Source organism: Desmodus rotundus, chromosome X (genome assembly GCF_022682495.2).
Source record: "Desmodus rotundus isolate HL8 chromosome X, HLdesRot8A.1, whole genome shotgun sequence".
In the NCBI taxonomy this organism is placed as follows: Eukaryota; Metazoa; Chordata; class Mammalia; order Chiroptera; family Phyllostomidae; genus Desmodus; species Desmodus rotundus.
In genome coordinates this window covers 10,103,959-10,339,087 of record NC_071400.1, presented here as the reverse complement: position 1 = coordinate 10,339,087, position 235,129 = coordinate 10,103,959, and the positions used below count along the sequence as shown (strand labels likewise).

Genomic DNA, 235,129 nt, shown 5'->3' with positions numbered 1-235,129 from the left:
ATACCTAGGTAGAAGATTCAGTCGCCAGTCAGGGCACGTATGGGAGGCAACCAATCGATGTTTCTCACATTCTCTCTGTCTCCGTCTCTGTCTCTCTCTGCCCCTCCCCACCCTCACCCCCTTCCGCTCTCTCTAAAAAATCAATAAATATATCCTCAGGCAAGGATTTTTTAAAATTTTTAGTGACCACTAAGTTCGTTATGCTAACTCAGGAGAAACACTTAGGTAGTTAGAATAAAAGATAACATCAGACTACACACTGTAGGAGAAATAAACAAGCAAATAATGATCCCTCAGAGGAGGAGGATCATTATCCAGAGGTTTTTTTTACTATATAAAATATCCAGTTTATAACAACAAAAGAACACGAGACATGCAAAGAAACAGGAAAGTGACACCCATACACAGGAAAAATAAAAGCAGGCAATAAACACTGCCTTAGAAGGGGCCCAGGTGCTGGATATAGCAAAGATTTAGCAATAAAGAAATAGAAATTATTGTTTTAAAGAACCAAATGGAAATTCTGGAGTTGAGAATTACAATAACTGAAGTGAGAAATTTACTAAGGAGCTTAATACTATATTTGAGCAAACTAACGATCAGTGAACTTGAAGGTAGATCAATAGAAATTAGGCAATCTGGACAACACAGAGAAAAAAATGGCAAAAAAATAACCTCAGAGATATGTGGGACATCATTAAATATCCCAGCATATGCAAAACGAGAGCATCAGAAGAAAAGGAGCAGGAAAAAGGTATTCCAACATGGATGGAAATGTTTAATTTGATGAAAAACATTAATCTACACATCAAAAAATGCTCAGCAAACACTAAGTAAGATTAACAAAGAGATCACATCCAGACACATGACTCAAAAGTTGAAAGCTAAGATGAGAAAATCATAAAAGCAATAAGAAAAATTGCTCAAGATAGACAGGGGAACTCTAATATGATTAACAGCAAAAGTTGCATCAGGAACAGTGAAAGAGATGACTTATTCAAGTTACTGAAATGAAAAAAATCTATCAACTAGGAATAATATATCCAAAACTATCATTCAAAAGCGAAGGTGAAATAAAAGTGGTACCAGATAAAAAGAAAATCCATTACTAGTAGACCTGTATTATAAGAAGATTTAATACCTATCCTGAAACTCTTCCAAAATTTTAAAAAATATATTTATTTTTAGAGACAGAGGGGAAGGGAGGAAGAAAGAGAAGGAGAGAAACATCAATGTGTGGTTGCTTCTTGCATGCCCCCTTCTGGGGACCTGGCCTGCAACTCAAGCAGGTGCTCTGGCTGGGAATTGAACTGGTGACCCTTTGGTTCACAGGCCAGTGCTCAGTCCACTGAGCCACACCAGCCAGGGGCTTACTTGTTTCTTGATTTCATCCACTCTACTGTCAATTCCCTGTAAATTGTTCTTTATTTCAATTAGTGTATCCTTCATTTCTGACTGGATTTTTTTTTTTATGCTGTTGAGGTACTCACAAAGTTCCTTGAGCATCCTTATAACCATTATTTTGAGCTCTGCATCTGATAGATCGCTTTTCTCCATTGTGTTTAGTTTTTTTTTTTTCCTGAAGTTTTGTTATGTTCTTTGTCTTCTCACTTTGGCAGCCTCCCTGTGCTTGTTTCTATGCATTAGGTAGAACTACTATGTCTCCCAGGCTTGATAGAGTGACTTCATATAGTAGGTGTCCTGAAGGCTCCAGTGGCACAGCCTCCCCTATTGACCAAGCTGGACACTCGAGGTGCACCCACTGTGTGTGGCCTGTGTACACCCTCCTTTTGTAGTTGAGCCTTAATTGCTGTTGGCACATCCGAGATCAGCCACTGCCTGTGTTCTGTCTGGGGTCACACAGCATTAGCTACAAAGTGATTTACAGATGGCTGCTACTTGTGCAGGCTTGGTGGTGCCTAGGAGAGGTCAAGCTGTGAATCAAGGCTGGCTGCTGCTACTGCTGGACCTGGGGCAACTTAGCAAAAGGTACAGGGCTTGCTGAAGCCAGATGCTGCTTGTTTGAGAGAATTTAGGAAAATCTGAAGGATGGGTTAAGAAAGTCATTCATATGGAAAAGCCACTGGAAGCAGCTTGGGTGGGCCTGAAAGTTGGGTGGGCAGGGCCTTAGGGAATCACCAACATGGGGCAAATTATGTGAGCCAGGTGGATGGACTCTCATAATGTGGTGCCTGTCTGCTGGCTCTGTAAGGGGAGGGCTCAGAAAAGGAACAGTGTCCTCTGCCAGCACTTCTGTCTGGGAGAAAGCTGCCCCCAGCTCTCACCCTGATGCCAAACAATCCACTTCTTCCCCATATGTGTCTGGTGCCTTTCAATCTGCTTCCCTGGTGCTGGAGCTCAGAGGGAGTGAGTCCAAGTAAGTCTGTGTGTGGGCTCTTTAAGAGGAACTGCCTAGGACTCTAGCAGTTTATCTTTCACAGCCTCAATCTCCACTGGTTTTTACAGCCAGAAGTTATGGGGACTTATCTTCCTGGCACTGGAACCCTGGGCTGGGGGGCCTGGTGTGGGGCTGCAACCCCTCAATTTTGATATATCTCTCCCAATTTTATCTGCCACACGTGGGTGTGGGACTAGCCCATTCTGCATCTCTGCCCACAGTTTTGATGGGGTTTCTTCTTTAATTCTGTAATTGTAGGACTTCCATTCAGCTCAATTTCTGATGGGTCTGAATGATGATTGTTTTATAGTTTAGTTGTAATTTTGATGTGGTTGTGTGGAGGTGAACTATGTTTACCTATACCGCCATCTTGCTGTGCAATTTTTAGTCCAGTCATCTATAGATAGGCATTTTGTTGCTTCCATATCTTGGCGATTGTAAATAATGCTGAAATGAACTTAGGGGTGCGTATGTCTTTTTGAATTAGCGTTTTTCATTTCTTTTGCTAAATCCCCAGAAGTGGAATTGCTGGATCATAAAGTAGTCCCATTTCTAATTTTTTGAAGAACCTCCATAGTATTTTCCACAGTGGCTGCACCAATTTGCAATCTCATCAACAATGCATGAGGGTTCCTTTCTCAACACATCCTCACCAACCCTTGTTGTTTGTTGATTTATTGTTCATAGCCATTCTGACAGGCGTGAGGTGATATCTCAGTGTGGTTTAAATTTTCACTTCTCTGATGATTAGTGATGTTGGCCATCTTTTTACATGGCTATTGGCCATCTGTATGTCCTCTTCGCATAAAAGTCTATTTGAGTCCTCTGTTATAATTGGATTGTTTGTGTTTTCAGTGTTGAGTTGTATCAGTTGCTTTTAAATTTTGGATAATAACCTTTTTTAGGTGTATCATTGACAGATATCTCCCAATTGGTAAGTTGTATTTTTGGGTTTTTTTTTTAATGGTTTCCATTGCTGTACAATAAATTTTTTGTTTGATGTCATTTCATTTGTTCATTTTTTGTTTTGTTTCCCCTCACCGAGGTGATATATCAGAAAAAAATTTGCAAAGAGAAATGTCAGAGATGTTATTGTCCATATTTTCTTCTAGGAGTTTTACGGGTTTGTGTCTTACATTTAGGTCTTTAATCCACTTTGAGTTTATTCTCGTTTACGGTATAAGAAGGTGGTCCAGACCTGGCTGGGTGGCTCCATTGCTTGGAGCATTGTCCTGTACACCAAAAGGTTGTGGGTTTGATCTCCAGTCAGGGCACATACAGGAGGCAACTGATCAGTGTTTCTCTCCCATGTTGATGTTTCTCTCTCTCACACATTTAAAAAAAATTCTATTTGCATGAAATATCTTTTTCATCCCTTTACTTTCAGTTTGTTTCTTTTTATCTGAAGTAGGTCTCTTGTAGGCAGCTTATGTATAGGTCTTGTTTTTTTAACCATTCAGCTGCACCAGGTCTTTTGCCTGGATCACGTACTCCATTTTCATCTACAGCACTATGAGGCAAGCTGTGGCCGGCTACCACCTGTGCCAGGTTTGTCACTCCTTAGTTGGAGATGTGTTACAATCTAAGCCTGGCCACCACTTATGTCAGCTTTGGGGCCACCTGATGGGAATATTAATGGAAATTGAGACTGGTCACTGTTTGTGCTGGGCTTGGGGCCATTCGGAGGGACCTTTAATGTACACTGAGGTTGGTAGCTATTTATGGGGGGTTGTGTACCTTGGAGAGAGTCTTTATACTGAACCAAGTATGGCCTCTACTTGTATGAAATTTACAGACCTTTGAGAATACCTGCCGTGTAAGCCTACGGTAGCCATTACTCATGTGGGGTTTGCACTCCTTTTGAGTGAATCTGCAGCATGAACCTAGGCAGGCTGCTTGTGTGGAGGAGCCACTAAGAGTCAAGGGTGGGTCACTGAAAGACTCTCGGGATGGGCATGTGCATTGGGTGGGACGGGGCATCAGGAAATCACTACTGCAAGACAAGCTATGTTAAGCCAGGTTAATGGAGAGTTCAGATTTGGTGCCTGCCTGCGCCTGGCTGGCTGGGTTTAAGGACCTCAATAAAGACACAATGACACCTACCAGGACTTCTGTCCCCACAGAGAGTGGCCCCAACCCCTTTCTCTCTAACCCTTGCACTGAAGATAGTAAATTTAGTTCCTCACCATATGCCTGTGGCACTTCTTGAGCTGCTGCCTCTGTGCTAGAACTTAGAGTGTTAGTGTGTGAGAAAATGAGTTCATGTGCTGGCCCTTTAAGTGCAGCATGTCATTGCCCTGGCTGGTGTGGCTAGTTGGTTGGGTGTCATCCCACAAAGCAAAAGGTTGCCGGTTCAATTACCAGTCAGGGCACATGCCTGGGTTGCAGGTTTGGTCCCACTCGGGGTATTTATGAGAAACAACCAATTGATGTTCCCCTCCCTTTCTTTCTCCCTCCCTTCCCCTCTCAATAAATAAATAAATAAAATCTTTTTTGAAAAAAGTAGAATGTCTTGGTCTCCTGCAGCCCTTTGTCTTTCTTGGACACAATTCCCACTGGTTTTCACACTTAGATGTCAGGAGGACTCTTCCTTCTGGCCCTGGTGCCTTGGGATGAGGAGCCTGCTAAGGGGCTGGGACCCCTCACTCCTCATGGGTTCGTCCACAACTGAGATATTCCTCCCAATTCTTAAATCACCACACTGTGGGTTTGGGACCTGCCTGATCTGCATCTCTACTCCACCTATCAGTCCTAATGTGGCTTATTGTATATATCCTTAGTTACACAAATTTTGTTCAGCTAATTTTTCAAAAAGATTAATTTATTTATTTATAGACAGAAGGGAAGGGAGGGAGAAAGAGAGGGAGAGAAACATCAATGTGTGGTCGCCTCTTGCATAGTCCCCACCAGGGAGCTGACCTGCAACCCAAGCATGTGCCCTGACTGGGAATCGAATCAGCAACCCTTCGCAGGCCGGCACTGAATCCACTGAGCCACACCAGCCAGCGCTTGTTCAGCTCATCTTCATGTAGTTCTCAGCAATCGTTGTTCTATAATTTATTTGTAAATTTGTTGTGATCGTAGGAGGAGGCGAACTCAGAGTTTAACTACTTCACTATCTTGAGTGGAAGTCCCTGGTTTTCTTTCTGTTACTGATTTTTAGTGTTATTGTATTGTACTTAGAGAACATCATTGGATGATTTGTCTTTTAAAATGTATTCAGACTTGTTTTGTAAATGTTGTTTCTCTGGGATTATTTCCATGCGCACTTGAGAAGCATGAGTGTTCTGCTGTTGTTGTGTGGAGGGTTCTGTATGTGTCTGTTTCTGTCGGGTCTAGTTGGTTTATAGTGTCACTCTGGTCCTCTACTTATTATCTCATGTCTAGCTGTTCTATCCATTGTTGAAAGTGGAGTACTGAAGTCTTCAAACACTATCATAGAAATTTCTATTTTTCTCTTCAGTTTCATCAATTTTTGCTTCATATATTTGAGGTCTCTGTTGTCAGACATGTGTATGTTTATAATTTTTGTACCTTCTTGATGGATTAATTTTTTCATCAACATATAATATCCTTTGTCTCTTGTAACCATTTTTCACTTAAAGTCTATTTTATCTGACATAAGTATTGCCACCCCCGATCTCTTTTGGTTACTATTTGCATAACATATCTTTTCCATTTTTTCACTCTATTTGTGTCCTTGGATCTTAAGTGAGTTTCTTATAGGCAGCATATAGTTGGCTCATATTACTTCATTCATTCTGCCAGTGTCTACCTTTTAACTGCAACATTTAATTTATTTGCATTTAAAGTAGTTACTGATAAGAAAGGAATTATTTCCCATTTTACTGTTTGTTTTGTGTATCCTACAGCTTTTTTATTCTTCAATTTCAACATTACTGACTATTTTATGTTGAATTGATTTTTTGTACTGTAATATTTTGATAACCTTCTCTTTTCCTATTCTGTATTTATAGTTATTTTCTTAATGTTTACCCACAAAACTACAATCAATATCTTAAGTAACAGCAATCTAGGTTGAATTAATACCAACTTTGCTTCAGTCCCATACAAAACTCTTCTCCTAAACGGCTTCTTCCCTCATCATTTATGTTTTTATTGTCACAAATTACATTTCCATACATTGTGTGTGCCTATTAACATAGATTTATTACTATTACTATTTATTACTTTTTCTTTCAATCATATAGGAAAAATTTCCAGCTTTAACTGAAGTATAGTGCCTCTCCTACACACAGATCTTGGGTAATGTGTCTGTATTCTAATGAGCACCTTGCAAACTCAAGGAACTCTTAAGCATCCCAGTGTCCTTTCTTAGAATAAAGTCGTCAGATCTAAGTTCTTAGCATATTTCATACTGATGAACAGATGTTTAGACTTTCTGAAAGTGCCACATTTATGTTCCTGACCTTTTTCATGTTGAGTGCATGTAGAAAATTCTAATGTTGGCATGGCTTCCTGAGATTTGTGATCAAATCAGCTCACAGCTTGAGTCTCACGCTCAGGGGCTCATATCACCCCAGGCTCTGACTCATTTTCCCAAAGTCTGAAAGAATAAATATCTGGTCTTACTTATTGCCAGTGCTTGGCACATCAGTTGAGAAGTTATGCTATACAGTAACATTGATACCTGTCACACGGAGATGTGGAAGGTTGAGTAAACAAAGTGTCTGGGAAGTTGGATTAACCAGTTACCTAGGGCTGAAACACCAGCATGTAAGTAGGCAGAATAACACCTGGAATATCACTTAAGAGACTTGTAAGAAAGTGAACTAGTATGGAATTAGAAACAAGTTCTTTAGAAGATTGTGATTTTTGTGTGTATGTCTTGTACTTTTAATTTTCCTTGTGTTCTTCCTTAATATTTTTTAAGTCTTTAAAATTTGTCAGCCTTCTTACAGCTGTGCCGAGAGAAGTCAAGAAATGAAGAAATATTTCACACTTGTCCCAGAGAGTTAATGAGAAAATAGTGTTCCTCTGGAGACCAGGCAAGAAGGTTTGAACTGGAAGAGAGGTTTCAGGAGAGTTTTTTTGACCTAGGCCACTTCAGAGAGGTTGCAACTTAGTTAAAATTTAACACTCTTGGTGTGACTGGCTATAAAAAATTAGCACAAAGAGCTTCTTTCTACTGTGATGTTTCTACCTAGAGTACTTGATTTTTTTCTTTCTGTGTGGGCAACAGAAGGCCTCAGAACAAAGAGGCCTTCAAGAATGTGCCTGCTGAAACAGTGACTTAAGTCACTGTGCTTGCTCTTATACCAAGTGGCGTCTCTTTTTTCTTTCTTTTTAATTTATTTTTCTTTTTAAAAAATAATGTGTATTTTCTCATATTTGTTTTGTTCCTTTTATTTCATCTTACTTGATACAGAAAAAGTGTTTGACAAGATCTAATACTCTTTCGTGATAAAAGCACTCAATACACTTGGAATAGGAGGGAACTTTCTCAATATGATTTTAAAAGCCCTCTCTATCACAAACACACAGCTAATATACTCAATGGTCAAAAGCCTGAAAGCTTTCTACCTAAGATCAAGAAGAAGACAAGGATGCCCACTCTTACCATGTCTATTCAACATTGTAATGGAAGTTTTAGTGAGAGCGATTAGACTGGAAAAAGAAATAAAAAGCTTCCAAATTGGAAAGGAGGAAGTGAACTATTCTTATTTCTAAATGACATATTCTTATATCTCAGGAATCCTCAAAATCCACAAAAAAACTATTAGATCTAATAAACAAACTCAGCAAAACTATAGGATACAAAATCAATGCACAAAAATCCCTAGTATTTTTATATACAGCAGCAATGAGAAATCCAAAAATGAAGTTAGGAAAATAATTCCATTTTATTTTATCTTTATCTTTGTTAAATGTATTGGTGTAAAATTGGTTAATAACATTATATCAATAACAGATATACAACTTTATAATAGGACATCTGTATACTTTATTGTGTACTTACCACCCAAACACTCGTCTACTTCCATCACCATGTATTTGACTCCCTTTACCTTCTTTAGCCTCTGCATCCTCTCCCCACCCGCCTTCCCCTTTGGAAAACACCATTCTGCTGTCTATGAGTTTGTTTTTTGTTTTCTTTGTATGTTTGTTTTGTTTGCTCACTAGTTGCTTTTTGTTTCATGTCCCACGTATGAGTGAAATCATACTGCAGCCACTGGGTAAAACTGTATGGAGCTTCCTCAAAATGTTAAGAATAGAACTGCCATATGACCCAGCAATCCGTCTTCTGGGTATCCACCCAAAATATTTGAAAACACTTGTTTTTAAAGACTAATGTACCCCTATGTTCATTGCAGCATTATTCACAGTGGCCAAAACATGGAAACAAGCCAAGTGTCATTTAAAAGATGACTGGATAAAGAAGTTGTGATACATGTATATAATGGAATACTAGTCAGCCATAATAAGAAAAGATGAAATACTGCCATTTATGACAACATGGATGGATCTTGAAAGTATATCATGCTAAGTGAAATAAGTCAGATGGAAAACAATTCCATTTATAATAGCATCAAAAATAATAAAATTACTTACAGTTAATTTAACAGAAATAAGTATAGAATTTATATTCTGAAAACTATAAAACATTGTTATAAGAAATTAAAGAACACCTAAATAAATGAAAAGACTTCCCATGAGGCAGTTGAGGCTAGGTGGTCCCTGGATTACAGAAGGAGAGAGAAGTAAAGTTGGCAAAGAGAATAACTGGACAGGGATTAGAATATTATAACATAATTATGTCCAAACGTTGCCAGGAGATGTGCTCACAAGCACAGTTCTCATAGTTGAAGCTTATCTTCCACCATTTTCTTCTTCTTTGTGGCTCTTAGCTGCAGGCCTCTGATACTTCTGAGCTGCTGCAGCCACTGCCAAAGATGGTGCTACCACCAGGACATGAAATTAAGGACCTTATTTTCTACATCTTCTTTGAGCCAGGATATGCCTCTGTTTACAGGCTACCTTTAACAAGAAAGCTCCTGAATCAAGGATGCCTCATGTTGCTTATATCTGCTCTATTTTTTGGCAAAAGAGCTATCACTGTTTTTCCTCCTGTCACACTCTTTTCAAAACTCAGGCTTGGGTGTCCTGAGATTTGGGCCAAAGCACAAGCTAAATGGTATACGATGCAACCAGTGCTCTACTCAGTTTTACCTTTCTCCTGCTGTTGATCTAACCCTGTGGACCTCCATTATTTTTATCCTTGGGCTGAATTGCTTCCTAGAAGACATCTCAATCCCTCATCTAAATAGATCCCTAAAGAGACTACTTCATCAGTTCTCTAGACATGGCTCAGCCTATGCTAAACAGTATGTGCTGAAGGTGAGACTCCTTGCCCCATCCCATAACTGATACAATTTTCATTCTATCATTAATACCTTATTTACTAAATATCTGTTATGTGCCAGGTCCAATTATAGACACTGAGGAATTAGAGATGAACACAATGCAATCCCTGCTTTCATAGGGCTTGTCTTGAGGCAAAGAGACAACAAATAAGATGTTATATATTTGTTATTTAATTCAATTTGGCTCTATAAGAAAAATATAAAGTGCTGTGAGATGTGATAGGAAGGTCAAACCAATGCTGAGGCAGAGGGAAAGCTTTCTTGAGGAAGCTGCATTCTAGAGGCTATGGAGGAGTTAAGCAGGTGAAGGGGGATGAGGCAGAGAGATGAGCTTTTCAGCAGAGGGAGCCTGAGAAGAAAATTCATCATTCATTTCTTTATTCATATATTTAATGAACATTTACTAGACACCTACCATGTACCAGGCATTGTCCCAGGTACTGACGATACCATAGTGAAAAAAAACCCCAAACAAAATTCTCGTTCTCATGTTGCATATATTCTAATGGGAAAGGGGCCAAAAACAAACATAAATATGTAAAATAATTGGTATGTTAGATGGTAAGTGCTATGGAAATCAAAAAGCAGCAAAGCATGATAAGAAGTGCTGATGATAGATACTGGGAACGGTGGAGTGGAGTGCAGTTTATAAAGATTTAAGGTAGAGAGGCTCCTAATACTTTTCAGAAGTTGAAAGTAGATAAGTTTGGGTATGGGAACAAGAGTGGATGCTTGTACTGCTGACTACTGGTACTATCTTCTATTTATATAGCACTTTGTTTTAATGTATATCATTTCACACACTACCCAGTCTTGCCCAGTCCTTGCCAACACAGTGTATTTGACTCTCTTCACCAAAACCTTCTGATTCCACTTGTGAGGACAGTTTCCATGGGAATACGCCTTCAACTTTATAGTGGAAGTCAATAGAGAATTAGGATTCTTTTTACAGAAATGTGTTTTTAGCCAACATTGCTGGGTTGAAAATGTGTTTGTGGAAATTATTTTAGAGCTTTAAATTCTAGCAGATTAGGCCAGACAAAGGGGAAAGCATGTTGGCAGGATGACCAAATGTGCAAAGGAAGAGAATTCTGATTTCCCGGGAAGGCAATGCTCAATGAATTCTGCAAAGCAGGGAAGTGGTGGATCTGGCTTTCATAGGAGGTGACGTGTAGCTGAATGTTCAGAAGTCACCTTCTCTAACAAGTAGACAAGTCAAAGTCCATCAGCATGTTCATAGAGAATGAGTCTAAACCGCATTTCCAGAATAAGTTCCTTACACACCTGACACATTGTATGGCATTCGAAGAAAAGTACTGAGAAATAGCATAGGTATTGATGTTTAAAGTGAAGAAAGGAGGGAGGCATGGTAGATACTAAGTAAATAGATTTCAGTATAGGCTCTGTTGCTTACTACCTATATAAGTAAGCCTCACTTACCTGAAAAATGAGAGTGAGGATACATCTTTCAGGGGACGTTGTGAGAAATAATTGAGATGATGAATGTGGAGATCATTTTAGGATAAGAATAGCTAATTTTATTGAGATTTTAGTGTTTACCAGAAACAGTTTTAAGCATTTGACATAAGTTAAGTCATTTAATCCCCACAACAACCCTAGGAAATCGGCACTATTATTATTGCTCTTACTTCACAGATGGGGGAAGTGGGGCTCAGAAATATTAGGTAATTTACTCAAGGTTACACAGTAAACCAGGATTAAAACTCCAGAGGACAAACTCCTAACTCTCATACACACTGCTTAGGTAGCGATTCAAAGGGTTACATAGTTAACTTTCAGAGGAAGAATATGAAATCTAGCTAGTAAACAGAAACAGGATTCAAACCTTGGTCAGTCTCCAAAGTCTGTGCTTTTTTCACTATGCAGCCTCCTGTCAGCACATAATAATGGTAGCTAGCATTTGCTGACTGCCTATTTACCAAATACTTTACATACAGTACCGCTAATGTTCATAAGGTAGATAACCTTACAAGGTAAGATATTATCCTCATCTAGCAGATAAGGAAAATGAACCTCAGAGAGCTGTTTCTTGCCCAGCCACACAGCTCAGGGTTTGAATCCACATCTGCCTCACACCGGAGCCTATGTCAACTCTACCTGCCTCACACCGGAGCCTATGTCAACTGTACCCTGCTATCATTCTTGCAAAGTGTAAAGAGCACAGGTGTTCGCATTTAGAGTCAGAGTGTGTGACAAGAAGCATTAGCTGTATGCTTCTGGGAACTCAATTGATATTATTTTACATGGTGCCAATTAGCTAATTCCTACACAATTCATCATCTGATTTAAGGTGGCACATCTGCTTATTTCCAGCATCCCCTCCCTTCTAGCTCTTTTCGTGCCTCCCATCTCTCTCTCCTTGTCTCCTTTCTATTTCCTTTCCTATTCTCCTTTTTTTTCTCTTTCTGTTTCCTCCTCCAATCTCCTCTTCATCACTAGGACCATCTGAATTCAGGCAGAGAGAGATATGAGGGCGTCTTCTGTGAGATGGGTTATATTCAGGGTCACACCAACCTTGGAACTGAACCTCTTTTAGAGGAAGTGGTAGAGTCTAGGTGACCTCATATTGAATGAGGAGCCTGGCAAATGGCCCAGCCTTATCAAGTTTTTAATAAACATGTTGATGGAGCCAGGCTCAGGAGAGAACCAACTGTTCTCTGGAGGCATTCATTAGGAGCACTCATCTGCAGGGCCATGGCTGGTGCAAAATTATGCATGAAATCCTCAGCTCATTGAGTTATTTAGACATTTTATTTTTCAAATATAAGTGCCTAGCATTGTCTGAATAATGGAGAGACAAAGAGAAGGAAGCAAGTTCCCTGCCCTTAAAGATATAGGAATTCTCAGTTCTGCGTGGGGGCAGACACATACCCAAATACTTACAATACATAGAGATAACTGCTGTAATAGGGCTTTAAGCTATACTAGGTGCCATAAGAGCCCACTGGAAACAGCCACTCATTCTTTTGGGGAGGGTAGGAAGAGTCAGGGAGAGATTCAGTAAGGAGATGACACTGAAGCTAGGCCTTGACAGGTGAACATCAGATAACCAAAGAAGGAGAAGATATATCAGGCAGAACAAAGAACTTAAAGACATAGAAGCATGAAAGAAAATGCAGCTTCTGGGAATACCAAATTGTTCAGTGCTTCTGTTAAAGATTCAACTCCATCACTTACTGACTAAGCAACTGGGCCAAGTCACTTTCCCCTCTTGGCTTGCTTCCTCCTCTGTTAAATGGTAAATATAATAATAATGATCACTTTATACACACTTTGAATCTTACTAAGATTATTTGAAAAGCAAACAAAAATGATTACCATGAAATTCTGGCATCATGTGGATGTGTGAATTTAGTCATTCTTTTCAACCTTCAAAGGCTCTGTAATAGTAGATGTGAAATAACTTTATAAATTATTAAGCACCAGACACATGTTTGTTGGTAATACTGCAAATCTCAGCACCGCAGGAAAGCTTAAGAGTTTAGTTTTCAGTCACAGTGCTCATTCACCTGACTCCAATCCCTCCCCAACTAAGTCTGGTGCTGGGATTCCTCACTCCATCCCCTCACCACATCTTTTAATTAGTTTATGTTGGCCGGGAGATGTGAGTAAGACTATGTCCGTGTACCGAACCCCCATCCTATTCTTACCTTCTCTTTTTGTCTCCAGACATCAAAAGGGGATATATATATTCTTCAACTCTCCCCTTCATACTCCACTCTCCCCTATTTCATTCCAGGAGTTTCAGTCAGTCTTTAACTCTCCTGCTTTATTCAAACATCTTTTTTAAAAAATCCTCACTCGAGGATACATTTTTAAATTTTAGACAGAGAGAAATGGAGATTAGGGGGAGAAACATCGAAGTGAGACAGAAATATCGATTGATTGCTTCCCATATGTGCTGCTTCCCCTGACCGGGGATGGAATCCACAACCCAAGTATGTGCCTTAACTGGGAATTGAACCGGTAACCTTTTGATGCACAGGACAACACTCCAGCCAACTAAGCCACCCAGCCAGGGCTATTCAAGCAACTTAATTCCAGGATCTGGCATGCTGTATTGTCAATTCCTAAATCGTATTCACAATGTCTCTCACAGTTGTGGGATAGTGTGCATCTAGGGGACATCATGCAAAATAGACCTCCTAGTGGTTTGCCTTAACCTCCCAGGGCTGAAATACAGAATAAAGAGTTGGATCGTTCTTGTGTTTAAAGGGTTTTTATTATTTAGGATTTGATAAGCAAGCATGTTTTCTCTATTCATGAAATGGGCAGGGTATATGTGCCCTGAGTAATTAATATTGTATCACAGGAAGCCCGAGGAGAATGGGTGTTTTTGGCAAAAGAAATATAGCAGGTTTTCCTGGCTGAGTACATAGTTCTAAGTTCTATTAAAGCAATTATCTCTCCAACTTATCCTTGGCAGTAGTCCCTCAGCCACAGCTACATGCAGATGATTATATATGGCCTCATAAATGTCATATGTGTGTGAGTCTTTCCTTTCTGGAGAGACTCTAAGCTCATAAAGGGCAATACCTATATCTTCTGGATTTATGTATCTTAATTCTATGCCTAACCTAGTGTTTGACACATAGGAGCTCACGTATTTGAATGAATGAATGAGAGCTACCTGAGTAAATCACAGATATGTTAAGGGAGACAAGATAGCTTGACTTGGGAATTCTTGACACTCTTGCTGTTTGGACTATAACACTATAGGGAGTTACAATTGCCTCCTGGTGACAGGGTAGCCAATACTGTCTTAGATGCAGATACTTATTATAACTCTGGTGGTTATGTATTACATTGCTGCCCCCAACATACCTTCCACAGCTGCTTCCCTCTAACTCGTAAGTGGAAGGTAAATCAACCATTTAAATTTTTCAACAGTAATTAATGGAACACCTATTATATGTCAAGCAGTGGGATAAGAAATGAAGTATACAGAGATGAATAAGAGAGTCACTAGCCTTGAAGAGTTTGACTTTGGGTCAGAGAAATAGACTTACATTCACACACCTATAATATAGAAGCAAGAGTGTGTTGCGTGAGGTCAAAAGAAGGGGATATTAATTTGGTATGGAGGATGTAGTGGGTTGATTGGTAACTCCCCAAAATATATGTCCGATTCCCAACCCCCGATAACTGTGAATGTAAATTTCTGTAGGGAAAGGGTGTTTGCAGATGTAATAAAGTGATGGATCTTGAGATGAAACCATACTGAATTAACCGGATAGGACCTACATCCAATGGCAAGTGTCTATATAATAATATTAGCAATACAGAGAAGAAGGAAGTTCATGTGAAGATTGCAGCAGAGATTGTAGTTATGTCAATACAAGCCAAGGAACACCAGGATCCACCAAAAGTTGTAAGAGGCAAGAAAGGGATCTTTCCCTATAGCTTTTAGAGAGAGCATGGCCTTGCCAACACCTTAATTTCACATTTCTGGCCTCTGTTATTTTGAGCCACCAACTTTGTGGTAATTTGTTGCAGCAGCCATAGAAAAATCATACAGGGGAATTAAAGAAACACTTTTAAAAGGATATGGCACTTCAACTAGAACTTAGGAGTAGAGAGTACTTTCATTCGAGGCCAAGGGAACAGCATGAGCAAAGATATGGAGATATAAAATGGAGACTGTCTGTGTGATTGGAGTACCAGCTATGCAGAGCTGGAAAGATATTGGGACTGTTTTATAATCATTAGCTTAGGCATGTTGACATTTTGTTTCTCAGACTTTTGGGAGCCATTGAAGATATGAAGGCTTAAAGTAACAAGAGAGAATATCCTGTTATTTAACAAAGCTGAGGACACTCATTGACTGCTCTGAACAAATAGTCACATTGGATGTGTGTTGACTCCACATTTCCTAGATGCCAACTGGATTGGTTTACATGTAACCAAAGAGGATGCTCAGGGAGCATTTATGTTACATACATGGGAATATCCCTTTTCTGGCCTGGTTCTTGACTTGCTCTTTTGAAACACATCATCCGTTCTGGGCCAGATCTACTTAGGACACATTTTGTGGCATCATTCCCAATGCAATGTCTTTGGGGATTTGGCATGATTGTGTACGTGCATGGACCTGGAGAGGCTACTTCAGGGAAGGTCAGGCCTCTAACCCAGCCAGTGGTTCAGTTTTCTTCCTAAAGTAATTTTTTCTCACTCCTCTTTTACTTATATTATTTGTCCTATGGTCTGAACCAGTCATTATTTTTCACATGATACTATCACTGTCACCATTGTCACCACCATTATCAACATCAGCATCAGGAGCATCAGTATTAACAGCAAAAGGAGGATATCATAGGAACTGCCAGTGTAGGTAGAAGGAAAGTCATGACTTCTTCCTCAATGACTTAAGAAAGCCTTCCTGCAGAAAGGGAGACTTCAGGAACTTCTGAAATACGTGTACAAACAGACACATTTATTATAGTTCTCTATGTGTCATGTCTTTTGCCAGGTGTTTTCATATATCTTAATTCACAAATTTCTCAAAAGTTCTCTGTGAGGTAGAGGTTATAGTTATCCCCTTTCAGCAGACTGTAGCTTTGAGAAGACTCAGTAAACTTCCCAGGACTATGAAGGCGCAGAACCCAAGGTAATTTGATTCCAAGCCCAGTGCTTTTATACTTTAACACAGCTCACCCTGCTTTCCGCTACCTGGGTTGGTGGGGGTGGAAGAATAAAGTACACTCTGAGGTATTGCATTTTATATTTTTAAAAGTTCTTTAAGATCCTTTCCTTAAAGGAGAAGAGATAACCATGTCTAAGAAGTTCTCAACCAGATATTTCTAGGGCTAGTTGAGCTCAGTCTGGCTGGGGTCTCTTCACTCTGGGACTACTGTTCAAACTAGGAAACTACCTTGCAATTTCCAACAACGTAGTTTGGGAGTACTAATACCTCTCACGCTGAATAAGCCTATATGTCTGCGCCTGAGAGGGAGCTCAGACTGTGCAGAGCACTCTGGTGGTGCTCAACTCAGGGAAGCCCAAAACTTACATCACATTCTAGACATTAGGCACAGAGCTGCAGTGCCACCCAGGTACACAGTTGCAAGATGGAGAGCTGCATTACACTATGGGATCTGGTTCAAGATAACTGCTGATCTCTGTCCATGGTCCTGTCCTGAGTATGGACACACTTCTTCACCACCCGCACTCACACTCCTACTTTGCTCATGCCCTCCTCAGTGTGCCAGGCCACAAATATTTGACCTGTAGCTTTATCTGGGTCTTGTCCAATGGCCTTTGACAACTGAAGATGGAAATGGTTTTCTCGAGACCTCAGTTCCTTAACTTTGAGTCACTCAGCCTGTCCTAGCATATTTCAAAGACTCACTCTGAGAGAGAAAATGCTCAGTGGCAGAAGTCCTTGCCTAAGCTGGCTGTGAACACAACAGCCTAAGCACCTGAGCATGCTAGGCAAATAGGGGCAGGACATCCCAAACACTGTTGATTGAAACCAGCACTTTGATTATCTGGCCTCAATTTTTAGACCAAGTTGTTACAACTCAAATCTACCTCCATAGGATAATAAGCTCAACCAACAGGTTTTGTTTGTTTATTTGTTTTAAGGCTTCAAGAAAGCAGGCTTCAAGAAGGAGAATGTCTGCAGCGGGACATTGGTTTTTAATAGATTGTCATGAACAAATGACATGATGTATGTGAAAATCCATCATAAATGTTCATCATTGCTATGATCTGAACCCTAGAGTTTAGTGCTTCATCAAGCTACCTAAATAGTATGTGGCCATGACCTCTATTTTCCATGCTCAGAAAGACTGAGAATTTAAGGCTAAAGTAGCATAGAGTTCCAAAGCTTCTGCAGTCTGTCCCCATTCAACCCATCTAAATTTGGCTTACTTTCTCGAGTGAGCCCTGGCTCCAGCCACTCTAGATATGTCACTGACTCCAAGATATATTGCTCACATCTCTCCTTGGCACTTCCTCAGCCCATGCTCTTCCCCCATGCTCAATATGCTCTTCTCTTCACTGCTTTGCACAACCTTACTTCTTCACAGGGCCACCACATGTGCTGCATGCCCAAGGACCCCCAAACTCCTTTTGATTCCTGTCCAAATAGCACCCAATTTATTTTCACCTCTCATGCAGTCCTCATTCTGCACAGCCTGAGAGTATTGATTTCCTGTGTTTATATCCCTAGGCTGATAGACTATAAGCTCTTTTGAGGTAAAGACTGTACCTTTAATTGTCCATGTTTTCTCCTCCTCAGACCCAACACAGGATCCCAAGCAAACACTAACTGAATAACTCATAGAATGAAGACCCCTTTGCCCCTCCTAGGGCTGCTTAAAGGGGAAAAAAATGAAACATCTGTCTACTGTCAGGACAGAGAGAGATCTATAGTTTTCTAATGCTGTTTAGGACAAAGGAGGGAAGTATTGAGGGAGCTTGTCAGTTCCATTATATTTAATGGGATCCCTCGGTGTGCTGGGTGCTGCCCTTTCAACAACAACAGAAACAGCCAATGCTGGTTTTAATTTACTGACCTGAGTTCTTTTGGGCCGTCCTTTGGAATTCAGCAAGCAAAGGTGCCATAAATTCCCAGCCATAGGCCATTATTATGATTGTTTTATAGTTTCTGAGCACAATAGTGGTACATTATGTAAAAAATAATGTAATAGTTTCCTACCTTGTATATGCATAGGATACTGTGATAATGTTATTCTGTAACTCACCTTATTTTATCCCTCTGGGCTAAGGTAGAACATAAATTTGAGCTGAAAAACATCCTGTGTCTGTCCTCAGCATGATGGAAGGAAACTTTCTGAGTCCAGCTGCAGGACAGCAATACCTCTTATGTCCCCCAAATTCCAGGCACTACAGCTCCCTTCACTGGGTACAGGCCATTGTGGGACTGTTTGAGACTATAGCAGGCTGAAAATCACAACACCCTTGGATTTGGGTGGCATCTGAAAGGCTAAGAATCACTCAGGATTGTAACATGGAAGTGATGGGGGAGTTAAATGTTTTTCCCTAAAGAGAAACTCCAGTAAACTCTCTTTTAATGTTTGTCATCAAGTTCTATTAGGCAGTGAATAAAGAGATTATGTTCTCCATTTTCCCACAGGGAAAAACAAAGAATCAGAGACGTTCGGCGATTTTCTGAACATCACACAGTTTGTCAGTGGTAAAATTAAGGTCAAGACCCAAGATTCTGGTTCTAGTCTTCTACTCCTTCATTATTCCGCTTTGCCCCAATGGACATGCTCTAACTGACTGTTAAATAGTAGGTGCCGTTCCCAAATGGCACCTTATTGCATTGAAGTTTCACAGTAATTCTCTCCTTTACATATACTTTACTGGGAAAATGGGTATGTAAGAGAGCCCTCGTTACTTTTAAGTCAATAAAACCCCAGGGAAAGGGGTGATGTGACCTAAGACAGCTGCCTTGACCTAAGTTCCCCCCTAGACAAAGCAAAGAATGTAGTGAAAATCTGATCAATGCCTTTATATTGAGTTCCTCTGCTGTGCTAGGCACTATGGTCACACATGGGCACCAAAGTTCCAAGTACCTGCTCTCAAGTGAAATCAGTATTTTGAAGAGATACCTAACTCCCATGTTCATTGCAACATTATTCACGAGAGCCAAGATAATGAAACAACCTAAGTATCTGTTGATAGATGAATAAAGAAAATATCACACACACACACACACACACACACACACACACCACTGGAATGTTATTCAGCCTGAGCAGAAAATCTTGACATTTGTGACAACGTGGATGACCCTAGAGGACATTATGGTAAGTGAAATAAGCTAGACAGAGAAAGATGAATACTGTATGACCTCACTTTCATGTGGAATCTAAAAAAGTTGAACCATAAAAACAGACAACAGAATGGAAGTTGCTAGGGGCTGGAGGTAGGGGAAATTGGGAGCTGTTGGTCAAAAGGCATAAAGTTGCAGTTATGCAAGGTGAGTATGTTCTGGAGATCTAATGTACATCATGGTAACTAAATTAATAATACTGTATTTTACACTTGAAATTTGCTAAGAAAGTTGATCTTCAGAGTTTTCACCACACCAAAATAAATTGTAATTATGCGAGCAATGGATATGTTAATTACCTTGATTGTGGTAATCATTTCAAGATGTACATGTATATCAAAACATCACATTGTGCACATTAAATATACACATTTTTTATTTGTAAATTTTAAAAAATACCTGTTTTCCTCTCTGTAAGTACAGAGTCTAGAAAGGAAAGAAGACACATAATCAGACAATGTCAGTATCTTATGCTTAGTATAGTAATTAACGTAAGCACAGGTGCTATGAGGGCACAGAGGAGGACACCCACGCTAGCCCACAGGTCTCAGGAGTTTTCTTGGAGTAACTACAGATAACAGCAGTGCCTGGCCTGTTGAAGTCACTCAATAAAGGTTAGGTATCATTATTATGGCAATAAGCATTATCCGTGCCCTCAAGGACCTCACACTTCAATAAGGGAGAAAGTACAAATACATAACTATAATAATATCTAATTCATGCTAAATGGTGTGTTGGAGAAGACAGAAATTGATAATAGCTCACTTTTAATGAATGCTGCCTATGTACCAAGCACTGTTCTAACATTACACATACACATACACACACATATGTATATATATTCTTCATTTAGTTCCCACAACAACCTTATGTTTTATTACATTTCCCCCAATTATAGGTGAGGACGTTGAGGTACAGAGAAGTAAAGTAACTTGCTTAAGGCCAAGTTAGTTACAACTAATAAATGGTGTTAGGGAGTCATATATGAGAAAAAGAAAAAAAAGCCATTCCTGACATCTGGAAGCTGGCTTGGCACTCACAAGGTAGGCCATGTTGTTTTCCTATTGGACATAAAAAAATCTCAGAAAATACTGACATCAGACAAGGTTACTCTCATAACATGATAAAGTGAGAGAAAACAATGCCACTTCATAACCTAGTCTAAGCATAGACAAAAACAAGGTTACTGTGCCACCCACAAAAGCTTTATGCCCACTTCCGTCTGCTCCCTATAAATAAGATTTATCAACATGCCCAATTATAGAATTGTCCTTGTTTTGTGACAGCACTCTACAGAATGAATCCCAGCTTTCTTAGACTCTCCCCCAAATCACCCGACTGAAGTCAAAATCCCCTAAGTTTTTTTAAAAGATTTTACTTATTTATTTTTAGACACAGGGGAAGGGACAGAGAAAGAGAGGGAGAGAAGCATCAATGTGTTGTTGCCTCTCACGTGCCCACTGCTGGGGACGTGGCCCACAACCCAGGTATGTGCCCTGACTGGGAATTGAACTGGGGACCCTTTGGTTCACAGGCCAGCACTGAATCCATTGAGCCACACCAGTCAGGGAATTCTTCCTACCACCCTTTTACTAAGACACCCCACGGTTTCCTGTTGTATTACTCTGCTAAGGCTAACATAAAAAAATACCACTGACTGATTGCTTTCAACAATATAGATTCATTTTCTCACAGTTCTGGAGGCTAGAAGTCAAAGATCAAGTTGCCGGCACATTTGGTTTCTCCTGAGAATTTTCTCCTTAGCTTGCAGATGGCTGCCTTCTCAGTGTCCATGTGCCTCTGGTGTTTCTTTATGTGTCCAAATGTCCTCTTATAAGGACATGGTCAGATTGAATTTGGACACACCCCAACCACCTCATTTCAACTTAATCATCTCTTTAAAGGCTCTATCTCCAAATATCGTCACATTCTGAGGTATTGGCGGTAAGGCTTCTACATATAAATTTGTCAGGGGACACAGTTCAGCCCATTACATCTATGGTGTACATTCTCTGTAACATAACAAGTAATAAACTCAACTTGTTCAACTACTGGTGTGTTCCTGGTAGTCTTTGGGTGGAGCGCAGTGATGCAAAATGTAACCGGTAACTAACAAGCCATTAACTTTAAAAGGGAAGAATAGCATACCTGGTTCATACAGGTGAAAACAATGTGCTTTCCAACAATGGGAAAAGTGGCCACTGAGATCCAGCCAGTAGATGGGCGGCATTTCAATGTTTAACTTTTTTGTTTTTGAGGACTCAGGCCAAATATTATTTTTCTTCGTATTTACTTCAGTACCCAAGAGATACAAATGTATTTGCACAGTGCCTGACAGATGCAAGACAAAGAAGCTATTGTTTCTAGTGTCAAGATATGTACATCTAATTTCTTTGTAGCTCAATTTTCTCACCTGTAAAATGGGAGTAACAACATTGTGTTTATTTTGAGGATTAAGTAATTCATGTAAATTGCTTAGCACAATGTCTGGCACATAGTAAGGTCTTATTAACTGTCAATGATTTAAGGATGAATTTTATTTATGGATGAGTTTCATAGATCGACAGTGAGGGGGGGCCGGAGGACAAGAGCGTTTCAGCAGGAAACGACGGAACGACGGAAGCCAAGGCACATAGATGAAGAATTAATTGTAAAAAGGCCCCCTGTGTCCAGACACATTATGGCTCAGTGATGAAAGACCCATGGAGAGTGCCTCAAACTTGATTATACACCCCAGACCTTGTTGGCAAGGGGATATCTAGAACACTTGTCTGTTCTACTTTGCCAGGGAAAATAAAATAGCCCCATCCCCTACCAACCTGTGCTATTTCTGGGAAGGGGTTTTGTGACAGGCCATAGAGCCTCTGTTGATGGTGAAAAGTTGCACACATCAGGTCTCAAAGCACAAGCGTTGGCAGTAAAATGGGCCTGCAGCTGTGGCAGTAGAGAAACCTGACTGAAGAAACTGCGCTTTGCCTATGGCTCGCCGGAGCAAGTGCACACCAAGTGCTTAGTTTGACTCCTCTTTGTCCCGCACCAACCTTTCCATCTCTCCCCTGGCTCCTAGTGGTGGTGATTCAGGGACCCAGGCCCCAACCTTACACCCAGGGCTCCAGGAGTTCCAAATGGTCCCTTCTAAGTTAATCTCGACCCTCTTGCTGTTTCCTGTTGAGTTCCCAGGAATTCTGAAGGGGCATGAGCACCTAAGGGGTTTCTCGATGACAGCAGTTGAGCAGACCCGATTTCCTTCCTGGCACATTTCACGTTCCCCTTTTCTCTCCTTCTTTATTGCAAAAAACACCTCTGTCCAATTCTTTGGGAAATGGCCCTTCATTCAATGCTTCCAACACGACCCACCCTTCTGGAGGCCTAGGCTCTGAAGTTAAGGGTAGGCAGAGGTTGAATGATTAGATGTTTGGTGAAAGAAGCCATTGAGATGCTCTTTCCCAAACTTCAGAGCGCCCCTCTCTGTACACATAACCACCCTAAGAGACGTGGGAGAGTGCTGTCCGCCTGCTTGTCTGCCGGGGAAAGAACGCTTCACTGGCGCGGTGGACAGGGCTAGCTGCAAGAATGAGTGGGGGGTGGGGTAGGGGTGGGAAAGGGGGTGCGCGCCCTTTATGACAGGTGGCTGCGCAGTGCGCGCTCCCGGGAGTCTGAGGGGAGGGAGGGACAGACGGACAGAGTGGGAGGGGGGACATAGGGAAGAGGCCTTAGAAAGGGTAGAGAAAACGGGAGGGAAAGGGAGGGCAGTGGCGAGGAAGGGAGGTAAAGGGGGAACGCGTCCAGCAAGAACAGCCAGATTGGAGGAAACAATGGCAGGGGCAATAGCGATGGTGGCAGCCGAGGCAGTTCCACTCTGGGCACCTTTCTGAATGGGCAGTGGCAGCTCTGGGAGAAGAGGAGCCCAGGCAGCGCCCGCGGAGGCTGTGAGAAAAGCGGCGGAAGGAGGAGGAGGGGGAGGAGGAGGAAGAAGAGGAGGAGGAGGAAGAGGAGGAGGAGAAAGAGAAGGAGGAGGGGGACGAGGCAGAGGGAGAACCCGGGAAGGAAAACCAGTAGCAGCAGCCGCAGCAGCAGCAGCAGCCGTCGCCGCCACCACAGCAGTAGCAGTAGCGACAGTAGCAGCATTTAGCGGTAGCTTTAACGGGGTAGTGACAGTGGCAGCTTCCCTCCTTCTCTCTCCCTCCCGCCGAAAGCCACAGTACCGCACTGAGCGGGCTCCAGCGCCTTGCGCGCAGCCGTCTCTCGAGGTAGCCACGGCCCGAGCTAGAGCTGGTGCGGGCCAAGCGCAGACCCCGGGCGCAGCCGGCAGCCACTGAGGCACTGAGCTCCAGGGTCAAAGCCCAACAGCTCTGACAGCATCGAGCAAGGCGGCGGCGGCGCCGGAGGGAGAGAGGCGCGTCCACCTGGCGGGCCTGGCGCATGGAGCTCAGGCAGAGGTGGCGGCAGCGGCAGCAGTAGCAGCGGCGGCAGCTAGAGCAACGGCGGTGGTGGCGGGAGCCCAGCTTTAACTGTGGCCGCGCTCACTCCAGCGCCCGCCGCCTGAGCCCGCCCGCGACGTGCACCCAGGAGTCGGCCTGCGAGGTGAGTACGGGCGCTGCCACGCAGCCCCCCCGGCCTCCTCGCCGGCTCCCCAGCTGACTCCGGGTGGCGGCGGCAGGGGGTGGGAAGGATCCGGGGAAGCCGAGACAGAAGAGGAGGAAGGGCAGACGGAAGGGAGGGCGTCCGTGTGAGAATGGCGAGAGCGTGTGTGTCTGTGTACTAGGTAGCAAGGCCGCGGGGGCGCGCGGTCCCGACTCGCCCTGACAGGCACTGCAATCTAGGAAAGGCCTCTCTCCCCGCTGGCGCCGGGGGGAGGGGAAGCAGGCGGCTGGAGCTTCCGCGCTCACACGCGCAGGGCCGGGCAGCGGGCACCAGCCAAGTGTTGCCTCCTTTCAGGCTGCTGCCCGGGAGACCCTGGCCAGGGAGTGGGCATGAACGCCGAACGCTTCGGCGTGAGCGGGAAAACCCACGCGGCAGCAGGATCCGGGGCCCGGGCCAAAGCGCCCAAGGTGCGAAGCGCTGCGGCCCGCACCTCTTGAGCCTCCCGCGCGCGCGGCGCTGCCCTGCGGACCCCAGAGCGCCTCTGAGCACGCGCCACCCGACTGGGGCTGCGGGCGGGTCTCGACGGGGGGCTCTATGGAGCCTCACTCCGCGTGTCAGCGTTGCGGGAATTGCCCCGAGGCCCCTTCCGTCTCAGGATGGCAGTCGAATTGCCGCGCTCCTGCGTGGCTTCTGGAGCTTCGCTCTGCCAAGCCCCGCCACACACATCCGCTGGAGGCTGGCACACCCGGTGGGGCGGAGAGGCCGTGAGCCGGCGCGGGGAGCGGGACCCGGCTCTGGGAAAGTGTGGAAAACGCGCCGCTGAGTTGGCGCCGTTCTGCTGAGGAATCCAGTGGTTTCAGCATGACTGCTTCTGTCGGTCGCATTCGTGAGAGACTGAATCCCCGGCGCAAGGTTTTCTGTCTTCTTCGAAGTTAAAAAAAAAATGGCATCCCCATTTTGACACCAGCACACTTGAATTTTGTCGAGTTTCTGGTTGCAGTTTGGAATGAGTGGGTTTCATATTTTGCTTCCACGTTTTGGCTCCCAGCATATTGTTGAATTCTGTGCAGTATACTTAGCTATGTGGCCTTTTCCTAACATTCCATTTTCTAGATTGTTATCTGAAAAGACAGGATTTGTGTGTACGGCTGCCTAGGGTGTTTTAAAAAGCATCTAAAGCACTTTAACCCAGCATTTGAATATCTCTTCGGTTGTTTTTGGTGAAGCAGACTGTGCTGATAGTCCTGTAATATTTTTCTTGGTGAGAAAGGTGCTCCAATGGTTTTCCCTGAACTGTAGACATCATTTGAGTTTTCAGGGATAAATCTCCCTTACATCTTTTATACATACGGCAACATATGACCAAACGTTTTATTTACAGCAATGACGCTGTCATGGCTGAGGAGAATTTACACTTACTTAAAAATATTTTTAGAAAGGAACAAAAAAGCCCTAAGTAACTGTCATTTTACATATTAACTGGGAACCCTGCTAATCAAATAAAACTGGCTGAGTGTCTGAAACTCTATCCCAGTGAAGTATGTGGCTGTGAATATAATTAACCATCTGTCTAGTGAACAATTTAAATTTGGGCTGGTACATTTTTATTACAGGGTCTAATTTCTGGAAGACTTGAACATTTTACCCAGCAGTAACAACAAAAACATATTTGCTTACTAGGTCAAAGATTTATTTGTGTGGTAGTGGGATTTCCTTTCTCTCCCCTCACCTCATCTTTCCTAGTGCCCGCACTCCTTGACCTAGGAGGTCAAAATGAGCCTCTTGCTTTTGCAAATAGCATATTTATAATACTGGAATTCGAAGCAGCCAGGGAAGCTAGTGATTAGACATTTTTGTTACTTGGAAGTACTTTCCAATATTTTACCTCTCACAGAACCTGTATGGATTGTATTTGAGTTGAAAAAATATAATTTTATGGACATGTGTGCAAATGGAGTAGGGTTACACAACAAATTTAAACTTGAAATTTAACTCCATTTCCTTTTTCTTATTCTAATTATCCATTTAGCTCTCCCCATCTATCCCTAGCTGTCCTTTCACACCCCTCCACACAAAATCATATCCTATTATTATTATAACCAATTTTTTAGGTTAACAGTATTCACATTTGTGATTTTAACAGTATGTTGAGAAACTGCTTTTCCTTTGTAAAGCTAAAGCGTAAAATACCATAACATCAAGGGATATTGTCCATATTAAAATTTTTCCCTCTCATGTGATTTTAACCAAAAATTTATTACTAGAAAAAAAAGAATAGATTTTGGGTGCGGATTAAATGGCACTGGAAAGATTACATTTCAGAGACTCTACTAAATAATTGTTGCTATAATATAACATAATACAACATAACATAACATAACTAAAATTAACCATGGATTGTGCAGTATTTTCCTTTAAATGACTAATACTTTAAAACAAATATTTGGCTAAACAACAGCTCTGATAAATGGGTACAATTATTGTGAGAACCTGGTAAAATTTGATGTGTCAAGTTCGTTAAATAAATCAACCTGTTCAGTGAATAAATCTTCAATGCATCAACGCTTTTTAAAACACAGACACACACACAAGCAAATATATAACACCCTGGTGTCAAAGTCAAACAAGTGCAGAACACTGCTATTTTCTCTCTATTTTACCCAGTCCTCTCTCTTTCTTTTTTTACAATCTTCTAGTTACCTGTAAACTCCCCAGAGCAGAGAGAACTAAAGATGTGGTTGCCTATGTTTAGGAGGTGGGAGAAGAGAGATGAGAAAAATGTTAAGTGCTGGATTTTAAACATTCGAAGATATGCTCATGGATTTCTGACAATCACTGTGGAGGTCCTCATCTCATGGAAGTATTTGCTTTGAAGATGGACTAGCGTTACCAAAGAAGCATTAATTGCAGTTGCTCTGTTCCTAAGCCCGGTTCTAGTGAATACTTTTTTTCTCTCCAAATCCCTTAGTAAGGGGGATAAAAGGAGATTCTAATTGGCCTTTTACCCTGTTACATTATCTTTACATGTATTTATCTGCTGGCACGTACACAGTTTAAGTGTTCTTCACTGAAGCAAGCAAAGAAAAAAAAAGAAGTAAAGGACCAAAGTAGATGATAGGGAAGAGAAATGATACACCAAGGAGCAGCTCGTTTTGTTTCATTGCTTTAACTGCTTTTGGTTTGATGGGGAAAGTAGGTTTGGACATTTTAATTTTTTCTTTATTTTTCCCCTTTTATCTCCTCCAAAAAAAATTTTTTTTCCCACCAGCTCCCTAATTGGCAGTTTCTCCACCAGAAGGCACCTTTTCAAAACTAGGGTCACAGAGTTAGGCGCAAAGGACTTGTTGGGTTGTCCATGCCACTTCTCCAGGGCTCCTTAGAAACAAGACAAATGGCACTGGACAAGACTGCACCCAAGGGGCTACCTTTAATTTAAGAATTTTCTCTCATGCAGAAAATTCTGTTTTAGGCAGAGGTGAACGTATCTCTCTTCTGAAACAACACTGGCTTTGTGCAATATTAAGCACATCACAACCTTGCACAAATCTTGTCTGGGGTCAGTCAGTGCAGGGTAGGGGACAGATGCCTTTTAGTGGTGGTAGGGCCTTTTCTGGACCAGCTACAGGTAAGGGGTGAGGGCTCTCTAATCTCTCTTCCCTTGAGTCCCTCATTGACCACAGTGGTTTGCAGGCCTCTGCTTGGGACTGTGCTCTTTTTGATCTTTTTTTCCTGTGGATAAGCACAGTGACCTGATGTCTTTCTCTGCCTTGTTCTCTGGTGGGAAAAAGGACTGAGGTCTTCAGGACCAGCTACTAAGCACGTAATTTTTTATTTTTCTAAAAGGCACTTTAATAGATCATCTTACACTTCCCAGTAAGATGATTTTGATATAAACAATTATCTACTAGTTTTCTCAAACACCTCCAAACCCCATTTAAAAAGTTACACCTCTCCCCCTCAGTAGCCCTTCAGTATTACAAAACTAACTTAACCAAGACGGTGCTTCTAATATTTAACTTGAGGGAGGTTAGAGGTTAGTGACCAAAACTACACCGTGGGCCTGACAGTTGAGTAGTAGCCCTCCATCCAGAACACGCATTGATTTTCATTTTATTTGTGGGAAGTAAAAGCATTTTCTCTATGGATAACAATAAATAGTGTGGCCATATGTTGTGGCTTATACCTGTTGTCCCAGGATATTTATTTTACCCTTAAAAGTGTACCAGTTTGGGTCCAGGCTGGGTAGCTCAGTTGGTTAGAGCATTGTCCCAGTATCGCAAGGTTGCAGTTGGACCTCCAGTCAGGGCTCATACAAGAATCCACAAATGAATGCGTAAGCAAGTGGAGCAACAAATCGCCATTTCTCTCTCTTTCTCTCTCTCTGTCTACCCCCTCTTTCTCTCCCTCTAAAAATCAATTAAAAAAAACTTGGTGAGGGAGGGATAATGAACTATCAAGGTTTCTAGTCCCTTAACTGGCTCAGCCTATCCTTTTCCTAGCTAAGAAATTTTTCTGGAGGATAAGAACCCCCAAAATGACTCAGGCTTTGGGTTTGACAGAATTGGACACCCCTCCAAAATGCATGTGTGTGCATGGGTGCACAAACTCACAAACACATAGAGGAAGAGGTACTATCTGCATGCTGGAGAGTGGCTGCTCTTACTTACATGAAAGACTGGTGATAGATAATATGCCTAAAGCATATCAGGAGGTACTTAGGTTTAGAAAGATCATCCTCACGATGGTAGTTGTAAACAATAGGGTGGTACCAATGGGAATGCGAATTCCTTTTAGGATATGTTTTAAGAAGTGCGCAGGTGCCCTGGCTGGTGTGGCCCAATGGATTGAGCACTGGCCTGTGACCCAAAAGGTTGCTGGTTCGATTCCCAGTCAGGGCACATTCCTGAGTTGTGGTCCAGGTCCCCAGTAGGGAGTGTGTGAGAGGCAACTGATTGCACATTGATGTTTCTCTCCCTCTCATTCTCCCTCCCTTGCCATCTCTCTAAAAATAAATAATTAAATAAGTAAAGTGCACAGCTAACTCTCTGTCCAGAAAAATTTGCATGTGTTCTTGACAAATATATATATACATATATATATTTATATTTCCACTTGCCTTTTCTGTAATGAACAAGGTAATCTTTTAAACTGTCTTCCAGTCCTAAGTACCCATGATTGGCTTTCATTGTTCTAGGGCAGGGGTCAAAAGAAACTATGGTCCATAGGCCAAATGTGCCTGCTATGGTAAAAGGAATCGTGTGGACAAGAAAAAATGTTGAGTCCATATGGAGTTGCTTTGAAAATGTTTTCAAGCTTCCCCTTTGTAATTGAGCTTTACTTAGGCCAGTGTTAAGATGAGTCCACATTTTGTGAGGACATACGTATCAGCTGATATCTAGGGTTTGAGAGATTGTCCAGAACCTGGCAGAGTGGCAGGGGTTGGCCCAAAGAGTGAACTCTATGTGTGAATTTGTTTGTTTGAGTCCAAATGTCAATAGTGATCTTTTCTTTTCTGTGTAACTGAAATTTTGTGGTGCTACTAAATTTTTTCTGTCTTCCTCTCCAATATTTGCCATGTTATTCCAGGCATTCATGATTTATTAACCCAGAGACCAGTTTTTGCCACTTGCTTGAACAGAGACCTCCTGTCTCTTTAGTTATTGAATAACTGCAACACATTCTGAAAGTGTGCATTACTGAGTAGGAAAATAGATAAAGTGAGCCATCACCATGTAGTGTAGTGGTCCCTAACATTTTTTAGGGGGGCATAAACTTTTGTGAAAATCCAATGAATGGCAAGGATACTCTCTTCAGAAAAGCGCACATTTATATATACGACACTTGCATACATTTTCAGGAAATTCAACCATGCACTGTGAGTTAAAAACTCGTGCAGTAGCCTTTGCCTCGTTGTTACAAGAATTACTATTGCGTGGCTGTCATGGTCATAGTATCCTGAAATGGAAGCCACGAAAATGACTCTCTCAGAAAAATCCTGTTATTAGTATACTTATGGGCTACAGCTCTCAGCTACTGTTGTGAGCATTTTTTTTGATTGGCCTTCACAAGCATTTTTTATTATGAAAAAGAGTCACTTAGCACTCACTTTGATATTGCTATTCTCACCAAGAAAAAGTCAAGGCTAGTTTCCCCAAATCCTTGACTTGTCAACTTTCAGATGCTTACAAAGGTCTGTTTAGCTCTCGTCCTGTACAAGTTCATTATTAATGTATAAAATAGATCCCATAAAAGCTCACTTGTGCTCACCCACCCCCATCTCTTCCTCTCTTTCATCCATTTCCCTATCTCTGTGTATTTCTCTTAGTCAATGACCTTGACAAAAATTGGGAGTTCTTGCCAGCACTGATTGTTAGGTATGGTGATGGAGTCATGTAGGGAGGTGGTGTCCAGATATCTTCATGAGGACCCTTGGGACTCATGGGCCTTTTGGAGTATCAGCCATCATGGAAATCTAGCATCATATATTAAAGGCAAATTTCCTTAAGCTCTGAAACACGAACATATACCATATCTATGCTTTGCAGTTGTGGAGGTAGAAATAGGTGATGTTCTTATCCATAAATAAATGTTTATTGCCTGTCTCTTTGTTTCTTGTCTTAGCAGTTTGGAGTATGGCACAGTATGAAGTCTAATAGAATCCTGACTCTGGAAGGGTCTATTAATGATTCTAATTCAATTCAGTAAACATTTATTGAGCATCTATTATGTGCTAAGCACTGGGATACTGGGGACAGAGAAAAGAATAAAACATATTCTCCTCTCTCATATGAAATTACCTTTGTTCCTGGCTGGGCCTTTTTACCTTCTGTACTAATTTAGCCCACCATTTTTCTAATTCAATGCATGTTCTATTATTTCTATATTCTCCTTCTCAGAAACTAAGTATAGATGCCTTGTTTTCCTAACACAGCAGGAAATTCCTTGGCAAACAGGTATTTCTAGCTATGTTGAGACATTTCCAGCCTCCATGGCACAAACGTTTCTATTCTTATTTCTGCATTGGCTTAGCAGGTCCCGCTTAATAAAGAGTGATATATTTCTTTTTCGGCAATTTTGAGGCAAGATCTCTATCACTGGCAATGTGGAATTGCGAATAGGATTAGCCATGCTGTATTGACCATTGACTTAAGATTATAGTACAGAGTTATTGACTTCTGACGAATGAATTGAATATACTCGGCAAAAAGCCAGTTGTCCATCTTTGAGTAGGTTAGTTTTTAACCCCTGGTTGGTGTTTATATTAATTTTCTATCACTGATGTAAGAAATTATTAAAAGCTTAGTGGTTTAAAACAACATAAGTTTATTATCCTACAGTTCTAGAGGTTAGGAATCTGAAACAGGTCTCACTGCATTAAAGTCAAGGTGTGAGCAGGGCTGAATTCCTTTGTGGAAGCTTTAGGAGAGACTACATTTCCTCGCCTTTTCCAGCATCTAGAGTCTGCCTACATTTTTTGGCTCATGGCTTCCTTTCATCCTCAAAGTCAGCGGTGGTGGATTGATTCTTTATATTGCATCACTTCAATCTTGCTTGCATTGTCACAACTACTTTTCTTCCATTCATGCTTCTGCTATCTTCTTTCACTTTTAAAAACCCCTGTGATGACATTGCATCTACCTAGATCAATAATACAGGATAATCTCCCCATCTCAAGGTTAGTTGATTTGCAAACTTAATTCCATCTGTAATCTTAGTTCCCTGTGGGCCATAAAACCTAACATATTCACAAGTTCTAGGAGGAGGTCCTGGACTACTTTGTAGGGTCATTACTCTGCCTGCCTCAGTGACTTGATCTTGTTTTACTGTCGATACTATTACAGATGCCCCCCATTTCTCCCCATGTTTGAACAGTGACTTGATTTTTTAAAGTTTGAAATCATTATAGATTGATAGGAAGTTGAAAAGACTGAGAGGTTCTATGTACCCTTCACCCAGTTCCCCAAATGGCTACATCTTATATAACTATAGCATAAGATGAAAACCATGAATTTGACATTGGAACAATGGGTGTGATTAGTTCTGTGCCATTTTATTACATGAGTAGATTTATGTAACTACTACCACAAAGATAAAGTACTATTTCATCAGCACAACCACATCTCTTGTTCCAGCCCTTTATTGTCCTTATAGTCACACTTATCCCCCTCACCCTCACAATCTCTAACCTCTGGCCAGCACTAATCTATTTTCTAAATGTATAAAGTTTTGTCATTTCAAAAATGATATATAAATGGAGTCATAGAGTATGTGACCTTTTAGGGTTGAATTTGTTTTCACTCAGCACAAGGCCCTTGAGATCCATCCAAGTTCTGTGTATACACAATACATTCTTTTTTACTGTTGAACAGTATTTCATGGTGTGAATCTATCACACTTTGTTTAACCATTTACCTGTTGACATTTTGGTGGTTGCCAGTTTTTGGCTATTATGAATAAAATCATACAGATTAGTGTACAAGTTTTAATATGAACATAGTTTTCATTTCCCTGCAGAAAATGTCCAGGAACATGATTGCTGGGTCACGTATGAAGTGTATGTTTAGTTCTTTAAAATTGTTTTCCAGAGTGCCTGTACATAACTTATCACAGTCTACTAATCTTAACATTTTACCTATCTGAATAATCCTTGCTGCTTTTAACCCTATTTATCCTTCCTCATTCATAACATCATTGTCCTAAATATTTCCTCTACATAGTATATTTAGAGCTACATCAGACAATGTTACAATTTTTGCTTCAACTGTCAAATGTAATTGTGAAAACTCAACAGGAGCAAAAAAAATCAATGGTGTTTAGTCTTACTTTTACTCTTTCTGTTCTTCTTCCTGATGTTCCAAAATTCCTTCATGCAAGGTCTGTCCGGAAAAAGTCCAGCCACTGTTAATATAACGAGAATGGTTTGTGCAACATTGATGTAACCTGGCAGCCAAGGAGAGTGGACTGGAATGCACATGTGTGAACAATGACAACTTCACTGTACTAGTCAGTGGGGGTGGTAGATGCCACTGAGTGAACATGTGTACTGTGTGGCCATCACATTCAAAATGACTGAGGGAGTAAAGCAATGAATCTGCATCAAATTTTGTGTTAAGCTTGAACATTCCTCCACGGAAACTATCTGGATGACTCAGAAGGCTGCTGCTATGAGCAACTGGTGATTGGCAGCTTCATCACAACACACCCGCTCATGCAACACAATACAGAGATTTTGGGGAAACATCAAATCACCCAGGTGACCCAGCCTCCCTGTAGTCCAGATTTGGCATCCTGTGACTTCTGGCTTTTCCTAAAACTAAAATCACCTTTGAAAGGGGAGAAATTTCAAACTGTCAATGAGATTCAGGAAAATATGATGAGGCAGCTGATGGTGATTGGGAGAACTGTGTGAGGTCCCAAGGTGCCTACTTTGAAGGGGACTGAGGCATCATTGTTCTATGTACAATGTCTCTTGTATCTTCTTCAATAAATGTCTCTATTTTTTATAGTGCATAGCTGGATGCTTTCTGGACAGACTGTATATACAAGGTCCAGCTGAAGTAACAACTGCATGAGTGTGGTTGGTAAGGTAATGATATGGGTGTAATAATTTATAGTTTTAATTTGAGCATTTCACCTAAAATGTCATATGGTGTGCTTGAGTGTGATACCATTTGTTACATAGTTACATTCTTATGATTTTGTAATAAAATATTTTGTAATAAAAAAGGGATGTAATTTGTGCTTATATATTATATATTATATATATATATATATATATAGAGAGAGAGAGAGAGAGAGTGCTTCCTTCAGTCATTCTTTTAATGCAGGATTGTTAGCAACAAATTCCCTTAGTTTTCCTTTATCTGAGTATTTCTTGATTTCCTCTTCATTCCTGAAGGATATTTTCAATGGATATAGGATTCTGAGTTGACAGTTCTTTTTTTTCAGCACCTGAAAAAGGTATTATTTTCTTCTGACCTCCATGGGCTCTGATGAGAAATCTACTGTCATTCGAATTGTATTTTTCCCCCTTGTAGGTAATGCATCATTTTTTTTCTCATTGTTTTTAAGATCTTTCTTTTTAACATCTTTAGTTTTCAGAAGTTTGGCTATGATTTACCTTTGCATGGATTTCTTTGGGTTCATTCAGTTTGGAATAGTCTCAGCTTCTTAAATCTGCAGGTTTATGTATTTTACCAATTTTGGGGAGATTTCAGCCATTATTTCCTTGAATATGTTTTCTATAAAGCCTTCTTTATGCTATTGTGTCAGGCCTCCTCTGATGACAGGAAAGTTAGGTATTTTTTTTATAGTCCCACAGGTCCCTGAGGCCATTCATTTTTTCACTTTATTTTCTCTGTTGTTTTGATTGGATAATTTTTATTCTTCCATTTTCAATTTTCTTGATTCTTTCCTCAATCCTCTCCATTCTGCTGTAGAGCCCCTCTGCTGATTTATTTTATGTTTTAAAAGATGGTGCTTTATTACTTTATCAGCATGCTTGGCACATCCACTTAGATGTCATCTCAAAGTCAACATGTCCCAGACCCAACACACCATCTCTGGCCCCACCTCTGTACTCTGTGACATGAGCAGCAGCCCACCTTATCCCACAGTTGTCCCATCTCCTGTTAGCTTCACCTTGCCCATGTCCTGTATTCCCACCTTCATCCCTGCCCTACACCAAGCTCCTGCCCTCTCTCACCTGGACCACTGCACTGCCCTCCTCACCAGCTTGCTGTGGACATGTTGATTTTCTTTTAATTTCAGTTATTTTATTTTTCATTTCTAAAATTTCCACTTGGTTCTTCCATGTATCTTCTATTTTTTTCCTGAGACTTTCTATTTCTTATTTGTTTCAAGAGAGTTTGTAATTGCTTGTTGAAGTATTTTTATCATGGCTGCTTTAAAATCTTTGTCAGATAATTCTAACATCTCTGTCATCTTGGCATTGTCATCTATCGATTGCCTTTTTTCATTCAGCTGGAGTTCCTTCTCATTCTTGGTATGATGGGTGATTTTTTTGACAGAAACCTGGATATTTTTGTAGTGTGTTATGGGACTCTGGGTGTTATTTAAACCTTCTGTTTTAGCCAGCTTTCTCTGATCCTGCTCCAGCAGGGGAAGGCAGTGTGCTTGCCTTGTTACTTTCAGGTGGATGTAGAAGTCCAGGTTCCCTATTCAGCCTCTGTTGACACTTGGAGGGTAGGGCTTCTCATTACTGCTGGGTGAGGGGTTGGAATTCAGTCACATTTCAGTGTTTGGTAACCATCTTTGGTTAGTGGCTGCCATATTGTACAACATATATCCAGAACTTTTTATCAGTATTCTGGGAAGGCTAGGGGTTCAGAAGGGAGTGTGATCCTATAAGCATTGAAATTAGATACTGTGTCTCAGGTAGAATAAGACAAGGGCCTACTTATTGAATTTGAGGTCTATGGCTGGGGTTTAGTTCCAAAACCTGAGGCACTATGAGTACTCCAGAGATTTGAGCACAGGGAAGTCAGCTGGACAGTATGGAACCAGTAGAGTTGGTAGAAACTATAGATACCATACTATTAACTAAGTTTTTCTTCTGAACCCTTGTAACAGAGATGGAGTGACATGCGGCAGATTCTTGTACCACTCCGTTTTGTTAAAGTGAAAGCTTCCTATATTGGGGAGAAGGTAGTTGGTTTATTCATAGCAACAAACTCCATCTCTGTGACCAAAGTAATTATTGATTGAGAAAATATTAGCAAAAAAGATTAGGTTATGAAAGGGATGTTCATTCAGTTTATAGAATCTAGGGTTTATTTGGCATCTTGGTGGCCCCAATGCTTTGATCCTCGGCCAGGTGGAGGGCATTTTGGAAAGAGCTCTGTCTTTCACAGAGCTCCATGTCAACTTGTTGGCATTATTGTTCGAGGCCCAGAGAATCAGTAAACCCTATTATGCGCCTTCTTTGTGCACTGGCATAACTGTTGCCTTCTCACTCTCTCCTTGCTTAGACTCATAGGGCTATCCTCAATGTAAATACACTGTTCTTGATTTCCCTTATAGGTTCTCTGTATTTGTGTATACATCTCTGTGTGCTTGTTTTTGTGGGCTGCCTATGTACTATACTGCTTGGCAAGGGAAGAAATGTACCCTTGCTTGTTGAATGTGTTGTATGTGTGGTGTATAAGTCACATTGTTGTTTTCCATAGAAAATCCTGTATTTGCAAAGCTGTAGCCATGACATATTAAGATGTTTCATAAATGACATAGTCATATTCATTTGGCTAAGTAGGTGAAAGGAAGGGGAATGGTGCCAGTGCTATAGTGAGTTTTCAGATATATGAGGTTTGAGTTAAAACTAGACAAAAACACATACTCATCTGAGGAAGAAGCAGTTTGGAAGTTAGGGTGTAAAGAGAGAGATAAGCATGCTTTATAACTCAAAGCCAAGGTGTTGGGTGTTAAATCCTAGACCATGACTCACTTAGATCCTTCCATATGTGTATTTGTGGGGAAGAGGTGAGTGTGCCTGGTTTGTTACTCAGAAATACAGAAATAATGTAGTGGGAGCAAGCAACATCCCAGTTTGTCATTTTGTTTCTCAAGAAGGCTCCAAATACATCACTTAATTTTGAAAACAGTGGTCACCAGTTAAGCAGAGGAGCCAAAGAATCAAGAAACTACTATGCAGATCTGGGTAGACAAGCTGGAATCAGCCTTCCTTGCCATTGAACTCACCCTTTCCTATAAGCCACTGGTGTTTTTCAACTAATTTCAATAATGCTTTGGTAGCTACATATACACATATTTGGCACCTGAATAAATGGAAAGACCCATTTGCTTATTACCTAGATAAAGACCTATTTGTTTATTGTTTATGGTGGTGATGTCATGGTATTGCTGACCCCAGTGATTCATGAATCAAGGCCAAATCACTTCTAGCCAAACACTGAAAGATGCTGAAAATCAGGTAGGTGAACTAATCTCTCCTTTTTGATTTTCACCTCCACCATTCTACCCTCAGGTATCTTCTAGCACTAAATACTATCCGTTAATGGAGGCCTAAAGTGGATGTAGCTAATGCTAGGAATGGGGTTCATTTATTTTCTGAAAATTTAATTTATTACAATGAAAAATCCACAGGCCTTCTTCAGATAGCCAGGCTACATACTAGAGAAATTTAAATGAAAATTTAAATGAAAAGCCATTTTGGCATAATATGCACTGAAAAAAAGTGTGATCCTAGGTATGCTCTTTATTTTGCCCTCTGTCCTCTCCGACTGCCTCATCCTTTCTCTGATCTGTATGACTCTGACTCCATCTCCCAATAACCCTGTAGGAGGCCTTTTACAATTAACTTCTTGCTGCTCTATGTCATCTACTTATGGCACTGAAATGCTGGGTGTCACGTGGTATAAGGTAGCATTGGCCACCATGGGCTCAGAGGAAAATACTGGGGGACTACGTATTTCCAGACCCTTAGGTAGAAGGTCTGCTCAAGCAGCTGGGACACCAACCATGAGGTGGGAGAGGCTGCAGTGGGTGATAGGATAGAGAGCTGCTGTCTGCGCTTGTTGCTGAGATGGTCAGCTGTGGGAGACAGTTGTGTGTTCAGTGATCCTAAGGAAATGTAAACCTAGACTGCCGTGTCTTTATTCAGGAGACAGAGTTATGTGAAGGGGCCATGGGTGTTAAGGCTGCCAATAACACCTTATAATTATACTTGTATAGCCCCTCTCTTCTAAATGAGTCAGAAGGCTCCTATTTTTATTTCATATGACCTCATAGACAACCTTATGGACTTAGGAAAGGTAAACATTCAAGATCATGTAGTACATGTTGCTTTCATTTCTCGAGTCTCAGAATTTTCAAACTGTAAAATGACGGCTTGATATAAAACTTACCTTTAAGGTCTTTTCCCACAGTAACAGTTTCCACAGTGGAATCGTTTTTCACATGGAGGATTTGAGTCTCAGCTACTTTAAAGCAAGTTGCCCAAAGCCACACTGTAAGTCAGGGGAGTGATAATTACAGGTCAAACTCTGATCCTTTTCCTTAGATTGTCCTATCAGTGCTCTATTTGAACAGTGAGGTGTAAGGGGGACTGTTGCTTCTGAATGCATGAAGCCCATATTTATCTATTTTGTTTAACACTCTCACTTGACTGACCATCTTCCCAACTTATCCTCCTCACTTATCAGCAGGGTCCTCAACCTTTCCCTGATGTCACCCAGGATCCGTATCTTGTTTGACTACAGCAGTCTTCCTGGCATATTATGTGTCTGGATACAAGGTCACTGCTACTCTTAGACAAAATCTGGAGTCAGTGCTTCAGTTACATCAGCCAAGAGAGGCTTTGGCTCTGGGTGTGGTCAAGAGTCAGGGCGGGAAGAGCCATTCAGAAATATATTGTGAGGTACCCACAAAAAGCAAGGAGGTCTGGGGGGGAAGTGCTAACAAAAAGGGGCCATGGGGATAATCAAGAGACAATGAATTGATAAAAGCAGATGGATTCAATTGTCAATCACTATGCAGCAAAGAGCCAAGATTACTGAGATTTTTTTTTTTTTTGGAGCTGTGGAATAAAACATTTATGACTGTGACAGGAATTTAGTTTGGGGGAAGGCAGGGGGAGAAAAAGGAAAAGCTTTATCTTCAACAGGTTTAGCTTTTGTAGTAAGACATTTAGTTTAAGAAATGTTGTAAGTTGTGTACTGCGAGGGAATAAATTCAGAGAACCATATTCCCCATATGATTCCTGGAAAACCAGTGGGAATTTGACTCAAGAAGGAATGGCAGAAGGTGGTTTGTGATGTTATAACAGCCACCTTGGAAACCGAGATGGAAATTTGTCCATGAAAGGCTAAGCAGTACGAGGAGACTCACTGGAAGTTTCTGTCTAGAGAAATCAATGAAACAGAGTGGGGTTTTAAATTCATATGGTGGGGGATGGAACACTCAGGAACCTTCATCTTTTAATGGGTCCATTTGTTAAATGTTTGGTTTATCCTTCAGAACAAGAATTTATTTGTTACTTTTGGGCAAGAAGTCCCTGAGGTTCCCAGGGCCTCTCTCTATTTTATCCCAGTGACTGTCTCTTTTCTTTGTCCTGTTACTTTTTTCTCTTTTTCCTTAACTTAGTTTTGAGATTAAATCCACTTATCATTTATCAAATAATCCATGGACATTTCACAGTTTTTAAAAATACAGAAAAGAAATAATCAATATTTTGTTTTTAAAAATGATATATGTTCCTTTATTTTGAGTAATTAGAAAAATGCTGAAAGGCACTGAGAATCAATAATATAACAAATATACCTGGATCTCTACTCAGAATTGATAAAGAACATTTTTTAATGGTAAGAACACTTAACATATCTACTTAACAAATTTTTAAGTGTATTGTTAAGTGTAGGCACTATGTTCTAGAGCGGATCTCTAGAACTTATCCATGTTGCATAACAGCTATTACCATTTTCAATATAAAGTTTGCTTTAGATTTTTTCCCAGTGGGAAAAATAAAACATTACAGACAAGTTAATTTATGTCCCCTATTTTCAACCCCATTCCTCTCCATCCATTCCCAGAGGCAAAGATGAATTTGGTATGTATTCTTTTATTGCACTTGTATACTTTCACATGTGTGTGTGTGTATATATTTCTATGTTTTTGCTAATTTACATAAGTAATATCCTAATGCATATGTCATTCTGCAAGTAGTTTTTTTCTTTCGTTCAACATCTTGTTTGGGGATGTATTCTATTTTCCTCTTTGCATTTCCTTTTTTTCATTCTCACTGTGCCCTAAAGCCGGTAACATGCACATTAACTTTTCATGATATTTTTATGGTAAAATAATATATAACCATGTTACAGGTAAATTGAAAACCCAACCAGTCAGTAGATCTTAGGACTGGAGAGCTCAAAATCGTACTGTAGACTTCAATTTGCAAAGACTCTAGGGCCTAGAGTCTAGGTAGCTCAGTCAAGCCAGTGATTTTGCCATAAAACATTGAATAATACCTTCCAGTCAGTCTTCTACATTTTATGAAAGAGTAACAGAGGCTCAAGGACTGCCCATTTTAATATTTTAATCTTTTTGTTGTCTTATTTTTTAATTTTTATTTTTATTGTTGATCAAGTACAGTTGTCTCCATTTTCCCACCACCACTTTCCTCTGCCCTACCCACTCCCACCTCCCACCCTCAATATTTCCTCCCTTTGGCTTTGCCCATGGGTCCTTTTTTCTAATCATTTTCCTGTATATATTTTTTGTTTCTGTGGTTATACCTTATCTTGCTTTTCTTCACTTAACATTATAATGTCATAATGCAGTTTTCGGAGGGCAAATGTGTACATTGAAATCTTCCCAGTGAATAATTTTTAAGGCACAATTTTGCTATTTAGCCATGTCAACTAATGGTTGTTAGTTCCAATTCAATGCCAACAGGAATCACCAATTTGGGGTGCAGTGAAGAAGGAAATTTATTCAGTGCAAACGGCTCAATTGTGATACAGCACGGCTGTGAGAACAGCATGGCTGTGTAACAGCTCCAATAGTGTTACAGCTCAATTATGAAGCAGCATGACTGTTAAATAGCATGGCTATAAGGAGGCTCTGGGGCGAGGTGGCCTTGGGGCAAAGCCTCTCTCTGGCTAGACAGCTCTGCTCTGCTCTGCCTGCTCTGCTCCACTATGCACCAGTCTGCCCCATTCTGTCATGTGCCAGTTTGCTCCGCTCTGCTCTGGCAAGATACCTTTGATGTTTCAGTTCCAGCTAGGGAAACCACAGTCTTCAGCCTTCAGTGGAAAGGGAAAGAAGCTGCCTATAGAGACAGAAGTCCCTGCCCATGGTTCCTGATTGGTCCATCCTTATGCAAATGAGGACTCCAAATCTTCACAGTTTGATTGGTCCAAAAGGCATTGCCTTGATTGGTCAGAATGGAGCTGCTTTGATTGGTTAGTGAAGATGCTGATGGAGATACAGATGCACAGCTCCAATTGGACAAGGAAAGCTTCAGCCCTATTGGTTGAAATACAATTCCAGGAACTTGTTTATAAGGGCTGGCTCAGATTGCAGGAACACACTTCAGTGTACAGGCAGGTAGTTCAGTGTGGGGTGGGGCAGGGGGGTTATGCAGCCTTCTCCCTGAAGTGCAGTGTGCATGACAGTCCCCTGTTTAGAAATACTACTAGGCTGTACTTTTAAATTTGAGCCCAGTTGGACACCAGGAGCCCTTCTTAGTAGGTATCTTATTTCTCAGAGTCCACATTTCACCCTTTCAATAAGAAACTATCAACAGACAGCATTAATGATGGGTCAGGTCAGTTTGTCCCATGTTGGTGCCAGAGTGGTTTGGCTACCTGCTATGGTTCCATCTAGTTCCTTGGTGGTACTCCTGTGTCAACTACTTTGTGGCAATAAAATCATTTGCTTACAAGAGTTCTTTCGCACTTGCCAACCTAAAAATTTCAGTGTGTTATGAAAGCAGCCAAAACAAATTGGGAAAGGTCAAAGAACAACAAAGGCACTTAGTTTATAAGAGAAATCAGGTTTAATTGACAAAAGTATTTGGCATTACTGTAAAGGTTCCAGCCATCATGAATTATAAACTTGGAGAGATATGGAAGTTTGATGGATCATTTCTATTCTTCCTGTAACCATTACTTGAGTTTTTAAAGGTTTTATAGAACATCAATGGTTTGACAATTAAACATATTGAACAAATTATGATAATGATAAGCAAAACAAGTTGCAACCCAAACCTTAAAATAGTTCTGAGTCCAATTGGGCCAACTGAAAATATCAGAAAATTTAGATCCTAACCAGCCATTGACAGTAGAAGCAAAACTGAAATGTCCTTTAAGGGATTTGGCAAGACTGAGGAGCTTGGTTGTTTCTAATTCTACTTGAAAGAAGTATTTTCCAGGTACAGCAGGTGGAATTGGCTATGGTACAAACTCCTCCTTGGCCTGTGAGCATGTAATCAAGGGTGAGTCCGTTGTTGAGAACTATGCGTGCTAAAGAATCTGAAGATGTTTTCTGAGCCCAAATTGCTCAGGTGGTTGAGTGAACGATTCAATTGATGGTTCTAGTTAGGTTTTGCATTATTAAGTCTAATTAAGCAGTACCAAAGCCATCTCATGAAAATACAATTCTGAGAAAGTGATTATCTTCATCTCCTGAAAATCTGCTGGCAAGTGCCATTCCATGGAGAGGCCATACTAGTTATCTTCATAAACAGAGGGATCCTCATCAGGGTAGTAATCTACTATTGATAAAGCCCTCTTTTTCTTCTGATGAGAACTTGGAGAGGTGGCTGTTATCATTTACAGGATAGTAAAAGAGGATGTCAAGTGGCCCAAAAGGCATTGCTCAGTCAGCCTCCAACTATCTAGATGATTAAATACCCAAGGCTTATTTTTGTATGCACAGACAAAATATAACCTGTGAGGACACAAAGGATGCCTACAAGAGTTTGTTCATTTCTGGATCCATTAACAGGAAGGAAGACAAGAACATTTTCCAACCAGGGATCAGTTTGGTTTGAACAACCCTGTAGAAGTTCTTTCCAGTATATTTGACATCATTGGATGAACATTTGGATTCATGAAAGTGTGGACTATTTCTACTCACAAACACCTTACAAAGGGTAGTTCCACAACAGTCAGAGTTGAAATAGGTCACAGGTGGCAAACAAACACAAGGCCCGCAGGCCGAATCTGGCCTTCCATCTTGTTTCATCCAGTGGCAGCACCGACCTCTCACTTCACTGTTAAGGAGTAGTTACATTTATATAGTCCTAAAATTACATTCAGCCCTTTGAAGGCAACCGTGAGGCTGATGTGGCCCCCGGTGAAAATGAGTTTGACACCCTTGAAATAGGTACAACTAAATTTAAGGCATTTGATATGTAGGAAATAGAACATTATGCTAAGTGAAATAAGCCAGTGAGAGAAAGAAAAATACCATATGATCTCACTCATATGTGGAATTTAATGAGCAAACTGAACTAACAAGGAAAATGGGGACAGACTCATAGTTGGAGAGCAGATGACAGCTAGTGGGGGGAAGGTTAGTAGGTGGAGGGATTCAGGAAAAAGGACTCATGGACATGGACAACAGTGTGGTGATTGCTGGCGGGGTGAAGGGTATAAGGGGACTAACTGGTAATGGGAAAATACAATAAAGATTAAATTTTAAAAAAGAAAAAACATATAGGCAGTGATGTGATAAGGGTTAGCTAGTGACTAATTCAACTATGGGAGATGGTGGGGTCCCTCCTGGGAAGGATGTAGCTGATGCATAATGTGAGTTTAGGTAGGTACAGGTGAAAGGCAGAACTTCCTTTTGTGATTTAACTAAGTAAATTTCAGAAGGGGGAGCTCTGGTGAATCAATGGAATAGTGAGGGCCAGTTGAGAAATTGCTCACAGAAATAACTATGGGCTCATCAGTTTTACCAGAGGTATAGGCAGGCATTTGATGGCAATCTAGCATTCAGATAGGTTCTAGGAGGAGGCTAAGATTTGAAATCATTGTACCACAATACTTTTCTGCCAAGGTTTCCCATTTAAAATGGTTGAAACAACCAAATTAGAAAATACTGTATAGTTGAGTATTAAATTATATGGTATAACTAGAACATACAACCTAAAACATAGGTGAGGTGACCAGCTTGTCATAAAGAATTAACCTCATTAATAAAGCTAGGAAAATGACAACTATGAAATAAACATAAGGATTATATATATAGCAGGAGTTGACTTCACTGGCCCAATTTTGGGTCCTGGGAAAAGCTATCTGCTTTCAGTGCCACCTGCTTTTTGTCTGAGTGATTGTTCTGGATAACTGTAATTTGAGGCATCCTATAGGCTGGGGTGTTCAATCAGGTGAATGAAGTGCAAGTGTGGGAGCCTTCTTAAGTAAAAAACATATATTCCTTTTAACTTTTCAACTCAGGGATTAGTTAACAATACCAAGCATGGTCCCATTCAGTGAGGCTGAAGGGAGTCCTTGTGGAGATGTCTTTTTTCATGGACTATATATCCAGGTTGTAGGCTGTGACGTTCGGTGTCTTCATCTCCCAGGAGTGAACTGTGAAAAAATTGCTCTATGAGCTTCCATTAATTTCAAGAGCCTTTGTAAGTTATTTACAATAAGTTAGAAGGTTTTTTTATGAGGTAGGTCCACACGTTCTCTGATCTAGCCTCATAGGTCTCCCAGTAATGATTTTTAAAAGGGGACAATTGATGTTTACCAAAGGGAATAGATCTTGAGCTAAGCAATAGCAAGAGAAGGGCTTCAGGCCAAAGCATATTAAAAGATTAAACAAGTTTTACCAAATGAATTTTAACTATTTTTTCAGTTCTATAAAGCCAGAGGACTGGATGGTAAGTGCAATGAAAATGCTGCAATATCAGTTAAATTTTCCATACCTAGTGTAGAATTTGTTTAGTAAAATGGGTTTCCCATTCTCTGTGGAGCTCTGTGAGGATTATCCAAGCAGAAAAAATTACTTTCTAGAAGTATTATAGTAACTGCTATGGCTGTAGCCCTTTGATGTGGGAATGTTTGTACCCAATGAGAATACATATAAATCATCATTAATACATTTTTATTTTGGGAGAGGTAATTAGATTGAAATCCACATCCCAAAGACCAAATATTCCAGTTCGTTTCATTTTCCCCTTTTGTAAACTGAGATTTTCTTATTATTCTAGTTATCCATTTAATTGCCCACTTAAAAACTTTGCAGGCAATTATAAAAAGTCAAATGGTTACAAGCACAATTTATCTCTTTAAATGTAAGAGTAAACAATAGAATACTACGCAGCAGAAAGAAATAAGGAGTTCCTACCCTTTGGGACAGCATGGATGGAACTAGATAACATTATGCTAAGTGAAATAAACCAGGTGGTGAAATAAAAATACTGTATGATCTCACTTATAAGTGGAACCTAATCGACAAAACAAACAAGCAAGCAAAATATAACCAGAGACATTGAAATAAAGAGCAAACTGACAGAAACCAGAGGGGAGGGGAAGGGGGTAACGGTAGGGGGGAGGAAGAAGGGGAAGGGTTGTCAAGGAACAAGTATAAAAGACCCATGGACAAAGCCGAAGGTTTGTAGGATTGAGAGTGAGAGGCAGGGATGGGTGGGGTGGGGGAGGGTAGTGGGGGGAACAGTGGAGACAACTGTGCTTGAACAACAATAAAAAATAAAAGAAAAAAATAAATGTAAGAGTATACCAATAGTTTAGGGAAACATTTGTTCCTTTAACAGAGAAAGAAACTAAATTCCAATTCTATATCAGTGTACTTTTGAAATTAACTTAAATAAATCTGTTTCAATCTAAGTTTGACCATATATAACATTTCTTTTTTCAATATTCTTCCTCCATAAACCTCTGCAACTTCTAGAAAACTCCTGCAATTTTCATAAACCTTTCAGCTATTGTCCTATATTTTTATCTTTCTTATTCTAGGACAATCACTTTACTTTAGGACAAAATTATTTTCATGCCTTAATAAAAATGTATTTTGATTCCTCATACCTTCTTTTACCCCATAAACATCTTATTCTTTTTATGCAGTCATTTTCAATCACATCGTAATCAGGCTTTGTCACAAGTGTCTGGATCTTTTGTTTTTTAATTTTTATTTATTTTGTAATTGTTGTTCAAGTACAGGTGTCTCCATCCCACCCCCCCACCATTCCATCCCCCATCCCAGCCATCCCCACCTCCCATCCTCGATCCTATCCTCCTTTGGCTTTGTTCATGTATCCTTCATACATGTTCCTTGATGGCCCTTTCCTCTTTTACCCCTTTTATCCCCTCCCACCTACCCCCTCTGGTTTCTGTCAGTTTGCTCTTTATTTCAATGTCTCTGGTTATATTTTGCTTGCTTCTTTGTTTTGCTGATTAGGTTCCACTTATAAGTGAGATCATACGGTATTTGTCTTTCACCACCTGGCTGATTTCACTTAGCATAATGCTCTCCACATCCATCCATGTTATCACAAAGGGTAGGAGCTCCTTCTTTCTTTCTGTTGCATAGTATTCCGTTGTGTAAATGTACCATAGTTTTTTGATCCACTCGTTTACTGATGGGCACTTAGGTTGCTTCCAGCACTTGGCTATTGTAAATTGTGCTGCTATGAACATTGGGATGTATAGGTCATTTTGGATTGGTGTTCCAGGAATCTTAGGGTATAATCCCAGCAGTGGAATTGCTGGGTCAAAAGGCAGTTCCATTTTCAGTTTTCTGAGGACATTCCATACTGTTTTCCACAGTGGCTGCACCTGTCTGCATTCCTATCAACAGTGTCCTAGGGTTCCCTTTTCTCCACAACCTCACCAGCACTTTTTGTTCGTTGATTTGTTTATGATGGCCATTCTGACAGGCATGAAGTGGTATCTCATTGTGGTTTTAATTTGCATCTCTCTGATGGCTAGTAATGCTGAGCATCTTTTCATATGTCTCTGGGCCCTCTGTATGTCCTGGTTAGAGAAGTGTCTGTTCAGGTCCTTTGCCCATTTTTTAATTGGATTGTTTGTCTTCCTGCAGTGGAGTCCTGTGAGTTCTTTATATATTTTGGAGGTCAAACCCTTGTCCAAGGTATCAGTGGCAAATATATTTTCCCATACGGTTGGTTTCCTATTCATTTTGCTAATGTTTTCTTTAGCCGTGCAGAAACTTTTTATTTTGACAAAGTCCCGTTTGTTTATTCTTTCCTTTATGTCCCTTGCTCTAGGGGACATATTGGAGAAAATATTGCTGTGTGAATATCTGAGATTTTCCTGCCTATGTTCTCCCCTAGGACTTTTATGGTGTCATGACTTATATTTGAGTCTTTTATCCATCTTGAGTTTATTTTTGTATATGGTGTAAGTTAGTGGTTGAGTTTCATTTTTTAGCATATAGCTGTCTAGATCTACCAACAACACTTATTGAAGAGGCTATTTTTAATCTACTTTATGCTTCTGCCCCTTTGTTGAATATTAATTGACAGTAGGGACATGGGTTTATTTCTGGGCTCTCTATTCTGTTCCATTGATGTATGTGCCTGTTCTTATGCCAATACCAGACTGTTTTAATTACAGTGGACTTATAATATAGTTGATGTCAGGTATTATGATCTCTCCTTCTTTGTTTTTTTTTCAAAATTTCTGTGGCTATTCAGGGTCATTTATGGTTCCATATAAATTTTTGAGACGTTTGTTCTATATCCATGAGATATGTCATTGGTATTTTAATAGGAATTGCATTTAATCTGTAAATTGCTTTGGGTATACGGAGATTTTGCTGATGTTAATTCTTCCAGTCTGTGAACATGTTATATGAGTCCAATTATTTGTGTCTTTCTTAATTTCTTTCTCCCGTGTTGTGTAGTTTTCTGCATACAGGTCTTTTACCCCCTTGGTTAGGTTTATTCCTAGGTACTGTATTTTTGTTTTTGTTATAGCAAATGGGATTTATTCCTGATTTCTGTTTTTGGTATTTCATTATTGGTATAGAAAAATGCCTTTAATTTCTGAATATTAACTTTGTATCCTGCTCTTTTGCCAAATGCACTGATGAGGTCAAGTAGTTTTTTGGTGGAGTCTATAGGATTTTCTATGAACACTATCATGTCATCTTGCAAACAATGACAGTTTTGCTTCCTCCTTTCCAATTTGGATGCCTTTCATTTCTTTTTCTTGTCTGATTCCTATGGCTAAGACTTCCAATACTATGTTGGATAGAAGTGGTGAAAGTGGACATCCTTGTCTTGTTCCTGATCTTAGTGGGAAAGCTTTTAGTTTTTGCCCATTGAGTATGATGTTGGCTGAAGGTTTTGTTGTATATGGCCTTTATTATGTTGAGGAATGCTCCCTCTACTCCCACTTTGCTGAGTGTTTTTATCATAAATGGGTGCTATACCTTATCAAATGCTCTTTCCACATCTATTGATATGATCATGTGATTTTTGTCTTTCTTTTTATGTGATATATTATATTTATTGATTTGTGAATATTGTACCATCCTTGCAGCCTGGGATGAATCCCACTTGATTATGGTGTATGATCTTTTTAATGTATTACTGGGTGGATGCTGTTTGCCAATATTTTGTTGAGGATTTTAGCGTTGATGTTCATCAGTGATATTGGCCTGTAGTTTTCTTTCTTTGTTGTGCCTTTATCTGGTTTTGGGATTAGGATGATGCTGGCTTCATAAAAAGAGTTTGGGAGTCTTCCCTCTTCTTGGATTTTTTGGAACAGTCTGTGAAGGATAGGGGTTAGCTCTTCCTTAAATATTTTGTAAAATTCTCTTGTGAAACCGTCTGGTCCAAGGCTTTTGTGTGCCGGGAGTTTTTTGATTATTGCTTTGATTTCACCAGCTGTTATCAGTCTGTTCAGGCTTTCTGCTTCTTCTTCATTCAGTTTTGGAAGATTATATTTTTCTAGAAATTTGTCCATTTCACCCAGGTTTTCAAATTTCCTGGCATATAGTTGTTCATAGTAATTTCTTACAATCCTTTGTATTTCTGTGGTATCAGTTGTAATCTCTCCTCTTTCATTTCTGATTGTGTTTATTTGGATTCTCTCTCTTTTTTTCTTGTTGAGTCTGCTTAATGGCTTGTCAATTTTATTTATCTTTTCAAAGAACCAGCTCCAGGATTTATTGATCCTTAGATGGTTGTTTTAGTCTCTATGTCGTTTAATTCTGCTCTGATCTTGGTTATTTCCTTCCTTCTACTGGCTCTGGGCTTTGTTTGTTGTTGTCCCTCCAGTTCTTGTAAATGTAAGTTTAGGTTGTGTATTTTAAATGTTTCTATCTTTTTTAGATAGGCCTGTATTGCTGTGAACTTCCCTCTCAGGACTGCCTTTGCTGTGTCCCATAAGCTTTGGACTGCTGTGAGTTCACTTTTATTTGTTTCCAGAAACTTTTTTATTTCTCCCTTGATCTCATTCTTAACCCATTCATTGTTTAATAGCATGATATTCAATCTCCAAGAATTTGAGTGTTTCTGAGTTTTTTTCCTTGAGGTTGGTTTTGAGTTTCAGGCCCCTGTGGACCAAGAAAGTTCTTGATATGATTTCAATTTTCTTGAATTTTTTGAGGCTTGTTTTGTGTCCTATTATGTGTTCTGTCTTTGAAAATGTTCCATGAGCATTTGAAAAGAATGTGTATTTTGCTTCTTTGGGATGATAGGTTGTATATATATCGGTTAAGTCCATTTGATCTAGGTCATTGTTCAATGCCACAATATTCTTTGTTGATATTTTGTTTCCATTTTGACAGTGGGGTGTTAAAATCCCCTAGTATAAGTGTGTTGCTGTCTATATCTTTCTTGAAGTCCTCCAAGATTTTCCTTATATATTTGGGTGCTCCTATGTTGGGTACATCTATGTTTATAATGCTTATGTCTTCTTGATGGATTCTTTCCTTGAGCATTATGAAGTGCCCTGTGTCTCTTTACATGGCCTTTGTTATGAAGTCTATTTTGTCTAATATAAGTATTGCTACCCCAGCTTTTTTTTTCCCTGTCCTTTTGCTTGGGATATTTTTTCTAACCCTTTACTTTCAGTCTATGTAGGTCTTTTGTTCTGAGGTGGGTCTCTTATAGGCAGCATATGTGTAGGTCATGTTTTCTTATGTATTCAGCTACCCTATGTCTTTTGATTTAATCCATTTACATTTAAGGTTATTATTGATAGGTACTTAGTCATTGCCATTTTACTCTCTTCATACCTGTGTTCTTCTCTCTCACACACTCTTTTTCTTCCTTTATTGAAACAGTCCCTTTAGCATATCTTGCAGTGCTAGTTTGGTGGAGGTATATTCTTTCAGCCTTCTTTTGTCTGGGAAACTCCTTATTTTACCTTCCATTGTAATTGAGAACCTTGCTAGATAGAGTAGTCTCGGTTGCAAGCCTTTGCTTTTCATTAGCTGGAATATTTCTTGCCATTCCCTTCTGGCTTGTAGTGTTTCCATTGAGAATTCAGCAGCCAGCCTTATCGGGGCTCCCTTGTATGTTACTTCCTGTTTCTCGTTTGCTGTGTTTAAGATTCTCTCTTTGGCCTTGAATTTTGCCATTTTAATTATGATGTGTCTTGGAATGAGACTCTTTGGGTTCCTCTTGACTGGGACCCTCTCATCTTCCTGGAATGTGTGACTTTTTCTCCCATCAAATTAGGGAAGTTTTCTATCATTACTTTTTCAAACAGGTTTTCTAGCCCTTGCTCCTCTTCTTTTCCTTCCGGAATCCCTATTATATGGATATTATTACGTTTTATATTGCCCTGCATTTACCTTAATGCCTCTTCATTCTTTTTGAGTCTTTTTTCCTTTTCTTGCTCTTTCTAGGAGTTTTTTTCTACCTTGTCCTTCAGCTCACTGATTTGATCCTCTGCTTCATCTAGCCTGCTTTTGATTCCTTCTACTGTGTTCTTCAGTTCAGAAATTGTATTCTTCATTTCCTTTTGGCTCTTATTGATAGTTTCTATGTCCTTTTTCATGCTGGTGTAATTCACAGTAAGTTCCTTGTAGCTTCCCCATAGTTTTTGGTAATATTTAGTGAGCTCATTGAGCTTCCTTTATAACCATTGTTTAAACTCAGTATCTGATACTTGACTTGCCTCTATTTCATTTAGCATTCTTTCTGAGGACTCCTCCTTTCCTTTTGGTTGGGGGTTGTTTCTTTGTTTTCCCATTATTTGTGAGACTCTTCTTGTTTGTTTCGGCTTCTTAAATTGATCTGTTTTGACTCCCTGAGTTTGTGGTGTGAACTTCTATGGTAGGAGAGCTGTGAGATTCAGTGGTGCAGTCTCCTTGATCTCCTGAACTTGATGCTCTTGGGATGCCCTTTATGCCATTTATGTTGGCTCTCTGGATGTAATTGGGTTTCGATTGTTGTTGAGTCGTTCTTTGGTGGGTCCTTCCCTCCAGCTGGTTGACTGAGGGTCACTCTGCCCACCATGTCTTGTATGCTGTTGTGCAGGTGCTGTCAGAACAAAACCATACAGCCCAGGAAACAAACCACACCCGCAAAAATAACCCCCACTCACAATTACACTATCAACAGCAAATGAACCAGTATTAATAAGGGTGTAAAGAGATTAAGGCTATTATAAGAAAGGAGAGAAGTAAACTATAGTATAAAATCTAGTGACTTAATATGCATAAACTTGATGGACAAGAAATGAATATTAAAAAGCTATGCAGGAAAGAAAATATCGCTGATCGTGGAGAGGACCACAGTGGATTTCGTGTTGGTAGCCACTAGTATTTACCACTGTTTTCCTTTCTGGATTTGCCTCTGGTGATGTCAGATGTTTGCCCCATCTGAACTTAGGCAGCCTGCTCTGAGACTTACAGGGATCCATGGCTGTCTCCTTCAGTTGTTTATCTAGTCACTCTGCACTCAGCAGTCAGGCTTAAGCACTGCAGAGCTGGGGAAAGTCTCTCCTGGGGGTGGGGCTATTGTTTCCCCTCAGACTGCAGCTGCTCATAGGGGAGTGGTCTGCCTGAGCAGGATGACTGCTGCGTATGAAGGATGAGTTAGCCCTGGGATCCTGGAGGCTACTCTCTCAGCTCTCTCCCCAAAGCTTCCATCCCCAGTCTCTCCTCAGGTGTCTCCAGTCCACTCTGCCCCCACCTTTGCCGGAGCCCCGGGTAAGTGGCTGTAAATGAAAATTTGTGTGTTTGCCCTTTAAACAGCTCTTTGTATCTCCAGCTGTCTGTGTCTGGCAGAGAGCGTCCCTGATGCTTTTCATTGCTGGTTATCTGTGTACATTTTGGGGTTCTAGAGCTCTAGAATGGGGATCCCAGCTTAGGGTTTAGACCCCACACTTCTCAGGGGGATCCAATCAATTGCTTAATTATCCCTCTGGCACGGCTGCCTGCAGGCATCCAGCCAGCCCTCTGGAGTCTCCACCACACTCCTTACCAGTCAGTTAGTACTGAAGATGATTCTTCTGTATGTCCGAGGTTATAAGGCTTCTCTCTTGCTATTGTTCAGTTGTTTGTTCTGGGTGATTTGTCCTCAATTTAGTTGTAATTCCAGATTGGTCCTGGGAGGAGTTTAGTGTGGCTTCCATTTACTCTTCTGCCATCTTGCCTCTTCTGTCAGAAGTGTCTAGATCTTAATCTGAGGAATCTTTTGCCCTTTTAGCCTTGTAAAATAACACAGTAATGTCTCCCAAATTATTACCCCAGTTTCCCATCTGGTCTGCTAGCTCTAAAGCTAGACAGCACTGAAAAACTGCATGTCCTTAATTAAACCAACATTCTTAGCCAGTATGTATTTACTAAGGATTAATCCTAGATCATGTGCACTTCGAAAGCAATTGCATTAGTTTCTGTTATGTCTCCAATTTGTATGAGCACTCATTTGTTTTAAGCCAATTAAATAGGACTCTTTTACAATCTAAATTTAAATTTACAAATCAATTTTTGGCAATACCATCTAGTAGTAGAAACATACTGTATTTATAATATACATACATAGACATACATAAACACACAGACAACACAATACAAAACTTTAAAGAAAATTATGGATCCAAATATGTTTTCTGGCAGATGAACTAAGTTGAGGTTTTGCTCAGATGGCCAAAGTTTTTGCATGCTGTAAGAATTCCCTTAAAGCTGTTTTTAAAATTAAAGAATACACTCTAGGAGACTTCCAGTCAAGATGGCAGCATAGGTAAACACAGCTCACCTCCTTGCACAACCACATCAAAATTACATCATCTAAAAGTATAAAACAACCATCACTCGGAACCATCCGAAATCAATTTGAAAGGAGGTCTGACAACTATGGAATTAAAGAAACCATATCCATCCAAACTGGTAGGAGGAGCGGACATGTGGAATGGGCTGGTCCCACATCCACAGGTGGGAGATAGAAATTCGGGAGAGATATCTCGGGAGTGATGAGTTCCAGCCCCACATCAGGACCCCCAGCCCAGGGTTCCAGTGCCAGGAAGATAAGTCCCCATAACTTGTAGCTGCAAAGACCAGTGGGGATTGAGCTGGTAGAAGAAAATTCTGCAGTCCCACGCAGTTCCCCTTAAAGAACCCACAAATGGACTTATTCAAATTCACCCTCTCTGAGCTCCAGCACCAGGGTAGCTGCTTGAAAGACACCAGTTGCATACGGGGAGTAACTGAAGTGTCTGGCATCAAGGCAAGTGTTGGGAGACAGCTTTAGACATAAAGAGGGACAGAAGCCATTGTCCGTTTTCTGAGCCCTTCCCCCACAGAGCCGGCAGGCAGGTGCCATATCTGAGACTCTATCGACCTGGCTAATACTGTTTGCCCTGCTCTGGTGATTCCCTGAAGCTCCACCCCACTCAACTTATGGGCCTGCCCAAACCATTAACTGTGACTTTTCCATGTGAATGGCTGGTTTTGGCTCATGCTTCTACAACTTCCTAAATCTTATCAAACAAGTATCAGCCAGCCTCAGTGAGTTCCCAGCCCCCATACCTCTTGCTAAGTGGCCCCAGACCTGGCACACACAGCAGCCAGCCTAGATTCACAGCTTGGCTTCACCTGGGAATCTCCAAGCCCAGCACATACTTGCAGCCATCTCAGATTGCTATATAGCTCAGGTTGGCCCTGGGCAAAACACAGGTGGGAGCTGACCTTGGCTTGCACCACTGAGGAAGCCCTGGGGCCTGTGCACCCAGTGGACAGCTACAAACCATGTCAGAGCACCACCACCCTGCCCCTGCACAACAGATCCTCCATGGAGGTTGGAGGTTGGTGTTCAGTGGTCACAGCTAATCCTTGCAGCTGACTAGCCTGAGTAAATCTATCCCGTTGACCTACCAATAGCAATCAAGGCTCGACTACAAGAGGAGGGTGTACTCAACCCACGCAAAGGCACACCTCGAGTGCCAAGACTGGGTGATAGGGGAGGCTGTGCCACTGGACCCCACAGGACATGTACTACATTAGGCCACACTACCAAGATAGGGAGTCATAGAAGCTCTACCTAATACATAGAAACAAACGCAGGGAAGCCACCAAAATGAGGAGAAAAAGAAACATGGCCCAAATGAAAGAATAGATCAAAACTCTAGAAAAAACTAAACAAAATATAGATAAGCAATCTGTTGGTTGCAGAGTTCAAAACCCTGGTTATAAGGATGCTCAAGGAACTTAGTGAGGACCTCAACAGCATAAAAAAGATCCAGTCAGAGATGAAGGATACACTAACTGAAATAAAGAACAATTTACTAGAAACAACAGTAGAGTGGATGAAGCTGAGAATCAAATCAACAATTTGGAATATAAGGAAGCAAAAAACAACCAACCAATCAGAACAAGAAGTACAAATAGGTAGTTACAGAATAGCCATGGGGATTTAAGTACAGTATAGGAAATGGAGTAGCCAAAGAATTTATACATGACCCATGGACATAAACAATGGTAGGGGGATTGCCTGAGGGAGTGGGGGGGGTGGAGGGGGGCAAAAGGGGAAAAGTGGGATATTAACAATATTATCAATAAAATAGAATTTAAAAATGCACTCTATTGTTTCTGAGAAGTTTACGATCCTCTCCTTTAAGGTTCCCTGTTAAGGTGGGCTTATCAACACACACACGCACATGCACACACACAAAATAGAAAGCAAGTATTCACAATAAAATTGGAAAGCTCAGAAAGTAAAGTGACTGCCCTCAAATGCCTGGGTTTTAAAAGTGGCAGATATCCTGGGGAAAAGACTGAAAAATGGCTTTGGAGGTAAGGCCTGAGTATCAGCTGGTGGCTGCTTATTTAGAGACAGAGAAGATGGGGAAAGGAAAGGAAAGGTGCAGATGGTAGGCAGGCTGGTAAGTGAGGGGTCTTCTGAGGATTTTCAGTAAACCTTGTTTTAGAGTGACAAGTACAGGTTCAGAAGAAGATCAATGATCCCCCTTCTGTTCCAGTTTCATGAGTGCTGGTTTCCTTTTTAATTTATGAAAGCATTTACCCAACTTAGAATTATTTTTTTCCTAAGGGAGACAATAGTAGCCTCTTGATTTTAATTAGAGCTCTCAAGTTACCAATTAAAAAAAAAAAGGCTTCCCATTGTTTCTGGGAGATACTGTATTTTCTTTGTTCTAATTGAGCATGTAGATGAGCTTTGGGGTTTCAAAGGAACCACATCTTGGCCAAGAAAGCTTGAGATCATGTGTGTGATTTTTGGCCAGAGGCCTGGCCAATTGGAATTTTCTGGACCATAATTTTGGTACATGTAATCGGCCAAAGTCCCAGATGGTAGCTGAGTGGCATGTGAAAATTTAGACCATAGATTACCCATTTTGCACTCCTTCTTATGGGTGGTACTCCACTCTGCCTCCCACAAGTGCCCATTACTGTTAGTATCCTTACAAATCTTATGGACAAGGCCTAGTCCCAATCTGGTGGATACTCTCCCCACTATATTAACATGATGGAGGAAAACCCTCCTTGGAAGATACCCTCCATGGTGACAAACACGTAGGCATCAAACCCAAATCATATGTAGGAGCCCTCTTGGTCCAGTCATATGAACTGAGGTCACCAGATGAGGGTTTCCTACATAAACTGAGTAAATTCTCTGAGACCTCAAAAGGAGGCACGGGAGATCTGAGATCTCAGAGGACTTACCCAAGACTTTCAGGTACCACCTGGAAGACAAGTTGAGCACAAGGGACTCATGCAGGCACAAACTGCATTGGCTTCAAGATGCATTGGTTTCAAGAGGGTGTCAGGAGATCAGGTCATTGCTTTAGAGCTGCACATTGGGCACCATGGAGTGCCAAGCAATGGTTTTTATTGCTAATTTAACACCAACAGGAATCCCCAATTTGGTGTGCAATGAAGAAGGAAACTTTATTCAGTGTAAAATAGCTCAGTTGTGATACAGCACAGCTGTGAGAACAGCCCTGCTGTGTAGCAGCTCAGTAGTGTTACAGCTCAGTTATGCAGCAGCACGGCTGTGAGGAGACCCTGGGGTGAGGTGGCCCTGGGGCAAGGCAGCCCTGGGGTGAGGCCCCTCTTCGATTAGACAGCTCTGCTCTGCTCTGTTTTGCGCTGATCTGCTCCATACTCATTGACTGAGCCATCTTCTGAGGAAATGCAATCTTCAGTCTGGTGAAAGTCCAAATCAGAAGGGAGATGACTTATATAGACAGAAGTCCCAACCCTTGGTCTTGATTGGTTTGTCCTCATGCATATAAGAACTCCAAATTCCAGGGGGGAGTGGAGAGGGGACAGTGGGGAGAGGGGATTACAGGAACTACTATAAAGGACACATGGACAAAATCAAAGGGGAGGGTGGAGGTGGGGGAGGGAGGTGTGTTTGGCTGGGGTGGGGTGGAGAGATGGTGAGAAAATGCAGACAACTGTAATTGAATAACAATAAATAAAAAAAAAAGAACTCCAAATTCTTGCAGTTCACTCCAAAAAGCACTGTCCTGATTGGTAGGAATGGAGCTGCTCTGATTGATCAGTTAAGATGCTGATGGAGATATAGCTATGCAGCACCATTTGGACAATGCAAGCTTCAGTTTTATTGGTTGAAACACAATTCCAGAAACTCCTTTATATAGGCTGACTCAGATGGCAGGAACACAGTGCAGGCAGGCAGTTCAGTGTAGTTTGTGAGAAGCCCCTGTTTAGAAACAACTGTTGGGCTCTGCTTTTCAATTTGAGCCCAGTTAGCCACCAGGTGTTCTTCTTAGTAGGTATCTTCTTTCTTGGGATCCACAGACATTAATATCACAATAGGTAGGGACTTGTGTAGAGATGGAAACAACATCATAGTGTATTCCCCAGCAAGTTTGATCAGATCTTGTTTTTCTAAAAAACAAAACATGGGTTGGCATTTCCAGGATTTTTGCTCCTAAAGTTATCACTCAAGACAGGTGAAATGTGCACTGAAATGACTTGGGGTCTGACCAAGGGATGCTATGATAGAGCCATCCAGTTCCAAGCCAAGGGTTAGGAGGCTCCCTTGAGGCCCACAGGGAGCCAATTCTGGGGCTGCCTAGCTTAGATAAGCTGACTCCGAGGAAAAGACAGTGATTGTTTTTTTTTTTTCCAGTCGGTGGGGTGGGGTGCTCAATCTTTTAAGAGCTAGAGCACAAAGAAAATGAAAGTCTTTAGAACTTCTTCAGCATTTTTTAATGAGAGATAGAGAGAAAAGTCCCACCACTTATACACACACATAACATGATTAGAATTGTTGAGTACAATTTTGGTTGAGTTAATTGTAATACATGCAAAATGGCATTCTACTATCAAGACCTTCTGGAACAGAGAGATGATAGTTTATCATTCTAAATAGTTCAGTGGATTTGAAACAACAAAGCACCAAGAGATTAAGCTACTTGCTCAAGACACACAGCAAAAAAGCACAATGCTGAGATTAAAAAATAAAAATTTTTAAAAAGCACTGTTATTCTTGGTCTTTGGTTTTGAAAAGCCAGACCTTAGCCCACTGAAGCTCACTATGCTTCTGTTTTAATCCATTTAATTTACTGCTAGCTTGCCCTTGCCTCCTTTCATTCTCTTTGCATTGGCCAAATGTCAATTTGCAGTAGTTGTTCAGAAGTGCTTGACAGTTTCAACTTTTTAGTTCTTGGCTCTATTTTTTCCCAGGGGAAAGCCAGGAGTCATGCTAACTGGTAGCTGCATCTCAGCCCCATGCTTGTTCAGGACTGGTGTGTGTGTGTGTGTGTGGCATGTGTGTGGTTGCACGTGTGTGTGCACCTGCAAATTAGTGAGGACTGCAGGATTGAGAAAGTTCAAGGTTTTAAATGAGAAAACAAATTCCTCTAAAAAGAATTGTCTCCCATGACAAAATATTTTTTAATTTAATTTTTCAATTACAGTTGACATTCAACATTATTTTGCATTATTTTCAGGTGTACAGCAGAGTGGTTATACAATTATATACTTTACAGAGTGATACCCTCGATATTGCAGGTTCACATCTGGTACCACACACAGTTATACCAATATTATTGTCCATATTTTTATGCTGTAATTTATATCCCTGTGACTATTTTGTACTACCAATTTGTAGTTCTTAATGCCTGTATGTTTTTCACCCAGTCCCCTAATCTCTCTCCACTCCAGTAAACATCAGTCTGTTCTCTGCATCTATGACTGTTTCTATTTTGTTTTTGTTTATTTTGTTCTTTCGATTCTACATATTAGTGAAAAATATGATATTTGTCTTTCTGTGTCTAACTTATTTCATTTAGAATAATATCCTCTAGGTTCATCCATGCTGTCCCACATGGTAAAATTTCATTCTTTTTTATGGCCGAGTAATATTCCATTGTATATACTTGTATGTACTACAGCGTTTTTATCCACTCATATGTATTAATGAGCACTTAGGTTGCCTCCATATAGTGGCTATTATAAATAACACTGCAATAAACATAGGGATGCATATATGTTTTTGAATTACTGTTTTGGATTTCTTCAAATAAATACCTTGAAATGGAATTGCTGGAATTAAGGCAATTCCATTTTTAATTTCTTAAGGAACCTCCATAATGTTTATTTATAGTTGCCACACCAATCTGCATTCTCACATGGGGGTTCCATTTTCTCCACATCTTGCCACATTTGTTGTTTGTTCATTTATTGATGATAGCCATTCTGACAGGTGTGAGGTAATAACTTGTGGTTTTAATTTGCGTTTCTCTGATGATTAGTGAATTTGAGCATCTTTTTATATGTCCATTGGCCATGTGTGTGTCCTTTTTGGAGAAGCATCTATTCAGGTCCTCTGCCCATTTTTTAAATGGATCGTTTGTATTTTTGATGTTGAGTTGTATGAGTTTTTTATACACTTTGATTAGTAACCCCTTTCAGATGTACCATTCTCATTTGGTAGATTGTCTTTTTGTTTTGTTGATGGTTTCCTTTGCTGTGCAAAAACTTTTTAGTTTGACTTTTAGTCCCATACTGTATTTTTTCTTTTTTTTTTCTATTTTTATTCAGTTACAATTGTCTTTTTCTTTTTCTTCAATTACAATTGTCAAGGGGGAGGGTAGAGGTGGGGAAGGGAGGTGGGACTGGCTGGGGTGGGGTGGAGGGATGGGGAGAAAATGCAGACAATTGTAACTGAATAAAAATAAATAAATAAATTTTTAAAAAGTTTATTATGTCTAAGTAATGTTATCCCAGTTTTTTTGTTGTTGTTACCATTTGAATGAAATATATTTTTCCATCCTTTACTTTTAGTCTCTGTGTGTCTTTCCATCTTAAGTGGGTCTTAATTATGTTTCTTAATTTTCCTACTTTTGCTGGTTCTCATGCTTGTTTCTGTGTATTAGGTAGATCTGCTGTGTCTCCTAGTCTTGTTATGGTGAACTTATATAATAGGTGTCCATTGTGGACCAGTGGCACAGTCTCCCTGATCACCTGATCTGGTTGGTCTAGGAGTGTTCCTTATGTGGGTTATTTGAGTCCTCCTGTTGTAGTTGAGACTTGATTGCTATTGGCACATTTTTGGGTGGGATTGTCCCTCAGGTTGGCTTGTTGTGAGGATTGGCTATGACCAAAGTGTATAAGCTGCTGTCCAGGGACTGACCTCATGAAGTACATTTTGCCCCAGTAGAGTCTGATGCCTTTGAGACCTCCCTTTGGGTGTGCTACTTATGGAACTAATTGGGTCATGCTGTGTTGTGGTCTGAAGCCAGTCACCAGGTATATTGGTTCTTTGGTCTATTGAGAGGGACTCAGGTGCAGGTCAATGTTAGATTCTGCTTGTGAGTTGCCCTGGGCTAACTTTTAGGAGCTACAAAGCAACCCAAGATTAGTAGCTGCCTATGCTGAGACTGAGTTCTTATGGGAGGGACCAACCTGCATACCAGTTTGCCTGCCACTAGTACCAGGCTGGGACAGTTCAGCAACAGGCTCAAGGAACCCTGCATCTGACTGTCACCTGCTTGCTGCCCATTAGGCTCAGCCACTGAAAGAACCTTGGATGATATGCAAACTGCATGAGATAGGTTCTCATGGAGTGTTCACCAGGTTGATACAGATTCAAGGTCAGCACTAGAGCCGGGTCTGAGACCTCTCAGCAATAGTATCAGGGTAAACTGAGGCCAGCTGCCACATGCTTGGTGCCTGTGGATCTTTGGTGTGGGGTGGGGTCTCAGAAAATCATCAGGGTGGATGCAATAGATTTCATCAGGCCAGACCAGATTAAGATTTGGCTATGTGGATAAACATCTCTGCACAGGAGCAGTGGTGCCCATTGCGTGTACAGGAAGATGGCCTTCACCCTAAAGCCACACAACTCAGCCTCTCTCTTTGTGTTTCTGTCATTCTCCGAGTCCACCCCTGATCCTTCTAGACTTTTTTTTTTTTTAAGGAAGACTGCAACACAGACTCAAGCTGGTTGCTACCAGCAGAGACTACAGTAGTGTGTGAGTTTATAGGGCCGGGCCTCAGGGAGTCATAAGGATGGAGCTAGTATATCTCCTCAGGCTAATACCATGTGTTGGAGATGATCCAACACAGGAACAGTGGCACTGTTTGGGCATGTGGGGAAATTGGCCCTTGCCCAAAGTCATACAACTCAATCTCTACTTGTGTGTCTATGGAACCTTCTGAGCTTGCCCAGAATTCCTCAAGAGTTTTTCAAGAAAGACTGCAATGCAGGCCCTGGCTGTTTGCTTCTGGAGGAACCCATAGCTGTGTGGGAGCTGGGTAGAGTGGGGTCCCTGGAAGTTATCAAGGTGAGGCTAGTGCAGGCCCCCAGGCATTCTGGGCAGTGTGGGAGAGGGTATCAACAGAGGGACATTGGAGCTATCCTTTCAGCCTCTCTTTGAAGCCACATATTGCAGTGACTCCCTGTATGATTCCTGCACTTATAAGTTACCATTCCTCCACTGGAGCTCTGAGTGGGTTCCTGTGCAAGATTTTGTGCATTGCCCCTTTAAAAGGACTTTTTGTGTTTCCAGCAGCCCTCTGTTTCACCTAGATAAACAGAATTCCTGCTGATTTTCACAGTCAGATGTTATGTGACTATCTTTCCAACACTAGTGCTCTGGGCTGGGGAGACACGGGTGTGGTTGATACCCCTCCGTCCTCAGTGAGGACCTCTGTAGCTAGATATCCCTCTAGATTTTTAACCTCCACCCAGGGGTGCAGGGCCATACCATTTCACGTCTCTGCACTCCTAGCAGTCTTGACATGGCTTCTTCTGTGTAAACTTAGTTGTAAAATATTTTATTTTTAAAGATAGTTATTTTTGCAGTTGGTTGAGGTTCAGAAACAGGCAGGATGAGGCTCAACAAACGTGTATTTCACTGGGATATAAGATGCTCTTGTTTCCAGGTCATAGAAGCCAATTTTGGAAAAAGTCCCAGCTGTGTTTACCCCAGATTCAGGTTTCATTCAAGGGAGCTTCTTTCCATACCCCTTTTCCCTCCTCCCAGCAAAAGCTGCTGAGATAAAGCTGCCTTTAACAAGAAGTAACTTTAAGCAATTAGTAGCATTTCCTTTTCAAACTGGGCAGAAAACATCTCTGTGGGAGTCTGAACCTGTCACACCTGTCAAGGGCTTTAGGAAATATGAAGTGACACTTATTGCACCTAAACTCCAGAGAACTTGCCTGTATGTCGACTGTGGGAAGCCTTGCAGATTTTTTTGCCTATGGAAGGGCCCTCACTTAATCAGGACTGAATGTTTGGGTGTTGGGAGCTTGAGAGGCCTGCAGATAGTTCACAGATGTCCTCAGACCTAAGGACTATGGCAGACCAAGAAGTCCATTATTCACCTGTGTCCAGTGTCTCAGGTAAGTGAAGGTTACAGTCCTCACTGGGAAAGACAAGAGAGGCAAATAGATGTGGGAGCTTGAAAGAGTTGCAAGGGACCTCACCTACACATCAGCTAGATCAGTGCTTTCCAATCTTTTCATACCCTCTCAACCCTTCTGTTACATTTTTTCATAAGGTCTAGTGCTTCATATGTTTTTTTTGTCCTGAAAATGCCACACTTATTAAACAATAGCTTCTCTGTGTTTATACACGAGGTCTGTCCAGAAGGTATCCAACCACGCAATATGAAAAACAGAGACATTTATTGAAGAAGATACAAGATACAAGAAACACTGTATACAGGACAATGACACCTCAGTCCGCTTCAAAGTAGGCACCTTAGGACCTCACACAGTTCTACAAGTCACCATCAGCTGCCCCATCATATTTTCCTGAATTTCATTGACAGTCTGAAATCTCTTCCCTTTACAAGGTGATTTTAGTTTTGGGAGAAGCCAGAAGTTTCAGGGTACCAAATCTGGGCTGCAAGGGGCCTGAGTCAGCTGGGTGATTTTGATGTTTCACCAAAAAACTTTGCACAAGACATGGTGCATGAGTGGACGTGTTGTTGTGATGAAGCTGCCAATCAGCAGTTGCCCATAGCTGCAGCCTTCTGAATCATCTGAATAGTTTCCACACAGGAATGTTCAAGCTTAACACAAAATTTGATGCAGATTCGTTGCTCTACTCACTTAGTCATTTTGAATGTGATGGTCACACGGTACACATGCTCACTCGATGGCGTCTACCACCCCCACTGACTAGTAAAGTCATCATTGTTCATGAATGTGCATTCCAGTCCACACTCCTTGGCTGCCAGGTTACACTGATGTTGCACAAACTGCTCTCATTATATTAGCAACAACTGGACTTTTTCTGGACAGACTTTGTACACAGGCATGTGTGCATCAGAGCTTCTGATCAGCATGGATAACAAATATTATTGTGCTTGGTTGCTGTAATTCCAAGAAAAAGCAAAGTGACTTGACATTTAGATAACTGGGGCAGCTGTATGATAAAATGCTCTGTTTTCCTTAAAGTTTTAAAATATTGTGAATGACTTGAGCATCACAATGATTAGCTCTGTGGTCTGTTAAGATGACTAGGAACCTAGGTTGGGAACCATTGATCTATTTACTACATCCCATTTTTAAGTCAGCGAGTAATGCTCTTGGCCAAATACAACATTAATCTTGGAACTGAGAGTAAACCTCACCCTATTGTGGGCCATTTTGCATCCTTTTACTTGACTTCCCCCATGACACTACTAGCCTGTAAGTTTGACTCATCCATGATCAAATATTTTAAATATAATGAAGGGGACTTTTGGTAAAACTCTGTATTAGTCAGGATTCAGAGAAACAGAGCCAATAGAAGATGATAGATGATGATGATGATGATGATGATGATGATGATGATGATAGATAGATAGACAGACAGATAGGTAGACAGATAAAGAGAGATGTAATTGGCTGAGGTGGTTATGAAGGCTGAGAAGCCCAATGAAATGTTGTCTGCAAGCTGTAAACCCAGGAAAGCTGGTGGTATAGTTCTGGTCTGAATCCAAAGGTCTGAGAACTGGGAGAGCCAATTGTGTAAGTTCTAGTTTTACAGCAGGAGAAGACCCATGAACCAGTTCTACAGTCAAACAAAGAGAGTTTAATATATGTTAAAGGCACACAGGGTGGTTTGGAACTGCCTTGATATTTGAGACAGGCCCTCAGTTTCTGAGAGAGGTATTAAAGGAGCTCTCTCATTGTGTTTATCTGAAGCTCAAAGTCATTCATAGATACAATAAACTTAAAGACTACCTATGAAGTGTAAGATGATATAGCTGGAAGGAGGGGGTGATAGCAGTCACAATGGAGTGGTAGGTAAGTAAAATAGACTGTGTTTGAGGGAGATTGTTTTATTAGGGGAGATATGTGCACAAGACTATTTCTAAGGCAATGTATAAGATAGTATATGTCTCTGAGGGTTGTAAATTGCATATGTAATACTTTGTTCAGCAGGATTCCCTGGGACTGAAAGGTGTATAGAACCAGGTAAACCAGCAACTGCACTATTTATAACTGCCTCCTAGGAGAAGACAAATGTAAGTTGTACTTCACTGGTGCTTTGTGCAGCAAATTACAACAAAATTTAGAAGCACTACCATCCTGGCTATTTGTATGTTTAACCAATAAGTCTCACGTTGATAACCAATAAGTCACAAATATTTTCTGCCTCCTAGAAATAAGTAAGAGATCATTCAAACCATTTTTATCTGATATATTAATCACATTTTCTAGATTACCTTGCCGATATAAACAATTACCTCCAAAGGCAGTCATGCCAAAATGCCCATTCTTTTAATTTTATTATTTTGAATTGTGGTAAAATACACATAACAAAATTTACCATCTTAACCACTTTTAAGTGTACAATTCTGTGGAATTAAGTAATTCACATTGTTATGTAACTATAACCAGCATCCATCATCAGAACTCTTTTCATCTTGTAAAATTGAATCTCTGTACTCGTTAAACAAATAACTCCCCATTTCTCCCTTTCCCAGCCACTGGCATACACCATTCTACTTTCTGTGTATATGAATTTGACTACTATAGGTTCCCTATGTAAGTGGGATCATATAGTATTTATTTGTCCTTTTGTAACTTAGCATAAAGTCTTCAAGATTCATCCATGCTGTAGCATGTGTCAGTATTTTCTTCCTTTATATGTATATATCACATTTTGTTTATCTGTTCATCTCTTGGTGGAGATGATTGGCTTGCTATCACCTTTTGGCTATTGTGAATACTGCTGCTTTGAACAAATGTTGCTTCAAGAATTTTCTTTCAATTCTTTTGGATATATATCCAGAAGTGGCATTATTAGATCATATGGTAATTTTATTTTTAATTTTCTGAGGAACTGCTATGCTGTTTTCTATAGTGGTTGTACCATTTTACATTACCATCAACAGTGTACAAGGGTTCCAAATTATCAACATCCTCACTGACAATTATTTTCTTTCTTTTAAAATAATAAGCATTCTTACGTTTGAGGGGTGGTGTCTCGCTATGGTTTTAAGGTGCAACTTCCTAATTGTTAATGATGCTGAGTATCTTTTCACGTGCTTATTGGCCATTTTTAATCTTCCTTTGAGAAATGAGTATTCAAGTTCTTTGCTCATTTTTAAATTGGGTTGTTGGTGGGGAAGCTGTTGCTGAGTTTTTGTTCTTTATATATTCTAGGTATTAATCCCTTTTCAGATATTTGATTTGCAAATGTTTTCTTCCATTCCATAGATTGCCTTTTCATTTTGTTGATAGCGTCTTTTGATGCAAAAAAGTTTTACATTTTAATACAGTACAGTTTTTTTTTTCTTTTGTTGCCTGTGGTTTTGGTGTCATATCCAAGAAACAATTGCCAAATCCAATGTTATGGAGCTTTCACCCTATGTGTTCTTCTAGAAGTTTTATATTGTTAGCTCTTATATTTGGGTCTTTGATCCATTTTGAGTCAAGTTTTGTGAAAGAGTTCAAATTTATTTTATTTTACTTTATTTTATTATTATTTTTAAAATCTCACTTCAAGATATATTTATTGATTTTTTAGAGAGGGGGAACAGAGGGAGGGAGGGATGGGGGCAGAGAGAGAGAGAGAGAGAGAGACATTGATGTGAGACAGAAATATGGATTGGTTGCCTTACATACACACCCTGACTGGGGACTAAACCCACAACATAGGTATGTGCCCTGACCAGGAATTGAACCCATAACCTTTTGGTGCATAAGACAACACTCTAACCAACCAAGCCACACTGACCAGGGGTCCAACTTTATTTTTTTACATGAGGATCTCCAGTTTTTCTAACACCATTTGCTGAAAATACGGTCCTTTTCCCATTGAATTGTATTGGCAGCCTTGTTGAAAATCAATTGCTCATATATGTGGGTTTATTTCTGGGCTCTATTTTCTACTACATTGATCTGTATGTCTGTCCTAATGCCATTACCACACTGTTTTGATTACTGTAATTTTGTAATAACTTTTGAAATCAAGAAGTGTGATGCTTTCAATTTTTTTCTTCTTTTCAAGATTGATTGGCCATTTGGGATTCCTTGAGATTTCACATAAGTTTCAGGATGGCTTTTTCTATTTCTGCATAAAATGAAATTGGATTCTTTTGTACAGACTACATCTATAGATTGCTTTGGGTGGCAGTGACATCTTAACAGTGTTAAGTCTTCCAATCCATGAACATGAATGCCTTTCTATTTATTGAGGTCTTCTTTAATTTCCTTCAACAATATTTTTTACTTTTCAATGTACAAGTCTTTTACTTCCTTGGTTAAGTTTATTCCTGAATATTTTATTATTTTTTGATGCTAGTATAAATGGTATAGTTTTCTTAATTTCATTTTTAGATTATTCATTGTTAGTATATAGAAACAAAACTTATTTTTGCTTATTAATTTTTATCCTGATTTTTATTAGTTCTAACAGTTTTTTTGAGGAATTTTAGGGTTTTCTATGTATAAAATCACATTGCTATAAACAGAGGTAAATTTACTTCTTTCTTTCCAATTTGGATGCTATTTATTTCTTTTCAGAAAACCTATTCTTATATTGAGCCAAAATATATTTTCTTGTAGCTTTTCCTGTTTTCTTAACAAACTTTTAAATTTAGAACAGTTTTAGATCTACATAATTATTGTGATGATAGTATAGAGAGTTCCCATATACCTCACAACAAGCTTCTCCAGTTACTAATATCTTCCAGGTCTTAGGTATGTAGGGGAAAACAGGAAAATATGGGAGCAAAAATTAGCCCATTTTTAGTACTCTCATTCCTTCATACCTAAATCTGCATCTTGAAAAACAACTCTGCAGATCCTCCTCCCTGCCCACACCCTGCTCCCATACATACAACATTCTTTTCCTCTCTCTCTTCCTCTCTCCTCAGCAAATCAGGTAGACAGACTAGTCTGACTGCCTCAAACATACTCTAATCCTAAGAAACTAAATTCTGCCTCTGACGTTCCATTTCCCCAGTGGTTTTAATATGATGTCAATTCTCCTTGCTTTAAAACATGCCCCAGGATCTTAGGGAGATGGCAAGCAAATGGGGTATTAATGCAGGATGATGTTTCTTACTTCAGGGTGTCCATGCAACATTTATTGTCATTAAAATAGTGTCATTCGAATGAGGTGGCTAATGTTGGAAAATGAATGCAAAGTTGATCATTGTTCTGTGGATCTGAGCTTTGATGAAGAAGCTGAATTAGAGGCAGTAGTTCAGCTGTGCTTATGCACTATGTCTCTGTATTACTCAGAGTGAAATCCTGGAGACTCTCAGGAGGACAAAGCCGCTAAGGTTATATCAGGGTTGTGGGGAAAAATTACCTGCCACTTCTTCTTTACCAGGCTGTGGGGAGAATGAGGAATATACTATGTGTACAGTGGCCTGCCTGCCTAGAAAAAAAAATGTGGATGTTTTATTAGTCTTGTGTATAGTCATTGGTTAATTCCCCAGCGTCCCTATAGAGTCCTGAAAGCTCTGTAACTAATTTCTGTTCCTTCCTCAGGTTTTTGTTTTTCCATGGTGCCCAGGTTAAAGATAAATTGATTTCTCTCTATCTTGAGTTTAGCTTTTGTCCCTCTGCATTGAGGCTTTGAATTCTTTGGATCTGTACAGTTATCCACTAATGGCTAGGCTTAAACATTAAACAAACTCACAGAACTAATTAGGTTTTATGGCTCGTGGCCAAGTCAAGTAGTTTTGTTTCTCAGAATTTCTGAGAGAAAAAGAAAACATTTAAGACTTGGTAAAAACTTTCCTCAAAATATGTCCTTGTACATGAAAGTATTGCTGGCCTCAGGGAGATGATTGCTCTAGCCCAGCTTGGGAATATCCAGCTTTGTGTGCTCTGTTCTTTAGGACTTCACTGTAGGTGGAGCTGTGAAAACCTGAGGGGGCCAGAAGCCATTTTGAAGAAGTAGAATACACTGAATCAAAGGTGTAAATAACACAGCTTGATTAATTCAAAACTGAAGCCCTGGCATCCCCAATCTCATGCTCCACAGCAGTGATTTCCCCTTGCCCAGAGACCTAAGTATCTATGTCCAAATCTCATATTCTTTCATGGACAGATTTAGGAATTCATACCTCAGGTTGCTTGGGTTTTTCCTTCATTGTCCCCTAATTTGAGTTAAGCTTAAAATTAGAATCATTAAATAGTAAAAGAAACACATAGCAATAACAGAACATTATGTCCTGGCCCTTAGAGATTAATTTAGTGTGTTTAGCAGCATAAAACTTCATAAAGGCTTTCACTGGCATATTACAGCATAAACAGCATCATTCAATATGTCACCACACATTGCTATTCTTTCACTTTGGCATTATTTATTGATTGTAGCAGAAGCACAATATTTGTACCTATTAAATATTTTAGTTTCCTTTATCTTTTTCTGAGTAAAAGTGAAATGGTACCATTATTGTTAAACTATTTGCAAGGCCAAAAGCCTCATGAATATTGTTTACATCCCTGGTTACAAAGGCAAGTAATGGGACAGAGCTTCTCTTCCTGCTTTGATTCCTATCAAGGGCAATGTGTGTGTGTGTGTGTGTGATACAGGAAGGGTAGTGACTGAAGCAAGATTTTTTTTTTAAGATTTGCATTTATTTTTAGAGAGAGAGGATGGGAAAGAGAAAGAGAGGGAGAGAAACATCAATGTGTGGTTGCCTCTTGCATGCCCCCTACTGGGGACCTGGCCTTCAACCCAGGCACATGCCCCAAATGGGAATCGAACCATGACCCTTTGGTTCACAGGCCCACGCTCAATCCACTGAGCCATACCAGCCACAGAATGAAGCAAGATTTTTAAGGAAGGAGGAGGCTAGAAGGAAAAACAACTTTCAATGAATTGTAACTACATAATGAAATTATTCTGAAATGTAATTACAAAAATGGCTGTGTGTTTTCTCTCACCTCCTCCTCTCTCTCTTTTCCTACTCCTACCCTCCCCAAAAGCACTGAAGTAAAATGAGACTGTCAGATTGAAGCCACACACCCACTCTAGGTCTGTTTTGAAAAAGGGATCTTTCATTCCCTTATTTCCTTTGTGGTGATGGCAGAATGGATACTGCAAGATGCAGTTATGGTGTGGACTTGCCACTGTTGGGGTTTTTTACTCTCTCTTGTGCTGCTCCCTGGTCTGGCAAGCAGGATCAAAGCTTCAAAGGCTTTCTGTGGCCACATTTCTCCCCATCTCTTTCAGTTTCACACTTGCCATTCAGTACTTAGTCACTGTCTCTCTGACAAATGGCATGAAAGAGTTGGATATTTAGTTTCCAAGTTAGGAAATGCTCCAGTGTTGCAGTGGAGGGTGCAGTCCTTGTGGCTGTAGGTTCTGTTGAGGATGTCGGGAGAAGACATAAAATGTATTTTTAACCTAGTACTCAAGAGTATGTAAACATGTACATTATTTAAGGAGTACATTTAGGGGCTCACCCATATTATTTAATACTGGTTTTTTTCTTTTTAATTTATAATTTTTCTAGGACCCTTTAGAGTGTGTGTTTCTGATTCCTTCAATTTTTTTTTTCAAGCTAGTTGTCAATTCCCAATGTAGCTTTCAGATTTTCTTGGTCACTCCTGACTTCTCTTCTAATTTGTGTTTTCTCCTCAAAATAAAACTGCATGTAATGAATAAAGGTAGATGATATTCAGTTATTTTTTTAAAGATTTTATGTATTTCTTTTTAGAGAGAGGGGAAGGGAGGGAGAAAGAAAGGGAGAGAAATATCAATGTGTGGTTGCCCCTCACACACCCCTCCACCAGGGACACGGCCCGCAACCCAGGCATGTGCCCTGACCAGGAATAAAACCAATGACCCTTTCTTTGGTTTGCAGGCCAGCATTCAATCCACGGAGCCACACCAGCCAGGGCTGATATCCAATTTTAATACTGTCCATTAAAGCTTTCTCCTACACCCAAGGATATCTTCCTTGCATGCAACATATACCTCTGCCATAGTTGGTTGAGTGAGACATGTAGATACAAGATCAAAGTCCTAGAATAGCGAATAGCATCAGGGTTATTGGACATGCAGCCATGGGGCAAGAGCTGAAACATGTAGTGTAGGGAGCTGTGGGGAGGAGGAAAAAAAAGTATATGTTTGGTGGAAGAATAGACCAATTTTGTCCAGAAGGACCTGAAGCAGGCAGGCAGAAGGAAAGCAAGCAATTTGGTTATGGCTGTTCACTGAACACCCTTTATTGCTCTTTGTTCTTTTTTTAAAATATACTTTTAGACAGAGGGAAAGGGAGAGAGAGAGGGAGAGAAACATCAGTGTGTGGTTGCCTCTTGCATGCCCCCCACTGAGGACCTGGCCTGCAACCCAGGCATGTGCCCTGACTGGGAATTGAACCAATGACCCTTTGGTTTGCAGGCCAGCACTCAATCCACTGAGCCACACCAGCCAGGGCTGCTCTTTGTTCTTACCAACTTATCCTTCAGCTGTCTATGTAATGTACACAATGCACATCTTTCAACCCATTCCTTTAATGAAATTTATCACTTTCATGGTCTTCCTTAGTTCTTTCTTTTTCATGGCTTTTGGGAGTTGAGGACTAGATGTGCTACCTCAGGAAAACTTTTATCAGTGCTCTGGGAAGATGGATTTAGCATTCTTGCTTATATTTGTATACATGCAGCCACATGCATGCTCAGCAACCACCTTACTGACTCATTTTCAGTTTTTTTCCTTCAGTTTGTTTTTAATCCTCACCTGCAGATATGTTTTCTATTGATTTTTAAAAAGAGAGGAAGAGAGAGAGGAAAGTGAGACAGAGAAAGAGAAACATTGATGTGAGAAACATCAATTGGTTGCCTCCCGAACATGCCCCAACTGGGGATCAAACCTTGGTTACATATGTGCCTTGACCGGGAACCAAACCCTCAACCTTTTGGTGTATGGGAAGATGCTCCAACCAACTGAGCCACTTGGCCAGGGCTTTTGAGTTTTTTTTATAATAGCTTTATTGATATTCATTTTTCTTTTTAATTTTAACTATAGTTTGCATTCAATATGATTTTGTATTAGTTTCAGGTGTATAGCACAGTACACTCACTCCGTCATACACTCCACAAAATGGTCCCTTCAATATTTCCAGTGCACCGTACATATTATTACAGTATTATTAACTGTATTTCCTATGCTGTGCTTGACATGCCTGTGACTATTTTGTAACTACCAATTTGTACTTGTCAATCCTTTCACCTTTTTCATCAAATCCCTCAATCTACCTCCCCTCTGGCAGCCATCAGGCTGTCCTCTGTATCTATGAGTCAATTTCTGTTTTGTTTCTTTATATTGTTCTTTTGATTGCACATATAAGTGAAATCATATGGCACCTGTCTTTCTCTGAGTTATTTCACTTAGCATAATACCCTGTAGGCCTGTCTATGCTGTTCCTAATGGTAAGATTTCATTCTTTTTTATGGTTGAGTAATATTACATTGTATATATGTGCCACAGCATTTTTATCCACTTGTCTATTGATGGACACTTGGGTTCCTTTCATATCTTGGCTATTGTAAGTAAGGCTGCAATGAACATACTGAAGATAAGCTGATCCATTTTCTTTATAGTCCATCTGATCCTGAAATCCTTTGAGTATTATATTTCTCAATCCAATATTAACAGAGAATACATTAAATAAGTAAATAAATTAATAAATATGGTTCTGAGGTCAAATATGTTTTGGAAATAATGGATTAAGCAAAATAAAACAATTTCTTTAATATCTTTCTGGAGTCTTTCTGTTTATATATTGTGACTCTATAGAAGATGCAATGTTTTCCAAACTCATTTGCTGAAAATATCTATTAATAATATTTTGAGAAATACTTGTGTTGCAAGGCATACATTTTTGAGAAATACTGTTTGAAATTTAGGGGACTGGAAACTTAACTCAATAGATTTTATAGATTTCCTTTATAATTTTGGTTCCCTTGTCAGTTTGATCTTTGCCATTTCTATGCCCCAATGAAAGAAAACCTTTTACCATCTGATGCTAGTAGTTAGCAACCATCCATCTCAGTGGTTTTTTTTTCAAAGCCTAACAAGTTGCTTTTCCATCTTGTTCTGTTCTTTTCAACCTTTCCACTTTGGTCCTGGGAATTAAAATATTCCATCCTGCCCCTCACAGCTTATTTTTTCCTCTTAGTTTTGCAGACCTGGACATAAATGTAAATAACAAGCACATTATAATTGTAGAGTGCATTATATTTTCAGGGTAATTTTACACCTATTATCTCATTTGGTCCTCTCCTCGCCTCAGTAGGTAAGCAGAGCATGGATTATTACCCCTTTTTAGCTCAAGGCCATTCATCTAACTAAAGATAAAGACAATAAGGTTTTTAGATGAATAAGTTCCACTAAAGTTAACCCACCATTATTACACCAGCCTAATTTCTTTCTTGCTATTTCTTTTATCCCCCCAAAGTGGGACACCTTGTCACATCACCAATTGAAGTGAAACAACAGAACATGCTGCCACTTCACCCAAAAGTGGTGTTTTTACTTTGCCCTTTCTTGATGGCTCAGTGGGTCATTAGCAAAAGACCCAATGAGTGCTTTTAAAAGGGGTTATTTTTGAAATTATATATATATATTATATATAATATGATATCATATAGTATATATATGATATCATATTATATATAATATATATATAAATTTGCTTGGCAAATATGAGAATTTTCTCAGAGAGCAAATGTGGAAAATTGTTTGTCAGGAAATCACACATGGAGGAGCCCCAATGGGTCACTTAATGGTTGAACATTATGTGGGAATCTATGTCAAAAAGGAAGCCAGGACAATTCTAAGTTAGGCCGTCAAGGAAAGACTCATTAGTAGGTGGCAGGGGCCCTTTCCTCTTTCTGAGAGGGACTTCTGATCATGAAATCCTAACCTCCTCCTTGACTCTGTACTAAAGGACTGACTAGTTAATCCTGCATCTATTTTTTGTAATGTGGAAATTTTCATGCTGATTGGAGTCATATTGGGGAAACTCTTTTGGTCGAAGGCAGTGATCTTCAAGAGGGGAGTGGGAAAACTTTGCCATTTGGGACATTTGAAAATATCTAGAGACACTTATGGTTACAACTGGAAGAAGAGGTTGCTACTGGCATCTAATGGGTAGAGGCCAGGGATCCTTCTAAACCTCTTACATTTTATAAGAGAGTTCCCCCTTCCACACACACATGCACACAACAAAGAATTATCTGACACACCATGTCAATGGTGCCCAGGTTGAGAAACTGATCTAAGTGAAGAGCTTGAGTCCCATTGAAGTTGTTTTGATTTGGTCTGTGCTTTTTTTTTTCTCCCCGTTCTCTCTCTCTCTGTGTCTTTCTGTCTCTCTCTGTCTCTATATGTCTCTGTCTTTCTCTCCCTGCTCTCTTTTTCTCTGTATGTGTATGTGCATATGTGTAAGTTGGGGGTTATCCATCTAAGTAAATATAGGCAAAGTTCTCAAAGCACCTCAACAGTATTGCTTTGGTTTGAAGAAATGAGTGTGAATCATGGTGAACTTGAGATTTTCACTTGGGGTCCTGGACTCTTCTGGAGTTGTAGGTGCAGTGCACATACCTGAGGACACAGAATTACCAACCAACACTCCCCTAGATGTGTCCCTTTGTCTGTCTACCTGTCTCACTTCGGATTCCAGCAATTACCAGATTTCATAAGCCTCAGTTCCTACTTGGGGAGCAGGCATTAGGGGCTGTTGTTAACTTTAGGACAAGAATCTGGCAAGAAGTGCTTAGAAGCTGTCTAAAGAGGTGTTCTTGGGGTTTGAAATGCACTGGGTTCTTTCACTTAGGATGAGCTGAGAGAAAAAGTAGGGGGTGGCAACTGTAATAGTTGTCTAGGCTGTTCTCCAACAGTTTTATGCTTAAGGAGAAATTGTGATGAACCCAGCCAGTACGGTTGTGAATATGTAGGATCCAAGAAGAGAGTAGTGTACATGGGAGGAATGGGTACAGCCATTTAGTGTGTAGAAGAGATGCCCGAGCATCTGGGTATGCACTTGTGGTTTTGAATTTGAGCTTCAATTCAAAGCCCCTTCATTCATGTGATAAATAATTTCCTATCCACTCTTAATTTCCATGGACTAATAGTAATTAACCTTTTCAACTTTAACATTGTAGATAATAAATGAAGCTCATTCTTTTAGGGTTTACTGCGGTGCTGGTGTTTGAATAGGAAAAAAGCCTGGGATAAGAATCCCTTCAGTGCATTCAGTGTAGCCCTGAAGGAATTACAGACTCTTGTAAAACCTCTATCTGTAGTGTGCAGAATGTTAAGGTTTGTAATACAGGGGTGGGATTACCAAATGTTGTAACCAAGGTCAAGTGTTGGTAAAATCCTAAAACCTTGGCCTTTTTCAATCTCCCCCTTTCCTCTTCTCTTAGGCCATCCTCATTATATCAGATGAAATTCATGGGTGGTACAATGCTGAGCTGTAAGTCCTGTTGCTGGTGGAAGAAGGAGTGTAGTCTGTGACCTTCCCTAGGAGGTTGTTTTTGATTTCTACTCCTCCTTTGCTCTCCCCTCTGAGTTTGTGTGTTGGGAGGTAAGGAGTGTTTACACACAAAGGGTGTATAAGGTGATGAGTAAAATCAGATAGTCACCTTGCATAAAAACTTTGAAATACAAACTATAGAAATGACCCCTGAAAATATAAAGGACACATGGACAAAACCAAAGAGGGGGACAGGATCAAGGGTGGGAAGTGGGGATGGCTGGGGTGGAGGGGAGTGGTGAGGGAAAATGGAGACAACTGTACTTGAACAACAATTTAAAAATGTGAAAAAAAAACAAACTTTGAACTAGATGCATTTAAGTTTCTAAAAGTCAGAAGTTGTGGTTGAACCTCCCAGCCATTAGCAAATATGATACAGTTCAATAGTCAGTACTTATGAATTTATATATACATATATAATGTTGGAGATAATTCATTGGTATGGTAATTAGACAATGCATTTGAATTTCAATATATGATCGTTTCTCCATTAATCCCAAGCATCAGGTGATTTAAAATTCTTTTCTGTTAAGTTTTAAAGTATATTATGATTTTTTGTCTGGATTGGTTCATGTTTATTTGTCTATTATTCTTTGTTTAGCTCACGCACATATAGTATACAGATTATCATGAAATTCACTTTACTTATTTTTTTTCAATTACAGTTGTCGCTATTCACCCCAGTCATCTCCCCTGCCCTACCCAGCCCCCACCTCCCACATTCAGTCCTCCCCCACCTGTTGTCTTTGTCCATGGGTCCTTTATACATGTTCCTTGACTTGACACTTCCCCTTCTTTCCTCCTTTATCCCCCTCCCACCTCCCTTCTGGTCACTGTCAGTTTGTTCTTTATTTCGATGTCTCTGGTTATATTTTGCTTGCTTGCCTGTTTGTTTTGTTGATCAGGTTCCACTTATAGGTGAGATCATATGGTATTTGTCTTTCACTGACTGGCTTATTTCTAAAGTATATTATGATTTTTTAAAACCAGTTTCACATACAGGTGTCAAGAGACTATGGGAAGTTAGCATGGGGTTAAAAACAAATATCAAATGATGCGTGAAGAGAATAACCCTGTGCAATAAATAATTCATTGTGTAGTCTACAGAGATTATGACCAGTGTTCAGCAATGGCTCAGTATCTGACCACCATTCTAAATGTCAGTACATTCTCAAATTGGAGGTACTCTTTACTGTGTATAGCTTTCCTAAAAGTTACTTCCCAGGTGTTTCACATGCTAAATACCACAGGCCTGATCTTTAAATGATAAATAATTGTTGAAATATCTTAACTTTTTTCCTTTTATTTTCTCTTTAATTTCTTCCCAGTAGCCTATTTTCTCCCATTTTATAGCATCATCTAAAAAAGTAATTACTAATTAATGTATAATAAGTATATGATCTGTCTAGGTGTAGATTTCTTTGAGTCTAACTTATTTGGAATTTGTTGAGCTTTTGGGGTATGTTGATTGGTTCTCATCAAAACTGGAAACATTTTGGCCATCATTTCTTCAAATATTTTCTGCTCCCTTTTCTCTCTTCTATCCTTATGGGGCTCCTATCATGTGTATGTTGTTGCATTTGATGGTGTTCTACAAGTCTGTAAGGCTCTATTTATTTTTCTTCGTTCTTTTCTCTTTCTTCTCTTAGACTTGTTAATTTAAATTTACCTGTCTTCAAGTTCACTAATTCTTCTGCCTGTTCAAATAAGCAGTTTTGCCCTTCTGGTGAATTTTTTTTACTTCAGTTTTATACTTTTCAACTCCAGAATTTCTATTTGGTTCATTTTTGTAATTTCTGTTTTTTAAATATTCTCTGGTGAGACATTATTCTCATACTTCCATTTAGTTCTTTAGATATGATTCCCTTTAGTTTATGAAAATATTTATAATAGCTGATTAAATAGTAAGTTCAATGTTTTGTCTGCCTCAGGGGCAGTTTGTATTGATTTTTTTTTCTTGTGTATGGGCCATACTTTCTTTGCTTTTTGCATATATGGTAATGTTTTTTGTTGAGAACTGGATATTTTATATAATACAGTGTGGCACATCTGGAAATCAGATCTGCTCCTACATCCCCAGGGTTTGTTATTGCTGCTTATTTTCTGCACTAATTCTGTAGAGCCTATATTCTTGTATATGGCCACTGAAGTCTCTGCTTGACCAGTTTAATGGACATCGAATGATCGGACAGAGATTTTCTTAAATACCTGGAACCAATAAATCTCCCATTCTGCCAATGGGCTCTGTGTGCATTATGGAGGCCTATCTTCAACCTTCAGGCAGGTAGTTGACAATTTAACCTTTGCTTTTACTTTCTAATTATGTAAAGAGACTCAGGAAGAGATGAGAGCTCAGCTCCTTCTCTGGTATTTCCTGAACATGTACATAGCCCTGGGCATGAGCATAGCCCTACATATGCATGTGTCCATAGAGATTCCCAGGAAAATGTCAGAGATTGTCAAATCCCCATAGGTATTTCCTCACTTTTTCTTTTCATGGGTGTCCAACCTGCAGCCCATGGGCCACATGTGGCCCAGGATGGCTGTGAATGTGGCCCAACACAAAATCGCAAATGTACTTAAAACCTTTTTTTTGCTCATCAGCTTTCATTAGTGTTTGTGTATTTAATGTGTGGCCCAAGACAACTCTTCTTCTTCCAGTGTGGCCCAGAGATGCCAAAAGGTTGGACACCCCTGCAAGCTTTTTGGCTATGCTATTGTTTGCCCTATCTGTTATCCATTGCCACTGATTGTTTTCAACAAGTGTCCCTGAGGAAAAGGCTGTTTGCACTGACAGCGCTCACGGTCAGATGAAATAAAGACAAGTCTGGGAGTGGTATATTATAGGAAACTACCAGGCAAGTCAAATAATGACAATTTTCTGTAAATGGGGCTTTGAAGGAGCACCAGCCCCATTCTGCACCCTTCTGTGGTTTGCACTGTGAGTGTGGGCTATTGGTTTTCAAGGCTACTTTAGAGTTGGAGAGGGAAGATGTAACTAAGAAAAAAATTAAAAACTAACAAAGCTCACTGTTCTGAGATACAACCATTTTTCTTTTTTTTTCTTTTTTTTAATATATTTATTGATTATGCTATTACAGTAGTCCCATTCCCCCCCACTCCACTCCATCCTGCCCACCCCCTCCCTCCCACATCCCCCCCCCCATAGTTCATGTCCATGGGTCATACTTATAAGTTCTTTGGCTTCTACATTTCCTACACTATTCTTACCCTCCCCCTGTCTATTTTCCACCTATCATCTATGCTACTTATTCTCTATACCTTTACCCCCCCTCTCCCCCTCCCACTCCCTTATTGACAACCCTCATGTTCTAGTTGTTTGCCTAGTTTGCTCTCATTTTTGTTTTATGTGTGGTCATTAATAACTGTGAGTTTGCTGTCATTTTTACTGTTCTTATTTTTGATCTTCTTTTTCTTAGGTAACTCCCTTTAACATTTCATATAATAAGGGTTTGGTGATGATGAGCTTCTTTAACTTGACCTTATCTGAGAAGCACTTTATCTTCCCTTCCATTCTAAATGATAGCTTTGCTGGATACAGTAATCTTGGATGTAGGTCCTTGCGTTTAATCTTGGGTAATGTAATTATGATGTGCCTTGGTGTGTTCCTCCTTGGGTCCAACTTCTTTGGGACTCTCTGAGCTTCCTGGACTTCCTGGAAGTCTATTTCCTTTGCCAGATTAGGGAAGTTCTCCTTCATTATTTGTTCAAATAAGTTTTCAATTTTTTGTTCTTCCTCTTCTCCTTCTGGCACCCCTATAATTCGGATGTTCGAACGTTTCAAGGTGTCCTGGAGGTTCCTAAGCCTCTCCTCATTTTTCCAAGTTCCTGTTTCTTCATTCTTTTCTGGTTGGATGTTTGTTTCTTCCTTCTGGTCCACACCATTGATTTGAGTCCCAGTTTCCTTCTCATCACTATTGGTTCCCTGTACATCTTCCTTTGTTTCCCTTAGCATAGGCTTCATTTTTTCATCGGGTTTTCGAATAGATTCAACCAAGTCTGTGAGCATATTGATAACCAGTGCTTTGAACTGTGCATCTGATAGGTTGGCTATCTCTTCGTCGCTTAGTTGTATTTTTTCTGGAGCTTTGAAGTGTTCTGTCATTTGGGCCATTTTTTTTTTTTGTCTTGGCGCGTCTGTTACTTAAAGGGGCGGAGCCTTAGGTGTTCCCTGGGGTGGGGTAACGCTGGTCGCTGCGCTGTGACGCTGTACGTGGGGGAGGGGCCGAGTGGGAGCAATGGCGCCCTCCTCACTCTCCTCCGGATTTCAATCTTTCACTCTGATACCCACAATCAAACTGGGCCCCTCTGGTGCTGGTTCCCGAGTGGGTGGGCCTGTGCACACTCTAGGCCCCTGTGGGTCTCTCCAACAACCTCTCCTGTGAGGCTGGGAGTCTCTCCTGCTGCTGCCCCAACCCCCAGGGGCGCTTTCACTCAGAGGTTTGAGGCTTTATTTCCCCGCGCTGGAGCCCTGGGTTGGGAGGTCTGCTTCGCTCCCCGCCGTTCGTCCAGTTTATCTGTGGGCGAATGTGGTGCCCACAGATAGAGGGTGCTACCCGCTGGGTTTATGTTCTCCGCCACTCTGAGTCCGGCCCTCTCGGTTTATCTGTGCAAATGTGGGGCCGCAGGGTCTGCTAGTGCTTGGACTGCCTGCGCCATTTGTCCCACACTCCGCCAGTCTCAGTCCTGCCACAGCCACGCGAGTCCTCTCCACCCCGGTGCCCGTCTCCGCCCCTCCTACCAGTCTGGGTGAATGTCCATTTTCTATTTCCTTGGTGTCGGTGCCCCCCGCTGTTCGATTCTCTGTCAGTTCTGGTTGTGCCAGGAGGCGCAGTGTGTCTACCTACGCCGCCATCTTGGTTCTCTCTCACAACCATTTTTCTTGAACAAATGCTTCCTGGATTGTTGTAAGCCTTTGGATAATGTCCAGAGTTCTAAAAAAATTAATTCTGACAATGTTTGCCATTAGTCTTATCGTTTGGATAAAGAAGAGGATTTTCTAAGGTCCTTATTCCACCCTTCATTGACATAACGGCTCCCCCCAATATATACTAACATTTATGGCCTAAAGCCAATGACTGCCTTGGGTCTGGAGGCTCTCATTATCTACTTTCCCATATAACATAGCCTGCCTGTGCCTGCGAAAATTATTGTAACCAGTAGAAATATCGTTAAAATTGCTCCATTTTTACTTATTTTTTGACACAAGTACCAAATTTATTTCTGGTATTTATTTCATCACATTTACTGTGATTTTAAAAAAATACAGAAAAGTACATGCCATCACTTTGAAAGTGTTCTGATTTCCATGTGGGCATTCTTTTTTTCCTCACCACTGTTTTTATAAATTGTTGACATTATTACATATGTCCCACTCCACCTAACCCCTCCCCCCACTACCTTCACCACATTGTTGTCTGTGTCCATGGGCTATGCACATAGGCTCTTTGGCTAATCCCTTCAGGTCCCCCCCACCCCCTCCCCTCTCTGAGACTTGTTAGTCTGTTCCATATATCCATGCCTCTGGTTTTATTTTGTCAGTTTATTTTGTTCATTAGATTCCACATAGAAGTGAGATCATATAATTGTCTTTCTCTGACTGACTTATTTCACTTTAAATTAAATTTTAATTGATTTAAAACAAATTTCCTATCAGAATTATGTAACTTGAACTTACTGTTTCTCAACACTGTATCCATTGCTCTTTAGAACTCTAAGGGGTTAGGTGTTTCAATTTGAAACCTATTTTTATAATACTTCCAAATGGTTAAATGTCAGGTATCCTGCTTTTGGATGAATTGTTCTTCATTGATCCTTTTCTTGCCTTCTTTTCCCCTCTTTCATCCACCACCATGCTGTTTCATCCACCTGTGGCCTACACATTTTCCATCTCTGCTTATTGAAATCTTTACTATTCTTATTCTAGTTAACCAAATTATAGAGAAGACAGAGACCTCATTTTGTTCATTTTGAAACCTTATGTAGTACTAAGCAATAATGTCTTGATACATTAGGTGCTAAATATTGAATGCTTGAATACTGAATAACCAAATCATATTAAAAACTAGAATAATACTTCCATGAAGCTTTCCTTAGTAGTGCAAATGATGTCATTCTTTTTTTAAAGATTTTATTTATTTATAGAAAAAGGGGAAGGGAGGGAGAAAGGGAGAAAGAGAGGGAGAGAAACATCAATGTGTGGTTGCCTGTCATGTGCCCCCAACTGGGGACCTGGCCCACAACCCAGGCGTGTACCCTGACTGGGAATCGAACCAGTGACCCTTTGATTTGCAGGCTGGCACTCAATCCACTGAGCCACACCAGCCAGGGCTGATGTCATTTTTGTTTGTCTAAACTTCTATTGTCCCTTTACCTCTCAGGGTATTGTTTCACAAGCTGTTTTGAACCCTATTTAGTTATAAAAGTATTTATGTATGTATACACACACACACACAGTCTTTTTAAAAGAGTTTTTCTGATGCCCTAAATCCCTAATTGTTCAAAGTTCTTATGGATTGAATCTTTATTAAAATTATAAAACTTTTATAGCAAATATATATCAATGAAATGAATAGGGTTTTTTTCAATTATTTTATGTATCTATGGATTAATATCAATTATTTCCAGAGTATAATATATTTAGCACCAGTTTTATTTATGTTCTTTGTATTTTCAAGATATGTGATTATATACTTACATAAATGGATGGGAATGGAAGTTTTGTATATCAATGTTACCCAGTTCTTTGAACTTCTCTCAAGTTATTTGCTACAAGTTACCACGATCTATTATCAAAAACTATTTTAATTATTTATAAACTGAACATCATTCTTTAATTTTTTCAAAGTAAAGAATCAGATTCTATCTATCTTGCAAAACTATATGTTACCCAGTTAATAAAATAATTGACTTCCTCAAACACCTACACCAGTATTTGGAATTCTTCTTTTATTTAGTGCCTGGGAGATTTTTTTTTAATTTAAATTTTTTATTGTTATTCAATTACACTTGTGTGCCTTTTCTCCCCATCCCTCCACCCCACCCCAGCCAAACCCCCCTCCCTCCCCCACCTCCATTTTTTTGTTGACCATTTAGTTGACTAAAGCACCATTTAATGTGTGAGATAAATATATATTCTCAACAAGTGTCTTATACATAGTAGGTACCCAAAATTTAATTTTATATTATTATTATTACTATTGTTAATTCACTTATAACCTTGAGTGAAAAATATCCTTGCCAACAGTCATTTGTAATTGAGATGGAGAGACACAGTATATGGGCTGTAATTATAAAATAATAAATATTTGCTTTTAAAAACCAACAATTACTTTTTGAGCTATCTTCATACTGTTTTCCATGGTGGCTGCACCACTCTGCATTCCCACCAACAATGCAAAAGGGTTCCACTTTCTCCACATCCTCGCCAGCACTTGTTGTTTGTTGATTTATTAATGATAACCATTCTGACAGGTGTGAGATGATGACATCTCATCGTGGTTTTAATTTGCATCTCTTTGATGATTAGTGACATTGAGCATTTTTTCATATGTCTAATGGCCATCTGTATGTCCTCTTTGGAGAAGTGTATATTCAGGTCCTTTGCCCATTATTTAATTGGGATGTTTGGGGCTTTTTGGTGTTTAGTTTTATAAGTATTTTATAAACTCTGGATATTAAGCTCTTATCAGATGTATCGGTGAATATGTTCTCCCATTATGTGAGTTGTCTTTTTATTTTGTTGATGATTTCCTTTGCTGTGCAAAACTTTTTAGTTTAATATAGTCCCATTTGTTAATTTTTTCTTTTGTTTCCCTTGCCTGAGGAGGTATATCTGATAAAATATTGCTATGAGCTATGTCCAAGATTTTGCTTTCTATATTTTCTTCTATGATTTGTATGGTTTTGAGTCTAACATTTAAGTCTTCAATCCATTTTGAATTTCTTTTTGTGTGTGGTATAACAAGGTGGCCTATTTTCATTTTTTCTGTACATATACGTCCAATTTTCCCAAGACCATTTAAAGAATAAACTATCTTTAGCCCATTGTATGTGCTTGCTTCCTCTGTTAAATGTTAACTGACTATAGAGGTGTGGGTTTATTTCTGGGCTCTGTATTTTGTTCCATTGGTCTATGTGTCTGTTTTTATGCCAGTGCCATGCTGTTTTGATTACTATGGCCTTACAATATAGTTTGTTATTAGGTAGTGTGATTCCTCTAACTTTGTTCTTCTTTCTCAGGATCGCTGTTGCTAGATGGGGCCTTTTGTGGTTTCATATAAATTTTATTTGTTCTACTTCTGTGAAATATGTCATTGAAGTCTTGAAAGAAATTGCATTCAATCTATAGATTGCTTTGGGTAGAATAGACATTTTATTGATGTTAATTCTTCCTATCCATGAACATGGTATGTGCTTCCACTTATTTATATCTTCTTCAATTTCTTTCTTCAGTGCCTTATAATTTTCTGAGAACAGGTCTTTTAACCTCTTTTCTTAGATTTATTCCTCAGAATTTTATTCTTTTTGAAGCAATTGTGATTGGGATTGCTTTCTTAATTTCCCTTTCTGTTAGTTCATTATTGGCATATAAAAATGCAACTGATTTCTGAATATTGATTTTGTATCCTGTTACTTTACTGAATTCATTTATTCTAGTAGTTTCTTGGTGGAATCTTTGGGGTTCTGTAATTATACTATCTTGTCATCTGCAAATAAAAATGGATCTGCCTTTTGACCCAGCGATCTCATTTCTGGGAATATATCTTAAGGGACCCAAAACACTAATTCAAAAGAACATAAGCACCCCTATGTTCATTGCAGCATTATTTACAATCAGCAAGATATGGAAGCAGCCCAAGTGTCCATCCATAGATGAGTGGATAAAATAACTATGGGACATCTACACAATGGAATACTACTCGGCCATAAAAAGAAGTAAGTTTTACCCTTTGTGACAATATGGATGGACCTGGAGAACATTTTGCTAAGTGATATAAGCCAGTTAGAGAAAGACAAATACCATATGATTTCACTCATACGTGGAATCTAATGAACAAACTGAACTAACCAGCAAAATAGAGACAGACTCATAGATAGAGAACAGGATAACAGCTAAGGTTGGGGGGAATAGTAGAGGGTGGAAGGACTGAGCAAAAAGGAAAAAGAACTCATGGACATATATAACGGTGTGGTGATTGTGGGGGGTAGGGGAACCTAAGGGAACTAAATGGTAATAGAAAAAATACAATAAAAATAAAAACCAGCAGTAACATATGCAAAGGCATATTGCCCCCTTCCAAACTGCTCACTTTAGGGAACATTTTATTCTTATGAAACTGATGTTGGTTAAGAGTGTTTTTGGAAGTCTTCCCTTGAGATTGTCTCCAGAGCCTACAGCATGTTACTTATACTTTGCAATGACAGGTCTTTATCCTCTGAGGGTAGAGCACCTTTATCATTTGTAATAAAGTTCCAGTTTTTAGGGTGATCTCTCTGAAATATGAGAATTCCAAGGTCTGTCTGGAAAAAGTCCAGCTATTGTTAATATAATGAGAATGGTTTGTGCGACATTGATGTAATCTCGCAGCCAAGGAGAGTGGACTGGAACGCGCATGTGTGAACAATGACGAGTTCACTGTACTAGTCAGTGAGGGCAGTAGGTGCCATTGAGTGAGCACGTGTACTGTGTGGCTGTCACATTCAAAATGACTGAGTGAGTAAAGCAACAAATCTGAATCAAATTTTGAGTTAAGCATGAACATTCTTCTGTGGAAACTATTCAGATGATTCAGAAGGCCATAGCTATGGGAAACTGGTGAGTGGCAGCTTCATCACAACAACATACCCGGTCATGTATCCTATCTCATGCAGAGTTTTTTTGCAAAACATCAAATCACCCAGGTGACTCAGTCCCCTATAGCCCATATTTGGTGCTCTGAGACCTCTGGCTTTTCCCAAAACTAAGATCACCTTTGAAAGGGAAGAGATTTCAGACCATTGATGAGATTCAGGAAAATACGATGGGCAGCTGATGGCGATTGGGAGAACTGTGTGAGGTCCCAAGGTGCCCACTTTGAAGGGGACTGAGGCGTCATTGTCCTATGTACAACGTTTCTTGTATCTTCTTCAATAAATGTCTCTATTTTTCGTATTACATGGCTGGATGTCTTCTGGACAGACCTCATATGTATGCATGTACTTGGATTAGTTTCTAAAGATGAATTCATTTCATCATGGGCACACCCTACAAAACATCAGCACTGAAATGGGACATTTTGAATTGTCTTGTTCCATCCCACTCAATGGATGCTTACCTCCAACAGTTCAGATTAAAAGAGCTGATTACTTTGTAAAGCACACTATTTCATTGTTACTCAGTTATATCATAAGAAATCATTCTACAGTTAAATGGGACCAGATGTGGGCAAGGACCCAGTTAAGTACATGGAACATAGTAAGTACATGATAAACTTTATAAGTTGCTTGTGTAACCCTAAAATGTACTTCTTTCAAACTCTACCTTTGGGAACAACCAAGGTTAATTATTATTTCTCCTTCTATATGACAAATCCTCAATTATTTAAAATATATATTTATATAATGTTCCCCTGAAATTTCTCTCCTCCAGGCTAGGACCCTCAGGTCCTTCTCCTACCTTCACAATGTCAGAATTTTTAAACAGGATACATTCAAAACAGTTAAGTAATAATACTAGGTAGCATATAAAAAGGAGAGATGAGTAGTACAGAGAGCTAATAAAACAGTGCATAAGTGTGATATCCATAGGACAGAATGGTCTTGAGAAGATATTGTGCTGAAGATGTAACTTACACTGGGCCTTAAAATTCCATTAGGATTTGAGTGGACTGAAAACAGAATGTAGTATATCTCTTAAGTCCAGCACAGTGATAGATATGCTTATTATTTATTCTATCTGCCTGGAGAAAGGGGTTTGGTGTATAGATGTTTATTTCTGTTTTGAATTTGTATTTTTTTAAGGCAATTGTGACTCACTCTCAGGAGGAAAGACTCAGTTTTTGTCAGTAGTCAAATACATTTTCAATTCAATCATTGAATTACATCACACATGAGATTGTACAATGTTGTAAGAGTATGTATACTACAAACGGTAGAGATTGATTCACTTGTTACTTGGCTGGCCATATAGACCCATTTACTTAGCATCTTCACTTTCCCTTCCTATCTTGCTCACTGTGTTCTTCATTCCCCACCCCCCAATATATCTTCAGCTCTTGATCTATATCTGTTTTATACCAATATGCTTCAATCTCCAGTGAGATGGAGGGCTGCTGGAAACAGACACATCCTCTTAAAGGGCCCATCCACAGACTTACATGTTTATGCACCATAACCCTAACCTCCAGTGAAGGGACAGCAGCTCAAAAAGTGCCAAAGACACACAGAGAGAAAACGAGATGTGTGCCTTCAGTGTGAGGGCAGGAAGGGCAGCTGCCATTGTTTGTGTGTTGAGCCCTCCCCCCATACAGCCTGAAGCACAGGTGGGCATCAAATTTGAATCTGTATTAACCAGGTGAACACTACTTTTCCCACCCTGGTAACTCCCTGGGACTCTGCCTCACCCAAGTCCTACACCACCCACGCCTCTTCAGCAGTTGTTTTTCACTGTCATCTGGCTGTGGCTCACACTGAAGACTCCTAAAAACTCTCAAAGCTCTTCAGGCCCAGGGAAGGTGGTGGCTAACCTGAGTGTGCCCTATGTTGAGCATCCCCAAGCCCTGACAATGTTGTCAGACAACTTGGTTCACAGCATGGCCTCTCCCATGGGCCTCCAGTCCCAGCACAGGCAGCTACCAACTGTGGATCACTTTGTAGCTTTCAACAGGTAGCCTCAGGCCATGAAAAGGCAGTGGCTGGCTTCAGTTTGCAATGGCAACCCTCCCAAGAAACCCCATAATCAACACACAGTGGCCAGCATCAGGCCAAAATAGAGCGCCACCTGATTAGATCCACAAACAGCACACCTAAATGGTGATATCCACAGGCACCAGAGTCCTGCTGGGCTGAATACTCCATTCAGGGAGTATGCAAGAGGCAACCAATCAATGTTCCTTTCTCACATTGATGTTTCTCTCCCTCTTTATCTCCCTCACTTACCCTCTCTCTAAAAATAAATAAATAAAATCATTTTAAAAAGAAAATATTATTTGTGATATTATGGGGGAACCAAGAAGATATCATGCTAAGAGAAATAATTCAGACAGAGGAAGAAAAATACAATGTGATTTCACTTACTTGTGGATTCTAAAAACCAAAATAAATGAGCAAACAAAACAAAAACAGCCTCATAGGTACAGAAAATAAACTGATGGTTGTCAGATGGGAGGTGGGTTGGGGGACTGGGTTAAAAAGGTGAAAGGATAAAGAAGTACAAATTGGTAGTTACAAAATAGTCATAGGGATCTAAAAGACAGCATAGGAAATATAGTTGGTAATATTGTAATAACTATGTATGGTGCCAGGTGGGAACTAGACGTATCAGGGACATAACTTCGTAAGTTATATAAATGTCTAATCACTGTGCTGTACACCTGAAACTAATACATTGAATGTCAACTATAATTGAAAAATTACCCCCCAAAAGACAAAAATACTCAAAATGTAGAGAAGCAGAAAGGACAAATCTAAATTTGGCTGTATTTCAGAATAAAAAAAGTGAAGTCTGTCACATACACAGGAAAAGGGAAACGTGAATATGATGAAACCAATGGCAGAACAAGAATAAGAAAAGGGCTTGGCAATATAAATTTCTTTTTTTTTTAATTATTTTATTGTTGTTGAATTACAGTTGTCTGCATTTTCTCCCCACCTCTCTACCCTACCACAGCCAAACCCACCTCCCTCCCCTACTTCCACCTCCCCCTAGGTTTTGTCCATGTGTCCCTTATAGTAGTTCCTGAAAACCCTTCTTCCTACCAACCCTTCCCCCCTCCCCTCTGGCTATTGTTAGATTGTATTTAACTTCAATGTCTCTGGTTATATTTTGTTTGCTTTTTTTCTTCTGTTGATTATGTTGCAGTTAAAGGTGAGATCATATGGTATTTGTCCCTCACCGCCTGGCATATTTCACTCAGCATAATGCTCTCCGGTCCCATCCATGCTGTCGCAAAGGGTATAAGCTTCTTCTTTCTCTCTGCTGCATAGTATTCCATTGTGTAAATGTACCATAGTTTTTGGATCCACTCATTTGCTGATGGGCACTTAGGTTGCTTCTAGTACTTGGCTATTGTATATTGTGCTGCTATGAACATTGGGGTGCATAGGTTCTTTTGGATTGGAGTTTCAGGGTTCTTAGGGTATAATCCCAGCAGCGGAATTGCTGGGTCAAAAGGCAGTCCCATTTTTAGTTTTCTGAGGAAATTCCATACTGTTTTCCACAGTGGCCGCACTAGTCTGCATTCCCACCAACAATGTACTAGGGTTCCCTTTTCTCTGCATCCTCTCCAACATTTATTTGTTGATTTGTTTATGTTGGCCACTCTGACTGGTGTGAGAATGTACCTCATTGTGGTTTTAATTTACATCTCTCTGATGGCTAGTGATGCTGAGCATCTTTTCATATGTCTCTGGGCCCTCTGTATATCTTCCTTGGAGAAGTGTCTGTTCAAGTCCTTTGCCCTTTTTTTAATTGGGTTTTTTTGTCTTCCTGGAGTAGGGTCATGTGAGTTCTTTATATATTTGGGAGACCAGGCCCTTGTCTGAGGTATAAATTTCGATCAGTCTCCATTAATCAAGACTTCTGGATAGTTCTGTTTGACTTGGTTTTGTTTGATGTCTATGGTGGGTGAAATAAAAATCTTCATGGTTTAAATATTTTTAAAAACAGAGAGTAGAAGAATTATTTATATCATAAGTTTGAATTGAGCAGGTTACTAGAATTTTACCACAAAACTATACGGGGGTATTAAAATTATAGTTTTATGTTCATAGATATTTGCAGGTTTTCATTAGATTTTTGCCATTCTCTATTCTCTTTATTCCATAATGATTATGTGAGGATGCTACTAAATGACTTATGAGAAACCTTGTTTCTTTGTACCGGTATGGTAGAATACAGTTTGATGTGGAGAACTCTTTACTTTCTGCATGACTGAGAGCTTAAGGCAGAGCCTTAAAACCTCAAAAGTTTAAAGATAAGTAAAGACCCTGGAGCACAGCAAAAGCTGTGTACACTGTCTGGAACTTTCAAAGGGTACCCATGTATCATTGCTGTGTGTTCTTAATAGCATTTGTAAAAGGAAAAGGCCATTGGCAAACTGGCTGATGGGGTTTACCAGTTTAGATATAGAGGAATCTCCACTGGGAGTATAATGAAATGTTAATCAAATGATATTATTGCATGTTTTCAAAACTGGCTTTTATAAAACAACTTTAGCCATGGCTGGTGTAGCTCAGTGACTTGAGCGTGGGCTACGAACCAAAGGGTCACCACTTCAATTCCCAGTCAGGGCACGTGCCTGGGTTGCAGGCTGAAGCCCCATGAGAGGCAACCACACATTGATGTTTCTTTCCCTCTCTTTCTCCCTCCCTTCCCCTCTCTCTAAAAAATAAATAAAATCTTTAAAAAACTTTAATATAAAATTATGCCACTTTAATTCTATTGTTTTAAACTAATTTTTATTTAACTTAGTATCTATTACCATACAAATTTTTCTTTTAAAAACTCAAATTAGAATGTTTTTTAATAAAAATTTAGAGGTTCTATAATTTTTTGCTTACCCTGTGTTTAATCTGGTTATGGTTATCACCTAGATTGTAAGGACCAGGTTTATCCATATACAGGGTTTTGCACATTGTGCATACACATGCTCCTCTATCAAAAAAATTAGGACTTTCTGGTTTCATTTTTTATTCTTTTAAGCTGTCAGAGGGGAAGAGGGTTGGGGGGATGAGGTTATGGATCAAGCAAAAGAAAAAAAAAAAACTCTCCCTGAGCAGATGGCTTGACTGGTTGGAGTGTCGTCTGGTACGCCAAAGGGCTGTGGGTTTGATCTCCGGTCAGGGCACATGCCTAGATTGCAGGTTTGATTCCAGGTTGGGGTACGTATGGGAGGCAACCAATTGATGTGTCTCTCTCACATCGATGTTTCTCTCTCTCTTTCTTCCTTTTTCTCTGGAATTGGAATTGGTGAACGTGTCCTTGGGTGAGGAGAGAGAGACAGAGAGAGAGGAAGGAAGGAAGGAAGGACGGAAGGAAGGAAGGAAGGAAGGAAAACTCAAAGACACAGAAACACTATAGTGATTACCAGAGGGAAAAAGGAATGGGGGGGAGGTAGAAGAGGGCAAAGGGGGGATAAATGGTGATGGAAGGAGACTGGACTTGGGGTGGTGAATACACAAGACAATATACAGATGTTGTATTATAGAATTGTACACCTGAATCCTATATAATTTTATTAACTGATGTCACCCCGATAAATACAATAATTTTGTTAAAAAATAAAATTTATCTTTACTCAGATTCCAGTTTATTCTGGCCTGAAACTAGTTTTTCCTTCACATCCAAGGCTTGTAAGTCCATGGTATTTTCTATTTGAGACATGTTTTGATTACTTCTTTCATCTACTGTGGTTACCATGCTTTTCTTCTTTGGGGGGGGGACACTTCTTTTGTTTTTAGCATATTTTATTGAGTATGCTATTACAGTTCTCTCAAGTTTCCTCCCTTTGCCCCCTCCACTCAGTACCTTCCATTCCCTCTGACAATCCCTGCCCCCTTAGTTCATGTCCATGGGTGATGCCTATAAGTTCTTTGGCTTCTTCATTTCCTATACCATTCTTAACCTCCCCTTGTCTGTTTTGTACCTACCAATTTGTACTTCTTAATCCCTGCACCTTTCCCCCCACGCTCCCTCTTCCCCCTCCCAACTGATAACCCTCCAAATGATCTCCATATCTATGATTCTGTTCCTGTTCTGTTTGTTTGCTTAGTTTGTTATTTAGATTAAATTATTAACAGTTGTGAATGTATTGCCATTTTAATGTTCACTGTTTTGATCTTCCTTTTTGTATGCAATTCCCTTTAGCGTTTCATGTAATAATGGCTTGGTGATGATGAACTCCTTCAGTTTTACCTTGTCTGGGGAGCACTTTATCTGCCCTTCCATTCCAAATGGTGGTTTTGCTAGATAGAGTAATTTAGGTTGTAGGTCCTTGCTTTTCATCACTTGGAATACTTCTTCCCTGTCCCTTTGTGCCTATAAGGTTTCTTTTGAGAAATCAACCACCAGGCTTATAGTAACTCCTTTGTAGGTTACTCTCTGCTTTTCTCTTGCTGTTTTCTCTCTTTATCTTTAACCTTTGGCATTTTAATTATAATGTGTCTTGGTGTGGTCCTGCTTGGGTCCATCTTGTTTATGCTTCCTGGACTTGTATGTTTATTTCCTTTGCCAAATCACGGATGTTTGCTTTCATTATTTTTTTCAAATAAATTTTTAATTTCTTGCTCTTCCTCTTCTCCTTCTGGCACCCCTATGATTCAGATGTTGGTATACTTAAAGATGTCCCAGAGGCTTCTTAACCTACCCTCATTTTTTTAAATTCTTTTTCTTTTTAGTGTTCTGATTGAATGCTTTTTTCTTTCTTATGTTTCAAATCACTGATTTGGTCCTCACTTTCATCCCCTCCACTGTTGGTTCCCTGTAGATTTTTCATTATTTCACTTCATGTAAACTTCATTTCTACCTGAGTCTTCTTTATGCTATTGAAGTACCCAATGAGTTCCTGGAGGATCTTGATAACCAGTGTTTTGAACTCTGCATCTGATAGATTGGCTATCTCTTGTTTAGTTCTTTTTCTGTACTTTTGTTCTGTTCTTTCATTTGGGCCATATTTCTTTGTCTCCTCAAGTTGGCAGCCTTCCTGTGTTTGTTTCTGTATATTAGGTAGAGCTGCTTTGACTCCCTGTTTTAGTAGTGTGGCCTATTGTAGAAAAGCACACCTGTAAGTTGTATGGAGCAGAGCCTCAGGTAATTGTCAGTGTGGGCAATCCTTGTCACCACTCTCTGGCTCTCTGTGGGGGAGGGCTCAGAGAAGGGACAATGCCACTGCCTGGCCTCTGGAGTTTTGTCCAAGAGGAAGCTGTCCTCTGGCACTCAGTCTGTTGCCAGTCACTTCAATTTCTCTCCATATGACACTGGTGCCCTTCCAGCTGTTGCCCTGGTGCTGAATTCCAGAGGGGGAGGGTCTACCTGAGCCCTAAGTTCATTGTGAGCTCTTTAAGAGGATTCTTTAGAAAATTCTGCAGTTTCTTCTGCCACTCCAACTGCCACTGGGTTTTTTAAAATATATTTTATTGATTATGCTATTACAGTTGTCCCATTTCCCCCCCTTCACTCCGCTCTGCCCTGCACACCCCCTACCACCCACATTCCTCCCCTATAGTTTATGTCCATGGGTCATACATATAAGTTCTTTGGCTTCTACATTTCCTACACTATTCTTACCCTCCCCCTGTCTATTTTCTACCTACCATTTATGCTATTTATTCTCTGTACCTTTCCCCCTCTCTCCCCGTCCCACTCCCCTGTTGATAACCCTCCATGTGATCTCCATTTCTGTGAATCTGTTCCTGTTCTAGTTGTTTGCTTAGTTTGCTTTTGTTTTTGTTTTAGGTGTGGTTATTAATATCTGTGAGTTTGCTGTCATTTTACTGTTCATATTTTTTTATCTTCTTTTTCTTAGATAAATCCCTTTAACATTTCATATAATAAAGGCTTGGTGATGATGAACTCCTTTAACTTGGCCTTATCTGAGAAGCACTTTATCTGCCCTTCCATTCTAAATGATAGCTTTGCTGGATAGAGCAATCTTGGATGTAGGTCCTTGTCTTTCATGACTTGGAATACTTCTTTCCAGCCCCTTCTTGCCTGTAAGGTCTCTTTGGAGAATTCAGCTGACAGTCTTATGGGAACTCCTCTGTAGGTAACTGTGTCCTTTTCTCTTGCTGCTTGTAAGATTCTCTGCTTATCTTTAATCTTGGGTAATGTAATTATGATGTGCCTTGGTGTGTTGCTCCTTGGCTCCAGCTTCTTTGGGACTCTCTGAGCTTCCTGGACTTCTTGGAAGTCTATTTCCTTTGCCAGACTGGGGAAGTTCTCCTTCATTATTTCTTCAAATAAGTTTTCAATTTTTTGCTCTTCCTCTTCTCCTTCTGGTACCCGTATAATTCGGATGTTGGAATGTTTCAAGATGTCCTGGAGGTTGCTAAGCCTCTCCTCATTTTTTTGAATTCTTGTTTCTTCATTCTTTTCTGGTTGGATGTTTCTTTCTTCCTTCTGGTCCACACTGTTGATCTGAGTTCCAGTTTCCTTACCATCACTATTGGTTCCCTGCACATTTTCCTTTATTTCACTTAGCATAGCCCTCGTTTTTTCATCTAGTTTGCGACCAAATTCAACCAATTCTGTGAGCATCCTGATTACCAGTGTTTTGAACTGTGCATCTGATAGGTTGGGTATCTCTTCGTCGCTTAGTTGTATTTTTTCTGGAGCTTTGATCTGTTCTTTCATTTGGGCCTTTATTTTTTTTTGTCTTGGCACACCTGTTAGGTAAAAGGGAAGGGCCTTAGGTATTCCCCAGGGCAGGGTAACCCTTGTAGCTGCCTTGTGATGCTGTATGTGGTGGAGGGGCCCAAGAGGGAGCAATGGCGCTTGCTCCACTCTACCAGTTTTCAGTCAGCCACCGCCCCCCCCCCCTGCTACCCACAATCAAATTGGGCTCTTCTGGTGCGGATTCCCAGGTGGGTGGGTTTGTGTACAGTCTAGAACTCTGTGGGTCTCTCCAACAAACTCTCCTGTGAGTCTGGGAGTTTCTCCCGCTGCCACCTCAACCCCCACAGGTGTTTTTGATCAGTGGTTTGAGGCTTTATTTCCCCACACTGGAAACTCTGGGTCATGTGGTCTGTCGCTGAGTCCACCAGCTGCTGCCTTGCTGGCCAGCTGCAGCCTTGCCTGTCCCTCTCCACAATCGGCCACTTTGCTGTGTCCTCCAGCCACCACATTGCCGCAAATCCTCTCTGCCAGGCTGCCCATCTCTGCCCTTCCTACCAGTCTGGGTGAATGTGTCTTCTTTATCTCCTTGGTTGTCAGACTTCCATACAGTTCAATTTTCTGTCAGTTCTGGTTGTTTATTGTTTCTAAATTGTTGTCCTTGTTTTGGTTGTGCGAGGAGGCACAGTGTGTCTACCTATGCCTCCATCTTGGCCAGAAGTCCTGCCACTGGTTTTTACAGCCAGAATTTATGGGGACTTCTCTTCCTGGTGCTAGAAGCCTGGGCTATGTGGTCTAATCTGGGGTATGGAATCCTTTGCTCCCAAAGTATTCCTCCCAATTTTTATACACCACACATGGATATAGGGCTGCCCATTCCTCATCTCTGCACCTCTCCATGCCACTCTGTGTCTTTGCACCTGTCCACACCTCTCCATGTCTCTGTGCCTCTCTGCACATCTCTACCCATTCTACCCATCTGGATGAATGTGGCTTCTTTAAATCCTTGGTTGTTTGACTTCCTTACAGCTCAATTTTCTGACAATTCTGGATGATATTTGTTCTGTAGTCTAGTTGTAATTTTTGCCATAGTCATGCGAGGAGGCAAAGTGTGTTTACCTACACCTCCATCTTGACCTGACCGTGCTCTTCGTTTTCACCAGTTATTTAGAAAACACACACTCACATATAAATACATATACATATTTATGGTCTGATAACTATGTGTTATGACATTTAAATAAAAAATCACTATGGCTTTCTCATGAGCTCACAGTTTATCTTCTTTTCAGTGTCTCATTTATTCATTCCTCTTATAAGAACCTGAGCAAATAGTTACATGTAATCATTGTCCCTCTGAATGAGTACTCTCTAACAGTGTGACCTTTTCCAGCCTTGCATTGCTACTCATTTTGCTTTCTTCACATTGGTCTGTTCAGCCCTTCTGTGGTGTTTCCATTTCTGCCTTTATAGATGAGAACATACCTTTAAAAAAATGTAGAAATGGTAGGAAGTAAGAGAGGCTGGTCAAGACAATGGAGAAATTCTTCTGTCCATTCCTTTTCTATTTGATTGGCTGAACTATAGTATGTGACAAAAGCAGGAAACAGAAAAATTATAACTATGCACTGTAGTCTGTTCCTGTTAGGAGGTAATCATTATGTGCCAAAATGAGAATCTGGTCAGTGTAAGGAACATTAAAAAAGATAGTTCTTGTGTTTGCTGTTATATAGGACTATTGGAATGTGTAGAAGTTTGAGGGAAAATTAATTCTGTCATGTCTAGAACTATCATGTGTTGCCTTTCCCAGATGTCTGTGCAAGGTGGATTCTCAGTATGTGCAAGTGTTGTAAATCATGAGCTGTTTTAGTTTTGATACACAGGAGAAAATATAGCCCCTAATGAGGATTGTCAACTCCTGGCTCCACAGTAAAATAAGGAAAAAGGTTAGGTGGAGGAAGACTGAAAGACTGTTATAAAGATGATATTTTCTGTTCCTTTTAAAGGTTAGCATGAGACAAACCTCAAAGTAATACTGCTTTTTATAGAGTGGTTTGTTGCTCTAAGTGACTTTAGCTTAATTTATTGTTTTACAGTTGCATGGTAGTCAAGAAGACCACTAGATCAGAAGCAATCATAACACATTCCATTTGTGAGTAGAACATAGTACTATTATTTAAAGTCTGTTTTTAATATTTTATTGTTTGTGCTATTAAAGTTAGCTATTTTTAAAGAAGAAAACTGCTACCAGGAATCAAGAGACTGACCTGAAATTACGCAAGTTGGTAGCATTTATTTTATGACAATATTAATCTAGATTGACACTTCATTTCCTATTCTCAAAGGTGTACAGTAAATTGGTTGGTCTTGTAGTCAATCATATTGTAAGCAGCATGACTATTTTAACTTCAACTGGATGCCTGTAGCACATAAGCAGAATGGGAATCTTTGAAATAATGCAGTACTTGTAATTTTGTATCGTGCATATTCCTACAACTACTATGTCATCTATTCCAACATAGTACTTCAAATACAGTCCATTGCAGTTTAATCCCTCTTTTTTCTCTATCCTCATTGGAGATTATTAGCTAGTCACACTCTTCCCCGTCCTCCTTTTGTCTCACCCAAAACAAGTCTAAAACCTTTCCTGTTAAAAAGTTATTCTTCTTTCTGCAAACCAACCCACCTTCTTCTCTACTCCACAACCTTATTTACATGCTGAAAGGTCCAAGTAACTTACAACCTGTCTCCAACCCATTTTTATCATTGTTTTTGTGGTTTTCTTTCTCTATTCTTAACTCCTCAGCACGTAGTTTTGGACATGCTGTTTTCTCCACTGCATAATTAAGAAACTATATGCTCCAATTATATGGAATATCACTTTTTCTTAACCTGCCTCCTGTGTCATCTACCCATGAAGGCAACAAGACAAAATATTTTGGAAATAGCTTTCTTTTCTGTGGGAATGAAGTGGGAGGGAGAGGGATTTGTTCTGACTTATTTCTGGCTTGTATCCAGAGATTTATTAGAGCTGCCTTGAATCAGCTCTCGATAACCCATAGTGCACATTGCTTCCCAATTCTAAGCTTATATTCAGTGATGAGTTCATGTTCAGTGACTGGTAGCTTGAAATTAGCCATGGTGGTAATATTTGCCTCATGGAAATCAGCAAAGTCAATAAATCAAGCTTCCTCATCCCTCAAACTGGTTGTTAAACATTTACCACCATATGACCACCTGCTTTAAAATCATTCTTGATCACAAAGTTTATCTAAGTACACATCTGCTTCTAGTATTTTGTAAACATGATCAAGAAGTAGTTACTCAAAGCCATATGTCTATATCTATATATCTTTCTATTTGAAGATTTAAGACTGAGATGTAAAACTAGGCTTAAGAAATCAAGCAAGAATTATAATGTAAGTGGACAGGATCACCTAAAACTCTGACACTATATCTTTAAAACTCTATTAGTAGTTTCAGTGGGCCCAAGGTAGCTGCTGTTACATTGAGCAGGTAGCTGTTAGATACTGAGTATCAGTTAGATGTTTATAAGTGCCCTTTTTAAGGTAAATGAGCCATGTAAGATGCTACATATTGGGACACAAAGGGCAAAGCAGGAGAAATGAACTCAATTCTATTTTGAAAGCATTTCTCTTCATACTGAAGATTATGTATGACAGGCAGCGTGACTAGAACACTTTCTCATTCTGTTTGTATTCTTATATCTCTGACACTCCTATAAACAGCTCATCTGCAAATGATTTCAGGTTGCTACAATATTCTCCATAACAAATCACTTATAATGAACTTCATGTATGCATTAGAAGTAACGTTAGGTTCAGAAGAATATTGAACAGTGACTGTGTTGGTTGTTTGGGCTCCTGGGATGCCGCTTGGTGAGATTTCTCATTTATCTTTGTGGTAAACCCTCAGCACAATTGCCTAGTAGCTACAATGCTTGTGGACCCAGTATGCTGTTATTCACCACTTCTGGCAGTGCAGCAAAGTTTTTCCAGGTAATAGAGGGGAGCCCAGTGATGCTTTAGCCCACATCATAGTAAGATACTGTTATCTTATTTCCTTTCACAATCTAGCAACCAAGTGGGGCTAATTCACATGTTGATTGGGCCAGACCACAATGGCCAGGATCCTGAGACAATTCAGATTCACACAATGGTTTGGGGAAGTAAATACAAAGACCACCAGTTAAGGAGAGAGTTAGATAGATAAAGGTGACAATCTGTAACAAGATTAACAAGAACTAAGATGGCAGCAGAGTAGGTGGGAGCTACATGCACCTCCTCTCAGGACCAACTTGGAATTATAAAACATGGAACAATCAACCTGAATAACCAACCAAAGACTAGCTGAACAGATCCTGTAACCAAGGATTTACAGAAAAGCCACATCAAGACTGGTAGGAAGAGGGGAAATGTGAAAGGGGTGGCCCTGCTCCCATCCATGGGCAGCAGCTGAGATCTTGGAGGGATATCTCAGCTACAAAGTTTCCCCCTGAGAAGCATGGGGTGTCAACCTCACACTGGGCTCCCCAGCCCAGAGCACCAGAGCCTAGAAGAGGCACCCACATAACATCTGGTTGTGAAAAGCAGAAGGGATTCTGTCTGCAAGAGAGAGACAGGAGTCTGCTAGAGACACAGGCATGCTCTTAAAGGGACGAGGTACAAAAATCTCATTCACAGCCACTCAACCAGGGCTACACTGGAGGAAAGGCAGAGTGGAATAAAGTCATGTGAGGAGAGACTGGAGTTTGTGGCTCTGGGGATAGAGCTGAAGGGACAGCCAAAGGAACCCTGCACTGAATCCCTCTATCACACTGCAAATGCCATGTTTCCTGGGTGGAGCACTCCCCTCCTAACTGCTATAGCCTGGGATGTCTGGGCAGACTCAGGAGGTGTCAGTGACTGAGTTGTCTGGCTTTGGGAAGGGGCTATTCCCTCTACTTTCCCAGGAACCTGACTGGGACCTTCCCCTCACCGAAGATCAACTAGGACCCACCTTCCTGACTCCTGGTAGCTTTGCCCTGCCAAGGTCTAGGCAGAATATAGGACAGACTGAGTTGTGTAGCTCTGGGATGGAGGCCACTACCCCCAACTTCACCTAAGCCTGGGTAGCACCACCCCCTTACAGGAGATCCAGTAGCCACATGACTCCCAGCAGCCCTGCCCTACAGAAACTGGGCTTCTGGAAGAATCTGGGACAGACTGAGTGGTGTGGCTCAAGAATGAGGCCATTTTTTCCTATCACGCCCAACTGGTGCACAGTCCTCCCTTCACATGGCCAAAATTTAGACTGTTTAGCCTGATCAACTCTCCTGTTCTCATCCTGATGACTCCCTGAGACCTTGCCCTACCACAAAGGTGGCAGCTTAACTTGGTATACCCTGGGATATTTGATGAATGTCTTCAGGACATCATTGGCACAGAGTTTGAACCCGTATCAATTTAGTGAACACCATTTGCCCCTGCCTGGTGACTCACTGAGAACATACCTCATGCAACTTGGGTACCACCAGAGGCGCTTGTAATGACTGAGTCTCACAGGCAGCTGACAGTAAGAGGGAGACCAAGGTAGATTTTGGGATGCCTTGGGCATTTTGCTGACCTTCCCCTGGATTCAGTACTGGTGGAAGAAACCTTGGTAAACAGTTTGGTCCTTTCCATGCACACTCAGACCCAGCAGAGGCAGCTACAAACTGCAGATTGCTTTGCACCTAGAAACAGGTTGCCCAGGGCCAGTCATAGGCAGCATCTGACATTGGTCTACACCAGAATATCGCCCAAGAGGCCTCAGAACCAAAACACCCAGTGGCCAGCTTTAGACAACATCAGAGCAGGATCCAATTAGCTTCACAAGTGGTATATCCAAAAGGATATCTCAGCAGGTACCAGACCCTGTTGAAGTGAATTCCACTTTGTGTGGTCAACACCCACACAGCAGCTTATCATACACTGTGGTCAAGGAGATCCTCATAGTCAGCCTGTCTGAGAGTCAAATCCACCCATGAATGGGAAAATAACAATCAAGACTTAATTAAAGTGTCTGTTCAGGTCCTTTGCCATGCAATACTACGCAGCAGAAGGAACTCCTAACCTTCATGAAAGCATGGATGGAACTGGAGAGCATTATGCAAAATGAAATAAGCCAGGAAGTAAAAGACATACCATAAGATCTCACCTGTAAGTGGAACCTAATCAACAAAACAAACAAATGAGCAAAATAGAACCAGAGACTTGGAAATAAAAAACAAACTGACAGTAACCAGAGAGGAGGGGGATAATGAGGGAAATAAGGGGAAGGGGGAAGCAAAGGAACACAAATAGAGGACTCATGGGCATGGACAATGGAGGGGATTGACTGTGGGCATGGGGGAGGATAGGGTAGGAGAGGGTAGTGGGGGAAAAGGCGGGACAACTGTAACTGAACAACAATAAAAAATTTTAATACATTTAATTAAAGCAAAGAGGTCTCACATAACCCACACAAGGGACAACCCTGGAACACTCAACTCAGGTGATCAGGGAGACTGTGCCACTGGATCTCACAAAACACCTACTATATAAGGCCACCATACCAAGACAGGGAGATGTAGCAGAGCTACCTAATACACAGTAACAAAAACAGAAAAGCAGCCAAAATTGGGAGCCAAAGAAACATGTCCCAAGTGAAAAAACAGGAGAAATCTCCAGACCAAAAATCTAAATGAAATAGAGGTAAGCAATTTGCCAGATATAGAGTTCAAAAAATGGTTATAAGGATGCTCAAGGAAATTAGTGAACTATGATAGCATGAAAAGGACACAGAAACCATAAAAAAGAACCAGTGAGAAATGAAGAATGCAATATCTGAAATAAAGAATACACTAGAAGGAATAAACAGTAGGTTGGGTGAAGCAGAGGATCATATCAGCAATTTGGAAACCAAAGTAGCAGAAAACACCCAATCACAGCTTCAAAGAGAAAAAAAAATTAAAAAATGAGGACAATTTAAGGGACTTTTGGGACAACATGACATGTAGCAACATCCACATCATTAAAGTACCAGAACGAGAAGAGAGAGCAAGATACCAAGAACCTACTTGAAGAAATAATGACTGAAAACTTCCCTAACCTGGTGAAGGAAAAATACACACAAGTCCAGGAAGTAGAGTCTCAAGATAAATCCAAGGAGGTCAAAACCAAGACACATTATAAATGACAAAGGTTAAAGACAAAGAGAGGATCTTATGGTTGAGTAGTATTCCACTGTGTAAATCTCTCATAGTTTTTTTATCCACTCATCTATTAATATACACTTGGGGCACTTCTATATTTTGGCAATTACAAAAAAGAAGAAAAATTTTCCCTCTGCAATGGTATGAATGGGCCTGGAGAACATTATGCTAAGTGAAATAAGCCAGTCAGAGAAAGACAAATGCCATATGATTTCACTCATATATGGAATCTAATGAACAAACTGAACTAATGAGAAAAACAGAGACAGGGTCATAGATGGAGAGCACATGATAGCTAGTCGCTGAGGAGGTTAGGTCATGGAGGGATGGAGCAAAAAGGAAAAAGGGCTCATGGACATGGACAACAGTTTGGTGATTGCTAGGAGCAGGGGGATAAAAGGGGACTAAATGGTAACTGAAAATGTACAATAATGATTAAATGAAAAAAAAGAGAGGAACTTTTAAAACTTGTTAAAGTATATTTTATTGATTATGCTATTACAGTTGTACCATTTTTTCCTCCCTTTTATCTCCCTCTGCCCTGCATCCTCCTCCCTCCAGCATTCCCCTCCATTAGTTCATGTCAATGGGTTTTACGTATAAGTTCTTTGGCTTCTCCATTTCCTATACTAATCTGAATCACCCCTTGTCTATTTTGTGCCTACCAATTATGCTTCTTATTCCCTGTACCTTTTCCCCTATTCTCCGCCCTCCCCCTCCCTGCTGATAACTCTCCATGTGATCTCTATTTCTGTGATTCTGTTCCTGTTCTAGTTGTTTGCTTAGTTTTTTTTTTTTTTTAGGTTCAGTTGTTGATAATTGTGAGTTTGTTGTCATTTTACTGTTCATAGTTTTGATCATCTTCATTTTCTTAGATAAGTCCCTTTAATATTTCAGATAATAAGGGCTTGGTGATGATGAAACTCCTTAAACTTGACCTCCCCTGAGAAGCACTTTATCTGCCCTTCCATTCTAAATGATAGCTTTGCTGGATAGAGTCATCTTGGATGTAGGTCTTTGCCTTTCATGACTTTGAATACTTCTTTCCAGACCCTTCTTGCCTGCAAGGTTGCCTTTGAGAAATCAGCTGATAGTCTTCTGGGAACTCCTTTGTAAGTAACTGTCTCCTTTTCTCTTGCTGCTTTTAAGATTCTCTCCTTATCTTTAATCTTGGGAATTTAATTATGATTTGCCTTGGTGTGTGCTCCCTTGGGTCCAACTTCTTTGAGACTCTCTGGGCTTCCTGGACTTCCTGGAAGACTATTTCCTTTGCCAGATTGGGGAACTTCTCCTTGATTATTTGTTCAAATAAGTTTTCAATTTTTTGCTCTTCCTCTTCTACTATCAGCATCCCTATAATTCAGATGTTGGAACATTTAAAGTTGTCCCAGAGGTTCCTAAGCCTCTCCTCATTTTTTTGAATTCTTGTTTCTTCATTCTGTTCCGTTTGAATGTTCATTTCTGCCTCCTGCTCCAAATTGTTAATTTGAATCCTGATTTTCTTTCCTTCCTTGTTGGTTCCCTGTATATGTTTATTTCACTTTTCATAGCCTTCACTTCTTCCTCTATTTTGTAACCATACTCAACCATTTTTATGAGCATCCTGATTACCAGTGTTTCAAACTCTGCATCCAATAGGTTGGCTATCTCTTCATCAGTTAGTTCTATTTTTGGAGCTTTGATCTGTTCTTTCATTTGAGCCACATTTCTTTGTCTCAGCACACCTATTATATAGTAAGGGGCAGAGCCTTAGGTATTTGCCAGGGTAGGGCAACCCACATCACTGTGTTGTGGTGCTGTATGTTGGGGAGTTTTTGGTTTTTTAAATTGTTGTCCTTTTGGTTGTGAGAGCAGGCAAAGTGTATTTACCTATGCCTCCATCCTGGCTGGAAGTCTGGCTGAGTAATATTGTTTTCTATGGATATATCACATTGTTTATCCATCTAAGTTGAGGGACATTTTGAATTAACACATTTTGGCTACTGTGAGTAATGCTGCTATGAATATTCATGTACAAGTTTTTCTGTGGTTATATGTTTTCAAATGAGAGGAAATGTTGGGTCACAAGGTAAGTAATTTTTAAAGAAACTGCCAATCTGTTTTCCAGAGCAGCTGCACAATTTTACATTCCCCCCAGGCGTGTAGGAGGGTTTCGATTTCTTCACATCCTTGCCAACGTTGTTATTATCTGACTTTATGATAATAGCCATCCTAAGTAGGTATGAAGTGATATTTCATTATGAAGTTTATTTACATTTCCCTGATGACGAATAATGTTGAGCATTTTTTCATGTACTTATTGGCCATTTGTATATCTTCTTTACAGAAATATCTATTTAAACCCTTTGCTCATTTTCAAACTGTGTCATTGGAGTTTTATTGCTTTATATTTAGGTATTATTTATATTTAGGTACCTACTATATTATTATAGTAGGTATTCTTTATATTTTCTGGATACATACCCCTTATCAGATATGTGATTGCAAGTATTTTTCTACATCCTATGTGTTGTTTCTCCATTTTTTTGATGGTGTCCCTTGCAGCACAAAAAATTTTGTTATTATATTTTAATATATATTTTATTATCTTTAGAAAGACAGGAAGGAAGGAACAAAGAGAGGGAGGGAAACATTGATGTGTGAGAAACATTGATCGGTTTCCTGTTGCACACCCCTAACTGCACAATAGGGGTGTGTAACAGCAATTTGCACAATACCAATTTCTCTCATTACTAGTGATACTCATTTTGATAAGTTTTTCTAAACTGGGTTTTTTGAAATTTTATCTGAGGTGAGCAATATTTCCAGATCAGAGCAGTAGAGATATAACTGTATAAATAAGGTTTACACACTATTTCTTTGATCTTTGGGATACCAAAAATATCAGACTTTTAAAAGTGGCTTTTCAAGTCACTGATTACAGCTATTTTCTCATAATGGATTGTCTTAGAAGAATCATGATGATCATACCAACTCTTTGGGGTAGTGGGTATATCATTGGGCAGTATAGTATAAAGAATGACAGCTCAGGAATCTGGTTGCCTCAGTTAATTTTAGCTCTGCAATTTGTAATTGTGTGATGATCATGGGTAAATTACTTACCTCACTAAGAATTGATTTTCTGACTTGTGAGAGGGGCTAATTATAGTGTGTACCTCATACAGATTTTGTGAGGAATAAATGAAATGATGTTCATTTGGCTTGTAATAAAAAATCAAAGTTTAGCTGTTGATAATATGGAGGTAAATTTATGGTATCTGGCCCACATGCCAATAAAACTAAGCCCATTTTATCTTGAAAAAAAAATTAATAGATTGCTGAACCCTTCCCTGTCCTGAGTCTTTCAGTTTGCTTCTCTCCAAGGTTTTCATTTATATTTTGATAGTAAGTATGTATTTCTTTTATAAGGTACCTTTAGGAAGAAGCATCTAGAGTTTAAAGGTGTTCACATATTTTGAGGAATTCTACAAGAAGATACATAATCAGGCTTACAATCAGTTTTCAATTGCTATACATTTTATTAACATGGTAGGTTTTTAAAAATTCCTTTGTTGTTGCCTCCCACTATTGTCCTTTTAAAACCTCCAAGAAGGAGGAAGAGAGGCATAAGGAATTGGGAAAAATGAAATCAGTCAAACTTACTACTATGGTAATAGGAGGAAAGAAAAAAGATTAAAAATTACTTAGTTAAATGAGATTTTGATGTACTTTTCATCATTAATTTTTTCTCTATCTACTAGCATTTTAGAATATTGAGAGCTAGTTGTATATAGGAGTATATGGAAAACTAGCTAGTATTAAAGAAATATGCCATGACAGAGACAAAGTACTTTTTCCCCTTTCAGGAATCACTGAGCCAAAATTCGGAGACCAAATAAAAGTAAAAAAAAAAAAAAGCAATATATTTTAGTGATAGTTTTTTTTCTGGATTTATTGAGATATTGTTGACATATAGCATTGTATAAATTTAGTTGTACAACTTGACTTAATACACATACATACTGCAAAATGATTGCCGCAATAAGGTTAAATGAACATATCCATCACCTCACATAGTTAACATTTCTTTTTTTAAAAGATTTTATTTATTTATTTTTTGAGAGAGAGGAATGGAGGGAAACAGAGAGCGAAAGAAACACCAGTTGGTTGCCCCTCGCGCGCCCCCTGTAGGGGACCTGGCCCGCAACCCAGGCATGTGCCCTGACGGGGAATCGAAGTAGCGACCCCTCGGTTCACAGGCCAGCACTCAATCCACTGAGCCACACTATTCAGGGCAACATTTCCTTTTGTGATGAAAACATTTAAAATCTCTCTTACCATCTTTCAAGTATATAATACAGTATCGTTAACTATAATCATCATATTGTACTTTAGATACCCAGAACTTATTCATCTTATTACACTAAGTTTGTATCTTTGACCAACATCTTTCCATTTTCCCCATCTCCCCAGCCCATGGTAACCACCATGCTAATTGGTTTCTATGAGTTGGGCTTTTATAGATTCCACATATAAGTGCCTCATAAAACCTACACATAGACAAACACACTGATTTTAAGAATTGAAAACAGGAATCAAGGTAAATATCAAATAATTTAAATGTTCTTTTACATCATTATTACTAAAAGGATAGAAAAGAAGAAAGGAGAAGAAGAGATTATTAATGTTGGGGAAAATTGGGGAGGTACAGGAAGAGAAGACAGAAAGGGGTCCTTATTTAAAGAAAGAAACAGCCCTGGCTGGTGTGGCTCAGTGGATTGAGCACCAGCCTGTGGACTGACAGGTCACTGGTTGGATTCCCAGTCAGGGCATGTGCCTGGGTTGTGGGCCAGGTCCCCAGTAGGGGCACGTGAGAGGTAACCACACATTGATGTTTCTCTCCCTCTCTCTTCCTCCCTTCCCTTCTCTCTAAAAATAAATAAATAAAATCATTTAAAAATAAAGAAATAAACAGTTGTTTTCTACTAAAGCATGGAAATGGAAGGTTAATATATCTATTATGTAAGATTACCTAGGGTTAAAGATATTAGAGCTATTTTTTTTGCATTTCTCTTTATCTTTTTGATAGTTTTTAAAAATTTATTGTTGTTCAATTACAGTTGTCTGCATTTTCTCCCCACTCCTCCCCCCACCCTATCTAGAGCTATTATTATTAGGGAAGTGGAGTTATAGAAGAGATTAAGGAAGTGGAGTTGTTTACCCTAAAAAGAGAAGACTGGGAAAGAGGTGGCATGATTTCTGTAGTTATATCTCTTCAAACATAAACGTAAAATGAATTAGACTTCTATTATATGGCAAAAGCTATGGGAAAAGAAAGTTTGCCTTAACATAAGTGAGCATGGAATGGGATGGCTACTTTCAGGATGTAGTGAGTGTACTCTTCACTGGAGTTACTTCAGCATCATGGAGCTTTAGTTTAGCTGACTTTTAAGGTCATCCTGTGGTATGTAACTATTAAAGGAATCTGGAATATATTTTTTCACTATTAATAAAAGATAGTGTGGAAAGCTTTTGTTGCCATGCCTTAATCTTCTGGAAGATGGACCATGATATTGTATGAACTGTGTGATAACTAGTGTAGTGTGAGTCTTCTTCAATAGGAACTGATAGTTTAAGACTTAGGCCACAAGCACTGATGCTACATTAATCTTCCATTCCCATGAGTCCATTCATAGTGGTTGAAGACCAAGAATAAAAATAGCAAATTCATGTACTAAATTTCTGTTTAACTTTCTATTCCCAACATTATTTTTTTCACTGATGGCTTTTCCCCAGATTAGAAGTTTAAATAAAATATCTCTGAATCTTTCAAGCTTTTTTTATTTCACACCAGTGAATGAAATAATTTCATATTCTAATGGTATAAATGAAAACAGAATGGGATGAATAAGAATCAGTAACATAAATGGAGAGGTCAGATTTCACATTGGACTTTAAAGTTTATTAAAACGCATTGTGTAAGAAATCTATATAAAATATGTGTTCGTTTGTTAATGCTCACAAATTTCATGACCCTATTATTTATGTTGTTGGAAGAGTTTAATAAGTCACAGCAGATGCTATACTATCTCAGACCCATTTTCTTGCCAAGTCTCTACTGCTAGAGAAAAGGAATTACTTGTGATATGGAGATTTTTTTTGTCACCCCTTCATCTAAAAGTAAGAAATTTCAGAGTTAAGGATAGCTCATTCAGCAATCTATGTTTACTGATGAGGTTTTAAAGAAAGTCTTCAAAGTGAAGGGGGATGCATTTAAGCAGGAGGATTATTAAGAAATCATTGAAATGTTAATCTAGCTTTTAAACATTCTTTTATTTCTAAGTGTAAAGAGGGTGCTTGCTTATTTGTGATTTATTTATTCTAAATAAGAAAAATCATTAGGGAATTAAAAAGCAAATGGTTGAATATATTAGTTACAAAAGCCAATATTTTAGTTTCCTTTCATATTAACTGGACTTGAATTTCTTTTAAAAATTAGAAAGAAAAGAAAGAAAAAACTTAGATTCATAAGATTGAAAGCTATGTTTATTTAATTTAACACATAGATAATTTTGTTCTAAATAAAAGTAGCATGCATGTTCATTGCTTTTGGTGAGAAACAATAATATGAAAAAGCAACCTGCAAAATGAGAGAAAATATGTGCAAATTATATATTTGATAAGGTGTTAATATCCAAAATATATAAGGAACTGACACAACTTGGTAGCTAAAAAAAAATCCAATTCAAAAATGGATGGAGGAACTGAGAAGACATTTTTCCAAAGAATATGTACAAATGGCCAATTGGTACATGAAAAGGTGTTCAACATTACTAATCAGGGATATGCAAATCAAAACCACAGTGACATATCACTTCACACCTGTTAGAATGGCAATCAACAAAAACTTGTTTGTGACTGGAGAGGAGTTCTGGCCAAGATGGAGGCATATGTAGAAACCCTTCACTTCCTCACACAACCAAAAGGAGGATAACAACCAATCTAAAATCAATAAACAACCCAAAACACCAGAAAATCAAACTGCATGGAACTCCAACAACCAAGGAATTAAAGAAAAAATCAACCAGAACAACCAACCAGACTGTTACGGGGGCAGACCATGAGGCCAACTCAGAAAAACCAGGGAGAGGTGGCTGAGGGGCAGGGATGGCTGTCGAGCTCCGTGGGCTGCATGGAAGGGACTGACTTAAGGGGAAAACTGAGACTCAGAACTGACTGTGGGCTATAGCTGGGGTTGCTGCAGTGGGAGTTTCTCCCAGTCTCACACAAGAGTTGAAAAGTGTGCTAGAGGTGAGCAGGCAAGCCACACTGTTCCCTCTCTGGCCCCTCCCCCACAAGCAGCACCAAAGCACAGCAAAGAGGGTTGCCCTGCCAGGGTGAGTACCTAAGGCCCCACCCCCTTACAACTTATCAGCTGTGCCAAGACAAGGAAATATGGCCCAAATGAGAGCCAAACCTCAGTACTAAGCGATGAAGAGATTGCCAACCTATCTGATGGAGAATTTAAAGCCCTGGTAATCAAAATGCTCACAGATCTAATTGAACTCGGTAGAAAAATGAAAGAACAAATGAAAGGTACCCAAAATGAAATAAAGCAAAATATTCAGGTAACCAACAGTGACAGGAAGGAAACCAGGATTCAAAGCACAATTTGGAACAAAAGGAAGAAATAAACATCCAACTGGATCAGAATGAAGAAACAAGAATCCAAAATAATGAAGAGAGGCTGAGGATCCTCTGGGACAACCTGAAATGTTCCAGTATCCGAATTATAGGGGTGCCAGAAGGAGAAGAACATAGCAAGAAATTGAAAACTTATTTGAACAAATAATGAAGGAAAACTTCCCCAATCTGGCAAAGGAAATAGACTTCCAGGAAGCCCAGAGAGTCCCAAAGAAGTTGGACCCAAAGAGGAGCACACCAAGGCACATCATCATTAAGTTACCCAAGATTAAAGACAAAGAGAATATCCTAAAAGCAGCAAGAGAAAAGGGGACAGTTACCTACAAAGGAGTTCCCATTAGATTATCAGGTGATTTCTCAAAAGAAACCTTGCAGGCAAGAAGGGGCTGGAAAGAAGTATTGAAAGTCATGAAAGGCAAGGACCTACATCCAAGATCACTCTATCCAGCAAAACTATCATTTAGAATGGAAGGGCAGCTAAAGTGCTTCCCAGATAAGGTCAAGTTAAAGGACTTCATCATCACCAAGCCTTTATTATATGAAATGTTAAAGGGACTTGTCTAAGAAAAAGAAGATCAAAACTACGAACACTAAAATGGCAACAAACTCACAACAATCAACAAATGAACCTAAAAGAAAAGAAAAACAATGAAAACAAAAACTAAGCAAATGACCAGAACAGGAACAGAATCAGAGAAATGGACATCACATGGAGGGAGTGCAGTGGGGAGGGGGAAGGGAGGAAGTGGGGGAGGTACAGGGAAGAAGAAGCATAATTAGGAGACATAAAATATAAATATAAAACCATAAAAAATGGTATAGGAAACAGAGGACTCAACGAACTTATATGTACAACCCATGGACATGAACTAAGGTGTGTGGGGAATGCTGGAGGGTTGGGGGGACAGGATGGAGGGGGGTTAAAGGGGGAAATATTGGGAAAACTGTAATAGCATAATCAATAAAATATACTTAAAAAAAGAATTGTGAAGATGTGGAAAAAAGGGAACCCTCATGCACTTTTTGTAAGAAACTGAATTGGTTTAGCCACTGTGGAAAACAGTATGGAGATTCCTCAAAAAATTAAAAATAGAACTGCCCTATGATACAGAAATCTCATTTCTGGGTGTATATCCAAAGAAATGAAAACAGTGTCTTGAAAAGTTATCTGCATTCCCATCTTTATTGTAGCAGTATTCACAATATCCAAGATATGAAAATGAACTAAGTGTCTGTCAATCGCTGAATAGATAAAGAAGATGTGAAATTATATATATAATAAATAATATTGTATATTATTTCATACTTTACTATATAATATTATGTGTTATATTGATAACAATATAATATATATTATTCAGCCATGAAAAAGAAGAAAATTCTGCCATTTGCAACAACATGGGTGGATCTTGAGGGCCTTATGCTGAGTGAAATAAGTCAGATAAAGACAAATATTGCATAGCACTTACATATAGAGTCTAAAAAGCCCAAAATCATAGAAACAGAAGATAGAATGGTAGTTGCCAGGGGCTGGGGGTTGGGAGAAATGGGGTGATGTTGGTCAAAGCATACAAACTTCCATTTATCAGATGAATAAGTTTTGGGGATTTAATGTACAGCATGGTGATTAGAGTTAACAATACTGTATTATATATTTGAAAGTTAAGAAAGTAGGTCTTTAACGAACACACTACAAAAAAAGAAATGATAGTAATGTGAGGTGATGGAGATGTTAACTAATGCTACTGTGGTAATCATTTTGCAATATATAAGTGCATGGAATCAACACCTTGTACACCTTAAACTTATACAATATTATATGTCAATCATATTTCAAAGCTAGAAAAAATACATAAATGTAAAAAGGAAGAAAAAAGTCATTGTGAGCTGGGGTACTTGCAGAAAACTTTTTGAAAAAGGTAGGCTTTGAACAGGATTGCAAATGAAAACTAGAATTTAGTGAAAAGAATGGAATTCCCTATGTGGTTAATGAATGATGTTAAGGTGCAGAGATAGAATTAGAAATTACTGGCGTCTGGGAGTGGGCAATATGTGCAACAGTTTGTTTAAGGGGTAAGAATTTACATTAAGGAGTAGTGGTAGATGTTGAAATGCACTAGGTTCAGATTATGTTGTGCCTTAATACCAGCCTAAGGAGCCACTTAGAACAGTAGGGAACCACTGATGATTTTTGAGTATGGAGAAGGGGACATGTGCAAAGGGGTATTTTTCAAGATAGTGTTTGCTAGCAGTGTAGAAGAGTTTTGTGGAGAGAGAGTAGTTAGAAAGCTCTTGCCGTAACTGTGAGACAATGAGGGCATAACATAGGGGACTATTATTAGCATTGCAAAAAGTGCAATAGAGATTAGATTTGGTATCTCTGATAGGAATGACTGTCAGTCTCTCAGATTTGAAAGCCTAAAATGATCACACCTTTAACAGAAATAAAATAATGGCCTTAATTCTAGACATTTCCCAGTGTCAACTGATGGCCGTTGGTGCCAATTCGCTGCCAACAGGAATCCAATTTGCATGCAGTGAAGAAGGGAACTTTATTCAGTGCAAACAGCTTAATGGTGACATAGCAAGGCTGTGAGAACAGCATGGCTCTGAGGTGGCCCTGGAGCAGGGTGGCTCTGAGGTGAGAATGTTCTGCTCTGCTCCACCTGCTGTAGTCTGCTCTGCTCTACTCTTCCCTGCTCTGGTCTGCTCAGCTCTTCTCCAGAAAGTCATATTTGGTGTTTCAGCTCCAATGAGGAAACATACGTAATCTTCAATTTTCAGTGGAAATGGAAAGTGCACTCCTTGAGCCAAAGGGGAGCTGGTTTATATAGAGAGAAGCTCTGTTCCTGGTCCCTGATTAATTTGTCCTCACACAAACAAGGACTCCAAATCATCACAGTTTGATTGGTCTAAAAGGCACTGTTCTGATTGGTCAGAATGGAGCTGCTCTGCTTGGTCAGTGAAGAAGCTGATGGAGTTATAGCTGCACAGCTCCAATTAGACAGGGAAAGCTTCAGTCCTATTGGTCGAAATAGGACTCCAGGAACTCCTTTATAAGGGCTGGCTCAGATTGCAGACAGGCAGTTCAGTGCAGAGGCAGGTAATTCAGGCTTCTCCCTGGAGTGCAGTTTGTATCAGAGGCTCTTGTTTAGAAATGGCTGTGAGGCTTTGCCTTTAGGTTTGAGCCCCATGAGCCACCAGGAGTCCTTCTTAGTAGGTATCTTCTTTCTTAGGCTCCACACCAGTGATTCTGAAAGTTTTTTTATTGAATTTATTGGGGTGACATTGGTTAATAAAATTACATAGTTTTCAACTATACAATTCTATAATACATCATCTGTATATTATATTGTGTGTTCACCAACCTAAGTCTAGTCTTCTTCCAACACGATTTATCCTCCCTTTACCCTCTTCTACCTGCCCCCACCCCTTGTTAGTTTTGATACATAAAGTAAAAAGTTCATCATTCAGTTTCATGATGAAGCTGAAATTGGTCTTAAAAATGTAAAATATAAATCACTACTTTAATTGTATATGTGCATATCTTCTAAAAATAACTCCTGCATCTGTCTGAGTTGTAAAGACTATGTATTAAGGTTAAATCAAACAAGTATGCATTCTTTATAGAAAAGTTGATTAAATTGACTTCCTGATTAGTGATTTAAATTTGACTCTTCCTGATTAGTGATTTAAATTGACATGATTTATTCCATTAGTGCAAAGATTCTGTGCCCTCTGGGGGTCTCTCTGGAAGGGCAAGACAGCTCACTGACAGCAAGGACTGGAGCATTGCCAAGTCAGCCCCAGAGTTCAGCCCACTTTGTCTAGAAATTAAAACCAGTGGAAAGTTCCCTGAGGCTCCGTGACAATACAAGACTGTATGGGCATTATTTATGAACCAACATGGAAGTAAAAGGCAGGAAGTTAATTATATATTTAGTCTCACATTTTCTGTAATTGTCTCATGCCAATTATTTATTCAGTTGTGTATTGTTGGCTAATTGGTTTGTGTCAATAGTATATTCTTCTTTATATTATTGTCAAATTGTTTGCTTCACATGCATCAGGCATGGCATTCCTAAGTAAATTGGAAGCTCCCAAAGAGAGAACTTACGCTTCTGTTTTGTTTCCTCCCAGTGAATAACATGAGACCTGACACGTGTCTGTATTAAAGTAGAATAAGGTGTTTTAGAATGTTTGAGTCTGGACCCATAGTACTATTATGAACCTCTGATATACTTTGGATTCCAAAATAATACCATATATGTTGACTTACACCAGTAAGATAGCTTTATATTCCTATTAGCATTGTTCTCGGAGATAATGCTTGTGTATAATCATGCAGGACATAAACTAGAAAGTAGAAATATATACTTATCTATAAAATGAGAGGGTCTGACTGATTATTGGTCTGTTCTTGGCTTTTACTTGGGCTGCCCAGTTAAACTCACTGAGTTCAGAGGTTCCCTACCTGGGAAATAGGACAGTAATTCTTACTTTGGCAGTTGGTTGTGATGATTGAATATAATATCATGTCAGTATCCTAGCATACCAGTCCCTTGCAGTGTGAACAGGTAACCCATTGTCCATTTTGTTGAGATGTGCTACAGGGATGACAGTAAAACTCTCTTTCTGACAAATCTGTTCACAAATTCTGGTTCTGAGTAGCAATATCCATGACTGATACTAAAATACTATTAAGCTCTGAAGTGCTATGATTATAATTTTCATGTGTATTGCCATTTATAATATAAAATGTTCTACAACTTTTATCTCATTTGACCCTCACAACTGAAATAAATGCATTAAAAGCATTAATTTCCTTATTGAGTCCTTAATACATGCTAATGAAGATATGTACTCACTAAAACCACTGAGTACTGAAGATGCTGGTAAATATCAGTGGAAATACCCATGATACAGATGAAAATTTCTGCTATTATGGAACCTATATTCTGGTGGATTGAACTTCGGGTGAAGAAGCCTGTCTTCTAGCTCTTGTAGCTACTAGCTCACTAGTGTATGTTTATATTCATCTGTTCTTGCCTAGATGCTTTCATAAGACACTTATTTTTTCAAATAGACTATTGCCTCAAATAGAATACTGGTTTAATCCAACCCATTGTCAAAATTTATAAAACTTGTTGTTAGAATGCATGGAATTGCTCTCATCTCCATTTGGTGGGACCTATGTGCGGCATTTGGTAAAGCACCTTGTCTCAAGGAGGTACCTGGGAGCATTTATCTACAGTGTGTCTTCTTCAGCATCTTATTTATACATCTGCCTTTCATCTTACTTTTTGTTTTGTTTAAATTTTGAATTTTATGCAGAGTAATGTGGAAGCTCTGAATTGTTTGCTTTTTGTTGTTGTTGTTGTTTACTTGAGGCTGTGACATCTAATTACTGCAGCTCCTTAAAAAGAATCTCAGTTTAATGAATACTTGTTTTCTAAGTGTTTTCTCACCTCTTTTCTTTAGCCTCACATTCTCCTTGGGAATTTCGGGACTGTTATTTTGATTGTTGTTTGACAGCAGGAGGCACTAAGGTAAAAAGAAAATAAATAGCTAGGTCAATATTTTCTGGAAGTAAAAAGCAATAAGTGTCACTCTTAGACCTGTGCTTTGTTCTCTACAGCAGATTTTCCCAACTCAGCCAGCCAGTGATCCACTACACCAGGAGACGAAAGCTGCAGTTATGCTGAACTTGGAGTTAAAAGACTTTACCTCTGGTCCTAGTTCTGCCTCTTTTATGACCTTGTCCGGTTAAGATCTCAGGGTTACTGTAAAAAGGGATAAATGATAAGCTTTTCTTGAAACTTTCTCTTTCTCTTTAAATAAGATACTTTCTTTCCTTTGATTTTCTTTTACTCTCAGCTGTTCTTTATCATATTTGTTATCCTCTTGAGACTTGCCCTGTCTCTGGTAGGCCTGACTGCAATCTTTTTAATCCGGCCTCTCCTCTTCTTGGTATCATATTGTCCTCTGTAATATTTAGCTAATCTTTTTTCCCCATCATCTTTGAATGAACAGAAATTGAGCCTGATTTGGCATCTTTACAACAGATAAAATATCTTAATTCATTACCTGTTAAAAGAATATGAAGTATTAAACACAATGAAGGTTAAGGAGCCTAAATAACTTGGTAAAGATCTATTTTACTTTAAGGAACAAACAAAGAAGTTTTATTTAAATAAATTTTTTAAAGAGGCCAGTGAACTAGGGAAACTGTATATTAATTTGTGTGTATAATTTTAATTGTTTGGATGTTTAGATCTGATGTGTACATTTATGTATTAAATCAGTTATTGTTAATGATTAATAGTACATAGAAGAGCTTAAGAGTCGTGTTACTGTTTATTGAGGCTGAATGCTAGAAATAATGACAACATGAGACTCTACCTCCTAATTACTCCCAGGGTCCAATTCTGCCTTCTATACAATCTTCACTAAATCATAACAGCATATTTTGTAGCAAATTATGGTTTAAATACCTTGTTGGAAGGGGAGGGATTAGTTGAACCACATAAGTGTTCTCCTTGAAGGTTTTTCCTTCCATTAATTTCAGGTGGGAATTTATCACATTCCACCCAACCCCCTTACTTACAGATTTTTTTTTTTGATGTGTAGAGGCAAGGTCAAGGAATATAGAAGCATTCTTTCTACATCACTTAGAAGTTCAGCATCCTGCTTTCCTGTGAGGAGCAAGGGAATTTGTGCTGTGTGGAAGCCATGAAAGTGGGAAGCTGGCTGTAAGATGCTGCTAGTCTCCTTTCCAAGTTTTGGGATGGTGGGCTGGAAGAATCTAACTAGCCTACTGGCTCTGAGAGATGGCTAGGTAAAACCACCTTGCTTAGAGGGGTGAATGATTTTTGCTGACAGCACATGAATTCAGTCTTACCCCTTACTACTAATCTCCTCAGTCTAGGCTATGCGACAACTGCTACTGGCTGAGGAATAGAACTGTAAGTGAACACTTGAAGCTGGTAGAGAGTACGGTTTTGTCTATAAGATTATTCTAAATTTGTGAATTGAATTTTCTAACACCAGACATTAAGGGAATGCTCACAACAATGAGACCCTGAAGTGGAGACAACTCCTACTTCAAGTAGGATGCCCTTTCTTAATGGACTTGTTATGGGAAGGAGCCATTCCCATGGCACATGGCCTACAGATCGTAGATGGAAGGAAAGGGACCGTGAAAGCAGAAGTCATATTGGGATATGGCATTGGAAAAGTAAACAATGTATAACTTGTCTGGGAAATTCTTGAATGTCAGGCTGAGAGATCTAAAATTTGTTGTTTATATGAGTATATACAATTGGAGAAAGTTCTGTTGTGATTGAATCACAAAGGAGTAGAAGAGTGTGGCCTTGGGTTTAAATGAACCGGACTTTGAATTCCTTTTTCTGATACTTACAATGGCTATGTTGCTACTTTGTGTGCCTTACTTTATTCCTTTGTAGAATATGGCTAATATAATTTCTATTATGTAGCTGCTAATAGTAAATGTTGCAAATATTAAGTGAAATAATGTATATAAAGTTTAGTGTTGATGTCAGAGGAATGGTAGTGTGAGAGGTTCCCCTGGTCTTTCCCCTTGAAGTTACAACAATTTGAACAGCTATAATTCAACAAAGGATTCCCTGCTCAACACACAAACATGTTTGAGAGATCCTCACATTAAAACATCTGAAAGTGGGTGAATGGAAGCATGATGGGAAGGAGGGAGGGGAGAAGATTGAGAACAGGTGCCATGGATGCAGCCCAGAGCTCACTGTGGGTCTCAGAAGAAGGGAGGAATCAGGTTGCCGCCCATGCTCCCTGAGCCCAGAAAAGCAAAGAGGTACAGTGAGTGTTCCTGCCAGAGTGGTTCTCTATTTGCTGCGGCTGAGCCCAGTCAATGGGGTGGAGATGGAGCACAGAGGTACCACTATGGTTGTCTGGTGGCTGCCATTGCCAAGCAGAAAAACAAAGTCATGGAACGAAGACATTCCTCCCCTCACCCTCCCAGAGCTAGTACCAGGCCCTAGAAGGTGTAGCAGTGAGTGCAGGGCTACAGAACATATTATCTGCAACTCTTGAGAACTGGGATGACAAAAACATTTTTTCGCTGAGCAGCAGGGCCATCCTATGCTTTATCCCAATGACAAGGGTAGAGAGAGATACACAGGTGAGGCAGCTGAAGTCTGACGCCATTACTAGCAGGAGACAAAGCCCACAGGCACCAGTCAGCCTGTCCCACCTCACTCTGTGCCCACCCATTGCGGCTGCACTGCCAGCAGCATCTATTTGCAGGGAAAAGCACTGGGATTTCACAAGTTCAGAGCCCCATCAGCCACCACATTCCCATGGAGGGTACCCTGAAACTGAGGTGATATGTTCACAGTGGAAATGCCTATCTCCAGCGGATAAAGGTAATTTTCCATCACCCAGCAGATGTCCAAGAAGCTAGAGTAGGGCAAGAAAAATCAAAAAACATGTGCTTCAGCGCCACCAACTGGAAAAAAACCAAAAAACATGTGCTTCAGTGCCACCAACTGGAAAACGAAGGAAAGACTTATCAAACTACTAGAGAAGTGCCACTCTTAAAATAATCTCATTCCTGTATATGCCTAGACAGAAGACTTCATCAAATACCAAGAATAACCAAAGATAGTGAGGCAGCCCAAAAAGATATGGAAAATCTCCAAAAAAATAAACTTAAAGAAATTGAAATATATGTTATTTGAATGACAGAGAATTCAAGATTGCAGTTTTGGGGGGGGGGGGGAACCTCCTCAACAAGATACAAGAAAACACAGAAAAGCAGTTTAATGAATTTAGAAATAAAATCAATGAACAAATAGTCATTTACTAAACAGATCAAAACTTTATTTTTTGTTTTTCTTTTTTTTATTGTTGTGCAAGTATAGTTGTCTCCATTTCCCCCCACCACTCTCCCCAACCCCCACCTCTCACCCTCAATACAAACTTTAAAAAAGAACCAAATACGAATTCTGGGAGTGGAGAACTCAGTAAAAGAGATGAAGAATAAATTGGCAACCTTAGGAAATAGAGCTGACCAGATGAAAGAATTATTGATATCAAAGATAGAAATGTAGAAATGACACAGATAAAAGAAGAGAGAGACTTGAGGAAAAAAAATGAAAGAACTGTATGAGAACTATCTCACTCCATCAGAAAGAGCAATTGAAGAATCATGGGTATACCAAAAGGAGAAGAGAGGGAGAAGGTAATAGAATGCCTATTTTAACAAATAGTTGATGAAAACTTCCAGAACCTATGGTGAGGCCTAGATCTTCAAATCCAAGAAGGAAACAGAACACCTAATTATCTCAATCCTAAAAGGCCTTCTCCAAGGCGCATATATTAGAATGGTCAAAAATTAATGACAAAGAAAAAATTCTCAAGGCAGCCTGGGGGAAAAATGGTAACCTAGAAAGGAAATCCCAATACATTATCATCAGATTTCTCAGCAAAAACCCTACAATCAAGAAGAAAGGGGAACCAGCTATTCAACCCACTGAAAGAGAAATTACCAGCCAAGAATAACATACCCAGCAAAGTTATCCTTTAGATATGAAGGAGAAATAAAGACTTTTCCAGACATACAGAAACCAAGAGAATGTACCACCACAGACCTCCATTACAAGAAATACCGAAGGGGGTTATTCCACTTCAAACAAAAGACAAAACGATACAAAACTATGAGTAAGATGACTAAGAGACAGAAAGAGGCAGAATATTGCACCCTTTTCTCAGAATAGGGTATTATACACTGAAACATGACATAAAGGGTAATGGAGGTAGAAACATTTCAAAAAGAGAGAAGACAATAGCTTCTAAAATTTGGAAATGAACTCACAGCATAAACAGAGATAATTTGTGACCAAAAAAAAAAACATGAAGGGGAGCCCTGGCCAGTGTGGCTCAGTGGATTGAGTGCTGGCCTGAGAATCAAAGAGTCACTGGGTCTATTCCCAGCCTAGGGCACATGCCTGGGTTGCAGGCAAGGTCCCCAAGAGGGGGTATGCAAGAGGCAACCATGCATTGATATTTCTCTCTCTCTCTCTCTCCCTCCCTTCCCATATATCTAAAAATAATAAAATCTTTTAAAAAAACATGAAGGGGAGTGGGTAAACATTGAATTTGCAAATGGGGATGGAGATAAGATACATTCAGAAGAAAAGGGACATATATATATATGTGTGTCCTTTTATATATATATAGGACATATATATATATCCCATATACATAAGAGTGTAGTTACTCTTAGGTTTATGCAAGAAAAAGTATGATATATATATATCATACTTTTTCTTGCATAAACCTAAGAGTAACTACACAAAAAAATCCAAAACTGGGACATATAACTTTTTTAAAAAAGAGGAAACAGTTGAAAAATGATAGAATAACACAAAACTAAAGCAACAGAAACACAAGGGAAAAGAAACAATGGAGACACAGAGCTACCAGAAAACAAAAGATAAAATGACTATAGGAAATGCTCATACATTGATAATTACCCTAAATGTAAATTGACTGAACTCATCAATAAAAGGTCATAGAGTAAGAGGTTGGATCAAAAAGCAAAATTCAACTATATGCTGCCTTCAGGAGACACATCTCAGAAGCAAGGAACAAATATAGATTCAAAGTGAAAGGATGGGATATGATTCTACAAGCAAATGCCATCTAGAGAAAAGTGGGTGCAGCCATACTTATATCTGAAAAGATAGGTTTCATTATTTAAAAAGGTAACAGGACACAAAGATGGACATTTTATAATGATAAAGGAGGTACTACATCAAGAAAACTTAATACTTTCAAATATGTATATATTAGTAGGGAGCACTGAAACATATAAAGCAACAACAAACAAATTAAGGGAGAATCTGACAAAAACACAATTATAATAGGGGACCTAAATACCCATTAACAGCTATGGATAGATAATCCAAACTGAAAATTGATAAAGAAATATTGGCGTTAACTGACACATTAGAGCAAATAGACATAATCAACATTTACAGAGCCTTTCATCCCAGAACATCAGATTATAAATTCTTCTCTAGTGTACGTGGAACATTCTCAAGGATAGACCATATGTTGGGACTCAAAACTAGCCTCAAGAAATAGAAAAAAATTGAAAACAAGCCAAGCATATTATCTGACCACAATGCTCTGAAATTAAAAAGCAACTGCAAAAAGGAAGCAACCTCCCCCCCCACAAATGTGTGGAGATTAAACAATATGCTACTAAAAAATGACTAGGTCAAAAATGAAACAAAAGAAGACATTGAATGATACATAGAGACAAATGAGAATGGCAATATGAAATATCAAAATTTTGTGATGCAGCAAAAATGGTAATAAGAAGGAAGTTTATATCATTACAAGCCTATATCAAAAAAACAAGAAAAATCGTCCTGAACAACCTAACATTATATCTTAAAGAATTAGAGAAACAAGAACATATGTAGCCTAAAATCATTAGAAGGAAGGAAATAATAAAAGTTAGAACAGAATTAAGTAAAATAGAGACCAAAAAGACAATACAAAAAATTAATGCAATAAAATAGCTGGCTGTTTGAAAAGCTTAATAAATTGACAAACCTCTGGCTAGACTAACTAAGGAAAAAAGAGAAAAGACTCAAACAAAATTGAAATGGAAGAGGTGAAGATACCACAGAAATACAAAGGGTCATACAATAGTGCTATGAAAGACTATAGCCATCAAATTCAATAGCCTAGAAGAAATGGACAAGTTCTTAGAAATATATAAACTCCTTAGACTTAATGAAGAAAACTGGGAAAATCTTAATAGGTCAACAGTGAGGAAACTGAAACACACATCAAAAGCCTCCCAAAAAGTAAAAGTCTAGGACCATATGGCTTTACTACTGAATTCTACCAAACATTCAACGTAGATTGGATGCGTATCCTTCTCACTCTTCAAAAAAATTGAGGAAGATGCAATATTTCCTATAACACGTTTTATGAGGTCAACATTACCCTGATACCAAACCCTGGCAAGGATAACACAAGAAAACTACAAATATCTCTGATGAATACAGATGCAAAAATTCCAAACAAAATACAAACAAATTGAATACAACAATACATTAAAAACATAATACATAGTTATCAAGTGGGGTTCATTCTCAGGGCACAGGATGGTTCAACATATATAAATCAATCAGTGTGATACACCACATTAACAAAATAAAAGATAAAAATCGTATGATCATATCAACAGATGTGGAAAAGGCACTTGACACAATACAACATTTGTTTATGATTAAAACACTCAATAAAATGGGTATAGAAGGAAAGTACCTCAACATAATAAAGGCCACATATAATAAACCCTCAACTAATATCATATCTAATGGTAAAAAACTGAAAGCTTTTCCTCTAAAATCAGGAACAAGGTGAGATGCCCCACTCCCACAACTGTTAGTTAACATAGTACTGGGAGTCCTAGCCAGAGAAATCAGGCAAGAGAAAGAAATAAAAGACATCCAAATTGGGAATGAAGAAGTAAAATTATCACTTTTTGCAGAAGGTATGATTTTTGATATGTAAAACCCTAAAGACTCCACCAAGAAACTATTAGAAAACAAACAAATACAGTAAAAATCTATTGCATTCCTATATACTAACAATGAAATTTAGGAAAAAGAAATAAACAATTTCTATTTTCTAAGATTTTATTCATTTATGTTTAGACAGAGGGGAAGGGTGGGAGAAAGACAGGAAGAGAAACGTCAATGTGTGGTTGCCCCACTGGGGACCTGGCCTGCAACCCAGGCATGTACCCTGATTGGGAATTGAACCAGCGACCCTTTGGTTTGCAGGCCGGCACTCAATCCACTGAGCCACACCAGCCAGGGCTATAAGCCACTATTAAAAGAAATTGAGGAAGATACAAAGAAATGGAAAGATACTCTATGTTCATCAATTGGAAGAATCAGCATATTAAAATAGCCATATTATCCAAAGGAATATACAGATTTAATGCAACCCCCATCAAAATCTTTTTTTTTTCTTTCCCCCATCAAAATCTTAATGGCACTTTTTAAAAAAATAGAACAAAAAAATCATCAGACTTTTACGGAACCACAAAGGACTGCAAATAGCCAAAGCAATTTTGAGGAAGTAAAGAGCAGAGGTATCACACTCCCTGACTACTACATATACTATAAAGTAGCAATAATCAAAACAGCATGATATCAGTAGAGAAACAGACACACAGACCAATGGAACAGAATTGAGAGTTCAGAAATAAATGATATGTATGTGGGCAAATAATCTTTGACAAAGGAGACAAAAACATATAGGGAAGACAAAGTCTCTTCAATAAATGGTGCCAGGAAAATTGGAAAGCCATACACAAAAGAATGAAATTAGACTGCTATTTGTCACCACTCACAAAAACTAACTCAAAATGGATCAAAGGCCTAAATATAAGACCTGAAACAATAAATTACTTAGGAGAAAACATAGATACTAAACTTGTGGACCTTGGTATTTTCCACAGGGGGTGGGGGAAAGCTGTCAACAAAACAGGCAAACAACCCAATGAGAGAAGATATTTGCAAACAACACCTTTGATAAGGGGTTAATATCCAAAATATATAAAGACACATACAACTCAACAACAGTGAAATAATCCAATTAAAAATGGGCAAAGAAGTTGAACAGACAATTCTCTCAAGAAGACATACAAATGGCCAGCAGATATATGAAAAGATACTCAACTTCACTGGCTATTAGGAAAATGCTTAGGAAAAGTCAAAACTGCAATGAGATACCTCTTCATGCCTGTTAGAATGCCGACTATCAACAAGACAAGTAAGAACAAATGTTGGAGAGGCTGTGGAGAAAAAGGAACCCTCATTCACCACTGGTGGGAATGTAAACTGGTGCAGCCACTATAAAAAGCAGTAGGGAGGTTCCTAAAAAAATTGGTAAAGTTTCTATATGACTTAGCAACCCTCTTCAGGTTATTTACCTGAAAAAAATGTGAAAACATTTATTCACGTATATATTGACACCTTCATGTTCATTGCAGCATTATTCATGGTGGCCAAGAAATGGAAATAACCGAAGTGTTCCTCATTAGAGGATTGGGTAGAGAAGATGTGGTACATATATGCAGTGGAATACTACTCAGCCATAAGAAAAGATGAAATACTTCCATTTGCACAACATGGATGGACCTTGAGAATATTATGCTAAGCAAAATAAGTCAGTCAGAAACAGTCAAGAACCATACAATATCACTCATATTTGGGATATAAAACTGAAAGCAACAAAATAACAAATAAACCAACGAAACCTCATAGAGACAGGCAACATTGTGGCTGTTACTAGAGGGAAGGGGGTGGGGAGAGGTAAAGGGTGTCAAATATATGGTGACAGAAGGAGATTTGGCTTTCAGTGGTAAACACAATGCAACATACATGATATGCCATAGAATTGTACACTTGAAATTTATATGATTTTATTATCCAATGTGACTGCAATGAATTTAATAAAAAATAAGGTGCCTGGCATACAGCTTGGGGTTAGGTTTACAGTTATTGATACAGAAAACAATACAATATTTAATAAATAATAATATAATAAACTCTGTTTCACATACTCACAACTGTAAGCCCACTTTTGCCTCACCCTCTGAGCAGGTACTCAATAGAATAGTAGCTATTATGGACAATCCTTGGATTTTGTATTAGAGCCCTTTGATTCTGCTTTGGTAATTGAGCTTGGAAGAAACGAATGAGGCTGTTCTCTGTGTAGCCATTATGTCATTTCCAATTTGTAGAGTATTTGATAAACTTCACTTTTGTTATTTCACTTGATCTTTACAATGGCCCTTAGAAGTTGTTAGGGACATTTAACACATGAGAAAACTGAGGCCTAGAGGAGAAATGGATTTCCTAAAGTGACATAATATCGGAGCCAGGCTTAAAACTCAGGTGTCCTCATGGACAAAACCAAGGGGGAGGGTGGAGAGGGGGGAGGGAGGTGGGTTCAGCTGGGGTGGGGTGGAGGGATGGGGAGAAAAGGCATACAACTGTAATTGAATAACAATAAAAAAAAAAACTCAGGTGTCCTAAGGCTCAAATCAATGTTATTTTCATTGCAGCATACTTCCCAAAACTGGAACTCAGGTTACTTTTCCTTTGATTTGTTCTTGCCAAGGTTATAGGAGACCATACTGGGTAGCTTTGAAAGTTAGAGCTATATGAATGGTGCAAGAGGAAGCAAGAATAGTAATTTACATACTAATGTTGTATGTTATTTATGTTCAACCCACTAGAAAATTTTCACTCCCACGTCTCTTCCCATTTTATCCTTGAAGTCTAGCATTTATTAAAAATTAAAATAAATAAAAAGGCCTCTTATCCTTGAGATAAGCCTTCTGTCATTGTAATTTTTTAAATCCTAATTACAAAGAAATGCAGATATGAACATCTCAAGAGCTTTTCTTCCTCTCATTAAGTTACTTAGAAAAAATAACTCTGTCGTTTGGATAGGACTACAGTATCTTTATTTCTCCATAACATAACAATTCATTTGTTTCCAATTTTAAAACCAAAAGCACTGTGATAATTTAAAAAATAGTATCCTTTACAATAGTATTTAAATGAATAAATATTTATGGGTAAATTTAACTGAGGAGGTGCAAGCTTTGTACACTAAAAACTACAAAACATTATTATTAAAGTGTCCATAATACCCAAAGCAATCTATAGATTCGACGCAATCCCTATAAAAAATCTCAATGACATAGTTCACAGATATAGAACAAACATTTCAAAAATTTATATGGAACCATAAATGACCCCGAATAGCCTCAGCAATCTTGAGAAAGAAGAACAAAGTAGGAGGGATCACAATACCTGATATCAAACTCTATTACAAGGCCACAGTAATCAAAACAGTCTGGTACTAGCATAAGAATAGACACATAGATCAATGGAACAGAACAGAGAGCCCAGAGATAAACTCATGTCTCTGTGGTCAATTAATATTCAACAAAGGGGGCTGAAGCATAAAATGGAATAAAAATAGCCTCTTGAACAAATGTTGTTGGGAGATCCAGACAGCTATATGCAAAAAAATGAAACTTGACCACCAACTTACACCATACACAAAAATAAATTCAAGGTGGATAAAAGACTTAAATATAAGTCACAATACCATAAAAGTCCTAGAGGAGAACATAGTCAGGAAAGTCTCAGATACTCCACACAGCAATATTTTCACCGATCTGTCCCCTAGAGCAAGGGACATAAAGGAAAGAATAAACAAACGGGACTTCATCAAAATAAAAAGCTTCTGCACGGCTAAAGAAAACATCTCTAAATGAAAAAGGAACCAACCATATGGGAAAACATATTTGCTAGTGATACCTCTGCAAAGGTTTGATCTCCAAGATATATAAAGCACTCACACAACTCCACTCCAGGAAGACAAAAAAACCAATTAAAAAATGGCCAACAGACTTGAACAGACACTTCTCCAAGCAGGACATACAGAGGGCCCAGAGACATATGAAAAGATGCTCAGCATCACTAGCCATGAGAGAGATGCAAATTAAAACCACAATGAGATACCACTTCATGCCTGTCAGAATGGCCACTATAACCAAATCAACAAACAAATGTTGGAGAGGATGCGGAGAAAAGGGAACCCTAGTGCACTGTTGGTGGGAATGCAGACTGGTGCAGCCACTGTAGAAAACAATATGGAATTTCCTCAGAAAACTTAAAATGGAACTACCTTTTGACCCAGCAATTCCACTACTGGGATTATACCCTAAGAGCCCTGAAACACCAATTCAAAAGAACCTGTGCACCCCAATGTACATAGCAGCACAATTTACAATAGCCAAGTACTGGAAGCAACCTAGGTGCCCACCAGTAAATGAGTGGATCAAAAATATGTGGTACATTTACACAATGGAATTCTACACAGCAGAAAGAAAGAGCTCCTACCATTCACCACAGCATGGATGGGACTGGAGAGCATTATGCTAAGTGAAGTAAGCCAGGCAGTGAGGGACAAATACCATAGGATCTCACATATAATTGGAACCTAATCAACAAAACAAACAAGCAAGGAAATAGAACCAGAGACATGGAAATAAAGAACAAACTTACAGTGACCAGAGGGAAGGGGGCAGGGGGATAACAGAGGAAAGAAGTGGAAAGGTCATCAAAGAACATGTATAAAGGACCCATGGACAAAGCCAAATGGGGGTAGGATCAAGGGTGGGAGGTGGGGATGGGTGGTGCAGGGAGAGTGGTGGTAGGAAAATGGAGACAACCGTACTTGAACAACAGTAAAAAAAAAATTGAAGAAACTCTTGCAACTAAACAACAAAAAGACAAATAAACCTGGGGAAAAGGCTTGAAAAGACTTTTCTTCAAAGAAGATATACAAGTGGTCAATAAAAACATCAGAGGGTGCTCAATGATATTAACAGTTATAGAGAAATGCAAATCAAAACTATAGTGAGATACTACTTCACACTCACTAGGATGTTTATAATTTTTAAAATGGAAAATAGTAAGTGTTGGGGAGGATGTGGAGAAATTGGACTACTGACACATTGCTGTTGGGAAAGGAAAATGCTACAGCCACTGTAGAAAACACTTAGGTCTTTCCTCAAAAAGTTAAACATAGAACTACCACATAAGCTCACAACTCCACTCCTGGATATATACCCCAAAGAACCAAAAGCCAGTGCTCAAATACTGTTCGTTGTATGATTCTACCTCTATGAAATATCCAGAATAGGGAAATTCACAGGCACAGAAAGCAGATTAGTGGTTTCCAGGGGAGGAGGGGAAGAAGGAATGAGGAATGACTGCTTAATGGGTATGAGATTTCATTTTGGGATGATAAAAGTATCTGGAGCTAGAGTGGTGATGGTTGCTCAACATTGTGAATGTACTAAATGTCACAGACTTATATATGTTAAAATTGTGAATTTTACCTCAATTTTCAAAAAGAGTAGAAGATTCAGCTTCTATAATTTCACAACTTGCTGAATTCCAGGGGAGAGTTTATAATTTTTTTTTAAAAAACCCTCTGTTTATAAAGCTTAACAGACACAAAAACAATTAGTCAAATTGTTACAGTTAAAATGTAGGAAAAGCAGCCTGAACTAAGAGTGAGGCGAAATCTCAGTTTCAATTCTAGCTTGCCACTGATTTGCATATGACCTTGGGGCAATTCTTTCTGGCCCCCAGTTTTTCCTTCTGCAAAATGAAAACGTATGTGGAGGAAGGTGGCTTTTTGATTTTTAAGAACCCTTCTATCTTGAACAAGTTGATTCTAAGTGGAACAGTTTTCACTGAAAGCAATACTGCTGAGTGCTCTGAAAACTTTCATAATTGTAAGGAAAATAGCAGGTTTTCTAAATGCTTTTTAAAATTCCTCATGGTGTTCTTATTTATTTTTTTTTAATTCTAGAAAGTAAACATTAGTTTTCTTGTACAGATGTACGAGTTTTAATAAGCACCCACTAACACAACAATTAAGATACAGAACAGTGCCGGCACTCCAGAAATTCCTTTGTGCTCCCCCTTAGGAGTCAATCCCTCCCCAAGTCCCTGGTTACAACTTACAAATCTGTTTTCCGTCTCTATAGTTTTGTCTTTTCCAGGCCTTCTCATCCTTTTTGATAGTTGCAACATATTCATTGTATGAGCATTGTATGATAATACAATGGAATTTATTTAGCTGGTCCCTTACTGATAGACATTTCAGTTGTTTCCAATCTTTTACTGCAAAGGCTAACAGACACTGAACGCCAACTCTGTGCCAGGCTCCATGCTACAACTCTTTTATTCATTCCTGATACATAAGTAGGGCCAATACTATAATTTTTTAAGATAAATAATATTTTGTGTAGTTTTTCTACTTTTTTATGAGTCATTGTTGACATATTAATAAGTAAACTAAAGTCCATAGTTTACATTAGGGTTCACTTTTTGTACTGTAAATTATATGGTATTTGACAAATGTATAATGCAATGTATCGTGACAGTATAATACTGAATAGTTTCACTGCCTTAAAAAATTCCCTGTGCTCCAGCTATTCATCCCTCCCTTTCTCCCTTTGAACCCTAGGCAGTCACTTATCTTTTTACTTATTTACATAGTTTTGACTTTTCCAGAATGTCATGTAGTTGGATAGTATGTAGCCTTTTTAGATTGGCTTCTTGCACTTAGTAATATGAATTTAATGGATTTTCTCAGGCATTTATGAGTCTTCCTTATAGACCTAATAAGCAGATCTCAAGCAATCAGCTCACATAAGTGTTATCAGAAAGGTTTCCTCTTCTGAGAGCATCAAATTCTTGGTTTATGATTCTTACTTTCATACCTCTAGTATTTGATATGGGAGCTCCTTTTATTATTTAATTTAATGTTCAGTAATTTTCATGGCTTGTGGCTCATTACTTTTTATTGTTGAATAATATTCCATTGTGTGAATATACAACAGTATGTTTATGCTTCGCCTATTGAGGGACACCTTGTTTGCTTCCAAGTTTTAGTGATTATAAATAAAGCTGCTATAAATGGGTGCGCATTTTTGCGTGGGTATAAGCTTTCAATTCATTTGGATAAATACAAAGGCACACAATTACTGGTATGTTTAGTTTTGTAATAAACTTTCTTTTTTTGTTTTTTGTTTTCTTATATTTCATTTTGTTATTTATTTTATATTTTCCCACAAAATCATTTCCAAAAATATCATTTCATTTTTGCTCAAATTTATTTATTATCTCAGTTGGCCAAATTACTTAATTCTCCATGGATGTATAATTTCATAGTCTGTAAGAAAAGATGGCATAAATCAATTGGGTTATTTGAAGATAATTTAATAAATAAAAGTATGAGATTTATTCAACCAAAACATTATGGCATTTCGCTGGGGCTAGTAATTACAAAATCCCATTATTTCCTTAAAGTTATAGTTTAGTAAGAAGCTTTCAAACTATCTTCCAAAGTGTCTGTGCCATTTTTCAGTACCACCAGCAATAAGTTACTGTTGCTCCACCTGCTCTTCAGCTTTTGGGAGTTTGGCCATACTAACAGGTGTATCTATTATATAATGGTACCTCATTGTTTTTGCTTTTTAATAGTTGTGTTCTCACTTTCATTTGTTAACCCTTTCATTCTTTAGTCACATGTTATTTGGTCTCCATATCTTTGTGTGGTTTTCAGTTTTTTCTTGTGATTGATTTCTAGTTTCCTACCATTATAGTCAGAGAAGATGTTTGATATGATTTCAATGTTTTAAAATTTATTAAGAGTTGTTTTGTGTCCTAACATGTTGTATATCCTAAAAAATGTTTCATGTGCCCTAGAAAAGAATGTATATTCTGCTGCTTTGGGGTGAAATGCTCTGAAGGTATCAATTAAATATGTCTGATCTAGTGTGTCATTTAAGGCTGCTGTTTCCTTGTTGGTTTTCTGTCTGGAAGATCTATTCATTGATGTCAATGAGGAGTTGAAATCTCCTACTATGACTGTATTACTGTCAATCTCTTTTATATCTGTCAAGATTTGCTTTACATGTTTAGATGCTTCTATGTTAGATGCATAAGTGTTTACAAGGGTTATATCCTCTTGTATCAATTCCTTTAACATTGTGTAGTCTCCTTCTTTGTCTCTTACTACAGCCTTTAATATATTTCTTTATCCTCACCCAAGGACATTTTTTCATTGCTTTTTTAGAGACAGGAAGGGAGAGAGAGAAACATCGATGTGAGAGAGAAGCATCAATTGGTTGCTCCTGTACGTGTCCTGACTGGGGATCATATGTGCCTGAACCAGGGATTGTACATACCCAGACCAGGGACTGAACCCACAACCTAGGTATGTGCCCTGACCAGGAATCAAACTCGCAACCTTTGGGTTATAGGATGATGCTCCAACCAGCTGAGCCACACTGGCCAGGGCTATAGCCTTTGTTTTAAAGACTATTTTGTCCGATATAAGTATTGCTACCACAGTTTTTTTTTTTTAATTTCCACTTGCATGAAATATCTTTTCCCATCCCTTTACTTTTTGTCTGTCTATATCTTTTGTTCTAAGGTAGGTCTCTTGTAGACAGCATATATATGGGCCTTGGTATCTTTGTATTTTTAAAATTTTTATTTATTGATTTTAGAGAGGGAGCGGGAAGGACAGGGGAGAGAGAGAGACAGGGAGAAACATTAATTTGTTTTTCCATTTATTTATGCATTCATTATTTGCTTCTTGTCTGTGCCCTGACCAGGGATCAAAACCACAATCTTGGTGTATCTGGTGGATCAAAACCACAATCTTGGTGGATGACACTCTGATCAGTTGAGCTGCCCAGCCAGGGCTGTGAGTCTTGTTTTCTTATCCATTTAGCTACACTATGTCTTTGTTTATTTATTTTTTTAATTTAAATAATTTTTATTTGTAAATTACAGTTGATATCCAATATTATATTAGTTTCAGGTGTACACTCCAGTGATTAGAAATCATATAACAAAAAAGAAAGACATTTGAAAAAAAAAAAGAAATCATATAACTTACTCAGTGATCATCCTGATAAATCTAGTACCCATCTGACACCATACATAGTTAGTAGAATATTATTGACTATATTCCTTATGTTGTACTTTATATCCCCATGACTATTCTGTAACAACAATTTGTGCTTCTTAATTCCTTCAACTTTTTCACCCATTCCCCCAACTCCATTTTCATGCGGCAACTGTCAAAATGTTCTCTGTATTTATGAGTCTGTTTCTGTTCTGCTTCTTCATTTATTTTGTTTTCTATATTCATTTATTGATAGATATGTTTTTATTGCCATTTTATAATTCATATTTTTATTTCCTCTTCCTCTTCTTCTTCCTTGTTTTCTTCTTTTTAAAGAAGAGCCTTTAACATTTCATGTAATACTGGTATGGTGATAATGAACTCTTTTAGCTTTTCTCTGTCTGGGAAGCTCTTTATATATCCTTCAATTCTAAATGATAGCTTTGCCAGGTAGAGTAGTCTTGGTTATAGGTCCATACTTTTCATCACTTTAAATGTTTTGCGAATCCCCTCTGGACTGCAAAGTGTCAATTGAGAAATCAGCTGACAGTTATGGGAGCTCCCTTGTAGGTAGCTAACAACTTTTCTCTTGCTGCTTTTAAGATTCTCCCTTTGTCTTTAACCTTTTGCATTTTAATTCAACTGTGTCTTGGTGTGGGCCTCTTTGAGTTCATCTTGTTTGGGACTGTCTACACTTCCTGGACTTGTATGTCTATTTCCTTCACCAGGTTAGTGACATTTTCTGTCATTATTTCTTCAAACAGGTTTTTAGTTTCTTGCTCTCTCTCTCTTCTCCTTCAGGAATCCCAGAATGTGAATGTTGGTATGCTTGAAGTTTCCATAGAGGCTCCTTACACTATCTTCATTTTTTTTAAATTATTTTTCTTTTTGCTGTTCTAATTGAGTATTTCCTACTTCCTTATCTTCCAAATCACTGATGTGATTCTCAGCTTCATCCACTCTACTGTTGATTCCTTGTAAATTATTCTTCATTTCAGTTAGTGTATCCTTTATTTCTGACTGGTTCATTTTTATAGTTTCCATGTCCTTTTTTATGCTATTGAAGTTCTCTCTAAGTTAATCTACTCTTCCCCTAAATTCATTGAGCATCACGTGTTTGTTCTATGTGTTAGGTAGTGCTGCTACATCTCCCAGTCTTGGTAGCATAACATAAGTTAGCAGGTGTCCTGTACAGTCCAGTGGTGTAGATACACTCAAGTGCTGCATAATGACATTTCAGTCAGTGACAGATTGTATATAAAATGGTGGTCCAATAAGATTATTTATTACGGGACTGAAAAATTCCTGTCATCTAGTGACATTGTAGCTGTCATAACATCCTAGTGCAAATGCATTACTCACATGTTTGTAGTGATGCTGTTGTAAACAAACCCACTACACGAACAGTCATATAAAAGTATAGTTCAGAAAATTGTGTACAGTATGTAATACTTGACAATAATAATAAACAACTGTGTTACTGGTTTATGCATTTACTATACTACGCTTAGTATTATTTTAGAGTGTACACGTTCTACTTTTAAAAAAAGGTTGCTGTAAAACAGTATGCTGTGTTTCGCTGGCAGAAGCCTCATACATCATGTGATTACACCTCTTGATTGCACCATTTTCTCTTGTACTTGATTTAATCTCATGTTATTTTGTTCATCGTGGCCCCTAGCATACAATCCACTGTTAATGTTGCCAGTAAGAGGCCACATCAAGGGACTGATCTAAAAACAAAATTAAAAGTGATTAAGGACTATGAATGTAGAAAATCACTGATGGTTATTGTTCATCAGAGAGACATGTCCCACCCACTATAGCTATGATCTTGAAGAACAAGAACATAGTGATGGAAGTCCTTAAATGATCTGCTTAATTGAAGGCAATGAGACTAACAAAAATTCCAGAAGGGACTATATCAGATATGGAGAAACTTCTAGTGACCTGGATTGAGGACCAGATACAGAGGCATATCCCTCTCAGTACCACTACAACTACAGCCTAAGGAAAAAGTTTGTTTGCGATGTTGAAAGAAAAGGCTGTACCAGACCATGATGTTGAATTTACTGCTGGCTCTGGGTTATTTAAATGATTCAAGAATTGTTATTCATTCCATAATGTGAAATTGAGTGATGAGTTTCTGAGGGCTGATGTAAAAGCAGTTGAAGAATTTTTGAAACTTTAGACATACTGATTATGAAGGAAAATTACTTGCCAGAGGAAATACTCAATGTGGATGAAACCTCCCTATTCTGGAAACAGATGCCTGAAAGCACTTTTATCCATAAGGAGGCCAGTCAATGCCAGGTTTCAGGGCTTTTAAGGATAGGATAACAATCTTGCTTGGGGGCAGCGTTGCAGGCTCCAAATGTAAACCCTCTGTGATCTGGCACAGTGAGAACCCCAGGGTCTGCAATCACATCAATAAGCACACACTGCCAGTGTACTGTAGGAGCAACATGAGGTCATGTATGATTCAGCTCTTCCTCCAGGAGGCGCTCCTGAATTGTTATGCCAGCGAATTGAGAAAGTACCGTTACTATAACATGCCTTTCGAGATTTTTATTGATTGTTGATGGTGCTACCAGACATCCTCCTTTACTTGGAGATCTTCATCCCAATATCAAAGTGGGTGTTTCTCCTTCCAAATACCACCTCTTTGATCCAACCAAAGGATCAAGGGAATATAGCAGCTATTAAGAGTTACTACATGAGGGGGACCTTTGTCTAGGCTAATGCTGAAACTGAGGAAGACATTGATGCAATTATAGAAGGATTAAAACATCTATGACTCATCAATAACCTTTCTTCAGATTGGGGTAATATCACCAAGGAGTATATGAATAGCATCTAGAAGAATACACTCAAGAGGCTCCTCCATGACTTCAAAGGATTTGTCAAGGATGAAGAAGTTGCAAAAATTAACAAGCATGTGGTTGAGATGGCAAACAACTTTAAACCTGTCTGTGCATGAGGATGACATTGAGGAGCTTCTAGAGGTGGGCTCTGAGGAATTGACTAATGAATAGTTGGAACTGGAACAGAAATGCACAGGGGAAGAAAAGGCAAGAGAAAAAGAAACTACAGGAGAAGAAAAAGAAGAACCTTCAAGAAAATCCACCATGAAGTGTTCAGCAAAAGCTTTTAAAGACTTCACAAGCTCCTTAAAAAGTGTAAAAATCTGGACCCCAACTCAGTTTTCATTAATATAAAGGTATGCTCATGGTATAGTATCTACTTACAAGCAAATATGTGATGAAAAAAAGAAACAAACCTGACAAACCGCCATGGACATATTTCTGAAAAGGGTGACATCTCCTCAAGAAGAGTCTCAAGCAGGTCCTTCAGGAGAGATTCCAGAAGACACTGTTATCATGGGAAATGGCGATTCCGTGTGTGTTGTTGCCCCCAAAGATCTTCCAGTGGGACAGTATGTGGAGATGGGAGACAGTGATATTGATGATTCTGACCCTGTGTAGGCCTAGGCTAATCTGTGTGTTATTGTCTTAGTTTAAAAAAAAATTAAAAAGTAAACACATTTTAAAATTGAAAATCTTATAGAATAAAGATATAAAGAAATATTTTTATATAGCTATATGATATGTTTGTGTTTTAATCTGTGTTATTATAAAAGAGTTAAAAGTTTACATTTTAAAAAAGTTTATAAAGTGAAAACTTACAGGAAGCAAAGGTTAATTTTAATTGTTGAAGAAAGAGGAATACTTTTTATAAATTTAGTGTAGCCTAAGTGCACAGTGTTGATAGTCTGTAGTAGTGTTCAGTAATATCCTAGGCCTTCACATTTACTCGCCACTCACTGACTCACCCAGAGCAACTTCCAGTCCTGCAAGTTTTATTTATGGTAAGTGTCCTATACAAGTGTACCATTTTTAAATCTCTTATTTTATATTTTTACTGTACATTTTCTATGTTTAAATAAACAAATACTTACCATTGTGTTACATTTACCTACAGTGACATGCTATACAGGTTTGTAGCCTAAGAACAATAGGCTGTATTATACAGCGTAGGTGTATAGTAGGCTATACCAACCAGGATTGTGTTAAGTATGCTCTATAAAGTTTGCACAAGGATGAAGTCACTTAATGAAGCATTTCTCAAAGCATATCTCTGTCATTAAGTGACACATGACTGCATTTATTTTATACTTTCAGTTTTAATCTGCTACTACCTCATTTATTTTCTTGCTGAAATATTTCCAGCTTTGACCATTGGGAATTTTTCAGATCGGCCCCTGTGCACTTTTGAAATGCTCCCTTCCTTTTATCTTTTTAGTACTTTCTTCTTTTCTGGTACTATACAATATTCTAGATTCATCTGGTACTTCCCCTTCCCTAGTCCTAGAATCAGCCATTTCCCCAAGGAACCCTGGCTCCTTTTATTGGGGAGTTATATTTAGAAACCAAGATCTGGGAGTGATCATTGTTCCTGAGCTGTCATTGCTTTTAAACTTTCTTAATGGACAGAATTAGGTAATATCTTTGTGTATACTAACCCATATCTATAATTGTTTCTATATTTTCTTTTTTTTAATAATTTTAATTTTTTATTGTTATTCAATTACAGTTGTGTGCCTTTTCTCCCCATCCCTCCACCCCACCCCAGTTGAACCCCCCTCCCTCCCCCACCTCCACCCTCCCCCTTGATTTTGTCCATGTGTCCTTTATAGTAGTTCCTGTAATCCCCTCTCCTCACTGTCCCCTCACCACTCCCCCCTGCCCATTGTTAGATTGTTCTTAACTTCAATGTCTCTGGTTATATTTTGTTTCCTTTTTTCTTCTATTTTTTCTATCCATTCATTTGTATATATATTAAGCTAAAAATGAGTTAGTACTCTAATCCATTACTATAGGTTCATCCTAATCTTTCTTTTTTAATCTCTAACTTTCCTCTTTAACAGTGAGCAACCTGGCTTTCATCATTTACCATCCACGTATTTATTTGTTCAACACCAATATACATGTAAAGTAGTGCCAGATTGTTTACCTATATACCATAAGAAACAAATTTATCAACTAGAGTACAGTTTGTATGTATGCTTCTTTTGTCTTTACCCTGATAATTTCCAGGCAAAACACAATTTTGCAAAGTTAAGTCAACTTTGTACCCACACCCAGTGCAGTTGTGTAATCCAGTTAGACTTATTTGTCACAGCCTGCATTCCATCCTGTATCCCTCGACATCTTGGTTGATTTTTTAATTTGCACACACTAAGCTCATTCTCTGTGAATTATATTGATAGTTCCATATGTTTTGACAAATGCATAGTATCATGTATTCACCACTCTGGTACCATACAGAAGACTTTTATTATTCTCAAACTTCTTCTGTGTGTTTCCTGTGTGTTAACCAACACCCTTCCCCACCAACAGCTGGAAAGTACTGATGGGCATTCCATCATTATAGCTTCACTTTTTCTATGGTGCTTTATGAGTAGAATAATACAATATGTAGCCTTTTGGCCATAGATTCTGTCTCTTAACAAAATATACCTTGGACCAATCCATGTTATTGTATAAATTGGTAGCTCTTTCAAAGTTCTTTTTTATCACTGAATAATACTCCATTGTAAAATGCTTATCCATTCTCCTGTTGAAGGACATATTGATTGTTTATAGCTTTTTAAAATTATGAAAAAAATTGCTGTAACATCTACATGCAGGCTTTTTGTGGAAGTGAGTTTTCAATTCACTCTGGTGGACTAGCTGGATTGGATGGTACATCTGTGTTTAAACTACTAACTTTTAACACAATCCTTTCCAAGAACACTGGCCTGAGAACATGTGTATAGTGTAGTGGGGTATCTGTCACTGAGTTCGATTGGAATAGACATCATTTTCACACCATACTCCGTATGGATGGAAAATGGAACATTTACAAGATGTCTTCTCCCAAGGGTACTAGGAAGATAAAATTTCTAAAAATGACCACTAGGTGGCATAGTACTTGGTGGTATCCCCGGAGCTGAAAATATTTGGAAGATTCTAAGATACTAAAAATTTTATCACCTTCTCCTCTTCTCTTTCCTTGGTAAAGGGATAGTTAACCCAAAATGAGAAAATAGAATACAAAACTTCTGCCTCCTAGCATGTACCTTCCTGCTGATTCAGGAAGTTAGCCTTGGGTTTTATGTTGGCAAGCATTCCAACTAATAAATGTATGTAATTATAAACTTTGGGTTAGATAACAGGTTTTGACCTGGAATGGGGTATGCAATATAATGCCATGTTTGTGTCCCTTGCAGACCTCTCTACAAAGTAGAAGAAGCTTGGAACCTTGATGCCTGGATTCTAATGCAAGCTATCTAGTGCTCAAACTCTTAGCCTCCTATTCATCATCTGTAAAATAAGGATAATAACATCTTCCCATTTACACTCACAGGGTTGTTGGAAGGGATCAACATAAGATAAATAACAGCAAATATATTAGAGGACCTTATAAATTTAATATCAACAAATATGAGTTATTAATTATTACTGATCAAATCAGACAAAACAAAATGATACACATGTTAGGTGGTATCATACATTAATAAGTAAGTCTTGAAGATATAATCTATTTTCTCATCAGGAAAAGTACTTAGTTTTTTTAATAGATCATGTATTTTATTTATTTATTTTACTTTATTTTTCAATTACCATTCACAGCCAATATTATATTAATTTCAGGTGTACACCCCAGTGATTAGACATATAACTTACTAAGTGATCATCTTGATAGATCTTGTACCCATCTGACACCACACATACTTATCAGAATATTACTGACTACATTCCCTATGCTATACTTCACATCCCCATAACTACTCTGTAAAAACCACTTTGTACTTCCTAATACCTTCACTTTTTCACCAATCCCTCCAATCCCCCTCCCACCTGGCAGCAATCAAATTGTTCTCTGTATCTATAAGTCTGTTTCTGTTCTGTGTGTTTGTTTGTTTTGTATTTTAGATTCAATTGTTTTTTAATTGAATTTATTGGGGTGACATTGGTTTGCAAAACCATATAGGTTTCAAGTGTACAGCTCAGTAAGACATCATATGCACACTGCATCAGGTCCTCATCATCCCAAACAAAGTCTCATTCCATCTCCATTCCCCCACCTTTGCCTGCCTCCTTGTCGCCACCCCCCCCCCACTTTCCCTCTGGCTACCACAACACTGTTTTCTGTATCTGTGTGTCATGTGTGTGTGTGTGTGTGTGTATATTTTTTGGCTAATCCCTTCACCTTCTTTCATCCAGCCCCCCCTACCTTCTCTCCTCTGATAGCTGTCAGTCTGTTCCATGTGTCCATGCCTGTTCTTATTTTATTCATCAGTTTATTTTGTTCATTAGATTCCACACATAAGTGAGATCATATGGTATTTGTCTTTCTCTGACTGGCTTATTTCACTTAGCATAATGCTCTCCAGCTCCATCCATGCTACCACAAAAGGTAAGAGTTCCTTCTTTTTATTGCTATGTAGTATTCCATTGTGTAAATGTACCACAGTTTTGTTTATCCACTCATCTACTGATGGGCACTTAGGCTGTTTCCAGACCTTGGCTATTGTAAATAATGCTGCTATGAACATAAGGGTGCATATATTCTTTTGAATTAGTATTTCAGGATTCTTAGCATATATTCCCAGCAGTGGAATCATGGGATCAAAAGGCAGTTCCATTTCTAATTTTTTGAAGAAACTCCATGCTGTTTTACAAAGTGGCTGCACCAGTCTGCATTCCCACCAGCAGTACACAAATGTTCTCCTTTCTCCATAGCCTCACCAGCACTTGTTTATTGATTTATTGATAGCCATTTTGACAGGTATGAGGTGATATGTCACTGTGGTTTTAATTTGCATCTCTCTGATGATTAGTGATGTTGAACATTTTTTCATAAGTCTGTTAGCCATTTGTATATCCTCTTTGGAGATGAGTCTATCAGATTCTTTGCCCATATTTTTTAATTGGATTGTCTTCCTGGCATTGAGCTGTATATGTCCTTTCTTTCAACGAATCCTCTGGGACCCTTTTTTTTTTTTTAAAGATTCAATTAATTTATTTTTAGAGAGAGAGAAAGGGAAGGACAAAGAGAGGGAGAGAAACATCAGTGCATGGTTGCCTCTCGCACACCCCCTACTGGACCTGGCCTGAAACCCAGGCATATGCCCTGACTGGGGATCGAACCAGCAACCCTTTGGTTCTCAGGCCGGTGCTCAATCCACTGAGCCACACAGCCAGGGCTATGTAAGTTCTCTCTATATATGGAAATTAACCCCTTATCAGATGTTTCATTGGTAATTATGTTCTCCCATTCACTGGGTTCCCTTTTCATTTTCTTGATGGTTTATTTTGCTGTGCAAAAGCTTTTTAGTTTTATGTAGTCCAATTTGTTTATTCTTTATTGTTTCTTTTTCCCTAGGAGACATATTGGCAAAAATATTGCTGCAAGAGATGTCTAAGATTTTACTGCCTATGATTTCTTCTAAGAGTTTTATGGTTTCATGACTTACATTTAAGTCTTTATAATCTATTTTGAGTTTCTTCTTTTATGGTGTAAATTGGTGGACTGGTTTAATTTTTTTTGCATGTTTCTATACAATTTTGCCAACATCATCTATTGAAGAGACTGTCTTTACTCCATAGTATGCTTTTACCTTTGTTGTCAAATATTAATTGACCATAAAGGTGTGGATTGATTTCTGAGCTCTCAGTTCTGTCCATTGATCTATATGCCTGTTCTTACCAGTACCAGGCTGTTTTGATTACAGTGTCTTTTTAGTGTAGTTTGATATCAGATATTGTGATATCTTTAACTTAATTCTTCTCTATCAAGATTGCTGAGGATATTCATGGCCTTATGTGGTTTTATACAAATTTTTGGAAAATTTGTTCTAGATCTGTGAAATATGCCATTGGTATTTTAATAGGAATTGGTTTAATCTATAGATTGCTTTGGGTAGTGTGGAGATTTTAATGATATTAATTCTTCCAATCCATGAACATGGTATATGCTTCCAATTATTTGTATCTTCCTTAATTTGTTTCTTCAATGTCCTATAATTTTTTGAGTATAGGTCTTTACCTCCTTGGTTAAATTTATTCCTAGGTACCTTATTTATTAATTTTTGTTGCAATAGTAAATGGGAATGTTTTTTTAATTTCTCTTTCTCTAATCCATTATTGGTGTATAAAAATGTGACTGATTTCTGAATATTAATTTTGTGTCCTGCTACTTTACCAAATTCATTTTTTAGATCTCATAGTTTTCTGGTGTAGTCTTTAGGTTTTCTATATACAACATTATGTCATTTACAAATAATGACAGTTCTACTTTCTCCTTCCCAATGTGGATGCCTTTTATTTCTTCTAGCTGTGGCTAGGTCTTTCGGTACTATGTTGAATAAGAGTAGTGAAAGTGGACATCCCTGTCTTGTTCCTGATCTTAGGGGAAACACTTTTATTTTTTGTCCATTGAGTATTATGTTGGCTGTAGGTTTTTCATATATGGTTTTTATTATGTTGAGGAATGTTCCCTCTATTCCTACTTTGTTGAGAGTTTTTGTGATAAATTTGAGATGAATTTTATCAAATGCATTTTCTGCATCTATTAAAATTATCATATGATTTCGATACTTTAATTCGTTTATGTGGCATATTACATTTATTGATTTTCAGATATTGTACCAACCTTGCATCCCTGGAATAAAGCCCACATGATCATGGTGTATGATCTTTTTATTGTATTGCTAGATCAGGTTTGCTAATATTTTGTTGAGGATTTTTGCATTTATGTTTCTCAGAGATATTGGCCTATAATTTTTTTTCTTTGTACTGTCTCTTTTGGATTTGGAATTAGAATAATGCTGGCCTCACAAAAAGAACTTGGAAGTCTTCCTTCCTGAACTTCTTGGAATAGTTTGAGAAGTATAGGTGTTAGTTCTTCTTCGAATGTTTGGTAAAATTTGCTTGGGAAGTCATTTAGTCCAGGGGTTTTGTTTGCTGGGAGTTTTCCGATTACTGCTTAAATTACATTAGTTGTAATAGGTCTATTCAGGTTTTCTTTTTTTAAATTTTAATTAATTAATTTATTCTTAGAGACAGAGAGAGGGAGAAAGAGAGGGAGAGAAACATCGATGTGTGGTTGCCTCTCACATGTCCCCTACTGGGGACCTGGCCTGCAACCCAGGCATGTGCCCTGACTGGAAATTGAACTGGCAACCCTTTGGTTTGCAGGCTGGCACTCAGTCCACTAGCCACACCAGCCAGGGCTTGTTCTAGTCAGGTTTTCTGATTCTTCCTGATTAAGTTTGTGAAGATGGTATGTTTCTAGGAATTTAATCCATTTTGCCCAAGTTGTCCGATTTGTTGGCATATAGTTCTTCATAGTATTTCCTTACAATCCTTTGTAATACTAATTGTTTCTTCTCCTCTTTGATTTCTGATTTTATTTATTTGTGTTTCCTCTCTTTTTTTTCTTGATAAGTGGTTAAAGGTCCATCAATTTGTTTACCCATTCAAAGAACCAACTTTTGGTTTCATTGGTCTTTTCTGTTGTTTTTTTTTTAGTCTCTATGTCACTGATTTCCACTCTGATCTTCATTATTTTCTTCCACTTACTCTGGGCTTTTGTTGTTCTTTTTCTAGTTCTTTTAGATATAAGGTTAGATTACTTGTTTGAGATTTTCTTTCTTCTTGAGATAGGCCTGTAGTACTACCACCTTTCCTCTCAGGACTGCTTTTGCCGTGTCCCCAGATTTTTGTTTGTCGTATGTTTGTTTTCATTGGTTTCTAGGTAGTATTTTTATTTCTTTTTAGATCTCATTATCAACTCATTCATTTTTTTAGTAGCATGCTATTTAGCCTCCATGTATTTGAATGTCTTTCCATTTTTTAATTGAAGATGATTTCTAGTTTCATGCCATTGTGATCTGAGAAGATGCTTGATGTAATTCCAGTCTTCTTGAATTTGTTAAGAATTATTTTGTGTCCTGACACGTAGTCTATTTTTTAGACTATCTTATGTGCACTAAAGAAGAATATATATTGTGCTACTTTGGGATCAAATGTTCTGCAAATATCAATTAAATCCACTTGATCCAGTGTTTCATTTAAGGTCACTGCTTCCTTCTTGATTTTTTTGTCTGGAAGATCTATTGATTGATGACATTGGGGTGTTAAAATCCCCTACTATGACTGTATTGCTGTCAGTCTCTACCTTAAAGTCCACCAAGATTTTCTTTATATATTAAGGTGCCCCATGTTGGGTACATATATGTTTACAAAGGTTATATCCTCTTGTTAGATTGATCCCTTTAGTATTATGTAGTGACCTTCTTTGTCTCTTATTTTGGCCTTTGCTTTGAAGTCTGTTTTGTCAGCTATAAGTATTGCTATCCCAACTTTTATTTTTTGTTTCCATTTACATAGAATATTTTTTCCATCCCTTCACTTTCACACTGTGTGTATCTTTAATTTTGATGTGGGTGTCTTGTAGACAGCATATGTATGGGTCTTGCTTTCTTATCCATACAGCTACCTCATGTCTGTTGATTGAACCACTTAATCCATTTACATTTAAGATTATTATTGATAGGTACATATTAATTGCCATTTTATTTTTATACCCATCTTCCTCTTTCTCTGTATTTCTTCTCCTTAAAGCAGACATTTTATATTTTCAAAATATTGTCTTGGTGATAAGGAACTCCTTTAGCCTCTTTGGTTTGGGAAGCTCTTTATTTTGCCTTCAATTTTATTTTTTAAGTATATTTTATTGATTATGCTATTACAATTGTCCCATTTTTTTCTACCTTTTATCCTCCTCTGCCTTCACCCTCTTGCCTCCAGAATCCTTCCCCCGCTTAGTTCATGTCCATGGGTTGTACATATAATTTATTTGGCTTCTCCATTTCCCATACTATTCTTAATCACCCCCTGTCTATTTTGTACCTACCAATTATGCTTCTTATTCCCTGTATCTTTTCCCCCATCCTCCCCCCTTCCCCTCCCCACTGATAACCCTCCATGTGATCTCCATTTCTGTGACTCTGTTCCTGTTCTAGATGTTTGCTTAGTTTGTTTTTGTTTTTGTTTTGGGGTTCATTTGTTGATGGTTGTGAGGTTGTTGTCATTTTACTGTCCATAGTTTTGATCTTCTTCCTTTTCTTAGATAAGTCCCTTCAACATTTCATACAATAAGGACTTGGTGATGATGAACTCCTTTCACTTGACCTTATCTGGGAAGCACTTTATCTGCCCTTCCATTCTAAATGATAGCTTTGCTGGATAGAGTCATCTTGGATGTAGGTCCTTGCCTTTCATGACTTCAAATACGTCTTTCCAGTGCCTTCTTGCCTATAAGGTTTCCTTTGATAAATCAGCTGATAGTCTTATGGGAAGTCCTTTGTAGGTAACTGTCTCCTTTTCTCTTACTGCTTCTAAGATTCTCTCCTTCTCTTTAATCTTGGGTAATGTAATTATGATGTGCCTTGGTGTGTTCCTCCTTGGGTCCAGCTTCTTTGGGACTCTCTGAGCTTCCTGGACTTCCTGGAAGACTATTTCCTTTGCCAGATTGGGGAACTTCTCCTTCATTATTTGTTCAAATAAGTCTTCAATTTCTTGTTCTTCCTCTTCTCCTTCTGGCACTCCTATGATTCAGATGTTGGAATGTTTAAAGTTGCCCCAGAGTTTCCTAAGCCTCTCCTCATTTTTTGGAATTCTTGTTTCTTCATTCTGTTCTGGTTGAATGTTTATTTTTTCCTTTTGCTCCAAATCATTGATTTGAATCTCAGTTTCCTTCCCTTCACTGTCGGTTCCCTGTACATTTTTCTTTATTTCACTTTGTATAGCCTTCACTTCTTCCTCTATTTTGTGACCATACTCAATCAATTCTGTGAGCATGCTGATTACCAGTGTTTTGAACTCTGCATCAGATAGGTTGGCTGTCTCCTTGTCGCTTAGTTCTTTTTCTGGAGTTTTGATCTGTTCTTCCATTTGGGCAATATTTTTTGTCTTGGCACGCCTGTTACATTGTAAGAGATAGAGTCTTAGGTATTTTCCAGGGCAGGGCAACCCACTTTGCTACGATGTGGTGTTTTCTGTGGGGGAAGGGTCAGAGCGGGAACAATGCCACTTGATTGGCTTTTGTGCCACTTTCAGTCACTTTTCCCACTACCCACAAGCATATTGGGCCCTTCTGGTAGTGATTCCCAGGTGGGGGGGTTGTGTACATTCTAGGACCCCATGGGTCTCTCCCCATGAGTGAACACTCCTGTGAGGCTGGGAATTTCTCCCACCACTGCAATTCCCACAGATTTTTACAACCAGAGGTTTTGAGGCTGTAGTTTCTTGCACTGGAACCCTGAGTTGCACTGTCTGTCTTGCTCCCCAGTTGTTCCTCCTGGCTTATCCGCACATGAATGTGGGACTGCCCAGCCCGCCAGCTGCCACCTCTACCACCTAGCCCACTGCCTTGCTGTGTGTCCTGTCTGTCTCAGCTTCCCATCTCTGCCCCTCATACGGGTCTGAATGAGTGTTTCTTCTTTAACTCCTTGGTTGTCAGACTTCATACAGTTCAATTTTCTGCAAGATCTTGTTTTTTGTTTTTAAATTGGTTATTGTATTTCTTTTGGTTGTGCAAGGAAGCAAAGCACATCTACCTACCTATTTTGCCTTCAATTTTAAATGATAGTCTTGCTGGAGAGACCAGTGTTGGTTGCAGGTCCTTGCTTTTTATCCCTTTGTATATTTCATGCCAAACCCTTCTGGCCTGAAGTGTTTCTGTTGAGAAATCATCAGACAGCCTAATGGGAACTCCCTTGTAGTTAACTGTCTTTTCTTGCTGCCTTATGGTTCTCTCTTGATCTCTAACCTTTGCTGGTTTAATTATGATGTCTCTTTGTGTAGGTCTCTTGGGTTCATCTTGATTGGGATTCTGTGTTGCCTGGACTTGTGTGACTTTTTTCTTCACCAGGTTAGGGGAAGTTTTCAACCATTATTCCTTCAAAGAGTTTCACTGTCTGTTTTTTCTGGTACCCCTCTGATGGAGATATTGTTATGCTTGATATTGTCTCAGAGGCCCCTTAGATTTTCTCATTTTTTTAAATTCTCTTTTGTTTTTGATGCTCTGCTTGGGTGCTAACTGTTATCTTGTCCACTAAATCACTGATTCAGTACTCTACCTCATTTAACCTGCTGTTGATTCCTTTAAATTTATTCTTCATTTCAGATACTCTGTTTTTCATTTCTGACTGGTTCTTTTTTATGGTTTCTATGTCCTTTTTAATGCCTACTATCTTTTGTTTAAGTTGTCATTGAGATAATCTATTCTTCCCCTAAGTTCCTTGAGCATCCTTATAACCATTGTTTTAAACTCTGTGTCTGGTATTTTAGTTGCTTCCACTTTATTTAGCTATTTTTTCTGGCCATTTCTCTGGTTCTTTTATTTGGAGCCTTTTTGTTTGTTTGTTTCCCCATTTTGTCTCTGTGTATTAAGTAGATCTGATGTGACTCCCAAACTTGTTACAATGGCTTTATGATGAAGGTGTCTGGTTGGGCTCAGTGGCACAACCTTCTAGATCACCTGAACTTTGTGCTCCAAGAATGTTTCTTCTGGGTTATGTACACCCTCCTTCTGTAGTTGAATTTTGAGTGCTTTGGTTCTTTTGTGGGTGGAATTAAAACTTCAGGCTGGCTGACTATGTACATAAACCTTGATCAACAGGTATGAGATACTATGCAGGGGTTGCCCTCCATCAAGGCAGAGTTGTTTTCAACAAGGTCTGGTGCCTACCAGAATCGTCCTTTGGGTGTGTTGCTTGTGTAGCTAGTTGGGTAAAGCTCTAGTGTGGTGTGAAGCCCACCTCTTGTGTTGGTTCTGGTCCACTTGGTCATGGTTAAGGTACAGGTTGATGTCAGACATTGTGTGTAACCAGTTTTGAGATACGTGTCTGGAGCTACCATACTATTCACAGGTTGTAGCTGTGTCTACTGTACCTGGGTATGTGTGGTGGGGGCCCATCTGTGTATAAGGATTGGCTTCCTCCAGCTTTGAGCTGGAGGAAGATCTGTGAAAGTACCAAGGCTCCTGGAGGTTTGCCTCCACCTGTCAGCTGCTCTACCTCCCTTTGACGTTGCATGGTTTTCCTCCAGAGGCTTCTGAAGAAGGACTGTAGAGTGGGCCCTGGATAGCCACAAACCACAGCCCTTTCCACAGGTTGTAGCTTGGTATGGAGGGGCAACTGAGTTTGGGAGGACAGGACTAGTGTGTCCCCTACTTGGGGATCACACAGTCAGACACTCAATGAAGGGGAAATGGTCCCCATTCCTGAACCAAATCACTCAGTCTTTGCCAAAGTCTTCAACTTTAGTTACCACTGGAAGGGCTCACTGCAGATCCAGATTGGGTGCAGTCAGCCATCCTGTCTACAGAAGCAACCTCAGCCAGCCTGGGCTCAGGGGAACAGATCAAGAGCCTCCTACTGCGGTTGATGACAGCCCAGCCCACAGGAGAGAACTGAGCACTTCATCCCGGTTCCAGACAATAGCCTCTCACACTTTGAGGGACTCACGCTTTGAATGTCCCAGCTCTGAGTCAGTCCCCCTTACCCTCAGAGAACTGACCCCAGCAGGGTGGAATGTACAGGTCTTGGCATGGCTGATCCAGTCTCCTGTTGGGGATGGTGACCTCAAGCCTGTAGGAGCTGGATGGGCACTTCTTACCCTTTCCAGGGTAGCATGGGCTGAGCTCACAGGGAGGTAAGAGTTGCCCCTCATGATGTAGCCACACACATCAACACCTTCCCATCTGATTCCTGGGTGAAGGCTTCCTCAGGAGACATGGTTTGAACATCCCAGCTCTGCCTGGCCTTCTGGTTCCCCTGTGTCACTGAACTCAGCAGGATGCAGCCAATCAACAGGTGGAGTAAATCAACAGGTGGAGGAAGGGGTACTGGCTATGCACTCAAGTTGGGGGGACCAGCTCTCTTTCCAAAGCCACACAGTTTAGTCACTGTCTGGGTCTCCACCAAAAGTTTCACCAGAAAAAGAGGGCCCCCAAAGTCCCTGCTAGGTGCATCCAGATGACCCCTCTGTAGTACCCAAGCACGGTAGAGTGGTGTTGCTGGCAGTTGGAAACAGCTTGGGTGGGTCTGTAAGTTGGGTGGGATGGGTTTCAGGGAAGCACTAGGGTGTGGTGAACAGTGATAGCCAGGTTAATGGAGACTCAGATATGGCTCCTACCCATTGGTGTTTTTTTTAGAGGGAGCGTTCTCAGCAAAGTAGCAATGGCCTCTGCCATGTCTGGCAGAAAGTTGCCCCCCACTGGGTTTTGCCCTGATGCCAGCCAACTCAGTCCCTCCCCATTTATCCTTGATTCCTTTCCACCTGCTAGTCCAGCGTGAGAGCTCAGAAGAAGTGAGTCCAAGTAAATCCATGCATGGGCCCTTTCAGAGGAACTGCCTGGGATTATTATGATTAAAAATAATTAAGGAGGGCTAGAGCTGTTCTAGGTTGTGACTGGGTAAGAATGAAAATTTGCAAGGCACTCCTAAGATCAGTAAATAGGAGGCTGTGAAAAAATCCCACCGAGAATTTTATTTTCCTCTGATAGAGATAATTTTGTAACTAGAACCATTCTGTCCATCTCCAGTTTAAAATGTACTTTCTTATCAGTAGCTAGATAGCTACCTAGGTGATAGAAAGATAGATAGATAGATAGATAGATAGATAGATAGATAGAGCACATGCCAAATTGTTCCACTACTGACAATAGAATTTTGGCAAAGATGTGACCCTCCCTAGAATGGTGCAAAATTGAGCTTTTGGAGAAAGGCATAGACAACTTCTTCCCAGCAAATCCTGAGCAAAGCCCAGTGAAGGATGATGCTTCATAATATGATGACTAATACCAATAGTGATTTTGAATCTGAATTGAATTGAGATGAAGTTATTTGAATCTGAAAGCTGTTGGAATATCATTTTGAGTTGAATACCAGGCTAACCAAGTCCTGATTTTTTTAATTGTCTTCTGACCTTGCAGTCAAGAGGGCAGAGTAGTTAAATGCTGTACTCACCTTTTCCCTCAACCACATCAAAATACAACTAACTACAAAACACCCATCATTCAGAACCACATGATGCCTCGCTAATAGAAGTCCTATAACTAAGGATATACAGAAGAAACCACATCGATCCTGGTAGGAGGGGTAGAAATGTGGAACAAGCTGGCTCCACACTGACATGTGCTGGTTAAAAATCAGGAGGAATATCTTGGCTGCAGAGGTCTCCCCGGAGGAGCAAGGTGTCCCAGTCCCACACCAGGCCTCCCAGCCCAGGATTCCAGAGCCAGAAAAAGAAATCGCCGTAATTTCTGGCTGTGAAAACCAACACAGATTGTGGCTGAGTGAGATGGAGTGCTTCTGGAGTCCCAGGCATTCCTCTTAAATGGCTTATGCTCTAACTTACTCAGACTCCTTCGGAGCTCCAGTGCTGGGGCAGCAGCTCAAAAGGCACCAAGCACATATGAGGAAGAACTGTATTATCTGGCTTCAGGGCAAGGGCTGGGGGGCACCTTTTTCCCAGACAGAAGGGCTGGCAGAGGCCATTATTCCTTTACTGAGCCATCCCTACACAGAGCTGGCAGGCAGGTGCTATATCAGAGTCTCCATCAACATGGTTAATACCATTTGCCCTGCCCTGGTGATTCCCTGAGACCCCACCCAACTTGCAGGCCCAACCAAGTGCCTTCCAGTGGCTTTTCCAAACAAACAACCTGCCTTGGCTCATGCTACAAACTTTCATAAAATCTCCCAAATGTTCATAAATGCCAAACAAGCAGGATCTGGTCTCAGCATGCCCTATACCTCTTGCTAAGCAGCCCCAAACCCTGCACTAGAGGCAGCCAGGCTCAGTTTGTAGCTTAGCCTCTCCCAGGAACCTCCAAGCCCAGCACAAATGGCAACCACCTGAAGATCTTATTGTAGTTCATACCAAGTGTCCCCAAGCAGGGCACAGGCAGTGGCTGATTTTGGCCTGTACCTCCTCTCAAGAAGGCCCAGAACCAACATACCTGCTGGCCAGCTTCAGACCACACCAGAGCACTACCCAGACACCTTCACAAATGACATATTCAAAGGGCAGACTCCACAGGTATGGGAGCTCCAATAAACTGAATCCTGCTCCATAAGGTCAGTCCCTGCACAACAGCTCCTCCACTGTAGTCACAGCCAGTCCTCACAACCAAACAGCCTGAGGGTCACTCCTTCCCACTGATGAGCCAACAGCAATCAAGGCACAACTACAACAGGAAGGCACACATATTCCACACAAAGGACACATCTAGATCAACTGTCTCAGGTGACCAGGGAGACTCTGCCACTGGGTCCCACAGGGCACCTACTACATGAGTCCATTCTACCAAGACTGGGAGAGGTAGCAGCTTGACCTAATACATAGAAACAAACACAGGCAGGCAGCCAAAATGAGAAGACAAAGAAACATGTCCAAAATTAAATAACAGGAGAAAACTCCAGGAAAACAAAACTAAACGAAATGGAGATAAGAAATCTACCAGATGCAGAGTTCTAAATACAGGTTGTAAGGATGCTCAATGATCTCAGTGAGAACTTTAACAAATAAATAGGAAACATAAAAATGGAGATAGAGGTCATAAAAAGAACCAATCACTGAAATGAAAAATACATTAGAAGAAATCAACAAATCATATATATATATGTATATGTATATATATATATATGGGTGGTTTAAGGGACCTCTGGGCCAACATCAAGTTGGTCCAGAGGCCAATATTTGCATTAAAGGGATACTAGCAAGAGAAGAGGGAGCAAGAAGTTGAAACCCTATTTGAAGAAATAATGACTGGAAATTCTCCTAACCTGGCAAAGGAAATCCCAGGAAGTACAGAGAGTCCCAAACAAATGAACCCAAAGAGGCCCACACCAAGACACATCATAATTAGAATGCAAAGGTTAAAAACAAAGAGAGAATCTTAAAAGCAGCAAGAGAAAAGCAGTTACCTACAAGGGAGCTCCCATAAGACTATCAGCTGATTTATCAACAAAACCTTTGCATGCCAGTCGAGATTGGCAAGAAATATTCAAAGTGATGAAAAGCAAGGACCTACAATCAAGATTACACTACCTAGCAAAGCTATCAGTTAGAATCGAAGGACAGATAAAGAGCTTCCCAGACAATAAAAAGCTAAAAGGGTTCATCACCACCAAACCAGTACTATAGGAAATGTTAAAAGGTCTTCTTTAAGAAGATAAAAATATGAATAATAAAATGATAACAACTACACATTTATCAACAATTACTTTAAATGGAAATGGATTAAATGCTTCATTCAAAAGACATAAGGTGACTAAATGGATAAGAAAACAAGACCCTTACATATGCTGTCTGTTAGAGATTCACTTCAGATTGAAAGATATACACAGGCTGAAAGTAAAGGGATGGAAAAAGATGTTTTATGAAAATGGAAGTAAACAAGAAAGTTGGGTATTGTTTAAATATAAACAAATATTTATACCAGACAAAAGACTTTAAAACAAAGCCCATAACAAGAGACAAAGAAGGACCCAGCAATCTCAGTATTGGGTATTTATTCAAAGAAACCCAAAACACTAATTGGAAAAGAAATATGCATTCATTGCAGCATTATTTATAATAGCCAAGATATGGAAGCAGCCCATGTGTCTGTTAATAGATGGATGGATAAAGAGGTAATGGTACATATATTCAATGGAATATGATTCAGCCATAAAAAGAGTGAAGTCTTGCCATCAGCAACAACATGATGGATCTAGCAGGAATGTTCAACTTGTGGCCCAAGGGCTGCATACAGCCCAGGATGGCTGTGAATGCAGCCCAACACAAAGTCATAAATTTACTTTAAACATTATGAGATTTTTTTGTGATTACATGTCACAATGTATTTAATGTGTGGCCCAAGACAATTCTTCCAGTGTGGTGCACAGACACCAAAAGGCTGGACACCACTGAAGAGGGTATTATGCTGAGTGAAATAAGTCAGACAGAGGAAGACACATGCCGTATGATTTCACTTATATGTGAAATCTAAAAGGCAGAATAAAAGAACAAACAAAACAGAAACAAATTCATAGATACAGAGAATAAACTGAGGGGTTCCAGATGGGAGGAGATTTGGGTAGATGGGTAAAAAAGGTGAAGAGATTAAGAAGTATAAATTGGTAGTTACAAAATAGTCATGGGAATATAAAGTACAGCATAGGTGATTTAGTCAATAATGTAATACCTGTGTATGTCAAATAGGTACTAGAGTTATCTGGGTGATCACTTTGCAGGTTATATAAATGTCAAATCACAGAGCTGCAACCCTGAAACTAATATTATGTTGTATGTCAACTGTAATTGAAAAATAAAAAATGATTTCAAATGGTTTTTTTTTTTAATTGTCCTCGAGCCCTGACTGGTGGAACTCAGTGGACTGAGCGTGGGCTGCGATCTAAAGGGTTACCAGTTCAATTCCCAGTCAGGCACATGCCTGGGCTGTGGGCCAGCTCCCCAGTGGGGGCCACATGAGAGGCAACCACACATTGATGTTTCTGTCCCTCTCTTTCTCCCTCCCTTCCCCTGTCTCTAAAAATAAATAAATAAAATCTTAAAAAAAATTTGTCCTCAAAGGATGAAGGAAAAGACTATGGAAAGGAAGTTTGGGCATTGTGCACTGAGATGGTTTCCTTTTCTGAAGGAGGGCAAGGAAAGTGATCCTGAGGAGGCATACATAGTCATATCTAAAACTGCTAGAAGCATTTACCAAGGGATAGTCTATGTTATCTGAACCCAGGTGGCAATGACAGCTAGTAGACTGGAGAACAGCTTGGGGAAGGGTGGATCTTATAGATAGACTAGGCTCCTGATGTTACATTGGTGGGGAAGTGCATGTTAAGAATATTTTAGCTGCTGTCAGGCACTTCCTCTGCTTTATACCTGCGTAGCTGCCCCACCCCCACCCCCACCCCAACTACCCAAGAGGGGAACCTGAGGCGGTTGCCCTTATTCTGCATGTAAGCTAAAATTAGCTCATCTGTCTTGCTGGTATGTTCTTTTACCCTTTGTCTTAGAGGTATGTGAGCCATGTCAGTGGTTCTGTTCAAATCAGCCCTCTGCTGTCTAACTTATTGGGCATTTTCTGAGGCTATTTCTGAGCCCTCTGTTCCAAGTGGACATGAAAAGTTTTCATATATGTTTTAACACAGGCTCTTTTGTGTGCAGGCAGAAAAGGACAGAGAATACATGGATGTTCTGCCATTAAGAAAACCCATTGCTCCTTCTGAAGTATTTGACAGGTTGTATTTAAAGACTGATAGCTGTCAAAGTGGAGGGGGTTTGGGGGGCTGGGTGAAAAGTGGTGAAGGGATTAAGCAATGTATACATATATCACATAGATACAGACAACAGTATGGTGATAGCCAGAGGGAAAGGGAGGTTAGGAAAGGTGGAAGCCGGCAAAGGAGGGATAAATGGGGATGTAAAGACACTTTGCTTTGGGGGATGGACATAGGATGCAGTGTGCAGATGTTTTGTCCAGTTGTACACTTGAAATCTATATGGTTTTGTGAGCCCATGTCACCCCAATAAACTCAATAAAAAAGAAGGAATTCCTTGTTATACCTTATCATTTCTTAAGACAGTGTCTCCTACCCTTCACCCCAGTTAAAATACTAGCCCTTGTATTTGTATGGCATTTTGTACTTTTCTAACACTTTCCTATACATTATTTGATCTTTAGAATATTTTTTGTTCAGGTTCCAAAGCCAAGTTCAAATGCTATTTTCTACAAAGGGAAATTTAATTTTAACTTCCTCTGACTGCTTGAGAAACTTTCTGTGATTATCTCTTGCTATTTAACAACTTTTCCTATTTTTATTCTAATTATTAATATGCATATCTTATTTATGAGACTATAAAATTTTCAATGGAAAAATCTAGATAGACTTCATCAACAACTGACATATAGCAGGCAAGTAGTGAATAATGGAGCTGAAATAAAGTAGGAAACAAATGCTTGAAGTTTAGATAACTTTACCAAACTTAGTTACTCTATTACTGGCAGACCTGGAACTTGAATTCAAATTTTCTCCTAGTCCTGTATTACTATTTTAAATTCTCTACTGCCCTGTTTCCCTTGTCCTGACTTCTTATTGCAGATGCCATTTACCCTTCAGCAGGAGGGAGGTAAGCAAAGTCTCTAATAGTCAGGAAAGGCTTTAAGAAGCTGGTAGACTTTGACATATGGATCTAATTTCACTGAACAAAATACAGGGGGAAGGTGTTCAAGACAGAGCTGGCAGTAAAAGCACATTGTAAGATAGGAGTAAGAGCATGATATGTGGAGTGATGAGACCAAGCCTGATAACCAGGGCATCAGGAATTGTTTGAGGCAGATCCCAAAAGCCATGCAGAAATTTCGGGATGTGATGTGGTAGGACGTAAAGGCCCATGCAGGTGGCTTCATATGGAGGAATTGTCTGTAGTAGGAAGACTTAAGAGTTTTCTGGTCTGCCATCCTTTTGGAAGTTACAACTGATGGCAGTGATCTAAGTCCCTAAACCTTCTGCCTCCTGGCTTGGTCAACTTTTAATATGAAGTATATTTTATTAAATATTGTAACTCACTCGGTAGCATAAAATGTTAGTTGCCAAATTTCCAAACCTACGGCCAGGAGCTCTCTTTCAATTTTGAAAGTTTCTGAACTCTTTGTCATGATAATGAGGATTTTGCCTTGCCTAGCAGATGCTGCCAGCCCTTGAGGCCTCTCTCTGGCACCCTGAATTAGGGGAGTTGAAAGAAAATGGAGCTCCTGAGGGAGAGCATGTGTCCTTAAATCACCCTCCCCTCAACCTTTTTCATCTCTGAATTTAGCCTCTGTCATTCAGTCACCATTTGGTTCAGGGAACTCAAATTCTTACCTACTGTCCAGGCTTTCAAATGTCCATATCCCTGCCCTGTCCTAAAGAATAGCAAATGTTGAAAAACCACTGGACTTCAATAACAGAGCTACACCAAACCCTGAACGAGGGAACATCTTAGTGTAAATTCCACATACACCAAACCTGACACTTCTCTCTTGTTCTGTGTCCCTGCTCTCCTCCCTCACCTCTCTCTCCATCTACTCTTCCTCTGAGTCTCTCTCTAAACATAATTCTTATGGTTTTTTGTTCAATACCCTATTTGAACAAAATATGCTATATTGCATACTTGGAAGTAGACAAAAATATAAAACTCCTGCTCTCATCTGTTCACACCACCAACCTCCTAATTCAGTTGTCCCTGCAGGAGATCCTAGCAACCTGTCCCAATGTTCTTTTCCAACCAATACCGTATGCTCTTATTCTTTTTTTCTGGAGGGAGGTGGAAGTTCACCAAAATCTGCCTTGTAACTGTTCCAAAAGGAAGCGTCTGAAAGCTAAAGGGAGAAGAAACAGAAGGTGATAAGTGTAATCTGTGCCCTTATAACAGAATTGTGGGAGTGTGGAATAATAGGAGGAGCACAGGTCTGAAGACTACATTTTGGACTTAGTTTTCTTTTAACTAACAGTTGTCCAGCCTTTACATATATTTCTTGCACATTTATGTGCTGTAAAGCTAAGGATCACAGTTCACGTTTGTGTCATCTGACAGTATTTAACATACAGTTGATGTTCAGTTGTGTCACCAGGGCCCCCACTGTGCTGTAACCTCCCTTCTCTGCCCAACTTCTCTATGCTCTTGGTTCAGGTATTATATCCACCACTTTCTAGCTTTGAGGCCTTGGGTAGATTTTGTAACTTCTGTGATTCTGAATTTGTTTCACCTTACATAAAAAAGAAATAAAACCTGCTTTATAGTTGTATTGCACAGATCTGATAAAATTACACATATGAATGCTTTATAACCTATGAAATGCTTTATGACCTATAAAATGATGAGAAAAATGTAAGGAGATTTTAGTTAAGAAATGTCAAAAAGCACCAAATTTTATCACAAACATGAACCATTATTCCAAATAGATTACATTGTATAGTTTCAGGCCTACTTATAGACCCAGGTTTGCTTAGGTTTTAGCTCATCTGGATACTTTGATTAAAGTTGACATTAGGGAAGAAAAAAATCTAACCTTTACCTATGTTTGATACTAAAGCCAATAACAATTACGTCACTTGAATGTAGATAGATTTCACTTTTCTTTGGTATCTTGGTGAAATTCCCTAAAGAATATCCAAGAGTAATTAAAGCAGAATAGCTCTGGTGGAAGAAGTACTTTAAAAGCAATTAGTAAAATGTAACAAACCTAGATGGAGACCGTATCTATATTCCCTCAGCCATTTCAAATATAAACTATATAAAATCTGTGTTCTAAATTCCCCAAAGGAAATAGCAGCAAGGATTTACTGATCTTTTCTTGCATACCCAGCTCTGTGGTAGAGGCATGGTGTGGTGCTAGGTATGAAATCCTGAAAGCCTGCTTTCCAGGAGCTCAATTCTGGTTGCATCCATAACACATAGAATAAATACGTTTTTTGTTAATGAGCTGAACCTTGAAAGGTAGAGTTTAGAGAGGCAGAGAGGAAGGGGGACCTTGCCTATGTTGGGATAGTAAGTATGCCGAATGCTGTCCATGGTACTATGCAAGGCTGCTGAGGTATGGTGAAGCCAGATTATGGAAGTCCTTGAAAGCCTGGTAGAGAAGACTGGATTTGACGCAATGAGAAATGATGACTCATGAGTTCTTGAGCCAGGAGATTGATAAGAAAATATTGTGTTAGGAAGCAATGTGCAGGGTGAATTAGAGTAGAAAGAGGTACCTACTACCAAAAAACCATTTGATAGCTCCCCTTGTAGGATATGGTAGGCATGGAGAAAGACTTTTGAAAACAAGATATAGCTAAAGAAAAGAAAACAAATTCAACTGGAGTCACAAGGTCACATTATGCTTTTTTTAACCAGTCAGAACTCTGGCATCGTAAGTGATTTTAGTGAAAAATTTGTCTCTCAAACAAAATTTTAACATTAAGTGATTAGTTTATAGGTTTAAAATGTAGTGAGTTCCCAGAGTTGAATCAGTGAATGGCTTCTGCACCTGACATGTTTCCACCAGCAAACATGTATAAGAATATGTCTTCTCTAGGCTTTCTCACCAACTTACACCATACACAAAAATAAATTGAAGATGGATAAAAGATTTAAATATAAGTCACAACACCGTAAAAGTCCCAGAGGAGAACATAGGCAGGAAAATCTCAGATACTCCACACAGCAATATTTTCACCAATATGTCCCCTAGAGCAAGGGACATAAAGGAAAGAATAAACAAATGGGACTTTGTCACATAAAAAGCTTCTGCACGGCTAAAGAAAACATCAACAAAATGAAAAGGGAACCAGCCTTATGGGAAAAGAGTACAACAGGCAATAAAATCCAACTGAGTTGAGTGTCATGTCGTCTGGCTTTCAAACTCTGGGCAGAGTCCTGGAGAAATATGGCAGAGCCTTCCTGAAGAAAACCTGTTTTGTTTTTGATGTTGTTGTTATTGTTGTTACTGTTGTTGTATAAGTTGGGAGAAGTATTGCCAAGTTTCTAAAAGCAAGATCACTCATCTACTTAGGCTAATTTACATGTATCTTAATTGCTTTGCAAAAGTGTCATGACTTTAGCTGAGAAAAAAAAAAACTATAGATTGGTTCTTAAGATTTTTTTTTTAACTACAGCATTTCTCCAGTGCCCAAAGTCTGTCATTCTTGAGCGTATCTCTCTGTCCTTTACAAAAAGGTTCCTCAACATGGCTTGAGTCCATAAGCAGGCCATGTTCCTTGTTGCTATGGGCCCATATCTAAAGTGGTACTTTGTGTCAGAGTATGGGAATGTCTTCGATTATTGTCTATATCACACATATGGCTAGGTTGCTTGAGTGGATCCAAATTTTATTAGCTTTGCTGTATTTCCTTTTATGCCTTGTTATTTTTTATTTTTATAGATATTCGATATTATTTTATATTACTTTCAGGTATATAGCATAGTGGTTAGACAATCATACACTTTACAAAGTGTCCCCCACCCCCCAGATATTTCCAGGGCCCACCTGATACCATACACAGTTATTATCATATTATTGACTATTTTCCCTGTGCTGTACTTTACATCCCTGTGACTATTCTCTAATTATCAATCTGTACTTCTTAATCCCTTTTTCATTCAACCCCCCAACCCTTCCCCTCTGACAACCCTCAGTCTGTTCTCTGTATCCATGAGTCTGTTTCTGTTTTGTTTGTTTATATGGTTCTTTAGATCCACATATAAGTAAAATCACATGGTATTTGTCTTTCTATGACTGATTTATTTCACTTAGCATAATACCTTCTAGGTCCATTCATGCTGTCATACATGGTAATATTTCATATTTTCTATGACCAAATAATTTTCCATTACATACAGGGGTGGGCAAAAGTAGGGTTACAGTTGTAATACAAATAAATAATATAATAATAAATAATGATACAAGAGTAATGAGGCCTGTCCAGAAAAAAGTCCAACCATTGTTAATATAATGAGAACTGTTTGTGCAACATCACTGTAACCTGGCAGCCAAGGAGAGTGGACTGGAATGCGCATGTGTGAACAATGACAACTTCACTGTACCAGTCAGTGGGGGTGGTAGATGCAGTTGAGTGAGCATGTGTACTGTGTGGTCACTGCATTCAAAATGACTGAGCAAATAGAGCAACAGGTCTGCATCAAATCTTGCATGACTTGAACATTCCTCCACAGAAACCATTTGGATGATACAAAAGGCCACAGCTATGGGCAACTGGTGATTGGCAGCTTCATCACAATAACACACCTGCTCATGCATCATGTCTTGTGCAGAGCTTTTTGGTGAGACATCAAATTACCCAGGTGACTCAGCTTCTTCACAGCCCAGATTTGGTGCCCTGAAACTTCTGGCTTTTCCCAAAACTAAAATCACCTTTGAAAGGGAAGAGACTTCAGACTGTTGATAAGATTCAGCAAAATACAATGGGGCAGCTGATGGTGACTGGGAGAACTGTGTGAGGTCCCAAGGTGCCTACTTTGAAGGGGACTGAGGCACCATTGTACTATATACAATGTTTCTTGTATCTTGTATCTTCTTCAATAAATGTCTATTTTTTCATATTACATGGCTGGATACTTTCTGGACAGACCTCATAAACTGTTTTGCATGCTCAGAACTGTAAACCTACTTTTGCCAACCCTTGTGTGTACCACATCATCTTTTCCACTCATCTATTGATGGCATTTAGAATGCCTCCATATCTTGGTTATTGTAAATAATGTTGCAATGAATATAGGATATATTTATCCTTTCACATTTGTATTTTGGATTTCTTCAGATATATACCGAGAAGAGGAATGGCTGAGTTATAACATCGTTACAGTTTTAAATTTTTTGAGGTAACTCCATACTGTTTTCCATACTGGCTGCACCAATTTGCATTCCCACCAGCAATGCAGTTTCCCTTTTCTTCACATCCTCGCCAACACTTGTTATTTGATGATTTATTGATGATAATCACTTTGGCAGGTGTGAAGTAATATCACACAGTGATTTTAACTTGTGTTTCTCTGATGATTAGTGATGCTGAGCATCTTTACATATATCTGTTGGTCTTCTGTACATCCTCTTTGGACAAGGGTCTATTCAGCTCCTCTGTCCATTTTTTAATTGGATTGTTTGGGGGGGGGGGGTTGGTGTTGAGTTGCATGAGTAATTTATAATTTTGGATATTAACTTTTTATCAAATGTATCATTGGCAAATATCTTCTTCCATTTAGTAGGTTGTCTTTTTATTTTGTTGATGATTTCTTTTGCTGTGCAAAAACATTTTACTTTGATGTAATCCCATATATTTATTTGTTCTTTTGTTTCCTTTACCTGTGGAGCTATATCAGAAAATATATTGCTAAGAGAAGTGCCTGAGAGTTTACTGCCTATGTTTTTTTTCCAGGAGTCTTTGGTTTCAAGACTTACATTTAAGTCTTTAATCCATTTTTAAGGTGGTCTAATTTCATTTTTTTGCATATATCTGTCCAAATTTCCCAAAACCATTTATTGAATAAAATGTCTTCCCCCATTGTATGTTCTTGCCTCTTTTGTCATATATGAATTATCCACATAAGTGTGGGCTTATTTCTAGGCTCTCTAGTCTGCTCCATTGATCTATATGTTTATTTTGATGCCAGTACCATCCTGACTTGATCATTAGGGTCTTGTAATGTAGTTTGATATCAGGTAGTGTGATACCTCCAACTTTGTTCTTCTTTCTCAAGATTGCTGTGGCTGATCAAGGTATCACCATTCAACATCATCATCTAATCAACTTTTACAGAGTACGTATCATGTTCTAAGTACTCTCTGAGCTAAGCCTTGTAGAGTTGTAGGACACTAAGTCTTATGAGGTTATCAGATATAAATAAGTAATGTTTATATGAAGTTTATATGAACACAGAGGAAATGAAAGTTCTTTGAGAACACAAAGAAGGGAAGAAACTAATTTTGAGGTGGGGAGAATCGAGGAAGGTGTCAATGAAAAATTGAAGGAATGGGAGAGTGAAGTGAAGAGGAAGCTAGAAAGGGGAGGAATGGGGAAAGGGGGGAGGTTGGGGGAAGCATCCTAGGTAGAGAGAATATCAAGTGCAAGAAGCCTGGAAACCAAAAAATGATCAAGCATATTAAGGGAACAGAGAAGGTTAGAATATTTGGGGAGTATAGGAGGCAAACAGAATGAAAGGAGAACAGAACTTGAGAGGCTGAGAGATTAAGAATGGTGTTAAATGCAAGGCAAAACAGAAATGTTTAAAGCAAGTTCTCAGGCCTATGATTTTGTAGCCATTGTTTACAGAATAGACTGTAATGCAGAGAGACTCATGACATCTGATAAAGTTCCTTTAGCCTGGAATGCCTTTCTTTCCTCTGTACTTCCCCATACATACCTCTTGAAAGACCATTTTTAAAGGTCATCTCAAATGTTGTGTCTCTTTTACCGTATCATACATTTGTTAGAATTTGTCTATAACTTGTTTTTCCCAATATATTCTGAATACCTTGAGAACATAGATCTAGTATGATTCACCTGTCTTTTCTGCTGCAGTGCATGATACTAACATGACCACAAGTGAAACCTAGTCAGTTGTTGAATTCATTTAAATGGTATCCCAAAGACCATCACTACTCAAGTCCCAAAGGTTATGTTGTTGAAGGCTCACAGGCAGAAACATGATTTATTTTATGCCTTGCTTTTTTTCCAGTTGGAAAAAGCCAAGGACAGCCCCAGCACAAATGTTGGTGTGGGTCATCTAGACTGTGAGACCTGAGGCTTAAAGGTCCTTGGGAAAGAGCATAGCAGCCTACTGGGACAGGAGCTATGAGCCCTCCTCAAGCCCAACCAAGGGGTAGGACAAGTAAGAGGGGTTGCTTTTCTTGTTGAGCATTTCCTAGCTTCAAAATACCTGTCTCCATACTAATATTATTTCAGTGCCATTACATTGCATGGTTTACCATGATAAGCAAAGCAATTTGTTGTACATTATTCAAACAGTGCTTATCAATTTTAGCTCAAAATAGATTTTAAAAACCCCACAAAAGTTGTCCTAAAATTCTGATCAGTGGGGAAAAGCTAAAGCAAACCCAGAACTGTTTTTGTATTGTAGCTATAAAAAATTATAATCCTTCTCCCAATTCATTTTTATAAACAGCTAAGGTATAAATAAATGAAAATGTGGGAAAACATATACCTTTAGATTGTCTCATTTAGAGCTAAGATTTGAAGTCATAGGAAAGGACTAAAGGATTGTCTGTTCATGGTTTAGCCTTCTAGTTTTGTAGAACAATGGCCCAAATAATTGATCATCATTAAGGTAATATTTATGATACTTAGTTTTCCCTTTTTAAAAAAGTGGGAACCACCCTGACTGGTATGGCTCAGTAGGTTGGGCATTGTCCTGCAAATTGAAAGGTCACCAGTTTGTCCAGTCAGGGTACAGGCCTGGGTTGTAGTCCAGGTGCCCAGTTGGGGGCATGCATGTGAAAGGCAACCGATTGACATTTCTCTCCCACGTTGATGTTTCTCTCCCTCTCTTTTTCCCTCCCTTCCTTAATCTCTAATACATACATACATACATACATACATACATACATATATACATACATCCTTTTAAAAATAAAAAATAGGGACCTAGTAGAGCCAACCGTACAAGGTTATTATAGGTACAAAATGAGATAACTTCTGTAACTGTGTTCAGCCTACCACCTAGTGAGTACATATATTCCTTTTTGCCCTTTCCCAACTCAAGCTCCCATACCCCTCTGCACCTCTTCTTTATCTCTTGCCAAACTGTATTTCCTCTGTGTGTATTCCCTTTACTGCAGAGCCATAAATCCTGAGTTCTTGGTCAGATTTTCTATTAAAGGAAGTTTATGTCCTTATGAAAATAACATCCCAGAGTAAAGTTACAACAGTACTAACATGTTCCCTGACATAGTGTTCTTATCCTGTCTGACAAAACTAGATAATTCTTCATACTTAAATATATTGCTCCTATATATATTTTATGGTAAATTACTTTTTACTAATAATCAATATTTGTCTGAGGCAATGGTTATTTATTTCATTACCTGAAAGAGGGTGAAGTACAGATCAGTAGCATATGGAAATTTATGTTTCAAAAGGCTTTTTTGGGCCAGGGGTTGGAAATGTTAGGAATTATAGAAAAACCATTTTGTATTTTAAGAAAAAAAAAACCATCTAGTCTTTTGGTCAGGAGACTTGGTTTCCTTTCATTGATCTACCATTATGTTATTTTGTGACATTGTTTTATTTTTTGTTTCTCTGTGACTTGGTCTTCCTGGTGATAAAATGAGCTTTAAGCGTAAGAGACAAGAAGACACCAAATTATTGAAATCTACACATAATTTTCCCCTTCTCAAGTCCCTGCCAAGATGGAATTACTGGAGGATTAAAGAGGAGTAAAATGATACCTGAAGTTCTATTGAGTTTCTTAAAAATAAAGGTGCAATCCATGATTCTATCTGACCCATAGGGTGCTCTCAGAGGCAGAGGTTCAGCCATCTGATCTGTCCATTCAGTTCCACCACAACTGAGCCCTCCATGCCAAGGGAGGGGGACTTTAATATTGCTAGCACTGTTTTCTACCTTTTAAAAGTCTCCAGCCTTTTTTTTCTGTGCAAATACAATAAACATCTCTTTCTCCTTTCCCTGGCACCTGTGGTTTATTGGCTACTCTTAAGTCAGATATTGTATAAAATGAGAAAAATGGGGCAATTGTCATATATGAATGTCAGGAGAAACCCAGGGTCATCTAACATTTAAAAAACCTGAATGATTGCCTAATACAGACTTACTATTTTATAGATAAGAAAATAAGCCTAAGTAGGTAAAATATCATACAGACTGAACTATGTAAAACTGTACCTTCTTACTTCAATTCCTTCAATGTTGTGCCTACCTTTTATAGTATATGCATGTATCAGGAGAAGTGAGTATACAACTGAGACTCCTGTAATAGCTGCTTGGCCATCAGTAGTCTGTGCTTTTTAATACAGAAATGGATACTTGGCTGAGGAGAAGGTCTAGGAAAAGGGACATTGGGAAGAAGAGGAATTTACAGATGTTGTAGTGGTATATGGTAGACATTTCATCTACGGTGGTCTTGACTTCTGTCATTTTGTATATACCTACCACCTAGGTAGGTGACCAGGAGATAAGAGGCTAAAGAAATGTGTTTTATGCCCTAAAATGTCAGATGGTGCTGTGACTTTTTCATAAATTCCAGATATTCTTGTAGTGCATCTTAAAATCCTGCTTTGGACTTGGAGGAATACTTCTCAGTACCAGAGTTAAAGTCATGAAAGCAAAGAAACCAAAGAATGAATTGTCTACCTCTTCATTCTTAGCAGTCAAATCTTAAAGCACAGAGAGAGAAGAACTGAATGTGGTGTATATATGTGTGTATGTATGAATTGGCTTGTTTTTTGAGAGCTTCAGAAGTAGAAATGAAGCAAACAGAAATAAAACCAATGTCCACAAGAACATACCCTTTAACCCCAGGTTACTCTGGACTGCACTTTGCACTCTTTGTAATTGGACAGCCATGCTTAAACAAAATGGGTTACTATCTTGAAGAAGATGTAAGTTTGCCTGCTTCCTCAGATTTTACGTTTAATAGTGTGGTGGCTTAGAAGGGGTAGAAGGATCTAGGATGTATGAATGAAGTGTGAGTTTCCAAATGCATTTATACAGTAAATATAAACAATGAAACAAAAACAATAGCAGTAACGAAGCCACTCTGAAAACAGGTAAATTCCAGTGAGTGTTTTAAGACCTCTCTAGCTGAAATAACCTTAAAACAGAGAAAAACAAGTTTAATGATTGATATATGTCTGAAATGTGCAGGTTGGACAACATTTGGACTTGGAATGAAACAATAAGAGATTACATTCATGGATAACCAACAAGATAAGGCTGTTGTTGCCTCAGCCAATGGAGAAAACGCTCTGATTAATGGGGTCAAAGAAAATGGTAAGGGAATTTAATTATAGTACATAATATCTCTCCCAGCATAGATTTTTAGTATCCACAATGTTTGGGTAGTTTAAGTCTAGAATGCCTCTGAGATTTATCTTAATCCTAAATTTTATTCTACCAAATTTCTAACTGGGCTAGATGGGTTTCTAAGACATATCTAATTCAACCATTTTGCTCTCTCAAGTTATATTGGTCAGATGAATACTTAAGTTCTTCAAAATCCCTACTGAATTAGAAATATGCCCTGATGTGAGTCTTGGAACTCTAGATTTAGTATGAGCTTTCAGAACAGAGGTATGAAAAATACGACTGAGCCTCGTAGCTCAGAACCATGAAGACCCCATCTGAGCATTTTCTTACCCTGAAAGCCTTGACTTTCTAGTTGATCATGCACTCAGTCCAATTATTTCCTCATTTCTGAGGAAAGTCTCTGCCTGAAGAAAAAGCTGAACCTCAAAAAAATGTCTCTTACTCACATGAATAGACTATAAAATCAGGGTTGTTTTTTAACATTACAATTTCTTGTTCTAAAGCTAGAGAAACTGAGGCTTAGCTTATATAATAAGATCAAGTACCAGAAACTGACCATGGGAAAGACAGTTAATGAGTCTGGTTTAAGACCTTTAATTTTATTTCTGTCATTTTTTCCCTTTTCTCTAGATTCAGACAACCAGGATATGGCAATGAAGTCATTTGCAGCTCTAGAGGCTGCTGCACCTGTCCAGCCTATACCAGTGGTTCAAAAAGAGACCATCATGTATCCCAGGGGTCTCTTGCCCCTGCCCTCCAAAAAGCCCTGTATGCAGAGCCCTCCCTCTCCTTTGGGCCTGATTGAAGCACCTGAGCATGCTGCTAATAGTGCTTCTGTGAATGCCATCTCCCTTACATCTGGTGTTGGAAAAGGCCTGAACACATGGTCACTGCCGAATGAGTGTGAGAAAGCTTCATTTGCCATAATGGAGCCTGCAGGCATGTCAGCTCTGAATGGGGACTGCCTCATGCAGCCAAGTCGGACTTGCTTGGGCTGCTTCATGGAATCCAAGGATGCAGTAGATCCCGAGCCAGGGATCAGTTTAAAAGTTGGTGATCTAAATAGGGATTATGAAACCTGTGCAGTCTCTGATATAGGGATTCAGTGTATTAATGCTGGAGAAAACATGAAATACGGAGAGCAGCTGCTCTCAGACCAGCTCCTGGGCTTCCCCCTACACAAATCAAGGGCGGGAGATAGACGAGAAGCCGAGAAACCTGACATCGACTTGGAGGATCCAGCTCAGAAAAGTTATTATGAGGCATTACTGTTAGATAAGTGCAACACGGAAGAGGCTTTACTGGCAAATTCCAATCAGGATTGGGGTTACTTTGAGACTTTCATTAGTGAGAGTAAAATTGAACTGCTTGACCTCTGTTCCAAGAATGAGCTGTCTGTCAACCTATTTTCTGAAGAAGATGTGGATAACTACATGTTTGATGATGATGAGTCAACACTAGGCAGTGATGTCTGCTCCCTGAAAATTCGATATGAGTCCTTCCAGGACAATGTTCGAGACAAGACCACCCTTCTGATGCAGGAGGATGCCCAATTCAACTTTTTTCCCAGTGTCTTTACTACCTGCCCCAAGCGGGAGTCTAAGAGTGGGACCCTGAAGCAAAGCAGTGATCTTTCCCAATTCAAGGTCCCTGACATGAGCATCATCTGGGGGGAAGAAGATAAAAATCTGGACAAGAAGAAGGGCAAAGAAGAAGGACAGGATGACAAAGGTGTGGAGAAAAAAGATGGAAAGGATAGTGGAGAAAAATCTGCCTTAAATAAACCATGCAGTGGGGCTGAGGGAGGGCAACTTAAGAATCCAAAGCAGGGCCATCTTGCCAATTCCTTGGAGGCATCAGGGAATTTCAGCGATGACAGTTCCTTTATTGAGGTCTCTTATGATGCCATGGGGGAGATCAAAGACTGTAGCCGCTATATGGCTCGGGACAATAATTCTGGCAGCTCCTCCTCCCAGCAGAACTATGGGCTGCGAGCAAAGAGAAAAGTCAGGTACAGTGAAGATTATCTATATGATGTTGACTCACTAGAGGGTGAAAAAGTAAATGAGAGGAAGGAATGGCTGCCAGGTGGTTCCAAAGAGGAAGATGATGATGAATGGTGTCCCAAAAAAAGAAGAAAAGTAACCCGTAAAGAGCCCCCTGTTATTATCAAATACATTATCATCAATCGTTTTAAAGGTGAGAAGAACATGCTGGTGAAGTTGGGTAGGGTGGATGCTAGTGAGACAACAGTGAATTTGAGTGAGCATCAGCTAAACAAATATGCCAAGCTGGCACCCTTAAAGGGCTTCTGGCAGAAGAAGAAGAAGCAGAGAAACAGCAGCACAGAATCCAACAAGACACACTTATGCCCAAAGCAAAGCTTTGAATCAGGTAGCTTTGAGGTGTCATTCCTGCCACCTACTCGCAAACGAAAATCTAAACTTGGCAACAGGCACAGGATTCAAAGAATCCCATCCATGGAAACTTCAGCAAGTGGTAAGCAAGTTTCATTCTGCAATGATCAGAAGCAAGCTAGTAGTCATAAAGAAGATGGAAGCCTGAAAGGTACACTGAAATCTCCCAACTGTGCAAATGGATCACATTTAAATGACATCACAGGCCCGGACTCAGTGAAATTCAAATCCCAAGATACAGAATTTAAGGGGCCAGAGAGAAGAGTGCTCAACAAAATCAAGTTTAAAAGTGAAGCCAGATTAAAATCAAAGAAACTCAAAGCTGGGCAAGAAAGCAAGCCAGTTGTTCAAATGAGCCCTCTTTTGGAAGACCAATCTGCCAAGGATAATTTAAACAATGAAGCTGTTCCTGGGACCTCAAACAGTTCCCATTTATCTGAATTTCATGAAGCAAAGATTGCTAAGAATTCTACTTTCCTACCAACAACCTGCTCTTCTGAAATGCCTCTATCATCTGCTAATGTTGCCACCAATATACCTGTTATACCTGGAGGGTATCTGCAGACATTGTTAGATGCTTCTGACTTGTCAAACAATACTGGTATCTCATTCTTCACTCACCATTCTCCAGAACAAAATGAAGGCAGCCTCACTCAAACAGAAAAATCATTTGCACCTCTCCAGCCTTCCCAGGACTGTGTGCTTTCATCACCTTCTGAGTCTGAGCTACAGCAGTCATCCCAAAACTTCAAAATGGAATCAAGCGACTATGGAAATGTGTGGCCCAACAAGCCTACTTCCGGTCCCCAGAAATTCATAGCTGAAGTCTCAAGTGAGACAGCTCCAAACCAATCCAGTGAATTTGGAGTCTCCCAGGTAGTGTCCATGGAAAATAACCTCACAGCTACAACATACAATCCAATCTGCCTCAATAATGGTGGCAGTAGTTGCAACAAGGTCCTATATGCCTCTGTGCAAGACACCCATCTTGCGTCTGATGACTCTTATCAATTATGTCACTTTAATAATGCAGAGATCTGCTTTCCTTTCCAACAGGGCCCAGTCAATATAGATGATGGTCAACTCTTTAGCTTTGATTCCATGGCCCCACTCTCTGTCAATTCAAGCAATTATTGCTCTTTAAGCTTGAAATCCTGTGAAAAGGATGGTGATGATGATATCACAGATGACTTCCTGGCCCATTGCAGTCCTAAGCTGGTGATCCAGCAGAACACTGATGAAATAGCACCACTAAAGGAGTCCAGTGACCTCCTGGATATCTCCAACTTCACTCCTGACAAATTTCGCCACTCTTCTCTCTCAGAGATGTCCCCACCTGACACCCCTAGTATTTCCCCTCAAATTACCAGATGTGAGAGTACAAAGACATTAGGAACACTGAAAGGGTTCCAAGAGGGTGCTCCAGGATCACTGGGCAACATGGAGAAGATCAAGTGGGACTGCAGTACGCTTTCACAGCAAGTGCAAGTGGAGGAAGGATTTTCTTTAAATGACCATCAGTTTCAGTTCCATATGTTCAACGATGAGGATTCTGTCAGCCTGCTCCAAAAAACCCCTTGCTTATCAACATTTAATGATCCATCTGGTCAAATGAATACGAACAACAAAGTTTCAAAATCAAGAAAGAAAAGTTCACCCAACAAGAGTGGGGCTATGAACCAAAGCTCTTCTCAGAAAAACACCAGGAAAAAATCCCCCAAAGTCACCAACAAAGGGATTGAAAAGCCATCTGGTAAAACCTTCCGCCAGGTCCCTAAGTCAACAAAGAAAGGGAAATACATGGCTGCAATCAATGGAGAGAAAATGCAAACTGACATTGGCCATGGGGGAGGTCAAATCAATGGCATATCCTCCACAGGGAAGACACTGACTGAATGTATCCAAAATGGTGATCCTGGGGCCCCTATGAAGATGCCAAGTCAGAAGGGACTTTCTGGAGATTGGGCTTTGGGGAAAGACAGCAGCCCAGGCTGGAGTGACATGAGCATGGGCACCAACACCAACAACCTCCTAGATGATGACCAGCGGGAATTTCAAGAGCCTTCCTATATCTTGTCCAACATTGCCTCTGGTATGGCAGATGTACAGAGATTCATGATGGCCTCCATAGAGCCCCTTTGGGAACCAATGCAGCATCATGGGGACCCCAACATATTATATTCCCCTGAGTCCAATAGTCTAAAATTAAAAACACTCAAAATATTGGCTGGGACACCACAGGAATCTAAGAAAAAAGTCAACAATGGGTCACCAGGAGCCACTAAGAATCACAGGTCCATCAAGGGTGTGAGTAAAAGTAATGGGAAAACAGCAATTGGTGATCCTGGTCGTGCAAACATGCCTGGTTATAACGAGGACTCTCGCTCTGCCTTCTTTGATAAAAAGTATAATAACCTGAGCACTTTAGGCAATAATGGACCAACACACAAAAAGTTATATCGTCACAAATCCAGCTCCAAGGCCTTGAGAGATGAGAAGTGTAAGGGAAAGCGCACGGAGCGAGAACAGGTCCGCAAGGAAGAGGCTGGGACACCTTCTTTTGAAAAACTGAGGTAATACTGCACCAAAATGGCTGAGATGGTGCACCCTTAGCTTTTCTACTGCCTGCTAAGCCTTCAGTCTGTCATTTTTCCCCTCTTGAAAGCAAAAGTTTGCATGAAAGAAACTGCCCAATTCCCTTCTTTTACAAAGTTTTTTAAAAAGGTAAAAGTGCATGAAAATCCCTATACCTTTAAGTTACCCAAAAGATTGGGCAATTTTGTTGTGTCTTGGCTAAGTATAAACTCTAACAAAGCTACTTTTTCTGCTATTCAATGTTAGTTTTTACTTATTGAGAAAATAGAACTAAAATATGCTCTTGAATAATTTGGGGGAAGGGAAGGGCTTTGCAGAAAAGAAAAAATTTCAACAGAAGAATTAAAAGCCAAGATTATTTAAGCAAAAAGAATGTAATTTGGAAAACAGAATTTCATCATTCAGCAAGTAGGAGTGCTTTCTAGTGCCCCCTGCTATTTGTATCTGTTTCTGCATCATACAGCATGTACTATGATATAAACAGATTTAGATTTGTGATCCCTTTTTGGGACATACAGTAAAACTAACTAAAATGGAATAAATTCTTTGGTTTTTCTGCAGGGATTCCGACTACAATCTCCTAAAAGCAGAAACAGCATTTTGGGTTTTACCTGTATTTGAAGAAGAGGCTCGCATTTTCCAGAAAGACATTTGATGTTTGTATTTTATTTCTTTCAAAATATGCCTTGTGGTATGTATGTTGACATGTAAGTGCTTAAAGAAAAGAATTTTTAAGTGTGGGAATAAGTCTTTGGAAACAAACTTTAATCTGATATTCTATGTAAAAGACTTTAAAAGTCACACAGTTGCACAAGTAGTTTATGCACTATTTACCCAAGGGGGGAAAAAAGGAAAACATTGTGCCAAACTACAAACAAGTGACTCTATTGTATATATTTTTAATTCTATATCAACATTTGGTTGTGAGTATTTGGGGAGCTTGTCCCTGTCGATTTACTAGAAACATTCCAGTGACTCTTGCTATTAACCACCCCCACCTTATGTGGATAGCACCTATAGATCACAGTGAAAAATATGTTGTGCTACATAATTTACCAAAACTTAAAGGATACTGTTTGAAATGTGCCAAATTTCCTTACCTCATCTCACAGATTCACCCCACAGTTTAAAGATCATTAATAAATTTTAAAATATATATATATATATGTGCATACATACATTATTTAAATGTTTTAAGCTCTACTGTCCTGTGTGGAAACATGAAGAATTAAACACGGCACAATAAAGGTTTGTTTGTTCCATTGCCTGAGGGTTAAAATGTTGGAAAAGTCTGGAAGTCACAATGGCTAAGTCCATCAGGGACCCAAGCATATACATTTACAGAACCTTTTACAAGGAAATAAAACAGCTGACTTAAAGTTTGTTTTCTAAAAGCAAAATCTGTAGCTGAAAATTATTTAAAATGCAAAGTTATATTGCTGATACTTTATATCTCAGTTTTATATATTTTATAATAGTCTGGGATAAATTATAAAATAACTATAAAATCAACACTAATGATAAATGAAGTAGCTTGCTTTTATTTATTTCCTACATGTTTTATTCCAGTTTTGTCAAAAGTGCACTCATATCATGGCTTTAGTTGTTCTCTAAATGTTTAATCTTGCAATGCTAATGTTATTTAAAGAAAATGTTATGATATTTCGGTACAATTGCATATATCTATCAGGTCAACTAACAGTTTATGGTAATGACTGATTTGGGCCATATATACTTAGTCTGAGGATGGCTAGTATTTGATGCCACACACTAAACTTAAATTTCAATTTTTTACATATATTTTTGAAATCACATTTTTTATTCCGTCCTACCCCCCTTTTTTAAAATTTCACAGCTCCAACATCCCTCACTACTAGCTTTTTCTTCCCCTTTATTTACCACTTTACTTCTAACATTTGATCTATTTTCCTTGCACAGTTGAAGGCCTGTGTGTCTGATGACTGATGCACTATGGCACAGATGAGATAATGAATGTGAAAGCGCTTTGTAGATCGTAAAGTGCTATACAGATATAGGGGATTAATATTATTAATGTTGTTGGTTGTTGTTGTTGTTAACCTTACTATTCTTACTAATATTATTACTCACCTATTAACTTTTGAATATATAGCCTGTGGGTGGAAGGGTGGAGAATAAGTGGGTGGGGGAAAAGGGGATTTTAAAAAAAGGGGGAAAATGTTTCAGAAGGAAAATTTAAGCAAAATATGAATCTACCTAGTTATTGCCACCTAAATATATTCAGAAACAAAGAAAAAACATTTGAAAGTAGTCAGAGACAAATGGATGGAAGCCTGTCACATATATTGACATACACACTTCCCAGTCCATGATTCATTTCACCAGCCTGCTCTACTACTTATAGCTAGGTTGTAAAATGAACAAGCCTGTGTTTTTGATGGTGTGATTGTGTATATCTGTAGGGATGAGTGGGTGAGGAGCATTTTGTGAAGCTGCTTCGGGCCTGTTTCTAGGCTGTGATGCTCTGTATGTAATGAGTCCTGGAAAATTAGTTACTGAAAAGGCACCACATGAAACATCTCCTGCTCTGCAGCTGCCATCCAAAAGGGAAAATAACCCAACTAGACCAATTTCTTCTATTTCCCCACTCTGATAACTAGCTGTTTGCACTAAATTCTATGACTGGTTCCTAGGAGCTGGTATTCGTTCTGTTTTTGTTTTTTCTATTTTGCAGCTGAATTTTAGTTTGGAATCACCAACTCTGCCTATATTGTGATCCCCACGACTCCAGACTTCAAAGTCACCTGCTGGCAATTAAAAGAAGAAATAAATAAAATGTTCCATGAGTACAATGTGTTTTATAAAAAAAAATATGGGAGCAGTTGTCCACTTTTTTCTCAGTATCAGTTCAGCTTTCAAGAAGGGGTGGGTGGGACAGAAGGACAACCTGAAACTGCTGGAAACAATTTTCTTGCTGTCTTTAGTCCTTTGCAATAGATGCTCTTTTGGTTTCTCCTGTAGAGCTCACTAGGGGCTAACTCTAGGGCATGATTCATCCTTTTCCCCCAAAAGAATTGCCATTTTAAAGTACCATTCTAAAATTGGCCTTCAGTGTATTATATGTTTTTAACATATAAATTAGTGTCCAGTAACCAATCACTTTCTATTAAAATATAACAAACTGAGTTGGAGTAATGATCACTAGCACAAGTCATAAGATGCTTATTCTCTTAATTATACTTAATATCCCCCTCAGTACATGATGTTCTGACTTCAGTTTTTAGGGCTTTGTTGATCCTGTCTCTCCTCTGAAAATTCTGTTTTTCCTGTTACAACATAGTAGGCCTGACTTTTTGGAGATCCCTTATTCAACCAACTGCCTTAGTGGAGTGAGAACCAGTGATATAAAAATAATGTTTTGCCCTAACACTGATATCTCAAGTCAGATATATGAAATTTTCCTTGGTCTGAAATTCCTGACTGTCGCTACCTACAAACCTCTCCTCTCTGAGAAGCTGCTTCTTATTAATGCCTTCCCGAATGAATCCCATTGAAGTTTTACTTTACTGGAAATGGTATTCTCTCTTATTCTCCTTACTTAACCTCAGTCCTTGGTCTTATAATTTTTTTCTTTTATAATCTCATATTCCACCTCCCCAAAGTGTCGGACTATATGAACCTTAAGCAGCCTACTCCCCTGTGGAAGTTCAGAGAAGAAACTTCTCACTCCTAATTACCTTTAATTGCTTTGATCACTTTCAAATCTAATTTTAAATACACATTCACACACATGCACAGAATTATGTCACATGACTGAGGAAAGTTGGAAATTCCTTTTCCTTGAAAATCTGTAAGAATAGATCTGATCCCCTTTCTACCCTGGTTAGGTGCTAGACTGTTTGGAGAAGGGTGTTGAAACAATGGCCTTGACCATGGTTCTTTGAGACTTTGGGATTATATTTGGGCTGTGATAACTGGCTTGAATGGCCTCTCTGGTGACTCATATACCACCTTCCTATGCTGCTTCCTTCCATCTTTCTCTTCTGACTTCTTGTTACTCTGTGCAATTATGTGTTAAGGCCTTACCATTTCCTAATGCTTTCAAACATCCTGCACTACCTTGACCATCATTTCTTTAGTCATCCCCCTGAAGTCCTTGGTGCTAGGTGGGCTTTTGTGACAACTTTCATCTTCTCTGAACTTGTTCTTTGCTGGGATGCATCTGTATCTGTGCTAGAGGGAGGGAGGTAAGTGTGTGCATAACAAAAAAGCATAAAGGATGCTTCACAAGCTGTAAACAATTCTGGATAGCGTCCTATGTTCTGTTATGTGAGGTTCTGCAGTTTTAGTGAATTTCCAGTTTAGTGGGTTGTAATCAGCATTTACTGCCTAAAGGAGAAAAACCATATCCAAGGACCTCTTAACTAAGCTTGCTCTTACCAAGTTGAACCATTTCGATGCATATCTGCCACATCTTCAATTTACAGATGCTCTCAGACCAGTCCCAAGAATTGAAGGGAGCTAAGTTTCTGCACTGAAGAGGAGAATGGAGCACTAGCTAGTCCTAACTAGTGCTAGAACTAGAAATGTTTGTTGAGAAATTAACTAATTTAAGGAGTTTTTGTTTTCATTTAGAGATTTTTTTAAATGACTACCCATCACTATACGAATATGTCTTTTTTATTATATAAAACTAATGTGAGATTTATTTTCTAATCATAAAATTCACTGAGCAAATCACTATATTTAGAAGGTTTAGTACCAAAATCAATCATCTTAGTAGTCAATCAAAGAGGGATCTTGTCAATACAATGTAGGCCAGGGATTTTGTAAAGGTGTCTCAAGTACCTGAATAAAAGAGAAAAAATTGTCTTGGCTCTTTAAACCTGGGAAACACGGTCACCTGCTTGACAGTCCTCAGCCAGCATGGCATTATTTTGATGACAGCACTCAGGCTATGCTTTAAGGCACATTATTTTTTTTTCACTTGGAGAGTTAAACAGTAACTACAGTCATCAAGCAGAGCCCCCATTACAGATACATGATTCTTGAGATGTACTCTTGGTTTCAGAATCATAACTAAAATGTAAATGTCATTAGAGAAGGACAATGTAAAAGAAAGAGGCTTAGTACAAAGCTGAAGGTATGAATGAGGCTTTTTAAAATCAGTATCTGAGTGAATAGATACTAATGTTAACACTCATCAACATGAGATAGAAAGGTTGTATGTCCATCTAACAGGCTCACTGGTTTCTGAGTCTTAAAAAGACATCCCCCTCAAAAAGAAGAAAGGAGATATTTAAATCATCTTGCCTCTTTGAGAGACACCTTGTTTTACAGCACAAAGGAAAAGGCTTAGAATGAAAACTAGAAGAGGCCTTTTGTTTTTGACTTCCCGTGAGGGGTGAGAAAGCTTAAGATGCTCTACTGGGATACCCGTAGCACTGACTAGGGTTTGATGCCTACAGAGTTTTGAATGTACTAGTCCTTAATTTAATTTCCATAAAACTGAATGCACCTCTTTGGTAAGTTACTGATTTATGGTGCTAAAAAAAATTACTATCCCCATTTTCCTCTTCTCCCAAACCCCTTAAACATTTAAGAAAATTTAAAATAAAAGTGTTAGAGGCCCTTTTTATGAATGTAACCTGAGTTTCTGTTTCATATATGACACTCCAACCTTAAAAAGTTAGGAAATTATTTGCCTTTTTTCTTTTAGAGTTAAGTTTTATAAATAATCTGTAGAGTCAATTGAAGTATAAAGCTTAAGGATCAGTCTTAAGACGCCTACAAAATCTTGTATATTTTTAAGTGTGCCAATTTGTAACATATTTTGTAAGTGTATATTTTTCTTAGAAAAGTGCTGTGAAGTGTCTGTATGTGAGAGTTTTCCTTTTGTGCACCACTAGGTGCTAATAAAAGGATATTTACTTCAAAGTTTCTGGTTTTAGAAACCACAATACAAAGAAAAAATACACTTTTGTTGGGAATTTTGTAACACAAAACATGTTGTGAAAGAGTATAGTGATCTTGTGCAAAAGAAAATGAACATTTGTGAGCTTCTTGCTGTTTTATAGATTTTCTTGTAAATTATTCTTGTAACGCCTCTGGTTTTGTTGTTCTTGTTGCAAAGGTTTTAAATATTTGTGACTGAGTGTATGGTGAAACTGTCATAATGTTACCTAGCTGAATTTTGTTATTGTTTATGGAATAAATAAAAAGAAAAGTTTAAAATACTGCTTTAGAATCATATGTAACAGAAATCAAACCATTTCTAATTAAATTCTATGTCCCCAATAAAAAGATCTTCATTGTCTAGAGCAGTGTTTCTCAAACTATCTGTAGTGAGACACCAATTTTTTTCTGAAATCCATCACAGACTGATACTATCATAAAACAAAATAAGGATGAATTTTAAAGGGAAAAGGGGAAAAGATATGCAAAATAAAAGCCACAATGTATTCAATTCAACATGTAAAATGACAATTTAAAACAAACATAGGGGAAAAGAAAAGAATTGCAAAAATGTTGACACAGGGCCAATAATTAATGTCAAATTACCATAGAAGGTTCTAACCATGCTTTGCGAAACACTCTGAGTAGGACTGGCAACATTACCATCATCTGCGAACTTGTTAGGAATGCTGAATTCCAAGCCTTACACTAATTCTACTGAATCAGAATCTGAATTTTAACATGATTCCTAGTTGGTTTGTGTGCATGTTAAAGTTTGAGAAGCACTGGGCTAGAGTTTTGTGTAGGGATTTTTTCCGCCCCTCAAACTGAGGAAACATCTTCTAGTGTGTCCTGTCTTCAAAGACCTTAGAACAAATGATGTCCTTGTTTTGTGGTCTAGATGGTTCTGCAGAAATGCAGTCCTCTCAAAGTGTCAACGCTGTTTATTGAAAGTAATAAATGCTAATTTGCCTGGTACCCAAGAGATGTCAGATTTTCCATAATTCCCTACAGTTCCTACATCATTTTACTTACCACTTGCCCATGGACCCTATTTTCTTTAATCAGTACTTTCCCAAATTCTGTTCCCACTGTGCTCAGTATTTTAATATTTGATATGTCTAAAAAAACTGGAGTCACACATCAGAGCCTAGAACTCTGGCTAACCACAAGAAGGTCAGTGTAGTACATACAAACCAATAGCCACTTCCTTAGTTTTAAATATCATTACTCAAAAGAAATTGAAAAATGCTTTTGATCTCATATATATCCACCACTTCAACTATCACCTAGATTCCCACAAATCTCTCCTGAGTTCCTAGATTACATTTTCAGTTATAAACTGCCTAACTGTACTTAGACATTCTGCAAGTTCCTCAGACTTATTTATTCAAGATCATTTCATAATCCGTTTACCCTCTGAGTGTGCTCTAGTTCAGTAAATGGGGCTACCATTCATCCAAGCCAGAGAGAAAGATTCACCAGCAACTCTTTTTCTCTTCCATCCTCAGATCCAATTGGCCACTGTCAGTTTTCCTGCCTATCTATCTTCATTGGTACTGCCTTAATTCAAGCTGTCGTGGTACTTCACCTGGCCTCTTACAAACATTGTCCTAATTCAGTGATATCCACACTTGAAATTCACACCTGGAAATTTTTAAATAAGGAAAAAAATAGCTGGGGTTTCTGTCAAGTTGCCAGCTTTTTATTTTGCTAAATAAAGACATTAAAAAATAAAACTGAGGCTCTCTTCCTCAAGGCTGCCTGTGGACGACCATGCTGCAGCTGCCTGCATTTCCCAAAGGACAGTATTTTGGATGGGAGAAGAAACTCCAGGTGCAGCCTAGGATCCAGCTGGCCTGGCAAAGGGTGGCAGGGTTATTCTCCTTTGAGTGTTCTAGAGGGGATGGGCTCCGAGGCAGATGCCTGCCATTCTTCCAAAATTGTGTAGCTTTTGTCTCTTAAGTTGTTTTAGTTTATAAACTAATCCTATAGAAATAAGAAAATTAAAAACTAAGGAAATGATAGGGGAACTCAGGAGCTCAAGATTTTAGCCTTAATTGTTAGGCTTAAGTGACTAATGCAAGTTGGAAAGCTGTTGTTCCAAAATTCTGCAGCTTTTGAATAGACTCTTTGCCTCCAGAATTTTGCCTACATGGTAGTGGCAGGCTTCAGGACCCGACTTGCTGTTTGGTAACAGTACAGTAAGGAAGAACTCCCAATGAAAGCAGTTTAGCAACGGGACAGATTTTCCATGCAGAAGTCCCTACTGTCAGTGTAAGAGACGTCCAAGTTTGTAGATAATTTTTATAAGATTTTATTTGACCCAAACTGATGACATATGCCAGGGGGCAAGATCTTACATGCTCCAAAAAATAACAGTTTTGCAGCTTCTTTTATGAATTTGAATTAAAGCATGTAGAAAGATTGGAAAAAGCAAGGTAGGGATTGCAGTGGTGTCAAACTCAAAGAAAAAATAAATGAATGAAACTATTAACAACAAACCACAAGTGTTGGCAGGGATGTGGAGAAAAGAGAACTCTCATGCCTTGTCAGTGGGATTGTAAACTGGCGCGGCCACTGTGGAAAACAATACAGAGATTCCCCCCAAAATAAAAATAGGTATCCCATACGAACCAGCAATTCCACTTCTGGGTACTTATCCAAAGAAATCCAAAACGCTAATTTTAAAAGATATATGCACCCCTATGTTTATTGCAGCATTATTTACAATAGCCAAGATATAGCGGCAACCTAAGTGCCCATCAACAGATGATTGGACAAAGATGTGACACATATATAAAATGGAATATTAGCCTCACAAAATAATGAAATCTTACCATTTGTGACAGCATGGATGGACCTAGAGGGTATTTATGCTAAGTGTAATAAGTCAGACAGAGAAAGATGAATACCATATGATTTCACTTATATGTGCAATCTAAAAAACAAAAGAAACAGGAAACAAAGCAGAAACAGAGTTACATACAGAGAACAGACTGATGATTGTCAGATGAGAAAGAGATTGGGTTCAGAGGTGAAAAAGGTGAAGAAATTAAGAAGTACAAGTTGGTAGTTGCCAAATAGTCGTGAGGATGTAAAGTACAGCATACAGGATATAGTCAATAACATTGTAATAACTACATATGATAGCAGGTATGTAACTAGACGTATCAGGGGAATCACTTCATAAATTATATAAATGTCTGACCACTATGCTGTAGACCTGAAACTAATATAAAATAATATTGTATGTAAAATGTAATTGAGAAAAAAAAGATAACCACTGAATGTTTTAGCTGATGTAATAAAACACAACAAGGAAATGAGGATAAATTAAATAGGTAGGTAGGTAGATAGGTAGATAGATATATAGATAGATGATAGAAAGGAGGTGATACTGTTCTCATTATTTATAAATACCATAAATCTGAAAGTTTCAAGAACAGTATGAAAAAGCTATTACAATTAATAGAAAGTTTGCTAAGTGATCTGGTCACAAATGTAATATATAGCTTTACTTTTTTCATCAATATTCATTTGGAAAGGATAATAAAAACAGTTCATATTTTATATTTCTATATATGAATAAATTATACACTTGTAAAAGACCTAATTGATGAAAAAAGAACCAAACTTAATGGAGACCTAAAGCAGATCTGAATAAGTGAAGAACAGTGCCATATTTCTGGATGAGATGACACAATATTGCACAGATAAGGATACTTCCCGAAATAATCAACAAATGAAATGCAATTCCAGCTAAGTCCCACCAGATGTTTTCTGAAACTTAACATATTGATTGCATTTATTTTTTTACAATGGAATATTTTTATTGTATTTTTCCATTACCAGTTATCCCCTTTTTATCCTCCTCCCCCTTTTAACCACTACATTATTGTCCATGTCCATGAATATATTGACTTTAAATTCATTAGAGAAATAAAGGCATAAGAATGAACAAAAATGATGGGGAAAAGAAGACAAAGAAGTTGATCTGCCAGCTGTTAAAATTTACTGTGAAGCTGCAATAACTAAAAGTGTGGTCCAGTCCTGGCCAGATGGCTCAGTTGGTAGAAGCATCCTTCGTACATTAAAAGGTTGTGGATTTAGATTCCTGGTCAGGGCACACACCCAGGTTGCAGGTTCCATACCTAAGTCAGGACACCTACGGGAGGCAACCAATCTGTTTCTTTCTCACATTGTTCTTTGTCTCTCTCTCTCCCCCAGCCCCACCTTTCTCTCTCTCTAAAATCAATAAACGGAGTCTTGAGTGAGGATTTTTTTTAGTATGGTTTATATTTTAATACTTTCACCATATATCTGCTACAAATAATATATAGAATAGCAGCCTTATGTTGTTTAAAAATTTGAAATAAATGCTGGCATACTATAAAAATAAAATAAATAAATAAAAACTATTTATTATCAAATCACAGAAGACAAATTTAACACCAAAAGACAATCATAGGGTCCTTATTAAAATGCACTACATTGTCTTTTTCTCTTCACGAAGGGCTATGAGACACTAAAGGCAAGTTCCTGAAACATTACTTGAAAATGTAAAAAGAGATTTTGACTTTCAGGGATAAAGAAAATGAGGGACAAAGCACTTAAAGCCCCCCAAATTGGACACCTCTAATGTTTTGAAGCTTTATTTCTCCCAATTTCTACAAGTTCCCTCTGTGAAAGGGATTACAAATGTATTTTCTTCACTCTGTGCAAGATTCAGAAGTGTATTCTGGTCAACACAGACTTAAAGAAACATTCTTCTTGAACTAAACTAATGGTAGAGCTGGAGTGGAAAAGTGGTCCCATTCTTTTCCCAGTGGTTTTACATCTTTTTTTTTTTTCCCCTCCCTTGGCCAAAGTTGAGATAGTACCAGAGCATAGGGGGAAGATGGCAGGTCCTTTGTCAAAAGCAATTTTTTTTATTTGTCTTGGAGTCGAACTTTCAATGGAGTTAATTTGGGGAAGGAGTGATTATGACATTGTTTTAATACAGTACTCTATCTAAAGTATTTGGAGTTGTGCTTATTGAACATTTTTTTCACTTCCAAGGATTTTTAAAAAATATTTTATTGACTATGCTATTATACTTGTCCCAATTTTCCCCCTGAGTCCCCCTCCACTCTGCCTCCACAAATCCTTCAGGAAATCCCCACACCATTGTTCATGTCCATGGATCATGCATATATGTTCTTTGACTAATTCCTTCACTTCTTTCACTCAGTTCCCTCTTCCCTTCCCCACTTACAGCTGTCAGTCAGTTTCACAATCTAATAAAATCAATTGGCCTTCATTCCAGAAAAATGAACATACTCAGAATTTTTTGTAGAATTGCAGAAGATTCACAGATTAGAAACTTCTTTATTAGGGTCATGAATTCCCAAAACATTTCCCCACATAAAATTACATTTCTTAGACTATCTACTCATCTCCACTGACCCGAGATAATAACTCTCATGTATTTATTGTCTATCTTCCAGGCATGTTATGTGAATTATCATTTCTTACAACAACCTTGCAAGGGAGGCATCTTCCTTATTTTACATTTAAGGAAATTGGGACACACTGAGGTAAAGTATATTTCCTTAGCATCACACAACTAATAGTCTTCAAATAGCTATTGTTTAACAGATGTGTACAAGTGTTTTCCTAATAGTTCCCTTTATCATTATGTAGCGTCCTTCTTTGTTTATTACTATAACCTTTGTTTTAAAGTATATTTTGTCTGATATAAGTATTGCTACCCTGGCTTTTTTTTTTTCATTTCCATGTACATGGAATATTTTCTTCCATACTTTCACTTGGAACCTGTAGAATGGTTTATTCTGAGGTGGGTCTCTAGGAGAAAGCATATGTGCAGGTCATGTTTTCTTATCCATTTATCTACTCTATGTCTTTTGATTGGAACATTTAATCCATTTACATTTAAAGTTATTATCAATGGGTACTTATTTATTGCCATTTCATCCTTTATACCTATGTTCCTCTCTCTCTCTTTCTCCTCTCTCTTTTTCTTCTTCTTAAAGTATGTCCTTATCAACTGTAATTGAACAACAATAAAATAATTTTTAAAAATAAAAAGATGAACGAAGAAAAAAAAGGAAAAAAATGCATGTCCTTAAACATTTCTTGCAATGCTGCTTTAGCAGCAATGAACTACTCGTGATTATTATTTTTTCTTTTTTGGTCTGGGAAACTATTTATTTTGCCTTCCATTTTCAATGATAGCCTTGCTGGGTAGAGTAGCCTTGGTTGTATGTCCTTGTTTCTCATCACTTTGAATATTTCTTGCCAATTCCTTCTATTCGTGAAGTGTTCCTGTAGAGACATTAGCTGACTGCCTTATGGGAACTCCCTTGTAGGTAACTGTGAATCTCTTGCTGCCTTTAAGATTCTCTCTTTGTATTTAACCTTTCCCATTTTAATTATGATTGGTCTTGGTATCAGTCTCTTTGGTTCATCTTGATTGGGAGTCTCTGTGCTTGTTGAACCTGGATAGGGAAGTTTTCTGCTATTATTTCTTCCAATAGGTTCTCTATCCTTTGCCCACTCTCTTCTACTTCTGGTACCCCTGTGATGTAGATTTTGTTACACTTCATGTTGTTTCAGAGGTCCCTTAGACTTTTCTTGTTCATCTTAATTCTTTTTTTTTTTTTCATGCTCTCTTTGGGTACTTACTGTAAGTTGTCTTCTAATGTGCTGATTTGGTCTTCTGCTTCATCTTACCTGATCTTATTCCTTCTAGTATATTCTTTTTTAAAGATATTATTTATTCATTTTTAGAGAGAGGGGAAGGGAGGGAGAAAGAGAGGGAGAGAAAGATCAATGTGTGGTCACCTCTCACACACCCCCTACTGGGACCTGGACTGCAACCCAAGCATGTGCCTCGACTAGGAATTGAACCAGTGACCCTTTGGTACACAGGCTGGCACTCAATCCACTGAGCCACACCAACCAAGACCTTCTAGTATATTCTTCACTTCAGATATTGTATTCTTTGTTTCTCACTGGTTCTTTTTTATGATTTCTATGTTTTCTAAAATATTTACCATCTGTTTGTTCAAGTTCTCACTGAGAACATTTATTCTTCCTCTAATGTCCTTGAGCATCCTGATAACCATTACTTTTTTTTAAGATTTTTTTAATTTTTAGAGAGAGGGGAAGGGATGTAGAAAGAGAGGGAGAGAAATGTCAATGTGTGGTTGCCTCTCGCACACCTCCTCTGGGGACCTGGCCCACAACCCAGGCATGTGCCCTGACTGGGTACTGAACTGGCAACCCCTTGGTTCACAAGTCAGGGCTCAGTCCACTGAGCCACACCAGCCAGGGCTGATAACCATTATTTTAAACTCTGCATTTGGTATTTTGTTTCTATTTTGGTATTTCTATTTGGTATTTTGTTGCTATTTTGTTTCTATTTCATCTATTTCTTTTCATTCTTTTTCTGGGGATTTCTCTTGTTCTTTTTTGTGTGTGTGACATTTTTCACTGTCTCTCCATTTGATCTCTGTGTATTATGTTGATCTGCTATGATTCCCAAAATTGTTTTGATGGCTTCATGATGAAGGTGTCTTGTTGGGCTCAGTGGCACAATCTTCCAGATCATCTGAGCTCTGGGCTCCAGGAATGTTTCTTGTGGGTTATGTGCACCCCCTGTTGTAGGTTAGTCTTTAATGCCGTTGACCTTTTGGTGGGTAGAGTTAACCCTTCAGGGTGGCTGGCTATAAGAGTAAACCTTGACCACTGTGTATGAGACACTGTGCAGGGGCTGCCTCCCAAGGCAGGTTGTTCCCAGCAGGGTCAGATGCCTGCCAGAATTCCCCTTTGGTGTGTGGCTTGTGGGGCTAGTTGCATTGAGCTGTGGTATGGTCTGAAGCCCACCACTGGTTGTGTTGGTTCTGGGTTCCACTTGGGTGGGGTTCAGGTATAGTTTGCTCTCAGATGTTGTTTGTAATCAGCCTTGGGCTGCCTGTCTGGATCTAGCACACTGTTCACCATTTGTGTCTATGTCTACTGGACCTGTGTGTGCATTGAGGGGGCAGTCTGTGTGGAAAAGTTCGGCCTTTTCTTGCTTAGAGCTGGGGCAGATCTGTGAAAGAGTGAGGCTCCGTGAGGTCTGTCTCTATCTTTCCACTACTCTGCTTCCCCCTGAGGTTGCCTAGTCTTCCTCCAAAGCCTTCCAGTGAGAGACTATAGGATGTGCTCAGGCTAGCAGACATAGGGCTAGTGGGTCCTCTATTTTGGGGTTATGCAGCCAGGCACTCAATGATTGGAAGTAGTTCCTGCCTCAAAGTCAAACCTCTCAGTCTCTGCCAGAATCTTCAACTTTAGCTTTTCCTAGTGGGGCTCACTGCAGGTTCAGGTTGGGTACAGCTAGCCATCTTCTTTGCAGTAGCAGGCTTAGCCACCCTGGGCTCAGGAGGACAGATCAAAAGAGTCTCCTATTGGGGATAATGCTGGTCCAGCCTGCAGGAGGAAGTTAAGCTCTTCATCCTGGTCCCAGACAATAACATCCAAGGGTCTTACACTTTCAAAATCCCCACTCTGAGCCTCTCTTTCTTCTTTCCACAGACCTGTGGCCAGTGGGGTTATTCGGGACTTGTCAGGGCTGATCTAAACAGTTTTCCTTTGGGGGTGGTGCCCATAAACCTTAGAAAGGAGGCAGGCACTTTCTCTCCTTCCTGGGGTAGTGTGGGCTGAACTAACAGGGCAGATCGGATTTGCCTCCCTGCAATGTTGCCGTGCAGTCTAGCACTGGACCATCTGGCTCATGGACACAATCCTCCCGGGGAGACACATTCCCAAAATCCCAACTCTGTGTGACACCATGGTCACTCACACCGCCAAACCAAGCAGGGCAGGGCTAGAAGTCCCCTTTCAACAAGGGCTTCAAACCCACTAGTGTGGGGCAGAAAGTCCAAGCTTGGCATGACTCTTCTATACCACTGAACCCAGCAGGACAGGGCTGAAATTCCCAGTCTTGTGCAGCTACCCTCTGCCTTCAAATTCAGCAGGAAGGAGTAGGTCAAGTGGCTCAAAAGGTGGGGTGAGGGGCACTGGCTATGCACTCGAGGTGTGGGAGACCCATCCTCTTTCCCAAACCACACAGTTTTGTCACTCTATGGGTAACCACCAAAAACTTCCCCATAAAATAGACACCTCCTTAAAGTTACTGCTGGGTATAGCCAGCAGACACCTCTGGAGAACCTGAGTGCAGCAGTGTGTGGCCTTTCCAGCTGTCAGAATCCAGACCATCAACTCCCCAGGTTGGTGCTGTAACAATAGGAGTGCTCTTTGTTAGGTGGCTGTGTTCTGATTCTCCCAGGCTGACTAAATTCTCACCCACTTTTGCCACCAGATGCTATGCAGGCTTCACTTCCTGTCTCTGTTGCTCTTCTTCCTCTTTTTTTTTTTTAAGAGGGAGAGAAACATCAGTGTGTGGTCATCTCTCACGGTGGCCCCTACTGGGGACCTGGCCCACAACCCAGGCATGTGCCCTGACTGGGAACTGAACCAGTGACTCTCTGGTTCACAGCCCGCACTCAATCCACTGAGCTACACCAGCCAGGGCTCTGTTGCTCTTCTTTTAAGTTATTGTATTCATTTCTCACTGATTCTTTTTATGTTTTCTATTTCTTTGTGTAAGTTCTCACTGAATTCATCTATTTTTCCCCTGAGTTCATTGAGCATCTTTATGACCAGTGTTCTGCATCCTGTATGTAGTGAATTGTTTGTCTCCATTTTGTTTAGTCATTTTTCTGTAATTTTGTCCTGTTCTTTCACTTGGGGACATGTCCCTTTGTCTTCTAATTTTGGCTGCCTCCCTGTGTTTCTATGTATTAGGTAGATCTTCTGTGCCTCCAAGTGTTTATAGAGTGACTTATGTAGATGTCCTATGGGGCCTATTGTTGCAGTCTTCCTGGTTGCTTGAGCCAGGTGTGTCCCTTGTGTGGGTTGTGTGTGCTCTCCTGTAATAGTTGGGCCTCAATTGCTGTTGGCCTGTCAGTAACTTGGCTTGACCCTCAGGCTGACTACCTGTGAAGGCTGGCCATGACTACAACAGATTAGCTGTTGTGAGAAGGCTGACCACACAGAGTAGGAGTTGTTTTAGCAGGGCTCTGGTGCCAGCTAAGTTGGCCCATTTGTGAAGCAGGTTGGGAGATCTGCTATGGTCTGAAGTTGACCACTGAGTGTGTTGGGACTGGAGTTTCTTGGAAGGGGCTCCAGTGCAGGCCAAGATTAGCCACCATTTGTATCAGGATTAGGGCCACTTGGCAGGGGCTAGAAAGTGATTTGTGTTTGGTCACTGCCCATGCTGATCTTGGAGGTGCTTGTGAAAGGCTACACTGTGAACTGAGGCTGGCTGCCATGAATGCCAGGTTTGGGACAATTTGGTGGGCACCATGATACTACATGAGGCCAGCCACCACTTGTTTTGGGCCTGTGGCTGCTTAGTTGAAGCTATGTTCCAGGCCATGACTAGCCACCACCCATGCCAGGCTTGGAGCCACCTGATAGGAGTTATGATGCAAGTTGAGACTGGTTACTGCTTGTGCTGGGCTTAGGACAACTTACCAAGAGCTACAATGCATGTCAAAGACAGCTGCTGCTTGTTTGGGGTTTGTAGACCTTGGAAAGATTTTTGGGAAAGTCTGCAACATGAGCTGAGGCAGGCTGTTCATGTGGAGGAGCTTCTGGTAGAGGGTTAAGTGAGTAAAGTGCATGAGACGGGGTCTCAAGGAATCAGCAAAGCAGGGCAAACAGTGTGAGCCAGATTAATGAAGAACACAGATTTGGTGTCTACCTGCAATGAGCCCACTGGGTTGAAGGAGAGCTCAGTAAAAAATAAAAAAAAAAAAAACAGCGGTACCTACCTGCCAGCATTTCTTTCAACAGAGATTGGCCCTAACCCCTGCCCCTCCAGTGCTTGCTTTGAGTTAGTCAATTTAGTTTACCCCCATGTGTCCCTAGCACCTGAGATTAGAACAAGTGAATTTGTAAGCTAGTGAGTTTATGCACTGACCCCTTAAGAGCAGCATGGCTCAGTCTCCAGCATCCCTTTGTCTTTCTATGATGTAATCTCTGCTGATTTTCACAGCTAAATGTTATGGGAACTTTTTTTCCCCAGCACTAGTATCCCAGGCTGGGGAGCTCAGTGTGAAGTTGGGATCCCTTGCTCATTATGGAGGACCTTCATATCCAAGATACCTTTTCCAATTCTTTATTGTCATACTGAGGGTGTGAAACCTGGACTTTCCTTATCTCTACCCCTCCTGGCAGTATTCTTGTGGCTTATTCAGTATATAATTAGTTATAAAACTTCTGTTTAGCTATTCCTAAGGTCAATTCTCCAGGGTGGTTGTTCTATAATTTGGTTGTAATTTTGATATGACTATAAGAAAATGTGAGCATAGCATTTACCTACTCTGCCATCTCGACTGGAAGTCCTTCACTGAATCACACTTATAAAATATGTGATAATATGCACTGTTAGGTACATTATATTTCAAAAAACTTAAAGTAATGAAGCTATTGTACAAAAAGATTTAAAGTTGATACATTTGACTATATAAAAACATGTTTCTTTCTGCATGGGACAATACTATAAGTAAAATAAAAAGATAAATGAGAAACGGGAAGTTTGTAACACATACAACAAAGAACTAATTTACTTCACACGTATTTAGTAAGGGAAATGACCAAAAACTTAATAGAAAAGTGAGGAAAAACATAGGACTTAACATAGTAAACTATGTATGAATAGTTTTCATACAGATGAAAAGGTATACAATCTAATGACAAAATAAATGCAATTAAAATTACCAAGACATATATTCTTGCCTTTCAGCAGACATTTTTAAAATAACAACACGGTGCATTATAAGAATATAGAGAAATTAATACTGTGCTTTGCTGTCAAGAGCATGATCTTTGTGGTATTCCATTTGGTCATAGCTAAAAGATTTTAAAATAAAATATGCTGGGACCTAGCAATACCTAAAGATCAATTCCAATGTGTTCACAAAAGAAATGTATGAGAATACTTGTAGCATTACTGTTAACAGTGGCAAAAGGTTGCAAACAATCTAAATGTCCATTTATTAAGTAGTTAAGAAAATTTTTGTATGCTCATGCATAGAGTACTACACAGTCATTAAAAATAAACAGTACTTATATAGAAAGATCTCCATAAAAATAAGTTTTATTTTAGATACTTTAAAACAGTGTTACTAGTATGGTGTTACCATTATACATTCTTAACTCCCTGAGAGTGATATCGTTAAGATACTCCATCTAGGGAAAAAAAATTAAGGAAGAGTACTCTTACAGAAGAATAGCAGCTAATAAATGTAAGAGGATGATACAGTCAGAAAATTATTATTTTGGGGAGAAAGTCCAAGATGGAGAAGTAGGTGGAAGCTGTACTCACCTTTTCCCATAGCAACATTAAAATTACAATTAAATTATAAAAGATTGCACCTGGATAACCAAGTGAAGACTAGTTTAACAGAAGTAATATTACCACGGACGTATAGAAAAAGCCACATGAATATGATAAATAGAAGGGGATATGTGAAACAGCTGCCCCTGCACCCCCATGTGACAGTTGAGAATCAGTTGTAGAGGTCTTCCCCTGAGAAGCTCAGAGCGCCAGTGCCAGAAAGAGGAGCCCACATAACATCTGGCTCTGAAAATCAGCTGGGATTCCATCCATCTGGGTGAGACAAAGGCTGCTGAAAAGCAGGCATCCTCTTAAAAGGAAAACACACAAACTTTTGCTTGTAGCTGCTTATTCTGGACTCCAGCAAAAGGACATTGGTTCTGGGAGTGCCAGAGTCATACAAGGAGAGACTGACTTGTATGGCTTCAATGTGAGCCCTGGAGGGACAGCCTCCAATGCCCCTGTGTTGAACCCTCCTACCACAAGTCCCACCAGCACCATGTTTCCTGGGTTAAGCGTTCCCCGCCCTGCACATGGCATTAGCTTCTTGAGCTACACTAGCTCAGTCCTGACAACTACCTGGGGACATACCCTGGCCAATTAACATACAGCCTGGGGCTCTGTCAGTAGCAACCAGCCTGAATCAATGTTGTAGTGTTTCTTAAAAAGTGTTGAAAAATTCCAGTCAAGTTCAGGGGTGCCAGACACACACAAACTGAGTTGTGAAGGTTTAGGACAAGGACCATGTTCCTGCATGTACAACAGGCGCTATCTTTCTTGTGTTAAGGCCTTTCTCCACACGGTGAAATCTTCATCCAATTTAGCCTTGTGAACTCTACGAGCTCTACCCACAAAACTCCCTGGGATCCCACCATTACCACCACAAAGGCCCTAGTTGGTGGTGGCTGGCCTTGGTGTACCATGAGACTTTCTCTGAGTGGACTCAAATGCAGCACTGGCATCAAGTCTGAAATTGTATTAACCTGGTAAACACAACTCACTAAATGCCCAAGACTCCTTCAGTGGCACAGTCTAGCCAAAAGTGGAAGGTAGCAGTGAATCTCAGGGTGCCTTGGTCCTTTCACTGACCTGTCGCAGGCCTGGTACTAGTGGCAGCTGGCCTTGGTTTGCAACTTAGCCCCCTCATGTGCACCCAGGCTTAGCAGAAGCAGCTACCAACTATGGATCACTTTGTAGTTCCCAAAAAGTAGCTCAGGCACAATTCAGGCAGCAGCTGACATTAACCTTCACTGAAGTCACTCCCAAAAGGCCCCAGAACAAACACACCTTAGGGATGGTTTCAGAAGACAACAGAACATGACCCAATTAGCTTCACAAGTGGCAGACCCAAAGGGAGGTCTCAGTAGGCAGCACACGCTGCTAGGGCAAATTCTGCTTCATGGACTCAAACTCTGAACAGCAGCGGATACATTGTGGTTGTGGCCAATCCTCATAGCCAGTGAGCCTAACAATCAACCCCACCCGCAGACATGTCAACAGCAATCAAAACTCAACTATAACAGGACGGCACACACAATCCACACATGGAACATACCTCAAGTACCCAACTCAGGTTATCAGTGAGGCTGCACCACTGGTCCCCAAAAGACACCTACTACATAAGGCCAGCCTATGGAAACTGGGAGACACAGCAATGTACCTAATACACAGAAACAAACACAGAGAAGCATCCAAAATGGGGAGATAAACATACCCCAAATCAAAGAACCAGAGAAATTCCCAAAGAACTAAATGAAATGGAGGCAAGCAATCTATCAGATAGAGTTCAAAACAGTGATTATAAGGATGCTCAAAGAATTTAGGGCAAGGGTGTCAAACTCATTTTCACCAGGGGCCACATCAGCCTTGCGGTTGCCTTCAAAGGGCCTGATGTAATTTCAACTCCTTAACAGTTAAGGAGTAGTTACATGTATACAGTTCTAAAATTACATTCAGCCCTTTGAAGGCAACCACGAGGCTGATATGGTCCCTGGTAAAAATGAGTTTGACACCCCTGACTTAGGGGAAGAATAGACGAACTCCATGAGAACTTAAAGAGATTATAAGCATTAAAAAGGACATGGAAACCATAAAAAAGAACTAGTCAGAAATGAATAATACAATAACCAAAGTGAAAAGTGCACTAGAAGAAGTTCTGGCCATGAAGGAGGTGTAGGCAGAAACCCTTCACTTCCTCGCACAACCAAAAGGAGGATAACAACCAATCTAAAAACAATAAACAACCAGAAGTGCCAGAAAATCAAACTGCATGGAACTCCGACAACCGAGGAATTAAAGAAACAGCCAGCCCCCGCTGTGTCACCAGGTCTGGTCCGCCACCTCACTGCGGGTCCTTTCAGCCAGCTCCGCCTGTGCAGACCAATCAGACCGGTAAGATGGGCCGACAGAGAGAACCTGCCACAAGGCAGTGGACTGCACGGCAGCAAGGAGGTGGACCAGACCATGTGACAAGGCGGGGGCTGACTGGGAGAACCCGGGCAAGGAAGCGGACCAGACCATGTGACAAGGCAGGGGCTGGCTGGGAGACCCCGGGCAAGGAGGCGGACCAGACCATGTGACAAGGCAGGGGCTGGCTGGGAGACCCCTGGCAAGGAGGCGGACCAGACCATGTGACAAGGCAGGGGCTGGCTGGGAGACCCCAGGCAAGGAGGTGGACCAGACCATGTGACAAGGCAGGGGCTGGCTGGGAGAACCCGGGCAAGGAGGCGGACCAGACCATGTGACAAGGCAGGGGCTGGCTGGGAGACCCCGGGCAGGGAGGCGGACCAGACCATGTGACAAGGCAGGGGCTGGCTGGGAGACCCTGGGCAAGGAGGCAGACCAGACCATGTGACAAGGCAGGGGCTGGCTGAGAGAACCCTCGTGAGGCAATTACACGTGGACTGCATGGGCAGGGCTGGTTGAATGGGAAACTGAGACTCAGAGATGACTGTGGATTACAGGGTGGGTGTTGGCACGGTGGGAGAAACTCCCAGTCTCACACGAGAGTCTGTTGGAAACTCTCCTAGAGCTGAGCAGGGGAGCTGCATTGTTCACCCTCTAGCCCTTCCCCCACAGGCAGTGCCACAGCACAGCAAGGAGGGTTGCCCTGCCCCCTTACAACTTAACAGATGTGCAGAGCCAAAACAATAGGGCCCAAATGAAAGAACAGAACAAAACTCCAGGAAAAGACCTAAGCAACGAGGAGATAGCTAATCTATCTGATGGAGAGTTCAAAACCCTTATAATCAAGATGCTTACAGAACTGATTGAGCTTGGTCACAAAATAAAGGAACAAATGAAAGCTACCCAAAATTAAATAAAGCAAGATATACAGGCAAAAATACCAGTAGTGACAGGGAGAAAACCAGGACTCTGGGCAGAGGGTTGGGGGATGCAGGGTGGAGGGGTTGACAAAGGGAGAAAAATTGGGAAAACTGTAATAGCATAACCAATAAGCCCGGGTACTCCCAGCCAGCCCCCTCCTTGTCACATTGTCTGGTCCACCTCCTTGCCCAGGTTGTCCCAGCCAGCCCCTGCCTTGTCACATGGTCTGGTCCGCCTCCTTGCCCAGGTTGTCCCAGCCAGCCCCTGCCTTGTCACATGGTCTGGTCCGCCTCCTTGCCAGGGGTCTCCCAGCCAGCCCCTGCCTTGTCACATGGTCTGGTCCGCCTCCTTGCCAGGGGTCTCCCAGCCAGCCCCTGCCTTGTCACATGGTCTGGTCCGCCTCCTTGCCCGGGTTCTCCCAGCCAGCCCCTGCCTTGTCACGTGGTCTGGTCCGCCTCCTTGCCCGGGTTCTCCCAGCCAGCCCCTGCCTTGTCACATGGTCTGGTCCGCTTCCTTTCCCAGGTTCTCCCAGCCAGCCCCTGCCTTGTCACTAGGTCTGCTCCACCTCCTTGCCCGGGTTCTCCCAGCCAGCCCCTGCCTTGTCACGTGGTCTGGTCCGCCTCCTTGCCCAGGTTCTCCCAGCCAGCCCCTGCCTTGTCACATGGTCTGGTCCGCCTCCTTGCCCAGGTTGTCCCAGCCAGCCCCTGCCTTGTCACATGGTCTGGTCCGCCTCCTTGCCCAGGTTCTCCCAGCCAGCCCCTGCCTTGTCACATGGTCTGGTCCGCCTCCTTGCCAGGGGTCTCCCAGCCAGCCCCTGCCTTGTCACATGGTCTGGTCCGCCTCCTTGCCAGGGGTCTCCCAGCCAGCCCCTGCCTTGTCACATGGTCTGGTCCGCCTCCTTGCCCGGGTTCTCCCAGCCAGCCCCTGCCTTGTCACGTGGTCTGGTCCGCCTCCTTGCCCGGGTTGTCCCAGCCAGCCCCTGCCTTGTCACATGGTCTGGTCCGCCTCCTTGCCCGGGTTCTCCCAGCCAGCCCCTGCCTTGTCACATGGTCTGGTCCGCTTCCTTTCCCAGGTTCTCCCAGCCAGCCCCTGCCTTGTCACATGGTCTGGTCCGCCTCCTTGCCCGGGTTCTCCCAGCCAGCCCCTGCCTTGTCACTAGGTTTGCTCCACCTCCTTGCCCAGGTTCTCCCAGCCAGCCCCTGCCTTGTCACATGGTCTGGTCCGCCTCCTTGCCAGGGGTCTCCCAGCCAGCCCCTGCCTTGTCACGTGGTCTGGTCCGCCTCCTTGCCCGCGTTCTCCCAGCCAGCCCCTGCCTTGTCACGTGGTCTGGTCCGCCTCCTTGCCAGGGGTCTCCCAGCCAGCCCCTGCCTTGTCACATGGTCTGGTCCGCCTCCTTGCCCGGGTTCTCCCAGCCAGCCCCTGCCTTGTCACATGGTCTGGTCCGCTTCCTTTCCCAGGTTCTCCCAGCCAGCCCCTGCCTTGTCACTAGGTCTGCTCCACCTCCTTGCCCAGGTTCTCCCAGCCAGCCCCTGCCTTGTCACTAGGTCTGCTCCACCTCCTTGCCAGGGTTCTCCCAGCCAGCCCCTGCCTTGTCACGTGGTCTGGTCCGCCTCCTTGCCCAGGTTCTCCCAGCCAGCCCCTGCCTTGTCACTAGGTCTGCTCCACCTCCTTGCCAGGGTTCTCCCAGCCAGCCCCTGCCTTGTCACGTGGTCTGGTCCGCCTCCTTTCCCAGGTTCTCTCAACCAGCCCCCGCCTTGTCACATGGTCTGGTCCGCCTCCTTGCCAGGGGTCTCCCAGCCAGCCCCTGCCTTGTCACATGGTCTGGTCTGCCTCCTTGCCAGGGGTCTCCCAGCCAGCCCCCGCCTTGTCACATGGTCTGGTCCGCCTCCTTGCTGCCGTGCAGTCCACTGCCTTGTGGCAGGTTCTCTCTGTCGGCCCATCTTACCGGTCTGGTTGGTCTGGTTGGTCTGCGCCGGCGGGGCTGGCTGAAAGGACCCGCAGTGAGGTGGCAGATCAGACCTGGTGATACAGCGGGGGCTGGCTGTTTCTTTAATTCCTTGGTTGTTGGAGTTCCATGCAGTTTGATTTTCTGGCACTTCAGGTTGTTTATTGTTTTTAGATTGGTTGTTATCCTCCTTTTGGTTGTGCGAGGAAGTGAAGGGTTTCTGCCTACACCTCCTTCATGGCCAGACCTTCTTCTAGTGCATTTTTCACTTTGGTTATTGTATTATTCATTTCTGACTAGTTCTTTTTTATGATTTCCATGTCCTTTTTAATGCTTATAATCTCTTTAAGTTCTCATGGAGTTCGTCTATTCTTCCCCTAAGTCAGGGGTGTCAACCTCATTTTCACCAGGCCACATCAGCCTCATGGTTGCCTTCAAAGGGCCGAATGTAATTTTAGGCCTATATAACTGTTACTTAAAAAAGGAAGAAAGAAAAATGCACTGGAAGGAATCAACAACAAACTAGATAAACCAGAGACCTGAAACAGCAAACTGGAATACAGGTAGCAAAATAACACAATCAGAGCAGCAGAAAGAAAAAAAATAATTTAAAAAATGATAATAGTTTAAGGGATCCCTGGGGCAGTATCAAGCATAACAACATTTGTATCACACAGGTACCAGGAAAAGAAGAGAGAAAAATTGAAAATCTGTTTGAAGAAATGACTGAAAATTCCCCTAGCCTAGTAAAGAAAAAATATACAAAATCCAAAAAGTTCAGAGAGTTAAAAACAAGATGAACCCAAAGAGGCCCAAACCAAAATATATCATAATTAAATTGCGAAAGGTTAAACACAAAGAGTGAACCTTAAAAGCAGCAAGACAGTTACCTAAGTGAGAACACCTGTAAAACTGTCAGCTGATTTCTCAACAGAAACAATTCAGACCAGAAGAGACTGGCATGAAATATTCCAAGTGATGAAAAGAAAAGGACCCACAAAGAATAATACTCTACCCATCAAGGCTATCATTTAAAAAAGGAGAAATAAAAGGCATCTCAGACAGGAAAGAGGTAGAGGAGTTTATTGCCACCAAGCTAGTATTATAAGAAATGTTAAAGGGATTTCTTTAAGAATAAGAAAAAAAGATCCCGGCTGGTGTGGCTCAGTGGATTGAGTGCTGGCCTGCAAACCAAAGGGTCATTGGTTTGATTCCCAGTCAGAGCACATGCCTGGGTTGTGGGCCAGGTCCCCTGGTGTGGGGCGTGCAAGAGGCAACCAAACATTGATGTTTCTCCCCCTCTTTCTCCCTTCCTCCCCCTCTGTCTAAAAATAAATAAATAAAATATTTTTAAAAAATAAGAAAAAAGAAAGAGGAATATAAATATGAATAATAAAATGGCAACAGCTACACACCTATCAGTAATCATTTTAAATGTAAATGGATTGAATGCTCTAATCAACAGACATAGGGTGGCTAAATAGATAAGAAAACAAGTCACATATACGAGGCCTGTCCAGAAACTATCCAGCCACGTGCTATGAAAAATAGAGACATTTCTTGAAGAACGTATAAGATACAGGAAATGTACATAAGACAAGGACACCTCAGTCCCCTTCAAAGTAGGCACCTTGGGACCTCACCCAGTTCTCCCAGTCACCATCAGCTGCCCTATCATATTTTCTTGAATCTCACTGATGGTCTGAAATCACTTTCCTTTCAAAGGAGATTTTAGTTTGGGAAAAAGCCAGAAGTCACAGGGTGCCAAATCTGGGCTCTAGTGGGGCTGAGTCACTTGGGTGATTTGATGTTTTGCCAAAAAACCCTGCATGAGATGGGATGCATGAGTAGGTACATTGTCTGATGAAGCTGCCAATCACCAGTTGCCCATTGCTGTGGCCTTCTGAATCATCCAAATAGTTTCCATGGAGGAATGTTCAAGCTTCACGCAAGACTTGATGCAGATTCGTTGCTCTACTTGCTTAGTCATTTTGAATGCGACAGCCACACAGTACACATGCTCACTCAATGGCATCTACCATCCCCACTGACTAGTACAGTGAAGTCATCATTGTTCACACATGTGCATTCCAGTCTGCCCTCCTTGGCTGCAGGTTACATTGATGTCACGCAAATGGTACTTGTTATATTAACAAGGCTGGACTTTTTCCAGACAGATCTCATATATCTCTCCCATAATTGGTGAAAGTATACATTGGTCCAACGTTTTTGAAGTAAAGTTTGGCAAAACATCACATTATCCAGGTGACTCAGACCCCTTACAGCCCAGATTTGGTGTCCTGTGTCTTCTGGCTTTTCCCAAATCTAGTGCCCTCCTCAGTCCTACTGAATCAGGCTTGCCAGGGTAGGCTCTGGCATCAGTGACTTTGAGGTTTGGAAATCAAAACATAGTTTCAAGAAAAAAAAAGGCAGCAAATTATCTCAAGAAGGCGAGAGTTAAAACCTATATGTATTATCTGGAGAGAATCTCTTTCAATCCTTTCTCCTAAACTAAACTAATTATCACTTTAGAATAGGCCACCAAGGAGGCTTGAGCCCTAAAAGGGAAAACTATAGAACTGGCTTAATTTGGAAGGAAACAAACACAATGCAGCAGTCTCTGGACAGCATTGGGTTCCAAGCCAAGCAGACCAATCCGTGAACAAGGTTGACCTTGCTTATGTTAAGTGTAGTCAGCATGATCTTAAGTGATATTCAGATGTACATTATGTATTGATTTTCTCATTATTCTCCATTTATGGAGTGATACAGGTTTTCCATTCATAATAATGATGCATAATATTCTTTTTAACAAATATATTTTCATTTTAAAAGATGACTCAATTTAAAGAGAAAAATCACTGACAGCAAGGGGATATAACAAAATTTTTGAATATAGTTAGGAATACCTAAAGTTAGCTAAATGCTGACAGATTCCTGGGGTAAATTCTTAGAAGTTTAGTTGGGGGGCAGGGAATTCTGAAGGGACAACCAATATAACTTTGTCTACCTGGTGACTTTGCTCAGAGTAAGAGCTAATAGTAACTACATTTGTGTCGCTTAGGTTCCTCAACTTATCTTGTACTGGCTTTTACTTCATTTATTCAATAGTCAGTCAAACTCTACAATTTCAACTAATAGAAGTTGACCAGAGCAGCTACATTGCTGCTTGTCTGATGTTTTATTTATGGCTTTGGGCCTCTTGCTGAATCAAGTTCTTGGTCAAAGAAGAAGGTAGGAAATCTAGCTGTGTCTTATCATAATGATATTTGTGTGACTGTGTATCTCTTTGTAGATACTTTAAAAACGGAACAGTGACCCAAGACTCTGGCATCCAGAATCAGAGAAATAAAGATTCCTTGCTTTTTGCTCTTCAAGAAATAGATGTACCTCTGTCAGGAATGAGGGTTTGTAGGCAGATTCAACCAATAGGCATTCCTTCGAAAGTACAAGTGTACCTTCCACTATGGCAGTAGCTGAGAGACCGTGATGGAGAAGATAGTGCACTGAGTAAAAAGGACAACAAAGTGTTTTCTCCTCTCTGTTCGGTGCTCTAACTAGTGCAGGTCAGCTACCTCTCAACATGAAATGGCCATAAAGGCAGTGGGTACTTCATATTTGAGAAATAGATGTATCTGCTGGCCCAGTGCTCCATGGAGAAAACAAAAGCATCCAAAATAAAAAATACTCTCTTCCACTCCCTATTCTGAATCATGTGGGCGTATCTTCTAATAACTCACTTTTAGTTCCTTTTCTGTCTAAAGGGTACTGTTTGTCTGAAAGGTTGGTTTGTGGAGGTTTAATAGAGGGATGAAGCACCTGACTTGGACTCTAAAGTCACACAGACTCAGTTCAACTGAGTATCCCTGGTTCCTTCTCTTACTAGCTGTATTGCCTGATTGAGTCAATCCTTTAAACTTAATTTTTCCCAACTTTAATATGGGTATAATAATACCTATGTCACAGGCTTATCGTGAGCCTTAAATAAGAGGACTGCTTAGCGTTAGCACAGAGCCTGGCACATTTTAGTATTTGTGCTGCTGAAGTGAGCACAACATTTTAAGTTCACAATAAATATTACTTTTATTATCTACTTCTCTATGTAGGTAGTAAGGCATATTTTTATTTTTTTAACTTTATTTATTTATTTTTTAGAGGAAGGTGAAGGGAGGGAGAAAGAGAGGGAGAGAAGCATTGGCGGTTGCCTTCCCAGCGCACTCACCTGCAACCCACGCAGGTGCCTTGACTGGAGTTGAACTGCAACCTTTCAGTTTGCAGGATGATGCCCAATCAACTGAACCACACCAACCAGGGCAATAAGGCATACTTTTAAATAACATTCTATTTCTCCTTGAAATAGAGTGGTAAGGAAGATGGACAGCCATTTTCTCATAGCTGGATTATCTGGAGTGCTTAGAAGCAGGTGAGCACTGTCCAAGCTTTCCTGAAGGCAGAGATTGCATCTTTTTCCTATGTATTTCCAAGTGCTTTTGTCCTGCCAAAAAGGAAAAAAAAAGAATTAGTCTAGCCAAAGAAATAAGTGATTTTAGCAGATTTCAGCAATGGGGGTGGGGGTAGAAAAGGAGAGGGAGAGAGAATTCTTATTTGAAAAGACCATGCCCATTCAAGATATTTAGTATTTAAGATATTTAGAACATTTACGAGATAAAATTTCTATTTTTTTCAGTCATCTTTTAAAAAATCTTATTTTAATGTATTATTTACTTAAGCCCTGGTTTGGGAGCAAGGAGATCTGGATTGTTAGAAGCAGCTGCACTTAGAGAGTACAAACTTATCTCTATTTACTAGTCATGTGATCTCATGCATGTTTTGGTTTTGCTGCTTTGAGGTTCATTTTGCTCAACTATAAAATGTTCAAAACATTTTCAAGGTTTTTATGAGAGTTCAATGAGATAATGTGCGTGATGTTCTTGGCACATAGTAGGGAAACAAGGAAGGGTACCTATTATTGTTTTAACTAAAGTCCATCTTTCAAACAGTTCTCTACAGGTAACCTGCATCTGAACCTTCCAGAGAGCTTATTTAAAATGAAGTTTCCTGAGTTCTACTTTAAACCATTTGAATCACAATCTTAGGATGAGGCCTAGGAGTCTGCACTGTACTTAAGGACCTCCCATCTCTCCTTCTAAGTCTGAGATATGAAGTGTTTTCAAGGGGGAAAAAAGTCTTCACTTGGGTTTGTTTGGTTTTTTTCTCAGGGAGTCTTCGGGGAATGGAGGTCTTTTGGAAACTGGCACTTTTCAGTCAAAGTGCTGAAGAGAAACCTTTCTGTGAAGAGACTAAGAAAGCAGAAGAGTGTGTTAGCTTCAAATGGATGGTCCCAGAGAGCTCAGAAAGTGTTGAGAAGGTGCAAAACATTGCAGGTGGAGATGGAAGTGGATTTATAGCTGAACTCTATGGAGAAGAAAGTTTAGATGGGTGTGGGACCAGGTGCACTTGAGGTTTTTATGATGACTGAGGAGAATGGAGGTAAAAACCAGGGACAGCCATCCTTGCCTCCAAAGAAAAACTTGTTACAAAGTTGTTTGATGCCAGAGACAGCTCATAGTCAACCTAGTCTACTTTAAACATTTTATTTTTCACAGTTTCAATAATTAAATGACAATCTTTTATTAAAACAGATTGTTAATTGGAGATTACATAGGTATTTCTTCTCTAACTTGAAGCCTGCCTTCTCCCTGCTATATTTCATTTAAGTTGTTACAGGAAGATTACTTTCTCATTGTTTTGGCATGAGTTAGCAAATTTCCCTGTGCTTTCTAACCAGAGCATCTGAAACCTTCATGTTTGGATATATAAGGTGCTTGACATTGCTTTATTAGGCAAGTTATTTTTATGTTCACAGAAAACGTAGAATGTAAAGAGAGACCTGCCACTGTTGCGGTAATAACTGAAAAAAAGGCATGACAGTAAATCTACTGAGTACCCCTACTACGAATGTAATTAACCAGACATCAGTACACATTATATTATTTCTACTATATTTAAGTATTTGCAATAATACTTCCTATTTCTAGAGTATATTTTAATGGAGAAAAACAACCACACTTAATTAATTTACAGAGCATTTGTGGGATGAACAATAGACATCACTATATACATTTTTCAAAGAGATAAACTGAGTTATAGAGCACCTAGGTTTTCTTTTTTTTTAATTTTTATTGTTATTCAGTTACAGTTGTGTGCCTTTTCTCCCCGTCCCTCCACCCCACCCCAGCCGAACCCCCCTCCCTCCCCTATCTCCACCCTCCCCCTTGGTTTTGTCCATGTGTCCTTTATAGTAGTTCCTGTAATCCCCTCTCCCCACGGTCCCCCCCCCCCCCGGCTATTGTTAGATTGTTCTTAACTTCAATGTCTCTGGTTATATTTTGTTTGCTTTTTTCTTCTATTGATTATGTTCCAGTTAAAGGTGAGATCATATGAGCACCTAGGTTTTCAATAACAATGCAAATATAAACATGGTATTGGGCTGTGAGGAATGAAAGCAATTGTAATCTTTTTTACCTGCCAAAGATGGTAAGGAATAAAAGGGCTCTTTACTCTTAGGCTTTGTGTGCTCACTCCCTAACCTTTCACTTATTTTTAAAACCTCTGACATTCTATAAATACAAGTTTGTGAGTGACTTCCTTAAAAGTGTTGTCTGGGCCCCTACAATGGAACCAAGACATCAGCTTTAGCTTCCACATATGTTTACAAAATGTAAATGAAATTACATCCTCCCCAGATACCTCTCTTTTTCTGGATTCTGAACTTCCTCAAGACAGAAACTACATCTTTTATATCTATAGCCCCAAAGCCTAGCACCGTGCCATGGCACACAATACATGCTGGTGAATGGATGACTTACCTGAGTGAATGAATTACTGATTACCTTTCACTTGTCTCTTCCCATCTTCCTATCCTCTTTCTCAGGGAAACTGAAGAAAACACTTATGATTCATTCATACCTTGAATAATATTGTGAACTCCTAAAGGCGTGAACTGAGGCAAAATGGAACCACTAAGAGATAAACAATTGTTTTCCAACAAAATTGATTTTGGCCAGTGATTAGAAGCAGTTTCTAAACAAAACACATAGATATTTTGTGGGTGTGATTTTGAAATAAAACCAGCTGTGTTTCATAAAGATGAAGGGGTTTAGAATCTTAAAATAGAACTATATCCACTCTAAAGAAAATGCAGTCTCCGGCACATAGCAAGCATAAAGATATATTTTTTAAAAAATACCTTTATCCGTGGACAAAAACCAAATAGGGGTAGGATCAAAGGTGGGAAGTGGGGATGGCTGGGATGGGGGGAAGTGGTGGAGGGGAAACGGAGACAACTATACTTGAACAACAATAAAAAAACCTACAAATAAAAAAATAAGAATAAAAAATACCTTTATCAAGTCACACTTAAATGATCTCTTTTTTAAACTCTTGAAAAACTTCTCATTGTTCTTAGGATAAGATTCAAAATATCTATTGTGAATTACAAGCTTATTGTTGATTCATTCAAAAACTGTTGAGTGTCTATTATGTATTTTAGGCGCAGAAAATACAGCGGTGAAGGAGCGGAGCAAAGCCTCAGTTCCCAACGAAATTACCACTGGGGACAGGCCAGTGGGAACGGACAGACTATAAACAAATACTACAACCAGTAAACAACAAAAATAAATAGACAAGATATATTCCGATGTGAAGACTGCCATGAAGAAAATAAAATGGGATGATTTTCTATAGAAAATGAAGTATTCTTTCACTTCCTCACGCTCCATTTTCTCACCCCCTCCCCCAGTGAATTTGTACAGGTTAGTCCCTGTCCCAGGGCTCCTCCCTCATCTGCCTTCCCCCTCCTAAACATCATTCTTCCTTCAGCTCAGTTCTCACCTCAAAATGGCAACTTCTCTCAGTTAAATGTTCCTTTTATGTACCCCTGCCACTGTATTCACGTGTCTCCTTTGTAATAATATTCATTACATTTATAAGTATTTGTTCAATGTCTGTCTTGCCACAATGGGCAGTGTCTTCTTGTCTGTGGTCTACCGATCTATTTCTAGTGATCAGCACATAGTAGATGATCAATTCATTTTGTTGAGTAAATGAACAGAAAGAAGATTGGAAAATTGTTTTACTTTTATCCTGTTAAGGGACATTTCACGAAGAAGGAGGAAAAATCATTTGAACATCATACATATGTAAAAAGCACATTGGAGAGAAATGCAATTAGGCTGGAAGAAAATTGAATGAGAATTATTCAGTGTTTTCTTCCTTGGGTTCTAGGTGGCACTGAATGCCAAAATGGAATAAATAAGTTTGAGAAGTAATTTCCTAGATATAGTAAGCAGCTCCTTGATTATAAGTGGGTATGAAAGAATACATGGATGAGATTAAAAAAAAAGAGGAAGGAAGGGGAAGGAAGGGAAGGAGAGGTGATGCAAAAAAGGAAGGGTACACTTGAAAAATGACCCTTCTTCCCAATACCAAGTAATGCATGCACATTGTAAAATATTCAAGACAATAAAGGTAAAGAAGTTAAAATGACTAAAGATCCCTTCGCATTTTATTTGCATGTCATGTATATTCATCTAGACTTTTGCACATATTTACACATATCTTTTTAATATAAAAATAGAACTATACATGCCATTTTGTAAATTGCTTTTTTCCATTAAAAATATACCTGAACATATTTAGAACTAAATGCTCGTTTTTGATGGCTATGTAGGAGTTCATTATGTAGATATGCTGTGAAAGATTCAACTAATTATGTTTTAATAGTTATTTTTCTGATTTTTCAGGATTTCAATAATTAACATCTTTGTATATTTATCACATAAATCTTTGTCCAATTCTTTTCCTTAAGATACATTTCTGTATGCATCTTGTTGGTTAAAAAGTATGGAATTTGAGGCTTATGGATATTTGACACTTGGCAATTGCCAAATTGCCTTAAAAGTGTTATGTCAATTTGTAATAGTAGCATACAAGTGTGTACACTTCATAAGATCTTCAACACTTAATATTATTAAAATTTTAACCATTGATATTCTGAGGGATAAAAAAGAGAAATCTTGTTTTAATTTTAGTGAGGTCGAACATTTGGACTGCCTATCCATGTCTTTCACACATTTTAAAACTGTTATTCATTTTTAAAAAATCAATTTATAATAGTTCTTTATGGACTAGTGATATTAACCAGATATGTTTATCATATATGTAGCGTTTTTGTCAATTTGTCATTTGTCTTTCGATTTTGTTACAAACTAGTAGTACCCCTTAGCTGTCATGAGTCATTGCGAAATTATTTTTTTCAGTTTGTCATTTGTCTTTTAATTTTACTAACCTTGTGTTTTGACATTCAAAAGCTTTACTTTTATTTATGAAGTCATATTTAACACTATTTCCACTTACGGATTTTGTGTCATGTTTAGACAGTCCTTCTACAACATCCTCAAGGCTGTAGACATATTCACTTATATTTTCTTCTACTTCTTTTGTGATTTTATATTTTACATTAAGCATGTTTACCTTAAGAATATGTTAAAGAGTGGGTAATGTTATTAGCATAAGCTCAATATCAGGCTTAATGGCATTGCAGGTCACTGAAGAATTCCTTTTACACGTTCTAGGTAAAACTTGTAGTACATGATTATGTAATATAAGACAAAAACTGAGTAGAGACACAGCACGTAAATCATATACACATTCTGTCAAAAATGATAAGCCCAAGCCTGCTGAGAAGTCGAGCAAGGAAGAGCCTATGAGGGAAATTGGGGAAACTGCTTGGACTGAACAATTTATATTCCAGGCTGATGAAATGGCCATCACGCTGAGGGAGCATTTTCTCAAAAAAAAATTTGAGGGCCTACTATGAACTGGCTGGGAATATAACAGTGAACAAAACAAAGAGGTTTACTGCTCTTGAGGGTTGGGGTAAGGAAATAATATATTTTAAAAGTAAGTGCTTTCAAGTAAATTAAGCAGTTAAGGACATGGGAAAATTGGTATTTTAAATATGGTGGTTAGGGCAGTCTTCTCTGGGGAAAGGACAATTGAGAAGAGGCTTGTATGATGAAAGGAAACATAAGAGGGAAAATATTCCAGCCTATGTAAAGTGGTATAGGTGGGAACAAGTCTGGTTTGTTGGAAAAATTGTTAAGAAAACCAGTGTAGCTGGAGTGTTACTTGAAAACGCAGAAAACAAAAATGGAAAAGAAACGTGGAAACATCCTAAAAACTTGAGTAAGGTTGTTTTTCTTTAACTGTGCAAACAAGAGTTAGATTCTGTGTGACTTATTCCCCAGTTGCCTACAGAGATTACCTTCAAAGGAAAGCCTTCCAAAACTGCCCTTCGACAAATTCCAACGTTATCATATTTTCCAACCCTTTCATAATCCTCGCCCCTTTCAAGTATTTCAGAAATGTATGAGAGCCCATCTCTGACTACTCTTTGAAGTTGCAATTCGTGGCACTTCCTCACCCCCTTCCCCCGCTTTATTCTCTCAACATATATAAAATTGTACATATATACATATATATGTATATATAATTGTCCATGAGAACTGGTATTTTGGTCTGTTTTAATTTTCGCCGTATCCCCAACATCGGATCTACAACTGTGCCTGACATACAGTTGGCGCTCTCCCTTTCTCTCTATAGCTGTATACACACACATATATGCATACATATATACACATATATGTATATGTGTGTGTAGATAGAGAGAGAGAATGGTAGGATGGTGTATAAACTAGTGTGGACTGATTCTGTGAAGCGGCCTCAGGTTACACTAACACCACGTTTCTAGCCCTCAGGAAAAACAGGCTTCAAGTAGCCTGAAGGTGACGTGCTTCACTTCTCAAAATGGGAAAGCAAAGGTTCCCACAGTCCTGAGAACGCGAATTTCTCGCCACAATTCAAAATGGCGGAAGAAGGTGGGGCCTCTCCCACGGTGGGCGTCACAGCAGCTTTCCTTTTCCAGACCGCGGCCCGCCTTGCCGCGTCGTCGGCGGTCCCCCTCCTCCTCCCGCCAAGGCTTTTTGTGAAATCGCCTGGGATTGGCTAATCGGCTGGTGGGGAGGGGCTGCGGGGCCGGGACGGGGCATCATCACTTCCTGTTGTGGGCAGTAGTTTCCTGTCGCTGCTTGGTAACAATGGGGGAGATAATGGCTGCCTGAGCAACGTTTCCCGAGCAGGCGCCTGAGTAGAGGCGGGTCTCAACCAGCGACTCATCGGAGGCGGGCTTGAGAGCGGCGACGAGGGAGGCGCGGAGGAGCCTCAGCGGCGGCGGCTCTTCCGATCGGTCGGTTCTCGACAACTAGAGCCGAGTAAGTGAAGCCTTGTGGGGACCCTGTGAGAAATGGATGGAGAGCGGGAGGAAGCCAGCGAAGAGCTGGCTACCGCTTTTTCTCAAAATGGCCTGAGTGGCCTGTCGTGGCGGAGGCTCAGCGCTGCTTCCGGACCCCAGGCGCCGGTTGGTGAGGGGGGCTCCGTGGCGTAGTCGCCGCTGCCATTTTAGTTGGGTGTATAGTCGACAGGCTCTCTGAAGGGGATGGTGCTGGGTAAGTACTTTCCCTCCTTGGCCGCGCTCGCCGCAGCCCGGGCCCTCCAGAGCCTAAAGAATTTGGGGGCGATTTTCGAGTGTTGGCCTCAAGCGTGAGAATCTGTAATCGTTTCAGGATTTTCTCTCCTTGGTTCTCCGGAGGTTTCCCTCGCTTCTCCCCGCCCCTCTTACACGGTGGGCTTGGGTTTGGGGATGAGGGAGAATGAGACTGCTCTAAGTCAGATGTTGGGAACTCTCGGGCCTTATTTCCCAGGTTTTGCCAAACCCCATTTTGAGCACTTCTGCAGGGCACTATCAATTAGGCGCCCCCTGGGGCCATGATGACATCTTCCCTGAGGATCTGAGGCAAATGTGGTTTACTCCCTTGCTCGAAAAACCCTAGAATATCCTTTCCCAGATATCAGTGCAAATGTCCCCCTGTCCCCCAAAAAGGAGGGAAAAGCCATTGCGTGTTGGTTGTTTTTCCCTTGGAAAGGGTGGGAATTGGGCCAAATGCTTTTCAAGTTATTTTCCCTTCCATCAGCCAACCCATCCCCCCTCGAAAAATGCCTAAGGGTCTTGGCTTCTGCGGGCGGTACCTGCCACGTACGCCCTAGCTTTAGTAACTAGTATTAACCGGTTGGGCTTCTGCTTCCTGAACACTCAGTCCCTTTTTCCCTTATGCTGATTAATTTCAAGATGGAGGAGACAGCCACGTTCCTTCCCTAGACAGTTTCACCGTACTTATTCCACAGGTTAGTACGGGAATCTGAGGCCTAGCAGGCTTGTTAATTAGGTCAGTCTTTCGTTTGGGGGCAACTGGAAGCGTTTTTGTCAGGTTGTCATCCACTATTTCCAAAGCCCCACGATAATTTTTTGTTGGAAATAAGGAGCCTGCATTTCCTGAATGACAATTAACCGCAATATCTTTGGGTGATTGAAGGAAGAAATAAACGCACTACCACTAATAATTTCTTTGACTCTTCGTGATTAATGACAAAATGACTCCTCATATCATTCTCTCAGGTACATTAGGTCTAGCCAGGATTTCTGGAGAACGGGCAGGCACAATTATAGTTTCCCCACCACCAAAAGAAAGTCGGTTTCCTAAATTGTAAAAATAAAGTATCCAGGAAGACCAATCTAAACACTTTTTTAAATATGATTTTAGGACCCACTTCTCTGAGTGAAAAATATTTCATCCTGATGATCCTCTATACTTTTTAGTTTCTGCCTTAGGCCAGGTTACTGCTAGGACTCCTTTACAGAGGTAACTGTAATGTCCCAAATAAGTCCTTTAAAGTAACTATCTGAATCTGAAAATATCTTGTATCTAACATACAAGATTCCTGGTTCCTTCTGACCTTAATCTCCCCAAATATCTTAATACTAATAATGAATTAGACTGGGTAGTGGTGTGCATGTGTGCATGTGTTGTGTATGACTAAAGTGTATAGGATGTGTATTTGTTAAGATGTGTCTATTTCAAAGAAAATATCTTATTAAAGAGGAAGAATAATGGATTCTTTTTTTTTCTAGAGCAGAGAGTGAAGAAAACTAAAATCCAGTTTATTGTATTACAATACTATGTCATAACAGTCAGGTAATTTATTTTTTTGTTGCGTCTCCTGATTTATGTATAGAATGCATGCTTTAAAATATTGTTTTGTAGGCCCTGTAATTGGATGGGCTTATTTGATATATGTTAGTTGCTGTTGGGCATGCTTCATGATGAGAATGTGTATTTTGCACTGGTGATTCAAAGGGTAGTGTTTCTGAGTAGCTGGAACTCACTAGTGCTTTATCTGTGAATTTTCCGCTTTTAAAATAATGTCTGAAGTTCACCAGTACTTATGTAGAACAGAACGAACAAAGTAGAAATTTGCTGGCTTAAATCACTGTTGGAATGGGGTGGGTATAAATAAATACTGTTTATGTGTTCATTGAATAGCTAAGTAAAATGTCAGTAGACTTTCTTACAGACATATAATCTTACATTATTTTGTGTGTTCTATTTTTTCTCCTTCAAGATCCAAAAAGCCATAATTGATATATAATACTCTAATTGGTATTAACTCTTTTCATCATCATCATCATTAAAGTAGCCACATAATTTGTTGCCCTAGCCAGGATGTTTTTAAGAGCAAAAAGGACATTATTTATTAATAATTATGCCTGAACAACAGGCACAAACAGGATTGTCCCAGCCAAACTGGGATGGGTAGTTAGCCTAAATTCGTAACTAAATTCATAACTTGTGTTGAATGCTTATGTGCTAGGTGGGTCCTGTGTTTCAGATGTATGATTTTATAATCATCACAGCAAAGCTTCATGAGGATGTTAACTCTTTTACAGAGGTGACTGAAGACTCTGGAAAGAGATTATTAAGAAATGTGCCCTTAATTAAATAGCTAATAAGTGGTAGAGCCCCCATTGTAACCCAGGTCTGTCTAATGCCTGCAGTCACTAAACTTTTATGCCTCTGAACTTAACTGCGCTCTGTTAGATCAGAAATGCACAGAAAATGAAAGGTTGTAATAAAAAAAATCTATAGGTTATATTGCATCAAGAACTTGTTAACACTTTTAAAGGGAAGCTGCTTTTATGAAGCAGGTGAGACATATTTAGCAATTATCCCCTCCTCTTTTTTTTGTCTGTCATGGTTCCTGTTTCAGCTATTACTGTATAATTTGGTAAACAATTTAAAATCAGCAGTGGCTTTATGAACTGTCTTAATTATAAAATGATATCTAGAAATGTTAGGCTGTTTGGATATATTCTCTCAGGTTAGTGACCATGTAGTGAAGCCTTAAGTGACAGTAGGTCAAATGGAATAATAATGTGTATTGCTTTTTCCATAGCCCTAGTGGATTGGGAAACAGAGCAAATCACTGACCCGGGCTCCTGTTCTCTTAAGGTACAAATTACAATGTGAAAAGTCCTGTCAAACCCACACCAATGAGGTGCTAGAATTTTGGGCCACTGTCTTGGTCTGGGACATGTTTTTCTATTGTCAGTATAATTTCTTAACATTTCTGTATAATACACAAGATTTCAGAAGGAGCCAGTTTACATAATGCCTTGAGGTTTTGATAAGCAGTGTTTAAAAAAAAAAAAAAAAAGCAATTGTACCTTGGTGTCTTACTTTTTCTCATCCTTGAATATGGAAGTTTCCCAGAAAGTCAAGCAGTCATTTTTCTTTTTATCAAAAGAAATATCTATTAGATAAAAGTCTTGGCAGTTCTGAACAATTTAGGAGTATATATATGAACTTGTGGTTTTGTTTCTGAAATATATATAGTTGATATTTAGTTGTAGATTTTCTTGTATCTTAGTTCTCCAACCCAAGATTTTAATTTCATTAAGTCATAATAGCACCTACATGTGTTGAGACAAATAGCTGTAGACAGTGGTTTTTATTGACTAAAGTTACCATTAGTATCAATTGCATCTAAGGTAACCATATAATTTACCCAAATTGGGTCTTTTGAGAGTGAAAGAGGACCCTATTAAGCACAACAGGACAACAGGTGGAGGCTGCTGCTATACAAACTGGGGATATAGAGTCACCTTTGTCATTTGGTGCAGGAAGTAGTTGTCAGCATGTTTGGTTCCGTAACACAAAATTGATTTCCTCAAGTAATGGGACAGTCGTTTGTGTAGATAATATTTTCTTTTTTGGCCAAGTGATTTTAATTTTAAAAATCGGCTTCACTCTTTTAAAAAGTTAATTTTTAATCAAAAACTCATGTCCTTGAAAATAGTACTTGATTTACCAATTATCACCAAAATTGCTAGTATTAGTGATTTTACATTAATAACTTTTTATAAGTACACGAACCTCCTGAGCTTTGTGTCCTGTCTTTTTTACTTCTTCAAATACAGTCAAACCTCGGTTCTCAAAAGTCTTGGTTCTCGGATAATTTAGTTCTTCAACCAAGTCCGTGAAAAAAATGTCTCGGTTGTCTAACAAAACTTTGGGTCTCAACTCTCCACCTGATAACCTATTCATGCTAAAACCTGCATGTTGAGTCACGTATCTCTCAGGTGACAGACAAATCACTTCTCCCGCGGTTTTCCAGAACCAATAAAGTTCGAGAACCAAGGTTCCACTGTAATGAGAAGCAAGTCAGAATTGAGTTTGTATGGGGAGGACCAAATTCCAATTTAGTGACTTAGCTCAGTGAAATGGGTAATCGAAGATGAAATTCTCTGTCTAGTACTGCAGTGAATTGAAATGTCATCTAATGGCTTCCTTTTAAAACTAACTTGACCCTATGAATTGGCAGCATTTGGCTTTGTCTCCGCCCTTTGATTTGACTTCCTTTTGATCCAGCTGTTTCAGAGGGTGATGGTTGTCAGAATTGTTTGTGCGCTGCCTGTCAGCAGACTTCTTGCAAAGAGATTGGACACATGAAGGACATTTCTGAATCCTGTTGTGGTATTGTTCTTCTCCAGTGATAGAAATAGAATATAAGTGAGGTTAAGCTAACATTGTCATACAAATAATATTTTTTAATCTTGAATTGCTATAATATCAGCAGTGCTGGAGCCCTTGGTAACAACCTCTGGTAGGCCAGTACTGGAAATAATCAACAAATTATGTGTGTGGTAAGAGGTGTCACACAATAAGACAGTGAACCATCAACCCTGCACTATTTTTAAAAGAAGAGTGCTTCATATTTATTTTCACAAAGATAAGGTAGTCACAAAAAGGGAGATAGAAGTACACGAGTGAAATGGCAGTGAGAAAGCACAGCTTTTAAGCTTATGTCCTAGTTATTCATATTTCTTACTAAACTTATGTCCTAGTTATTCGTGTTTCTTACTGTCTTATTCATAGTCATGGATTTGTAGAACTGGAAGGTACTTCATAGATAGTTTAACCCAGTATTCTAATACTGGTGGGGATCTTGAGGTGCAGAGTGATTAAGTGAATTGGCCAAATTTATGTAACATCCAAGACAAGGATCCAATATCTCCTGTGTTTTTTTGTTTTTTTTTTTTTCCCTCTTCACAGAGTTGAATACCACCCTGCTACTCACAGAATAAAAAAAGCTACCTGGTTGTTTTCAACCTTTTGTTTGTCTGTTAACAAATGCTATAAAATTTTAAATAAACATTCTATATATGAATACTTCCCAACACTTTTGGTGCCTACATATGTGATGGTACATTATGTCCTAACCTCAAATTCAGCAGTTCTTTGTGACTTGATTTTTTTAACTGCATTATTTCTTATTTTGGTGATGGTGTTACTGAGCTAACATTTTCTTCATTGACAAGGATAGCATGCCATTAATTTACATCTACTCTTAGGAGATTCTTACCCCTGTGAAGTTCACAGGTGATCTGAGAAATAGAAACTTTTCTTAGATATTGTTACATATATTGGGTGCATACGCATTTGTGCATGACTAAGGCTAAGCCATAATGTCCCAGCTAGTTGTGATCTCGAACCTGTGCACCCAATAGATGTAACGGTATTTTCAGAAAAGAGTTTGTATTTTACCCATCAGCCACCTCCTCAGGGAAGCTCTGTTGCGTACAGAATGATGCCTGTCCTCCTCTTCTCAGTGACACGTTTTTATGTTGATACATCTGTGCCTTTTTTTTAAATAAGCATATTCTGCTTGAGAACACTATTGAGTTTAGAACTTGTATGAACATGTGCAAAAAAAATGCTCAACATACTTTAGTAGTTGGTCGATATTAGGTTACCTTGATTCCTCCCTGCCTTTTTGTTTTGAAAAGACATTATTTCTTCCAGACTTAATAGATGTGGCTTATTTTTAAATTCATACTCAAGCAAGCATTCGAATTTCAAAATTCAGTTTTGTAAAGTCTGTTGTTTTCTTATTAGTATAGTTTGTCTCTTAAGTCTCCTTAATTGGACACTGGGATGCAGTATGTCCGTTGAATATAATGTGTGTGCTTATACTTAGCACCAGGTCTCCTAACCTATTAGTACGGATCAAAATGTTTTAAGTGACTTGTCACCCTAACATCATAAAAAATTACATTTTTTAAACATTGGTGTACATGGATTAGGAAAATGAAATGAAATACTTTTTAGCAGTGGTCAGAAACATAGTCTGCATGATTTATGTTAATATATGATAATAATTGTAGGAGCAGTGGAGATCACTAACAGTGCTTTAACATTCTCAAGGTGAATAGATTCTCTTTTAAAAGTCCCTAATTACAGTTAGTAAATCTCAGGCTTGGTTTTCTTCCTGGCTTTTTCTCCTCAGAATTAAATTTAGCTGACAGAATCATACATTTAGTGCCAGTAGTGTTTGAAGTGACTGGGCAAAATTTCTAATTTGGCTGGTTGTTTCCAGAAGTAGATTTGTGTATATTGGCACAGACTATGCTGACAGAGATAAGGTTAATAAAATATGCTATTTATCGAAGGGGCAGCTGTATTTAAAATAAATACACTGAAAGTTGACTGATTTGAACGTTAAGTCCTGCTAGGTTTATACTGTTTATAAAGGTGTTTGTCATTTTTATACCACGAGTGAACCTGGTATAAAAAGCTCATACAGAGATTGAATATTTTAGAAATGCCTATTGGGGTAGAAGGAATGTAATTTCAAGTGTATATATAGTCCTGGGATATATTGGGAGGCAGTTGTCCATTTAGTGGAAAGTTGACTGAATATGGAATCGGGACACCTGGATTTAATTACTGGCTCTTTCCACTTATTAGCCACATGGCCTTTGGTAAATCACTTCCTCTCTCTGTGCTTCTGTTTCTTATCTGTAAAATAGAGGTAATGAGACCTACTTTATAGGAATGTCGTGAGGGGTAAATGAAATACAGGTATAGGTGAAGGGGCTGTGTAAATAGAGTGGTGGGTATTGTTTATTACCAGTGGGAGGAGCTAAGTGATTTAAGAACATTTATATATTTTTCCTCTGAAATTGTTCTTTTGGTAAGTTTTTCATAAAAATATTTAAGTTTAAAAGTGGTCGATGCTGACTGCGCAAATCAAATTTCACGCACGTGAATATCATAACTGAGAGTAAGATAATAAATAGATTTAAGTGCCTCTCTTTTATGATGGTAGGAGCCCAGGGGTGTATGGGGATTCTTTTTACCTTTTACTAGTTAAACTGGAAATGTACCACAGTGTTCATCAGAGTAGACTGTAGAGACTGATTTTGTTAACATAATTCTTCACTAATATTTTCACACCAAAATGGAGAGAGATGTACTTGATCATTTAGACTGTGGTCCCCGACATCTTTGGCATGGTGCTTTAACCTTTTAATGTTTTACTGTTCCTTTTCACTTAACAAACACCAGTGACATTCCATCTACCAGGGGCTGAACTTGTGGTTTAGAGCTATTACATTTTTCCATTATAGGCCACTTTAGGTGGTAAAAGAACTGCTTAAAACGAGACCAGGCTCATTGGGTATGTGTAAGACTATTTTACAAGGCATCTGAGGGCATTGCTTACCTTCAGGATTTCCCTCTCTTTCAAAGTGCACATGTGGCCACTGGACACTTGAAATGTCACTAGTGTAGCTGTGGAACTGAGCTTTAATTTTAATCAAGTGAAATAAACTGAAGCAATCTAAAACATTTTTTTTTTTTAATTTAACACAACTCTGTTGTTCTGGCAGAACTGCATTTCACTTTAACCATTGCTAATTTAAAGTCCAGTTTGAGATGTGTTGTAAGAATAAAATACACACCAGATTTCAGAGACTTGGTATCAAAAAAAAAAAAAGAATGTAAAATACTTCACTAATTTATATATTGATAGCATGTTGAAATGATATGTTTTTTTGTTATGTTGGGTAAATAAGATATATTAATAAAATTAATAATTCAGAAATATGAAAGACTATATACTATATCAGGCACTGAAGGGGAAATGAAATGGGGAGAGCCTAAGAAGGGGCTGAGGGAACAGCATCAGAAGTGTGAAGGTATTGGGTTGGCCAAAAAGTTGGCACAGTTTTTTCTGTACAGTGGCTCTGATGGTGCTTAGTTGTCTTTGACTTCATTCAAAACAATTTTGTTAGATTGTATTGTGACAGTTGTCGTGTCAGCATGCATTTTTTTTTAAAAAACATCAAAATTGGTGAATTTTTGTGCAGCCATTTTAATATTGAAAATGGAAGAAAATTCACAACATTTTTGGCATATTTGTGCTTTATTATTTCAAGAAAGGTAAAAACACAACTGAAATGCAAAAAAAAAAAAGATTTGTTCAAGATATGGAGAAGGTGCTATGACTGATAGAACGTGTCAAAAGTGGTTTGCAAAAGTTTCTTGTACTATTGACAGTTTGACCAAATAATTCTTTGCTGTGGGGCTGTGTTATGTATTGGAAGAGGCTTAGCAGCACCCCTGGCCTCTACCCATGAGAAGCCAATAGCTGGAGATAGCTGACATACTCAGAATATCCAAGTCAATGAAGTTATTGGTGAAAATGAAAAACCTGTCTTTTATTTTACAGGGAAAAACGTAATGGACCTTTTGACCAACCCAATAGTAAGGCGCAGGTTTGTTGGCAGGGGATGGGGTGACATAAGTGAATTGGTTTGTCAAGAAAGTGTCCTAACAAAATTCTGTCACTGGAATATGTAGCTTACTATGACCTGTAGGCCTAGAATAGAAAACTAAGAGACTTATCTATCCTTAATGACATTTTAGTCCAGAGGGTTTTTTGAAAACAGTCTGTTTGAACTCCTACTTAATAAGGAATCCCCTCTTTAATACAAAGCCTCTGCTTGAATATTTCCAAAAGTGGGCAGTTTACTTCCAGATGCTGATTGCCCCTCCACTTTGGGACAGTTTCAGTAGTTAGGCTATTAACAGAAGGAATTAAATTGTATTAAAAGAAGGAATTACGTGCTTCCATATTTCTTCAACTATTGGCCCTAGTTTAACCCTATGGTTTTGCTCTTTCATGTCATAACTAAATATTTGAAGATGGTAATCATGAGTACTTTTAATCTTGTCTTCAAACTAGACATTAAACACTGGTCTGAGAAAGCAACATATGACTGACTACGTTAGGTTTCATAGGCAGCCAGGTCAAACAGGCTTTATTAGCAGCATTTGTTAACTAAAAACTTAGATCTCATTCATGTAAACTTCCAGGACAGTTTTTTCCCCCTACTCTGTAGTACTGTTACTGTGGGGGGAATTTTGGCTACATAACTCTTAGTAAAATATTGAAGGTAACATTGCTCCATAATCTTTGAGGGTGATAGTCAACAATGTGAAACTATAAACTCTTAAACTGTATTATCCTCAAGGTCCTTGCTACTCAAACTGATTGTAGGATCAGCCACATCACTTGGAGGCTTATTTAAAATGCAGATTCTCAAGCCCCACTCCCAGCCTACTGAACTAGAATCTACATTTTAAAGATAGCATGAGAGACCTTCTCAGTCTCTTTACAGAAACCAAACCAAGAATAGTCAGTGGTATTGTCTTGATGTCCCTTTTACAAAGAGGGTCTCAACTCTGACTGCACAATAGAATTACCTGTGAAATTTTTTAAATATGACTGTGGGTGAACCCCAGAGCAGGCTCCTCAGGTGATTCTATTGTGCAAACCAAGGTTAAGAACCAGCCCTTTGTAAAGCATATGAGGTTGATTTGGCAGTGATCCTCACTTCCGGTGAACATATTTTCTTTCACGCGTTTGCCGTATATCTGACAGTATACTGCAGAATTTTCCCTTAGGTTTACTGTCAGATTTTGCTGTGCTGTAGTTTGTAGGCTTCACTTTCTTTGAAGATTAGGTCATTTTAAAATCTAGTATTTTAGTATTTCTTCTATTTTCTATCATTTCTCAAAGCTTATCATTAGAGGCTTTGCAGTTTGGACTTTTGGTTCTCTCTTTGAATAGTTTATTTTTACAAATTTCCAGTTTCGAGGTGGTTTTCTTACTGAATAAAATAGAAAGAAAATAGAAGTTAAGTGTCTCTATCTTACATCTTCTGTTACTATATCAACCCCCCCCCCCCCCCCGCAAGCATACTCAGTACAAGATCCGTTTCTTTCTAGTTTTAGATACTGTTTTTCAAAGCCTTTTTAAAAATCTGTCATATTTTTTCAGGCTTCTGTTCCTTATGGGCTTTAACTGCCATGAAGCTATTTAAGACTTTGTGCTGTTCCTGTAACACTCATTGGCACATGAGTTCTCTGTTACCTTTGGTTCATGTCCTTTAACTGTCAGAACGTATCGGATGTTTTTTGCCATATTTAAAATATTTATATTTTTAAAGCCTTTCCACCCTACTGAGTTGTACCTTTTACAAATGAATTTCAGAACTCATTGATCCTTCACAAGTGGACTTCATCCTAACTTTCATATTATTAGCATTCAAAATATTAACTGCTTGAGTACATTAGCCAGATGTTACTGTGGTTTTCTTTGATTTCAAGAATTGCAGCTGAAGTACTTTTTTCCTTTGTGCTTTTCCATATTTTTGAAATTAGCTGCTGACTATTACCAATACCTAATTGTATTACTTAGCTACATGTGGGAGAATGTGGTTTCCTTTTGTTACTTTTTTATTGCCTGGCCCATGTAACTTTTATGAGTGTTTTATTTAAGTTGTCTTCCAATTTTCTTAAAGTTTCAAGTTAGGATAAAAAAGAACATCTTCCAGGAATGTATAGAGTTTAGGTTTACCAAAATTAAGGATTCTTGCCCTGGAAGATGTAGGTCAGTTGGTTGGGCATTGTCCTGCAAACCAAAAAGTCACAGGTTTGATTCCCCATTGGGGCACATGCCCAGGTTGCGGTTCCAGTTCGGTCCTGTTCGGGTTGGTCGTGTGCAAAAGGCACCCAGTCACTGTTTCTCTCCTCTTTCTCCCTCCCTTCCCCTCTCTCTAAAATCATTAAGCATGTCCTTGGGTGAGGATAAAAAATAAGGATTCTTAGTTACGAGATCAGGAAGCTCTTCCCAAAAATATTAAGGTTACCTTCCCCAACCCCTTCATTGACGCCTTCATCTTTGTTTAAACAATGATAGGATAGTTCTAAGAATAATGATCTAAGGAAGACAGTGGAGATCTAGATGTGCCTGTGTCTGGACTAAAATTTGTTTAGGTTCCGCAGACAGGTAGAGAAGCTTTTTATTGTTTTTGGGGGGGGGGTAGTATCTGAAAGGCTTGTTTTTATTTTTCTCTTTAGTATTACCTTGTGAACATCCAGGTGCTTCACATGTTGTGTGTGAGATTAAATCTTAGTTCCAGTATAGATCACCTCTTTTCCGCAAGTCAGATTATCATATGTTCTTGGTATTAACTTTTTTATTTTGTCAGTGTGAACTTAAGATCAATCTGAAGTTGGACAGAAAAAAATAGAGAATGAAATTTTTTGTTTGGAGTCTTATTTTAGATTGTTTACTGCCAGTTCATTGAGAATGTGTGGAAATCTACCAATATAGCAACTTCCTAAGGCACATAAGTAGTGAATGATAATTAAGAATTTTTGGCCAGTTTTGTGTACTATCTAGAGAAGGCATTGTCAAACTTTTTCGGTAAAGGCCAGAAAGTTGGGGGTCTTTTTGCTTTGCTGATCAAAAAGCAAAATTGAGCATATTACATAGTTATTTATATAAAATGAGAGAAACCAAATTTCCACCAAGTGTTTGATAAAACTGAAAATGTAAAAGAAATAAAATGCAATTTTTTCAAGTGTTTTATTATAAAATGCAATTTTAATGCTGAGTTTATAGTAGAAATAAATGTTAGTAGAGAGGGTTCAGAATGGATATTTCCCCCAAAATAAAGATTTTGGAAAACATGTATACAGAATTCTAAAAAACTTACTTTTCTAATCAGCAAAAGCAATGATTCGTACCTTTTCCAGAGGCAACTTAGAAATAAATCAAGAAGACATCCTTGATTTTTACGATCCGTATAAATTACGCTGAATTTGAAGAAGGAGAGGGGCAGATGTATGAGTTACACATCCAGAGTCACATGCATCAGAAATTAGGATGATGTTTTATAATATATGCCTACTAATGAGAAGAATGGCATTCTTTGGGTGGGGGGGAATAACATTTTGCTTAATTAGGGCTAAACATATTCCTTGTCGTCAAAGTCATTTGTAGATGTTCATCTAGCACTACTCACTTAAAATGAGCTCTTCCGTATTTCATTTTTGGAAATGTCCTTTCATACATACAGGCATTGCCATCTAATCAATCCACAAGCATGTAATTTTAATGAAGCATATTCATCCCTTAGAAGGCATTTATAGAATTCTGTTAGATTCTTCTCTTGATATATTTACCTTTTAGCATATCCTTACCCTGCAGGATTATTACTTTCAGTTGAAGGTTAGGTGGAAGTTCCTCAGTATCCCAGTTAAATGGATTTTGAAATAAGGAAATTTTCTTTTTACTTGCACAGACGTTGAAAAAATTCTTCTGGAACTGTAGTTTGTACTCAGAAAATACATCTGCTCCAAATTTGTGCGGGAATGCAGCTCTCATTTCTTTGATAGCACAAGGAGTGCATAAAGCAGCTTGACATTGTGATCCCAGTGTTAGTTATTGTTGAAATGACTTTACTGCAGGTTAAGTGTTACATATAAACACTGTTTTGCCTGTAATTTTAGGTTGAATTCATTAAGAAACATTATGAAGTCTGTAGCAAAAGCTAATTTCCCAAGCCATTTGTTTTTCTGTGATGGTAGTTGAGGGTGGTTCTTCTCATTCAGAAAAAAAATCAGTCTTGGACCTGGAATAAGAAATCACAGTAAAACTTTACCAATGCTAAGCCATTAAAATGACCAAGTAGTAGAGCAAGTCAGGGTATTTAGTTTTTATTTCTGACCAAAATTCACAGAACTGATGATGGAGAAGTCCACATTAATGAAGTTCATCGTAGACACTACCGGTTCAATAATTTGATGGATTTAAATATTTTTCTGCAAACTCCCTGTTGATGAACAATATAATCAATAACTACAGACTTTAAACACCTTACATTTTCACAAGCTTTATAAATTTATCCAACTAGGTCTTTTTCTGCTGTACACACTTTGCCACTGTTTTAGTTGTAATACATCTTAGCAAATCCACTTCAGGTTGTGCTGAATTAGTGTTTTCCCAACTTCTTTGAAAACAGTATTACCTGTAGTTACTCCATGCAGATTCATAGAGGCTACTTCTGTGGCTCAAACTCCTTGAATAATCAGCACTTGACTCCGTGAATAAACAACAGTGAATATAGTGAATAGTATTAGTTACATTTGTGGACTCATTATGAGCCAAGGAAAACCACTCAAAATTATTTGCTGCCTTGTATCTCAATTGATTGTTGACATACCCCAATATCCTCAACTTTTTGAGCAACTGTGTACTCACCAAAACACTAATAATCTTAAGTTTATTTTCTCTGGACACGTTTCTTTAGCTTCTGCAATCAGACGCAATTTAACTCACCATCAGTAAATGATTTTCCTTGCTTAGCCAACAAATGAGCCACTGGAAACTTACTTTGAAGCCTCATTTTCCATTTTGTGATTAGTATTTCATTTTAAATTTTCTAATTTTCAGACCATACCTTTTTATTTTCATTTTTAAAAAATTTTTCTCACATTTTTATTGTTGTTCAAGTACAGTTGTCTCCACCCCACCCCAGCCATCCCCACCTCCCACCCTCGATCCCACCCCCCTTGTATACCTTTCTTTTGGATTAGGAATATTGTGATGAGTACTTAGTCTGATAATATCAATGTGTATTTTATTACTTTATCACAGTTATAGTGCTGCTGCTGCATAATAAACACAGTCTTTACCATCTAATCTGGTAACAATAATCCACACTCCTCTATGCCTTTAAGGGTGACATTCAAAGTCCACCTTCTCTTGATTTGATATGATGAGTGTGCACCTGTAATTTTTTCAGGTGCCACAGTATAGTGATGTACATGGCACTTGAACTGCTGTCAAAGTATAATTGCATCACTGCGGTTTACAGTGTACAGATCACCATTGCAAGGCAGTGAGAGTGCCACATAAAGTCTCTGTCACAACTACTCTGTCATTATAGCGAGAAAGCCATAGACAATATGCAAATGAATGTCTATGACTATTCCAACAAAATGATGAACACTGAAATTTGAATTTCATATAATCTTCACACATGACAAAAAATTCTCTCCTTAAAAAAAAAAAAGTGTAAAAACCATTCTTGGGTCTCAAGAAGAAAAAATAGGCACCAGTACTCAATTTGGCCCATGGGCCGTAGTTGCCCAGCCCCTGACCTAGTCTTTTCCTAGTGGAACAGGGCTTTGGGGGAGTTTTTCTGTTACGAAATTTCATATGAGGTCTTAAAATCCACGTCTTGAACTGCATTCTGGATTTTCACGTAATTGAAACTGTTCCGTAGAATACATTCTGACTTGGGTTTTCAAGATTGATCTCCTTTCTCCTTTTAGATAATTTTCCACTTGTTCATCAAGATGGAAAGCTCAGATTCGAACGATAAAGGAAGTGGTGATCAGTCTGCAGCACAGCGCAGAAGTCAGATGGACCGATTGGATCGGGAAGAAGCTTTCTATCAATTTGTAAATAACCTGAGTGAAGAAGATTATAGACTTATGAGGGATAACAATTTGCTAGGCACCCCAGGTATGCAATATGTAGTTTAAGAATTTATATATGTACTTTTCTGGTCTTTAAAAAATAGCCTATTTTGAAAATCGGTTTCTATAGCCGTTATCAAGTTTGATTTTAATGCAAGGATATAGAATGACATTTACTGCTGTGTTTGTTACCCGATTCTGTTGACTCACATTTGGAATTATCCTGTATCACTGTTTTTAGTTATGAATTATATTTTGAATTATAGTGAGCTGATTTGAAAGGAGAGGAGCTGAACAGTTTTTTGTTAGTTTATTTAAATTACAAGAGATGAGTAAGTGCGGAAGAGCTAGTGGGAACTTTAGTTCCTAGGACAGACTTACTCTGTTTTGTCATCTCTGATTCCCTGAGTATGTCCCAGTCATAATCCTCCAGAGCTAGCCTTGGATAAAATTATCAGTTATTCTGAGCTTTGTGTTTGGTTATTCTCTTTTGTCCAGTTAGGTCCCATTTGATCCTAGTTAAAATCCACTATCTCCCATCATCTTTATTTTTATTTAATTTTACTAATCTTTGAGCGATTGCAGAAATTTTAAAAGGTCAGATGTTAGTTAATGAAAGGGAGTGCATTTTTGAATTAACAGTACCAGGTATCCATCCGAATGTCTGATTTGGCCTTCTGAGCCTGCCATTTATTAACATGGCAGTCTCATCCAGTCTTGGTGTCCTTGTTTTAAAATAGAGATAGTAATATCTACCTCCCAGACCCCCAGAGTTGCCATTTTAAAGAATGAGGTATTATATGCAAACACATTTAGTAAACTAGAAAATTTGTACAAATACAAGTTGTAATGTCAGGCTCCCAAAGAATTTTACCCAGTAATGAATTTTACCCAGGTTCCTTACTCCTTGGTTTTCATCTCAAGTGGGTAAGAGTCATTGGTTTTTATTTGTAATTTGCCAAATATTTTTAAACCATTTTCAGGTGAAAGTACTGAGGAAGAGTTGCTGAGAAGACTACAACAAATTAAAGAGGGCCCACCGCCACAAAACTCAGATGATAATAGAGGTATATTTTGCTTTGCAAGATGTGGGTAGAGGATGGAATATATAAAGAACTTCATAACAGTAAATGTCAGCCAGAGCTTATCCAGAAATGGCATTAATTAATTTGATGCTAAGTAACTGCTCATAAAAAAAGGGGAATAGCATTTTCTTGCTACTTGGTAAGAATGTGAACATGGGTTTTTTTTTTTTCTGCTTCACCTTTCAATTGTGTTAATTGGGACATAGTGAGAAATGGCCTATTTAAATGTGATTTTTTTATTCTTCATGATTTTCCACATCCACTGAAATTTTGTTCTACCTACTGGATTATTCCTTCCTTGCAAATATGTGAGTTCCTCACAAGCATAAAGAAACACTACCTTCTCTAATCTGCATTTCTTGCCCCTTAACGGGACATCGGCAATGCCTAGAGGCATTTTTGGTCGTCATGACTGGGGTTTGTTACTGGCATCTAGTAGGTGGAACCAGGGATACAGCTAAACATCCTAATGTTTCTCTCCCAATGTGAAATAGAGAATTTCACTCTGTAACCTAAGAGGCTCTAACAGTCTGGCCTTCAATGTGCCATTATACGTACTATGCTGGGTTCAGACTATTCATTTGGCCTGATCTCCAATTTCATGTTAATTTAAAATCCTGGTAACATGATAAAGTATTCTAATACTTTTAAACTTGTAAACTTTGTTTATATTCTATTCATGCAGTGGCTGCAGCAGTCTTATATTTTAAAACATCCTATATTATCAAAGGCACTTAAACCAAGAGCCTGTAAGAAATGTTACAAACTAATGAAAATTTGACAGAAATGTAACTTGCACTAAAATACTACCACTATACTTTAACTGGTGTTTAACTTGTTTGATTACAAGAGGGTTTTGACAGTGGGCTGGAAAACATTGTCTTCTGACAGTCCACAGTGGTACGCTGGGCTCTTTATATGATGAAGCACTGAAAGTGGACTTCTTCCAGATTCCCTTTAAGAAAATTGTCTAGTTTTTTTGAGATTAGCTTGCTCTTTCAGAATGAAATTGAAAGTTTTCTGCTCTTACTTGCAAGTCTATGCAATATCATTTCTAAAACTCTGTAAAAGTGAAATCTGTTCGAATCTTTGTTCTTGTTTTCCTAATACAAACTTTCAGAGCACTATTCTACGATTATCCTAACTTTAGCAGTTCTTTTTCTCCCTCTCTTCGCCCCTTTTTTTAAACAGGTGGAGAACCTTCAGATGACGTGTCTAATGGTGACTCTATAATAGACTGGCTTAACTCTGTCAGACAAACTGGAAATACGACAAGAAGTGGGCAAAGAGGAAACCAATCTTGGAGAGCAGTGAGCCGGACTAATCCAAACAGTGGTGATTTCAGATTCAGTTTAGAAATCAATGTTAACCGTAATAATGGGAGTCAAAATCCAGAGAACGAAAATGAGCCATCTGCAAGACGTTCTACTGGAGAAAACGGGGACAACAACAGCCAAAGGCAAGTGGAAAATCCACGATCTGAGTCAACATCTGCAAGGTCATCCAGATCAGAACGAAATTCAACTGAAGTGCTAACGGCAGAAGCCCCACCTACTAGAGGTCAGAGAAGAGCAAGAAGCAGGAGCCCAGACCATAGGAGAACCCGAGCAAGAGCTGAAAGAAGTAGGTCACCTCTGCATCCCATGAGTGAAATTCCACGAAGATCTCATCATAGTATCTCATCTCAGACGTTTGAGCATCCTTTGGTAAATGAGACTGAGGGAAGTTCCAGAACCCGGCACCACGTGACACTGAGACAGCAAATAAGTGGACCTGACTTGCTAAGTAGAGGTCTTTTTGCAGCTTCCGGCATAAGAAATGCCTCACAAGGAGCAGGTTCTTCAGACACAACTGGCAATGGTGAATCTACAGGATCAGGACAGAGACCTCCAACCATCGTCCTTGATCTTCAAGTAAGAAGAGTCCGTCCTGGAGAATATCGGCAGAGGGATAGCATAGCTAGCAGAACTCGGTCAAGGTCTCAGACACCGAACAACACTGTCACTTACGAAAGTGAACGAGGAGGTTTTAGGCGTACATTTTCACGTTCTGAGCGGGCAGGCGTGAGAACCTATGTCAGTACCATCAGAATTCCAATTCGTAGAATCTTAAATACTGGTTTAAGTGAGACTACATCTGTTGCGATTCAGACCATGTTAAGACAAATTATGACAGGCTTTGGTGAATTAAGCTACTTTATGTACAGTGATAGTGATTCAGAGCCTGGTGGCTCAGTCTCAAGTCAGAGCGTGGAAAGGGCAGAGTCACGGAATGGAAGAGGGGGTTCTGGTGGTAGTAGCAGCTCTGGTTCCAGTTCGAGCTCTAGTTTAAGTTCTAGTTCCAGTCCTAGTTCCAGTTCCAATGGAGAAGGTTCAGAGACTAACTCAGAGGTGTTCGAAGGTAGTAATGAAGGAAGCTCCTCATCAGGCTCCTCAGGTGCCAGGCGAGAGGGTCGACACAGGGCCCCGGTAACATTCGATGAAAGTGGCTCTTTGCCCTTCCTTAGTCTGGCTCAGTTTTTCCTCTTAAATGAAGATGATGATGACCAACCTAGAGGACTCACCAAAGAACAGATTGACAACTTGGCAATGAGAAGTTTTGGTGAAAATGATGCATTGAAAACCTGTAGTGTTTGCATCACAGAATATACAGAAGGCAACAAACTTCGTAAACTACCTTGCTCCCATGAGTATCATGTCCACTGCATTGATCGCTGGTTATCTGAAAATTCTACTTGTCCTATTTGTCGCAGGGCAGTCTTGGCTTCCGGCAACAGAGAAAGCGTTGTGTAATTAACATCTGAGCTCTCGGCTATGTACCTGGTATAGTGATGGGCAAACAGGCACTTGCTTTATGTCCACTTTTTGAGTGGTGCTTAAATGAAAAGTTGCAACCTGACTGAGTCATTGCTTTCTGAATGAATCACCATCTTTTCTCCAACTTCTGTCCCAGGATAAAAGGAAATATTTTAAAAAGCAACGTTTTAGGGCATAAAATCTGATCTCAATATCAGTAACTTATATTTCTGATGATTTATCGTATATGTTTATCAGTTTCTCTTTTGTTATCTTAAAAGATCTGCTCTTATCTGCATCAAGTTTCCCACGACATAGGAAAGAGGGGCTAAGGAAATTACAAGTTTAGACTAAGTTACAGTATGTGTTTCATAAGTGATTGCTTAAAGCTATACCATTTCCAGTTATTAGTTGGCACAAATTCAGCTACAATGCTGAATATCATTTGTTCACCTTTCAGACAAGGTGATATTGGACATGTCAGTGTAAATAACACTAAGGTTAGATCTAAGTGTATAACTGTCTCCTAAGCCCATCACTGTGGCACACTTTAGAGTGAGTTTATAGTTTAATTGAGATATTTATCTTGTGGAAATATTAAAAAAGCCTATGCTTGTGTAAGTGAAAAAAATCACATTCATTTGTTTAAAAATGTAAAGCTATTTTGTAGAGGCTCAGTACTTTTCCAATGCACTGTTGTAATAATGCATAAAAAATTGTAAAGTACCATGCATAGAAATGAAAGAAGAAATGCTTTTTGTGAGCCAACATAGTTAAAAAAAAAAAAAAACCCAACACACCAAACAAAGTACAAAGCTGCTTTTGTAAGTGTGTACATGTCAAGAGCAGGACATATCTATAATATTTAATGTATGTGAACAGCTACTGTGACATGCAAAGGAAAGGTCGGGTGCGGAGTTGAGCTGCACTGAAGACCAATGGAGATTGTGTATTTTAACTTGGATTTAGGCAGGAAATGAAAGACTGGAGGAGAAGAGAAAACTACTCTGGAAGAATTTTTAAACTTTTCATGAAGACAATAATCATACTGGTTTCTTACGGTGAGATCTTTGACACAGTATTCTACTTGAGCAGATGAAGTAGATCAACAACTTTGGCAGAGCTTTGGTTTAAGAAAAACCACTACCACCTAGCACAAGTTACATTGTTGTTTTTACAAGTCTGCTCCTCAAAGAAGAAGGTGGCGGAAGGAGACCATAAACCACTTTTGACATAGGAATTGGTACAGATGTGTGTACTAATAGGAAAGTCTCAAATTTGCATTGTTTTCGAGACGTTAAAGGTACCAGTGCACACTTGTTAATACTTCATTACTATATCTAACATAGACTTAACACTTCACATTTAAAGACCAGTTGAATAATTAAGAGATTTTTATCCTTTGTAGAAAGTGAGTTGTGTTGGGTTATTTGAAATTCAAATTACAGTTGTGCTGCCCATGTTTGACGATGAGACCGCTTTGGTTTGTGGGCCATGCACTTTATGTTGTTTCCTTAGTAGTAAAACAGGTTTGTGAAGAACCTCAGTACTCTCACTGAATTTCTCTTTTGAGGCTGGCTGGGATTAGGATTAGTCTGACTGTGGAGGACTGTTGTTTGTTTTTCTGGGAAAAGCTTATGGGTCCAAAGAGGAATTGAACACATCCTTGGCCTTTAACAAAGTGAGCTGATGACCCAGGCATAATCAGCTACTTAACAAAATAAACAAGTCTGCTTTAGGAACTATCTGGTTACCTTAACTGCTATCAAATTAGCTGTAAACATTATTTCAAAGCTCATACTTTATCATGTTTTCCTCTCACTTTCAATCCTACCTAAGTATCAAAGAATTAACTTGTAAATATGGTAGTTGTTTGCTAAGGATATGTACTGCTCTTGCAAGGAAATAATGTTGAAACAAAGCTTCACTTATTTTTTTTAATATAAGCAGAATCCCTGTTTATGGCGCTTATATAATAACATTTTATCTTTTTAAAAAATTGTCCATGTAATAGTCAGGATTCCTTTATATTTGTGAGCCTCCTTGTCTCTTTTTATAAGGGTGTAATCTATGGTTTTCAGATCTGCAGGGTAGTCCTGATTGGCTAAAAACAACCCCATTTTCTTGGTACAAAGTGTCATTACTCTGGGGGTGTTCATTTTATATATAGTTTAAAAACAACTGCAGCTCATTCTAAGCATAAAAATTATTGACAACAGGTACCTCCCTAACCTTCCAAGATGTATTACTCATTTGTGAAGTATTAAAGTAGGAAGCAACTCATGCAGAATTCTGGTTATGAATGTAGATATTGAACCTATTCATAAACACTGGAAATAGAATTTTAAGTTTTTAGCCCTCGGTAGAATGCACATATTGGGCATGTGCATGTGGACACCTTTTTCAATAGCACTCATTAATTTCCATTGGATTGTGTAGAATGGATACAAATATTTTAGTAGAATTTGCTACTTATTTTTTTTTTTGCAAGATCCATGACTAATATATGCTTACTAGTGGACATTGAAGACAAGGTCATTTATAGGTGTCAGATGAACAACGAAGAACAAAGATCTTTTCCTACCAGCATCCAAACACCTATTTCCTTGAGGAAGCATTTTCTTGCAAAAGACTTTACATTTTGTTTTATATCTTTGCACTTTTTCTTTATTAAAGAAACGTTCTGTCCTGGAACTTCATGCAGTAATAGGAACAAGGAAAAACAATGTTGGGAGTTTACATTGTTCAAAGCATGGGGAAAAGTACTAAAAAATGAATATCCTTGAATATTTCAGATATTTTTAAAAATTCACTTACTACTCTGAAACGTTTGAGGTGTTTTGTTTACCTCCAAGCAGCTGACAAGGTTGTGATTTAGTACTCAATCAAAATTGAACAAGTTAGGTTTAAAGTTTTTAGACTTTGTAGCAACACTAGAAGATGAGCCATGTTGTTAATTTGGAATATTTGCTCTAAAAAGAACACATTAGTTATACCTCGGTGGTAATGGTTTAATGGAGGTGGGGATTGAGTAAAGTGTTCACATTAGTATCGGTGTGTAGGGAAGAATTGTACAGTTAACAAAAATATTTACCACCATGTTATATATATGAAATCTCTGAAAACACGATCATAGGAAACTGGTTATCTTTAAGTGTTACCTCAAGTAATTTCCCCCCCCATCCCGGGGAAATACGTCCTTTCTGTGCCAAGTATTCTCTCCTGGTGTCAGTGTCTCAAATTATATTTATGAAGGGTTATCAGGAACGCTTAATATTTAACCACCTGCTTCCCAAATGCCCATGATATGAAATGGGTCAAGCACCAGCCATTCAGTCAGTTCCCAAAATACCTGTGTGATAGGGAGGTGAATGTTGCAAAACGCCTCATGAAAGACCATTTTTACAGCTCGCTAGAATACAGTGGCACCTTGTAGTTGCTGATACTTTTAAAGATGGAGGATGTTCTTAATTCCCCCCCTTTCTTTGTTCTTTGGTGAAGGAAAGGTATTTGTAAATTGCCTTATTTGAATTTTTAAGTTTCATCTTACTGGCTCTTCCATCAAATTTATTATGAACGTTAAGTACTTAGAAGCCATGTTTGCAGGGCACTTTTATTCTTGTCTTATAAGACTATGCTGATTGCTACTTTCTAAAGTATTCTGTACCTTAGTAATGCAAGAGATTGATAAGGCACATGTTAAAGTGCCAGGCGTTTTCTTCCTTAGTATAATTTTTCAGGATGTTTAATATTCACTAAGTGTTGTAATTCATTGAGTTAACTTAGTAAATTGTATGCTTTTGAGAAATATTTGAAAATGTAAATCACCATAACATGCTTTATTTGGAAAGTTAAAGTGCAAGGTCTGAAGGACTAGTATTTAACTTATTTTTAAATCAGATTTTTAATAAGCAACTAAGCAACTGCTATGAAAACAACTTTAAAAATTTTAGCATTCTGAAATTGAGTTCTCAAGTGGGACATTTCTAAAATATCTAATATTCCCAACAAGTGGTGATCTCACTTAGTAAAAGTAAATCTATTTTGTATCTAAAATACAGCATAGAATAGTTATTATTGGAGTGTTGGAACTCTTAAGGGATAACAACAGTTTATGAGTTTTATGATTATTTTCACTTCCATATAGGTGTTTTAACTCAAATCTGAAGGAAATAGGCACACCCTCTAACACTCAAATAAAATTATAGTGAGGTATTTGTTTTTTATTAGTATTTCTTGGCTAAAGACCCACAATCTGCTTTCTCGTTAGTCACTTGGATTGAGTGGTAGATATCTTAAAGACATGCAGTGAAAGTGAACCCCATAATACCACTGTGCCTAATTATTTCAGGGTTCCTCTATCAGTTCCTCATCTTGCAGATTTATTCCAATACCAAGGTATGGTTGAACCAGCTGCCCAGCCTTAACTCCATTTAGTGCCCCTCTGCTAACATTCTTTTGACTGATTAATTTGTATGTGTTTTAACTGTCCAGTGTTTGGATTTTACCTCTTGATAGGTCCATTTGTCCCCAGTGCTGCTTTTAAAGATGTAGGGCCACGTGATCAGGTATCAAGTTGAGTAGGTACGCAATTGGCCTGGATATGTCTCTGTGCCTGTTTTATCTTCTCCCAGGAAGAGCTGCTTTGGTATAGATGTTTACTTGGGTTTATATAAAGAACTGGGCAGCAGTCTTGGAAAGCTTTCTGAAGTCTAAGAACCTGAAGGGATTTGGAGGAGGAATAGTAACAAAGGCTGCCTTTATGTCTTTGAACACGAAGCACATATACGTATGTTGTATAAAGACTAAAATGATTGTTATACCAGGGCTTCCTGATCTCTGGGAGACACTTGCAAAAAAGCAGAAAGGAGCACAAAGTGATGTGAGTTTGGTTAGCTTGTTTTATCCAGTTTCTTGTTTCCTTTACATTAAACCTGGACATAACACCCTTCTCCAGTATCTAGCCAGCAGACTCCTGGTTGGGAAGCCCTGTATTAAATTTTCAGAATGTACCCAGTTTCCTTTTTTTTTTTTTTTTTGTACAGTGCTTTACACCTGCTAAAAATTAACTTGTTTAATGCAAAACAAGACCTTGAAAGGTCGTCATATTAAAGCTGGTTTGATTATAATAGTTATCTTTTAGGAAAAAGCTTTTTCCCTATGTAAGATGTCATACTGCAGATTTAAAATATAGACTATCAATAAAATGCATGAAGTGATTGATCATTTGTGCTGGATCATCTCTCCTTGGGGTGTTTTCTTAAAAGGGGGAATTTGATAAAGGTGCAGTTTCAAACTGATTCTTAGACTCAAATGGAGTTAAGTACAACCTTGATTTTGATTCCCCTCGCGACTATGGGTGTGGGCAGTTACTGGTTTATGGGATATAACTTTCATTATAATGGCTTAATCTTGGAGTGGTGAAATAAAAGATTAAAGTATATTCCAATACAAGAATCCTGGAAAGATTTATGTGAATGACATTTTAACTATGTGCATCTTTGCTGTTTCTTGTATTTTCACCATTGCCCTGAACTCCCTCGTTTGACCTTAAATACAAAAACTTGTCTGGGCGGGCATGTATGCTCATGCAGCTTTTGTCCTCCATTGCTACTTCCCAGCCTCTTACACATGTTGCCTGAGCCACTAAGATGTCCTTGTTTCTAAGTAGCTTGTCACATTCTGATACCTGGGTGACCCTTCCCCTTGGTATTGGTATTCATTTAGCTGATGGTAACTTTCACTATAGTTTTATTTCCTCTGCTTCCTGCAGAGCCCTGTCATTGGCATGGGAACCCAGTTCCCTGCAATAATTTTGGTGTGGTCAACTCTTCACATCGTGACCTTCCTGGGATTTGACGTTTAGTGCTGTTCATGATCCTTTGAAACTCAAGTGCACCACTGAAAAGTTTACACTCTAGACAACAGAGTAAGTCAATGCACAGGCATCTTGAGGGATATTCAGTGATAAAGGACCATTACCTAGAACAGAGGATCTGGTAAGTCAGCAGATTATAAGCTATATTCTTAGTGGTCATTTGAAAAAATAGGAAATAAAAGCAAGGGTCCAGTTTCTCTGCAGCCCTTGAATTCAGGCAACATTAAAATCTAAAGCCTTGAAACTGGATTACTAACAGCTAAGTTTTTCTGATTGCTATCAGGTTGTGTTTTAAGCACTTTACAAATTATTTAACCCTCCCAGTGTTTCTGTGGTGTATTTCACCACCCTGTTTTATAAGTGATGCCCCTGAGTAAGACAGGCATTCGATAATTTGCCCAACGTCACCCACTAAGTGGCAGTGTTTGTAGGCAGATCTCTGATTCCAGAGCTTAATTTCATTGTGTTAATCCTGCTACTGTATGACCCCTATTTTGTTTAATATTTACCCTGAGCCCTAGACTAGATTACTTATAAGGTACAATTTCTTGGGCTAAACATTGGTTTTGGCTAGTTTGCCATGAAAAATTTAAAGAGCAAATCTGAGGAGAATTAAAGTTCATAAATTTCAGTAAATCACTTCGGGCGTTACACACTATACCGTATTTGCCGTGTATAACCTTTTGCCCAAATATTTGAGGAAAAAATAAGGCTGTGCATTATACATGGATAGTACTAATTCTATCTATATAAATGTTTTTAATTCCTTTATGCTTGTGCATTGAAAGTAACTCTAGAAAGCAATAACAATATCCATATGCAAAATAATACCCCGGAATATGATAATCAGTTTTGTTTCTAAATATAAATAGAAGTTCAGTTGAAGCGGAAGTTTTTTTCCTGAAAGTTTGGGCCAAAAACACGGGTGTGCAGCATACACATGAGTGTATTATACACGGCAAAATACGGTATTTCTGAAAGTTTAGGAGGCTGGAGTAGGTTTTGGGACTCTAATGTCAGTGGTCTTCTCAGCCCCTCATTATATGTGCTCGGCCCCAGTTATTGATTTGAAAATAGGAAATGACTAGAGAAAATTCAGCTTTTTTTTAGTATGCCAGCCAGCTTATTGGCATCCAAGTAAATGAATGCCCTTTAAAGTTGCCTTGGGCAGACATAGGCATTCCCAAAATGCCATTGCTCAGGAAATATTTGGAACTTGTTTAAAATTGCTTTTAGAAACAATATTATGAGCATCTGAGAGATGCAGTCCTCTTCAGTATGTTCACGTTATTTGCCACCCTTGAGATCACTTGGCTGTTTCCAAGAATTACCTTTTTCTCAGTGAATGGAGATTTGCCACCCTTAAGCATATTGAGAAGAATGCACTATTTAAAGGCAATCACACATAAGGCATGTCAGAATCATAGGTGCAGTAGGATTTAGAGAAAATGGCTATGGAGGAGAGTATTTTGGAAAGATTCACACCTCATTCAACATTTGAAGCACAGGGAGAAAGATAAAGGCATCAGTGGGGAAATATGTAAAGGTTGGTAAAACATTACAAAAACCTTAAAAATACACATACTATAGTTATCCATCCCCATTCAAATATTTGAAAGGAACAGTGAGCAGTAATGGGGGGGGGGGGGGGAACAAGGGCTCATGTGTATTGAGTTCCCACTATGTTCTAGGCATTGTGCTGGTGCCAGGTTTCTCTTCCTGTTTTCGACAGTATAGGGATCTGGAGCCCCCAAAATATTGCTGGGTTTCTCAGTGGATAGTGTTGGTAACTATGATATATATACCTACTTGTTAAAAAAAAGATTCACACTTGTTCCCCTATCTGCACCAAATGTTCTAGAATAGCACTGTCCAGTAGGAATATAATCCAAGTCACATAATTTTAAAAGTTGTAGCTCTTGACTGGTGTAGCTCAGTGAATTGAGCACGGGCCTGTGAACTAAAGGGTTGCTGGTCCGATTCCCAGTCAGGGCACATGCCTGGGTGTCTGGCCAGGTCCCCAGTAGGGGGCGTGCGAGAGGCAGCCACACATTGATGTTTCCCTCTTCCTTACCCTCTCTAAAAATAAATAAGATATTTAAAATTTCTAGTAGCCACATTATAAAAGGTAAGAAGATAGAGGTGAAATTAATTTTGAGGTCAAAATATTTTAACATGTAATCAATATAAGAATTATTAATGAGATTTACAACACTTTTTCCATACTGAGCCTTCAAAATCTGGCATTTTACACTTTAAAGTGTATCTCATTTTGGACAACACACATTCCAAATGCTCAATAGCAGTAAGCGGCTAGCAGCTACTATATTGGACAGTGCAGTTGTAGACCAATGTGGGATAGAGTGATTAAAGCGGGTAGGATGCAAATGGCAATGTTTTAAAAGTTCACCTGTAGACACCTTATCTGCTCATCTATGTTACCCTAGAAGTAAATAGACATCATTCTTTATGTGTCAAATCTGTGGTTTAGAGTGTCTATCCAAGCTTACAAAACTATCTCCCCCCTTTCAGGTTAAAAGTATACGCTGCCCACCAAAGCTTGAAATCTCACTACTAATAATTAGCAAAAGACCTTAGTTGCTTGAGGGCCCCATGATTCAAAGCTTGGGAAGCCCATTATAACGAGAAGTATGTAGCAGATAATAGGGGTTGTTGCAATTATTTATTGCAGGAACAAGCACTTAGTGTTTTATGTGGACTCTGTTAGTTCAGCTATGTTAAAATTGTACAAATAAATAATTTCCACATTTCAATATCCCCAGCATTTGTTAGAATGAGCTAACCTGGATTTATAATGTTTCTGCACTGTAGTTCGATAGTAAGTGGTAATATATGTCTAAATGAGTTTCTTGGGATAGGAGGGGGAAGCTGACAACATGAGAATATAGGCTACCCGATCAGACTTTAGCCCCAGTGAAAGCAAGTATTTCCCAACACCAAGTCTCTGCTGCCATTGCTGAAAGTTTATTTTGTTTGGCAACATGGAGTAAAACATTAACTCCTGTGAAGAAAGAGCCTTTGAATTTGAAGTTTTGGAAAAAGCTGATTCATTTGGCTTGGCTTAGTTGTATTTTCTGTGTGAATATAACATTTTCTCTGGTCTTTTTTATTTAAAGAATGTGAAAACTCATTTAGTAGTATAGGATGAATGTTGGTTTCCAGCCTGGGTGACTCAAATCTATCTCTGTATCTGCTTGCTTGCTAGAAACCAGAGGAGCATGTCACCCAGCTTTTTTTTTTTTTTTTCAGAATATTGGGTGCAGCCCTTCTAGATTAAAGGTGAAAATTCAGAAAGAGTCATTCTCTTTTGTCATGGCTCTGCCCTTCCGTAGGAGAAGGAAAAGAATAGGAAAGTATCCGAGGCTCTGTTAGCATAAAGGTACAGGATTATTCCCAAGAAGCAGAGACCAACTCAGCAACTGAACCCAAATTCTGCCCTATTGCTCTAATGAAAAAGAAACTTCTCCCTAGTGATGCTGTCTTCTCTGGGTCTGAGTTAATCCCTTTTCTCCACAATTAGGGACCATCTACATGTTTAATCAGGAAATTTTTTTAGCCTAATCTGCTAAATAGAAATACATTTTAAGCTTCCTTTTAGTATAGATATCTAACAGCCCTTGTACAGACATGGGCACTAACTGGGCCCTTTCTGTTATTTTTTAAAAGTCTGAGGTCAAAGTCACTTGGGAAAAAAAGCTGGATAAGCCCTTCTACTTCTTCTTCTCCGTCCCACCCCAAGGTGTTCTCTGCAGTTCACACTACTGGTACATTTGATTTGGAACATCTTATACCTTAACTCTCCAACATATATTAACTAGGACTACCCTAGGCCTTATTTCCTGTTTAAGATGCCAGCTTATAAATCTGAGCCTAGAAATTTCAGTGTGCTAGATTCCTGACTCTGAAATCCTGTGGATGACTGAAATGTCTACCTATGACTGTTCCAGAGAGGTACTGTAGGGCCCACTAGAAAGTGTACTGTGATTTACTGCATGTACCCTCCAATTGGCAGCACTGTATACACACTTTCATTCCACTGAAAAGTTGTGAACTGCTAGCACGGTCCTGAAAGGAAAGAGAAGGTGGAGAAATGGTTATAGATTGAGATTAATAGATGTGTTGAATACCTACCCGTTCATAAGCCACTGGGCTGGGCCTTTTCATGTTTGTCCTCTTATTTGAGACTCAAATAATAAACAAAACAATTGGGGGGCAATTGACTACTTGCATTTTATAATCTAAATAGAATCAGAGGTTAGGTGACATACTCCAGGTCCCACTCTTAGTATTAGTTATCCAAAACAACAATTTTTTATTACATTCTACATTCCAAGCACCATTGTAGGTGTAAGGGATACTGTGGTGAACAAGAAAATGCCCTTGCCTTCATGGAGCTTACTTTCGAGTAAGGAGAGGCAGATGATACATTTGTAAATACAAATTAAGACAGTAATTAAATGCTGAGAAGAAAATAAAATGGTGTGGTGTGATTATGACTGCATTGGAGTAAGGTGGCTAGAAAAGACCTTTCTGAGGAGGTGACACAAGCTGAAACCTGAGTGAATAGGAAGCAGAACATTTCAGCTCCAGGAAATGAGCTTGGCTCAGTAGGTAGAGGGAGGAAAAGGAACAGTGTTGAAATGGGGTGAAAGATGAGTCAGGGACCAGTTTGTGAGAGATTTATTCTGAGATAAAAAGCTGTTGGAGTTTGCCTCGTACATGGAAGTGAAGGGTTCTGACTTAAATAACTACTAGGTAGCAGAATCAGAGCTAGAAGACAGATCTGACTCTAGGGCCTCTGCATGTTCCATGACACTATGGAAGACACCCTTCCTTGCTCCTTTCCATCCCCAAGTGCAAGTGCATGGGATGTCGGCCCACAGTACCCTGGAGAGGGCTCTGCAGCGCTCTGCAGGGGTGTCCAACATTTTGGCATCTCTGTGACATGCTGGAAGAAGAAGAGTTGTCTTGGGCCACACATTAAATACATTGTGACACGTAATCACAAAAAAAAAGTCTCATCATTTTTTTAAGTAAATTTACAGTTTTGTGTTGGGCCATATTCACAGCCATCCTGGGCTTCATGTGGCTCACAGGCTGCAGGTTGGATATTCCTGCAAGCTTTTGACTTCCCTTTCTAGGTTTCCTTGTTTTCCTAAGAAACTCAGTTTGTGGGACTCATATAAACAGAAGTTCAGTAATTTTATCTTATTTACTCTAATTTGACTTGAATGACCCTATTCTGCTATCCCTGAGAAAATTCTCAGGCAATGGAATCCAATGCCATAAATAAAATGAACACTGATAACTGGGCCAGTCCAGCATCGCTCTGTTTTACTTGACTAATACCTGCAGGGGGCAGGGTTGCCCATATAATAAACCAAAGAGACAGCTGACTTTAAAGAGCTGTGGATTGAAATCCTTTCCATTGGATGCCTCTTGGTGACTTCCTGTGAGTGAGTTTACTAATGAGTAGACTAAATTCAATAAACTCAGGTAAATCTGGTAAATTTAACTTACATTTAGGGAATAGCTGATATAAGCTGGCATTTACAAATGACAGTCACCCAGTTCAGTTTCCTACATCTAGGCAGGTCTACATTCAAACCATCCTGAGAGAGAATTGGTAGCTGAAAGGCTTAAGACTCTGGATCGAATGCTTCCAGTTATTGAGGGGATATGGGCCCCTAACCTAACCATGGGTATAGGGGCCCCAACCTCAGTATCCAAGTTCCTAGTTTACCTTCTGGGTTTCAGACACAGGAGCAAACAGCCAAAGGAAATAGGGCCAAAGGAAAGGCAGTTGCAGGCTACAACATAGGAGTCAGGCCAAGCTACATGGAAATTGGCTCCTTTTCTGCTTGTTATGGTGGCATACGTTGCTTCCCTAGTCTAGTTACTAGATCCATGTTGCAGTCCTACCTCATTTCTCTGCCACACCACCATTAACTGTTGGGATGGGTCTGACAGGGACTTCATAGCCATGTTCTTTCTGGACCTCAGGAAAGTCTATGGATTTTGAGGGCTGCAGGTGAGTGCACATGGAGTCTGACTCATTTGCAGAGGTGTCTTTTCAGGCTAAGCAACAAGTTTTGGGCAGAGGCTCTTCAATGGGTATGGCAAGAACTACTGATTCTAATCTTGCCCCAAGTTGCTATGACAAAGAGCTTTGCTAATAGCATATTTGATATGGACCCAAGTCCTGTATAAGATATTTGCCTGGGGAAGTTAACACCTATTGGTTTTAGCCCCCTGAAACTTTCCCCTATGTTTGCTCCTTTGAAAGAATATATTCACCTGAAGATCCAACTGAATTATTAGAATTGAGTGTGGATAAGGACACATAGCTCCAGAAACTTTGTTTAAGAGGCAATATAGCTCTGGCTGGGTGGGTCAGTTGTTGGAGAGTTGTCCCATACACCAAAAGGTTGGGGAGTCAATTCCCAGTCAGGGCATATACCTAGGTAGGTTTGATCCCCAGTTGGTGCACATATGAGAGGCAACCAATCTATGTTTTTCTCTCACATCAATGTTTCCCTTCCTCTCTCTCTAAAAGCAATGAAAAAGTTTCCTTGGATGAGGATACATAAATAAATAAATGAAGTTTTAAAAAAGACACAATATAAAGGTCTAGGGCCTTAACAGTAAAGAACATCAATGATCCTATTCAGCAAATGGCCCCTGAGAAAGAGATTTGGGGACCCAAATGTGCAGTGAAAAGAACATAGATTTAAGAGCCATCAGATTTAAATTCATATGCTTCTTACAAGTTGTGTGGTTTTAGATGACATTTATCTTATTTTGAGTCTCAATTTTCCTTTCTATTAAACAGGAATAATGATACCTACTTTGTTGGGAAGCTTAAAGATTACATAGGTAAATTTCCTGGCCCTTTAATGGGGGGACATTCTGTTGAGATATTAATAACATCATTATTGCCCAGTATGGGAGAAGTGCTGAGCTAAACTTCAGTGGCTTTGAAGTCTGTACATTTGACTTGGAGACATTTAAAAAGCACTAAGCATGTGGTGGGAAACCAGCTTCAGTAAAGATGGACACATCTGTCCAATGTTCTTCTTTTTCTTTAAGATATTTATTTATTTATTTTTAGAGAGAGGGGAAGGGAGGGAGAAAGGGAGAGAAACATCCATGTGTGGTTGCCTCTCACATGCCTCCTACTGGGGACTTGGCCCATAACCCAGGCATGTGCCCTAACTGGGAATCGAACCGGCAACCCTTTGCTTTGTAGTCTAGCACTCAATCCACTGAGCCACACCAGCCAGGGGCTATTTCTCCTTCAATTTTAAATGATAGCCTTGCTGGGTAGAGTAATCTTGGTTGTTAGTCCTTGCTTTTTATCACTTTGAATATTTCATGCTAATCCCTTCTGGCCTGTAATGTTTCTGTTGAGAAATCAGCTGACAGTCTTGAGGGAGCTTACTTGCAGGTAACTAATTTTCTCTCTTGCTGCTTTTGAGGTTTCCTCTCTGTCTTTAATCTTTGCCATTTTAATTATGATTTGTCTTGGTGTGGGTTTCTTTGGCTTCATCTTGTTTGGGATTCTCTGCACTTCCTGAACATCTGTATCTTTTTTCTTTACCAGGTTAGGGAAATTTTCAGTCATTATTTTTTCAAAAATTCTCAATTCTTTTTTCTCTGTCTTCTCCTTCTGGTACCCCTATGATGCAGATGTTTTGCTTCATGTTGTTCCAAAGATACCTGAAACTATCCTTATATTTTTTAATTCTATTTCTTTTTGGTACTCTGAGTGGGTTTTTCTGCTACCTTGTCTTTCAAATCTCTGATTTGATTACCTGCTTTATCTAACCTGCTATTTATTTCTTCTAGTGTATTCTTCACTTCAGAAATTGTGTTTTTCATTTTGGACTGGTTCTTTTTTATGGTTTGTATGTCCTTTTTTATGTTTACTGTCTCTTGTTTAAGATCTCCCTGAGTTCACCCATTCTTTCCCTAGGTTCCTTAAGCATCCTTATAATCATTGTTTTGAACTCTATATCTGGTAGATTGCTTGCCTCCATTTCATTTAGTTCTTTTTCTGGGAATTTCTCTTGTTCTTTCATTTGGGGCATGCTTCTTTGTCTCCCAATTTTGGCTGCCTCTCTGTATTTGTTTTTGTGTATTAAATCTATCTATTATGTCTTCCAGTCTTAGTGGGGTGGCCTTAGGTAGTAGATGTCCTGTGGGACCCAGTGGTGCACTCTACCTTATCACC

General features: G+C 39.3%; 2 protein-coding genes and 1 non-coding gene across 11 annotated transcripts; 2 read left to right on the top strand and 1 right to left on the bottom strand.

Annotated features, from left to right (window-relative positions):
* Positions 1–23,640: 23,640 nt before the first annotated feature.
* On the top strand, positions 23,641–174,264 carry NEXMIF (neurite extension and migration factor). Of its 5 annotated transcripts, XM_071220239.1 has the most exons (8): positions 23,641–24,193; positions 83,417–83,530; positions 95,219–95,274; positions 158,010–158,069; positions 162,152–162,277; positions 162,944–167,303; positions 167,887–167,981; positions 170,039–174,264. In XM_071220239.1, exons 5-7 carry the CDS (start codon positions 162,199–162,201, stop codon positions 167,978–167,980), a joined length of 4,533 nt encoding a protein of 1,510 aa, XP_071076340.1. In that variant the 5' UTR covers positions 23,641–24,193; positions 83,417–83,530; positions 95,219–95,274; positions 158,010–158,069; positions 162,152–162,198; the 3' UTR covers position 167,981; positions 170,039–174,264. The 5 variants fall into 5 exon arrangements, with proteins under 5 accessions (XP_071076340.1, XP_071076339.1, XP_053773091.1 ...); XM_071220238.1 differs by lacking the exons at positions 83,417–83,530; positions 158,010–158,069 and adding an exon at positions 128,809–128,949 and having other exon boundaries at positions 167,887–174,264; XM_024555280.3 differs by lacking the exons at positions 23,641–24,193; positions 83,417–83,530; positions 95,219–95,274 and adding an exon at positions 150,878–151,009 and having other exon boundaries at positions 167,887–174,264.
* Positions 72,498–72,633, bottom strand: LOC112300143 (small nucleolar RNA SNORA21). Its single transcript, XR_002974366.1, has one exon. It is a non-coding gene; the product is annotated as a small nucleolar RNA SNORA21 (small nucleolar RNA).
* A 27,859-nt stretch (positions 174,265–202,123) lies between the features above and the next one.
* RLIM (ring finger protein, LIM domain interacting) lies at positions 202,124–226,220 on the top strand. 5 transcript variants are annotated; one of them, XM_024555282.3, is made up of 6 exons: positions 202,124–202,315; positions 204,070–204,133; positions 205,392–205,447; positions 216,971–217,163; positions 218,101–218,184; positions 219,394–226,220. In XM_024555282.3, exons 4-6 carry the CDS (start codon positions 216,995–216,997, stop codon positions 220,992–220,994), a joined length of 1,854 nt encoding a protein of 617 aa, XP_024411050.1. In that variant the 5' UTR covers positions 202,124–202,315; positions 204,070–204,133; positions 205,392–205,447; positions 216,971–216,994; the 3' UTR covers positions 220,995–226,220. The 5 variants fall into 5 exon arrangements, with proteins under 5 accessions (XP_024411050.1, XP_024411052.1, XP_024411051.1 ...); XM_045191227.3 differs by lacking the exon at positions 202,124–202,315 and adding an exon at positions 202,518–202,549; XM_024555284.3 differs by lacking the exon at positions 205,392–205,447.
* The last annotated feature ends 8,909 nt before the right edge of the window (positions 226,221–235,129 follow it).

Bases quoted from the DNA above. Each gene is read 5' to 3' on its own strand.
- NEXMIF (XM_053917116.2), top strand. From the start codon at position 162,199: ATGGATAACCAACAAGATAAGGCTGTTGTTGCCTCAGCCAATGGAGAA. The intron at 162,278-162,943 runs GTAAGGGAATTT...CCTTTTCTCTAG, and splicing joins TAATGGGGTCAAAGAAAATG to ATTCAGACAACCAGGATATG. The intron at 167,304-167,886 runs GTAATACTGCAC...GTTTTTCTGCAG, and splicing joins CCTTCTTTTGAAAAACTGAG to GGATTCCGACTACAATCTCC.
- RLIM (XM_024555283.3), top strand. From the start codon at position 216,995: ATGGAAAGCTCAGATTCGAACGATAAAGGAAGTGGTGATCAGTCTGCA. The intron at 217,164-218,100 runs GTATGCAATATG...AACCATTTTCAG, and splicing joins CAATTTGCTAGGCACCCCAG to GTGAAAGTACTGAGGAAGAG. The intron at 218,185-219,393 runs GTATATTTTGCT...TTTTTTAAACAG, and splicing joins AAACTCAGATGATAATAGAG to GTGGAGAACCTTCAGATGAC.